The sequence below is a fragment of the Drosophila novamexicana genome, unplaced genomic scaffold, assembly GCF_003285875.2.
Source record: "Drosophila novamexicana strain 15010-1031.04,08,12 unplaced genomic scaffold, DnovRS2.1 tig00001058-arrow-arrow-pilon, whole genome shotgun sequence".
NCBI lineage: Eukaryota > Metazoa > Arthropoda > Insecta > Diptera > Drosophilidae > Drosophila > Drosophila novamexicana.
In genome coordinates this window covers 150159-399286 of record NW_020824836.1, presented here as the reverse complement: position 1 = coordinate 399286, position 249128 = coordinate 150159, and the positions used below count along the sequence as shown (strand labels likewise).

General features: G+C 42.0%; 26 protein-coding genes and 1 non-coding gene across 46 annotated transcripts; 20 read left to right on the top strand and 7 right to left on the bottom strand.

Annotated features, from left to right (window-relative positions):
* Positions 1-10784: 10784 nt before the first annotated feature.
* LOC115765840 lies at positions 10785-10972 on the bottom strand. The gene has a single exon (XR_004018154.1). It is a non-coding gene; the product is annotated as a U12 minor spliceosomal RNA (small nuclear RNA).
* Positions 10973-15241: 4269 nt separating this feature from the next.
* Positions 15242-16393, top strand: LOC115765813 (elongation of very long chain fatty acids protein 6). Its single transcript, XM_030709535.1, has 2 exons — positions 15242-15375; positions 15504-16393. Exons 1-2 carry the CDS (start codon positions 15284-15286, stop codon positions 16141-16143), a joined length of 732 nt encoding a protein of 243 aa, XP_030565395.1. The 5' UTR covers positions 15242-15283; the 3' UTR covers positions 16144-16393.
* Positions 16394-19004: 2611 nt separating this feature from the next.
* LOC115765819 (endothelial differentiation-related factor 1 homolog) lies at positions 19005-21666 on the bottom strand. The gene is made up of 4 exons (XM_030709543.1): positions 21554-21666; positions 21342-21465; positions 19769-19929; positions 19005-19707 (listed from the first exon to the last, which is right to left on the bottom strand). The coding sequence occupies exons 2-4, from the start codon at positions 21463-21465 to the stop codon at positions 19555-19557; spliced, it is 438 nt and encodes a 145-aa protein (XP_030565403.1). The 5' UTR covers positions 21554-21666; the 3' UTR covers positions 19005-19554.
* Positions 21667-22565: 899 nt separating this feature from the next.
* Positions 22566-68821, top strand: LOC115765809 (tyrosine-protein kinase Abl). Of its 5 annotated transcripts, XM_030709527.1 has the most exons (10): positions 22566-22990; positions 58020-58073; positions 61175-61706; positions 61768-62183; positions 62457-63043; positions 63302-63539; positions 63600-63720; positions 63784-63860; positions 64999-66657; positions 67006-68821. In XM_030709527.1, exons 1-10 carry the CDS (start codon positions 22642-22644, stop codon positions 67674-67676), a joined length of 4704 nt encoding a protein of 1567 aa, XP_030565387.1. In that variant the 5' UTR covers positions 22566-22641; the 3' UTR covers positions 67677-68821. The 5 variants fall into 5 exon arrangements, with proteins under 5 accessions (XP_030565387.1, XP_030565385.1, XP_030565388.1 ...); XM_030709525.1 differs by having other exon boundaries at positions 64999-68821; XM_030709528.1 differs by having other exon boundaries at positions 63784-64088; positions 64999-68821.
* A 1069-nt stretch (positions 68822-69890) lies between these two features.
* On the top strand, positions 69891-71785 carry LOC115765829 (protein Mo25). Its single transcript, XM_030709553.1, has 2 exons — positions 69891-69949; positions 70093-71785. The coding sequence occupies exon 2, from the start codon at positions 70269-70271 to the stop codon at positions 71286-71288; it is 1020 nt and encodes a 339-aa protein (XP_030565413.1). The 5' UTR covers positions 69891-69949; positions 70093-70268; the 3' UTR covers positions 71289-71785.
* Positions 71786-72868: 1083 nt separating this feature from the next.
* On the top strand, positions 72869-74138 carry LOC115765828. Its single transcript, XM_030709552.1, has 2 exons — positions 72869-73880; positions 73956-74138. Exons 1-2 carry the CDS (start codon positions 72949-72951, stop codon positions 74047-74049), a joined length of 1026 nt encoding a protein of 341 aa, XP_030565412.1. The 5' UTR covers positions 72869-72948; the 3' UTR covers positions 74050-74138.
* A 503-nt stretch (positions 74139-74641) lies between these two features.
* LOC115765827 (prostaglandin E synthase 2) lies at positions 74642-76113 on the top strand. The gene is made up of 3 exons (XM_030709551.1): positions 74642-75469; positions 75526-75932; positions 75993-76113. The coding sequence occupies exons 1-3, from the start codon at positions 74721-74723 to the stop codon at positions 76082-76084; spliced, it is 1248 nt and encodes a 415-aa protein (XP_030565411.1). The 5' UTR covers positions 74642-74720; the 3' UTR covers positions 76085-76113.
* Positions 76114-76267: 154 nt separating this feature from the next.
* On the top strand, positions 76268-77213 carry LOC115765830 (proteasome subunit beta type-1). The gene is made up of 2 exons (XM_030709554.1): positions 76268-76437; positions 76496-77213. Exons 1-2 carry the CDS (start codon positions 76349-76351, stop codon positions 77112-77114), a joined length of 708 nt encoding a protein of 235 aa, XP_030565414.1. The 5' UTR covers positions 76268-76348; the 3' UTR covers positions 77115-77213.
* A 630-nt stretch (positions 77214-77843) lies between these two features.
* On the top strand, positions 77844-79366 carry LOC115765803 (ADP-ribose pyrophosphatase, mitochondrial). Its single transcript, XM_030709507.1, has 2 exons — positions 77844-78380; positions 78445-79366. The coding sequence occupies exons 1-2, from the start codon at positions 77875-77877 to the stop codon at positions 78857-78859; spliced, it is 921 nt and encodes a 306-aa protein (XP_030565367.1). The 5' UTR covers positions 77844-77874; the 3' UTR covers positions 78860-79366.
* LOC115765802 (importin-4) lies at positions 79144-84953 on the bottom strand. The gene is made up of 8 exons (XM_030709506.1): positions 84641-84953; positions 83608-83780; positions 82827-83545; positions 82357-82760; positions 81426-81535; positions 80229-81366; positions 79939-80156; positions 79144-79875 (listed from the first exon to the last, which is right to left on the bottom strand). Exons 1-8 carry the CDS (start codon positions 84704-84706, stop codon positions 79449-79451), a joined length of 3255 nt encoding a protein of 1084 aa, XP_030565366.1. The 5' UTR covers positions 84707-84953; the 3' UTR covers positions 79144-79448.
* A 137-nt stretch (positions 84954-85090) lies between these two features.
* Positions 85091-89102, top strand: LOC115765818. Of its 2 annotated transcripts, XM_030709542.1 has the most exons (7): positions 85091-85315; positions 85373-85455; positions 85521-85626; positions 85684-86293; positions 86347-86488; positions 86543-86681; positions 86772-89102. In XM_030709542.1, the coding sequence occupies exons 1-7, from the start codon at positions 85231-85233 to the stop codon at positions 89054-89056; spliced, it is 3450 nt and encodes a 1149-aa protein (XP_030565402.1). In that variant the 5' UTR covers positions 85091-85230; the 3' UTR covers positions 89057-89102. The 2 variants fall into 2 exon arrangements, with proteins under 2 accessions (XP_030565402.1, XP_030565401.1); XM_030709541.1 differs by having other exon boundaries at positions 86347-86681.
* Positions 89103-89257: 155 nt separating this feature from the next.
* On the top strand, positions 89258-89922 carry LOC115765821 (probable 28S ribosomal protein S6, mitochondrial). Its single transcript, XM_030709545.1, has 2 exons — positions 89258-89414; positions 89484-89922. Exons 1-2 carry the CDS (start codon positions 89370-89372, stop codon positions 89880-89882), a joined length of 444 nt encoding a protein of 147 aa, XP_030565405.1. The 5' UTR covers positions 89258-89369; the 3' UTR covers positions 89883-89922.
* Positions 89923-90063: 141 nt separating this feature from the next.
* On the top strand, positions 90064-91237 carry LOC115765820 (alpha-tocopherol transfer protein-like). Its single transcript, XM_030709544.1, has 2 exons — positions 90064-90483; positions 90547-91237. Exons 1-2 carry the CDS (start codon positions 90179-90181, stop codon positions 91166-91168), a joined length of 927 nt encoding a protein of 308 aa, XP_030565404.1. The 5' UTR covers positions 90064-90178; the 3' UTR covers positions 91169-91237.
* Positions 91238-91673: 436 nt separating this feature from the next.
* LOC115765814 (protein phosphatase PTC7 homolog) lies at positions 91674-93458 on the top strand. The gene has a single exon (XM_030709536.1). The coding sequence runs from the start codon at positions 91920-91922 to the stop codon at positions 92853-92855; it is 936 nt and encodes a 311-aa protein (XP_030565396.1). The 5' UTR covers positions 91674-91919; the 3' UTR covers positions 92856-93458.
* Positions 93459-93808: 350 nt separating this feature from the next.
* Positions 93809-104583, top strand: LOC115765804 (GATOR complex protein Iml1). Of its 10 annotated transcripts, none has more exons than XM_030709508.1 (20): positions 93824-93981; positions 94048-94361; positions 94420-95492; positions 95595-96166; positions 96218-96352; positions 98690-98809; positions 100112-100550; positions 100611-100785; positions 100842-101039; positions 101263-101334; positions 101971-102038; positions 102532-102651; positions 102707-102913; positions 102981-103078; positions 103137-103304; positions 103364-103524; positions 103581-103746; positions 103805-103917; positions 103982-104037; positions 104094-104583. In XM_030709508.1, exons 1-20 carry the CDS (start codon positions 93930-93932, stop codon positions 104437-104439), a joined length of 4653 nt encoding a protein of 1550 aa, XP_030565368.1. In that variant the 5' UTR covers positions 93824-93929; the 3' UTR covers positions 104440-104583. The 10 variants fall into 10 exon arrangements, with proteins under 10 accessions (XP_030565376.1, XP_030565375.1, XP_030565377.1 ...); XM_030709510.1 differs by lacking the exon at positions 101971-102038 and adding an exon at positions 101586-101650 and having other exon boundaries at positions 93825-93981; XM_030709512.1 differs by lacking the exon at positions 101263-101334 and having other exon boundaries at positions 101974-102038.
* LOC115765805 lies at positions 96391-98534 on the top strand. Its single transcript, XM_030709519.1, has one exon. It carries the CDS (start codon positions 96491-96493, stop codon positions 98246-98248), a length of 1758 nt encoding a protein of 585 aa, XP_030565379.1. The 5' UTR covers positions 96391-96490; the 3' UTR covers positions 98249-98534.
* An 815-nt stretch (positions 104584-105398) lies between the features above and the next one.
* Positions 105399-119202, top strand: LOC115765832 (protein cueball). Of its 2 annotated transcripts, none has more exons than XM_030709557.1 (4): positions 105399-105551; positions 116384-117740; positions 117812-118148; positions 118209-119202. In XM_030709557.1, the coding sequence occupies exons 1-4, from the start codon at positions 105503-105505 to the stop codon at positions 118326-118328; spliced, it is 1863 nt and encodes a 620-aa protein (XP_030565417.1). In that variant the 5' UTR covers positions 105399-105502; the 3' UTR covers positions 118329-119202. The 2 variants fall into 2 exon arrangements, with proteins under 2 accessions (XP_030565417.1, XP_030565416.1); XM_030709556.1 differs by lacking the exon at positions 105399-105551 and adding an exon at positions 111879-112408.
* LOC115765831 (puromycin-sensitive aminopeptidase) lies at positions 105612-111347 on the bottom strand. Its single transcript, XM_030709555.1, has 6 exons — positions 111269-111347; positions 110132-110772; positions 107765-108581; positions 106384-107708; positions 106201-106323; positions 105612-106142 (listed from the first exon to the last, which is right to left on the bottom strand). The coding sequence occupies exons 1-6, from the start codon at positions 111330-111332 to the stop codon at positions 105933-105935; spliced, it is 3180 nt and encodes a 1059-aa protein (XP_030565415.1). The 5' UTR covers positions 111333-111347; the 3' UTR covers positions 105612-105932.
* Positions 119203-119693: 491 nt separating the features above from the next.
* LOC115765834 (poly(U)-binding-splicing factor half pint) lies at positions 119694-125828 on the top strand. Of its 3 annotated transcripts, XM_030709558.1 has the most exons (5): positions 119694-119801; positions 120193-120286; positions 123462-123756; positions 124002-124505; positions 124565-125828. In XM_030709558.1, exons 1-5 carry the CDS (start codon positions 119799-119801, stop codon positions 125565-125567), a joined length of 1899 nt encoding a protein of 632 aa, XP_030565418.1. In that variant the 5' UTR covers positions 119694-119798; the 3' UTR covers positions 125568-125828. The 3 variants fall into 3 exon arrangements, 1 of the variants encoding a protein (XP_030565418.1); XR_004018152.1 differs by lacking the exons at positions 119694-119801; positions 124002-124505; positions 124565-125828 and adding an exon at positions 120675-120714 and having other exon boundaries at positions 119816-120286; positions 121293-123544; XR_004018153.1 differs by lacking the exons at positions 119694-119801; positions 124002-124505; positions 124565-125828 and adding an exon at positions 120675-120719 and having other exon boundaries at positions 119816-120286; positions 121293-123544.
* Positions 125829-127465: 1637 nt separating this feature from the next.
* On the top strand, positions 127466-130853 carry LOC115765808 (protein zer-1 homolog). 2 transcript variants are annotated; one of them, XM_030709524.1, is made up of 9 exons: positions 127468-127977; positions 128045-128844; positions 128905-129029; positions 129324-129495; positions 129566-129727; positions 129801-129962; positions 130029-130178; positions 130236-130481; positions 130548-130853. In XM_030709524.1, the coding sequence occupies exons 1-9, from the start codon at positions 127677-127679 to the stop codon at positions 130707-130709; spliced, it is 2280 nt and encodes a 759-aa protein (XP_030565384.1). In that variant the 5' UTR covers positions 127468-127676; the 3' UTR covers positions 130710-130853. The 2 variants fall into 2 exon arrangements, with proteins under 2 accessions (XP_030565383.1, XP_030565384.1); XM_030709523.1 differs by having other exon boundaries at positions 127466-127977; positions 130029-130481.
* Positions 130854-131923: 1070 nt separating this feature from the next.
* Positions 131924-149154, top strand: LOC115765817 (protein rhomboid). Of its 2 annotated transcripts, XM_030709539.1 has the most exons (8): positions 131924-132387; positions 133253-133520; positions 133589-133678; positions 134073-134096; positions 134161-134337; positions 147281-147511; positions 147586-147997; positions 148063-149154. In XM_030709539.1, exons 2-8 carry the CDS (start codon positions 133350-133352, stop codon positions 148386-148388), a joined length of 1431 nt encoding a protein of 476 aa, XP_030565399.1. In that variant the 5' UTR covers positions 131924-132387; positions 133253-133349; the 3' UTR covers positions 148389-149154. The 2 variants fall into 2 exon arrangements, with proteins under 2 accessions (XP_030565399.1, XP_030565400.1); XM_030709540.1 differs by lacking the exons at positions 131924-132387; positions 133253-133520; positions 133589-133678; positions 134073-134096; positions 134161-134337 and adding an exon at positions 145685-145779.
* A 9020-nt stretch (positions 149155-158174) lies between these two features.
* LOC115765810 (N-alpha-acetyltransferase 30A) lies at positions 158175-158831 on the top strand. Its single transcript, XM_030709532.1, has one exon. The coding sequence runs from the start codon at positions 158237-158239 to the stop codon at positions 158753-158755; it is 519 nt and encodes a 172-aa protein (XP_030565392.1). The 5' UTR covers positions 158175-158236; the 3' UTR covers positions 158756-158831.
* Positions 158832-165094: 6263 nt separating this feature from the next.
* Positions 165095-167681, bottom strand: LOC115765806 (protein rhomboid). The gene is made up of 3 exons (XM_030709521.1): positions 167165-167681; positions 165561-165978; positions 165095-165469 (listed from the first exon to the last, which is right to left on the bottom strand). Exons 1-3 carry the CDS (start codon positions 167627-167629, stop codon positions 165147-165149), a joined length of 1206 nt encoding a protein of 401 aa, XP_030565381.1. The 5' UTR covers positions 167630-167681; the 3' UTR covers positions 165095-165146.
* Positions 167682-212302: 44621 nt separating this feature from the next.
* LOC115765826 (cohesin subunit SA-2) lies at positions 212303-216155 on the top strand. The gene is made up of 8 exons (XM_030709550.1): positions 212303-212435; positions 212497-212614; positions 212768-212941; positions 212996-213197; positions 213254-214749; positions 214817-215107; positions 215450-215948; positions 216007-216155. Exons 1-8 carry the CDS (start codon positions 212356-212358, stop codon positions 216045-216047), a joined length of 2901 nt encoding a protein of 966 aa, XP_030565410.1. The 5' UTR covers positions 212303-212355; the 3' UTR covers positions 216048-216155.
* An 8068-nt stretch (positions 216156-224223) lies between these two features.
* LOC115765824 lies at positions 224224-225609 on the top strand. Its single transcript, XM_030709547.1, has one exon. It carries the CDS (start codon positions 224324-224326, stop codon positions 225590-225592), a length of 1269 nt encoding a protein of 422 aa, XP_030565407.1. The 5' UTR covers positions 224224-224323; the 3' UTR covers positions 225593-225609.
* A 4055-nt stretch (positions 225610-229664) lies between these two features.
* Positions 229665-231224, bottom strand: LOC115765816 (alpha-(1,3)-fucosyltransferase C-like). Its single transcript, XM_030709538.1, has 2 exons — positions 230334-231224; positions 229665-230269 (listed from the first exon to the last, which is right to left on the bottom strand). Exons 1-2 carry the CDS (start codon positions 231158-231160, stop codon positions 229864-229866), a joined length of 1233 nt encoding a protein of 410 aa, XP_030565398.1. The 5' UTR covers positions 231161-231224; the 3' UTR covers positions 229665-229863.
* A 492-nt stretch (positions 231225-231716) lies between these two features.
* LOC115765807 (alpha-(1,3)-fucosyltransferase C-like) lies at positions 231717-233285 on the bottom strand. The gene is made up of 2 exons (XM_030709522.1): positions 232362-233285; positions 231717-232305 (listed from the first exon to the last, which is right to left on the bottom strand). The coding sequence occupies exons 1-2, from the start codon at positions 233219-233221 to the stop codon at positions 231897-231899; spliced, it is 1269 nt and encodes a 422-aa protein (XP_030565382.1). The 5' UTR covers positions 233222-233285; the 3' UTR covers positions 231717-231896.
* Between the last annotated feature and the right edge of the window lie 15843 nt (positions 233286-249128).

Below are 249128 nucleotides of genomic sequence, written 5' to 3'. Positions count from 1 at the left end.
TGTTTAACGGAAATTCAACAACATACAATTCAATTCAACTCAATTTAAAATACACATACAAAAGTACATAAGTTTTACATAATATGTATATGTAGAATAGCACATACATATACATAACGATCATCACACGATTTCTCTAAAAAATATAATATGCACTTGTACATGCATTAAACATTTGACTTACCATTTAGGCTTTTGAATTTCTTTTCCAGGCGAGATGCACTTGAAGCTTTATCTATAATAAAGGCCTCGTATTTCGCGCCTTTAAATTTCGCGAAACATTTTTCTTTTTTTATTACAACTTTGTTTTGCGGTAGTATATAATACTCCCCACATTTTACTAAATAAAACATTTTTTATAACTTTTTTAATTCGTCGCTCAAAAACTTCGAAATTAAAATAACCGCACGGGCGATTGCGATTAACCGGAAAAATGGTTTTCCTAGAAATCAATCGATAATTCCCAAAATAATCGTAAAATCGTATTGACTCATTCTATTCAATTTATACAATAAGATTATGTGCGTCAAGTTAGCGGCGGTGACATAGCGTCGATTTGTGGAACTTGTTATCGGAAAAGGAATCGCTCAATTTTAAATGCATTTATTTATGTTTTTAAGCACACAACCTAAACAATGTAAATGCAGAATTGAAAAAAATTAAATTATATACTGTCTAGATCTATTTCTTTTTGAATTTTAAATTATAATATGGTTAAACCAAGGGGTTGAAAATTAAGCTTTCCACCATTCTTTAAATATCTTAACTTAGATAATGGCCCCGAAAACCGCATATACGTGTATATTAATCGTGATTAAGGTCTATAGTTTCACCTAACCCATTTTGGACAAATTATAAAAATCGATCAGCACGTTTTAAAAATATTTGTAAAACAGTGCTAATACCATACAAAATGACCGTAAAAAAATAATCCTTGCACTTGAACCCTAATATCTTTTCTCAGGGATAATGCACGGTATACCAACTTAAAGATATATATTTAAGAAAGCTTTACGTAATAATTCTAAACAAATCGATTAGCCAGTTTTTTAGAAAAGTAAATAAAATGTTAACACACCTCATGCTGTTCATTTAAAAGGCCTAACGAGCTATGAGTTTTAACGGAAACCGAACCACTGCTTGGAATCAGCGTTGAACAATGTTATACAGTATTGAGAGGGAAAAAATTAATTTAAAATATTAGTATATGGGAAAGAAATACAATAATAAATGACATAATTGGCATTTTACAATAAAACATTATCTTTATTAAAATATATTACTACGTAATAAGGCAACTGTGTATTTATACACAGCATTATAAAAAGGTGTCAATATTTCAACAAATTTTCATTTATATTTTTTGGTTGTTTAATATAGATCGCGAATTATCAATCATTTTGTTTTTTATATAAAAAAAATCGTACAGCGAGTTTTTAAAAAAATTTGTATGTTTCTACTTTTCCTATTATACCCTATGTTAATGAAAAAAACTAGCTGGCAATAATTACCTAACATTTTTATTCATCAATATAGCGGTAATTTGCAATTCTGCATTTAAATTTATTAGGTTTTGTGCTTAAAAACATAAATAAATGCATTTAAAAGTGAACGATTCCATTTTCGATAACAAGTACAAAAAATCGACGCTAAGTCACCGCCGCTAATTTGACACAGAGGAGGGCGATTTGAAGAAAAAGCCAGCCCGCAAAATGCAGCAAGTGTCCGAAGCTGAGCCCAACCAAAATGCATAAGTAAAATTCTTAAATATGAGTGCCCCAATACCAACTCCCAAATCAATCCAGCTCTGTGCCAAGAGCAACAAAGCAAAATGCATGAACAACACCTCCAGAAAAGTAACTGAAAACACCCCCGAATCAAAGCTTAAGAAAACTAAGCATCAATTGAAGCAAATGATCGCGATATAGATTTCAAGCGTGCACAAGCGCTTTCGAAGCAAATATATTTGGAGGCGTGCAAAAACTGAGGCAACAAGCGGAACTAAAGGAAGAAGGTGAAGCCTCAGCATCGCCACAGCTGTCGAGCTTTAACAATCACAGCGTGGATGGAACTCGACGGCCTTGTCTAATGATCCGGCTTGGCACGTGCCTTGGAAAAATCAGCGAAAAAGCCAATTAAACGTGCAGCCAGCACATCACAAACGATGTTTGATCTTTGTTCCTCCGATTCCGCTACGGCATTTGGCACTTGCTGCAACCAGTCGGATGGCAATGGCGACTATACTGTGGTAACATCTACAACTAGCTGCAAGCCACCTGTAACCGTCACCAAAAGCCTAATGTCCAAATATTAATCTAACAAAAAAAGAATGCGCATAAAGTAACGCCATCCGATCGGGCGCAGCTCGAGAAACTTTATGCTCACCGAGGCCGCCCCTCATTTGACAACTGAAAGCGCGCAAGTTTCTTAAGTGTCACTTAGGCAGTAGCAGCTTTGATGGTTGCTACTCGATTTATTAATTATTATTATCTGTAATGTATTTGTCATTTTGAGAACACCCGAAAATAGTACAATAAGCGCTACTGATGACTGTAGAATTCTTGTGTGCATGTACATACATATGTATGTGTATTATCTATGTATGTAAATATATATCTTATCTACGTTAATCTATGTAAGTATATATATGTACATATATACACAAGAATAATTAAACCAATACATACGTATGTATGTGCATATGTACTTACCGTCTAAATAGGAAAGCAGGTGCTTCAATCCAAATTGCTTAAGGAGCTCTCGAAGCCTTTGCTCCGGCAATATAGCTTTTTTATCCGCGTACATTTCTACGTCACCGAACTCTTTACTTGAAATGGCACGCGTTGGCTTCAGCAAAAGAATTAGAAACAAAATTGAGAGAGCGAGCGCGTGCCAATTCTTTCTCACTTTTTTGGGCTGTCCAACTTTTCAAGATTTTTAAACCTTGAGTTAACTTTTATTCTTCTTGATTTTTTAAAGCTTACATTAAGTACAAATGCTGCATCAAATACATTTTTTGTACTTGATTCAAGAATATTAGTACTTATTCTAAGACCTTTCAGAGCTTCTATGAAATGAAGTACGAATTATACTTAACTCAAGAATTTTTAGCTCGATTCGAGCCCAAAAAGTGTGGTTTTTTTAAAAAAAAAATTTTCATTACTGCTGAAGCAAACAAGCTCTGCTAGCGCGAGCTGAATTTGGTGTTGGTAGAAGAGGGTTCTGGGTGAATACCCGCTAGGGAATAGCGGGAGCTCCCTACCATTAATAAAAAAACTATCTCATTTCATATAAACTCTTGCACACCGAACTTATTTTCATATAATAAATACTTTTAGACTTTTGACTCTGAAAATATGGAACAGCTATTCAAAAAAGAGGTACATATAAATATTCACTTCCAAATAAAAATATATAAATATATCCTTATAAGCCATGTATGTACATATGTTCGTATTATTTTTCAAAGTTTTCGTGTGCGTTTGTTAAATTTTCGTTTCATTCCATTAAAACATGTTTGTACATTTGGTTATATATGATATATGTAGTTATTTTAAGGACATTGTCCCCAAAAGGAATGTCACATATAGTGTGCCCGAAATAATCGTTACATTAGAAATAATTCCACCGTTCCTCTGTCCTCATAAAAGCTGTTGTTTATATATATGTGCGGTGTTGCCACATCGATGGAATTTAATTTTATATTTTTCATAAAATAATCAATAATTGGTTAAATATGTTGTTGTTCATATATTTTAAACATATATTTAACCAGTAAAAATGAGATTAACTTAACTGGGGTCATAAATACTAAACGGACAACTAAAGAAAAATCATAGAAGTATGGGTCTCCAAAATTGACTATATGCATAATCTATAAAAATTAAAAAAGGACTGTAACTTTTTTTATAAAATCTAGATTGGCTTAATGCTAAGTCAATCTTTATCGAAAAAAAGTATATTTTCAAACCATATATAATTCATATCCAAAAGTTATGTACTTTGCTTTGAAAACGAAAATGTCCTCAAAATTAACAGTGCACCGTCGATTTTTTCGGGGACAGTCCCCGATAGTGGCAAATGTCGCTGAAATAACCTCCTTACCCAAAAAGTGCCCCCAAAATAGGCGCATCACATATATATATATATATATATATATATATGGCATAAGTACCAGATGGAATGTTTATGCACACTTTCATGTGTGCAATTTCAATGGAAGCCCGTACAGCTGTTTGCCTCTACACGATATTACGTATACGTAACAAATAATTAGTTGTAAGTTAGTTAATCTTCAGCTGCCGTTAGTCCCTCGCTCATTAGAAATTCCCCTTGCCACGCCCTAATTGAAGAAAATTATAGTTAAAGCACATGGTCTATTACGCCCAGTTAGGGTCCGATCACGTTCACAATCAGAGTCCCAGCAATCCACACAAATAAAACGCGTTGCATGTCCAAAAAAAAAACGGAATACGGAAAATTGTTTCAATTTTGTCAAATTTTCAAAGCTTTCCCCTCGCATTTTTTGCACAGTTAGTTTGCCTACGTGAATTGTTTGATGACATGACATCCATATATGGGCTTATCATGAGATTTGCATTGAAACGAACTCGTTTTCTATAACAAATGGCATGCAATCAACTTTTTTGCGCAATTTTATTCGAAATATATAGTATTTCACTTTAATTTCCACACATTTTTCACCCAGAGTTGTGGAATGGAAGTGAAGCAAAATTGAAAGCATTTTCTTTGAGTGACATTTTGCTGTTGTCGGGTTCTATAAAAAAAATCCAAATCCAAATCTATATATGCATATATTTTTTTTAGGCTTTTTCATTTCTCTTCAATTTTCACTCGTTTTTCACACGGACAAGTGGATTTTGGAGTACTTTTGTAAAGTTTTTTTCAAATATTAATTTCGCAGAGCTGCACAACTTGTCTTCCACTCATTTTTCACCCAAAGAAGTGGAATATCAAAAACGTCTTTCACCTGTTTCTCACGCTTCTTGGTGAAATTGCACAAAAGCGCCAGGAAACTGTGACTTTACAGCTCTCGAGCTCTATAAATTAGACACCCAGATGTTCATATATACATAGGTTTTTTTCCACATAATTCCCTATATATATAGATTAATTCTACTATTAGAACAAAACTAGAAGACTTTAATTGCTTTTAAAACGTTTCGTTTGTTGTCAGAAACTACTGCAATTCCGATTTGCCCTCCGTTTAATACACTTTCTTATCGCAATCGTTTCGTCTGTCATAACACATTTTTCAACTTATTACACACGGCCCATCAATTCTTCCGAACGAAAAAAAATAAATAAATAAATATGTTGACGCACTTTAATCAAATGTCTTATATAATAATCAGCTGAAGCGTGGCGCTCGAGACAACTTGAGACCGAACTACACGCTTCTATTTGATTGTCGAATCCAATGATTCCGCCCAAAAGGGGCTTGGCTCTACGCCCAGATCTGACAACGGTGACAACATTGCGGCTTTTCCAAAAATAAAAGTAAATATATATATTAAGTCTTTGTTGTTGCTTTACACTTAAAATACCGTTTCAATATTGACACACATGGACACACGCGGACTTGGTACTGAGAAAGGTGTCAACTCCCGGGTTGGAGTGGGACTGTGAAAACGATCTGCGTCAGCAAAGGGCTAACAGACAGAAGATAAAAAAGAAAGGGGGGAATTTAACACGCTCTGAGATCATCTGCACTGGCTTTTTATTATTGGTTTTTAGCACGTTGCAGCTTTAACCTTTGGCCCAACCCAACGACTTTTCACCTGAAAAACCTGAATTTTCAAAGAAACTTTCCTCTGGATCTTAAACGAGTTCTAAATACGAAGTTTTGCGAAAGTTCCTCCAAATTTACTTCGCAAACGCGTTGTACTAATCCTGCGTAGCGTAGATATTCGAGCGTTGAACTAGCAAACAGCAAGTCGCTGGTTCAAACTCCCCCGCAAATTGCTCAAGATCAAACGTGCAACAACAAAAACACGTGCATTTTTAACATTAACTCTTGTAAGCCGCTCGACGCCGGGTATTCTGCCCAAGTACATATATATATATATATATTAGGGAGACGCGCCTGTTATCAGCCCGGGCAGCCCATGTGCTGGGCCGCGCTCTCTTATCAGGGGAATTCAACACAACTTTCGGGTCCGGCAAACTAAAGAATTGCGACAAAAACAAAAAGCAACATTCAACTGGCTGTCGTAATTGTTTATGATATCATTAACCATGATTCACGATGGGGGTAAATTATATATAGTAATTCGATCACAGGTTTTAAAAAAAAAATGTACCCCTACAGTGAACGCTCGCTAATGATAACCGACAGAAACGAGATATGGAAGCTAAGAATTCTTGTTTTGAAGAATTTTTGTTTTGTTTTTTAACATAAACTTCGACTTTTCACTTTTAAATGGGAATTTGTCGCAATTTGCAATGTACTCTACGACCGAGTGTTTACTGTACTAAAGTAGTATATGTTATGCTTGAAAGTCTCGTATAAACAATTTTTAACTTCTTGAATTACAATTATAAACAAATCCTTAAGTTAGATTCTTTAGAGAATATCTAAAACTTATTTTTTTAATCGTGCATATTTTACACATTCTTCTCCCTTCAACTTATCTATACTCAACTTTAAATATGATTTGAATAAAATTTTAAGTTATTTCATTGAATTACAATTAGAATCGAGAACTGAACTCAGAATCTCTCAATTATTTTTGGAATTTTTCCCAGCTTTAACAGTTTTTGTTCTCTTTTGAACTTATCTTATTTTTGGATTTATTCAATTAAATATAATTGAAAATAATTAACTGGAATGAGTGCACGCAAAAAGCCTTTTAATATCCATTATATCCATATTCGAATTTCTCATATTTACCTCATTTTATTCAAATTATATTTAAACTTTATGTAATTGGTGACTTTTAATGAATTAAATCGGTAACCTTGGTATTCCCCCTATTCGAGTAAACATGGTTTAGCTGCATTTACATATTTTTACACTCGTTTTCCACTTGGAGAGTCAATTCAAAGTCATTTAAATACGGCATCAGGTTAACCCCACATTTCGGTGCAGCAAGCACGACCATTCAATTTTCATATATAGTAGATGTAAATCCCTTCCCACCGGGCGTGTGTGTGTGTGTGGCACAACAAGAACATGCCAGAAGTGGGTGTGTCTCTTGCTGCTTGGCAACAGCTGGCAGTGGGGCGCTGTTGGGGCTTTACAAAGCGCAGGACATTCAATTACAACATGGCAACATTGCTGCACGCTTACACTGGCCAACATGAAATGCTAATTGGCATTGCCAGCCGCAGACACAGCCCCAAGCCCCGAAACGCAACAATAATAAATAAAATAAATAAGAGTGCTGTCGTCAAGAGTGAACGACTTTGAGATACCCAGCCCCAAACATTCAAGGTTCTTTTATACAGAGAGTGTGCCCCAAAATCGGTCTTCATAGTCCGATCTATATGCAATTCTCCATGCCTAATTATGGTATGCAAAAAGTTAAGTCTACTTAATCTATTTACTATACAAAAAACTATATACCAGTTTTGGTGTAAACAGCTTTTGTAATTTCCAAGTTCCGCCTAAAAAAAAACAAGTTTCAAATTAGATATTGTGAAAATAGGAGATATCGAAAAAAAAAACGCGCATAAATACATATTTCAAATGTCAAGTCATCCGAAAGGAACCATTATACCCTTCCTGAACCATTTGAAGGGTATACAAAATAGTTATGCAAACATTGTAATTACCATAAAAGGAAACACACAAAATCTGAAACGCACACGAGAGCTGTGCAAATATTTTGTTGCCCTGTGTACTGCGGCCTCGGCGCGTGTTGCGTGAGCTTCTCCGTATATGAATGATGGGGGCACAGAATCTAGAAGCATACAGAACATACAGCCTGTCTGTCTGTGTGCGTCTGTGTGTCTGTGTGTGTGGGTGGAAAGCATCATCACACACATACAGATATAGCTTCTTCTCTATATAGAGAGAGCTGCTTGTGTGTGTGTGTGTGTAGCAAAAGTTTATGACCATATACGGGGCCAGGCATACTTAAAATACAGCAACTTTAGTATTTGTTAAATTTAACTATGTTAATTCCATTTGAATTACAATGAGTTGATTTATAATTAACTGCCGCCTAACATATTACGTGATATTTGTAAGTTGACAAACAAAAGATCTCACTTAAGTCTCTGCATGAAAGCTCATTTTTCCAGACTGTTAATAGACATTCCAATTAGAATCGAACAAGTTAAAGTCAACGGAACTCTACAGTTCCGCCGTCAAGGGTGGAAAATGGATGTTTTCGTTTAGTTCAAATCAATCGACTGTGAATTCCATTTAAATGAGTAAAATTATAATTCTAGTGAAAATTGTGAAAAACACACAAAATGTACGATAAACCGAAATTGGAACACCTGACCTTGACAGGTAAAAAACAGCATTTTAAGAACGTTGAGTAATTCTGACTAAGCCACTGTAGAAAATTGGTTTATTTTTGTGCCAGCCCACATAATAACAGTTGTTTGTGTGCGTGCGTGTGCATGTGTGTGTAAAATTACAAAGTACATGCGTGCCTCCACTATAAATACCCTCTCTTAAGCTCTAACCCCACTTAACCAAAACACTGAAAAAAAAAAGAGAGAGTCCTTTTATGTGTGCTCAGCACGCAAGTAACTGAAAATTCGCTCACGCACAGTGTCCTGAGCTTGCAAATAATTGCATATAATGAAAGCTCTCGCCCATCGTGACATGACATAACGTGTCGAGTGGGCGTGTCTGCAAAATAATTACCGCAAAGCACTTGCAATTACAAGCGACAACAACAATAACTGTTACATACACACACACGCACACACACACACACATAAACATATGCATATGTATGTTTCGATTTTATTATGCGCGCGCGGCAATAAATTCAGATGCTATGAGAAAAAGTGAAACTTTAAAGGTTGGCACAAGAAAACAACCGTTAGCTGTGACAACTTTGTGCCAGCGAGAGGGGGCGAGAGGGAGAGAGCATCTTACTAAAGTGTGTCATTCAAATATTTACGACAACAACAACAACAACAGTAGCCCGAAATGTAATCAAAGCAGAAATTCGATTCTGTCTACCTGCGTCTGCATCGCGAGCTGAGCCTACGAACTCTCGCGCTCTCTCTCTCTCTCTTCCTCTCCCCCCCTCGTCCCGCACGCGCTCTTTATTTGCAGCTGCGTCGCGATCGTGAACGCCATCACGCCACAATTTTACACTTTTACTTTCGGCATAAATTCACGTTGTTTACCTTTTTGGTTACTGCTGCTACACCTGCTCGCATTTCGGTCATTCTACGAATTTTGCGCATTGCTGACCTTTAAATATTTCACAGAATGCGCTCGCTCTCTCTCGAGCAGAAAGAATTTACAAGTGCACACAATTACGATGCTGGGCAAAAACTGAAGGATTGCATAAGCAGTGTTGTCAAGTGTCGCTTTAAAGAAAGAACTAAATCCAAAGTACTAAAATACCAAAATACCAAAACTAGCTTAATTAGATTTATGAGCGCTAATTACACTGGATTTTTTGACATTAAGGTGCCAAAAAATAGCTTAAACTCTAAAAATAGCCAAATTAAGCCTACAAAAAAATAGCCAAACGGGCAACACTGAAGATAAGGCGGCTTAATCACAATCTTAGGCTAGACAGAATTTAAATGGAAATTTCGTGAATTGTAATCTAAAAAAAAAAAGGGAAACACCTGTTTGCGACACACCTGTTGCCAAAGTGCTTATAAAATCAGTACCTAAAATAGCTCAAGTGTAATTAAATGGCCATAAATAAATAAAGGCTTGGAAATGTTAACAAAAATCCCAGCAAGTTAGAGATTAATGCTATCATTTAGCTCTGGCCGTGAAATAATTACATAACACTAAGCGAAAAATTATGTTGGTCAATGGGTCATCTCATATGCAATTTTATTCAGACGGGCATAATAATTATGTATAAACAAATTAAAAATGAATGCAAAAAAAAACAACAACAACAACAACAACTAAATTGACAGTAACTATAAAACAGGGAAACCGCAAAAGTGTTGCAATACAACAACAAAATGTTGGCCAAATTAAAATGAGAGAAACACAACAAAGCCAAAAATAATGGAAATGGAAATGCCGTCAACAGCGAGACAATGTTGCGAATTTGTGGCCCAAAGGCGAAACGAAACAAAAGTGCAAAGCAGCCATAAACAGCAGACATGCTTATTTATTATACACATATTTACATGTATTTGTGTATATGTGTTTTTGGAACTGCATAAATCAACTTCCAAAAACAAAACAGAAAAAAAAAACTCAACTGGCCCAAGCATTTGATATTGTTTTGGTTCATCAAACGTTTGCGCTCTCCTTCGCGCTCTCTTTTGCTCTCTCACTTTTTGTTTGTTTACAGCTTGCATAATCTCCGTTAAAAAGTCCAGTATTGCAAAATCTGGTTTAGTGCCAACTTGCCTGTTGCTCTCTCCATTTCGCTCACTGTGCAGGAGAGCAAGGCAGGAAAAGAGAGAGTGAGAGAGAGCTTTGGCCACGCTCTCATTCGTTACTCTTGCTGCTTATGCAATTTTCGCATTTTTGCTGCGCACCCCTCCCCTCTCCCCCCAAACGCATCAAAGTGAAACTTTAATTGGAATTTAGGCTCTTCTCCCCCCTCCCTGTGCAAGCATCACTTAACGGGCAGATCGCTTCACCCAAAATGCGGCAGCAGCAAACCGGACACAAAGTAGGCGCCGGTCCACCGCCACGCATTCGCACCGGGGACGACCTGTGCCCTAGCAAAAATTGAGCTTCAAGGAACGGTTGGTCCGTCCCTCTGCCTAGAAGCCAAACTGCCAAGCGATTAGCAAGGCCTATTGGTTTTCCTTACTCATAATGTTTTGGCACGATTTGTGTAGTGTTGCCAACGCGCGAGTCTTGTGCGCCGCGTCAGAACCGTTTGTGAATTTTAAGGGTTGCAAAACGTTAAAATTCCCAACGGCAGCGCATCGCCGTGTCGACTCGCGCCTTTGCTTGATTCGTTTAAATAAATACAAATTGTTTTTCTCGTTTCTGCTTCTTGCCACTAAATTGCTGCAGCATCTAGATATAGTTGGATTTAACATAGTTGCGAATTAAACGTTTCCACTTGAAATAAAAGCGGCGCACAGCGAGCAGCATACGCAGCCTAATTGTCCATTAAGCGCCTCGTGTCTGCGTCTCCGTGCTCTCTTAACGCTGACAATTTTAGCACTACGATATGTATATAATATATATACTATATAGACAATGTCTGGAAATCATGCATATCAAGCAACATTTTTTGCACGCCTCAATTAATCCGAAACGCAGCAGCTATGATTGTTTCTGATGCCCCACGACAGTTATAATCTTTATTAGTGTTGAGTGATGCTTGAGCAAAATCTCTAATTAACGTTATCGATAACACAAGTACTGTTATAAACTTAAGACCAAGTCGTAAACTGTACGCAAAATTGACATTTTGTGCAGACTTTGATCGAAAAGAAAAAAACAATTTGTCAGCTTGTGGGGAAATTGATGATAGTTGATCTTTTTTGCTAAGCTTTATGCACTTGCTGTTTGGCTATTTATTTATTGTTGTATATATTTTTATACAAATAGAGGGGCCTTTCAATTCGCATTCACTTTTTTCTTCTATGAGCCAACAGCTTGTGCCACCTTTCGACCCAACAAGTCAAGCTGTCTAATTTTATTATACATATATGAATAAACATTTAACACGCCACATTCCGCGTACACCGTCATCGGTTATCGTCTTTTTTTTTTTTTTTTTTTTTAGCCAGACATTATATAGTGATTTTTATGACTAATTCTGGCGTGATAAGGTTTCCACTTTGTTTTTTTTGTTTTTTTTTCTGTTAAGAAATATTTATTGAACTTGTATTTGTATTGCATTTGACGAAATGCGAGCTGAGTCGTTGACTGATATGCATTATTCTTCAGTTGATTCCCAAATCCATAGAAAATGGTTTGAAAAGTGGAAGTTGAGGCTTGTCCGAACCCATAAAGTTGCTTCTGATAACTTACAAGAACTCAAGAGTTCGCATTTGATGCTCGTATGTTACACACATATTAAGAATATCTTACTTTTTGTATAGCTTTAAACCTTTCGCTTGAAAATGAACAAATACTAATTTTAGTAGCTAAGCTCTTGGTCTTTGGTATTTACGCACATTTGGCTACCATATAAATTCCCTGAAAGTTTCATGAAGATCGGACAATAAAATCCGAAGTTAACCTAGTTACGAAAGCATTTTCTATAGGGTTGATTCCATGAGGGAAAAAAGAGCACAACTGCAGCTGCTTAAGCTGTTATATTACAGGGTAACTGCTAGTTGCACACTCCCCATTATTAGTATCTCTTGTCGATTAATTGATTAATTGACTTAGTCATGTCGCTGTCAGACCCGGCACGCCCTTGAGTCATACTCCTTGCATGTCGACGCGGTGCTCGACGAATAAACAGATCACACATTAATTCGAAGCTCATTTGGAATGCAAAACATGTTCTCAGCCCGTGGAGCTTTAACGTAAAAGAAATTTAATTGTTTGTTATAAAAACATAAATTATTATGCCTAGCTATTTACAGCACGTGCCTCAGTTACATATATGATTCTATAGATCGTAATCCCTACAGTAATAAATGGTTCGTCTGATTGGAATCGATTAGTGCATTGTTCAAGTACTGTGATAAGATGTGGGCTCTAATTAGAAATTTGCACGATCATGTAATCGAAAGAGACACTGATCAAGGGAATCAATACCAAATTCTTCTCGGGCGATCGTGATATAATCCCTAAGATCTGCATGGACATTTGGATGATCAAGCTATAGAACTATACAATGATCCAGGGGGATTAGAATAATAATCTTCTGATCGGAAAGGTTTAGTTCTCGCAAGTTAAGATCTCTATAGAGACGATCAAGAACCAGAGGATCAGACTAATGCCAGCTAATACTTTTCTGTCGATCAGTTCTTTTACAATTGTTTCTTACAATTTAAGATCTGATCAAGGGGATCAATTTAATCCCAGCTGATTCTTTATCGTTAGATTCTTACAAGTTAAGATCTGTATGGAAATTTGCTAGATCAAGTAATCGGAAGACACAATGATCAAGAGAATCAAGTCATGCTAGCTGATTCCTATCTATCGATCAGTTTCCTAACGTTGAATTCTTACAAGATAAGATCTGACTAGGCATATAATACTTGATCTAGCTTATACAGATCTGAATTAGTAAGAGTCTAACGTTGGTCGATAGAGAAGAAATCTACCAGATCAAGTATCGATTACCAGATCTATACATAATGATCGAGAGGATCAATACCAGCTGCCTCTTTTCTATCGATCAGTTCCCCAATGTTTTAGTCTTGCAACTAAAATCCTATCAAGAGGATCAGTTTAATGCCAGCTGGAACTTCTCAATCGATCAGAGTCCTAACTTTAGATTATGAGGATCAGTTCTTCAAGGATGTACAGTTCCAGCGTTGATTCATGATCTGTCTGAAGGGATCTTCAAATGATCTTGCAGATCAGAATATATTTGAATATATAACTGCCTCCATATCAAAGCATCTCCATTGATCAGTTCTCCGCATGATCATGATCAGTTAATATTGATCAAGAACTTTACTTAGCCAGCCTCTAATCTGAACAGCTTGTCCTTCGTGAAGGGTATTATGTATGATCCGATCGAAACCCCTAAATTGCGTAATATTCTAGACATTTGTCGATTCTCGAATAATATTGGCAATGCAGCGTGTGATCTGATAACTGAATTGAGAATCTTGTGTCATCAGCCGGCTGCGTGTCAATCCCAAACGATTAGTCTGACATAGGTAAATAATATATACGCATATACATATATATGTCTAGACGTATATGTGGAGGGGCCTCGAGGCCTAACACTAAATTGGAGACTCGAGTCGAGCAAATTAAACTTGATCTCTGGCTAATGATAAACACTCGATAAATGCGATTGCCTTTGACTGACTGACAAATCATTTTGGCATTGTTTTTGTTGTTTCTCAGTTTTCACAAAACACTTCAACTTTGACGTCAGCCCCGCCCCTGCTGAACGCCCCGCCCTTAGCTAACTTTAAAGTTTGTTGATCTTTGCTTTTTGCAATGCAAATTTGCATACTCATAAACAGTCTGGAAAAAAAGCCAATCTATGACGAAGCGCCCAGACAAAACGACTCAGCAGCGCGACTTACGATTCGAGAATATTTCAGAAGTCGTCTTCCATTTCGAAAAAAGTCAATTTCCGAGGGATATTTCCAATGTCAGCAAATATTTAGTATACAACGTTTGCTTAAAAAAACATTCCATAAAGCTTCTACGACCAGGTGTATTATGATACAGCAAGCGGATGTTGTTGAGATTGTGCTAGGATCATAAAAAGTCAATTTTTGTCATGAAGCTAGATTGAAAATTGGATATATCGATAATTGGATATATCGATCATAGGATGTATCGATATTTTGATAATTTAATATAACGATAATTGGATGTTAATATACTACTATATTGATAATTCGGTATATCGATAATTTGGAATAGCGATAATTGTCTATATCGATAATTGGATAGCTGCATCGATAATTTGATTAAAACAATAATTGGGTATATCGATAATTCGACAGATCGATTAATGGATATATCGATAATTGGTTATATCAGTAATTGGCTGTGTTGATAAATTGATGTATCGATAGTTTGATTAAAACAATAATTGGGTATATCGATAATTGGATATATCGATCATTTAGATAAAATCGATAATTGCTATATTGATAAATAGATATATGAATAATTGGATGTGTCGATAATTTGATATATCGATCATTGGTATAAATCGATAATTGGCTATATCGATAATTGAGTATATCGATAGTTGGCTATATAGATAAATGGATATGTTGATAAATGAATATATCGATAATTGGATAGCTGCATCGATAATTTGATTAAAACAATAATTGGGTATATCGATAATTGGACAGATCGATAATTGGATATATCGATAATTGGATAATACAGAACATAAGTCGTAGATCTTAAAGCTTTCGTGCCCATGCTGTAAATTGCCTTAACTAATGCCCAAACGTCTTGTGTTATCTTTACAGATTTCAGTTACGTGGACCGCTGATCATATGGAACACGCTGCTGGCGATGTTCAGCATAATGGGCGCCGCTCGTACCGCGCCGGAACTGTTGCACGTGCTGCGTCATTACGGGCTATTCCATTCGGTCTGTGTGCCCAGGTGAGATTGGAATATTTTCGCAAGGTCAAAGCGTCAGTGCCAATAATAATAAAACCTGATTTTGCACAATCTCGTTCTGTTCCTTCCTCCCCCCGTCACCACACTCTCTCTCTCTCTCTCTCCTGTAGCTACATTGAACAAGATCGCGTGTGCGGTTTCTGGACCTGGCTCTTTGTGCTGAGCAAACTGCCCGAACTGGGCGATACGATATTCATAGTGTTGCGCAAACAGCCGCTGATCTTCCTGCACTGGTATCATCACATCACGGTGCTGATCTACTCGTGGTTCAGCTATACGGAATACACTAGTTCCGCACGCTGGTTCATAGTTATGAACTACTGTGTGCATTCGGTTATGTACAGCTATTATGCACTGAAGGCGGCCCGATTCAATCCGCCGCGATTCATCTCGATGATCATCACGTCGCTGCAGCTAACGCAAATGATAATTGGCTGTGCAATTAATGTGTGGGCAAACGGATTCCTGAAGACGCACGGCACACAATCGTGCAATATATCGCAGCGCAACATCAATCTATCGATCGCCATGTACTTCAGCTATTTTGTGCTGTTCGCGCGCTTCTTCTACAAGGCGTACCTGTCGCCCGGCGGACACAAGAGCCGGCGCATGGCCGCCTCCCTGGTTGCCCAGAATACAGCCAAGCTGGCCGATGGACCGACGGCATCCGTCTCCGAATCCAGTCTCTCTGGCAAATATGTGGGCGAGGATGCACAGGCTGCCTATATGCGCAAGGCCAAGGCGCAGTAGAGCTTTACCACAACCCCCCCTCCACACTACCCCCTCAGCAACCAACTAAAGGCTAAGGACATTTATTTATGCAGTACCGAGGTGTAAAAGTTGTTTTTTAATTTTAAAAAAAGGCCCGACACAAACAGCTCGAGCCAGACAGCAGACGCGCACACGAGGGGCGTTCGATAAATTTAATTTTAAGCATAGAGTTTTACCAGGCGGCTGGCTTACTAAAACAAACACAAATATATACATATACATAAAGCTATATATTATCGGATATATATGTTTATATAACGTCATGTACATAATGAAATCGAAATTCGAAGCGCAGCCCAATTCGATGAATGTTTTTGTAAAAAGTTAGCTATGGCATGTAAAAACCTTCTCGTCTGCCTATATATATATATATATATATATATATATATATATATATATAGTACTGTTTTTTTTTTTGATAGTGCAGTTTAAGCCCAAAGTTCTCTAGTTTTCATTTGTGCTCTAACTGTAAAAGGAAAAATAATATATATATATAGAAACATTCTCAAATTGAGTTCAGACCGCCGCTCAGTTATCCCTACGAATACTTACCCATATATATATATATATATGTATCTACCAATATGTATACACATATATATAACCTGTGTTGGCAAACGCGCATTTCTTTTTGGTATTTTCTTTGGTATTTTTTATGTAGCTGAAACTGATTTGTACTCGAAAAAAGGAAGTGGGAAAATGGATTAGTTTCCCCCAATCTAAAGCGCAAATTGTTAATGTAAAGTAAAAACCAAAACGAAACAAAACAAAACAAAAACTGTATTCAATAACTAATTTTGATAAAACGTGCAGGGGCGTGCATTTAGTTTGGATTTTTTATTTTTTGACATTTTTATGATCCAGAACAAAGTAATAAGAGACAAAAAAATAGAGAGAGAGAGGGAGAAGAAGAAGCAGCAGCAAACAGTCCTCGATGAACGTAACAAAGAAAACAAAGCAAATGTTTAAATTATATATTTATATTTGTAAGCAGAAGCGTTCAACAACAAGCTAAAAGTCCTACTTGAAAAGTTAATTTAGTCTAAACGATGCATGATAATGATAAATCAATAAAGAGAGAGAGAATGAGAGAAATGAGAAAGCTGCAGCAAAGCGGAATGCGCATGCGTAATCCTGCGAGCCAGTCAAAATGTGAACGAAATTCAACAAAAAACAAAAAAACAACAACAAAAGAAAATTAAGCGAACAAATTGAATTTTTTGTCGGGTAAAATGGTAATGAAAGAAAACAATTGATGAAAAGCTAAGAAAAACAACGGATAAATAAAATGTAACAAAGGAAAAAGGATACGGAAATGTCTTTTGTTTTATTCAGCTCCATTTTCAAATCCAATCAACTAGAATCACCCTGTGATGTGTAAGGGCGCTGTAAGTGAATTTTAACAGCGCTTAAGGTAAGTTACAGAATCCATTATTATTCCAATTGGCATTTAACATGCACCAAATTCAACCAGTTAACATAAATCCGTCTGAAGGCTCGCTAACATTTTATGGTAGAGGCAGGGAAATCTTAACAGCGCTTAAGCTAATGTATAACAGTTATGTTACAGAAACCACGATTAATCCAATTGGAATGTAAACATTACATTATTGAGCCAGTTAACATAAATAAGCGTGTGATGAGTCAGCTTTGATGCATGCTAACATTTTTTGGTAAAGCGCTGTTAGGGAAATTTTAACAGCGCTTAGGGTAATGTATAACAGCTGAATAACATAGCCCACTAGTAATCCAATTAGAATTTAAAATTAAGCTTTTGATTAAGTACCAAAATGTAAACTACACTGGCGCTTCTTAAAAGCTTATGCAACACTGTTCGCTCAAATATACAATAAATATTATTAGTGTAAGTACGGAATGTAAAAATGACAAAAAGCTTAAGGAAATTTAAAACGTCGACAGTACACGATTCTAGGGTTCGAACCTTGAACCTTGAAAAACTTTACTACCAAGAATTAATTTACTTCAGCGCTTATTCCTAGGCCTACAAATAGGTTCCATCTAGTTCCGATCTTTAAATTTTAATTCAGCTAAAAGCTATTGAAACTAATCAAAACTGAGCTCTAAGCTATATAATGCTCCAGTTCAAAGTTGACCCAGGTTCATAGATAATTTCTCTTTTATTTCCATTTAAAGTTTTCGATAATTTGGAAACGCGATTTGAATTTCACGTAAATGGGGAAAAAACATTTATTTTTTCTTTCGGAAAATGTTTTACTACACATACATGTATACATATACTATTAATTTTTTAAGTGTTTTTTTTTGTTTTTAGTTTTTTTAATTGCATAAATTTTACGCAAGGAAGTTAGTTCTCCAAAATGTGGCGATAGCAAAAGATCGCAATAATTTGTAATACTAGACTAGAAAATCTTGCTAAAATACTTATATCTTGTTTATAGATGTATTTGCTGTCTGTGTGTCCGTGTGTGTGTTAGTGTGTCTGTGTGTGTGTGAAACTAGGCATTATTATATAATATATGATAGATTACAAAAAGGATCGGCTAAGCTCTAAATTAGTACACATACATGGGCCTATGTATTTATGATGCATGCATATTTCTTATGAATGTTAAATGTAATTAATGTATTTTTTATTTTTTTTTGTCTTTTTTTTTAATGAGAACAACCACAAGATGAGCCTAAGTTTGATTGGGTTCAGAGTACGAGCAATATTTTTCGCTTATCTAAAGTTAGGATTCGGTTTCGATTGAAAGAACTTTTGTGTGTTTGTGTGTATATTCAATGGTTTTTCATTTAAATGCATAAACATTATGTATTCAATAAACAAAACAATAATTTATATATATATATATATATATGCATGTATATTTTGTAAAATATGCCAAAATGAGCAAAACTAATAAACAAAACAATTTGTTCCAGCCATGAGCACAACATTTCAAGCTGTTTGCGACTCAATTTAATAATTATTATTTTAGCTGAGTTCAGTTTGTTGTTTGTGTACTTTTGTGCATTGTCCCTTGAGGTATGCGTGTGTGTTTGTTGTTGTTGTTTTTTTTTTGTTTATGCCAATATTGAATTACAATGTTTGAATTTTTGTCAGCAAAATAAAAGAAAAAGCAAATGTGGCAAAGAATTTAATGCGTTTTGTTGTTGTTTGGCGCTCATGTGTGTTTGCTTGGATTGATTGTGGTTGTTGTAGATATTAACTCGTTCATTCTCCTCGTGATTTTGTTTGTGTTTAGCTGCTAACCCGATTTTGTTTGGTGCGACAGCCTCCCGGATAGTGCTTCATTTGCGCCTGCTGCTGCTGACGGTGCTCCAGCCAGACTCCGGTTGTTGCTGGTGTCTGGCATTTTTGTGATTTAGAGGCGGAGCGACCACAACAGTGGACGCAGCAGCATCATCTCACTTTTTACCGGGAGGCGCTATTGGTTGGCCGCGCTCCTTGCCACGTAATTTTATGCCAAGCACACGCTCCATTTTGCCAAGTATCAAATTATTGGGTATGCCGCGTCCGGCTTCATAGTCGGTAACCACCTGCTGTTTCTCGCAGATTTTCTGAAAAACAATAACGAAAATATGCAATTATCATTGATATTGTTGGCTATTTCAGTTTTACCGTGGCCAAATCCTTTTGGCTCATATTCTTGCCCTGGCGACCCTGCTGAATCAGTTTGCCCACATCGAGCGGAATCTTGTCGTGCCGCAATTCCTCAGTCTCGCGATCCAGCTTGGCAGTGTTCTTCGTGGTCACATGCTGCTTGTTGGTGCCAGCACCATCTGCAATTAAATCAACAAATAAGCCAAATCACAAAACGCAACCAATCAATGCCAAATGCCATACAGTGAAGGCTCGCTTGAGCGCACCCTGAACCCATTTCAAATTGGGTGACAAGGTTTTAATTGTTCTATGCAAATGTCTGTAACAGGTGGAAGGAAACTTAACTATCTACAGGTAAGTTAACTACCTCATCTCTCTGTCTGTTCGTCTGTAAGAACACGTCGATCTCACTCTCCCTCTCTCTCTCTCTCTCTCTCTTGTTGCGCGCGCAGATCAAGTCTGTTTCAAAGCTTCGATAAATCGCTAATAATCGTTATCGAATTCCTGTTTTTTGAGCTTATAAGAGCTTATAGAACTAGACAAGTCCAGAAGAGTACATCTGTTAGATACTTTCCGCCCGTACAATTATGAAAACTCATTTTTGGCGGCGTTTTTGGTATTTGCACACATTTGTTTGCCATAAACATGCCCTGAAAAATGCATAAAGATCGGACAATAAATACCGAAGTAAATCAACAAGACATTTCTCATAGTGAGGGGCCAAGGGACGATGCAGCTAGAGGAGTGTGTGTGTGTGTGACAGGGTTCAGGGTATCTCCCAGTCGGCTACTCCCGACCAGAGCACTCTTACTTATGTCTTTTTCGTCCTGCTAGAGCAGCACAAATTCCATTTATTTATATACGATAAAGCGGCTGAACCTAAACCTGAACCTGAATATAAAAAATTAACTTATTCGGATAAATAAAATTGTTAAAATAAAAAATAATAACATATTATTATATTTTGTGAGCAACACGTGAACAAAAAATAGGAACAGGCTCACGAAATGAACCTTAACGTGAGGCATTGGTTCAAACTGTGAACCGAACCAGCAGGCTTTACAGTTTGCAGTCTTAATATGAAAATTGAGTCAATCAAATTGTTGCATAGTAAAATTTAGGTTTAAAAATAGCACGAATTATTGTATCAAATATTTGTGATGATATACAATTTCTTGATCAAAATAAATGTAGGAATATATTGTTATTGAATAATTGGGCTGCTGCAGATGGCCGCAAGAGCCAGCTGTTCGTTAATTGGAGCTTTCACTGTATTCAGTTAGTAGGTCAGCTCTAGACGTGAGCTAAAATGGCCGGCATTAGTGTTGAGAGTAGTCGGAAAGCTTTCGAAAGGTTGTGAAAATGCAAAAAGTGTTGCGAAATTATATCAAACACACACATGTACCACACACATATGTATGCACTCACACAGGCATACACTCCCGACACAACTAAGCCGCCGAAAACAACAACAAAACGCCACGCCATACACATGGGATTGATTGCAGCTGCGCCGCCCCTTCCCCCTCCCCACATAGCACACAGACCGCAGGCAAATTTTAGAAGAGCCGCCGTCATTTATTTTACTCACATTTTTGCTGGGTATCGACGGCAACACCTTGGCGGCGTGCATTGTTCACAGCTGATTCGGTCTTCAGTTGGCTAGACTTTGGGGCCTTTTTTCTTAAAACGGTTACCGTATCCCAGTCCGACATCTTATATTTTTATGGGGTAAATATGAAAGAAACATTGAACGTGTAGCATAATGCGTGCGGCACATTTATGTGAATTCAAACAACTTACATTGACTGCTTTGTTAATGCTTTACTTAATCTGAATATATATGACTATTTTGTAATTAAAACTAACAAATTCCAGAACTATCTATATATGAATATCTGAACGGTGTGACTTGAAGAGTTGTATAGTGTTGTATACGGCTGAACTAGTTCGATTACTTGAAATTGAACATATTTGAGAGTCACGTGAACTAGGCTGCGCGCACTTGTTCAACGCACTTGATGTTGGCTGCGCGCAATTCGGAGCGCACGCAATGTTGGCTGCGCGCACACAAATGCAGTTCGGTTATTTATGCTCTAGTCGTGTATGGTCACACTAGCAGCTAGTCGTCTTGAAAATTTTATTGAAGTCGGTCGACAACGCAGTGTCGTGCGGGTGGTTCATTTCTGTGTGTGTGTGTGCTTGTGTGTAATTGGAAAAATGCAAAGATATTGATAACTTGAAAGCTGCAGTTAACCAGCTACAAAACGAACTACAATTTCTGCAGGGCGCTGCAAATGCGAAATATGTGAGAAGCGCAGCGCAGCGCACGAGACGCAGACGCAGCAGTGCAAAAGACGTAAGACGGGTAGACAAAGTGCATTTTAGGGCGTGTTTGTAAGCCCTAGCCAGACCCCCTCCACTTCAACTACCCCACAACAGGCTGGCGCACTCAACAAATGAAACAAAACGAATATATATATATATATATATAAAATGAGCCAAGCGCAAACCAAATATTAATTGTCGCCACAAATTGTTGCGTACGAAAGAAAGAAAGAAAGAAAAATCTGATTGGCAATTTCGCAACATCCTTGAATTTTGTCTACTCTCAATTCGCAAAGTGGAGTAGCAATTCGTGTGTGTGTGTGTGCGTGCGTACGTGTGTGTGTGTGTGAGTGGAGCGAAAGAGCGCATCTCGTAAAAGAAAGAAAAGAGACGACGACGCACGAAAGAAAATGTGTAGAGCAGCGAATTAAAATAAAGCAAGTGCGAACGCGATAAAATATATTAAAAAAAAAAAAATAATAAAAAATACAAATAAAATTGCAGCTGCAGCTAAAACGAAATTGTGCAACAAATAAATAAATAATAGTGCATGTGATTGAAGGATGGGCGCACAGCAGGGCAAGGAGCGCGGCTCCCATTCGAGCGGCGGGGGTGGCGGCGGCGGCGGCGGACATGGCGGCACCGTTAGCTGCATCGGTGTCTCCAGCAGCAGTCCCGTTGCATCCGGCTCGCCGCACTGCATCAGCGGCGGCGCCTCCGTTGGCGCCCTCAGCGCTGGCTCCACATTGCGCAGCTCGCGCATCAAATCCCACCAATCGGCGGGACATGGCGGCAGCATCGGCTCGAGCGGCTCCAGCGGCTTGTCGGCGCATCGCAGCGGCTCGAATGCGAATCACAAGGATAACCGTTGCAATCCCAGCGTCGGCTTAAACATATTTACCGAACACAATGGTGAGTATAGCAAACGTCTGTGTATGTGTGTGCATGTGTGTGTGCACCAATACAGACACGCAAATGCACTTACTGTGTGTATACACTGTCACATACACACATACACATGTATATAATTTTATCATTTGACAGCGCTCTCTCATGCTCTCTCTCTTTATATCTCTCTCTCACTTGCTCCTTGTGCACTCTGTGGGCGGCCGTGTTCTCCGCCGATTGAGCCAATTTCTAGTTTTCATTGCTTCCGTTTATCAGAAGAGCGGAATGCGCTTGCTTGCTGTTGTTGTTGTTGTTGTTGTTGTTGTTGTTAGAGTTGTTGTTGTTGCCGGCATTGTTCATACTTGTTGTTGTTGTTGTTGTAGTTGTTGCTGTCGCCCGCTTTTGTTTACAAGAGCAAACAGAACACACGCAAGCCACGCGCCAGTCGAAGAAATGAAACGAATTTCGAAAATATATTTTTCTGGAGGGCGGTTTCGACTGCTGCTGCCACCGCACCCGCCCCCGCACCCGCACCCGCACCCTTCTGCTGCTGCTGCTGAACAGTGGTTGAAAGAGGTACAAGAACAACAAGGGCCACCACCACCCCCCATCCTCCCACTGGCAGAAACTAGTCGACAGACATTTCCTGCGTTGTTTTCCTCGCTCACGCATTTTATTTGACATCCTTCCTCCTACTTTCTTTATTTTGCCTTTACACACAATTTTCCCTTATTCGGTTATTTGTTTGCCTTGGCAAGTTGCAACATTGCCCTTTTCCCTTATTTTGTGCTCCCTTATAATGGCTTTTTTATGTTCCTGTTGCTATGTCCTACCGCAACGAGTGGGCGCCGCGGGGGGGGGGGGGGGCTGTACATTAAGATTTATAGTGGGCTAATCAGCTTACAATTGGCATTATCTAATTGGAAATTACCCGTTAGCTGGCACCTGCTAGCTCACAACTGCTCAAAAGCTCTTCAAAAGTAATCAATTAAATTGCAATCCAATTGGCAAACATTCCAATTGGATTACACTCCGCTTCATTTCTGCTGCGCGTAGTTCATATGAACAGGAATAATCCAGTTCATGAGCTTTTCCTATACAGCTGTTGTTGTTGTTGTTCTTGTTGTTGTAGTTAATGCACTGCAATTTGTTTGCAATTATAATTATTTATTTATAGCTGTAAATCATTTTCATGAGTATTACGGGCCCTCTAACAGAGGCGACTGATAAGAGTCCCGCACAATTATGTGACCGCATTGAGTCACAGATTGCAGTACGCGTCGTGCGGGACATGCAGCTGGCGCGCAGCTTTGTTCGCTTCCAATCAGAATTCTAGTATTTATTAGGCAAAAAAAAAAAGAGTAAACATTTGATCTGGTATTTTATTTCTACAGCAACCTTGATAACAGCCGCAAGAAAGTGCTTGAGAATAGTGTGTTAATTATTTAGAAAAACGAAAATAGATTATAATGAGGAATATATCTAGAGGCTGGGCATTGCGTATCAAGCTATCAAATATCGAAACAAAACAAATAAAATAAAAATTATCACGTTTGCGGCATTTATCAGCTGTTTGTCAGTTGTCAGCTGCTCGCAAGTTAACAAAAAGAAAACAAAAATTGAGAAAAATAAAATAAAACTTTGGCCGAATTATACGTGAGCAGCATACTGGCCGTTGGGCTTAAAGTTCAGAGCAAATAACTGAAAAAAAAAAAAAAACGGCAACAACAAAAAATGGCAAACTTTTTTCGTGCAAATTTCCCACACGAAATTATTCAACCAAATTGCAATCGAATACAGAAATCCGCAGCGCAGGCCCAGAAGATGCAATTGTCGTCGCCGTTGTTGTTGTTGTTGTTGCAATTACAAAATTACATTGTAAAATTGTGTGTCTGGGATACAGATTACAAGCCAGCAACCGCAGTCACCAGTCGCGACCAGGTCGATCTCAGGGCCTGTGCCAGACCGAATGGCAGCCGCGAACTCAAAATGAAATCACAAGCAAACGCACACACAGACACACACACAAGCCAAATGCGACTAACATCGTTGCCAATTGACGACACGGCACAGTGGAAAAAACCACAAATTGAAACACATCTTTGTCATGATTGACTGATTGACTGACTGATGAGCAACGCCTAGCGCAAGCTGTAAGAGCTAGATGGCTCAAATCTTTGCAGAAACTTCATTTTTAATTGTAAATGAGGGTTTAATCGGAAATTAGGGAATAAGGCTTACAAAGTTGGAGCGTCGGACCAGCAAGCGTTGGCTCGCTGGTTCAAATTTATAAAAATTGTTATTCACCACAAAGAAAAAGGAAAGAATGCAAATGAATGTGTTTTAACGATAGTTTTTGGCACTTTAATTATCTTTTAGTTTGACTTTGAGCGTCGGACCAGCAAGCGTTAAGTTGCTGGTTCAAATTTATAAATTTTGTTATAGGGCATACAGCAAAAGGCATAGAATGCACTTTAAATCGAAAATGAATGTGTTTTTAGATTATAATTCACATTTTAATTATCTTCTTGTTTGTTTTTGTCAGCAACAAAAGTGCCATATAGATTGGCCAACTGTTGCCATGCTTGGCTATAGATATAGATATTAGGGTTTCACTCTATATTTAATATACTTCAGCACACTGTGCATCCTTCAGCTTGCACAGTTGTGGGAGGCGTTGCCTTTGGCGCACACTGGAATTCGACTAGAGTAAGAGTCCAAGTTATATGACACGCCGTAATTAGATACCTTTCGGGGAGCAGCAGTAGAAGAAATATGATTGGATATGGTTTTTGGATACCGCTGGGAAAGTGACTGCCGCTTCAGTGGAGCTGTCAATTGCAAATAGAAGCAGCCGAGCTGGGAATGGGAATGCGAATGCGAATAGACCAGGCAAATGGAATTAGATGAAGGAAGGAGAAGGTGGGGCCTTCTGTTCGCACACTTTGGCGACGCGTCGCCATGTCTCAAAATAGCCTCGAAGTGAGTAACAACAACTCCTTGAGTTTGCCGAGTGTTTGCTTCGCACTCGACCCGGTCCCCCTTTTGCCCACGCTCGCTCGTAATCTGAGCAGCCGGGACTAGAAGCAGCGGCAGGCGGGTGGCGTCAATGGCCGTTGACTGGCCCCTAGCCTGGACGCTGACGCTTTGCTGGCAACATGCAAGCGGCAAATTATGAGACGAGGCAAATGAACTTTTCACATGGCTAATGGACGCTACACGCACAGCCACTAGGAGATCTCTCTGTGTGTGTGTGTGTGTGTGTGTGTGTGTGTTTGTGCTTTGTGCTTTGTGGACACACGGCAAACAGGTGACGCGTGTGTGGAAGTTGAATGTGTTTGCCTAACAGCTTTCCCACTCGTTCACAATTATGCTAATATATACATTTTATTCCGCTTGTTATTGTTATTTTAATGAAAAAACAAATTAATATTAAATACGCTACTCACATAATTATTTAAAGATGTGAACTGCGAGCTTCTAACGGGAAAATAATTTCTTAGTAAAGCGTTTAGAACTTTTAGCATATACAAATTATAGTACAGAGGTCTCGCCAGTTCTAATTTGTTAAAAAACCGTTAAAAACTCTGATGAAGAACACTTTCAAAAAGGCAAAAAAGTATTTTAAATGGGCATTAAAAAGTAACCTAGTCTTAACAGCTTCTAGACTGTTAATGTAAATCTGTAACAAGGCTGTTAATGCTCACAAGTAAAAGTAATTTGACGTTTACATAAGTATGTTAACTTTTAGTAAACATACACATAACCGACACAAATAACAGTAACAGAGAATGTATTTGACACTCTTTCGTTTACCGTTAACATTAAGTTAACATCATCCTTCTCATATGTACATGTCAAAGTTACAGAGAGTATATTTGACAATTTTTAGTTTACCTAAGTATCTGAACATCAAGTTAACATTAGGCTTATCATATAAATAACAGTAACAGAGGGTGTACATATTTGACACTCTTTCGTTTACTGTTAACATTTAGTTAACATTAGCCTTAACATACATATAACTGTTGTAGTGAGTATATTTGACAATCTTTTTTCTACATACGTATGTTAACATAAAGTTAACATGAACCTTAACATTCAAATAACAGACGTCGCACAGTTGAAGGCGTTGTCTCCATTTTTGTTACTTTGTATTAGTTTCTTCTCAAATGCCTTAACACTCACTCTCATGCATTTTCTATTATTAGCCGCCGCGTATCTTTGTCTTCTTCTTGTCGCTGCTTTTTATAATTTTCTTTACTTTTACTTTGACGTCGCGTTGCCAGTTTCCTGGCATTTGCCAGCTCCAAAGTGCCACTCATCGTCATCATTATTATTGTTGTTTTTGGTTTTTGTTGCTGTTTCTGTTGTTGTTCTTACTTTGCATGTTTCTTGCTTTTGGGGCCAAAGGGCTGTTTTCGATCAAGCTCGTAAATCCTTTCGTGCCTCGCATTTCGTGCATTGCAATGCACTTTGATGTTATTTATAGAGTCCAATGCCAGTTCCAGTCATTTCCTATGTTCTTTTTTTTATGTATACTTCGCTGCGCCCTACAGTCCAATAAGAACCTCAAGTAAAGCCAACAGCTGTGAGTGCAAAGTCTAATTAGTTTTCGAACATATGTGGGAATATTAATAAGTAGTAATTGTCATGTTTACACTTTAACCAGTTGCAACAGATCCAATTGGATCAACAACTGAGAGACAAGACCAAATTGAATAGTTAATATGTGTTTGTGTGTGAGAAGTCGAGCTTAAAGCATATGCTGCCTACGTGACACACACACACACACACACACACACACACACACACATTCACACGCATATATATGTTTATGTATGCATAGCCTTTGCTCTCTCATTCGTAAACGTTTTGCTGGACTCTACAATTAGAACTAAGCTTTTCTTTTTTGTATATCTATAAATATAGGTATGAGAAAATAAAACTAGGCGAAATGAGTATTTCTTTGGGCAATTCTTAGCAACGCATTCTTAAATGTTCAAGTTCTTAGCATACCTTTTTTATATATATAATTTTCTAAATATTTTTGAGTATAAGTTTCTTTAAACTTAAATCTGTCTTCTCTATGCTCTGCATCTATGCCATATTTCATCTTTGCCCAACGATTTCATAACTTTGTCGTCGACATTTCCATGCACTCCAATTTATGTAATTTCTTGCGCATTTTCCAATCTTTCTTTATTTTCTTTGCCTCTTTTCTTTTCTTATATTTTATTTTGCATTCCCAGTGGAGCGTTGCATGCGCCCACGCAGAGCAATCCGCCTCAGCTCCTCAGCTTTTCATGAGGCGGTTCCCTTTCGAGCGCTGCGCCTCATTGAAAACTGTTTGCATAAATTAGCTGACGAAAAGAAAAAGAAAATAGAAAGCACAAAGACAGAGACAGCCAATAGAAAAGCCAAACATCATTTGTAAACAGCCCGAAAAAGAACTCTCTGAATATTTGTTTACCGAGGGCATGGAATGCGTCAACTAATTATAAGCGCTTGAAATGCTTCTCTCTCTCTCACTATATATATTTAACATTTTCTGTTGTTGTGATTATGTTTGAGGTCATAAATTTTGACGCCAGTTGATTGATTGACACGCAGAGCTCTAAGTAAATAAAGTACACTCGAAGAAATAATCACGAAGTGTTCTTTAATCGAGTAGAAATTTGATTAGAGAAAGTTTGAAAAGTCTCGATTAAAGTCGAAACTTCTTGAAGTGATAACAAAGTTCTTTTTTTAATAGCCTCCGAGTTAACTAAAGACAAAAACTAAATGCCGTACTCAGTCTGGGAATTACTTTAATTTTTGTTAGAAGTTAAGTTCTTGTTTGAACAGCTTTTTTTTGTTTCTCAAGCTATCTTGACTAAACTTGGCATTTATGAACTCTACCGTGTTCTTCAAATGTGAGCCAAATTTTATCAATATTTATCATAAAGTTCTCGAGAAAGAATCGTTTAAGAAATTTGGCGAAAAATTCGTTTTTTTCAAGATAACTTTTCTAGACTCAGTATTTGCGAGATTCAGTTTATCCTCTGCACAATCCTAAAACAGACATCTAAAAGCATTAAAGGGTATTTAATCGTCGGCTTGCTGTTCTTTCTTCTTCGTTTCTTTCAACTTTGAAACAATAAACTTCAAAGCAAGTATGAATCATAACAAATGTATAAACGAAATGTGTTTGAATTTCCATTTTTAAACTAACATTTTCTCCAAGTGTAGAATACATGTGTGCATGTGTGTGTGTGTAGGTAAACATGTATATTGTCCGATGTGTGTGTGTGTGTGTGTGTTTGTGTGTAGCAAGGGGAAACTTTATCGAATTAAACACAATATTTTCATGCCGCCCCCCAAAACAAATAAATAAATGTATATATATAGGCATTTGTGGGGCAGATCCCCGCCCTCCCCCCTGCCCCGCCACTGTATGCTTCCTGCACTCTGCTGCAATTGATGTGTTTATTAAGTTTAAGCACTTTTGGAACCCCTCCCCCGCTCAGGCGAGCCATGGGACGTTAACAAGTCCACAAGGTCGCGCACACATCGAGCATGTGCAAAAATCAGCAGCAAACCGTTTTTTATCATATATGCACACACATATATATGCTATATGTATTATATGTATATAGCTATATGGTGTTTTTTTTTTGTGTACTTCGAGTGCAAATGAAACATAAACAATCTGCAAAACGTTTCAAATGCAACAGAATCGCTTTCACGACAATCCAACCAGAACCTGGCAAACCTGTTCTGCCACGAGCTGCACTTGTGCTGTGGCGGCTGTGCCCCGCACCCCTTCCCCCTCTCCTTCCCCTTCCCCTTCTTCCGCCCCTGTCGGCCTAGAGAGCTGCATTTTGTGGCAGCGACAAAATCCATCAATGAGGCAACCTGCCGCAGCCGCCGCTCGATATGCGACTGCGGCACAAATCACGTTCGTAATTGTAACTGTAATTGAGAAGCGAGAATCGAGAATTGAGAATGGAGAATTGAGTTTTCTCGCTCGCTGCTCGCTGCCCGCTGCTCGCTTCTTGCCACGGCACGTACAGCTGTCTCTGCAACTGGCCACAATTTAACTGCTGCTGCTGCTATAGATACTCGGCTATAGATACTTTACGCGACACAATCCGGTTGACCTGACTAGAAGATACCCTGCACCAAGTGCCGAGCTGCTGTGACAAACATTCAAACTTCCTTCTATAAAAACACACACACACACACGCATATACACACGAACGCACGGCGCAAGCTACTCTCTCTCTCTCTCCCTCTTATTGCATCTCTTATATCTTATATCATACGTATGAAAACTATAGACTTGACTAACTTCTTCGGTACTTGTGGTCCGATCTTTATGAAATTTTCATTGATTTAATATGCCACTTAAGACTTTGTGTAGCGCAAGACTTTAGCTTCAGGAAGTAAGTTACTTTTTCAATTTTAGAGGGAATTGAAGGTGGTATCTATGTATATAACACCTAGTTGGCTGTAACTAGCTCTTATATTTCTCGAGTTATTCTTCGAAAACCAACTTTCAGACTGTTAAAACGTATAATATCTGCATTAGTATCAAGTTTTAATCGAGATAAAGGGCAGATCAGCTATATCAACGCAGCTCGTATACCCGATCAGGCATATATATACTTGTGATGGGTACTAAATGTCTGTTACAAACATTTGCTCCAAAACAATATACACCTTTTGCACATTTCCAACGGGTTTAGGGTATAAAAAAACACCTCTCACATATGCCACAATCTCTCGACTGCGAATGGCAATTCGTGCACTGATTGAATTTCAGCTTGGACTTTAATTTGTAGCTGAATCTCAGCTAGACTTAAGGCCACAAGCAAGGTGCCGCTCAATTTGCCAAATTGTGCCTAAGAGCCAAATAATTTGTGCACAAATTTCTAGAATTAGAAAACAAATCCCAATTCAAATGCCTTCAAGTTTATCTTGATGGGCGCTAAAAAAAGAAAATTGTAAATAATATTATTATAATACCATATTTAAACTTAAGTTATTTCTTTAAAAGAATTGAGGCATTTCTTTCATTATGAGAAAGTTTTTGATTCCATAAGAAGCCGCCATTAAAAATGTGTCGAAGAAAACGAAAAATATCGAAAGTAACTTTTGAAAAGCAAAAAAAAACCTCATCTATTTACTCAATAATTGAATAGATCTTTGTGTTAATTGTCCAAAAGCAAGAAAATTACTCAAATTTCACTTAATTTCTCTCCCCCGCCAAAAAAAACAAAGATTCTGTCAAAAAAGTAGCTGCAAATTGTTTGCCAATGAAAATTGGCAAAGTATATTTGGCTGCAAAGAAAAAGCATAACAAATGCGCCTTGAAACGAAGCAAACCTGTTTCCCAACACACAACAATACAGTGCCAGCCGAATGTCTGCGCACACACACGCATTGAGTGTGGCCAGAGCAGCGCCTCCTCTCTCTCTCTCTCTCTCTCTCTCTCTCTCTCTCGCTCTCTCTCGCTCTCAGCTGCCAGCTGACCGGCGTCCGGTGTGCCCTGACGTGGTCAGTGAACCGTCAGCCAGTGTGAAAACATGAAATGAAAATTATCCCCAAAAAAAGAAGCTGAAAAAAAGCTAAACCAAACAGCACCAAAAAAAAAACAGCAAAAAAAAGCCAGCCACACTTAATTTTAACTTTATGAACAGCTCTTTGTTGTTGTTGCTTCTTTCTTTCTTTTTGTTTGTTGTTGTTAATATTTGTATTTTATTTGCTTCTTTTTTTAATAATTAATGTGAAATTTAATTCATTTAATTGCCGCCTAATGGCCGAACTGTTGGCTCTGGCCATGGAATTGGATTTGGAGTTGTTGCCGTTGTCGCCACTTTCAGTTTTTTTTTTTTTTTTGCCTTTTGTTTCTGCGTTTTATTATATTTTCGCCCGGCCTTTCAGAACTTTGTCTTTTGTGTTTTTGTTTTTTTTTGGTTTCAGTTTTGGTTGTGCGACGTCTGTCAATTTTTACGCCGTCTGGCCATATTTAAACGACATCCACATCCGCCGTGCCTCGCGGTCTGAGTCTCTGTCTCTGTCTCTGTGCGCAACTTATCCGTCCTGTGGCTATTGCACTTGTTTCCCAGAATTGACGCGCGGCCAAAGTCAAACGTTGAATCACCAAAGAGTTGATATGAAGTATCTGCTAGCTATATATATATATATGTATCTCATGGATGTATGTATCTCATGGATACATGTATCTATATATATACAATAAAATGTTTCATTCGTTTTGCGTTCGCCTCAGTTTTCTGTTTGCTTTTCAATTTTCCACTTTTTGCATTTACTTGGCAAACAAATAATGGAAAATGTTTCCTATTTTATATTCCATGCGCCTTTTTCTGTGTGTGTGTGTGTGTTTTTTTTTTTAATATTCCAGTTAACCGCAATCGAGATACGCTTTTGAAGTCAGCCCGACCACACCTTGTCTGGCGCTGAAAGTTTTGATAAGATTTCTTTGTTGCAAAAATTGCAAAAAATTAAACTAAAAAAGAAAAGTGCAAGCAGAGATATCTTAAGAGCTATTATTTAAATACCATAAAAATAATCTATAAATGAAGTTCAAAGTTAATAAAACTCGTTTAAGAGCTTTGGGCTTATAGTCAAGTTTAATTAGTCGTGTGGGATTCTGTTTAAATGTGGTTTCTTGGCAAATATATGTCCCGAAAATGGGGTTTGTTTAGGAAAGGAATTCGCCTGGGATATATGATATATGAATCCTACGCTTATGCAGTTCAAGTTTACTATTTTCTTGAATAAATGCTTAATAGCTTGATTTCACTATGTTCAACATTTCTAACATTCACAAACTTCATATTCGGCGATTCCATTAGCAAATGTTAGTTGATGTTAACAACGAATACCATCATTTTTTGCAAATGTAAAAAATGTGGTTTCTTATGGGAAAACTTACAGGCAACATACCTAACATTCGCACAAAAGAAAATGTTGTTAGTGGAATTAGGCTATATTATGGAATTTCAACCTCCCTCTTTAGAGCATATCTCGAGGATTTTAAGAGCTGACAACATAAAAATTGGTAAATACACACAATTGAGTGTTATTTTTAAGGCATTTACATTTCATAATAATCTAAACATAAACACACGAGTTATTTAAGAATATGATTTTTATTAAGTGACGAAAGAAAACAAAGAAACGTTTAGGTTTTTTGTGTATAAAATATACAAATAATTTTAAATACATACTCTCACAAATTATGGCTAGGCCCTGCAGCTAGTTTGTTATTTTGATTATTATTTATTATTCTCCCAAGTTCCAAATTTGTTTATTTTTCATATTTCACAATTTTTCAGTCATTAAATAAATTATTTCCAGCCCAGACTCTATAATAGCTCAATAAGCAGCCATTTAAGCAACTCCCCCTTTCAGTTGTTTGTCACAAATTTAGTTTTTTTTTGCTTTTCGTAATATTCAATAAACGTAATTGCTGCCAGAGTTGCCAGTGTTGATGATGTTTGAGTTTAGAGATCAAAGTTTCACTTTGCGTGCCGTTTTTTTTTTTTGATGCATTCAATTTTGACTCGAGCGTGTAATTACAGACCAACAATAAAGTGTGTGCGACACACACACACACACACACACACACTCAGGCACATACCTACCAATCAATTTAATCTATGCACTCGCATCATATTTGGAAAAATTACATACATATTCGGCATTATTGCAAAGTGTACAATACAAATTTGATTATCTCTTTTGGAGTTTGTCTGGAAGAAAGCTTTTTGTTTTTTTTAGCACTCCAGTCCTGCCCCTAATTATATACGCTTTTCCACTTTGCGACGTCGTGTCACTGTCAATGGCGGCGCCAGCGCACATTTCATTATCTATACCCTGAAGCTGCTGAAAGTGGATAAAAAGGGTATAATGCTTTTGGGCAAATGTGTGGAGCAAAGGAAGAGGCAAAGGAAAGCAAGCCAGATCAAAATGCTGAGTCAAGCTGAATCTGTGATTCTAGAAAAGTTTTGTTGAGGCTTGAAATTTAAAATCTATATATGTTATGAAGTTCAAGTATATCAATTTTTTTTCGATATCTCCTTCTCAATAAACAAAGCTTGATATGCAAGTACACGAATAGTATACACAGAAAAGGAATCTTTCACTTTTAGGATAACTTCCGACCAAACTGAAGAAACCTTTATTAAGAGACATCTTCTTGAGCTTAGGTATGCATATATATTCGGATGTCATATTTAAATCCTGAAAATTTCATAATGATCGGACTAGAAACACCAGGGTTATTCTAGAATGCCTTACCTGTACATAAGGTGGGAACAATTGAAGCAGCACAAAAAGCCAGCTTGACACTAAGTTTAGGGTATCTCCTAGTCGAGCACTCGCGGCTCAAGCACACTTGATTTATTTAATGCATTTTTTACATAATGATCAAAGTAAAAACCCGTTTTTACGGGCTGCCTGGAAAATTCGTAACCAAAAAACAAAAAAATTCAACAAAAACCGGAACCAGACAATTTCCGCTTCGTCGCATCTAACGTCCATTTAAACAGCTAATTGCGCCTCATGACGAACCGCTAAAAAAAAAACAACAACAAAAAAAACTGTGAATCAACAAAATTGTGATTAGAACCACGATTCGCTTTTCCAAGTTCAACTCAGCTAAGCACAACTGGCCATAATTCGAGCATTGTCTAAAAGTCTAGAACTTCCACACAGGAAGTCTTTATATATAATCGGAGCTGGCCTGCTCTTATATAATATGGAATTTAATATGCAATCATTTTGTACAATTACGCACTTTGCAATCCCCCGTCAATTTTGGCCGTATTCTCTCTCTTCGTTTTCATGGCAAAGTGATTTTCTGGCTATTTGCTTTGCGCATTTCGATTATTCGCTTTTTTTTTGCTTGGTTCGTTTTTGGGCTCTTTCGCTTTTCGGCTTTCAGCTTCAGTCGAGCGTGCCGAAAAGAAAAGCTCAACCCGATCTTTATTCAACAAAAAAAAAAAAAACGAAAGAAACAAACCAACTTTTGATTTCTATGAGTATTTGCCTGTGCGAATTGATTGATTGGGCATTGAAATTGTTTAAAATGTTGCAAGAGTAAAAAAGTATATAAATCAGCTCAGGGAGAAAGTTTAGCACATTTTTTCTTTAACTTCATTTCTTCACATATTTGCACCTGTTTAAAATTATGAAGAAACTTCAAAAGTTGAACGAACTTTTTTTTTAGACAGGTGACTATGGAAAACAAAAGTGAGCTTGTTTATTAAGTGAATGTTTCAGTTTAAAGGTTAATAATCTGTTTAGTTCACGAAAACTAGCCAATTCGAGCTGATAGTTAAACAACGCGAAGAGATAGAGATATTTGGCGGCATTATAGTATTATTAAGAGGCTTTTTCATATCAACCTGGTGGCAGCATCAGGTTCATAAGAACTAGGTAAATATGTAAATACTTTCACATAAGCTCTAAGAATTAATTGCTTGGAAACTAACTTGAACCGGAGTCCTCTCGCTTGTTAGTCCAACTAAACTTGGTACCCTCAAATATCCCATTTAGACATTGGTCAACATATTCCCATAACTCGGTCAAATCTCATCAAATTTTCACGAACTTTGGATTTTTATGCATAATTTTCCCTCTAGAATAAACTGGCATTAAAATCTGACTAGGTAAATTTTAGTCGAAATTCATGTCAAAATCTTACCCCTCAGATTCGGATATAGACATAGGTCAAAATTTCTCACCCCCATAACTCGGTCAAATCTCATCCGATTTTCACGAGCTTTGGCATTTTATGCATAATTTTCCCTCTAGAATAAACTGGCATTAAAATCTGACTAGGTAAATTTTAGTCGAAATTCATGTCAAAATCTTACCCCTTAGATTCCTATATAGACATAGGTCACAATTTCTCACCCCCATAACTCGGTCAAATCTCATCCGATTTTCACGAGCTTTGGCTTTTTGCTTATAGTTTTCCCTCTAGAATAAACTGGCATTAAAATCTGACTAGGTAAATTTTAGTCGAAATTCATGTCAAAATCTTACCCCTTAGATTCGGATATAGACATAGGTCAAAATTTCTCATCCCCATAACTCGGTCAAATCTCATCCGATTTTCACGAGCTTTGGCATTTTATGCATAATTTTCTCTCTAGAGTAAAATTGCATTAAAATCTGACTAGGTAAATTTTTGTCGAAATTCATGTCAAAATCTTACCCCTTAGATTCGGATATAGACATAGATCAAAGTTTCTCAACCCCATAACTCGGTCAAATCTCATCCGATTTTCACGAGCTTTGGCATTTTATGCATAATTTTCCCTCTAGAATAAACTGGCATTAAAATCTGACTAGGTAAATTTTAGTCGAAATTCATGTCAAAATCTTACCCCTTAGATTCGGATATAGACATAGGTCAAAGTTTCTCAACCCCATAACTCGGTCAAATCTCATCCGATTTTCACGAGCTTTGGCATTTTATGCATAATTTTCCCTCTAGAGTAAAATTGCATTAAAAGATGGCTACGTAAATTTTAGTCGAAATTCATGTCAAAATCTTACCCCTTAGATTCGGATATAGACATAGGTCAAAATTTCTCACCCCCATAACTCGGTCAAATCTCATCCGATTTTCACGAGCTTTGGCATTTTATGCATAATTTTCCCTCTAGAGTAAAATTGCATTAAAAGATGGCTACGTAAATTTTAGTCGAAATTCATGTCAAAATCTTACCCCTTAGATTCGGATATAGACATAGGTCAAAATTTCTCACCCCCATAACTCGGTCAAATCTCATCCGATTTTCACGAGCTTTGGCATTTTATGCATAATTTTCCCTCTAGAATAAACTGGCATTAAAATCTGACTAGGTAAATTTTAGTCGAAATTCATGTCAAAATCTTACCCCTTAGATTCGGATATAGACATAGGTCAAAGTTTCTCAACCCCATAACTCGGTCAAATCTCATCCGATTTTCACGAGCTTTGGCTCTTTGCTCATAGTTTTCCCTCTAGAATAAACTGGCATTAAAATCTGACTAGGTAAATTTTAGTCGAAATTCATGTCAAAATCTTACCCCTTAGATTCGGATATAGACATAGGTCAAAATTTCTCACCCCCATAACTCGGTCCAATCTCATCCGATTTTCACGAGCTTTGGCATTTTATGCATAATTTTCCCTCTAGAATAAACTGGCATTAAAAGATGGCTACGTACATTTTAGTCGAAATTCATGTCAAAATCTTACCCCTTAGATTCGGATATAGACATAGGTCAAAATTTCTCACCCCCATAACTCGGTCAAATCTCATCCGATTTTCACGAGCTTTGGCTTTTTGCTCATAGTTTTCCCTCTAGAATAAACTGGCATTAAAATCGGACTAGGTAAATTTTAGTCGAAATTCATGTCAAAATCTTACCCCTTAGATTCGGATATAGACATAGGTCAAAATTTCTCACCCCCATAACTCGGTCAAATCTCATCCGATTTTCACGAGCTTTGGCATTTTATGCATAATTTTCTCTCTAGAATAAACTGGCATTAAAATCTGACTAGGTAAATTTTAGTCGAAATTCATGTCAAAATCTTACCCCTTAGATTCGGATATAGACATAGATCAAAGTTTCTCAACCCCATAACTCGGTCAAATCTCATCCGATTTTCACGAGCTTTGGCATTTTATGCATAATTTTCTCTCTAGAATAAACTGGCATTAAAATCTGACTAGGTAAATTTTAGTCGAAATTCATGTCAAAATCTTACCCCTTAGATTCGGATATAGACATAGGTCAAAGTTTCTCAACCCCATAACTCGGTCAAATCTCATCCGATTTTCACGAGCTTTGGCTCTTTGCTCATAGTTTTCCCTCTAGAATAAACTGGCATTAAAATCTGACTAGGTAAATTTTAGTCGAAATTCATGTCAAAATCTTACCCCTTAGATTCGGATATAGACATAGGTCAAAATTTCTCACCCCCATAACTCGGTCCAATCTCATCCGATTTTCACGAGCTTTGGCATTTTATGCATAATTTTCCCTCTAGAATAAACTGGCATTAAAAGATGGCTACGTAAATTTTAGTCGAAATTCATGTCAAAATCTTACCCCTTAGATTCGGATATAGACATAGGTCAAAATTTCTCACCCCCATAACTCGGTCAAATCTCATCCGATTTTCACGAGCTTTTGCTTTTTGCTCATAGTTTTCCCTCTAGAATAAACTGGCATTAAAATCGGACTAGGTAAATTTTAGTCGAAATTCATGTCAAAATCTTACCCCTTAGATTCGGATATAGACATAGGTCAAAATTTCTCACCCCCATAACTCGGTCAAATCTCATCCGATTTTCACGAGCTTTGGCATTTTATGCATAATTTTCTCTCTAGAATAAACTGGCATTAAAATCTGACTAGGTAAATTTTAGTCGAAATTCATGTCAAAATCTTACCCCTTAGATTCGGATATAGACATAGGTCAAAGTTTCTCAACCCCATAACTCGGTCAAATCTCATCCGATTTTCACGAGCTTTGGCATTTTATGCATAATTTTCCCTCTAGAGTAAAATTGCATTAAAAGATGGCTACGTAAATTTTAGTCGAAATTCATGTCAAAATCTTACCCCTTAGATTCGGATATAGACATAGGTCAAAATTTCTCACCCCCATAACTCGGTCAAATCTCATCCGATTTTCACGAGCTTTGGCATTTTATGCATAATTTTCCCTCTAGAATAAACTGGCATTAAAATCTGACTATGTACATTTTAGTCGAAATTCATGTCAAAATCTTACCCCTTAGATTCGGATATAGACATAGGTCAAAGTTTCTCAACCCCATAACTCGGTCAAATCTCATCCGATTTTCACGAGCTTTGGCTCTTTGCTCATAGTTTTCCCTCTAGAATAAACTGGCATTAAAATCTGACTAGGTAAATTTTAGTCGAAATTCATGTCAAAATCTTACCCCTTAGATTCGGATATAGACATAGGTCAAAATTTCTCACCCCCATAACTCGGTCCAATCTCATCCGATTTTCACGAGCTTTGGCATTTTATGCATAATTTTCCCTCTAGAATAAACTGGCATTAAAAGATGGCTACGTAAATTTTAGTCGAAATTCATGTCAAAATCTTACCCCTTAGATTCGGATATAGACATAGGTCAAAATTTCTCACCCCCATAACTCGGTCAAATCTCATCCGATTTTCACGAGCTTTGGCTTTTTGCCCATAGTTTTCCCTCTAGAATAAACTGGCATTAAAATCGGACTAGGTAAATTTTAGTCGAAATTCATGTCAAAATCTTACCCCTTAGATTCGGATATAGACATAGGTCAAAATTTCTCACCCCCATAACTCGGTCAAATCTCATCCGATTTTCACGAGCTTTGGCATTTTATGCATAATTTTCTCTCTAGAATAAACTGGCATTAAAATCTGACTAGGTAAATTTTAGTCGAAATTCATGTCAAAATCTTACCCCTTAGATTCGGATATAGACATAGATCAAAGTTTCTCAACCCCATAACTCGGTCAAATCTCATCCGATTTTCACGAGCTTTGGCATTTTATGCATAATTTTCTCTCTAGAATAAACTGGCATTAAAATCTGACTAGGTAAATTTTAGTCGAAATTCATGTCAAAATCTTACCCCTTAGATTCGGATATAGACATAGGTCAAAGTTTCTCAACCCCATAACTCGGTCAAATCTCATCCGATTTTCACGAGCTTTGGCATTTTATGCATAATTTTCCCTCTAGAATAAACTGGCATTAAAATCTGACTAGGTAAATTTTAGTCGAAATTCATGTCAAAATCTTACCCCTTAGATTCGGATATAGACATAGGTCAAAGTTTCTCAACCCCATAACTCGGTCAAATCTCATCCGATTTTCACGAGCTTTGGCTTTTTGCTCATAGTTTTCCCTCTAGAATAAACTGGCATTAAAATCTGACTAGGTAAATTTTTGTCGAAATTCATGTCAAAATCTTACCCTTAGATTCGGATATAGACATAGGTCAAAATTTCTCACCCCCATAACTCGGTCAAATCTCATCCGATTTTCACGAGCTTTGGCTTTTTGCTCATAATTTTCCCTCTAGAATAAACTGGCATTAAAATCTGACTAGGTAAATTTTAGTCGAAATTCATGTCAAAATCTTACCCCTTAGATTCGGATATAGACATAGGTCAAAATTTCTCACCCCCATAACTCGGTCAAATCTCGTCAGATTTTCACGAGCTTTGGCTTTTTGCTTATAGTTTTCCCTCTAGAATAAACTGGCATTAAAATCTGACTAGGTAAATTTTAGTCGAAATTCATGTCAAAATCTTACCCCTTAGATTCGGATATAGACATAGGTCAAAATTTCTCACCCCCATAACTCGGTCAAATCTCATCCGATTTTCACGAGCTTTGGCATTTTATGCATAATTTTCCCTCTAGAATAAACTAGCATTAAAATCTGACTAGGTAAATTTTAGTCGAAATTCATGTCAAAATCTTACCCTTAGATTCGGATATAGACATAGGTCAAAATTTCTCAACCCCATAACTCGGTCAAATCTCATCCGATTTTCACGAGCTTTGGCTTTTTGCTCATAGTTTTCCCTCTAGAATAAACTGGCATTAAAATCTGACTAGGTAAATTTTAGTCGAAATTCATGTCAAAATCTTACCCCTTAGATTCGGATATAGACATAGGTCAAAATTTCTCACTCCCATAACTCGGTCAAATCTCATCCGATTTTCACGAGCTTTGGCTTTTTACTCATAGTTTTCCCTCTAGAATAAACTGGCATTAAAATCTGACTAGGTAAATTTTAGTCGAAATTCATGTCAAAATCTTACCCCTTAGATTCGGATATAGACATAGGTCAAAATTTCTCACTCCCATAACTCGGTCAAATCTCATCAGATTTTCACGAGCTTTGGCTTTTTGCTCATAGTTTTCCCTCTAGAATAAAATTGAATTAAAAGATGGCTACGTAAATTTTAGTCGAAATTCATGTCAAAATCTTACCCCTTAGATTCGGATATAGACATAGGTCAAAATGTCTCACCCCCATAACTCGGTCAAATCTCGTCAGATTTTCACGAGCTTTGGCTTTTTGCTTATAGTTTTCCCTCTAGAATAAACTGGCATTAAAATCTGACTAGGTAAATTTTAGTCGAAATTCATGTCAAAATCTTACCCTTAGATTCGGATATAGACATAGGTCAAAATTTCTCACCCCCATAACTCGGTCAAATCTCATCCGATTTTCACGAGCTTTGGCATTTTATGCATAATTTTCTCTCTAGAATAAACTGGCATTAAAATCTGACTAGGTAAATTTTAGTCGAAATTCATGTCAAAATCTTACCCCTTAGATTCGGATATAGACATAGATCAAAGTTTCTCAACCCCATAACTCGGTCAAATCTCATCCGATTTTCACGAGCTTTGGCATTTTATGCATAATTTTCCCTCTAGAATAAACTGGCATTAAAATCTGACTAGGTAAATTTTAGTCGAAATTCATGTCAAAATCTTACCCCTTAGATTCGGATATAGACATAGGTCAAAGTTTCTCAACCCCATAACTCGGTCAAATCTCATCCGATTTTCACGAGCTTTGGCTTTTTACTCATAGTTTTCCCTCTAGAATAAACTGGCATTAAAATCTGACTAGGTAAATTTTAGTCGAAATTCATGTCAAAATCTTACCCCTTAGATTCGGATATAGACATAGGTCAAAATTTCTCACTCCCATAACTCGGTCAAATCTCATCCGATTTTCACGAGCTTTGGCTTTTTACTCATAGTTTTCCCTCTAGAATAAACTGGCATTAAAATCTGACTAGGTAAATTTTAGTCGAAATTCATGTCAAAATCTTACCCCTTAGATTCGGATATAGACATAGGTCAAAATTTCTCACTCCCATAACTCGGTCAAATCTCATCCGATTTTCACGAGCTTTGGCATTTTATGCATAATTTTCCCTCTAGAGTAAAATTGCATTAAAAGATGGCTACGTAAATTTTAGTCGAAATTCATGTCAAAATCTTACCCCTTAGATTCGGATATAGACATAGGTCAAAATTTCTCACCCCCATAACTCGGTCAAATCTCATCCGATTTTCACGAGCTTTGGCATTTTATGCATAATTTTCCCTCTAGAATAAACTGGCATTAAAATCTGACTAGGTAAATTTTAGTCGAAATTCATGTCAAAATCTTACCCCTTAGATTCGGATATAGACATAGGTCAAAGTTTCTCAACCCCATAACTCGGTCAAATCTCATCCGATTTTCACGAGCTTTGGCTTTTTGCTCATAGTTTTCCCTCTAGAATAAACTGGCATTAAAATCTGACTAGGTAAATTTTAGTCGAAATTCATGTCAAAATCTTACCCTTAGATTCGGATATAGACATAGGTCAAAATGTCTCACCCCCATAACTCGGTCAAATCTCGTCAGATTTTCACGAGCTTTGGCTTTTTGCTCATAGTTTTCCCTCTAGAATAAACTGGCATTAAAATCTGACTAGGTAAATTTTAGTCGAAATTCATGTCAAAATCTTACCCTTAGATTCGGATATAGACATAGGTCAAAATTTCTCACCCCCATAACTCGGTCAAATCTCATCCGATTTTCACGAGCTTTGGCATTTTATGCATAATTTTCTCTCTAGAATAAACTGGCATTAAAATCTGACTAGGTAAATTTTAGTCGAAATTCATGTCAAAATCTTACCCCTTAGATTCGGATATAGACATAGGTCAAAATGTCTCACCCCCATAACTCGGTCAAATCTCGTCAGATTTTCACGAGCTTTGGCTTTTTGCTTATAGTTTTCCCTCTAGAATAAACTGGCATTAAAATCTGACTAGGTAAATTTTAGTCGAAATTCATGTCAAAATCTTACCCCTTAGATTCGGATATAGACATAGGTCAAAATTTCTCACCCCCATAACTCGGTCCAATCTCATCCGATTTTCACGAGCTTTGGCATTTTATGCATAATTTTCCCTCTAGAATAAACTGGCATTAAAAGATGGCTACGTAAATTTTAGTCGAAATTCATGTCAAAATCTTACCCCTTAGATTCGGATATAGACATAGGTCAAAATTTCTCACCCCCATAACTCGGTCAAATCTCATCCGATTTTCACGAGCTTTTGCTTTTTGCTCATAGTTTTCCCTCTAGAATAAACTGGCATTAAAATCGGACTAGGTAAATTTTAGTCGAAATTCATGTCAAAATCTTACCCCTTAGATTCGGATATAGACATAGGTCAAAATTTCTCACCCCCATAACTCGGTCAAATCTCATCCGATTTTCACGAGCTTTGGCATTTTATGCATAATTTTCTCTCTAGAATAAACTGGCATTAAAATCTGACTAGGTAAATTTTAGTCGAAATTCATGTCAAAATCTTACCCCTTAGATTCGGATATAGACATAGGTCAAAGTTTCTCAACCCCATAACTCGGTCAAATCTCATCCGATTTTCACGAGCTTTGGCATTTTATGCATAATTTTCCCTCTAGAGTAAAATTGCATTAAAAGATGGCTACGTAAATTTTAGTCGAAATTCATGTCAAAATCTTACCCCTTAGATTCGGATATAGACATAGGTCAAAATTTCTCACCCCCATAACTCGGTCAAATCTCATCCGATTTTCACGAGCTTTGGCATTTTATGCATAATTTTCCCTCTAGAATAAACTGGCATTAAAATCTGACTATGTACATTTTAGTCGAAATTCATGTCAAAATCTTACCCCTTAGATTCGGATATAGACATAGGTCAAAGTTTCTCAACCCCATAACTCGGTCAAATCTCATCCGATTTTCACGAGCTTTGGCTCTTTGCTCATAGTTTTCCCTCTAGAATAAACTGGCATTAAAATCTGACTAGGTAAATTTTAGTCGAAATTCATGTCAAAATCTTACCCCTTAGATTCGGATATAGACATAGGTCAAAATTTCTCACCCCCATAACTCGGTCCAATCTCATCCGATTTTCACGAGCTTTGGCATTTTATGCATAATTTTCCCTCTAGAATAAACTGGCATTAAAAGATGGCTACGTAAATTTTAGTCGAAATTCATGTCAAAATCTTACCCCTTAGATTCGGATATAGACATAGGTCAAAATTTCTCACCCCCATAACTCGGTCAAATCTCATCCGATTTTCACGAGCTTTGGCTTTTTGCTCATAGTTTTCCCTCTAGAATAAACTGGCATTAAAATCGGACTAGGTAAATTTTAGTCGAAATTCATGTCAAAATCTTACCCCTTAGATTCGGATATAGACATAGGTCAAAATTTCTCACCCCCATAACTCGGTCAAATCTCATCCGATTTTCACGAGCTTTGGCATTTTATGCATAATTTTCTCTCTAGAATAAACTGGCATTAAAATCTGACTAGGTAAATTTTAGTCGAAATTCATGTCAAAATCTTACCCCTTAGATTCGGATATAGACATAGATCAAAGTTTCTCAACCCCATAACTCGGTCAAATCTCATCCGATTTTCACGAGCTTTGGCATTTTATGCATAATTTTCTCTCTAGAATAAACTGGCATTAAAATCTGACTAGGTAAATTTTAGTCGAAATTCATGTCAAAATCTTACCCTTTAGATTCGGATATAGACATAGGTCAAAGTTTCTCAACCCCATAACTCGGTCAAATCTCATCCGATTTTCACGAGCTTTGGCATTTTATGCATAATTTTCCCTCTAGAATAAACTGGCATTAAAATCTGACTAGGTAAATTTTAGTCGAAATTCATGTCAAAATCTTACCCCTTAGATTCGGATATAGACATAGGTCAAAGTTTCTCAACCCCATAACTCGGTCAAATCTCATCCGATTTTCACGAGCTTTGGCTTTTTGCTCATAGTTTTCCCTCTAGAATAAACTGGCATTAAAATCTGACTAGGTAAATTTTTGTCGAAATTCATGTCAAAATCTTACCCTTAGATTCGGATATAGACATAGGTCAAAATTTCTCACCCCCATAACTCGGTCAAATCTCATCCGATTTTCACGAGCTTTGGCTTTTTGCTCATAATTTTCCCTCTAGAATAAACTGGCATTAAAATCTGACTAGGTAAATTTTAGTCGAAATTCATGTCAAAATCTTACCCCTTAGATTCGGATATAGACATAGGTCAAAATTTCTCACCCCCATAACTCGGTCAAATCTCGTCAGATTTTCACGAGCTTTGGCTTTTTGCTTATAGTTTTCCCTCTAGAATAAACTGGCATTAAAATCTGACTAGGTAAATTTTAGTCGAAATTCATGTCAAAATCTTACCCCTTAGATTCGGATATAGACATAGGTCAAAATTTCTCACCCCCATAACTCGGTCAAATCTCATCCGATTTTCACGAGCTTTGGCATTTTATGCATAATTTTCCCTCTAGAATAAACTAGCATTAAAATCTGACTAGGTAAATTTTAGTCGAAATTCATGTCAAAATCTTACCCTTAGATTCGGATATAGACATAGGTCAAAATTTCTCAACCCCATAACTCGGTCAAATCTCATCCGATTTTCACGAGCTTTGGCTTTTTGCTCATAGTTTTCCCTCTAGAATAAACTGGCATTAAAATCTGACTAGGTAAATTTTAGTCGAAATTCATGTCAAAATCTTACCCCTTAGATTCGGATATAGACATAGGTCAAAATTTCTCACTCCCATAACTCGGTCAAATCTCATCCGATTTTCACGAGCTTTGGCATTTTATGCATAATTTTCCCTCTAGAGTAAAATTGCATTAAAAGATGGCTACGTAAATTTTAGTCGAAATTCATGTCAAAATCTTACCCCTTAGATTCGGATATGGACATAGGTCAAAATTTCTCACCCCCATAACTCGGTCAAATCTCATCAGATTTTCACGAGCTTTGGCTTTTTGCTCATAGTTTTCCCTCTAGAATAAAATTGAATTAAAAGATGGCTACGTAAATTTTAGTCGAAATTCATGTCAAAATCTTACCCCTTAGATTCGGATATAGACATAGGTCAAAATGTCTCACCCCCATAACTCGGTCAAATCTCGTCAGATTTTCACGAGCTTTGGCTTTTTGCTTATAGTTTTCCCTCTAGAATAAACTGGCATTAAAATCTGACTAGGTAAATTTTAGTCGAAATTCATGTCAAAATCTTACCCTTAGATTCGGATATAGACATAGGTCAAAATTTCTCACCCCCATAACTCGGTCAAATCTCATCCGATTTTCACGAGCTTTGGCATTTTATGCATAATTTTCTCTCTAGAATAAACTGGCATTAAAATCTGACTAGGTAAATTTTAGTCGAAATTCATGTCAAAATCTTACCCCTTAGATTCGGATATAGACATAGATCAAAGTTTCTCAACCCCATAACTCGGTCAAATCTCATCCGATTTTCACGAGCTTTGGCATTTTATGCATAATTTTCCCTCTAGAATAAACTGGCATTAAAATCTGACTAGGTAAATTTTAGTCGAAATTCATGTCAAAATCTTACCCCTTAGATTCGGATATAGACATAGGTCAAAGTTTCTCAACCCCATAACTCGGTCAAATCTCATCCGATTTTCACGAGCTTTGGCTTTTCACTCATAGTTTTCCCTCTAGAATAAACTGGCATTAAAATCTGACTAGGTAAATTTTAGTCGAAATTCATGTCAAAATCTTACCCCTTAGATTCGGATATAGACATAGGTCAAAATTTCTCACTCCCATAACTCGGTCAAATCTCATCCGATTTTCACGAGCTTTGGCTTTTTACTCATAGTTTTCCCTCTAGAATAAACTGGCATTAAAATCTGACTAGGTAAATTTTAGTCGAAATTCATGTCAAAATCTTACCCCTTAGATTCGGATATAGACATAGGTCAAAATTTCTCACTCCCATAACTCGGTCAAATCTCATCCGATTTTCACGAGCTTTGGCTTTTTACTCATAGTTTTCCCTCTAGAATAAACTGGCATTAAAAGATGGCTACGTAAATTTTAGTCGAAATTCATGTCAAAATCTTACCCCTTAGATTCGGATATAGACATAGGTCAAAATTTCTCACCCCCATAACTCGGTCAAATCTCATCCGATTTTCACGAGCTTTGGCATTTTATGCATAATTTTCCCTCTAGAGTAAAATTGCATTAAAAGATGGCTACGTAAATTTTAGTCGAAATTCATGTCAAAATCTTACCCCTTAGATTCGGATATAGACATAGGTCAAAATTTCTCACCCCCATAACTCGGTCAAATCTCATCCGATTTTCACGAGCTTTGGCATTTTATGCATAATTTTCCCTCTAGAATAAACTGGCATTAAAATCTGACTAGGTAAATTTTAGTCGAAATTCATGTCAAAATCTTACCCCTTAGATTCGGATATAGACATAGGTCAAAATGTCTCACCCCCATAACTCGGTCAAATCTCGTCAGATTTTCACGAGCTTTGGCTTTTTGCTTATAGTTTTCCCTCTAGAATAAACTGGCATTAAAATCTGACTAGGTAAATTTTAGTCGAAATTCATGTCAAAATCTTACCCTTAGATTCGGATATAGACATAGGTCAAAATTTCTCACCCCCATAACTCGGTCAAATCTCATCCGATTTTCACGAGCTTTGGCATTTTATGCATAATTTTCCCTCTAGAATAAACTGGCATTAAAATCTGACTATGTACATTTTAGTCGAAATTCATGTCAAAATCTTACCCCTTAAATTCGGATATAGACATAGGTCAAAGTTTCTCAACCCCATAACTCGGTCAAATCTCATCCGATTTTCACGAGCTTTGGCTTTTTGCTCATAGTTTTCCCTCTAGAATAAACTGGCATTAAAATCTGACTAGGTAAATTTTTGTCGAAATTCATGTCAAAATCTTACCCCTTAGATTCGGATATAGACATAGGTCAAAATTTCTCACTCCCATAACTCGGTCAAATCTCATCCGATTTTCACGAGCTTTGGCATTTTATGCATAATTTTCCCTCTAGAGTAAAATTGCATTAAAAGATGGCTACGTAAATTTTAGTCGAAATTCATGTCAAAATCTTACCCCTTAGATTCGGATATGGACATAGGTCAAAATTTCTCACCCCCATAACTCGGTCCAATCTCATCAGATTTTCACGAGCTTTGGCTTTTTGCTCATAGTTTTCCCTCTAGAATAAACTGGCATTAAAATCTGACTAGGTAAATTTTAGTCGAAATTCATGTCAAAATCTTACCCCTTAGATTCGGATATAGACATAGGTCAAAATTTCTCACCCCCATAACTCGGTCAAATCTCATCCGATTTTCACGAGCTTTGGCATTTTATGCATAATTTTCCCTCTAGAATAAACTGGCATTAAAAGATGGCTACGTAAATTTTAGTCGAAATTCATGTCAAAATCTTACCCCTTAGATTCGGATATAGACATAGGTCAAAATTTCTCACTCCCATAACTCGGTCAAATCTCATCCGATTTTCACGAGCTTTGGTATTTTATGCACAATTATCCCTCTAGAATAAACTGGCATTAATATCTGACTAGGTAAATTTTTGTCGAAATTCATGTCAAAATCTTACCCTTAGATTCGGATATAGACATAGGTCAAAATTTCTCACCCCCATAACTCGGTCAAATCTCATCCGATTTTCACGAGCTTTGGCATTTTATGCATAATTTTCCCTCTAGAATAAAATTGCATTAAAAGATGGCTACGTAAATTTTAGTCGAAATTCATGTCAAAATCTTACCCCTTAGATTCGGATATAGACATAGGTCAAAATGTCTCACCCCCATAACTCGGTCAAATCTCGTCAGATTTTCACGAGCTTTGGCTTTTTGCTTATAGTTTTCCCTCTAGAATAAACTGGCATTAAAATCTGACTAGGTAAATTTTAGTCGAAATTCATGTCAAAATCTTACCCTTAGATTCGGATATAGACATAGGTCAAAATTTCTCACCCCCATAACTCGGTCAAATCTCATCCGATTTTCACGAGCTTTGGCATTTTATGCATAATTTTCCCTCTAGAATAAACTGGCATTAAAATCTGACTAGGTAAATTTTAGTCGAAATTCATGTCAAAATCTTACCCCTTAAATTCGGATATAGACATAGGTCAAAGTTTCTCAACCCCATAACTCGGTCAAATCTCATCCGATTTTCACGAGCTTTGGCTTTTTGCTCATAGTTTTCCCTCTAGAATAAACTGGCATTAAAATCTGACTAGGTAAATTTTAGTCGAAATTCATGTCAAAATCTTACCCCTTAGATTCGGATATAGACATAGGTCAAAATTTCTCACCCCCATAACTCGGTCAAATCTCATCCGATTTTCACGAGCTTTGGCATTTTATGCATAATTTTCCCTCTAGAATAAACTGGCATTAAAATCTGACTAGGTAAATTTTAGTCGAAATTCATGTCAAAATCTTACTCCTTAGATTCGGATATAGACATAGGTCAAAATGTCTCACCCCCATAACTCGGTCAAATCTCGTCAGATTTTCACGAGCTTTGGCTTTTTGCTTATAGTTTTCCCTCTAGAATAAACTGGCATTAAAATCTGACTAGGTAAATTTTAGTCGAAATTCATGTCAAAATCTTACCCTTAGATTCGGATATAGACATAGGTCAAAATTTCTCACCCCCATAACTCGGTCAAATCTCATCCGATTTTCACGAGCTTTGGCATTTTATGCATAATTTTCCCTCTAGAATAAACTGGCATTAAAATCTGACTAGGTAAATTTTAGTCGAAATTCATGTCAAAATCTTACCCCTTAAATTCGGATATAGACATAGGTCAAAGTTTCTCAACCCCATAACTCGGTCAAATCTCATCCGATTTTCACGAGCTTTGGCTTTTTGCTCATAGTTTTCCCTCTAGAATAAACTGGCATTAAAATCTGACTAGGTAAATTTTAGTCGAAATTCATGTCAAAATCTTACCCCTTAGATTCGGATATAGACATAGGTCAAAATTTCTCACTCCCATAACTCGGTCAAATCTCATCCGATTTTCACGAGCTTTGGCATTTTATGCATAATTTTCCCTCTAGAGTAAAATTGCATTAAAAGATGGCTACGTAAATTTTAGTCGAAATTCTTGTCAAAATCTTACCCCTTAGATTCGGATATGGACATAGGTCAAAATTTCTCACCCCCATAACTCGGTCAAATCTCATCAGATTTTCACGAGCTTTGGCTTTTTGCTCATAGTTTTCCCTCTAGAATAAACTGGCATTAAAATCTGACTAGGTAAATTTTTGTCGAAATTCATGTCAATATCTTACCCCTTAGATTCGGATATAGACATAGGTCAAAATTTCTCACCCCCATAACTCGGTCAAATCTCATCAGATTTTCACGAGCTTTGGATCTTTGTTCATGGTTTGCCCTCTAAATCAATTTGGTATCTATAGCAAAATTATGCTTGTTTTTAGGTTTTGTCCGATTTGCTTCAAACTTATTTTCAAAGAACTTTACGAATACATGCGATAAATTGGCTTACCGTCCGAGACTAATTTTCAAAGATATTTGTGAGAATATTATGCGGGTTATACCCGCCAGTATATTATATTCAGCTCTCCTGCAAGATGCACCACAAAAGACCCACAACTTATCTTTATCTCCCCCACATAAGCGACACTCGTAATTTACCATGAAAATGTGTATGAAATAATAATCTTGTTACAAAAAACTGACCTCAAAAAACCAACGCAACAATTCACAATAGCTACAAACGGTCACAACAATTGAGTTTAATGCCAACTTTTTTCTATAAAAACTAACCAAAAAAGCAGAGAAAAACGAAGAACCCACGGATTTGTTTTGTTATCTTTTCCCAGACTTTGAATAGGGAACCAAAGAAATACTCTGCCATTGTTATAGACCCTATATATAGCTACTTCTGTTGTCTCCACTCACACGTCTGTTAGTTGGAGACGGGAGAGCTGGAGAGTTTGGGGGGCTCGTATGTGAGCTTTTCATTTGATATTTGCTTATCTACAAATTTTATGGTCAAACGCTTTTTATCGCTTCTTAAATTTATTATCTGTAAAATACGCCCACGCGAATTGCTGTCCATGTGATTGTGAATGGCTGGGAGTTGGGAGGTTGGGGTATCTGAATGTTTTATTCATGTCGCTGACAGACAGAACAACAACAAATGCAAATGAATAAGCCAAAAACAACAGAAAATGCTGAAAATACTGAAAAATACTTGACAAATACCACGCACTCGTTGCCTGCATAAACAATAAGCCATAAAAACATAAACAAAACAAGCGACAGGCCAGACAAAGAAAATCGAGTGAGAGAACGAGAAAAAAATAGCAACAAAACAACAAACGTGAATATCATGAGAGACTAGAACATAGAAAAGAATGTACCGTGGTGCGGGTGGGCGTGAAAAATGCGCCAAATATATATTCTTTATTATAAATCATTTTAATCGATTTTCATATGATTTTCCTGAAACATAAAACAGTTTGAACATATTAAGCATATATAAAAATATGTATTATTAGATATGCAATAACTTCTTAATAGTTCATGACATATTATTTTTATAGTTTCATTTTGAAGGGTCAGAGATTATGTTGACATATTTTATATAACATCTAAAGATTAGGGAACAGAGTGTAACTTGTCATATTAAGCCTTAAAAAGAATCAAATAATCTCGACTTCTCCTTATTCCACAAAACTCCTAAATGTTCTCATTTAACACACAAAAGTTCTCAAATAAATATCAGTTATATGCACATAATAACTCATATATACTCAAATAGAGTTATTATTTAACGTATCGAATATATATTTGTGGCATGTCGGTTAATGTTATTTATATTCTAATATTACTCATGATACAATATTTGCAGCATTCTTTATTTTGGTTATTCATTCTATGTCCGTCTACTCTCGGTTCACTGTGCAGACTGACTCATTCAATTGCTGTGCTCTGCGTTTGACCAACGCGACGTATACTTGTTCTGCTTACTCGCTTCCTCGTCTGGCCCCGTCTCTTTCTAGATTCTGATTCATATTTTGCATAGCAGCGCCTGCAAAGCAGACAATAACAAATAATATGAAATACCAAAAACAAATATGTGCATGCCAATGGTTTTTTTTTTAAAATATTTTTTATTCTCTTGGCGGCCGTCTGCCAAGTCAACAATTAAATGCCAATTTCATTCACAAATAAATGTGGACACCGACCATCGGACACGTGATGAGTGCAGAGTATGTCTGCCGCAGTGGGGATAAGCACAGTTGCTCTTCGGTGGTTACCTTGACCGAGCACCTGGACAAGAGCCAAGGCATTCTTTGGGGTACACAAAGATGGGGCCAATTAGGCTCTTGTAAAGGGGGATCGCAATTGAAGGCGAATTGTATTATAATCATAAAATGAAAGGTTTATATTAAAGAAAAGTATTTTGTACGATATGTATATTTGTGTGTGTTGATGTGTGTGTCGAGTGTGTGTGTGTTAGTGTATGAATGTATTTGTGTATACATGTATGCATGCATTTTTGTTTTCTAATTCCAAACGCAGACCAAGCTTATTTGTTGCTATGCTGCAAATTTAAATAAAACGAATTTCTGCCAAGTGCTCTCCTCCTCGATTCTCAAGAATTCAAGTAGGCTTTGTAGTTTTTCAGCTTAGCTAATAGTGTAGTGTTTTTTTTTTTGGTTTTTTTTCTTGTTGTTTTGTATGGTTGTATGTACATTGGTATGTATGTACATCCATGTGTATATATATGTATGTACATACATGTGTACATATATACATTTACACACATGTGTACATATGTGCATTTGCATACATGTGTACATGTATGCATGTATGTATGTATGTAAGTTAGTGTGCATGTAGGTATCCGGACATGTATTCATACATGTACGCATGCATGCATGTTTGCATGCATACAAAACAAGCATGCATGCATATATGTTTGTACAAGCGGGCATACATATATGCATGCAAAATATCGGAAAGTGTGAAACACCGCTCAAATGAATTTGATCAATGATCTTTAAAAATAAGTTTATTCAAACCCCGTCTTAACTTGCACCTTCATTACATAAGGTAACTACAGTGAAAATTTCACCCTTAACCCTTTTACTTTTCAATGTAAATTGCAGCTCCTGCTGACTGACCTTTTAGCACTTTATGATAGATGATTACACCCGCATGTACATGGTACTTTTTATATTTATGAAGAGTTGAAAGCAGATGAAGGGACCTTTTCAGATCTGCATATATCGATTCAATAGCTTCTAGGTCAGGGCACAGCAGATGGGCGCTTACTTGGGTGACCTTTAAAGTTAGCTCGGATAGTTGATTATGAATGGGGCTTATGTGATGCATATTTGCTAAGCACTTGACGTCAATCTCTCTCGCTTTCTCACTCACTCTATTTCGGTCTGTACCTCTCTTTCTCTTTCTTTTTATGTGTATTCAATGGCTTTTCACAAAAGCCGAGTGCATAAAAGTGTAATTAGGAGCATTTGTTGATGCTCTATTCAGCTGCCATTTCAATGCCAACAATTGTTTGGCTCTCAGGCAAGGACACGCCGGCATAGTGGTTGTTGTTGTTGTTGTTGCACAATTTTAGGTGGCAGCCACAATCTCGACCAGCATGTGCCGTGCCACGTCAATCGATATAAACCTTCTCTAGAAAATGTCTAGTGCCCGCCACAAATCTCATCTCCGGCCGCTCTGCTGCGACTGGCATTCAATTAATTTGCACTCGCCATGATGGGATGTAAAATAATGAGGGCTTTTTGCCAAACGAATGCCGGAGTCTGTCTCCGTCTCTGTCTTGGGGTAAAGTTTTTCCATTATTGATTTATTTTGTGACTGGCTCTTAAATGTATATGTGTGTGTGTGTTTAATGCACATGCTTAATTTTCATCAGCCAACATATGGCCAGCCTCTGTGTGTATATGTGCAACGGTTTTGGGGGCGTGGCCAAGCTTGACGCACGCCTGCAGCGCTGCGTCACACAGAAGCACGTCACGACACGGAGCCGGGCCAGAAGCAGTGGCAGGAGCAGGACCAGGACTAGCCTTCGAATGGAATCCTTACAAAAGTGGTAAAAAAAATTGCCAGCGGCTTCACCAAGTCGAGTCGCCGAGTCACGACGAGTCTCTCCCTCTCTGCCAAGGGTGGATTTGCCAGACGACTGTGCCTCCTGCCTCACACACCAACCCATTCCCATGCCTCGATTCTCTAGTTCCCCCGTCCACCCCCCGCACCCTTCGGGCCATTGAAATGCCTTTTCCTTTGTTTCTGGCATCTTCTCTCTTTTTCATTTCATTTTTACTTTACCAGCATTATTTTTTTCAATGTTCACATTTCTTGTTCGCTTTAGTTTTTCGTCGCACATTTTTCGCACTTTGTTGGTTTTTGTGGCCTCCACGGGAGGTACCCTTTTTTTGCACCTAGATATATATATGTATATGTATGTACACACACTTATGTATGCATGGGTACATATGTAAATGCCAGTTAAATTAAGTTCCTTCACATTCTCAACATTATGTCCAAGTGTCGGTTACTAAACATGCGATGTCAAATTGAAAAATTAACTTTAGAGGGGGGAAGTAATAAAAAGTTGTCTTGATTCGTTTACTAGATAAACATATGGCATGGTCCTTACATAAGGACACACATATTGCGTAGTAGAAAATGCTTAAATATTTGGTAAATTGCGCCTGAGAAGAACATTTGTGTCCAAAAAAAAAGAAAACAGAAAGTAAGGATATCTTCGGCATGCCGAACATTAAATACCCTTGTAGACAAAGATATGTTTGATGAAAGTATTTAGGAAAACGGAATAGTTTGCTATGCCAAAACTAATTTTTCAACCGATTCTTCCTATATAGCCATATAATATAGTAGTGCGATATTGATAATTATAATATCTTAATAAACAAAAAAGTTGTTCATACAAGAACTTCATTTTCGATCAATCGTTTCTATGAAAGCTATATTATATTGTGGCCCGATGTTGATAAGATTTTGCTTACATACGAGGTCAATATATCTTTTTTGACCTATTGTTCCTATTGTAACTATATCAACTCGGCTAAACCATGAAATGGTATTCAAGATGAACATTAATGATGTTTTAACTAACCTTTGAGAATCGGAAGTAAAGTTCATTAACCAAATTAAAGTGTAGCTAATTGCATAATTAAAAGTGCAACCAATTTGGTTTATCAAAGCTGGCACGGCTTTTGGCATTGGTCAAGGGTGAAGAAATCGGAGCAACGATTTTTGCAATACTTCAGTTTGGTATTCATATTTGCAGCAACGGAAGCCAGACAAATGACTAATTAAATTTAACCCGTAAAAGTTTATTACTGCTGACTGCAGGCCCTGAATGGCCAACGGTCTGGCGGGCTGCTTACCTGGCCCCAAAGGCGATGTCAATGAAATCGGACAAGCGAAGCCCCGAAGCCTGCCAAAGGCAACTGCCAAAGGCAACTGCCAACTGCCTAGACCCGGAGCCAAAACCAAAGCCAATGCAGGGCATGACACAAAAGCCCTTGAGCCAGACGTGGGCGATGGGAGAGGTCTCTCGAAGCTGCAACGACAAAAAGAACAAAACTGAGAACTGTAGCAAAACTAAAAAAAAATAGAAAAACGAAACGTGCTCAAACGCAAAAGCTACAAACTACAAACTAAGGGCCAACAACAACAACAACAACAACAAATCGACAACAAATCCGCTAACAAAACGAATGAATGAATGAATGAACTGTGAAGCAGCTAATGAATGAATGACAATGGTAACTAATGGCCCAAGCTGACGGTCTCTTGAGTGAATTATTGAATGGAGCCCAGCGACTGAATGAGCGACGGCTGCTTTAAGACATTTTCTTTTGCGCTTGCATTCAAATAAATCACACATCGATGTGAGCGAGTGAGCAACTCGAAAGAATGGAGATGGGAAATGGGTAGCGGAATGGGCTATTATAAATAGCAAATGCATCAATTTTAATGCCAGCTAACAAAGGACAAGTCGCATTGGCAGAGACACGGGGCGTGGCACAAGTTAAACTTAACGAGTCATTTAATGTTGACTCGTAAAAGTACATATTTATATATACATATGCTTCAGCGCGTTTTTTCCGGCCTTTCCCGCGCAAAGCTGTTTGCTTTCAATTATAAATATTACTTTTTTTACACATTTTCCGCTAGCGAAACGTTAAAATCTCGAAATTGTAAGCAATAAATAATAATTTAAAAAAAAAGACGAGGTATAGCCTTGGGCTTTGGTATGTAGACATATTAGCATGGAATATTTGTGTACTGAAAATTTCATAAAGATCGGACTATAAACGCCGAAGTTAAGCAGGAATGCATTCTTCATAGGTAGTATGGCATATAGAAAAGAAGAAGCAAAGTATGGTATTAGGAAAAGAAGAAGCACTGGCTGTAAGTGAAGTTAGCAGCTAACGGCGTGCGTTAGTGTGTGTAACTGTGTGTTGTTTTTGTGTATGTGTGAAGGGAGATAAAGTGTGTGTAAAAAGCTCGGGCACAGGGTATCTCCTAGTCGGACACTCTTGCTTGACATTAAAAATAGTTTTACTTAGGAACTACTTGAGTAAATTAATACAAAACCTTTTCTTTTTTGTTATACCCTGTTCTTTATACTGAAGACAGACTCTCGTGTTCATGGCCCTGAAATCGCACGTATAATGTAGTTAGTTTAAGCAGCAGCTTTTCTATCGATTGAATCAAAGACATTATAAAAACAAAGACTAGCTGATTTCTAGCCTGGCCTTTCAACTGGCTTTTCATCTGGCTTTTCGCTCTTCAAACAACTGTTTATATTGTCTTTGATTGAAGTGTATCCGTTTATTAATTTGCGCCGGCTGCCAACTAAATCGAAGGACGCGGCTTAAGACGAAACTTAAGAGCCATTCAATCTAGACTCTTGATAATAATAAATATCTATATATGCATAAAATATTTAGCTAAGCCCCCTTAAGCGGATTTTCCTTGACCCGCCCTCCTCTTAGCGCTATCTTTAGCCAATGGCACTGCAAATTTTCCGCTGCAGTTGGCATATTTACTTGCGCCGCAAAGCTGATGGCAGATAAGCTGCAACCAGCACGTCCCCCCTACTTTCCCACCCAGCCGCCTCTCCCCTACATCTATGATTAGCTGTGCGTCATTTCACAAAATCTGAGCATAACTCTCTGTGCTCCAATTCCTCGCTAATAACTCGCATTCGCCACAAGTAGCTGGCGCATGTATCCGACTTTGGCTCGAGGAGAGATGTGCGCGACTTTTCAGTTCGTTGGCCCCAATTCGTTTGCCAAACACTTTGCAACGCATTTGGGATGAGGGCGAACAACAACTATTTTTTTTTTGTCACATTTCTAGATGCGGGAGAGGGGGCGTGGTCGCGGTCGCGTAATAACTTCAACGGTTGAGCTGTAAAAATTGCTTGCGCATCCGTCAGATACATTTTCTTATTTTCTAGCCCCTTTGCTCAAGATTACAGCATTTAACATGACTTTCTTGTTGTTGTTGTTGTTGTTGTTAGTGTTGTTGTCAGCTTGTTGTTATTGTTGTTGTTGTCAGCTTGTTTGTGGCCGAAGCTCTAATTGGCCTCCAGCTTTGGCTTTGGCTTTTAGCTTTCTTCCAGAGTTCTTCCAGAGCGTATAAATAAGTATTTCTTTCTTTCTTTTTTTTTTCTCCCGCTTTGATGTCATTCTAACTGTAAATAGATTTATGTCTATAAGCGTGTATATATTTAGATGCTTGCACATATATATATATATATAAATATATATATATGAATCTATATAAGGTTCAACTGGGCGCCCTTCACTATCATCCAAGTCATTGTATAAAAGTCCATTACAAAAATATGAATTTAAAATAATTCCCAAAAAACCAAAAAAAAAAAAGTTTCATAATTTGATTCTTTCATTTCATCGTTTTGTCACACTGTACTACGTGCTTTTTTTCTGATTCTCTCTCTTATTCTCTGCAGGTACCAAGCACAGCTCTTTTCGCGGCCATCCCGGCAAATATCACATGAATTTAGGTAACAAAATTTAAACGTAGTGTCATTGTTAATAATTATAGAATCAATCTATTGATATAATGCATGATAAATCTGTAGTGGTTGCAAATATTTGGGTCGCTAAAAAAATGAAAAAAAAAAAGTACAACTGATCGAAATCTCTCTTGAAAAAAGCCACTGATTTCGAAGGTACGCTAAAGTACTTACAAAAATGTGCTTAAAATATGTAAAGCTAGATTCAAGATCCAAGTTAATATGTATATAAAGTATAGAGTACCCCTGAAGATGAAAATCTCTGGTCGAAATGGGCTTGATTTAGGACAGCTTCTAAAGTACTCTAAAGTACTTATTAGCGTGAGCTTTAAAAATGTGTTTTACAATAGATCTAAACATATTTCTCATATAAATAAAGCTATTATATGAGAAATATGTTTAGATCTAATAATATAATAAAAGCATATAATCCTCAGGGAGGATCAAAATCTCTGGTCGAAGGTAGGCAGTAGAATGATATCAGAATGTGGTTTAAAAATATGTCTTACAATAGATCTAGACAAAGTTCTTTATATAAGATATCTATCTAGGTAGAGTTTTTATAAAGATAAAGCATAGAATTCCGTGAAGTACAATATAAAAAAACTCACTTTTGAAGAAAATAAAACTAAGTCTTAAAAGTTCTATCCCAAAAATTTAATATGCAAGAATTCCTCATTAAAACTTATCAAATTTCTTGAAGTTCAATAATAAATCCATTTTTATACAAAGTGAAAGACGGCCAAGAAGCTCCAGATCTCAGAAAGAGAAGAAGCTTTAGTTGTTCCGAGCTTAATTTTCAACAATAACAAACAATAATCTTATATATCTTATATATTACTATTAGTTTCCGTAGACAATGCACTTTATATGAAAATTTTACAGATTAGGTAAAAAAATTCAGCAATAGATCTTTTAACTAAACTTATACTATATCATAAACGTCTTAGCTATAGATTTTCGCTAGAAACACACTTCAAGCGAAAACAATTCTAGCAAAAATTTTAATCTTACATCAACTAGAAATTCCTAGAAATTCTTCCTCTTAACTTTTCCCAATTTAGAGTCTTTTCAAATAATGTACACGATTTCTGAGTCAACATATTCTATTTGTGCGTTAATTATACATAAATATAAATCAGACCCGATTCCAGTATACTTCACGTGACTCACCGGAGGTCCATGCGTGAATCGTATATAAAGTATAATTGAATATATGCCCAGTCGGACGGGCGGGAGGGCTGGGCTGTCGTCACAGGTTAATCTCTAATGGATTGGCCAGACGCGACGCCCAAGCCGCGCTTGGAAACGCGCCCCGGTTTTGCGGACCAACATGATAATTTTAGAGGGTCTAAGCTTCCGCTCTCTCTGCCTCTGGAACTACCCACTAGCTATTGCTATTAATATTTCCTGTCTCGCGCGCATAAATTAACAATATGCGATGGGCAATTGATGACAAGGGGGGAGGGGGGGGGGGGGGGGAACAGGGGACCGGGAACCCTTCTCAAGTATATTTTATTATATTTTATTATTTGGGTTTAATGGCTTACGGAATCGCAGCGCACCCACATTCAACACTAATTTCAAGCGAGAGAGAGAGGGGGAGAGAGTGCACCCAAATCATATATGTCTAGCGGAAAATGGGGAAAAGCGTCGTCGTGTGCAGCCTGAGGAGCGGGGCATACGCTCGCCCAGAATCTGAGTGCCAACGGAAGTGGCTGCTTAATGAAAAAGAACCGTTGTAAATGTGAATTTCTCAATTATTTTTGTGTGATGCCCGTCAAATAGAGAAGATCATTGCGGGTTCGGAGATCGGATAAGCTGAAGATGAAATACTCTAGACGCAAGCCCGGCTATAAATAGATGGAAAATACTCAAGCTGACAAACTGTCAGCTTTAATGGCTTCCCTTTGAGACTTGATTTCAAAGCTGTCTTTCAATTTGAGTACTGTAATATAAGATACCTAAAATAATGAGTATCACATGAATATCAAAGTTGAGAAGGAAATTGTTAATCAAAGAAAAGCCTAAAATACTTGAAGACCTTGCCTTGCCGGATACAAGAAAATATTCCTATCCTTATCATCTAAAAGATTTTCTTATAATAACTATATATCTTAGGCTTAGATATCTGATATTATTTGAATAATATTATACAGATAATCATTATTTAAAAAACAAAAGTATGCCGAGAATCTCTTTATTTTGTATGGAAGTAATTGAATAATGTGCTCCGATCTCCGGATCAGCTCTGATAAGATTTCATCTAGTTTTCTATCTATCTATCTATCCATATATCTGTCTCTTAAAACTAAGCAAGAGTATGAAAATATAGAACTATGATAACTTTAGGGATCTAAACACCAAGAAAATAAAGTAAATGGATTATTTTATGAAGTTATATTGAGATAATATAACTTTTTATTATAATATATCTTGTCAAGGGTTCGATTCGCAAACTTTATGGCATAGTACAAGCGAATAGACGCAATTTCCTGTAACTTCAAATTACCTTATTTTAGCCATAATAATAGAAATAACAAAGCAAATTGAATTGCGCAAACCACAGCTCAAAGCTGAAATGCCTTTAACAAGGGTAAATATCAGCCTCGCAGTCCGCTTTGCTCTGGTGTCGTGCATCCGTCAGATACATATACAGATAGAGATGCAGATACAGATACAAGTACATACGAATAAAAAGATACATAGTTGGTGAAATCTGTTAGAACTTCCCACAATAAATGTGACGCCAACTGGGACGATGAATCGTGCTCGTGCTCTGTTCTGTTCCTGTGCAGCGTTTGGTGTAATTTTTATGCGCCGTTCTATGCATAATTTATTTATTTTTTTGTTTTCAATGAAAGAGAGTTTAGGGAGCTGTGCCCCCCTAACCCTCTCCCCACACTCTCTACCGACTCTCGTAATGCCCGCATTCCTGTGTGTTGTGATGTGAGAGGAAAAACGAGTTTACCTTTGCCAGCGAACGTCGGTCGCATTGTGCGCATTGTTTCGTGACCAGGCAGATTGATTTAAACGTTCACTCACCTTGCTCTCTCGCTCACCCATTGTCATTCTTTGTGCATTTGCAGAGGCGCTGCTCCAGTCGCGTCCGCTGCCACACATTCCGGCCGGGAGCACAGCGGCCGCGCTTCTGGCGGATGCCGCAGAGCTACAGAGCCAGGAATCGCCGGTGCTCGGTGCTCCATTGGGCGGCGGCGTGCACAGCTCGGCGACATCTGTGTTCGAGTCGGCGCATCGCTGGACCTCCAAGGAGAATCTGCTGGCACCCGGACCCGAGGAGGATGATCCTCAGCTATTTGTGGCGCTGTACGATTTTCAGGCGGGCGGCGAGAATCAGCTGAGCCTCAAAAAGGGCGAACAGGTGCGCATACTCAGCTACAACAAATCCGGAGAATGGTGTGAGGCTCACTCCGACTCCGGCAACGTGGGCTGGGTGCCCTCCAACTATGTGACGCCGCTGAACTCCCTGGAGAAGCACTCCTGGTATCATGGACCCATCTCCCGTAATGCCGCCGAGTATCTGCTCAGCTCCGGCATCAATGGCAGCTTCCTGGTGCGCGAGAGCGAGAGCTCACCCGGGCAGCGCAGCATCAGTCTCAGGTATGCTACACGCTCTGCTATAAATCCACACGCATCAACTAATCCAAACAATCCCTTCCAGATATGAGGGTCGCGTCTATCACTACCGCATCTCCGAAGATCCAGATGGCAAAGTCTTTGTCACGCAGGAGGCCAAATTTAATACGCTCGCCGAGCTAGTGCATCATCATAGTGTGCCGCACGAGGGTCACGGTCTGATCACGCCGCTGCTCTATCCGGCACCCAAGCAAAACAAACCCACAGTCTTTCCATTGAGTCCCGAGCCCGATGAGTGGGAGATTTGCCGCACGGACATCATGATGAAGCACAAACTGGGCGGCGGCCAATACGGCGAGGTGTACGAGGCGGTCTGGAAGCGCTATGGCAACACGGTGGCCGTCAAAACGCTCAAGGAGGATACCATGGCGCTCAAAGACTTCCTCGAGGAGGCGGCCATCATGAAGGAGATGAAGCATCCAAATCTCGTACAGCTAATCGGTGGGAAATTGTGAAGCACCAAGTATCCCTTTTCTCATCTACTACCTGAGTTGAATTGATGAAGAGCACCCGATTTTGACGGGGTCTTCATGAGAACTTCCTATTCCCCAATTAAGACTATTTGTTGATCTTCAATCAATCAGTCAGCCATTCAGTCACACAGTTCGTCAATCAATCAATCAGTCAGTCAAGCAGGCAGATGAGAAAACGGATTCTTAACTTAACTGTATATTTAATATTGAATAAATACTCACGTATACGTATTTTTTTCAGGTGTCTGCACCCGTGAGCCGCCCTTCTACATCATCACAGAGTTCATGTCGCATGGCAATCTGCTGGACTTCTTGCGCTCGGCGGGCAGGGAGACACTGGACGCGGTGGCCCTGCTGTATATGGCCACGCAGATAGCGTCGGGCATGAGCTATCTGGAGTCGCGCAATTATATCCATCGTGATCTGGCGGCACGCAACTGCCTGGTGGGTGACAACAAGCTGGTCAAGGTGGCCGATTTTGGGCTGGCGCGTCTGATGCGGGATGATACGTATACGGCGCATGCAGGCGCCAAGTTTCCCATCAAGTGGACCGCCCCCGAGGGATTGGCATACAATAAGTTTAGCACCAAGTCGGATGTGTGGGCCTTTGGTGTGCTGCTCTGGGAGATTGCGACATACGGGATGTCGCCGTATCCCGGCATTGATCTAACCGATGTTTACCATAAGCTTGAGAAGGGCTATCGCATGGAGCGCCCGCCGGGCTGTCCGCCGGAGGTGTACGATCTAATGCGGCAGTGCTGGCAATGGGATGCAGCGGATCGGCCCACGTTCAAGAGCATACACCATGCGCTGGAGCACATGTTTCAGGTGGGTGACGGTGATGTCGAATTCGAGGTGTGGGATGATGATGATGATGATGATGACGTCGATGATATCGATGATGATTACGATGGCGACAATGACGACAATGATGACGACAATGGCATTGAGCTTTGATTTCAATTGGCGTCTGCATCGCCGTCGCTCATGGAATGCCAGCGCAACCAATGTGATAGTCTCGCAATCATCAGTAGTGATAGCAATAATGATCCACGTGCTGCACGTCTCTCCTTCTTCGCTCCGCAGGAATCGTCCATCACCGAAGCGGTCGAGAAACAGCTAAATGCCACAGCCACCGGCTCCGGCATCGGCTCAGGCTCCCAAGCAGCGGCTGGTGTTGCCACAGCGACGGCCAGCGCCTCCTCCTCAGCGTCCGCTTCGCTCAGCCTGACGCCACAAATGGTCAAGAAAGGCCTGCCCAGCGTTGACCACCAGCAACAGCAACAGCAGCAGCAACAGCAGCTGGCGAGCACGCCCATGTCAGGTGAATCATTGTTGTCCATTGAAACGAATCATTACTCACATATCTGGCACAATCTCACAGAAACCGGCTCCACGTCTACCAAGCTGAGCACCTTCTCCAGCCAGGGCAAGGGCAATGTGCAAATGCGTCGCACCACCAACAAACAAGGCAAACAGGCCCCAGCTCCGCCCAAGCGCACCAGGTAAGGCTCTCTTCTATAAATCCCATACAATCTATTAATGCTGCTCTCTCTCTTTATTGACAGCCTGCTCTCTAGCAGTCGGGACTCGACATATCGCGAGGAGGATGCACGCAACTTTATCGATGAGCTCAACACGAATGGTAGTAGTAGAAACTTCCACTTCAACTCCAACAACATTTTAAGCCAGACCCTATGTAGAAATTTTAAAACCCAAATTCCAACCCAGACACAAATACGTACACAACAACAACAACAACAAAAACAACTGTTATTACAACCAGTACAACAACAACAACAACAACAACAAACGTATTCGATTAAAAAATCATCCTCCTGCAGTAGTTTCCTTTACGACATCCTATTTCGAGGTATTTGTCAATGGCGTAAGAATTCCTATTTACAATTTATGTTTCGTTTTAATTGGTTTGTGTTGCACAAAGGAAAATCATTTCAAAATATTGTATATGGTATTCTTGTTTATTCTTGTTTATGTGATTTCATGAATCCTTTTCTAAATTTTATGTTTTTCTGTATTTCTTATCATTTTTTAAAAGCTTTTATATTTTATTTTTGGAGCATCTACTAGTGGAATCTATGTACTCACAAAAATAGCGCTAAATAAAAGCAACTAGGAGATATTTTCCAAACAAGATTTCAATAGACATTGATATAGATGCATTTCCGTCTGTCTAAAAGAGCTAGAGCTACTCTTAAAATATTCCAAAATCTAACTTTCAAGCTAACTTTATTTGTCTGCGAATAACATCCGTTGCGTCTCGCCCTTCTATGCGAATTTCATAACTGTAAATGACATCAGTTGTGCTGCAATTGCCTTCTATCTTACCGTTATCTCGCCCTTCTATGCGATTTTCATAAATTCAAGTAATAGTTTGTAGAGAACAATCTCTGTCGTGCCTTTTTGTGATGATACCATAGTAAATACCCAAAATATATTTTTTTTTTTCTTTTGTTACCTTTCTCATAACTATATTCATTTAGCTTTTGGTGTTTTATTTTTAAGTATACGATTAAGTTTCTTAGTTTGTAAATTGAATTTAATTTTTGCTTTATGTTTTTGCTGGTTTCTTTGATTATTTTTATTTGGTTTGTAGAGTGCCTTTAACTTTTGTTTGGTGTTGACAAATATTGAGCAAAAATGGGTTTGTCGCCACGACCACGACTCCAGCTCCCAAGCTAATCCAATACCTAGATCCCCAGCACGCGCATGATTTTGACATGTTAAGCTCTGGTGTTTAATGGAGATATTTGTGCTTTTAGGTCTCACGCGCGACATCAACAATTTGACGCAGCGCTATGACTCGGAAACGGATCCGGCTGCGGATCCCGATACAGATGCCACCGGCGACAGCCTGGAGCAGAGCCTGACAGCAGCCGCCACGCCGCCCAACAAGATGCAGCATTCGCTGCATGGCGGCGTCTCGGCTGGCATTGGACCGCGCTCCTCGCAGCAGCACAGCTCCTTCAAGCGGCCCGTGATGGGCAATCGTGGCCTGGAGACGCGCCAGAGCAAACGCTCCCAGCAACATCCGGCTGCCGCCCGGGAACCACTGACGCCAGGCAATGGCAGTATCACGACCAATGGCAATGGCGGAACACCCGTGCTGCCCGCTCATCCCATCACCGTGGGCGCTCTGGAGGTGATGAATGTGAAGCGTGTCGTCAATCGGTATGGCACTTTGCCGAAGGTGGCGCGCATTGGCGCCTTCCTGGACAGCCTGGAGGACAGCAGCAGCAGCAATAGCAGCAGCAGCAACACGGAGACATCGGCTAATGGCCATGCCACGCCGCCAACACGCGCACCGCCCACTGTGCCCGTGGCCAGCAAGCAGCAGCAGGCGCAGCCAGCGCAGCCACAGCAGATGATCAGAAGCAACTCGTCGGGCGGCGTGACCATGCAGAACAATGCAGCCGCCAGTCTCAATAAGCTGCAGCGACATCGCACCACCACGGAGGGCACCATGATGACCTTCTCATCGTTTCGCGCCGCCGGCAGCAGCAGTAATTCGCCAAAACGTGGCGGCGGCGGCATTGCTCAGCCGGCGCTGGCCAATCTGGAGTTTCCGCCGCCGCCGCTGGAGGAATTCGAGGCACTGCCGCCACCACCGCCGCCGCCAGCGCCCGAGAGCGCCGTCCAGGCCATACAACAGCATCTGCATGCGCAGCACAGCAGCAGCAACGATGTCAGCAATACGGCACCCAGTGTCGAGGAGGCCAGTTCCCGTTTCGGTGTCTCGCTGCGTAAACGTGAGCCATCGACGGACTCGTGCAGTTCGCTGGGCACGCCGCCCGAGGCGCCACCACCAGCAGCAGCAGCCCAGCCAGCTGAGAAGAGTCTGAATCTCAAAGAGAAGCTCATCACGGAGATTAAGTCGGCGGGCAAGCCGGCCGAAACAACCGTTGGCTATGCCAATGGCAGTGCACCGCCGGCCGCGGTTGTTGATCCCGTCGCACAGCTTGTCACCGAGCTAGCCGAGAGCATGAATCTGCCCAAGCAGACGAAGCTGACCAATGGGAACTGCAATAATAGCAGCAACAGCAACGGCAGCAACAACAACAACTTCAAGGCGCAGCTGAAGAAAGTGGAGCCGAAGAAACTGAATGCGCCCATGCCAAAGGCCGAGCAGCCCTCAAATATAATTGACTTTAAGGCGCATCTGCGCAAAGTGGACAAGGAGCAGCCACAGCAGCCGCCGCAACAGGTGCAACAGCCTTCGCAACAGCCACAACAACAACATTCGCCCAATGCCAATTGCAGCATGCGCAAGGATGAAACCGGAAATGGCAAAAAGTTAGCTGCAAATCAAAAGACTGAAATCAAAATCGATGTGAACAACTCGAATGCGGATGCGGATGCCGCCAGCGCCGGCTACGGCGAAACTGGCACCGTGACAGACGCTGGCAAGCGGCGCAGCACAGGTAGTATTAATAGCTTAAAGAAACTTTGGGAGCAGCCGCCGCCGGTAGCCAGCGGCGACTATGCGAGCACCTCAATCCCACAAGCGGCACAGACCGCCCAATTGTCACCCAAATATGGCCTAAAGGCAGCCCAGACCGTTGTCAATGCCAAACTGTTTGGCATTAAACCGCCGCCGGCGGGACCGCCACCACCGCCCCCAATTAGCAGCACTCCATGCACAACCACAACAGCACAGTCCCAGCCAGCCGCAGCAGCAGCAGCAGCCGCAGCAGTTGCCACAAAATTAGCTGCAACAAGTCCCACAACAACAGCAATAAAAACATCTCTTTCAACGCAAATCTTCACAGATGCCGAGGGCAGCAGCAGCGAGGAGCAGACAGCAGCCGACCAGCAGGCGGAGCACATGACGCAATCGCTCTATGGCAGCGAGCAGCTACAGTACCAATCCAACTCCAACTCCAATTCACCCTCATCCGCCGCCAATCCGCAGCAGCAGCAGCAGCCAACAAGCCAAAGCAATGCCAACAACAAGCTGAACAGCGGGGGAGCGGGCCAGACTAAGCCCGCGGTGCCGCACAAGCCCACCAAGTTGACTATATATGCCACGCCCATTGCCAAAATAGCCGGCATTGGCGTGGGCGTGGGCAGCGGTGGCGGCGTCGGCGGCGGGGCTGATAACAGCCTCATCAATTCAACGCAAATCTCAAGGGAGAGCATACTGGAGCTGGTCACGCTGCTGGAGGGTTCACTCAAGCATCCAGTGAATGCCATTTCGGCCTCGCAGTGGCTGCAGCTCAGCGACAAGCTGAACATATTGCAGAACTCGTGCGTGGTGTTTGCGGAAAATGAATCGATGCCGCCGCACTCGAAATTCCATTTTCGTGAGCTGGTGACGCGCGTCGAGACGCAATCGCAGCATCTGCGCACCGCGGGCAGCAAAAATGTGCAGGACAACGAGCGACTGGTGGGCGAGGTGGGCCAGTCCCTCAAGCAGATATCGAATGCCCTGCACAGGTAAATGATAAGAACGGGGATGGACGCACAGCGGAGCGGTGCGGCCGACAACAACGGCGCCGCCATTTGGCTGGACGCCGAGGGCAATTTTATCAAGCGCAAGCAACCACAGTGATACGATATATATGTACACACGTATATATATATAGCCACATTGCTCCCACCATCCCCCATCTTCCGGAGAGGCCCACGGAAACACACACAACGAACTGGAACTGACAAATGGATTGAACTAAAGGAAGACCTAACTGCAAGGCCCAGCGAAGAGGCGCAGGCGGCAACAGACAAAAGAACAACAACAACAAAAAGAAACTACAACTATTATTAATTATTAATAACTAAATATATATATATATATACATATACTATATATAGTAGTTGGTAGCATGTAGTACCGACTACCGTAGTATTTAGTAGCCGTAGCGATTATACATACATCTAGTCATATATCCGATGCATCCGCTTATATCGTGACAGGGAGACAGGGAAAGAGAGAGAGAAAGTGAAGGAGAATAATAGAGAGAGGGAGAGAGAGAGAGAGAGCGCGAGTGAGTGGGCTTCAAAACTGAGTTGCAAAGCAAATTTCTTCTATATAGGCATTTTCCGACTAAACGCCGTCTTCTATTTTTTTAATTCTAAATTATATATATATATATATACACAAAAAAAATGCCACTTCACACACAACTTTTTCCACTATCATCCTTTTTTTCAATCAAGCTAAAGCTTCGTTTTTATAAACATTGAAAGACATAGAAGTGCATATGGATTGCAGTTTGAGTGCATGAATTAATGAATGAAATATATATTCATAGAATATCTCAATAAATTAGTAATTATACTGCACACACACACACACACGCATATATATATACATACATTTTACATATATATATATATTTACTAGTCGGTAAAAGTGTTTTTAGTATACCTATACAAGATACATATATATATATAAATATATAATTGAATACGTGCGTACATTATATGTAATACGATTGCCCGTTCTAAATCGAAAACTCAATTTACAACGTTTAGACTTTTCTTCGTGTTTTAGTACTCGTAATACCTACATAAATACATCAAAATGCAAAATGATCTATGTGTACTACTTGGCATAAATTATAAACAGTAGCAAAGCCCAAAGATATTATTATTAACGACTACTCGAAAGATTTATATTTATATATATATGTATATGTATTTGTTAGTTGCAAAGACTAAATGAACTTATTTTTTAGTTTATGTTGAACAATGCAAGGTAAAAAAAAAACAAAAAACAAATTAAATTGGTGGCAAATGCTTTTTAGATACATACTTATACACAACAACAAATTGTAATTATCTGATATTTTATGGATTTTAAAACTACTTTTATACGTAAAAACAAACACACACACAACTCACACGACAAAAAAAAACCAAATAAATATTCATTTCATATACATAGCTGCGGATCAACATTAGGGCGGGTCATATATAAAGTTGACATACATATTAATATGGATGTGCATAACAAAAATATATATATATTTCACATTTATCCAAAATATCTATCCCCCAATAACAGACAAAAGACAATGTGCATTCAAAACATATATTTATATATAAATATATATATATATATATAAATACTATATTTCTGTAACTTCTATAACATCTGTGCGTTTGAATGCGCTTAGAGCATATATATTATTTAAAAATGAAAGGATGCAAAATACTTCATGGAGAAATAAAATGATATTTAAAACTAAATGCGTTGAGTTGTATAAGTTTTAAGAGCGCAAAACAAATATCTCTTTTTTGTCTCCATATGGAAATAGTTGATAAATTCATATTCCAATTCAAGTTGTCAATTTGTTAGCAATTTAATTTACTTAAGATTTCACAGTGGAAGCTTTGATTTAAATGTAAAAATCCCGCCCTATCGATAGTTTCGTAATACTCAACTTGTATGCATCGATAAATTCTTATCGATATGACTATTTCACAGCACTAGCCCGAAGCTGAACTTGCTTATTTGCGCCGTTTGCGATAGTGTTGTAGTGCAGCCCTCTAATTAGTGACATTGACGCAGCCCTTTCGCTGCTGTTGAATTTAAATTTCAACCTTACTGGACCTCTCGACAGAACGTGAATATATAGATATAAACAACTTACATTATATTAGACTAAAAATGTTATCACTTTTGATTTTGTGCTTGTGTCATAAAACAAACAATGGTATATCTTGGCTTGTATAAAATAATGCTCGCTGTGAATAACATAACCGCAAATGGTAATGTTATTGTCGCTGTTATGTTAAATAACATTTCTGTTTGGCATTCGTTCTTTTTTTTCATAAAGAAAAGAAGAAGAGATAGAGGAAAAAAGACGAACTAATATATAATAATAGAATATTATTTATACTGTGATATATAGCCAAGCATTGTTTTGTGTATGCAAACCAGTAATTGGACAAACGAATCAGCAGTAAACCAAGCACCAGCAGCAAACCAATTGCGACAACAACAGCAGCACCAGCAGCAGCAGCAACAGCAGCAACAACAAGAGGAAAGTCAGCCAGCAACAGCAGCAGAAGCAAAAGCAGCATTAAAATGCCACTGTTTGGTAAATCACAGAAGACGCCTGCCGAATTGGTCAAGTCGCTGAAGGAGGCGATAAACGCACTGGAGTCGGGTGATCGGAAGGTGGAGAAGGCGCAGGAGGATGTTAGCAAAAATCTGGTATCTATCAAGAATATGCTGTACGGCAGCAGCGATGCGGAACCGCCAGCGGACTATGTGGTTGCCCAGCTGTCGCAGGAGCTGTATAACAGTAATTTACTGTTACTGCTAATACAGAATCTGCATCGCATCGATTTTGAGGGTAAGAAGCATGTGGCGCTCATATTTAATAATGTGCTGCGCCGGCAGATTGGCACCCGTTCGCCCACAGTGGAATATATATGCACGAAACCGGAAATATTATTTACACTGATGGCCGGCTATGAGGATGCGCATCCGGAGATAGCCCTCAATTCGGGCACAATGCTGCGCGAATGCGCACGCTACGAGGCGCTGGCCAAGATCATGCTGCATTCGGATGAGTTCTTTAAGTTCTTTCGGTATGTGGAAGTGTCAACATTTGACATCGCCTCCGATGCCTTCTCCACGTTCAAGGAGCTGCTGACACGCCACAAGCTCTTGTGCGCCGAATTTCTGGACGCCAACTATGACAAGTTCTTTGCCCAGCATTATCAGCGATTGTTGAACTCGGAGAACTATGTGACACGACGCCAGAGTCTGAAGCTGCTCGGTGAACTGCTGCTGGACAGGCACAATTTCACCGTTATGACGCGATATATATCGGAGCCAGAGAACCTGAAGCTGATGATGAACATGCTCAAGGAGCGATCGCGCAACATACAGTTCGAGGCGTTTCATGTCTTCAAAGTGTTTGTCGCGAATCCGAACAAACCGAAACCGATACTGGACATCCTGCTGCGCAATCAAACGAAACTGGTCGACTTTCTGACCAGCTTCCATACGGATCGATCCGAGGACGAGCAGTTCAACGATGAGAAGGCCTATCTGATCAAGCAGATAAGGGAGCTGAAGCCGCTGCCCGAGGCTTAGTTGGCAGCGGCAGCGAGAACGAGAACAAGAACGAGAACATTTTGGCCTTGGCTGTATGGCAGGATGACGATAGCGAAGACGAAAGCAGGACAACAGACAAACGACAACAACAGCACATACATTCGCAATATGTGTGCGTGTGTGTGTGTGTGCAGGGCGTGGGTTAACCTTAACCGCAACCAAATGCAAATGCAATTCCAATACACACACACACACACACGCACGCACGCACATTTGTGGACAAAAGACGATGACGATAACCGATGACGGATGACCGATAACCGATGACTGATGACGGATGACGACAGCACTTGTGAGTAACTAAACAATAATTTAGACAAAGCAAACAACAAAATGATAACGATAAATAACGATAAAGCAAAATACATAAGTAGTAACAAACAAGTACACACATTATATTATGTATGTAATAGCGTAAAGGAGTAAATGCAGCCGCAGCATGTTGCGAATTTAACTAAACAAGAAAACAACAAAAAGAAGAAACTCACTCACACACACACACACACTACTTGAATATACTTTCTTCTTTCATATTGCATATTCGCTCCGGCTTCCGTCTAGTTCGCTTTTGAAATTGTTCCGAGTTCGGTTTGTTGTTGTGGTTCCAGTTCGCGATCCTCGTGCGCCTGTAGACGTATATAGACCTATGTATGTACACCTCTACCTACCTATAACTACTGTTACTATTACTTTGCGTAAACGGTATATTATTATTATTTCCACTACTTTTTTTTTCGTGTATTTCTTTTGCCTATTTAAATAGTTGTTGTATTGAAATTGAAGCGTTTGTGAAACGTTATATCCAGGACAATGAAGATAATATGAGTTTTGACTTACAATTTAGACATTAAACATTTCAAATGTGCGCCGAAATTAACAATTGCGGTAAATTATTATTATTAAATACGTATGAAGGAAAAACCAATTGTAATTTCACCTAAAAACTTCATTCAGAATACTGCATAATAATTATAGTTATAATTGAAAAAAACATTCAAAACACACACACACACGCACACATACACACTCCACACCAAAACACACACCCACACACACCTACACACTAAACATCCATACGTACATAGTAAAAAGAAAAGGGAAGTAAAACAACAACATTACGAGCAGCATAATAAATATATTATTATAATTTATATTATTCCCAAAATTAAAGATAACAGCCAAACAAAAAAAAAAATTCCATCATATGTGTCATGCTGATTGGAAAACGGGCGCAGGAGGGCGGGGCCGCAACTGTTAAGGCATGCTGCCGCAGACGTTCAAAGCTCCTGAGTCATGTGCAAGTGCGAGGGCTGCACAAATTCTTGCAAGTTTGTGCATGTTTCTTAACACGTGTTTTCTTATGTGAAGCATACGCGTATGCAATAGTATTACAGTTAGTAATGCAAAACGATAGTACATCACTAAAAGGCATTCCTTACATAAATGTAGATAATATTTGTATATTGTTGGAGCTTGCTTATGATAAATAGTTAGGGAACTAATATGCCCAGAAGTAAAGGGTATTAAGGCATTAAAGTAGGCATGACATATTTGTGCAGCCCTGGTTACCGATCAGCTGTCTTAAAATTTCGGCGCCTAAAAATCAATCACAGCGAAAGCAACAATTGTATTTAACAAAATGCACAAAAGATTTCGGAAATCAGCCGATCAAACAATTATTGGAGATGGCAGCAGCAGCAGCGACAATGCTAGTGGAAATCATCAAAGGATCAGATCACTCGTGCGTAGGAAATATGTGCGGCAGAAGCGTACAAAAACGGACGAGTTCGATATTTCCGATACAAGCAGCGAGGAGGACCCTAATAGTCAAGATCGTTTGGACCAGGAGAACCGAAAGTGGGCTGCCAATCTTAAGAGATACAGCAGCGACCACAAGCCGCAGCCATTGACACCACAAAATAAGTTCCAGCCCTTGTCGCTGTCCGTAAGTGTCAAATCCCCGTCTCCAACATTACCAACTAATTCATTTGATATGGCCAACTGTTCCACGAGCATTCCTGGCGATGCTCCAGCCAGCTGCCGAGCAGCTTGGCACAGCTTCAGGCAGACACTTACGGCATTAAAACGGGATCGTCAGGGCGTGCTTCGGGCATCGACAAGCAATCAGGAAGCTATGAATGAATCGCTGCTGGAGTGCACGCTAAACACATCCATAGAGGCTAATCTGGAGACCATGATTGACACGCAGCAAATGCCGAACAGCTGCAGAAAAGTGGCCAAAAAGAAGCAGCGCTGCATCAAAGGTGGCCATTTATATGAATTCAAGCGAATGATGTTGAGGGAGCGCATGGATCGCCGGAGTCTAGCGCACAACCAGCGGCTGGGCATTAGCTCGGGACAACGCGTGCGTGTGCTGAGCATAAGCGAATCCTTTGGCTGTCACATGGCACGCGTACAGAACGAAGCGGAGGATAAAGGCATATTTAACATAATACTCTCGCCCAGCATGGCGCCGAGCGTGGGCGCCACGCTAGAGCTTTACTTCGACCTGAAGCCGGAGACAGCGCTGCAGCTGCCAAATAAGGAGCTCGTTTACGTACAGCCAAATAAGTTAGTTTTATTATAAGTACACTCAAACTTAGGACTAATTAGGGATTACTTTGTAAATGCATTGGTATAAAGTAGCAATGCAGCTAGCGCCGCTTTTTCTTCTCCAGCTTACGTATTTTGTGCAGACGTCGCGCCACATTGCCGCTGCCCGGCGCAGGCTCATCGCTAAGCCGTGCCTCATCCTCGATCGTGTCCTGGGAATCGCTGCCACTCATCAGAACTGCAGCGGTTATGCAAACGAACTGAAATATGGCGCCAACGAAGAGTCCGTAGCGTACTAGTAGGCCAAAGAAATCCTCCTCGCCGTATTTATCCAGATTAGCAGCAGCTACACCTATATTATCAGTAGACATATTTCTTGTGTAAAAACTCAATATTGACTTTGTTTATGGTTTTGTGTATGCGGCGCACACAGGGTGATGCATGCCCAGACAGCTGAGGCGATTGTCACAAATAGAAGAAGCAGGGAGTTGCAATTATGTTGTGACATTTGCAAAAACATGTATGCAGTGCACACAGGGTGATGCGTGTACAAACAGCTGAGGCGATTGTTACAAAGAGAAGAAGCTAGAAATAGCTTGTTGCGGCTATTGATTTCAATAGGTTCTAAACAAATCGTTTTTTATTAACGTACTTAAAAACCAACACAAATATGCAATTTTGCATTATGCCATTTGTAAAACCTTTTTAATGCGCACCACACAGGGTGAAGCGTGCACAAACAGCTGAGGCGATTGTCACAAATAGAAGAGGAAGCAGAAATTTTCTTGTTGCGACGGATGACTTTAGTCGGTTTTGCATAATTCGTTTTAATTTAAGTAACTTAAAGCTGACACAAGTATGTCGTGCTTCCGTTTGGCCACTGCACTTACTGCCGCGCGTCCGCTGCCCCTGACCAGCCAAAACCTGCGACTTTTTGCGAGAAAATCACAGGAATTTACATATGCTCGGCGCCAGTTCTCGAAGGCCTTAAATGAGAGCAACATTGTCAAAAACACCAAACCCGCCGGCACACTGAAGCTGACATTGTTGGGCGCGTGTATTGGCGCCGTCGCTGGATCCACCTACACAATTTACTCGAGGATTAGCGACAAGGATTCGCACAAGGAGCACGAGCGCACGCCGCCAAAAGTCATCGGATCGCTGCCAGCCGGCGTTCGCATAACAAAGCGCTATATTAATCCTAAGGATACCTCAGGGCTGGACATAGTGCTCTTTCAGTTCCAGACATGTCCATTTTGTTGCAAAGTTCGTGCCTATCTGGACTACATGGGCGTATCCTACTCGGTGGTGGAAGTTGACGCTGTGCTGCGCCAGGATATCCGCTGGTCATCGGTTAAGAAGGTGCCCATGGTGCTGATACGTCAGCAGGATGGCCAATATGTACAGATGACGGACTCCAGTGCCATCATTTCACTGGTGGCCAGCAGTCTGCACGATAAGCGTACCGATGTGGGTGACTTGGCGCAGTTCTACCCGCATGTTTCCTTCTTTGATGACGATGGCAAGAAGCGGCAGGATATATTGAACAAATACTTCCTCATGTACCAGGATCGCACACCAAAGAACATGACCAAAGAAATTGAAGAGTAAGTGCAGGCTCTGTTCTAGTTCTTGAATCAATTGATAATAAGTGCGTTTGTAGAAACGAGCGCAAATGGAGGACCTGGGCCGACAATCATCTAGTGCATCTCATATCTCCAAATTGCTACCAGACGCTTGGCGAGGCGCTGGAGACATTTGAGTGGTTCTCACAGGCAGGCGAATGGGATGTCTATTTCCCCAAGTGGGAGCGCAACCTGATGGTCTACGGCGGTGCGACAGCCATGTGGGTCATAGCCAAGATATTGAAGCGACGACACGAGCTCACCGACGATGTTCGATCTCATATGTATGATGCTCTGGGCAAGTGGACGGCGGAGCTTAAGAAACGAAACACGAAGTTCATGGGCGGCAAGCAGCCGGGACTATCGGATCTGTCAGTGTTTGGCGTGCTGAGCAGCATGGAAGGTTGTCAGACATTCAAGGACAGCCTACAGAATACAAACATTGGTAACAACAATTTCTAAAGGCAAACATAAACCCCTTAAACTAATAATATGTAAATTATAGGCAAATGGTTTTACGATGTCAAGGAACTAGTGCAACAGAACCGCGGTGAGCTGCGTAGGGAGCGCATAGCGAGCGTGGAGGCCCTAGCTTAAATAAAATATGCACAACATTTACGCCCAAAGATTGTTCAAATTGTTTAAATAAATGCCCTACATTCATATGAATTCCGATCCAATAAGAACTATCGTTGTAATCGATTCAAACGATATTTGCTCGATTTGCATCGAGCTGCTTTGGAAAATATCGATATATCGTCCATATGTGAACATCTCTAATTGTGTGAAACGCCGCTAGACGAAACTTGCAAATCATTTCGGGCAGCCTTCTCATCTTGGAAATTTAACAAAAGCAAAAATATGAATTGTCTTGGTGTCGAACAATTCCCGGATTATAAAGTGCCCGGAGTGCAGCATGTGGACTTTTCCCCCTACGAGTCCAATGGCGGGTGAGTGTCCAAATGCGTGTTTTGTGAAAACTCAACCAACATACGAAATGCCTTGTAGCTCCATTGTTGCCATTGCTGGAGAAGACTTTGTGGTTATTGCCGCCGATACACGCTTGAGCAGTGGATACAGCATCCATTCGCGCGATCAGAGCAAACTCTTCAAGATGTCGCCGAAAACGGTATTGGGCTCTACTGGCTGCTGGTGCGACACCCTCTCGCTAACAGGGCTGGTCAAGGTGCGCATGCAGATGTACGAGCACACCCACATGAAAACCATGTCGACTGATGCGGTGGCACAAATGCTCTCGATTGTCATGTATAACCGCCGTTTCTTCCCATACTATGTGTCGAACATTTTGGCCGGTTTGGACAAGGATGGCAAGGGCGCCGTCTACTCATACGATCCCATTGGCCATTGCGAGCGCGCAACTTACCGTGCCGGCGGCACTGCGGGAGCCCTGCTGCAGCCAGTGTTGGACAACCAGATCGGCTACAAGAACCAAAACTTGCCCGCCGATCAATTGCCGCCACTCACCAAGGAGCGCGCGGTGGCTGTTGCCTCCGATACCTTCATATCGGCCGCTGAACGTGATATATACACCGGTGACTCGGTGCTAATAAATATCATCACCAAGGATGGTGTTGAGGAGCGAAAGCTGCAACTGCGCAAGGATTAAAAACACTAAGGTCAAGGGTTAAAAAAAAACTGCATTCACACATTATGTTCAACTTAAATTTGTTGTAACTCTATAAATAAAACAAATCTAAAAGATAAATTCAAAATAATGTCCTAAACGCTGCCTTGTCTAAGAAATATGTAAAGCGAGCTTGTATTATGTATCGTGTAATTGTTAACAAAAATAAGTTAAATGGATGCAAATAATGTTTAAAGGGACATTAACGTTTGCTGATGTATGTTTCATTTTGTACATTATATTACATATATACAAATTATTATATTAAGAAATTCTATAAACAATCTTATAAAGTACATTTTTCGGATAAAATGGAAGTATATATGTGTGTGAGCATACATACGTATACGATATTGTACACATCTTCATATACATGTATGTGTGTTTGCAGTAATGTTTTATACCAAATTCACACCAAATTTACTTCGTGTTGCGCTTAAAAGTTTAAAAGAAACGTTAATACGTTAAATACGCGATTCTCATGGAAGAGCCAGAGCCTGGAAGAGCCGTTTTAACATAGGTGGAGAAGGAGGAGGCGGCTTCAACAATGCCTTGCTTGCATGTGTGTACACACGCATACATGCATGCAAAACATAGGTGTGTGAGTATATGAATATGTTTTTATGTATGTATTTGTGTCTCTCTTTTTCTTGCCATACTGTGCAGCCCTGGCAAAACGGGCCATCAGCTGTTTAGCATTTAGTTTCTTCAGAGTGTGCGTATTGTTGCACATATTCGCCCAATGAAAAGTATATTGTTTATACCGGTACTTCTGTTGATTTGTCTACAAGTTTCCCTTATTTTCGCCAATAAGAAAATGCTGGCGGCAATTGTGAAGCCTGGTTTATTTCGGCATATAATGTGCCGCAACAATGTGTATCCACGCAGCAGTGTTCAGCGCTTTCCGGTGCCGGACGCTGTTGTGTTTTGGACAGTTAACTATGAGGAGTACTGCCCGCCCTGCTACACCGCCCCGCACATCGGAGGCCAGAGCTGGGCGGATGCGCCGTTGCCAAATGAGGCGAATGTGCCGCACTGGAACCACAATGACGGTCTGGTTAATCGCGTTTCCTTCCATGGTGAATATCAGATTAAAGATGGCCTGCCGCAAAATCCAATTGGACGCACTGGACTCTGTGGCCGCGGCTTGTTGGGACGCTGGGGTCCCAATCATGCGGCGGATCCAATAGTCACGCGCTGGAAACGGAATGAAAAGGGTGAAATTGTGCGCCACAAAGATAGCGGCAAGTACGTGCAGGTTAAGTGACGATATCAAAGGCACCTCTCTAACTTTTGGCTTGGCATCTTAAAGAAACATTCTTCAGATGGTGGCCATACAGCGCTCGGACAACAAACTGTGGGCAATTCCTGGCGGCATGGTTGATCCCGGCGAGAACGTAAGCGTCACATTGAAACGCGAATTTACCGAGGAGGCGCTCAATTTCGACGACAAGGGCCACATGGTGGAGGAGTTCTTCAAGCAGGGCGGCGTGCATGTGTACAGCGGCTACGTGGACGATTTTCGTAACACGGACAATGCCTGGATGGAGACAACAGCTCTCAACTTCCATGATGAAGACGGCACCAAGGTTGGTCAGCTGCAGCTGGAGGCCGGCGATGACGCCACAAATGTGCGCTGGACCGATGTCAATGCGAATCTCAAATTGCACGCCAATCACGCCGATATTGTCGGCGAGGTGGTTGCCAAGCGGAATGCGCATTGGTAGCAACGGTTAACATAACTAATACCAGGTACTTATATATAATAATAGATATTAATAAGTTTTTACAACTGAAGAAGTAGCATTTTTCTGCCTTTGGGTCTCGTCACGAAAGAGAAGCTAATTCCATTAGGTGTGCACATTCTAGCCGAGTTGATATCTCGGCCAACTATGTCAGATAACTCCCCTTTAAAGATTTGGTCAGATTTAAAGATAATCCACCATCCACCTAGATATATGTAGCGAGTCTTAACTATCTAGCACCACCAGGAATAATTATTATTAAATGCTTTCACTGTTGTGTTAGTGTTTATTTTTCGTATATTTATTTCAGACTATTCGCTATTCATACATTCACGTTTTTGCGCAATAACAAGTTAAGACAATTGTCCTTTTCGCTAGGAAACCATTTAAAATATATATATTAATTTCTTTTTCTGAGTGCATTGGAATTCATCAAGCTTTGCTTGCGCTTTGTCGCCCGCAAGCATCTCCATTCTTTTAAAAAACAAATGTGACGGCATATATGTATGTGGATAACTGGGATAACTAATTGGTTACGTCCAAATGATTATCAATTTGAGGGTCTGTAGTTTTACAGAGTCTGGAGATAGTTGAAGACCTCTTGACTCGAGTTGGCCACGTTGTTGAACTGATCTGGATACTGTTCACGTATTTCCGCAAGGAAGGCAAGCGCGCTGATCTTGCTATCTCCGTCGGGCATTTGCTCCTTGTATAATACGTCTATGGTGATTTTCAGAATCTGTTCAAGGTAGTCAATAATAGTCGGACGTGCATGCATGTAAAGCACACGGAATGCTTTGTGCACCATGTCGTTCTCGTCCGTATCCTCGCGCAGTGGCAAATGCGAGAGTAAAACAGGCAACACCTGCGCCAAAGGCACAATATTATGATTGGTCACGATCAGACGGGAAACGGCACCGCAAATATTGTCCAGAGCTGGGGCATTTGTCTCCGAAGCAATGGCACCCGAAAGGGCTTGCAGAATGACCTGGAAGGAACTGATAAAAATGCAGATTCGTTAATATCTAAATGCGTGGCATCTCTTTTGTGGGGCCACTCACTCAAAAGATTTTTCCTCGGCGCACAAAACTAGCTCGCCCAGTCCGAAATAGCAATTCTGGCGCGCCTTTGGTTCGGGATCATTTACGCCCTCGACGAAAATGGGGCACAGAGTATCAAAATAGGTGACAACACAGTTGCCCAGCGATTGGAAAGAGTCGGCCAGAGCGCCATATACAAAAGTGCGCTGCTCGCTCAAATCATTTCGCTTGGCCTTGTTCTGCAAAGCAATCGAAAGGATATGTTAATTTGATTTCGATATGGATATATATTTGGATGATCCGCGACATACCAGCTTGTTTAAGTAGTACTGATAGACGCGTCCAAAGTACATGGAGAATACATCTGGTGCTAGGGCTTTGCCAAAGGCTGGCAACAGATTGCCAGCATTCTCCAAAAGCAATTCGTCAAATTCACTGTCCTCGGCATCATCCTCGTCACCGCCGCCGGTTGGCTCATTAAACTGGCAAGCCATTTTATTGTTAAGGACATCCTTGATGCAAGCAAAGATTAAGTCGGCAATTTCCTGCGTGGGCACCGCAGTGGTCTTCACTTCAATGAACAGTTCGCTCAGCATATCAAGCAAATGTATGACCACGCTCTGTTCCTCATCGTTGCGGATCATATGGGCGAATTTAGGCATGATAATCAAGCAGGCGCGCTTAACACCCTCACCATCGCCCATTTTGTGAAGTGCGATCACAAACGAGCAGATCGCCTCAACGGCCGACTTGCGTACATTTTCCTGGGGATGCTCAATCACCTTGTACACGTTCTCGAAAGATATCTGCAGATATGGAGCAAAGGCGCTGCCGGTGTTGACGGCAAATTCTTTGAGTGCGAGTATGGCCTCCTCCTTTTCATAGACAAAGTCATTCTCCACCTGATAACCATCATCATCATCGTCATCCTCGTCGTCTGTGTTATCCAGATCAATGTCATTTTCAGTGGCCGGCTCTTCGGGGAACAAATTGTTACCAGCAGCGTCATCCTCATTGGGAAGCATATCATCCGTAGATATAACCGATTCGATAAGGCGATCAATGATTTTGGGAAAGACCGTGGACATGCTCTCGTTAACCACAATGGACAGGGCACCCATTAGATTGTAGATCGCGCGTCTAAAGTCCGGATCATTGGGCCCCTCATCCAACATCATAAGGCAGTAGGCCATCGTATCATTGGCCAGCGGTATAAAGTTATCTTTGCCCACAACACGTGTTATGGAAGCCAGCGTATCGATAGCCTCGTTGCGCAGCTCCTTCATGTCTTCGGCGCATTCCTTAACCAAATAATTCTGCAGTATTTCAACAATTTTGGGAAAATATGGCATCAAATGCTCCTTAGCAGCCAAAGCTGTCGCCGAGATAGCCGACAGGGCCAGCACACGCAGATGCACCGAATTCTGGGGATCCAGCGTATCGAAAAGACTGCAAGAATATGAAATTAACAAGGAAACTTAAATGGCATCCAGTCATCTATATCTTACCGATTCATCAATAGAGGCAAATGTGGCACAATATCCTCTTCCAGATTCTGGCAGTACGTTTCCAAAGCGTAAAACATGCGATCAGTGTGCTTCGGTTCCGGATTGCCACTCTGCAAAATCGTGCAAATAAAAGATATAGCCGAATAAGCTTGATTACAGTCTACTTGTGTGCTGGGGTGTGAGAGCATGCTTCAAAATTAGTGCTGTCCATAAATACTTGCGTCCTTAATCTCTGATACCTGATGCTCAATTGATATTTTGAGTTTTACAACGCATGTAATTGGAATTAATATCAACTAACCCAAGCATCTTTCATATAAGGGAATAAGCACGCTGGCAAAGTGTTTGGAAATGAACTTTTCTATATCCTCAACTACAATATTAAGTTGCGGCAATACGAGAAACAATATGAACAAGTTACAACAGTTACTTATCTTCGGGTTGCCGAAGAGAAAATACCCTTGCAGACATAGGCTTAAAGACTTCAACATGAGACCGGATTTACATATGCGTATGAAAAGCAAACTTAAGAACCAAAAACCTATTTTGCATAAAAATATACAAAAAGAGCATACAATATCACTGATCAAAAATATATATACTACTCTATGGGAGCAGAGATTACATTACCCTCTGCAAGAGTACAAAAAACAATTCCACAACAGGCAAAACACATTTACAGTGAGATGAAGTGTTAAAAAAAATGGATTAATTGATTAAGAGCTAGGAATTTGAATTGAGAGAAAAGCACCCTGTATTTGGTGAGAACTGATTTTCGTTTAATTTGGAGCTGATTTATGTACTGAATGGTATCTTTGCCGGGTACGGGATTCGGCTCGTTGCCGTTTTGCTCAGCCTTTTGGACGCAGCACAAACAAAATAAGATAATTATCATGTAGATTATAATAGACATATGCCGCGGGTAGCTTACCTTCAGCTCAATCACCAGCTGCTGCAGAAAATCAAATAGCACGGGCAGAATCTGTGGTGCGAACTTCGATATTTCCGGCTGCAGATGCTCGGAAAACTGGCCCAGCGCAAAGAAGCTGGCAATGCGCACAATTGGCGAATTGTCGGCAATGCCGCTCTTGACGATATTCAACATGACTTCCAAATACTTGGAGCAAATGGCCTCCGAGCAGCCCTCGGCGATGACAGCAATGCAAAGGAAGGCAGCACGACGTCGCAAAGGATCCGGATTCTGCAATGCCGGCTCGAGCAGCTGCAGCAATGGCGGTATCAGTCGCTCCGCGGACATATTGATGGCCAGCAAATCGAGGGTTTGTGTGGCCGCCGTAACCGGGCTGTTGCTGCTCTCGCCCGTAAATAATTCATCTGCATACGGAAGAAAAGATACATATCATAAAAATTTCAATTAGAGCGTGCAGGACTTTTTCTTACCATCGTCCAGTTCCGTTTCGCAGCACATCATCTCAAATATGACGGATATTATGGGCTCGAGCAGCTTCTGTTTGACGATCGCCTTCTTCTTGATGCGCACCACACGCCCAATAAACGTGACCACCTGGACGCGTATGGAGTCATCGATTTGCTTATTGTTGGCCGTTTCGAGGCAGAATTCAATAAGAGGCTTCACATTGTTATTAAGCAGCTTTGGCACATACTCGGCAATGCTGTCAATGACATCGAAAACTATAGAGAACTCCTGCTCATCACCTTTCTGGGCAAAGGCAAAGACCGTCTTAATGATGAGCGGCAAAACCTTAAGCACAGTCTGCTCGGCGCTCGTGTGACCGCTCACGAACGGCATCAGATAGCTCATGCCCATGGTTATGTTGGCGACAGTGGGCGTGGCCAGATTACCCTTGGCCTCTGCGGACATAAGAACAGCGGCAAACATCTGGCAAATGGAGTCCATGTGACTGACAAATTGATCGGGAGCCGCATCGGTAAGAGTGGCAAATATCGAGGAGCCCAGCTCACTCTCCGTGGGATCATCCACACTGCAGCGGCTAAAGATGAAGTTCAACAGTTCCGTCAGCCACGAGTCTTTCTTCTCCTCCTCGTGACGCACCAAGGAGCCAATAAACTGGGCAATTGCATTCTTCACCGACTTCTCCTTTTCGGCAATCAATGCCTGCAGCATGCCGGTCTTAATGCTGCAAAGATTGCAATTTGAATCAACCCTATTTAGACGCTATAACGCGCTGCTGTTGCTTACCTTTCCTTCTGCTCGGCTGGGACCATTTGCCAGTTGCGCAGCTTCTGCAGCCGCTTGTTCAGCAGCACGGCGGCAAATTGGCGCACTTGCGGCTCCCGCTGTGACACCACAATCTGACATAGTGCCGGCAGCGTGTCCGGATTTTCGTAAGCCTTGCCCAGCTCATTGGTCGCCTAGCAACAAGAATATAAAAGATCAGACACATGTGATTTTACACATAAATTAATTAATAGCCGGCAAATATGTATATGTGTGTGTGTTTGTGTATGTATATGGATGTGCAAACAACGTGCTTTGAATCATAGACATTGCATATATAAACGCTAGAAAATGACGTCTGCAACCGACTGCGAACTACTCTGGAATTCTTTGTTTAGGGCGTTGTGGTCTGAAAACCAAGATTCAAAGGCTGTGAAATATCGATTTTGCTATTTTTAGGCAGTTTTGCCGCTACTTTTCGCTAATTTCAGAGATCCTTAGCAGGAAACTCATTTTTCCCGCCAAAGTGCGCCTGAGAAAGCCAATTCAACTATTTTAGCGATTTTTAACATTGAATTCAGCTACTTTCCGACAGTTAGCAACACTTATCCCTTGTAACCTGATTGGCAAATTTTCGTACATACATATTTGCGGGATTTGTCAGACACCTTTTTAGCGTGGAAATTCATATATATTCTAAGCGTGGTATATATTGTTTTCAAACATGCCAACGGCAATATACTATTTTTTACTCTGCGAACAGAGTATCAATATACAATATATATATATATATATGTGTGTAGGAATGTGTCTAGTATGAAAATGTGCACATGGTATAACGATTTCATATATGTACATATTTAAGCGAATAATAACTAAGGGAATTTTATCGCCAATTCCATTGTATACACACGTGCCAAGGTGCATAAAGTACTTTAAAAGCAAAATGGAGACAGTTGACATTTGGCAAATGGGCGCCTTTATAGGCGTCGGCATATTTTTTTCTGGTTAAAAGGAGTCGTTTGTGTGTGCAATTAATATGCCGGTAGCTTACCTGACGTATGCGTTCAGTGTCCGTACACAATAAGCCGGCGATGATTTGGTCCAACACAGCGTCCATTTTTTAATGCTGTTCAAAATCAATTGGCCTCGCACAGCAAAAATCCAAGGAGCACTTATTTAATATGCCGCCGAAGCACGAGCCCGAAACGACTGTTGGCGAATATTTGCGAAAAAGTGTGGTGTGGTGGGCTAGGGCTGAAAAGCACAACAGCACCACGTTTTCAAACTGACAGGGCTACAACAAATATATAATATATGCAGTTTTGATTTGTTTAAAGTCTGACAATATTCACACTCAATAGATATATTGTTAATTTTGGCATGTGATACATATATTGACCTGCCTACTTTGTTAAATAGCTTTAAATTAAAAACAAAAGTTCTTAACATAGCTTCGATATTATTATACTGAAAAAAACGATACAAAAAAAAAAAAAAAACATCGAAAAGTGTGACCAGTTCTGTGTTCGTTCAGTTCGTGAGTCACGAGCACCATTTTGAACGCTAACGACGCGCGTTTTCTTATTACTTACCAAAATTGATTGTTTTGTGTTTTAATTGTTTGTTATTGTTGTGCGTTAAATGGATAAAAGTGCTAGGAACCATAGCGGTAACAGTCAGAGAGATCAAAACTCCTTGGGCATACTTAGCATGGAGAACCTCAGAGGTAAATATTGTGCAAATGGAACAGCTGCTCCAACTATATCTTATTTTAAATGTTTAGTTTTTGGGGACATGTCCGGCATGAGTAAGAGCGGCAGTGCAAATACGAGCAGGGAATCACTGAACATCCAGGAGCGACTCAGGGTAAGCAAGTCAATTATATTTGAGGAAAGCAAACAAAAAAAAAAAACGCGCGCTTTAAAATTTAGGCGGGACGACTTAAGGCAATGGAGACGCTGGAAAAACCACGTCCACGCTCCAGCTATGCATTTGAGGAGAGGAATTATGCTGCTCCAGGAGGCGACAAGGTTAAGCGTAAGTGCTCGCTCACCATTAATTGAGGCACAATATATTCCATACATCGTTTTGCAGCCAGAAATCGTGGTAGTATTGCGTCTAGTCGTGGCGAAAACAGCACAAACATATCCGATCTGATCACTGAGGAAACCATTGACCTCAACTCGAGTGGCTCCGTTTTGATGGCGACACCTGCACCCGCGGGCACAAACATATTCTTTGAGCCGGCCGAGATTACGGGCCGCTCAACGTTGTGCAAAGGCGGTAAGAATGAATCGGCCAGAAAGAGCAGCGTTATCTCCGTCGCGGACATACTGAAGTCCTCCTTTGTGGAGAGGGCCCGTGTGCAATTTGCCAAACGGCTGGAGCACATGCCTGCCACTGAATTCACAAGCAGCAGCAGTCTCAGCGATTCTTTTAGTTGCTCGCGTAGCTTGCCGCGCACTGCGGACCTGAGTAATGCGAGTCTTAATGGTGGCTCAGGAATTTCGTTCGGCTCCGCCACGGGTCAGGGCTTTGACGAGAGTTTTGCTCCAGCCGAAATGATGCAGTCACAGCTTGTGATGGGCGAGATATCGTGGGCGCAAGAATTTGCAGCCGTGCCAGCGGCAACGCTCAGTAAACAGGCATTGCAAAAGATTTCGGCGCCGCCGCAAACGCCCGAAATTGAGACGTCAAGGTCCAAGTAAGTTGAATGTGCTCCGTTTAAGAAACGATTATGACAGTACAACTTTGCAGCTCTGTTATTGCCGGAGACCCCAACTTTTCGCTGGGCAACTACTTTCAGATGCGTTCGGAGAACTTATCATTCATTGTGGGCAGAGCGAGTCGCGACAAGATGCAGCCAGGCGAGGCTCTGATCGACCAGCACAACACAACGGTAAGCAGTGCAGGCGAGAAAACGCCACAAGTCGATAACAAAACCTATACAAAGATCGAAAGCGCCAAGATGGAGCGCAATCTGATGAAGAAGATGCAACAGGATAAGTTTAATAAGGCACTGCAGGCAGAAACAAAGAAACAGCCAACCAGCTCGGAACTGCTCAGCTTGTCGGCCATAGATGAAGCCTTGCGTAAGTAGATACAGTAAAAGCTCCTTTGAGTGGATAAGTACCTAAAGGGTGATTCTAGATAAATATCATAAATTGGTTTTGATTTAATAGGCAATCTGGACATGAATTCGGACACCTCCGTTGGCGATGTTGTCAATAGACTGCGGGCCCGTGGGTATGGCTATGATCCGGACGACGAAGATAAGGAGAATGAGCATAGCGACGACACGCTGTGCAAATCCAAGTCCGGTACCAAGTTCACGGACACAATGAGCTTTACGGATTCGCTTTTGAATTCGACTGACTTTCAGCAGCTGCAGAATAGCATGGCATCAACAAAGAAGCGCCAGCCGCTGAGCCCACTGGCTGACTTCATGCCAAGCCAGCCCAATATACTGGTGACGGCTAGCGATGATTATGATCAGGATCACGATGCCGACATAGATGAATGGCCCTCGACACCGGTGAAGTCCCCTGGACGTCATATGCGCCGCACCAAATCACCACATTCCCAACGAAATGTCAGTCCAACGAGCAGCGATGGCGTACAGCCACTGCCCACTACCGATGAGGATGCGGATGCAGACGAGGATAAGACGCCGGTTAACAAGAAACGCAATCTAACTCTGCCCGCTATAAGCAATCAAAACTCGTTCTGTTCCACGCGTCTGGATGGCTGCGATGCGGTGCCATCGTCCAGTGAATGTGATTTTGGCATATCACCAAATTTGGGCCAAAGCGTGTCTGCCGCCAATTTGCGTCATGTGTCGCCGTTATCGTCGCCGCGCAGCTGTCTGTCCTCGCCGCTGCTGGACAGCACAACAAACTCGGAGCGTCGCCTTCTGCTAACCGGCTCTGGTGCGGCACGCAGAGCCAACACCTCGCCAGCTCCCAGCGAGGCCAGCTCCACGAGTGGCTTTAATGCATTACGCAGAGTTGGCAATGGCACCCAAATTAACGCAGCGCCACGCAGCACTTCGCGCTGCTCCAACTCCAGCGAGTTCAGTCATCGCGATGGAAAACTGCTGCCCCTGAAGGTGACCCATACGAGCCTGTGCTGGGGTAGCACAAAACTGCGTACGGATGTGCGCAAGTGCATGCAGATCAAGAACACTTCCGACAAGCGTCTGGTGGTTCGCCTGTGCATACAGGGACCTGGCTTTCAGCTGGTCAGCGGCGATGGAAACTCCATTACCCTACAGTCCATGGAATGCCGTAGCATAGGCATCACCTTCTGCCCGACGGTCAGCGGCGCAGCCATTGGTGCGCTCTCGTTCTATGCGCCCTTTGGCACCAACAATTGCCAGCAGCCGGGAATGGAAATACCGTTGTATGGCTACGGTGGTAACGCCTCTATAACTATACAGGGACTACTTAAGGGGCCGGTCGGTGCCAGCTTCCTTACCGTCGGCAATGTGTGCGAGCTGGCCTCGGGCCCGCTGACTGCCAGCTTCAAGTTCTACAACAAGGGACCGCTGACAGCCTTTGCGGGCATCACAATTGATTCGACAGTGTTTTTGAAGCCGCGCCTTAATGCCGCCTTCGAGGTGCGTCCCAGCAAGATTATTCTGCCGCCGCACAGTGAAGCTGTGGTGGAAATTGTCTTCCGACCAAATCGCGAGGACATCAAAAACATACTGAAGAAGACGTCGCAGGTACAGACACTGGCAAATATGCGAATCTTCTGCGGCGACGAGCCCAACCGGCAGCGCATGCGCGCCCTAGTGCAGCGCATGACTCGCGAACAGCGGGAGCAACTGACCTCATCCATGCTGGACAACATCTTGTGCCGCTTCCCAGGTGAGCAATCCATTCGCAGTTTGGCCATGCTGAACGAGCCGCCTGAGTTCATACTCGATCTGGTGACGGTGGTGCGCATTATTGATGTGGCTCTGACCCTGAACCGCGACTTTGACGAATCCGCCGAAACTTCGCATCTGTGTTTGCCAGACGCCGAGGAGACGGTGCTATTTCGTACCGTGTGCGCCGCTAATTCGCCGACGCCCAGCAATATGCTGGAGCCCGTTGATGAACTGCATGAGGCAGATACGACTTCCGCCATTGAACAGCAGCCGCTGGATCGCAACTGGTCAGTGGAGCCGGAGGCCATAGAGCTTGATTTGTCCACCGGTGGCCATGCCATAGACGGAGTCAAGCTCTTCATAAGGAATAGCTTCAGCTCACGGCAGTATATTGAGTTGAACTGTAATGTGCCAGGTTTGCTACACATTACACCCAGCGAATGCTATGTGGCACCCGATGGTGGCCAAGTAGAGGTCCTGGTGCGGCCGCTACGCACTCCAAGCCGAGAAATACTTAAAAAGCAGATGCAGCTCCTCGTCGAGGTGTCTATGGAAAATGAACGTATTAATGTGCCCGTTACTTTTAAAGTTTGAATTTATAATTACCGTTTTGTGAGATTAATTTTATTTTTTAGTTATTTTCATTTGCTTGTCATGCTATATAAAGAGCTATTTTTAATTTTAAAAGAAATTTAACTGCGCAACGGAAAAGTATGCCACAAAGCAAGTGTAGAACAACTGCTGTTGGTATATTCGGGTATTTTTGTCGTACTTTGAGCTGGCCACACTGCTCGCATTCACCAAAACAAATTTTTACATGCGGTGATTTGGTTTTTAATTTGTTAATAACAAAAATAACTTAGCAGTGCTATAAAGGCGTTACTTTTAGTTGACACAGACCGATAAAATGCCTTCCTATGAATTGGCGCTGGTGCTGCGCCAGCTTCCGCGGGTTTGTACGAAACACAACAATGCACTTGTTATGTAAAGTAAATATAAAAAAATGTGCGTTTCCTTGTAGCCGGAATTAATTTCAGTCATAAAACGCACAGCTGAAGCAATATTCGATAAAGGCGGCATTATTCGCAAGTTTGAAAATCTCGGAACACGTGCCTTGCCATTCAAGGTAAGCGAACATGGCGTTGTACACCGGGAAGCGACCCACTTTACGATTACGTTCGACACGGCGCCCACAAAACTGTCGGATCTCAAGGAGGAGTTCGGTCGAGACATCGATATAATACGCAGATACATCTTCAAGGTGGAGGAACCAGAGGAATACAAGTGCACATTGCATGAGGAAATGCTGCCGCCAGCCTATCGCAAGGATGTGCAGGAGTTAATTGATATCGCCAAAAGGAAACAGAAGCCTAAATATAACTACAACTCAGGACTGGACTATTATCCCTTCCAGAAGTAGACTCAAAGAAGGTTTGAACAATAAAAACTGAACTGTTAAACATTTGTAGATTGTCTTACTATATCTAGTACCTATGAATACTTCGGCATTATGAACTGCTTGAGTTCGTTGATGAAATATTTAGTTTATCAGGCAAGTTCACAACGATAGGTCTTTATTGAGTTTATGGTACACAATTAATGTTATCACCAATTGATAAACAGGCGTAATCAAATCAGCCATAACTTACAGCGCCTGCGAACGTACTTATAAATAGTCGTAGTCCAATAGTCAATCGTTGAGGCAGAACATTTCAAATGGCACCCCAAATACGTGAAATCTCTGCGGAACTGCAAGCAACTGCTAAGGAGCGCCTTAACGAGGATCCTGATCGCATTGAAGCCGACCTGGAGGCACTGAAGACTTGGATCGCGCAGCAGCCGCATCTTAATCCACGCACAGATGATCAGTTCTTGGTCGGTTTTCTGCGCGGCTGCAAGTACAGCCTGGAGAAAACCAAATCGAAACTGGATAAGTATTACACGTTGCGTACCAAATATCCAGAACTTTTTAGCGTAACTGATGTGGACGATCCCAAGCTGCGAGAGATTCATCGAATGGGGTAAGCTATTGATAGCGGTCACCCATAAAGATCACTCGATAATCTTTAGCCTGCCATATTTAGACCAATAGTCTATCTACCCAACACACTTGACGGAGCCCGGATAGGCATGTTTAGAATAGGTATTACTCCTACTGATAAATACAACATAGTAGACGTAATGCGTGTTGGACAAGTTATGCAGGAGATTGGACTTTTGGAAGATGATAATGCCATAATTAATGGAGTTGTTTTAATAATGGATATGAAGTCCGCAACGGCAGCACATATGTTCCAAATGACCCCCGGACTGGCAAAAAAGATGACAGTATTCAATGAGGAGGCGTTTCCTATGAGGCCGAAGGCTCAGCATTTTGTGAACACGATTCCAGGCTTCGAGACCGTGTTCAACATGATTAAACCCATGATGTCCAAAAAGCAACAGGAAAGACTCTTTGTTCACGGAAAAATGGAATCATTAACGGAACATGTACCTTTGAAATATCTACCCAAGGAGTATGGTGGTGAGAATGGCTCCATTGAGGAAATTGTGGCGGAGATGGACAAAAAGTTTGATCAATATAGGGATTACTTTAAAGCTAATGCCCAATTTGGCACCGACGAAAAGCTGCGTCCAGGTAATCCAATTGATTTTGATAGCCTTTATGGTACGGAGGGCTCATTTAGAAAGTTAAATGTAGATTAGGAAATGTTTCTTATTAAAACGTAAGGGTTGAGAATTTTATAAAACAAATGGTCGTCTATTTCCTACAACAAATTTATATTGTGATTTAAAATTATTAAAAAGGCCGATATCTACTGTGACGATTAATTATCGATAATATCGATAGTGAAGTGGACAAATTGACAGCTCTACCCCATGTGACTTTGACGTATGGAAAAAAACAGCGTTTAACAGCAAATATGATGTTAACGGAATTTAGTTTGTTGCATAGTTCTTGGCATTGATATAATGTTAAATTCAAGACGATTATCTCTAAACTAGCGTGTTATAGAATCGTTGTGTGTTTTTAAATATCGGGTGTTGCAATTTCGCATCAGACTTGATTAAATTTGTGATATAATGTGTTCTAATTTTCCAGCTAAGCGAAAAAATTTAAGTAGCGACCACTGCCTACTGTTAATAACAGTTCAATGTTAATGTTAAGTCGGTTATGTGTTAATTAACATCCCTGTGTGTCATGACGTATGTGTGCCTGACTTATGGAAAAAAGTGTATCACATAACTCTGTCGTAGTTGTATTTTTTATTTAATTGGGACGTAAATTTAGGTAAATTTGTGGCTTGCAACTGGCCAAAAGCGGTTGTGGATGCCAACAAATTAGTCAGAGTTTACGAATCAACCAACACTGTGTTAAATCGATATCTATATGTGTACCTAAACGAGTATCCTATAATTTTGAGCACGCGTTTGTAGAGTATTTTGCGTTGCAAAGATGCATTCGCTTAATTGGACATCGCGTTTAATATCACGGGCGTTACGTAGCAGCTTCTCAACGCTGCTCGATTCGGCATCGGGTGCCACAACCAAAGGTGCTGCAAAGCCAACACCAAATCGATCTCGGCCACGATTCGTTTCGGTGGTTTGTGGCTTTGCCAAGGACAATCTGCGACACAAATACAAGCCTGGCAAATACGGCGAGGACTCGTGGTTCAAGGCATCCACAGAGTCCGCTGATGTGATGGGCGTGGCCGACGGCGTCGGCGGCTGGCGCAGCTACGGCATCGATCCGGGCGAGTTCTCATCGTTCCTTATGCGCACTTGCGAGCGTCTGGTGCGCTGCACCCACTTCAATCCGCAACGACCCGTCAACCTGCTTGCGTACAGCTACTGCGAGCTAATGGAGCAAAAGAAGCCCATACTTGGCAGCAGCACGGCGTGTGTGCTTATACTGAATCGAGAGACGAGCACGGTGCACACGGCGAACATTGGGGACAGCGGTTTCATGGTGGTGCGCGAGGGCGAGATTGTGCATAAGTCGGAGGAGCAACAGCACTACTTCAATACGCCGTTTCAATTATCACTGCCGCCGCCCGGCCATGGCTCCAATGTGCTCAGCGATAGTCCCGAATCGGCGGACACAATGAGCTTTCCCGTCAAGGAGGGCGATGTCATACTGATCGCCACCGACGGTGTCTTCGACAATGTGCCCGAGGATCTGATGCTGCAGGTGCTGCGCGACGTGGAGGGCGAACGGGATCCGGTCAAGCTGCAAATGACCGCCAACACGCTGGCCCTGATGGCCCGCACCCTCTCCCTAAACAGCGAATTCCTCTCGCCATTCGCCATCAGCGCTCGACGCAACAATATACAGGCGCGCGGCGGCAAGCCCGACGACATAACTGTGGTGCTCGCCACCGTGGCGATGTGAACTAAGTCGTCCTAATCCCTAGTTATTAAATGTAATTAATTTTGTAGTTTGTACTCGTTTAGTGTTTAGGAGTGAGTTTTGTCTATGTTTAAGCTGCATGTTGAGATTGTGAGGACAGACAGAGAGACACACAGACAGACAGACAGACACTTCAATTGTTAGTTACATATACCCACGACCACGCCCACTCACACACATACACAAACACATACTAAACGAACTATCGACGCATCCTGGTGAGGCGACCCCAGCAATTAATCCAAGTCTAAAGCGTATGCAAAATGCCTTGAATCATATATATATAAATATATTATGTATAAGTAGAAGCGCTTTCAAAACGAAACAATTATCAGCCGAAATGATCGTTGTCGTCAATAGCAACGGTTACGAGTTCTAATCAATTATTAAATGCGACATACATTACTTACATACATACATGCATACATAATATATATACCCACAACCCAAAAACATTTAAAAATCGTGGGGAGTTAAAATGCAAATGCTTTGCAATTATTGAACTGAGGATTATATCCAGGCGACTGTCCGACGAACTGTTAGTCAAATGTACTCACTGATATTGCGATTTAATAAAAAAAAATATTCATTGAAATTAAACAATATAAAAGAATTTGTAATTTTTCCATGACTGCTGAAAATATGCATGAAATGCATGCATTAATGTAAGTAAAGCACAGCTATGCGAGAGACGGGTGCAAAGGTCGTTCAATCTATTTTTGTTTGTATCGAGACCAAAGGTTAATTATTCGTACTTCTATAGCATTCGGTCAGTGTATATGTATATTTGAGTGCAATTTATAGACATCATACTAGCATTAGTTCGTTCACGAGTTATATTGCGCAGTCCTTGTCCGGATCAATAGCGTGAGTGACGCGCACATCTCTAACGTCATGGCGCCAGCTGTTGCGCCAAAACGCGTCGTTAGCCAACACTGAGGCGAAGCGCACCAAAACAAAAGCTAAAAAAACAACAAAGAAGCAGTGCGAAAAACTTTTTCAGCGCAAATGGAGCCCTAATGAAAATGAAAATTCAATTTAACAATAAATATTAAAATGAAGCTCTTCAAATTAAACACGCACACGAGGGGCTGCAATAAGTCATACGGTAAGAGAAGCAAACAATAAATATGATGCCATTAAAAGCAGTTAATATGGTTTTGTGCGTGTGCAGATGCCGACTTGGTGCTGAATCCACAGGATCATCCAACGGCCAAGGTTGGCGACGTAGTAGAGATCTATGCACCCGACGATGAGAACGGCACCCATTTATTGCTACAAATAACCGAATTGAACGAGCAGAGCAAAACGGGCCGCAATGTGATAAGCATAGAGTCGTGCATAGCCATAGCTTTCAAGATGCGCTCCTATTCCAATGTCGTAATGCGCATTGTGAATCCCGCGGACGTTGCCCTCGATTCCATAGAGATTACTTTCAAGGATCAGTACATGGGCCGCTCGGAAATGTGGCGACTGAAGACTTATCTGGTAAGTGCCCGAAACGACAAATAGTCCCAAATAAACGTTGCCTCTTTCTGCTCCATAGACAAATACCTGTGTGTACGTGAACAAAAAGATTGACTATAATGACATGCAGATACGCTGCCAGGTCTATGAGATGTGGTCGCAGGGCGAACGCGTCGCTAGTGGCGTCATCACGGACGACACCAAGATCGTGTTCCGCAGCAGCACCTCGATGGTGTATCTATTTCTGCAAATGTCTTCGGAAATGTGGGACTTTGATATACACGGCGATCTGTACTTTGAGAAGGCTGTCAACGGCTTTCTCACCGAGCTCTTTCAGAAGTGGAAGAAGCTGGGCTGCAATCACGAGGTGACCATCGTACTATTCTCGCGCACCTTCTATGCGGCCAAGAGTCTGGATGAGTTTCCCGCGCACATGCGTGACTGCCTGCAGCAGGACTACAAGGGTCGCTACTACGAGGACTTTTACCGCGTCGCCATACAGAACGAGCGCAACGATGATTGGTGCACGGTGCTGGCGCAGCTGCGTAAGCTCTTCACCTCCTATCAGGAGACGGTGCTGCGCTATCATGAGCGCCAGAATATGCGCATTCCGCTGGCTACGAACTCGACGGCCACGCAAGGCAACTTTCTGGAAGTGCTCAATATATCGTTGAATACCTTTGAGAAGCATTATCTGGATCGCACCTTCGATCGCACCGGCCAACTGTCTGTCGTGATTACGCCCGGCGTGGGCGTCTTCTCCGTGGACCGAGAGCTGACCAACATAACCAAGCAGCGCATCATCGACAATGGCGTCGGCAGCGATCTGGTGTGCGTGGGTGAGCAGCCGCTGCATGCTGTGCCGCTGCTTAAATTCCACAACAAGGACACCACGCTGACCTCGGCGGATGACTACTCGCTGCCGCATTGGATCAACCTGAGCTTCTACTCCACCAACAAGAAGATTGCCTATTCCAGTTTTATTCCACGCATTAAGCTGCCGCTCCTCTCCCATGTCGATGAGACCGATGTGGAGGAGAATGAGCGCAACTTTCTCAGCTGCAATCAGTCGGAGTACATACACAATTCCCTATTCGACTATGATGCGTACGATGAGCAAATCTTTCAGCCGCTGCCCGCGCAGAGCACCTGGTAAGAAAACATTCTTAATGGAGCAGGAGACATCTCTGACTCTATAAAGTATATACATTCTAGATAATTATATACAACTTATCCTTCTTTCAATAATTGCAGCTCGCTGCAGCGCGTGGTGCGCGCCAAGAAGACATCGGTGCCCAGCTTTGAGACATACGCATATCGCAACAATGACTGGGAGAACCTGACGCCCACCAAGATACCCAGCTTGCGTCGGAAAATGTCCGATCCGGACATACATCACGGCACCTCGGGCATGCTGGCCACGCTGACAGACACCACCAACTTGTCTGAGTCGCTGGCCTCGGAGAAGAATGCGCGTCGAGCCATTGTCAGCATTGCGCCAATTGTGCGTCCGGGTCGGGCGCTCATCAATCCCTTTGATCCCTCACATGTGACCATCAAGTTGACCTCCAATCGACGTCGTTGGACGCACATTTTTCCCAAGGGACCGACAGGCGTGCTGATACAGCAGCATCATTATCAAGCGGTGCCCGCCAAGGCTGTGCCCGCGGCTAGCTACAATCGCCAGCTGCAGCACTCCAACAGCAACAACAACAATAACAATGATCAGGAGGAGCAATATGATCAGTTGTCCAATCACTCACTGATTAGCCAGAGCAAGTCCTTCAGTTCGCAAAACTTTGCCATGGGCGAGGACAAATCCGATTGTGAGTAGCCTTTAAGTTAGCCCAACCAGATTGATAACTTCTGCTTTACAGTTTTCAAGAGACGCAACACTTCGCTCGTGAATGCCGCGACGGCTGCGAATGTGCCCAATCTGACGGCCACGCAGGCCAAGTCCTATCTGTGGGGTGCCACAGGGGAGCAGGAGTGGACGCCAGCAATTACGACGGGTATGTTTGCCAAGCTCTTTTTTATTTAGCTACTAATTCACAACTGTGTGTGGGATTTGTTGAAGATCTTATCGAGGGGCGGGTAGGCAACTGTGACTGCAGCCAGTTGCAGTTGTCTTTGGGCTTTTCCGGGCAATCATGTTGCCACTGCTGCTGCCCCTGCTGCTCCAGCTGCAGTTGGCTGTGAACGGCACGAATGTGGCGCAGTTCTTGGCGCGCATTGGACGCGTGCATCAGCTGCAGGCCATAAGCATAGTGCACAGCACCGGCGCCACTGATGCGGGATTTCTGGATGCACTGCATCTTCAGCTGCACCAAGAGCACAACTATTTCCGGCTGCTGCCCAAGCTCATAGCAACGGAACATTCGGCCGGGCAGTTTAACAGCGTGATGCATGACCAAACGCTATTTGTGATCTTTGCGCGGGACTCCAGGGATGCCGTAATCGAGCTGCAGGCGGAGCGCGCACGTAGACGTCGCTACTGCAAGACCTTCTTCCTGCTACGACGGGATGAGGCGCAAGCAGATCTAAGCAGCTTCTTTGAGTACCTGTGGCAGCAGGGATTTCGCTCGGCCTTGGTTATGGTGGCTCAGCGGCGTCTCTACCACATGGATCCGTATCCCACGCTGCGTGTGCTGGAACTGAGTGCCACGCAAAACGCAGTCACGCTCTTTCCGCCACCCAATCGACGTGATTTTATGGGCTACAAGCTGCGTGTGCCCGTGCAGCTGGACGTGCCGGCTACCTTCTGGTATCCAACTGAGCCGCATCAGCTGCAGCTGGACGGCGCCGGTGGCACCTTGATACGCGAACTGATGCATCATCTGAACGTTTGCCTGGAACTGTATCCACTATATATCAATGGCTCCAACAACATTAATATGCCCGCCCTGGTGCAGCTCGTGGCGGAGCAGCACGCCGAGCTAAGCCCGCATCAGTTTACGACATTGCAGCGCTCCAACTCTGTGGACTACTCCTATCCGTATGTGGTGCTGCCGCGCTGTTTTATGCTGCCGCTCGCCGCGCCCTTTCCGCGCAGTCTTTACGTGATTCTGCCGCTGCAGCCGACCGTCTGGCTTGGCCTGCTGATGATGTTGCTTCTGGTGCTGCTGATGCGTTACCTAAAGCGACGCCTGATGCCACAGCTGCCCCACTTGCATCTCTGGTCGCTGCTGGGCGTGCCCGGCAGCCAGGTTGGCCATTATACGCATATGTGCTGGTCGAGATTTGCGCGCTGCCTGCTGTTCTGTGGCGTCTTGGTCTTTGCCACCTTCATCATTGTCCAGCTGTACGCCACCAAGTTGACCTCGTCGCTGACGGTGTCGCTCAGCCCCAAGCCAAGTGTTACGCTGCCGGAGCTACTGCGTCTGCCATATCGCATACTGGTGCTGCCCGGCGATGTCAATGGCATTGTGTCCGCCTTCGGACATGCGGCTCAATTTCGACGCCAGTTTTATTTTACGAACGAGAACGATTTCTATGCCCAGCGTTTGGAGATGAGCGCCGGCTATATCTATCCCATAAGCACGCCGCGCTGGAGATTCCTGAGCCTGCAACAGCGCTATCTGAAGCACAAACGTTTCTGGCTATCGTCGCTCTGCTATGGCACGTTTCCCGCACAGTTTCAGCTGCGCATTGGATCACATTTTCTGGAGCCACTGCATCAGTTCGAGCTGCATGCCCACGAGGCTGGCTTGCCGGAGAAATGGCGCCAGCTCTATTATTACCGGGCCAAGCAGCTGGGCTATGTCCGTGATTTCGCCAGTGTTGAGCATTTCGAGCGGATGCACGAGGTCCGTCCATTGGCCCTCAATCTGCTGTCGTCCATTGTGTATCTATATCTGATCGGGCTGCTCGTTGGCCTCGGCGCGTTTCTCTTGGAGTTTGTCCTGTAAAAGTAGCTGCTACTAACCGCATTTGATATAGTTTTTAAGGCATTTCGAGTAATTTTAATCTCAACTAATTAACTTATGTATTTTTGGATATATCTCTCATTTCTTAACACAATTTATACCACACCGTAATGTTATCGACGAAAATTGACAACAAATTTGATATATCCATTAACTAAATATATACATATATATATACGTGTGTACCTATATATATGTATATGTATGTGTATATGTATTTGATGGCCAATTCACAAATCCCGCTACTCCACCACAACACATCAAATATCTGTGGCAATCAACGACAACAACTACGAAACCCCCCCCCCCCCCAATTGGATCAAAAACGAACGTAACCTCAAAAATCGAAAAATTCATCGTAATAACAATCGACTGGTATTGACATCGATATCATCGACAAATCGTGTAACGGTAATGTCTTAGATAACGGGACTGCGACAGGCAAACATATGAAACCAATTGTCGAAAGTGAACATTATAATTTTGGAAGATCACGGCTTGAGGCTACAACAGAAGCGGTCGGCAAAGGAAAAATCATCATAGGTTTGGCAAAAATAATCACAATTTTGTACAAAGCAATGCATCCCAACACACACACACACACACACACACACACACACATACACACTCATCCTCACATACACGTTATACACTGTAGTTTTTGCTAGAAAAACGTAGTTAGTTTTGTGTTTGTGTGTAGAATTTGCACATCATTTTGACTGAAGCACTTCGTAGTTGCTGTTTATATTGTATGTTATCGCTTTAAGCCACTTATCGATTCTTACTTAATACTAATTAACCGTAAAAGGCCATGATTTGGAGTAATAGATGGGCAGAAGTCGAGAACTAAGGATACCAACAGTTATTTATCGATAACTTCTTGGTATATCGATAAATATTGTTAGGTTAGAAAAGAGTTACCTATATCATTTGTTGTATAATTATTAGATAGATTGATAATTGGTTGGGAAAGTCTAACCTAATCCATTTTTCCATATTCATTAGATCTTTATCGATAAATATTTTTAGGTTAGGAAAGAGTTACCTATTCAATTTTTTTTATCATTAGATCTTTAGACTTAGACATAAATTTAGAGCTGAAGTTCATTTCTTTGAGGAATATTTTACTGTTGAAAATTAGTTTTTATACAAAAATTTCTTGTCTGTCCGATTTGTAGCATACAACCATGAAATTGACTAAACAATTAGATTAGATTTATTGCTAGATACATAGCTTTATCTTTGCCGCCTGTACATATAGCACATCCGTAAACGCAACGTTTCCACCGACAACATTTCATGGTCGAAGCATATAATTAGTGCTTATCATTCACCCCCCACCCCCGCGACATGCTCAACGCTCCACAATACCATGTAGCTAGTTATCCTGGTAAATCCACATAATATCTGTGCACACATCCATCCACAATTGAGATCAGGTGGTTTGGGGGCGTTGTATCCTCACGTTGCATGTGGCAGCATTTATTTATTGTTATCTTTGTAATGTTCGCATGCTTTTCAGCCACGCCCACTGCCCACTGCACGCACGCACCTGCCTTACAAAATGAACAAAAATTAATACAAAAACATTTCAAGCTGGTCTTAATTTTCGTACACTTGGAGCAACTGGTCCTAAATATAGCTTAAGCGATTTGAAATTGTGTAACTATATAATATCTTTAAACAAGATTTATATGTATATCTATATATATATATATATATAACTATCGTATCTCGTATCGGCGTTGGCTTTCTATTTGCGTATCTTCTTAAACACCCTCTGCCCTCTGCACGCTGCGGCGTCCGCTGCTTTGTTTGCTTCTTATCTATTTTGGCCACTTTCAGGCGTCGACTGGAAATCGCTGTCCATACCCGCCTGTCTGCCCATCACCACGGACTATTTTCCGGACAAGCGTTCGCTGCACAATGACTATGTCATCTCGGATTATACGCTGCTGCCGGATGATGTGAATCTGGACTATGCCAAGAGTCGTGCCGTCTATCGCAAACCGCTGTCCACGGAAGAGGTGTGCAAGGAGATTGTCTCACAGCGTTTGGCCCAGGGCTTTCAGCTGATTGTCGTCGAGGAGAAACAGCCCAGCTCCAGCAGCTGCTGCTCAGCCAGCGGCAGCTGTGCTCCTGCCAGCAATCCAACCACATCTGCTGTGCTGCCGGTGAAGCCGTCCTGCGAGTTGAACAGAGAGTATCTATTGTCCATTGGACGCATCTTTCACAAGATCACGCTGAGCGGCTCGGTTATCACTGTAACTGGCTATAGGCCCAGGTGAGTTGATTAGTTAAAAGGATTGTGTACTTTTTGTAAATACCTTTTCGCTTCCTTTAGGCATCCCTATCCGCCCATCAATGTGGATTATCGCTATCGTTTCCATGCGCCACAGCATGAGACCTATGAGATCTCTGGCGTAAATTTCACCACGGAAAAGCTGGAGAACTTTAGCTGGAATCACATGGATCTCTACATATGCACGCGTGGCGATGTCGACTATCCCCTTATGGAGGTAAGCATTGTGATCCGCGCTGCAGCCGCATTCAACCTTCTCCCGGCATCTTGCAGAGCCTCAAGTACTGGCGTTTCCGCATGTATCTGCTGCCACGCGAGAGCATGGTCAATAAGATCGTCAGCTTTGGCTGTCAGCGTTGCGATATCTTCACGGAAGCCGTGGTGGACAATACGCGCGAGCAGATTGAGGATTTCATACGGCTCATCGAGAATGTCAGCAAATTGAAGCGGCAGATTTGCCGCAAAGCGCGCGTAAGCTGTCCACGAAAATGCATACATATATATTTTCCAAATTTCGTTTAGTTTGTTATTGTTTCTCTTGATTCAAATGTTGTTATCGATCGTTAATCGATTTCTAGTTCCAGTTCCAGTTTTAGTTACACCATTCACAGTATTAACAGAGCTGTTGTCACTTACATTCGTTTATGGCAATGTTATTGTAGTGCTTACCGCTTAACATAATGTACATTTACAGGATAGCCCGACCACCCACAGCCTAACCAAGCGACGACACAGTACGAGCATTATATCCAGGCCTCTTAACCAGGTTATCTATACAACTACATATATATTAATCTTCGAATCTTCAATTTGATTTTTGGCGTTGCGCACATTTTGTTTCAATTTTGTCCTTTTTGTGTTCGATTTGCGCACGTTTTTATTTTCATAATATTATTATTTAAATGCGTTGTTGCTCATCATATTTTTAATCTTCTTCAATGTCTTCTGTCTCGCCTGCCCCCTCTCAACGCCAACCTCTCTGTCTGTGTACTGCGCAACTGCAACTCGTCCCTGCAGGGACCCACAAATTCACCGTTCCGTGAGCGTGTCGGCAGCAATCGCCTGCCGGAGAAGAGACCCAGGTTTTTATATCGTATCCAAATACAAAACACACACACACATGTATACACTCGTCATACACACACACAGCGATTTGCATCTGTATAAGTATTAATGCGCCTGCGAGCTCAGCTTTTTTTTTGTTGTAACGCCCCCTACCCTTCCCCGCTGTACAACAACGTGGTGACTGATTTTGTAGCTCTTCTATGTTGTTTGTGCACTTAGCTTGTAGTGTATTTTACTTATATACATATATATACTTATATTTTTTATTGCGATTTAATGCCTCGGCTCTTTATTTTTTTTTTCTTTATTACTATTTAATTTGGTATTTGGCTTTCAGCAGCATGACACACCCACACCTAGAATCACTGAAAAGAATCATAATCTATTAAACCCACCACAGCAAAGGTTTGTTCAAGTCCAGCGTATTTATCCTAGTTTTACCCATCCAGTTCCCAACAAACAAAAATCCCCACCCTTTACAATTGCCTAAATTGTCTAAATTTTAAGCAAGTGGGAGAGAGAGAGAGAGAGAGCTATACTACACTTGCTATTTTGCACAAATTTTGACATTTCTACACACTCACACATACATTATTCACGAAAACTCACCACCCTATTAAAAAGAGAGTGAACGGTAAAATCTGCACTTGCACAAATATTGACATTTCTACACACCCACACATTATTCAAGACAACTCACCACACGTTCATCACTAACGTATACTCACCACACCGTTACAATTGGCTTGCGTAATTGTAATTGAGAAAGAAACCTGGACTTGTAATTCGTACACAAACATTGAGATTCACTTCCTATCCTCCCACAACCAGTCCACAGCCACGGTTACTAAGCGTTTGCAATTTGTAAGCTTTATTAATCGTAAATCTCCCTTCACAGCATCAATGTGCGCCCCAAGCCGGATCCGAGTCGCATTTCGCGCATTCTTCCCGGCACGGATGCGGCGACAGCTGCAGCTGCAGCCTCGGCAGCTGTGTCACGTGACGATCAGGATGATGGGTAAGTGACCAATCTTGTAGTGCCTTAGCTTTGTTAATTGGTATCGCTTCCTTAGCTTCCCCGTGGACATCAAGTTCAGCGCAAATGCAACGCTCGCGGAAATGTTTGAGGCCATGAAGCATCCAGTTAATGGCGTTGGTTTCTTCACGCAAACCCAATCGCTGCCCTCCTGCACCTTTATCTCCTACGATGCGCTGATGTGGTTGAAGGCGCGTCTGACCAACGGTCGTCATCCGTTGGACCTGCTGGAGGCCATGCGGAAGTGAGTTGTTGATGGCTTTAACCAGCTGCCCAGTTTTATACTTCTTGGCGTTTGTTTTGTTTCACAGGGAGCGCATGATTTGCCACGCCTCCGGCGACTGGAATCAGCCCATTGTGCCAGGCTTTGTCTTCTATTATGTGGTGCAGCAGGACAGGAATGCCAAGGGTGAGTTCAACTGATGCCCAGCAGCTTTCAACTAATCCCACATGTTGCATCTAAACAGATTACGCGCCGCCGCTCAACGATTACAGCGCCTTTGTCAACGAGTGGCTGGAGATTGAGCTGCAGGGCTGCAGCTTTCTGTGGCACGACGAGCCGGCGCCATCGAATGTGCCCAACTTTTTGCGTGAGACGCCCGCACCGCAATCCTGGCGGGAATACTGCAAGAGCAGTAAGTATTCGGTTGCCCACTAACATTATTTTGACTAAATTAAATTGATTTGCTTGCAGAGCGCGTTTGTCGCAAGTCGCATTTGGAGATTGATGTCAATCAGAAGAGCGATCGCATGGAGTGGGGTCATGTGAAGCATCACACGGTCATGCAGCCAGGATTTGCCTTTGAGCTGGTCGTTGAGTGGGTCACCTCGTCGGGACCCATTGTATCAGACTTGGTAACTGCCAAAGCATAAGCTCTTGCTGTCCATTATTAATATTGTTATCTTTGCAGATCTCGGGCTGGATGCGCAAGGCGAATCATTGTGGCTATCAGCTGGTCTCCGTGCCGGCTGATCCCATGGCCGAGCCGTTTACAGAGAAGTCGGATCCGTTGCGGGGTCCCATATTCATTCCACTGTGCGTCACCTTTTTGCCAAATGGCGCCACTCTCTTTGATGGTCTGTATAGCCCGCTCTGATAATTCTACTTAACCGCTGACCGCTTCCTTCATTATAGAATTCCCTGAGGACAGCCGTGCAGATCGCATGCTCTTCCTGCAGGAGGCCATCCTGGCCAGATTTGGTTTTATGCCCTGCGTGCTCGAGGAGAAGTTCACCCAAAAGAAAGACGTAAGTTGTGCCCAAATCTGAACATATGTTGCAGCTGTTGCTGATCCAATTTACTTTATTGCAGCTGCCCAAAGAATACCAGTACGTGCATTGCACGGGCAATATGTTCGCGCTCATACGGTAAATACTATATTTAACACATCCTGGACAACACCTCATTCCCATCTGTCTTTCAGCTGCGCCAGCAACAAATTTCAGGTGGAGTCACCAAGTCGCCAGGAGGCGAACGTCACGCGTTGCGTTTATGGGCATACGAATAATACGAATGTGCCCAAGAAAGTGGGCTTTCTCTGGTCCTGGAATCACATGATACCAAACAAAAAGTGGAAAGCATTGACCATCAACAACTCCGCCGACGGTGAGCTTTTTCAGCTGAAAATGTTGAAGGATTTCCGTGAGTTCTGCTCGAACAGTGATCAGCGTTTGGCCAACTTCTGGGCACATTCCCAGGAGCTCAAACGCAAATCTCTGAAATTTGAGTACAACAATAACAACAACAACGATGAACCAAAAATTATATAGGCACTTGTTCCAGACGTAGTTTAAAGATTATTAAAGTTTTAAATGTTCTTATTGTAAAATTAATCACGAGTCACATTTTTGGATTCTGAAGAATCCATCTAATTGAGCCCGAGATACGAATCGCAGATTTTATAATATCCTCAGACTTTATTAACCCAAATTATTAACATTTAAAGTTTTTAAGAAAATTAAGTATTTGTATATCTTAGACAAGTATTTTGTAGTTTACCATTATATATTTGTGTGTGTCTTTATTTATGTCTGTATGTTGTGTGTGTGTGTGTTTATGTGTGTGTGCATTTATGTATATATGTATGCATGCATGTTTGTTTTCTAACGCCAACGCAGACCAAGCCTATTTGTCGCCGTGCTGCAAATTTAAATCAAACGAATTTCTGCCAGGTGCTCTCCTCCTCGATTCTCAAGAATTCAAGTAGGCTCAGCGGGCTTGCACGCTGAGCTAGTAGTGCAGTGTTTTTTTTTTGGTGTTTTTTTTGGTGTTTTTTTTTTTTTGTGTTTTTTTTTGGCCTTTTTGTATGTATGTACATTTATTTGTTTGTGTGTACATATGTATGTATGTATTTATGTATGCATGTAAGCATGCATGTATGCATGCATGTATGTACGTGTGTATGCAGGCATGTATGTATGTACGTATGCATTTATGCATGCATGCATGTATGTACGTATGTATGCATGTGTATGTATGCATGTGTGCATGTATGCATACATGCATTTATGTAAGCATGCATGCATGTATGTATTATGTATGCAAGGATGCATGCTTGTATGTGCGCATGTATGTAGGTATCCGAACATGTATTCATACATGCATGCTTACATGTTTGCATATATGCAACACAAAATTGCATACATGTACAAATATGCAAACTTAACACTTCGCCCAAAAAATAGTTTAATCGCATTTTCCACCGACGAAGCTTGGATTCTGCGAAAAGTGTGAAAGTGTGTCTTAAATGATATTTCGTATGGATGGATCTTCGGATATAAATTTGAACACGACGCGGCAACCACATTTCCACCAAGAAGGGTTGATGGGATCATGCGTGCGGAATTTCCCCCATCAAATCGTGCACCTTTAGCACCATCAGGTAAATAGCGATATTAGATCACAATCTATAATATCAGAAACAGCATTCTTTCTTATTTTTTTATTTGAATTGCATTTATTTATTTATCGTCGTAAACTCAACATAACTTTTGTATAATAGAAGTGCACATTTTTGTTTTTTTTTTTCTTTGAACTCGGTTTTAAATGCCGCTAGGCTCTCCGGTTGCGGGGCCGTGAGAGGATGCCGAGGAGTCAGTTGTTGTTGCTGCTTAATAATGCTAACCTATTTGGCTCACTTAGGGGCGGGGAAAGGGGAAGGGGCGGGCGGGGGTTGGGTTTTTGTGACAGCTTTGGTCGTGTTCTTGTTATAGTTGTAGTTGTTGCTAAATGCTTTGGTATGCGTCGTCATGCCGGGCCACGCCTACACGTCAGTGAGAAACTCGGTCAGCTTCTCGCGATCGCGCTGCAGCCAAGCGGCATTCAGGCGTATTGTCTCGACGGCCTGGGAGACGGTGCGATCACAGCCGGGTATCAGGTTGGCCTTGAAGAACTCCTCGACTTCGCGCGCCTTCTCCTCGGAGGCGAAATTCTCAATCAAATATTTAATGAGACGCGTCAGCAGAAAGCCGCCCTGGAAAAGATTTTAGGATCAGTTGTGAGATTCAAGGAATTGAGGCTTGAAATGTTACCTGATACTGTTCCAGCAGCTGCTTGTTGTTCTCCTTGAAGAACTCCCAGGCCATGTCGCGACCCTTGGGATTAACCGCCACGGCCACAATGACGAACACCGAGTCCTGGGCGCGCACCTCACCCTAAGATCACAAACAAGATTAAAGTCCCGGCAGATATATGAATCGTCTCCGGCTACTCACCGACATGGCAAAGTCAATGACGCGACGGAGGAGCTTCACGTCGCCAATGCAGCCGAGTGCTCGGCTGATGCGATCCTGTTCCTCGTGCAGATCGGTCGAACGGTACAGCATGAGCATTTCCTCAAAGATCTCCTCATCGCCATCCTGCAGCACGGCCTTGTAGCAGGTGCTGCGCAAATCGGCGGGCAGCGCCTTGGTGCCATTGACATGGCTGCGGAATCGCTTGCGTGCCTCCTCCGTGATTTCGGGACTGCGGAAGGAGACGAGACGTGTCAGCACCAGGCTGCGCAGCAGCGTATCCAAATGATTCTCATTGTCGCGTGGCTCCCAGCCGAGACGCTTGGCCACCGGCTCGTACAGGCTGCGTCCAAAGTTGTTGAAGTCCTCCATGAGATCTGTGTGGGAGATCAGGATATGGAGGTTGGCAAGCGAATTCGTGATGGCCGTCCACACAGTGTAGTTGGTCTCGTTGCGATAGGAGCCGACCAGTTGGAGCACATCAACGGTGCTGGCTTGCCCAGCCTGCACCATGGCAAACATGTCATCGATCAAGCCCAGCCTGTCCAGCGGCGGCAGCTCCATGTTCTGCACGGCCGGCAGCAGCTGGTCCAGCATCTCCTCGGAGTAGCGTGTGCGATAGTAGCCAACGGTGCCGGGATTGATTTTGATCCAATCGTCCTCGGAGACATTGTCCAGCACCACCTCCATGGAGGCCTTTTCCAGCAGGAAAGTCTTGGCTATCTGATTGGGATTGCGTGATGTGGACACCGATATGGGCACCACCCACAGGCAATCCTCGTCCGCCTTCGAGCCGTCGGCGGTGAATTTCCTTTGGGTTAGCCGCAGCAGACGCTGCGTCTCGCTCTTCTGCTCGGACTCGACGCTGACGACGGGAAAGCCTTTGTACTTGGTCCAGCTGGACATGACAGCGCCAACATTCTTGGAGCTGGCCTCCTGCAGTGCCTCCCACAAATCCTCGGTGCAGGTATTGCTATACTGATGCCGCGTCAAATAGAGATTCATGCCCTTGCGGAAATCATCCTCGCCAATATAATCGTGGAGCATGCGTATGACCGAGGCGCCCTTGTTGTAGCTAATCTCATCGAAGATCTCGTCAATTTCCGATGGATGGCCGACGGGCACCTCGATGGGATGCGAGTTCTTCAACGAATCCAGCTCCAGGGCACGGGTATACATGTCCGTCACAAACTGTGTCCAGATATCGTACTCGGGGAACAGATGATGCACGCACAGGAACTCCACAAACGAGGCGTAGCCCTCGTTGAGCCACAGATGCGTCCACCATTCCATGGTCACCAGATTGCCTAAAAGTACACAATTATCAGAGAGAATCTTTGCACTCCGGACTCGGCCTGCTTACCGAACCATTGGTGGGCAATCTCGTGGCCCACGGTGAGGGCGATCGACTGCTTGCGCATGAGCGAGGTGTTCTTGGGATCGACCAGGACGAAGGTTTCGCGATAGGTGACCAGACCCCAGTTCTCCATGGCGCCCGCTGAGAAATCGGATATGGCAATCAGATCCATCTTGGGCAGCGGATAGGCAATATTGAAATAGCTCTTATAGTAGGGCAGCACCTTGGTGGCCACCTCCAGGGCGAACTGGCCCTGATCCTTCTTGCCGACGGGCGTAAAGACGCGCACAATGACGCCATCGTCCGACTTGGCCTCCACAAAATCGTATTCACCAACAACGACGGCCACCAGATAGGTGGACATGATGGGCGTGCGATCGAAGCGCACACGACGCAATCCGCTGGGCAGGATGTCCTCCTTTTTCACGGGCATATTGGACAGCGCCACCCGATCCTTGGGCACCACCAGCGTTATGTCAAAGGTGGCCTTAATTGCCGGCTCATCCCAGCAGGGAAAGCAGCGTCGCGCATCTGTCGCCTCGAACTGGGTGACGCCCGCATAGCGCTCCTCGCCGTTGGCCGTGAAATATTTGCTCCGATAGAAGCCCTTCATTTTGTCATTCAGCTCGCCCGTGAAGGACATGTAGAGCACACCAGCCGTGCCCGCCGGCAACAGCTCCCCGAATTCCAGTACGGCCGTTTCATTCTCCTTGGAGTAGGTGATGCGATCCGCTTTCAGTTTCTCGCATTCATACTGAAACTCCGCCCCCTCGATGGTTATGTCCAGCGCATTGAGGGTGATGCGTCGCGTTGGCTCTATGACCTGGATCGAGCATAATAATAACAAGCAATTAGCATGGTTCGCGGAAAAAAAGGGGCAATAAGTCAATGATCGTGCAGCATTCATCAACCAGCACAAAAATGCAATGAGAATGCGGGACTAATAGATACCCTTTAGCATGATGCTTCGAATAACATGCACACTTACAATATACAGACAATAGACCAAGACTAAATGTGGGTGAGTGTTAATTTAACCGCCTTTCTATGCGATTTTCATGAATTCAAGTGAGGGTTAAGATGGAGGAGAGATTGGTATTGAGAGTAAGCGAGAGGGAGAAAGAATAAAAGAGAGAAAGAAAAAGAAGGGGAAAAGCACAGAGATTATGCTTCTACAAAGTACACATGCAGATAAAAAAAAAAATATTTCAAGATAGACGTGACAATCGATTAGATAGAGGAATTATAGCGTAGCGGCTGTTATCAAAAAATTGAAAGAAAGTTAATATGCGTATCGTATTATAAACGAGTATATAGAAACAAGGGACTAAATCAGAGCACATGCATGATTTTTCAGCTTGTTACAAACTTTCGCACAAGTCTAATATACAACTCCTAATCATTTTTAAAGAGAATACAAAAGGTAAAACGAGTAGAAGCGATTCAAACGAAAGCAGATTCGCAATATACCGTTATTTCAAGGTCATAATTCATCTACAGTGAGCATTGCCTACAGTAAACCAATTTTAAACTGAATAATATTTGTATCTGTGCTAAAGCAATTTATGTATATTAACTTATTAGATTGTTTTCTCTTCATGTTATCTTACAGGATAAGAATTTGGCAAATCGCGTGTTCTTCATAGCGAATATATACTGTATGCGAATATTTTTGCTAGCCCGGTTTCCGGCTTAAACCCGTTTTGGTCAACTTTTTGGTTGTATATCAGTTAAAGTAGCAGCAGCCGCCGTTAAGATTTGCACAAGTATGTATTTTATCATCTTCTCTTTTTTTTTTTTTTTGGAATTTTTTCTATAAACGGTATTTTTGATGGGCGATCAAATAGTCAAAGCCCAAAACCCGTTGCTGCTGCGCCTTCGGAAAGGTAAACAGAATGTGTATACCGTTATGAGATCAGCAGAGGCGTCGGCGTTGATCAGTGAACGGGGGGCGGGGGGTTGGCAAATTGTATGGCGCAGTGCGCCACAAAAACAAATAAATTCACAATAATTGCCAGTCATTGCTTGATGTCAACCCATAACAAAGAAACATTTCCTTGTCGACGACATGTCTGAACGTCGCCTGCATGCAAATTGCAGCATAAAGAGAAAATGGCACGCACACACACACACACACGTACAGACTAGGCGTATGTGTAAGGGAGAAGGTATGAGTTTTTGCACACGTCAGAAATGAACCAAACATGCACACACACACACACAGACAGACGCGCGCGCAGAGCCAAAGAGAGAGAGAGAGAGAAAAAATGACCTGCATGCAAGATACACATACATACATATTTATGATTTGTAGTCAAAGTGAAAGCGAAAGTGAACGAAAAACTTAGCGAAACGTAACGTAACGGTACTTACACTGATTTGCACAATTGTCTTGCCCGTAAAACTGAACGCCTCCAGATCAGGCTGCAGGATTAGCTCATAGTGCTTGGGCACCACATTTGTGGGCAGCCGCTCAAATTCTGTGACCACCGATTGTGCCATATTGTTGTGGCCGTTCGACTGCTCCGCCTGACAAAGATGACTGCAGCAGCTGTGTATGCGACGATTATGGCTTAATTGTGGTCCTTTGCCTAGAACAGGCTCAGCTCCAACCAAGTCCGCCGATGTATGGGCAAGTATGTCGCGATAACGACTGCACAGATCGCCCAGCAGTGGGGCGTCGCTGGTCTTGAGTGGCGCGCCCAGCGATATGTCCGAATAGTCGCGATAAAACTGTTTTTGCACCTTCACAAACTGCTTCGACGATACCAGAGTATTGAGGTGGCAAGTCTCTGCACGTAGATGGGCAGAATGCTTATCAACGCAGCTAAGGCAAAGGCACGGGCGTAGGCGGTAACGGAGGCGCAACGTTGGGGCGTTAGTAAAAGCACAAGCGCAGCACCGAAAGCTCTGGCGAGCCAGTTTCCACAGTGCTGTCGGTTTGTTTAGTAACTGTTGCTTGGAGGCGGGGGAGGCGTGCAGCGGGAACAGATTTGCTTGGTTGCAGGCTGAAACTAGATGTGGAAGATAGCTGGCACAGAGGATTATTATTATTGTTATCACTGATTTTACGAGCGTTTCTTAATTGTGTTTATATTATTACGACAAGGGGGTAGTGCGGGTAGACTGCGGGGTACTGCGGGTGGCTGTACTGTTCTCTCACCTTCGCACAAATGCTGCTCAAAATCGGAATTGGCTTTAGCTAAATCCAAATTGAGTTTGCCAAGTTCTGCAAGTATGACGTTTGAATGCACTTACGTTAAATTTAACTGTATTATGTTAGTTAATTTTTGCAGAAAATTTATTAGAGAGTGAATGAATACTGCGGGCAGCTGCTGGCGGCTTCTGCTGACGAAAAAAAAAAACAACACGCTTTCAGTGTGACCCACTTGCGCTTGGTACGTTTCGGTATTGGACCGCACAGCTGATTGCGCACTCTACAGACGTGTTGTTATGCAGCCGTATTGTTTGCTGTTATAAAAAGTGTTCACTGAGTACGTGTGTTATTACCGTTTCTGAATTTCCAGGCCTGCTTTGCTGTACGTATACCTCCTTTTAACGCATTTTTGTACATGGCACTGCAACGTTGAATTTATTTTTAAAAATAAAACGTTTTATCGGTAGCGCATTAAGTGAGTTCCACCTTCCAGCTGTTTACCAACACTGCTATGCGTCTCCCACACGCTGCAACTTGCAGTACGATATTTGTAATGTTTGGATATCGATAAATTTGTATCGATAGGTTACTTGAACTATTTACTGTTATAGGGTCATAACGGATATTGGCATTTGAATTTTGAGTGATCGTTTTTAGCAGAAAATTTTGCAAGTAGTTTGCTGATGATCTATCTTAAAGGTTGTGTCAAATATGCTTACCAAGCTAGCACCAAAAATAATATTCCAATGAATCGCAAGATTCATTATCTTACGCAGTTTTTTAGCCTGTCTTCAAAGTATCTTACGCCAATAGAGATAATCTCTTTTAAAGATTGACCAATGCCCACTCTAACAGCTGTTTTACTGCCTAACATAAATACAAAATGTATTTTATATGCATAATTTATTTTATTCAATTTAAATTTTATTACATTGCATATATTCACTTTACTTCACTTCACTTCACTTCACTTTTCACGCGTATATCACTGTTAGCACGGAAATTCAGTTTCTACGTAGGCTTAAATCAGAAATTAAATACAATTAAAATCGGTTTTTTCTAAAATCCTCCTGTCGACAATGTGGCAACGCCGGCACAACACAAAAGTACTAAAAAATACCACAGCTAGCACTGCACACCGATACCCACGGGGTATTCGTTGTGGCGGCAGTAAAAACCGATTTAGTAATTGAGAAGTTATTCGGTTGTGCGCAACGTTGGGTCGGTTGCTTTTAAAACCCCTCAGTGAATATCCATTCACGTAAGAATAGGCAGCACATGCTTCCCGCTCGACATTTACTCTGACTTCCAGCTCAAATTGCACTTGCCAGGAGAAGGAATAACCGTACAATAGAAAACGCGCGTCCATTTGCAATTGTCCAGAGTATTAGAAAAAATGAAATTGTGTTCATCGCAACAGTTTGGTGTAGCTGTCTTGTTTATTGTTTTGAATATATGCTCGCCATTAGCAGATGCATCGCCAATTGCCTGGGGTAAGTGTGTTTTTGTTCTTTAACAGCAGCTATTATACAATTTTCCATTGGCATTGGTTAGAAAGTGTTGCATGGCGGTGGCAACGCTGCCAGTGCACCTGAACGTAACAGTGTGCCCCACTCTTGAACAGAAATCAATTTGCCATCGGTTTGGCAGCAGACAATGCGTTTGCTTTATGCTTGATTGCATAATCGGTTGACATTTAAGTGCTTCAGCTACGTAAATAAAAAGAGATTCTAGTCTTTTTATGAATGTGACCGTGTCTACTATATGTTTTTGGCCATGTTTGCGTTTATACGTGTCGCGCATACGTGTGGTGTCGTGTGCGTTTACTCTATGCTAACCATCAGCTGATTATGCCATTTTGTTTTCTTCATATCAATCTGTTTTGGCTACGCATTTGTCTTATCGCAGTTGAGTTTATCAATTCAAGTTCAATCTTTTGGTTAATTTCATAAACCAATTCTAGTTGCAGCATATCCTAGCGCCGCCTATATTCCGACAATGTTGCACGCGCACTTTCACCCCCGCTGAGCGGAGAGAGCGCTGCGGCAGTTCGCTGCAGCAGAGACATACATAGAAAAAAAAAAAACAATCCCATAGCCGCCATTGAGAGTTGCTTAATTGTCACGTATGCCGCAAAAATTTGCCGGTTTTGTTAATTTGTTTTCTTTCACTTTTTGCTGATTTGATTGTTTTTTTTTTGTTTTTTCTACAACATTTTTGTCTCGTCTGACACCCAGCTTCGCTGCGTTTCAACAAAAAAAGCTTGCGACTTTTGTTTACGCTGAGCTCTCGGCTTACTCCGGCGTCGAACTCAAGTCTTGTTGTTGTTGCGTCTGTTGGAAATTCAGCAACGGCAATTTGAGGCGAATTCTTAAAATGTGTGCGTGTGCACATAAATACATGTGTGTATGTGTGTGTGATTTACTGTCATACATATGTATGCATGTGTATTCCAGTTACAGTTACGATAACTAATCAAGCTATCAAGAAATCCACGTGTTGCCTCGCATTCAAGTGGATATTATTTGCAGTCATATAACAACTTGTTGCCGCCTGAAATACAGAAAAGTTACATTAGATGTTTATTATTTGTTACTAAATATTGATTTTATATTGAACAGGTTTTAAAGCTAAACCCATTTTGTCAGATCAATGCACCTGCCAGCATGTGCTCTGAAGATTGGGGCAGAACGACGGCCAGATACCCTTTAGCTCCATCTTGCGTCGTATTCATTCTAACTAAGGTTAAAATGTTCTTAAAACCCGATATTTATCGATTTCGTCTAGTTATCGATAGAGAGAAACACTGTATAACAAATTTGAACTCTCAAAATCTTATAAACTGTAAGTTTGCATGTGAATTTGAACTAGTTCAATATACCCTTTTGTGGTCCGCTGGCTACAGGGCATTCCAAGGGTTCTCCATAAATTTTCAAATGGTTTTATATTTACATAGTACGTAGTATGCTAAATGGATCTCACTTAAATATGTATTAGCTATGAAATGGATCTCGAAAAGTGACTCTGAATACAGATTTCTTTATATATATATATATGATATGTGTTTGGCTCTTCTTCATTACAAAAACTGTAAACTAGGGACGGTATTCATTTCCATAGACATTTGTAAACATGAAAGATTCAGACTCTCGAAGTGCATCGAGAGCCCATCAAATCTCTGCTTAGAGATATTTTTATGATCCGCCGAGTTCATTTGGATTATCTATGAAACGTTGGGTCAATGTCAACGACCATTCGATGATATTTTACAAATTTTGCGACGCAAAAAACATATTTAAAAAAAAAAACAATTAAAAAAATGTTTACATTTGTATTTGTTCGTTTTTTTTTTTTTTTTGATAATTACAGTCAATAATTTAATAAATTATTATCTATCACGAACTTAATGTTAGGTTTTGTGACTCATCGAACTATAAACGAATCGAATAAACTATTTGATTGAACTTTATTTAGCCAACGTTTGCAAACATGTAAACTTATTTTGAATTCAACATTTTCTGCATCGATAAGCCGTTGACCTCAAAGCCCCTTAGTGCGAAGGTTAAACTATGCTCAAGACCCTCAACAGACCAGACAGACTGAAAGCCAAATCATTGGAAAGGTTCGCCAATACCTTTTACAGTAGACAATTAGACAGACTGAATGTATATATATCTATATCTATATATATATGGGCATAAACTAATGAATATACCCTATGCCCTGGCTAAAGTGTATTCTCATTTTGTCAAGCGAAATGTAACGCCAGGTTTTCGACTACTTTTACGATTTGAAACTTACTTTATAACTGTATAGCTATATATATATTATTTCAGCTGCGCTAAGATCTAGCTGTTTTGCCAAGATATCTAAGGTTCAAACCCATAGCGTGCCCCTATATCATTTGTTATCTGCCTTTGGCTCAAAGGGCAAGAGTCGAAATGTTGTACCACGCAGCTGTATAATGTCTGCTAAAGGGTATATCGACTTTGCTATTTCTTTTGTTATTTGTTTTGTTTTTTGTTGTGAAGACAACCTGCCCCGCGCTGATGCTTCACACGCGACAGTGACCCACAAAAAACTACGAACTGCGGCCAAATGGTCAAATGTCCAAATCGAGTCAAGTATTGTTTGGTTTTCTGTGTTCGTTAAGCTATTTGCCAGATCGTGTGTGTGTGAAAGTGAAAGCCAGCCGGACACCTGTTGCATTAGCCTTCGGATCGGCACGCATTTGTATATCCATTACGGAAATGCTGCCGGGTCAGCTGTTTTTTCCAGGTAGTTTAGCTGCCATTTCCGTGCTTTATTTGTTTTTATTGTCAGGCGTACTTTATCAAAATCAATTGCATTAAATGCCTAATTAACAGCTGGCATGTTGGCCAAAATAAAGAACCGGTTCGACAATGTTTAAAATCGGCTTTTTAACGCCTTCTTTTTTGTTTGGGGGGGGGTTTTCAACAGTTCTGGAATCTGACTAACCGCGCATAATATATAGCGCAGATGGGCGGGTTTCTTGTTTCCCTGTGTTTCACCTGTTTTACGTCTCTCGCTGAGCTGCAGGTGGCAGCTGTATACCTGGCCCGACATCATTTTAATTACGTCTTGACCTGTGCATATTTTTGTTTTTCTTTATGCATTGGGGTTTTTCACATCGGGGTTTTTCAATCTGGGTTCAGGCACGTTATCTTATCAGTCCAGACTCGATTTTGAACATTTATAATTCGATTTGGTTCGGCAAAGTTGTGCAACAGCTGCAGTGCATCAGCCAATGCATTCATGAATAACCTCCTGTCTTCATGAGATTCTCAGATCTTAAATATAGATAATTCTTAGGATTAATACTTTGAGCTATGCTTAAGAAACCATCTATCACTTTTCATTGATATTTTCAAAATATGAGGAAATATAAAGAATTATAAACTCTTTAGGAGAAAATATATCAATTTGCAAGTCTCTAACTTGTTTAGTCTTCGAGTTCAACGCGTTTGACTCTTAGCCTAAATCGACTTAGTTCTTCGTCCAATCAAGAAATAAGAAATTTAAATAATCTAAACGCTTTCTTCTACCTTTTACATATATATTATACTTCAATGGGTATAAAAATGGCGCGTAATTAATTGAAACTCAAATCTAAATTCCTAATTTATAATAATAAAGCGAACCTTGATTGAAATACGATACGACTTTTATGATCAACACAGACAGAGAGAGAGAGAGAGAGAGAGAGATATGGATTCTTGAAGAGGGCGCGTGGCAGAACAACGGGACATGTGGCGCTAACTTAATTGAATGCGATTTATTGAACTTAATTTGCAATGCTCCTGCACATCCCCAACCCACCACCCCCGCCCCCATCGCCAGCGAGCATTTATTAGTAATTTATGGCCTGCCTTATCTAATCGATAGTCATCGATAACAACAATCGCCTGAGCGTGAATGCCGACTAATGCAACACTTGCATTTTTCAGACTTTGCCGTTACGCTGCGCGACAAGATTCTGTTTTTGGACAACAGATGGCGCACAATTGGTTCAGCCGCGCACGAATTCGAGGAGCTGTCCGCCTTGGCCTTCGATGAGGCCGAGGAGCTGATCTATTTTAACGATCAGCAGCATCAGAACGGCAGCATTTTCTCGTTGCGTCGCGATGCAACGGTTGCCTCGCACATCGTGGAGCAGGCGGTGCAGCGGACGGGCAATGATTCGGTATCCGGACTGGCATACGATCCGCTCAATCGCAATCTCTTCTGGGCGGACATGCGCCAGAGCAAGATCTACTTTGCCAGCATCGATACGCTGTACACGGAGCCGCCCAAGGTGCTAGTGGATCTGAGCGCCGAGGGCGGCCGCCCGGACGGCGTGGCCGTGGATATCTGCCGCCGTCAGCTGTACTGGACAAACTGCAAGATCAATCATGCGACCGTGGAGCGCATCGGCTTGAACGGCACGGGCCGAGAGACAATCATCAAGCAGGATATCGATATGCCGCGCGGTATTGTGATCGATCAGCTATCGGATCGCATGTTCTGGATTGACGACAAGGTGGGCATCTTCTATGCCTTGGAGAGCGCACGTCTCGACGGCAGTGATCGCCAGCTGGTGCTCAAAGACAAACACCAGAGCCCCATACAGCTGGCTATTACGGAGGACACAATCTACTGGACAGACAAGGCGGACAAAGCCGTCTGGAGCTATCCCAAGCCGGCGTACAACAAGCCGGCGACGAATTCCAGCGAAATGCAGCCGCAACCCACAAAGCTGGCCAGCTGGAAGGAGGATGTATACGGCATAGTGGCGCGCACGGGTTTCTATCAACACCTGCAGAAGGATGCGCACTGCGCCAGCGTCGTAAGGAAGGTCAAACAGCGCCTGGACAACAAGCTCAACAATAGGACACACGAACGCAGCGCCGTGGAGGAGCGCATGGATGCACTGGAGCGGGAGCATTGCCTGAACGGCGCCAGCTACATGAGCCGGGGTAACTTCTGTATATGCCCGGTGGGCTACAAGGGTGCACGCTGCGAGATATCCGAATGTCATAATTTTTGTGTGCACGGCACCTGCGAAATCTCCGACATGGGCTATCCCAAATGCTACTGCCAGGAGGACTTCTATGGCGAACGCTGCGAATACTATAAATGCAACGGGCACTGCCTCAACGATGGCCACTGCCTCGTGGACAAGGAAAGCGGCGAGCTGAGCTGCGACTGCCATGAGAACTTTACGGGCACACGCTGCGAGCACAACGAGACGGCGCATTGCGCCAGCTACTGTCAGCACCTGAAGCAGCATCCGGATGCATTTGTGCCCGCCAGCTGTGTGGACATGTGAGTACCCTTCGTCTAGCTGTCCAGCTTCCAACACTAAACTCCCTTTTTCCCCCTTTTGGCTCCAATAGCTGCGAGGAGCTGCGTCTAAGCAACGGCACAATTGTGACGGAATACCAGGCGGCAGCTCCACTGTGCGCCGACGGGCCCAGCAGCCTCCGGTCGGGCTCTGTGATCATTGTGCTCGTGGTAGGCATTGTGTCCAGCCTGGCGCTGGTGGCGGTCATTGTGCACGGCCTGCGACTCATCTACAAGCCGAAGCGGCCGCGCATCAAGAAGACCTTCGTGGTGCGCAAGCAGGCCCGTCTGAACTCCTCCAGCGACACGCCGCTCACGAACCGCCCGCTGGCCACCGAGCAGTGCGAGATCACGATAGAGAACTGCTGCAACATGAACATTTGCGAAACGGTGCGCATAAAATGCAATTCCAATTAAAATCTTTAACTAATTAGTGTATACAATTTACAGCCCTGTTTTGATCCCAAGCTGGTGGAGCAACAATTTGCGGCGCGCGATAGAAAGTCGCCCTGCGTCAAGGAGGACAAGAAGATACTGATACACAATATGGAAGATGATCTATTAACCTAGGCGCCTGTCCAATTGCATAAACGTTCACGTCGTGCACGGATCGATCAGGCGGCATTCGAGCTTGAAAAGCTGGTGCCGCCCGCCACAGCCGGCTCGTCGTGGTCCACGTCGTCGTCGTTATCGTCGTCGTCGCCAGGTGCTCTACCAAAGCTCGCACATATACAAAGACCTAGCTGAATTCATATAATACTTAATTGATGGAAACGTGTACTTAGCAATCATTTACGTTTAGTTTTGGTCTCATTAATTTATTATTTTTGAGGAATTTCACCGTGTGTAACGTTCATGTAGTTTTTAAGTTTTTAGCTTGAGATCGGTTGAAGGAAATTTTGTTTTGAGAAATTTGAAAAGGTTTTAATTGAAATGCAGTAAAGTCTTCTGACTGACATTAGCTTTAAATCACACGTACTTATATATACATATATAGTATATAGTTAGATGCGGCTGAGTTCATGAATAATTGCCATTTGCACAATGAGGCAAAAATGTGATTCACAACGGTTAAACTGTTGTCAATAATAATAAAGAACGCAAATAATATAAATGAATTGCAAGAACTTTTCAAACGTGGCAGCAAACGCATCTGTTTACAGAGTTCCTTTAACATAATCCCATTAACATAAACGCACACACACACACACACACACGCGCATACAGACACTGTTCTGCTGTCATGACAAATCTAACTGCCATGTCTACAACATCAAATCTGTTCACACCGAAATTGCCTTTGTGTATTTACATAATTACATACTTACATACAATTGATCGTAGCCACTGCGAATGCGAGTTGTAAATATGCGTAAATTAGATTTTAATTGTAATTAATAAGACACTGGTTGAACAATAAACAAGAGTATGTTTGTTTTAATAATCAAGTGTACTTGTTAAGTGTGCTATTTGTACTGCACTTTTGCTCTTGTTTAACCAACACATACATAGACAGCTTTCTGCACATCGCCTGACCGAATGCAATTGTATTTGACAACAGGAGTTAGTCACAAAGAGTAAGCATCATGACACTATACTATGTATATATATTATATATTAAATTTTTTTTTTCATATTTTAAGTAAGCTATTAGTCGCGTACACTCACAATGACATTGTTTTAATTGTTTTTTTCTTTTTGTATTTTGCCAAGTCGAATGGCAATTTAACCGACGAACCAAACACTTTAACGAATTTTAAAATGAATTAAATTTCTAATATCGATGTCTAAGATCTACGTGACCAATATCGATAAGTATAGCCAACGCAATATCGATGCACCACCATTGCTCAACACTAAAAAAACAAGCATCGATACTTGGCTGCGACAGCACTATCGATACAACGCAAGTACTTTTCGTCGTATCCATTTTTCTTGACGTCACATCAAATTTTCGCAAAATATAAAACTTGTATTTAAATCACATATATACCCAGCCAAATACACATAAATAAAGTTAAATTTGTGCAACTAGATAGGATGGTATGTTCAAAACAGTAACAACCACATTGCTGTCGTTTATTTAGCTTGTTTTTCGACTTTGCGCTTGGCGTGGCTGCCGCAGCCGCTGCCGAAGCGCGTGCCCTGCAATTATTTTTTTTTTTTTGCATTAACTTGTGCGTTTGAACTCATCTGTGAATGTGCGTTTTATATAAAGTCAAATCGTAGTTGGCTACGCTTGTTGAAAGTTGAAAATATACTGCCAGGCACAGGCACAAGCATTCTTCTAAAAGTCGACAGCTCGCGCCCGTGTGTATCTACATACATACATATATATCGTGCCTCGCTTGTGCCGTCGCGTTCCGCGTACCTTGCCATACGTTTACTAATCCAGTGACCTTCGCTTTGGGGTTTTTTTCTTTTGCATTTGCAGGGCAGCAACGACAGAGCCTCCAGATCGCCGCGTTCGGATGACCAGCGCGATATCGGCGAGATGCCAGTCACAAAGCGTTCACGCTCGGACTCGGGTAAGTGTTTTGTCTTGTTGCGGGCGGGGTGGGAGAAGGGGTCAACTTGTTTATATGCATAAGTATGTATCTATAGAGTATATACAGAGTATATATATCTATGTATATATATATATTTATATGCGTAAGTTCACATAAAACAGAAAGAGAAATAAATATATATATGTAGGTTAATGAAATGCCAGGCCACAAATCAAACAAAAGGAAAATATATATATCATATTTTTTTTTGGTTGAAATTTTATATTTTCTCTGAAAACATAAACATTTGCATACACATCTCTCTCTCTCTCTCTCTCTCTCTCTCTATTTTCTACTACTTCGTTGCATTTTAAGGGCCAGCACAGACGCTATTAAATAATCGGTTTTTCTTTTTGTTCTGCTTAAGTAATTGCAGACTTCATAAACGCACGATGATCTCAAGTGAGGTGAGGTGAGAGTCAAACAAATAACGAAAACCAAATCGAAATGAATACGAAACGAAACAATAACAGACAAGTCAAGTCTCAGTCCAAACCACACGCGATCCCCAAAACTAATTGCGAATCGATTCCTACTCGAATCCGACTCAACTGTCCATACAAAGTATCGATATGTGTCGTCATTGTGAGAGAGTGCGTTGCACAAAAATCAAAACGAAAAACAAAAACAAAAAAAATACACCAAAGTCACATAATATATATTAATATAATTAATGCGTTAACATAAGATCGAAGCGTTGGCTCGACAACAGGTTGCAAAAATGAAGTTTTTCATTTAACTAGGGTCCAGCCCGCAGCGTGTATATGAGTACAGTGAATCCTCGCCGCATCAACACTGCGAAACGCAACGAAACAAAACTAATCAAAAAAGCATATAACTATTCTCTATATTCTCTCTCTCTCTCTCTCTCTATTCTCTCTCTATTTCTTCTATATATCTCTTCTTTTTTTTCATTTATTTTGTAAGCGTTTTTTTCTTATGTTTGTTCCGCCCAAACGACTTGGTTCTTTTGTCGCCTATCAAGAATTGACATCGATCAAGAGATGCCGCCCCCCAAAATAGAGTATTGCCAATAACAACTGCTACTACCAAGATACATCAGCACCCGATACGGGAACGAATTGCATTTAATTGCTTTTAACAACATTTTTTGCCGATTTCAACGTCCACGTCGCGGTTCCCGCACTCGAGCTGCTTCGTCGTCGTCGTCGTCGTCGCCTCCGTCTCCGTCTCCCGCCTTCATATGTGCTGCGACAACGCGTTGGACTGATCCGCCCCACAGCCAGAATTAGTCGTTTTTTTTATTGTTTTTTTTTACTATATTTAATTATCAACATTGAAGTTGGGCGCGTGTCTTTTCGTGTCACGACCATTGAAAATTTCGTGAGTGTCAGTGTTGAGCAGTAGTTAAAAGTGACGTTAATTTTTGAAATTGCAAATGTACCAAATGAAGACAATATTTTCCAAATTGAAAAACATCACTTTTTAAAAGGGAATGAATTAATTATTAAAAACACATAATTATTGCTTGTTATTCATAACAAATCAACAAATTGTCCGATAGGCCAAAGAGAGCTACTGTTAAATCTAAATATGTATATAAATTTATGCATATTTATATGTGATCTCCAAATGATTTAAAATATATAGAAGCTTTATTAGTTAGCCGCGCAATCAAAAACCCAACGTGAAATATTTAAAGTAAAATATACACATAGTACATACACATATATATGACAAAATCACACACAACACATACATACACACACCAACACACACACACACACACAACATGATTAAGGTACGGCGGAAAAACTTAACCAACTTAAAAACATATTGTTGCTCTTATTATCGTTTCAGCGTCTTGTTTTCTTTTTATTTTTCTCTTTTTTATCACTGAGCAATGTAATGTGTGACCCTTCAAGTCAATATACCACGCCCCCAACTCATGGAAACCGTATCGAAACGCACATATATAAGGTCGCTTATAATTTCTATTTTTATAATACATTTACAGGAATTGTGCACACCGTTATGCCAGCTTTCCAACACTGTACACAACGTTGATAACTATTGAATTTTGACTTCAGTTCGTTTTGTAAGCCCTGGGGTGTTGAACCTATTTTTTGTTACAGTGTGCACAGTTCTTGGGTATTTTCTTCTTTGGTTTCGATTTGTGCGGCGACGATTTGCCGGCTGGATGTCCGTTGGAAGAGCTTTAAATGATATTTCGATTGATATACTCGCTATAACTGCATTTATCTCTAATCTACGCACACACACACACACCACTCACACACACACACACAGTCGTACTTTTATTAGCACAGCCTACGTATACTTAGAAATATTAGGCTAATTTATGTCTTATTTTTACGGGTGCTTTCTTTTTAATCTTGCATTTTCCAGCTTTTACGAATGACAAATCAAATGCCTTGCAGTCCGTCAGGCAATATCCTATATCCATTTACGTAAATTCAAATCATTTATTTAATTCAAAAACATAAACTAACGAGGCAAAAGACGAAATACTAAGTGTTGTTAGTACGCAAAAAATACCGATAAACGATAACAGTTTGAAAAAAATACTGCATTTAAACGTAACGAGTAATGTGCATCGACAGCTTTTAATTGTCATATTGTGTTGTAGCCTCTCGAATCTCTGTGACTGAATCATCTGCCGGTTGGCAATTGGCCCGCGCACAAGCAGTTCCAGATCTTCTCCAGAACGCACACAAACACACACGCACACATACACACACAGTTACATATATGTATAAACTACTACAATATATGTATGTAGTTTCTTCGCCGGCCAGCAAAACTGTTGATTATGATTAATGATTTTTTTTCTATTTTTTCCTTTTTGTCTTTTATCTTTCTTGCAGGCATCGGTTTTTTGTTTGTGTCGCTTCAAATGCCAACTCGCGCACCATTGCCTTGGCCCGATTGCTGTGCCCCTCCTCGCTTGGTGATGGTCACAGCAATTGGGCCAACTCTGGTCTCGAGCTGCTGCTGGAGTCGACACAGACCTCATAAAAAGAAAACAAAAATCAAATCAAAACGAATCAAAGAAAAAAGTCGTATAAAAAACCAAATTGCTTAAACGATCCGCTTAGCGCTGATCGGTTCGATGATGAGCCCATTGTCATCATATCATATGAGATACACTAATCTGTCCTCCCAATTCTAGGCAAGTCAGCGGACACGAAAATTCCCTACCTTTCGCAGCCACTGTATGATCTGAAACAGACGGGCGATGTGAAATTCGGACCTGGCACCCGGTCCGCACTGCTGGGACTGCTCGGCGGTGCTCTGCCCAAGCTGACCTCGGAACAGCATGATCTTGTTAGCAAGGCCAAAAAGTATGCCATGGAGCAGAGCATCAAGATGGTCCTAATGAAGCAAACGCTTGCCCATCAGCAACAACAGCTGGCCACCCAACGCACCCAGGTGCAGCGGCAACAGGCCCTGGCGCTCATGTGCAGGTAATAAAAGAAGAGATTTGATTTGCATAAGATACGCAGACTTTGCCAATATATGATGCAAAACATGGAATATATTAAGTGAATAACCTCGTGGCCCGACCGCTGCTTCGCGTTATTGAAGTCGGTCTTTGGGTGCATCTGGTTTCCTGTGCAGCTTAGCTGATAAGATCTGAGCATTTGTGTATCTGAAATATTACTTTTCATAATATGTGTTGCCTAACTTATCCTTTTCTTGCTTTCGCCAGGGTTTATGTGGGCAGCATCTCGTTTGAGCTCAAGGAGGACACCATACGCGCCGCTTTCACACCATTCGGACCCATCAAATCGATCAATATGTCCTGGGATCCCATCACACAGAAGCACAAGGGTTTCGCATTTGTTGAGTACGAAATACCGGAGGGTGCCCAGTTGGCGCTGGAGCAAATGAATGGGGCATTGATGGGCGGACGCAACATCAAGGTGGGCAGGCCAAGCAATATGCCGCAGGCACAACAGGTCATCGACGAGGTGCAGGAGGAGGCCAAGAGCTTCAATCGCATATATGTGGCCTCCATACATCCAGATCTGTCGGAGGATGACATCAAGAGCGTCTTCGAGGCCTTCGGTCCCATTCTCTACTGCAAGCTCGCGCAGGGCACATCTGTGCACACGCACAAGGGCTACGGTTTCATTGAGTATGCCAACAAGCAGGCCATGGACGAGGCCATTGCCAGCATGAATCTCTTTGATTTGGGCGGCCAATTGCTGCGGTGCGTAAAAATCATTCTTTTCTAACACAATTTGCTTATCTTCTCACCTAATTCTGCAGTGTTGGACGTTCGATTACGCCGCCGAATGTGCTGTCGTGTCCTGCTACAAATTCGACAATGCCAACGGCTGCAGCTGTTGCTGCTGCCGCTGCCACAGCTAAGATACAAGCCCTGGATGCGGTGGCCAGCAATGCGGTGCTCGGTTTGTCTCAAAATACGCCCGGTCTGGGCATTGCCGCCAAAGTGAACGCCATGCCTGTGGTGAGTGCGGCCACCTCGGCGGCTGCCTTGCATCCTGCTCTGGCGGTGCCTACAGCGCCCGCTGCTGCACTGCTGCCGCCGGGCATATACCAGGCGCCCGGTCTTGGCGGACCCAGTTTGTTGGGCGTGCCGGTCGGTCTACCAACGCTGCAAAGTGTGGCACCCACACTACCGCCACCCGCGCTCCTAGCAACGCCGCCCGCCGTGGCTTTGGCAGCCGCGGTACCCGCCGCAGCAGCAGTGACACTTGGCGTGGTGGAGGCCAGCAATGGAGCACCGGTCGTCTTGTCCGCGGCAGCCAATAATGCTGCGGCAACGGCGGCAAATCTGTCGGAGAACATTAAGAAGGCGCAGGAGAAGCAGCAGGAGGAGCTGCAAAAGAAGCTGATGGATGAGGGCGATGTGCAGACGCTGCAGCAACAGGAGAACATGTCCATCAAGGGCCAGAGTGCACGTCAGCTGGTTATGCAAAGGCTGATGCGACCACAGGACTCGCGCGTCATCATCTTGCGAAATATGGTTGGACCCGATGATGTGGACGAGACGCTGCAGGAGGAGATTCAAGAGGAATGCAGCAAATTTGGCACAGTCAGTCGTGTCATCATATTCAACGAAAAACAAACCGAAAACGAGGATGACGACGAGGCCGAGATTATTGTCAAGATCTTTGTTGAATTCTCAGCGGGCGTCGAGGCGGTGCGCGGCAAGGATGCGCTACACGGACGTTTCTTTGGCGGACGACGAGTCGTCGCCGAGCTCTACGATCAGGCGCTCTTCGATCAAGGCGATCTGTCTGGTTAGAGAGCCGGAGTGTGGAGGGCAGAGAAGGATGCGATTGTATGTTTAGGCTTACGGATTCGGATACGGATACGGACCTTTATCTGGCAGCAAACAGCCTTTTTTTACTTAGAAATTAAACGAACAATTATTTATTACTTGGCGCGCAAGTCACAAGCCACAAATTGTGGCCGAAGGAGATTGTAAATTTTTGGACAAAGTCAATGATTGATGAGCACAGTATCTATTATAATTAAATAATACCTATAATATGGGCAGTTGAAATGTTGATAATGATTAATGTATTAACGATCCGATCCCGATCCCAAGCAATTGTCGCCAGTTTCTGTATAAATTAAGCAAAGTGCAAGTGTTTTCCCAGCCAGCACGTCCAACAGTTAATTTTTCTGTCGCATACACACAAAACTAACAGAGTGTACATTTTAATAATTTTGAGCGCTTAAAACTTACAATAAAAGTCTAGTTTCCCATAAAGCTAAGATTGTGCACTTATATATATTTTAAATCGATTTTTTTTCGGTATAAACAAATCGAAATCAATAAGACGATACGCTGTTAGCCTTAGCAGCCAGTTGGCAGTGCCAAATTGCTGTTACTGTTATTTAACAGAGATCTGTAGTTTGCGTTAACAGCAATCAATTTGCGTTAACCCAGTGAAAGAAGAAGAAGCATTGCATGAAAGAAAAATAGAAAATATGATGCCAAAAAGTGAATAATCAAGTGATATTCGGCCGAATAAAAAAGAACAACAACGATTTTTGTGTGTTTGTGTCGCGCAACTGGAATGTTAACGCGTTCCAAACCGTGCGGCGCCTCCAATCAAACGCATTCGCAGCCAGTTAAAGCTTTTTTTGACAAAGACATCGCAGCAGTAGCAGCAGCAGCAGCAACAATCAGCGACGACTGGTCGCGACTCGCGTAGCTGTTGAAAGCAAAAAAAAAAAAAGGTACACATAAAACGAAAATCTCGTTGGTCCTTTGTTTCTATGTTAATTTGTGCTAAACAATTTGTGTGTGTGTGTGTGTGTGCGTGGTGCACCTGCTGCTAGCTATGTCTACGGCAGGCACAGCTGATGGGCTCTAAATGGGTCTGTTGATGATGTTGGCCACGAATTTCTCGCTGGCCTTGCCTTGATAAGCACAGACTGGCTGTCGCACACGACGCACACGCACACCCAGCTTCCCCGCAATAACTACGCACCAATACAGGCCCAATTTTAATGCTATTGTTTGTCTATTTACATAAATACGCACATATCTGCCTACTGATTGGTATGTTTGTATGCATTTTCCAACATTTGCTTCCGTTCGTTCGTTCGCTTCAGTTTGGCGTTGCCAACTCGATCGTTGTTGTTGACTTTCGATGCGCGTCCTGTGGCCCTCACACTCAGTCGCTTTCCAACACACGCACACACACACACACACACACATACTGTTGCATTGTTTCAACTTATTACGTAATATGTCTTTGGCAGCACCCCGTTAAAAAACAATAGAACACCTTACAATCACATGTGGCATGACTTCAGCAGTTTTCAGTTTATTCTGAGCTCTTTATTTATAACCTGATAAGCTCTGCAAAGATTGATTTTGCTTTCTGGCCAGGCAGTCCTTGGCTGCTCGCTGTTAGATCCTGGGCAAATGAGTGCTTGTCAACAAAGTTGGGTTGTTATTCCTAGACATTTCTGAACACTGGCAATAAGAATCTTATTGAGAAAGAAGTAAAGTAATAACATTAATATTCTTTAATTTCTTAAACAAGATCAATTTTAAGTGTATTAATAGCTGCATACTCTAAGTTTAATCAGATTTGTATCAATTACCTTTTGTGTCGTATTCGTAAACGTTACACTGGCTGCCTTTTTTGTTTTGCCTGTGCCTACAGCTATGCCATCATGTTGGCGGTGTAGTTAATGTTTGATTTGATCAATTCGAAAATTCTAGTTTTTGTCCCCCAAGTATATCTGAAGCTGACTCATCATCATCATCTAATACCATTCCAGTTTCCCCCCTCGCCGCAGCAAACGCAACACAATTGAGTCAGGGAACGTTGGTAGCATCATTGAGTCACAGAGCAGAAGAAGACATCAGTACAAGACACATTGCCACAAGATGAGCTGCAAGGTGCGGCTTATGGAGGATGGCTCACTGGACGAGGAGCCGCTAACATTAAAGGAGATCGCTTATCAGAAGCTATGCAACAATCTGGACATATTCAGTGGATGTACGGACAGGGGTCAGCGTTCCCTGAACGCGGGCATTGTGCTCACGAATGAGATATGCGACGCGTTCCTCGAGAACTATCAGCGCTTCCACAGACCACTTGACGATAGGGTCATAAATCTGTTCAGCGATACGCGTCGCACCTCGCTGAAGATTGTCAATCTGCGCTACAGCACACTGAGCAGCATAGGTGGGTCTTATGACACAGGCTCGATTTGGATTGAATTAGTATTTACCTCTGTTTTATTGTCCTGCAGGTCTGCAGACGCTAATGCGTCACAAATTGTTTGCTTTGTCCATGTGGTATTGCGATAATATTACGGTGCAATCACATCACCTGCTGGCCCATTATGGCGATAGCCTGCGCTCATTGGAACTGGGCATCAGTTCGCATCTGTTGCAGAATGAGGAGCCCCATGAAAAGGAGCCGGTGGACTTTCAATTGACCAGCCCGCATCTGCGCCGTCTGGTGCTCAATGGCGTTGTTATGCATCATCGTCTGCAGTTTGCCCATTTGCAGGATTTGAGCCATTTGGATCTCACATCGTGCGTGCTGGCAAACTTCAGTCTGGAGGCGCTTGGCATGCTGCCCAACCTGCACACGCTCATACTGTTCAATGTGTGGCCAATTGCGAACCAGCTGCATGCGATCTGCTGTCTGCGGCGACTCTGCACTCTGGACATTTCAATATCGAGCTCGGGCAACGGGCATGGCACCTATGATCTGCCCGATCAGACGCTGGTCATGCTCATGGACAACCTGCGCCATCTGACACATCTGGATATCTCCGGCACGAATTTGGCCGGCAACGGCGTCGCCACCAAGGAGTCCACCAATGCCAATACCAAGACAGAGCAACATTTTGGACCCACCGATATACCAGGGCTAGCGTCGCGCACACAGCGACCGCTGCAGTTTCTCGGCTTGTATCACACGGCGCACTGGGCTTGCAAACGTCATGACATACCCGCCCTGGAGGTGGCCGGCGATGCCAACGAGCAGCAGATACTGACAGCGGCGCGCTATTACCACGACAGGCCCGTCCTTCTGACAAGGGTGAGCACATACAAATAGTTGACAGAGTCAGCCTCTTAATTGATATACATTCGCTTGCAGGTTCTCAATGATTTGTATCATCTGTTTCGCTTTGAGAACTGCAAGGACATACACACAGCGCTGGATGTTGTGCTCTGCGCCATGGACAGGCATTTGAAGTTCAAGCATATGCAAATATCGGGCAGGTGTGTGACCTCTTTATGGCTTACTCTAGTCGAGGGTATAATTATGATTTTGCTGTGAATTTTGAAATTCTGATCAGCCGAGTTCATACTCCTCGTCCGGCTATACGTCTGTCTGTACTATATCATAAAGCTTTAATCGGAATCAGTCAAGGATTGAGTTCTTGAATGAAAAGCTTTACTACTCTTTCCACATATATATAAAATCATAATTATACAAGGGTATTTAATATTCGATCAAGTCGAATATAATGGTTCTTGTTTTGCGAATGATTTCGAAATTCGTTTTGCCGGCAGCGCTACACTGTTCTACATTGTAAAGGGTCGTGATCGTTCCAAGTTTGGCACTTTGCTGCGCAACCACATCATTCGGACGCTACTCAATGGCATGGAGATGCATCTAACGGACGACACAATGCTGAGGAATGGCTATCTGACGCTGACGCAATTCCACATGCCAGTCGATGTGGTAGGACTGCGCCTAAATCTTCAAGATTGAACAGCCCGAAACTAATTGTTAACTTATTTAATTGCCACAGCTGTTCGAGTACGAACGCCTCATTAAAATACTCCTGCATGGTGTGTCCAAAACGGAGCAGGAGGGCTTCGTTCAGCGCATTGCCATCTATCTGCTCAACACGCTCGCCTGCCAGGTGGATGGCAGACAGAAGCTTTTTCTCGGCGAGTTGGGCGTGGTCAGCGTAAGCGTATACCAACCAGATGATGTTCCATATGCAAACCATATTTAATCGAGTGTTCATTTTATATATGCAGACAATGCTGACACTGATCAAGGATCGGCTGACGCGTTCGGTGTTCGATGATGTCATGGAGGTGGCGTGGTCAACCATGTGGAATGTAACCGATGAGACTGCTATTAATTGTAAGAAATTTCTGGATGGACGCGGAATGGAGTATTTCCTTAAGTGTTTAAATGTGAGCCAGCCACAACATCATCTCAATCTAAACGATATTTTAAATGCATAATATTACCCAACGCAGACATTTCCCGATCGTGACGAGCTATTGAGAAACATGATGGGACTGCTGGGCAATGTGGCCGAGGTTAAATGGCTGCGTCCCAAACTGATGACACAGGAGTTTATAGAGGTGTTTGCGCGCCTGCTTGATTCATTGAGCGATGGCATCGAGGTGGGTCATCATGGTGGAAGACTAGCCAATGACAATGCTAACCAACTGCGCTTCCAGGTCAGCTACAATGCGGCTGGAGTGCTGGCGCACATTGCATCCGATGGCGCCGATGCGTGGACCATCAAAACGCCAACACGACAACACGTCCTCGAACGCATGGTGGCCGCCATACAGCGCTGGAACATCAAGAGCGAACGCAACATCAATTATCGCAGCTTTGAGCCCATACTGAGTCTGGTGCGCTGCTATGAGACGCCCGAATGCCAGCACTGGGCCGTCTGGGCGCTGGCCAATCTCACCCAGGTGAGTCTAAACGAATGTTGAGTGTTCTTCATTAGTGACTCATATCGCGTCTCTTATACTCCTTAGGTCTATCCGGATAAATATTGCCAGCTGGTGGAGCAGGAGAACGGCATACAGATACTGACCGAGCTGATCGAGCACGAGAGTCCCTACTGCGAAATAAAGCGCATCGCACGTCTGGTTATCGAACAGTGCGATTTGGGCATGGAGCGGATGGTGGAGGGTTAGGCCAGATGCTAGCCCTCAATGTATGCCAGAGTCTAGGATTTACTATACGAGTTTGTTGTAAAGTTTGTGTTTAAGGCAGCAGCAAGTGTTATCGTTCAGATTCTTCCTCGATTTTTATGTTTACTTCAACAAAAAAAAAAAAAACAAAAAAAAAGGCAAACAAAAACAAATTTTAAATGCGACAAAATAGGAAAAAGCTAAATGGGAGAAACATAAAAACGCGCGTGTTTGGCAAAAAGAAAAGAACGCTAAATATCTATTACATTAATTACTAGATTATATATATATACACATCTATTACGGTATATAACTATATATCATGTTGTAAGCAAACGAGCGATTTTTTTTAAGACGAGATTAAGGCCCTGTCGGAAACTGTAAATATTGTTAACAAAAAAGAAGAAGAAGAAGAGAAATGAAAAGGCAAACGAAGTAGCTGCATATTAAATAGAACCCTAATTAAATAATCCTATGCAATTGAAGTCTTTCCTGTATGTATGCCTCCTTAAAGATATATCTATATATATATATATAGGGGTATTTAGCTGTTGATATGTCTGCTCGATTTGTTTTTTATTTTTTATTCTTATTTATTAGCGTTTAAATACTTAGTTTAAGCTGTACCTTAATGTGAAACCCATTAACTTGTCCGCTTTGTGTTCAATGCAAATGTTTCGATTAGTTCCTTTCAACAATAATACTTTTTTTTCCTGTTTATTGCGTGTTCAAGCAATTTCTTCATAATATGCTTAAAGTCTAGGCTAATTAAATGTATATATGTATGCATAGATAAGTGTGTTTCGTTTTGGTTTATAGCCAGACCTTAGACTAAATACCATATATTTTATTTATGTCATTTATTTTAATGGTCTAAAATTATGAGCTAACAATTGTGCTTAAAATTTCCCTCATAGACTTGTGAACAGCTGCTCTGGGCTTCTACTCACACACACACACACACACAGACCTACGTATGCGTATGCATGTATATATACAATTTGTTAAAGCTGTGTATGTATGCAAACAAATTGCAGCAGTTGGCGAGTGTCAATTGCGTCATGGAACCAGTGTTGCCAACTGTCGCGGCAAAGAAGTAGCTAAATCCTGTGTTAAAAAGTTATTGAGATGCCAATAAGTGAATATATAAGTTAAAAATTGCACTGTTTTCAGCTGGGGTTGCTCTGCTGGCTGCTGTCGAGTGAGAAGGGGGGGGACAATTTGTGTACTTGAAATGCCAACGAGTTGAAAAGCGCACGAACATGTGGCGCATGTGCAGTTGGCAAAGCGCACAGACGCTCCCCCACACACACCCACACAACAGCTTGGAGAGCAAAGCAACCCTTCTGATATGCGCGCTCTCTCTCTCTCTGCTCTCACAAGCGACGCAGTTGTCAGTTGCCATTTTGCCGCCCGGTCGAGCGTGCGTTTTGTTTTGTTGTTGCGTGGCAAGGCAAGCACTGCGAATATAATCAAAGAAATAAACGCAATATCAAGATGTGATTACAAAAGAAGTGGACAGCGACTTCCCTATATTGTGACTTGCTTTATTTTACTGCCAAACTAAACAATCCATAAGTTTATTGAACAAAGTCAACAACAATAGTGAAAACAAAAGCCACAACAGAAACGCCTCAAACGGATTCTGCGCAGTTCGCATGGAAACGGAAGTGTGTGAAGTGTGAGTTAAGAGTGGGCAAAATAACATCAACATGAAAATGCATTCGAGTGTTGTTTGCCCGCTTTTTGCCGGCCCCTCCAAGCAACAGCACACGCAGAGCCACAGCCAAGTTGCTTCCGTTCAATAACCCTGCACAAAACTTAATAACAAAGCGCAACTCCCTTTGCCATGGGAACAGGCGCTTGTATTAAAGAAAAAAACAAAAATAAAAGTGTATTCCGGGCATGAAATAGGCTAAGGTATTGAGTACCGATTTTAGTCTATGATTAAACGGAATATCATATTTTCTCTGGCCCACGCAACGCGCTTGCTGCAATTCCAAACACGACAAATTGCAGCAAATGATGTTTGTGGGGCGAAATAAACGTAAATAAAATTTGTAAAAACTCGCGGCCTGACGGAGGCTCGAACCGCGGTTCCAATGAGAACAAAATGTTCTTTGGTGCTGCAGCTGAATGTGCTTAACCAAAACGACATCAATAAATTCAGCAGCATTTGAGCATTTCAAGCACACGAGCTGCTAGAAGAGTGAAAAGCTGGCTGCTGAAAAGCTTGCACAGTGCTTTGTGATATTAAGAATATTTGGGAATTGTTATTCATGATAGCATTTATTTCGTATTAAAATATAGTCCGATATTAAATACTCATTTCTATGTAGCACTAGTAAATGCTACATAAATTATAATAAGCAAGCAGAATAATTAATTGTCAAATTTTTAATATTGCGCGAAACTTATTTCTAAAGATCTTGTAAAATCTTTTTTTCGGAAACAGTATAAATAAGAATGGAGTTAAAAGTTTCTGATATCAGAATTTAATTTTATAAATTTATTCAACTAATTATTTTTCTGTGTTTCTTGTACAGCAGCAGCTACTCATTGCAATCACTGTCAGCTTAAATTGAAGAATAACTGAAGGCTCTTCATTGACAATCCTGGAGCGAACGACGAACACGGAACGTTATGTGGCCCAGCTCGGAGCGAGGCAGCTCGCGGGCCCTGGAGATACCCACCAGCCAGCAGAATGCAGGCGGTAGTAGTCAGCAGGAGACGCTGGCGGACATTGAGCACATATCGACAATAGCCGGATCATTGGCCTCCATTGGCACGCTCTCGCACACACAGGCGCGCTACGTGAGTGTCCTTTTTCTGTGGAACCCTTTTACCTTTATCTAGACTAATTAATTTCCTTTCATATGCAGTGCACAAATGATGCCGGTTATGATACGGAGCACACCTCATTGAACTCGGACTTTGATGAGGCTGAGCTGCGCAGGGAACTGCTCAGAGATGTAAGTTTTAATAATCTACACTCAGAGAAAAAGTCTAGTCTTACTTGCTGGAAATTCGAAAGTTTTTCTCTCTTAATTTCAAGTAGAATTCACTTTAAAATATTTTTTTAATCGAATTTATAATATTTTTGAGCGTAAAGGCTTTAAAACCTCTTGAATTGTCTACAAAGTATTTTTTACAAGCATTTCCTTACTTGAAATAAGTGAGAAGCGACTTAATTGAGTCTTGCATTTAGAAATTTCGGGTTGAAAAAAGTTCTTGAAACATTAGTTTACAAAATTTCAAATTTGTTTTGCTTCATTTAAGCTCAAAGTACTTGATTGTTTCTCTGAGTGTACCTTTTTAAATGAATTAAAAACTAACTTAAATCTTTTGATACTTTCTTCCAAACAGAAATGGAAGCTTTTATTCGATATGGTAAGTAAAAGTTAAGCAAAACTTATAAGCACACGTTTATTTATATCTATTTATTCCTTGACAGTTCGATCCGGAGGGTTTTGGCGAAATATCCGTAACCGAATTTTTGGTCGCATTGAGATCCCCCGAATTTCTATCCCAAGTGCCTATGAATAAGCGTGAACTGCTGCTGGAACGGTCCAAGAAGGCTCAGCTGCCCCATGGGCCCGGCTATGTGACGTTCCAGGACTTTGTCAACGTGGTAAGTGCATCTAAATCATATTCTCGTGTGCCCCCTGCGTGGCATCTCGTGCCGCACGAAACAAACAACAGGATTTGAGTGCAAACACAGGTGCATGCACCCATTTACCCATGTTCCATGTGCCATGTGCTGCCCCGGTTACTAAAAGTGTAGGCTCGTGCTCAAATACAAATCACAGCACGGGCGGACGGACTACTGCACTCTTGTTATGCCCTGTTTATGGAGTTAAAAAGGGGCATATTGGTTTTGTGCTGCGCTCGTGTTTAGAAGTCGTTTTCAGAGCTAGAGAGTAGAGCTTCTTGAAGGTTCCTTTGGTTTGATTGGAGTTGAGTCATCAAAATTCTTTTCTAAAGGTTTAAGACGCACTAACAGGGCTGCAAACGCAAATAGTTCCTGGTTCAAACCAACTCCCTGCCTATTGGTTCGGCTCCTGAGCCAAGACCTTCTTGAAGGTTCGTTCAGGTTGAGTCATTAAAATTCTTTTCTAACTGTTCAAGGACGCTTTACCAGGGCTGCAAACGCAAATAAAAGTTGTCGCTGGTTCAGTTCCTGGTTCAAACCAACTCCTTGCCTATTGGTTCGGCTTATGAGCCAAGAACTAGAGGCACGGTTGACCTTTTTTAAGGTAAGGTGAGCATGGTTGGAGTTAAATCATTTATCTAAATTCTTTTCCAAGTCGCATTACCAGGGCTTCAAACGCTAAGAAAAGTATTCGCTGTTTCGGTTTCTAGTTCAAACCAACACCCTGTCTATTCGTTCTGCTTGCGAACCTATCTTAGGATTTGGTTCATATTGAAACATATAAATTATAATTCCTGGTTCTCAACGTTTCCTTTCAAACTCGGCTTGTAGCGCTGGTACACTACAAACAGAGTATCTCGCCGTCGTTGCCATGTGCTTAACTTCTTTTAATTTTTGTTTGCACTGTGGCAAATGCAAAAAGTCCATTCGCACTCGCCAAATAAATGCACCTTCGTCCTGTTAGGACACGCCCTGCTGCCCGTTTGAACATTATTTACCTGGACAACAACATGGACTCTGGCGCTGTGTTGGATTAGGGCAATGTGGCTTAGTCTGAAGTTCTCGTTCTGGTCTTGGGCGAATTGCAGGATTCTCTGAGTGGTTGAGAACATTTCTTTTCAAGTCCTTTTTACTGTTTGCCATTGCCATTGACAATTCTATTGCAATTTGATTGATTCTACGCTTGATTGACACACACACACACGCACGCACAAGCACACACATTTACACACACACACATGTGCATAATGAATGTCAAGTGTGTTTTGCCCTCGCCTTGCTGCTCAATTGTTTGCTAAAGACTCCTCAAAGTCATGAATTAGCCAGGTACCCTTGTGTGTGTGCGTGTGTGTTTGTTTGTGTGTGTGCGTGTGTGTGTGTACGTAACGGTAATTGTCAATGGCACAGTTAATTCGTCTGTCCTTTGATCCAGCTCATAATGTGCCGTTGATGAGATCTGTTATGGGCATTAGCTCCTGTTTCTGGGCTCTAAACGCATTTGTCTTCAGCTATTTGTATACCCTTTAAAAATGTGCAGATGAATAGGCAATATCTGTCGATAGGATTTCTTTATGCCCTTTAAAAAATGTTTAAATAAAAAGGTCTATCGAATTTCTTACGTTTATTGCGAACTGCCTTTTGTTGAGGTTAAGTACAAAGTTATCATAATAATAACAATTTAAGATATACTTTCACTTTCGACTCTCACATTCCTAGATATATGAAGTTGAATTCAAAAATTCAACAGCTCATTCCACATAATTAAACCAGTGTACGAAACAATTGCTTTTTGAGGTTAGATACAATTTTTGAGGTTAGGTACGAACACATCTAAGAAGAATTTAAAATAGAAAACTTGAGACAACTGGAAAACTTGACTTCCGCATTTATGTCTGTTGCAACGCATATTTAACTTATTTTCCATTTTTAATAGCTCAGCCCATTCCATTATCACGTTCAGCAAATATTATAAACTTTTTTTGAGGTTAAGCACGCTAGAGTTCTAAAATTTTCAACATATGTAGCTTCTTTTCAATATAATATGCATTTGAAGTTTATATCAAATGTTCGCTGACGTTCAAAACCAGAAAATCGATAATATAACATTTTTATTGATTTTCCTGCTTTGAGGTTAGGCACGTCGATCTTGGTGCATATAAAAGCTACAGGCTATATATTTGAAATGTTGTAGTTTTATATATATACACAGTCAGATTATGTTAAACTTTTTTCTAAGACTCGCCCACCTTTTCCCCTAGATTGCATTCCAGTCCCACTTTTATTGAATACAACCCGGTTTTGTAGGAACTCGAACTCGAACTCGAGCTCGCATACATAAATCGAAAGAAGCGGGTTTTTGGTTATATTAATAGTTTTCAATGTCATCTACTAAGGAACAACAATCGAGAGCTGGGGTCTAGGTTCCTCTGGAGCACCCTTGCACCGTTGCCAGAGTGCTATCTTTGGAATCGGGCAGATCCTGTCGCTGCGTCCTTTGGTCGAGGTGTGACAGCAAGAAACACGCTTATCAGAGCCGAGAGATCTCGCCAGCAGCCTCCTAGGCCACAATATTACTACACAACATTTTTCCACTTAATTATAAATTTCAATGATTGGTTTGGCCCGAGAGCTGCCCGTCGAGGTCGTAAGGCGTAGGGCGTTCGGCCCGGTGGCTAATGTGGCTGCGGCAAGTCCTTGTTTGGGGCGCTGCTTGAATTAAAGCAGGAATGCCGACGAGACCGACAAGACCGACGACCAGGAGACGCATGTGACATGCATAATGCAATCCCGATGCCGATCCCGATGGCGACATCGATACAATGGAGATTGCCCGATGATTGCTGAATTTTTAACAAAAGCTCGCACGTGACAAATCCTTTTATGGCAGCGCAGAAGCGCTGGCCAGGGACGCAGCCGGCTGGGCACGGCTGGAGACGGAGACGGCGCCGGTGCGAGGCGAGCGACGAGGGGCAAACGTGTTGAACGTTATGACAACTCCAGGCACGAGGCTGTCGGCTGTCCTCCGTCCGTCGTCCGTCCGCCGTCGGTCGATCGTCAGCGGAGCATCTGGCCAGGGCACACATCGCACAGCAGGCGACGCCAGAACCAGTCACAGACGCAGCTGAGTCCAAGAATTTAACGGGCAAGACAATTTCAACCCGACCGCAGCACTGATGCCCTCTCTCAACAGTGAACGTTGGAGTTTTTCTCTGTTTTTTTCTGCTAGTTGAAGTGGGGCTGAAAAGACTAGGTGGTTCGGTTCATGGTTCGGAAGAATTCCTCGGCTTCGGTTCATGGTTCAAACTTATGCCGAGGATGAAGTTTCACGACTCAAATTGCATACCTGGCTGATGATTCGGTTCACGATTGGAACTTATGTCTGGCGGAAGGTTCGGCTTGTGGTTCGAAGTAGTTCCATGACTAAAGGTTCGGTTCATCGCTCAAATTTATGCCTCGGCTGAAGTTTCGGTTCAATGTTCGAAGTAAGTCGCTGGCTAAAGATTTGGTTTACAATTGGAACTGACGTCAGGCAGAAGATTTGGTTCACAATTGGAACCAACTGTTAAGTTTATGGTTCGAACTAGTTAAACGGCTTAGAGTTCGGTTCATGGCTTGAATTAAAACCTCAGCTGAAGTTTTAGTTGACGGCTCGAACTGCGAACCTGGCTGAGGATTAGGTTCACGGAACCTGCAGAAGGTTCGGTCTACGGTTCGAACTAGTTCCACAATTAAAGGTTCGGTTTGCGGTTCGAATAAAAGACTCGGCTAAAGTTTTGGTTCGCGGTGCGAACTGAGTCCCTGACTAAGGATTCGGTTCAGGGTTGGAACTGATGCCCCTGCAGAAGGTTCGGTTTATGGTTCGAATTAATGCCCCGGCTGAAATTTCTGTCAGAAGAATTGGAGAAGGTTCGCTGAAGGATTTGACTGCTTTAAAGGAAACCACTTCCAGGTTTGTTAAGCCTTTGGTTAGAAAGAGAGTTTCAGGCTTTACCCTTTAAATTAAATTGAGGATTTGATTTAACCGGCGCAACTGCAGTGGAACTCCTTGAGCTGCAGCTCAAGCTCATCAGGCATTTGCGGCATGATCGTGTGTATATAATGATTTGCACACTTGCCATTTAGCTGACCATCGAAGGGTACATGGGTTTTAATTGCAGGCTGAGCAGAAAAGAAAGAAAAAAAATGAAGAGAAGAGAAGCAGCAGGAACGCTGCGTAGAATTCTTGCATTAATCAGAAAGTCAACGGAGCTGCCAAGCATTCGATCATAAACGAAAGCAATTGGCGGCCACTCGCAAGCCGCAAGTCGCGAGTCGCCTCCATTATCATAATCAGCGGACGCAGCGCGGCTCGCAGCTGGCAGACGCCAAAAGCCTGGCCAGGCCTGGCCAGGCCAGCTGAACCTGTGCCGAGCACGCACCAAGAAATTCCAGCGGCTTGTATTGAATGGGGAATGTCTGGAGGCTGGGCGAACGGAGAGGAATGCCAAGCTGGCCAGCTGGCGATGTTTGCGATCGGGTTTATTGAATAAACATTGACCAAGCCGAGCCAGGCTGGAAGGCGGCCAGTCTGGTGGCGTCTGCTCTGCTGATTTGCAGCGCTGATAGGCGGCGGAATCAGATCAGCTGCGGACTTTGGAGCCGCAGCATCGTTTGCTAGGTGCAAAATGCCTTGCGCCTCGGACTCTGGGGATGCTAGTCATCTGGCGGCTTCGGTTCAGTTGTCCATTTGCTGCCTAGACGCGGTATTAAATCAATGCCAATCCATAAATGGTGCATACGACGCGTCGATTGTATTATTGGAATCTCTTAGCGATTTCATTATACCACAATAATATCGCAAATCGCATGAAAAACGGCCACTTTACAATGTCCAACGGCTGTCTCTCAACCAATTTCCAGCTAAACAACAACTTTAGCGGTTCGGCGACAAGGTGTGAATGTGCTCCACGCTAGTTTTCCTTTCAGGATCGAAGTTGGATCATAATTCCAGAAGCTGCCAAGACTTCTCTGCTTATTGTGACTAGTTGGTAAATCACTTGGTTAGAGCTTAGATCGAAACAGATCTTAGAAATTATTAACTCCACAAAGATGGAAAGTCCGTACTTCGGTTCCTTAACTGGTTTGTTCAAGTTTTTGAATCTAAACTTTATGCCAATTTGATTCCGTAGATCTTCCAGCAAATGCTTATCAAAGCTGCGTCCAAGATCAGACTAGCCTTAGGGTCTAGATTTCGGGTTCCACGTAGTATGTAGTATGTAATATATTATGAATTATGTAAGTGTTTGGAAATTAATCCTTAAAATACCAAGGAGTTTTCTTATACCAAATCAATTTTTGGCTAATATATATATATATATACTTTATGGGATCGCAGATGTTTGCTTCTGTCTGTTACAAAACATCATACCCTTTTTAACAATTTTTAATGGGTATAATAATAGCCCATGCTTCATCTGCTCTCTGGAAGCTTCTTTCCAGGAATCTTTTTATCTGCCGTAAATTAATTTTGCCAAAGATTGTTAATTATTATATAAAAGTCTGGAATTCTCAACGAAATTTATAAGCTCTGTCTTCTCTCTGTCTCGAATCCCTGTCTTTTCTCTGTTTCCCCAAGAAACTTTTTGTCTGTCTTAAATTAATTATGAAAAATATCTTTAACTTTATGACAATCTCCAGTCCTCGACGGTGTGTATATGTTCTGTCTTTCTCTGTTAACCAAGGATCTATCTGTTGGTCTTAAAATTGAAAAAGTTTTAATTATAAAAAAAATCCTGAGTTTTCGAAAATGATCTGTCTTACGATTCTGTTTGGTTACCATTTTCCCAGTCTCAACTTGAGCTCTGGTTTTCTTTCTTTTTTTGTCTACATAATTGATCTAGTCCCAATTGGTTTTCAGATCTTCCATGTTCGTAACAGGCACTGATACTTGCTTTTACTTAATGATATAATATTTATTTCAAGTCCATTTCGACTTAAAGAGCGTAAAGTACATAGTACTTTCTCTCCACTCCTACTGATTTCTTTCCAATTTAAGATATTGTATAGATATTTATTTCAAGTCCATTTCGACTTAAAGAGCGCAAAGTACATAGTACTTTCTCTCCTCTCCTGCTGATTTCTTTTCAATTTAAGATATTGTCATTTTTTGCTCTATTCCCATTAGGGATCATCTGTACTATCTAGAGCTTATCAGCTCTGGGTTTAACCACAAGCTGCGCTGCTTTAAGGCCAATCGATTGTGGTTTTCGTTTAGGCATAGCTCCCAGCCCACGATTATATATCCATCTATCCATTGTTGCCTGGCTTCCACACACATACACAAAAAATTGTAGAATTTTTATTTTTGCGGCTGCTCGTTTTGACTTGTGGTCCCTGCCAAGGACGTGACAATGTCAAGCAAAGCACGGGGGGCGTGGCCGGGGGGCACTCGGAGGCAGCTACAGTTGCTGCTGCCGCTGCGATGTTTGGTCAATGGTCAATTTGGCAGCAGTTTATTTTGATTGTTGTGCATCCGGAGCAAGGATAACGATGTGAGCACGAATTGGCACAGCACCAACTGCAACTGTCCACGTTCCCACAGAGACAGCCTCACACTTCTGCCGCTTTTCCAATATTTTTGCCATAGTCACGAAATGTGCTGATAACGTTTCCTAAACCCTTTTTCATCCGGCTCGTGGGTGGGTGGCTTGCGGGCGGCATTGATATCCTGCGGCCAGCACGCGCTCTGCTCTCATATCTTGGCCAAAATATAGACGCTTATGCAGTTTTTTTTTATTTGTGTGCTTTATTTTTGAGCGGCGGGGCAGCTGCAGGTGTAAATGCATTGGAATTTATTGATAACCATTTGCTGGTCACATAACCAGCGGCAGAAGCAATGGGCATACCCGGTTCATGGCTTGGTGGACTTATGCGAAGTCCTTTCGTTCTTCTGTCCGAATCCTAAGCCTGGCTTTCCATATCCATGAATGTAGGTTTTTGGCTTAGGCGCTTTTCATATCTTTTCCAATTTATATATCGTACAGTTTAATTTTTAAATAACAATTGCCCGCTTGTACTGAAGATATTGCAAAACATTTTTACATATTTTCATATACAAAATGCGGGCTACATTTGATCTCTGCCCGAAATTGGAAGCTACCAAATATGGTTAGATAAGTCCAATCTTCGGGGCCACAGCTTATTATGCTTTGGTGCTGGATCTTAAGTTTCTTTTATTTGGAAACATTGGCCTTGATTCATCAAAGTTTCACTTCGTAGTAAGAAGTAATCCGGTTCGAATTAGTTCGTTTCAAATCCAAAAGGATTTAAAGCCTTGTTAGCCACAGCCAGATAGATTAATTATAAAATCTTTTAGAGATGCAGCCAAAAATATTTCCACCAAGCTCAACAGATACTTTCTAGTCAAAGTTTAAAAGCCACAGACTTCCGCTTAAAGTTAGCCAGCCAGGCTTACATTTCTATAGTTAACCAGCAATTGCTCAAGCAAAATCTAGTCGACAGATTAAGGCTGTTATCAAACAATTCACAGAGTATTGCCACGTTCAGGGATTTGTGAGTTAGGCGTCCTGCTCCGTGTTTGTATTAGGTGCAAGCGTAGACCTCGTGCTCTGCTCATTAGTCAAGTTGAAATCAAATTAGTTGCCGCACATTGTGTAGCGACTGCTGTAATGGCCACAACTAATTATGTTGAATAAATTTTGGTATGGCCAACGCACCTGACATTTATGACGGCACTTAAAACATAGCTGGAAATGTTTGCTTTTGGGCCAAGCGGCGCGACCCAGCTCTATGGCATTTGAATTCAGTTTTTTCTTTTTTGGCAGTCGTCAAAGGTCAATGAAACAACGACATCGTGGAGCTGGCTGACCCTGTGCACTCGCTTCAAGCTCAAGTGCCTCGCATAATTGTGACGTCCGGGCGCGGGCACAGAGTGCGCATCATTAACCTGTGTGCGCCGTCGTCCGGTAATGAGACATCAAGTGCGCGCCACTCTCCTAGGACACGCGCTGGCCATGTTTACACCTTGTTGCAACAACGGCAGCTGAGCGCGCGCGCGCCCTGATTGTGCGCCATGGACGACTGCAGGGGAATGGGGCGGATGCATTGCCGTGTTTGCCGAGTGCAGTCGCTCGGAAAACTCTAAAAAGAATATTTTTGATTGTTAGTCAGTGGCAATGATATCCGATTACTAGACATACAAACCACGGGTATACATATATATATACAAGCCTGGCAGTCGCCGTTTCTGGCATTAGCGAGGGGGGGCTGCCCGCGTGCTCCTAGTTTGCCAACAATGCGTGCGCTAAGTGAAATAAAGTCTTCTTGTACTCTAGATGAGAGTATTATAAACTTCTAACTTATTGTGTTACGCATTAACAGACAAATGAAGTATTTATAATGAATTGCTTAAAATAGAATTTGTTTTCTTCTTTGAAAACCTCTTATAACTCATGGCCAATAAGACAAAGACAATGTTTATATTGTCTTTGCCACGGCCTAGTTCCCTATTTATAAGCCTAGCATAGCGCAACATACAGATGCTTTGCAGACAAGGATTGGACTAGTATATTATATAGATCACATTTGTTAGCGTCAACATCTGACTTCCAATTGACTAAATCGATCGAAAATTGAATTTCTATATGAGCCCAGTGGCGCTTTCTTATATTAAGAGTATTTCAACTTCGGCAATCCGAAAAGGAAACTATTTTTCCATGTTTTTTTTTGCTTCCACTTCCATTTCCATTTTGCCAATCTTTAGCGACGAGCTGCCAAACAATGACGTGGAGTGGCTGACTGACTGGCTGGGCTGGGCTGCCGGGCTGCCTTTGTGCCTTGCGTGTCATTCCATTTCCGCCAGCCGCCGAATCGCAAATCAAACAACGACGACAGCTGCTCCTTGGCAGCGCTTTGCATATGCACAGATCCTTGCGCATATACAAAAGGGCACACTCACAATCTTAATCTATATAGCCAGGCGTATATAGCTTTTGATTTGCAAATGTAGCGCTCCGCGCCGCGTCCCTCGCCAAGACAAAAGATGCGGCGTCAAAGGCCAAACGTCAAAGCAGCGCGCGTCTACAAGCAAATCACAAATGAAGTCTTGACATGCGTGTGCTATATACGATTCATACATACGATATACATACATATATACAGTTGTTTGTTTGTGTAGTGCAGTGTGTTTAGCTGCTGCTGCTGCTGCTGTTGCTCTGCACACAGGAAACTGCAGAAAGGTGCAAACGAACTTCCGCTCCAAATCAGTTTTCGATTTGTTGTTTAGCTTCAGCTACAGCTCCAGCTGCTCTGTAAGGTTTTTCTTTGCCGGCACGCGCTAAATTTGCACAGTTGTCGCAGCTAGCAGATGCAAAAGAAACCCGCTTGGCTTGGCTTGGCTGGCTGCTTGGCCCACATAAGAAGCTCATCAGTGGATTGGGCTAATCAATCATCATCATCCAGTACAGTAGCCAAAACGACTGAAAGGCTGATTACCTAGCAGAAGACGCCGTTGCCTTTTGGCCTATAATTAGCCAAAGTGTGCAGGAGATGGATCTGACAGCAGCAGGAGCCAGCAGCGACGGCAGGTCCTGCAAGGCAAATGTGACTTTAATGAGTAAAAATGTGATAATTAGTAGACGCCAAGAGGCCGACAAAGACAAACCGTTTGCCGCTACCTTTTCGGTAATTACACCAAAAATCATTTGTCCGGTAAATTGCGAACTGGGCGGGCGAAGCCCACAACGGCAAGAACAACAAGTGCTGCCAAATAATACAAAAGCTGTTGATTGCATTTCGGATTTACACCTGGACAAGCGATGCAAATTGAAAAAATATTGTGATTCAATTAGATGAGGCGCTTCCGTGGTCATGGCTGCTGGTCCAAGGTGTCTCTAAGCAGCTGGCCAAAAACAATAAATAGGCGCCGTCTTAAGCTGGCAAAATATTTGTGTGTTAATTAGGAGGCATTGGAATACATATATATATATACATACATTAAAGCTCTCTGGAGCGGACTTCAGTTTTTATGGTGTCTTCGAGAGATTGCTCAAGAATCTTCAATGAATTATCAGAATTTGTATATATTTATATGGCCGATTTTGGGAAGTCTTCTTGCTGCCAATAACCTGTCAGGCTCAAGCTTCAGCGTGCCTGTCCATTATTTATACTAGTATTCAGATATCCTGCCCAGCTTTTTTATGGTCTATTGGCCTATAACCTGGCCCATAATCGTGCGGGCGGCAGTTTATAAATATTGCTTAACTGCATGGAATAAAAATGTCAACACGCTCAATGAGGGCACATAAAATGCATAATGGAGTGCACAACGTTTCGTCGCCAGCGAAGATGTCCTTTTTTGCGCATAGCCCAAGGGCTAACAAAAACACACACACACACACACACACACACACACACACACACACACACACACACAGATAGACAGAGGGTGCAACAACGTAATTCAAGGGAATTTTTTCCTAGGTGTTCCTCTATAAAGAGACGCCGCCGCCCATCTGTACCCATGTTGACCATGTCCTGGTTGTTGGCAGTCATCCGTGGTCGTGGTCGTGCCCGGGACGGAGGAGTGCGTTATATGTTTTGCGTCAATTTGTCGCTTTATGTTTGTGACCTAAAAACAACGTTGCCACACATTCAACTCGCCACTGTGAATGAAGCATAAATAGAAATGGGTAGTAATACAGTTAAGGTATCCAGCATATGTACATACACATATACCTGTGCTGGCCGCATCGTGACGTCATGCGGTGCTGGGCCGCTTGGTAATGTCATTATCAGGCCCAGGCCGCAAAAGGACGACGACGTCGGCAGTGACCAGGGCTCAATGTAATTCGCACACCCGTCGTGCATGTCACAAAACAAATGATAAACATTTTATTTGTTAGAAATTTTACGGCGGCGGCGGCAATTGGACCTATTTTGTTGTCGCCTCATCGTTTGATCTCTTGTTATGTTGGGCAAACCAGATTTATCGCAATTTCACAATGCATTTGGGTGTTCCATTGTTCTTGGCTCAAATCCTTTGTCAACAGCTAACAATTTAATACGTAGAAACGACAAATCGGAAGTAAAACATGCCCTATTTGAATTATTTCGGAAGTGTGCATAAAGAGGGGAGAGATAATGCCAATGCAACTCTGGGTGGGCAGCAAGTGGGCAACGCCGGCAAAAAAGAAAACGCAAAGCAAAGATCGCAAAGTTAAGCACATCGCGGCGGTGACGACTTCGTCAATGGGCTATATAAAAGTTGTAAATTAAATGTTTTATGTACTTGCGTTAATTGTGGCTTAAATGCAATATTGAGTATTATGTTATCGCGCTATACAAGTCGTTGAAATAATAAGTGCCGCTGGGAATTGTGTCAGTTTTATAAACTAAAAGCGCGCCAAGTTACACGTTCATTGCGTAAGTAGGCTGCAAAAATATACAAAACATGTAGATAAGATATATTTGCTTTTGTAAAATAGTTTTATTTTTCATTAAGCACGCGTTTTCAATGAAAACACAATGCCGTTATAATTGTGATTCTACGCATGCATTATGCATTTATTAGCTTATTCGTGTGTGCATGTGTGTGTGTCTGAAGCGTTGCCACCTTGCGTTTGGGTAGGAGTGTGGGAGAAGGAGAGGTTATAATATGGGCACCGCAGGCGATTCATCAATTAAAACAAATTTGATAATTACTAATATTAGACTGTCGCGCGGCTAACTAGCAGCGACACTTGTTACCTCCCACGGCACCGCCGCGCTGACCGCAACAACCATGTTGCGGTTGCGAGCGGAAGTAACTATTTTATTCGCCTTCCCTTTTGCCCATTTACTGTGCGAGCTTAATTTGTGGATTGTTTTTGCTTTGTTTGTATACCCTGTAGTTAGGCAAATGCCTAAGTGGGGTATCATACATTTTTTTTCTTTCGTAAATGTGTGTAAACAGCAAATATGGCTACTTATGAAATAAAACATGTTCATTTAGCTAGTCGGGCAATTTTGAAGTGTTTTTAATTTTTTCTTGCTTCGCATTTCGTAATCGTGAATTTTAATTGCGCGTAGGCTTCATTTGGATTTTCTTGTCTGGCTGTCGCAGTCTCAGTTTTAATTAAACACAATACACATTTTCCGCCTTTTGCAGATTTTTGTGCTGTTTTGTTGTTGTTGTTGTTGTTGTTGTTTTTGCTGTTAGTTTTTATGAGCGCGCCTTAATTGGCCCGCCCCGCGTGCATCTGATGTGAACATCTTAATTACATAATAAAAATTATTTCGTTTTGTAAGTTCCTCGGCGGTCCTAACTCTAGTTTAGTCAGTCCCTGAGTTTTTTTTTGCGTACAATCGTTTTCATAATTTTATGGCTCGTTTAGTTTTGGGGTTAAAATAAATGTTTCTGCTGATTTTGGCCGGCAGATATGTCCAATTGGAACGCGAAGAAACCTAGCGCCTGGTCCAATTGGAACACGCAGAGAGATTTATTGTGGCCGCGATTTACCTTATCTTTCGCTTTGCTTGGCTTTTGCTGCAAATAAGTGTTGAAAAATAACCTCCAAATTGTTCCAAGTCCGGAATCAGTTCCAAGCTCGACAAAAACTGGTTCATCTTATGGTTCAAAATTGATTTATTGTGGCTGCGATTTATTTTATCTTTCGTTCCGTTTGGCTTTTGCTGCAAATGTTCTAAGTCCGGAATCAGTTCCAAGCTCGACAAAAACTAGTTCATCTTATGATTCAATTGGTTCAAAGTTCGGTTCCGTCGCTTCTTATTGCATGTAATATTATGTTTTTATGGATTTCATGGATTTTCGTGATCTTCAAATTCTGCTTATTTTGGATGCGACCTCAACTATGCCAAACAGGACACACCTGTGGATAACTATATAATAACTGAATATGTGCTTGATTTTTCCGGCGTGTTGCAGATGAGCGGCAAGCGAACGCGCAGCTTTAAATGCGCGGTGCATCATCGGGATCGTGAGGTTTGCTCTGAGAACGACTTTCAGCTGGTGCTGAGCGAGCCGCCGCTCTTTAGGAAGATGGTCCATGCGGTCGCCCTGGAGGTGCTGCCGGAGGAGCGCGATCGTAAATATTATGCGGATCGCTATACATGTTGCCCGCCGCCAATTTTCATCATACTGATCACAATCGTCGAGGTGGGTTTAACAACACAACATTAACTGCCAGTCGATGGAAAACTGAATCTGGAAATCTGTATTGCAATCGACAGCTGGGCTTCTTTGTGTATCATACGCTGGCCACGGGAGAGGCGGCGCCAACGGGTCCCATACCCAGCGATTCCATGTTCATCTATCGGCCAGATAAACGGCACGAGATCTGGCGTTTTGTGCTCTATATGGTGCTGCATGCCGGCTGGTTCCATCTGGGCTTTAACGTGGTCGTTCAGCTGCTCTTCGGTCTGCCGCTGGAAATGGTGCACGGCTCGACGCGCATCGCCTGCATCTATTTCTCGGGCGTGCTGGCCGGTTCGCTGGGCACCAGCATCTTTGATCCCGAGGTGTTTCTGGTGGGTGCCAGCGGCGGTGTTTATGCCCTATTGGCGGCGCATCTGGCCAATGTGCTAATCAACTATCATCAGATGCGTTACGGCGTGGTACGCCTGGCATTTATATTAATCTTTGGTAGGGCTTGAAGTTTGTTTTGATTGTGCTGTGATTTGTGGTTCCTTAAACTTTTGCGCTTGCAGCCTCCTTTGACTTCGGTTTCGCCATCTATGCGCGCTACGCTGGAGAGGATTTGCCGCCCGGACAGTTAGCCGCCAGCCCAGCGGCCGTTTCGTATGTGGCCCATTTGGCGGGCGCCGTGGCGGGTCTAACCATCGGACTTCTGGTGCTCAAGAACTTTGAGCAGAAACTGCACGAGCAGCTGCTCTGGTGGATAGCGCTGGGCACCTACATGGCCCTGGTCGTCTTTGCCGTCGCCTTCAATGTGCTCAACGGTGTGACGCTGTTCAATATGCGCGTGGAGAAGATACGCTTCACCCAGACGTACTTTAATGACTTTCGAGTCTAGCAGAAAGAGCTCTGATGATAAGAATTATTGATTTTTGTTTTGCGATTCGTTGAAGTTTTTTTGTTATTTAGTTTATTTGTTTGCCAACTGGACAGTGAATAAGTTTATAGTTTCTATTCAATTGTTTTTGTAAGTTCATTTACTGCGTGCAATATACGTACAGACATACGACATATATATATATATATATATATATATATGCATTTGTATATAGACAATCGTCTTTTCTATACGTAATCAACGCAATTTCTCGTTCTACTCTAGGCTAGAATTTCGATATTTACATGTCTCGTTTCAAAGTACAAAATTTGGTAAAGAAAACAAAATTAAATTGAAATCGTTGAGAAAAATATGTATTTACAAGAGATCATCGGAACTGACTAGATTTATATGCTCAAGGGATTCGAAATACTCATATAAAGACTCTTTTTTCTTAGAAGTTTAAGCATAAAGCATAATCAACTTTAATTGAAAAGTTTTAGCTTTAAGAAGCCGTCAAATAAACTAGTTTAAATGCTGCTAATATATTGAAACCGAGAAAGAGTTATTCCAAATTTTCCACAATTGTCCCACTGCAGGCCTTAAATATATACAAACGATATATTTAACCCAAGACTACCTCAATTCGGTAAAGAGTAGATAAGTTAAGATGCGAATTATATTTCGGTTTCAATTAAATAGAGCATACGAAACTGCCCTTATGAAAGAATCATCACTGCCAGCTTTAGTGAATGCAACACAGCACCAACTGAATATTTATATTTGTATTTTGTACATTTTGTACATAATTGAGACTTAATAAAATAATCAGCATTAACTCGAAAGTCGTTTCTTTTCAAGAGTTAAGTTAAAGTTTTTGCGGCGTTGCCACCTGTGCCTAAAATGTAAATTGTTGACTTTTACAGCCTCTGTGGGGTCACACTGGTTATTATGACGTCACAAAAGCAGCTTTAAGCAATGTTGCCAAGTTGTTTTTTATTTTCAAAGGATTTTATGCAGACTAACATCTAAGCAAGGTAATATTGGACAAAAAACCAAAAGGACAATCACGAGCATGTTGCAGGTAAGTCGTTAAAGTTGTGCGTGCTTGATTTGATCTATATAAATATTTATGTTCATATGTCATTTCAAGACACGCAAAGTTTTTGAAAACTTCTAGTTGCGATAAAAGATCCGAACATGTATCCATCTGTATCAGAACTGTTGCCTATTCTTTGCGTGTGACAAGTGGGCGGGGGGCGTCGTGCTTTGTGTGTGAAATGCGAAAAACTGTAGAATTTTCATGACAGTTTCGTGCACGCACCTGGCACAAGGCACAACCTGCCAGCTGCTTCAACTCATCCCATTCGCTGTCAACAAAACGTTGCACCTTGGCTTTTTGCTGGCAATGTTTTCTTTTGGTTTTTTTTTTTTTGTGTTTCTGACGGCAACGTCTCACTCACAGCAGATGGCCCCCAGCTCCGTGCGCCGAAACAAACCCAAATGCGAACCAGTTCCCATTGACATGCTCGCTCCACCAGTTCACAAATCCCAACGGACACGAATTTATGTTTGTCGAGCATATTTCACCGTTAGTCATTCGTCAGACCTTGTCACCAACACACACAAAAACATAAAGGGGAGAAGTAAAAGGGCAACAAATCCAATGGAGAATGGCCAAAATGATATAAGCAAATAGAGTTTACGAATGGAGCGGAAGGACAAAAAATAGCTGACGCGCTTGCTTAGACAAAGGATTCAATTGACGCTGATTAATGCTGGGCGCAGTCATTTGTTGAAGTACACGCCCAGCTCGCGTCGGCTATAAATGGAACGAAATGGAAATGGAACAAGGAATGGGGCAATGGGCAATGAGAACTTAATGGCAATTAAAAGAATAGGGATATGAGAACACAAATTACTTTGGGCTTGAGTGTAAAACACTTGACTTTAACACTCTTGGCTAATTATTGATCAAAATGTATGTTAACATGGATCCCTCAAATACCCTTTATAGACATAGGTCAAAATTTCCCATCCCCATAACTCGGTCAAATCTCATCCGATTTCCCCGAGGTTTGGCTTTTTATGCTCAGTTTTCCCTCTTAAATAATCTGGCATTCAAATCTGACTACGTAAATTTTAGTCGAAATTCATGTCAAAATCTTACCCCTTAGTTTCGTATATAGACATGGGTCAAAACTTCCCAACCCCATAACTCAGTCAATTCTCATCCGATTTACACGTGGTTTGGTTTTTTATGCATAGTTTTCCCTCTCAAATAATCTGGCATTTAAAACTGACAATGTAAATTTTAGTCGAAATTCATGTCAAAATCTTACCCCTTAGTTTCGTATATAGACATGGGTCAAAACTTCCCAACCCCATAACTCAGTCAAATCTCATCCGATTTCCCTGAGGTTTGGTTTTTTATGCTCAGTTTTCCCTCTCAAATAATCTGGCATTTAAAACTGACAATGTAAATTTTAGTCGAAATTCATGTCAAAATCTTACCCCTTAGTTTCGTATACAGACATGGGTCAAAACTTCCCAACCCCATAACTCAGTCAAATCTCATCCGATTTCCCCGAGGTTTGGCTTTTTGTGCTCAGTTTTCCCTCTCAAATAATCTGGCATTCAAATCTGACAATGTAAATTTTAGTCGAAATTCATGTCAAAATCTTACCCCTTATCTTAGTTTCGTATATAGACATGGGTCAAAACTTCCCAACTCCATAACTCAGTCAAATCTCATCCGATTTCCCTGAGGTTTGGTTTTTTATGCTCAGTTTTCCCTCTCAAATAATCTGGCATTTAAAACTGACAATGTAAATTTTAGTCGAAATTCATGTCAAAATCTTACCCCTTAGTTTCGTATAAAGACATGGGTCAAAACTTCCCAACCCCATAACTCAGTCAAATCTCATCCGATTTCCCCGAGGTTTGGCTTTTTATGCTCAGTTTTCCCTCTCAAATAATCTGGCATTCAAATCTGACAATGTAAATTTTAGTCGAAATTCATGTCAAAATCTTACCCCTTAGTTTCGTATATAGACATGGGTCAAAACTTCCCAACCCCATAACTCAGTCAAATCTCATCCGATTTCCCTGAGGTTTGGTTTTTTATGCTCAGTTTTCCCTCTTAAATAATCTGGCATTCAAATCTGACAACATAAATTTTAGTCGAAATTCAAGTCAAAATCTTACCCATTAGATTCGTATATAAACGTGGGTCTAAATTTCCCAACCCCACAACTCAGTCAAATCTTATCCGATTTCCCCGAGGTTTGGCTTTTTATGCATAGTTTTCCCTCTCAAATAATCTGGCATTCAAAACTGACAATGTAAATTTTAGTCGAAAATCATGTCAAAATCTTACCCCTTAGTTTCGTATATAGACATGGGTCAAAACTTCCCAACCCCATAACTCAGTCAAATCTCATCCGATTTCCCTGAGGTTTAGTTTTTTATGCTCAGTTTTCCCTCTTAAATAATCTGGCATTTAAAACTGACAATGTAAATTTTAGTCGAAATTCATGTCAAAATCTTACCCCTTAGTTTCGTATAAAGACATGGGTCAAAACTTCCCAACCCCATAACTCAGTCAAATCTCATCCGATTTCCCTGAGGTTTGGCTTTTTATCCATGATTTTCCCTCTTAAATAATCTGGCATTCAAATCTGACTACGTAAATTTTAGTCGAAATTCATGTCAAAATCTTACCCCTTAGTTTCGTATATAGACATGGGTCAAAACTTCCCAACCCCATAACTCAGTCAAATCTCATCCGATTTCCCTGAGGTTTGGCTTTTTATCCATGATTTTCCCTCTTAAATAATCTGGCATTCAAATCTGACTACGTAAATTTTAGTCGAAATTCATGTCAAAATCTTACCCCTTAGTTTCGTATATAGACATGGGTCAAAACTTCCCAACCCCATAACTCAGTCAAATCTCATCCGATTTCCCCGAGGTTTGGCTTTTTATGCATAGTTTTCCCTCTAAAATAATCTGGCATTCAAAACTGACAATGTAAATTTTTAGTCGAAATTCATGTCAAAATCTTACCCATTAGTTTCGTATATAGACATGGGTCAAAACTTCCCAACCCCATAACTCAGTCAAATCTCATCCGATTTCCCTGAGGTTTGGCTTTTTATCCATGATTTTCCCTCTTAAATAATCTGGCATTCAAATCTGACTACGTAAATTTTAGTCGAAATTCATGTCAAAATCTTACCCCTTAGTTTCGTATATAGACATGGGTCAAAACTTCCCAACCCCATAACTCAGTCAAATCTCATCCGATTTCCCCGAGGTTTAGTTTTTTATGCTCAGTTTTCCCTCTTAAATAATCTGGCATTTAAAACTGACAATGTAAATTTTAGTCGAAATTCATGTCAAAATCTTACCCCTTAGTTTCGTATAAAGACATGGGTCAAAACTTCCCAACCCCATAACTCAGTCAAATCTCATCCGATTTCCCCGAGGTTTGGCTTTTTATGCATAGTTTTCCCTCTAAAATAATCTGGCATTCAAAACTGACAATGTAAATTTTTAGTCGAAATTCATGTCAAAATCTTACCCATTAGTTTCGTATATAGACATGGGTCAAAACTTCCCAACCCCATAACTCAGTCAAATCTCATCCGATTTCCCTGAGGTTTGGCTTTTTATCCATGATTTTCCCTCTTAAATAATCTGGCATTCAAATCTGACTACGTAAATTTTAGTCGAAATTCATGTCAAAATCTTACCCCTTAGTTTCGTATATAGACATGGGTCAAAACTTCCCAACCCCATAACTCAGTCAAATCTCATCCGATTTCCCCGAGGTTTGGTTTTTTATGCTCAGTTTTCCCTCTTAAATAATCTGGCATTCAAAACTGACAATGTAAATTTTAGTCGAAATTCATGTCAAAATCTTACCCCTTAGTTTCGTATATAGACATGGGTCAAAACTTCCCAACCCCATAACTCATTCAAATCTCATCCGATTTACACGAGGTTTCGTTTTTTATGCTCAGTTTTCCCTCTTAAATAATCTGGCATTCAAATCTGACTACGTAAATTTTAGTCGAAATTCATGTCAAAATCTTACCCCTTAGTTTCGTATATAGACATGGGTCTAAATTTCCCAACCCCATAACTCAGTCAAATCTCATCCGATTTCCCTGAGGTTTGGTTTTTTATGCTCAGTTTTCCCTCTTAAATAATCTGGCATTTAAAACTGACAATGTAAATTTTAGTCGAAATTCATGTCAAAATCTTACCCCTTAGTTTCGTATATAGACATGGGTCAAAACTTCCCAACCCCATAACTCAGTCAAATCTCATCCGATTTCCCTGAGGTTTGTTTTTTTATGCTCAGTTTTCCCTCTTAAATAATCTGGCATTCAAATCTGACTACGTAAATTTTAGTCGAAATTTATGTCAAAATCTTACCCCTTAGTTTCGTATATAGACATGGGTCAAAACTTCCCAACCCCATAACTCAGTCAAATCTCATCCGATTTCCCCGAGGTTGGCTTTTTATGCATAGTTTTCCCTCTCAAATAATCTGGCATTCAAAACTGACAATGTAAATTTTAGTCGAAATTCATGTCAAAATCTTACCCATTAGTTTCGTATATAGACATGGGTCAAAACTTCTCAACCCCATAACTCAGTCAAATCTCATCCGATTTCCCTGAGGTTTGGCTTTTTATCCATGATTTTCCCTCTTAAATAATCTGGCATTCAAATCTGACTACGTAAATTTTAGTCGAAATTCATGTCAAAATCTTACCCCTTAGTTTCGTATATAGACATGGGTCAAAACTTCCCAACCCCATAACTCAGTCAAATCTCATCCGATTTCCCCGAGGTTTGGTTTTTTATGCTCAGTTTTCCCTCTTAAATAATCTGGCATTCAAAACTGACAATGTAAATTTTAGTCGAAATTCATGTCAAAATCTTACCCCTTAGTTTCGTATATAGACATGGGTCAAAACTTCCCAACCCCATAACTCATTCAAATCTCATCCGATTTACACGAGGTTTCGTTTTTTATGCTCAGTTTTCCCTCTTAAATAATCTGGCATTCAAATCTGACTACGTAAATTTTAGTCGAAATTCATGTCAAAATCTTACCCCTTAGTTTCGTATATAGACATGGGTCTAAATTTCCCAACCCCATAACTCAGTCAAATCTCATCCGATTTCCCTGAGGTTTGGTTTTTTATGCTCAGTTTTCCCTCTTAAATAATCTGGCATTTAAAACTGACAATGTAAATTGTAGTCGAAATTCATGTCAAAATCTTACCCCTTAGTTTCGTATATAGACATGGGTCTAAATTTCCCAACCCCATAACTCAGTCAAATCTCATCCGATTTCCCTGAGGTTTGGTTTTTTATGCTCAGTTTTCCCTCTTAAATAATCTGGCATTCAAAACTGACAATGTAAATTTTAGTCGAAATTCATGTCAAAATGTTACCCCTTAGTTGCGTATATAGACATTGCTCAATATTTCCCAACCCCATAACTCGGTCAAATCTCATCCGATTTTCACGAGCTTTGGCACTTTCTTCATGGTTTGGCCTGGATCTAGACAAAGGCTATTAAAAAAATCTTAATCAAATATTATTCAAATCAAACAAGAAAAATCTGTGAACATTCTCTAACTGAACTAGCTCAAATGAACTGGGAATCAGTTTTTGAATTGACTTTTAAGCGAATTTGCTGCTCCAAGTCGGGCACATGCGAGCGAGGAGCCCAGTAAATAAATCATATCAATAAGAAAGCGACCGAAAGGGAGCACGGTGCAGAGCAGAGCGGAGAGCTTGTCCTTGGCTTCGACTGGGTCGCCAACATGTTTATAAAAAGTACAAGTTAATATTTATGTAATTCAGCTGAGATACGAAGCACACAACAAGCAGCAGAGGAGAGATCATTACATTGACATATTCATGCACACGCTCCATGCAGCTGTCCAGGAATTCCAGCGAAGCGGAGTCGCAACAATGCAGCAGTGGAAAGCGGGCAACGGGGAAAGGGATTGAAGCCATGTTGGTCATGTAAAGTGCGGACTTGTGCGTCCCACGCGACGCAGAAATCAACCTGCGATGGGCTTTTGTTTCTGCGATGACAGCGACCGACAGACCAAGTGGAAAAGTATCTCACAATCGAGCTCTTGCTAGTGGAGCTGCGGACGACTCTGTCCATGTTCGATGCATGCTTATCAAAGGTCCGCGTGTACCTGTCATAAGGCCCACTGAATTATATTGTGGGACACAGGAATGTAGATACCCAAACGAAATGGACTGCGACCAGTTAACTTTTTAATAAACTGCCAGCAGCAGCAGCTCAGGTGGAGCTCAGGTGGAGCCCTGCAGTCGCCAGGATACGGCCATTTATCTCACTTGAGGCAAATATGGAAATTTGTCTGGGTCGTTCGCTTGTGTCGCTAGTTTTCTTTCTATTTTCTATTTTATTTATTTTGTTTTGTGTGCCGCTTACCGCTTCATTAAGTGCTGCAGGGTCCTGGCTGGCGAGTGTCCTTATGTCCTCATGTCCTTATGGTATAATTAATTTCTGCGACCTGAATATGGCTGTGCAAAAAGACAAAACTGCTCGACTGGAAGTTACCCAGCGACAATATTCCTTCTATACATATTCACCAGAACGCAATCTTCTTCCTTTTGCCTGAAATTGTCTATAGGGAAATTAAACCTATGTTAACTTCGGTATTCATGGTCCGATCTTTGTGAAATTTTAGGCATTTAAATATGACATGCTTAAGTATGTTAATACCAAAGCGCAAGTCTCTGCTCTTAAAAATATGTTTTATTTTACAGTTTTTTAGGGAATGGTGGGAAGTATTCCAAAACTGAAATATTTCTTATCTGTATATACTTTCTGAGAATCTTTATGGCAAGTTTGGTGTGTCTAGCTCTTATAATCTTCAAAATATGCCAAAGTACCGTTCCTCGAAATCGATATTTATCGATAAATCGAAAATTTCATAGGTTCGTATATCCCAAATTTCAAGTCAGGTAATTCGTCGCCTCCTGCCTCTGCACCGAAGCAATATACCCTCTCTATCCATTCTCTCTGGTTTCGGGGCATAGAAAAAAAGGCTTGGGACACAAGTGGAGGCTCAGAAATGAAAGAGCCTGCCCAGAAGCTGGAGCCGCTTGACCTCGCTGCTGCTGCTGCTGTCAAAGGACAAAGGACAAAGGACTAGAAGTTAAACGTTTTTTGCGCGACTCAAGTAATTATATAAAAAATATATATGCGACAGAAATGTGCATATAATTGAGGCCTGGCCGCCACAAACAGGGCCAAAAACTGCAAGGATTTCATTTAGACTGTGGAGAAACTGGCGCTGACAAACAAATTAGCGCAAATGCTGAGCTAGGCCTGAGGCGGGGCACGGGGTAAACAACCTATTTGCCAGGGGGCAGAAATCAAAATGTTGCCGCCTCTAATCTATGCGTCCCCCTCCCACCAAAAAACTGTCCGGACAGCGGTCATATTGAATTTCGAGTTGGAGCTGCGTGGGCTTTTAGCTTAATTGCCTTTGGCCGTGTCGCCGGGTTCACCTTTTCGACTGGCCAGCCATATGAGCTCATTGTGGCTATTAGCCAAAAACTTAAAACGCGACTTTGACTTCCTTTCAAACCCAACAAGCAGCCAGAGGAAAATTTCGAGGCGCCAATTGCGACCATCACCTGTGCGTGCTGCCTGGCAATTTGGGTCCTGGCGCAGACAACAAAGGCTTTGCCTGAAGGGCTGACAGGACGCAGGACAGGACGCAGGCAACTGTCAAAGTCGTTGCAGTCATTTTCATAAGCATACCCTGCACAGGAAAAGGGCTGCAAGTAGGGTAGTACGAACTTGTCGAAATTTCTAACAAGCTGAAGGAAGCTTGCTGCGTTAACGTCAGTCATATGCTTACTTGAGCAAAACTGTCCCTTCTAAAGCTTTGGAGAAAGTTTTCTTTATTAAAAATCGATAATGTATATTACCAATTACCCTATACGTATACCTATACTACCTATACCCTAGCTCTCTAGTAAAAAACTAATGTAATCAAATATCATCAGAGAAAACACAGTTCAAAGAAATTAATTCCTAATACTTAAAGCTCTCATTTATATATAACCGATAAATATCGATTTTCAATATCCTTATATTGGGCATTTTCTTATGATTGTAAGACGCAAAGACACAAAATTTGAATATTTTCCTCTCCATTCACTTTGATTTCTAGGCTTGATTAACCAAAAAATGATAAATATCGATAAATAACTTCCATTTTAATTTTGTAGTAGAAAACTATCTTCGATAAATCGATAAATATCGCTTTTTTGAGCACATATTGAATGCTTGAGGAGCTAGATCTCTGGCTAGCTGTAGAAAATTTACACATATTAGGAATTACACAATTGTTGTAAAACTTTCCACGCTCCCCTCACAAACATTGTATAGTTTTGGAGTATGCTCTTGAGTGTCATCTTAAGACAAAGGATATTTGGGAATATTTAATACCTATGACAAAGCAGACGCTCAGTCTCTTAGTTCATATGCATACGTTTTACAGGGTAGCTGGCAGTCGATCAGGCTTACGCTAGGCTTATTATCACATGCTTAAATCCCAGGCGTGTGCGTGTTGAGTTGTCAATGTTTAAGCAAAGGTGAATATGTGAGGCGGATGCCACCCACCAGCCAGGATAATTGCCAGGATATCAACTCGGCTGTTAGCTGGAAACTAGCTCCGATTAGAAGGTCGCCTTAGCTTGAGTTTCGAGTCGCTTTTGATAAATTTTGAAAACATTTCTCTTACGTATTTTAAAAAATAATCTCAAAAATATGTGTTGAATCAACGATGAGCGAAACAAAGGATGTTGTTAGCCAGGCCGAGGGGCAGCAAGTGCCACCAGAGATAACATATACGATTTTCAGCGACGAATCCGAACTGAAGGCCATACAGCATCTGATTGACAAGGAGCTCTCCGAGCCGTATTCGATCTATACGTATCGCTACTTCGTCTACAATTGGCCGGAGCTGTGCATCTTTGCCCGTCACGGTGAACGCTACGTGGGCGTCATTGTTTGCAAGCTGGAATCCCTGGGCTGTGCTCTGCAGGGCTATATTGCCATGCTTTCGGTGGATCCCGCATATCGTCTGCAAAAGATTGGCACATCTCTCGTCGAGCAGGCCGTCGAGGCGATGCTGCTGGCCAATGCCGATGAGATCGTGCTCGAAACGGAGCTGACCAACAAGGCGGCGCTGCGTCTCTACGAGAGCCTGGGCTTCATACGCGAGAAGCGTCTGCTGCGCTACTATATGAACGGGGTGGATGCACTGCGTCTCAAACTGTTCCTGCCCTGGCGTCAGACCTGACCAGCTGCCTGCCAAATTATTGTGTGTTCTTTCATTCCCATTTCTTATTTACAATTTCATTTTTGTTGCATTATATATTTGTCTTTGCATCTCTCTCTCTCTCGCTCTGATTCCCACTTACTGACACTATACCCCTTGAAATTGGGCAAAGAGGGTATATTGTTTTGTCTTGTCCGTCTGTATTCAAATCGGAAATATATATTTTCCCGTGCCATATGAAGCTTAGGCTTATTATTTTTGGCTCGATAACTCCTCTTAACCTCTTAACCTCATTATATCGATAAATATCGATTTTGGGACATGGTCTGTAGGGCATAGCTCGAGAATTATAAAAGCTAGACATACCAAATTTGGTATGAAGGCTCATACACATAAAAATATATCTTTTTGGGATACCTCTCCCTTATTCCCTAGAAAATTGGAAAATTCAAATTCGTAGAGATAAAACCTTGCTCTTCGGCATATACACGCTTTTGTATGCCATAGTTAATTTCTGAAAATTTAAAAAACATCGGACTGTAAATACCGAAGTTAATCAAGATTATTTAGAATATTTAGAATAGCAACTTTTTGCTGAAATTAGGGCATCTTCTAGTCGACCATTCTCCACTAGAGCACACTTGTTTTACTCGTCCTGTCAATTAGCGCCCACCTGGAGCGGCTACTTGGCCTGCTACGCTTGACTCAATGACTCCTAATGCTCAGGTAAAGTCCAACTAATTGAGTGCAATTGCGATGCAGGAGCAGTGCCATCCACATAACCTTTCATTACCCTTTGCCCAGCAGCCGAGTCGAGCCGAGCTGCTGCTGGCTGCTACTCATGATGGGATAATTATTGCCCTCGTCAGGGTCTCATCAAATGACTTTCGGCTATGGAGTTGTTATGCGAGCGCCGAGCACTTATGATAAGGAGACGCCTGCCTAAGAGGTGGGCCTTTGTGAATGGGAATCGTGTTTAATCTAAAAAAAAAAAATAAACAACAAAACAGGCTACTTAGACGTTAACGATTTGCCGTTGAGAATCCCCTAATAGCAATAGCTAAATTAGGGGGAGATATCCTGATAGATACTACATAAATCGCAGTTTTAGCGAGTGTGGGATTTTATGTCCTTGCCTGGGCTTTTTCTTGGTGGTCTCTTAAAACTTTTCATGTGTACTTATGTGTGTATGTATGTATGTATGTATGTATATATTTATGTATGTATGTATTTGTGTATGTATGTACCAAATGCAGACTTAATTTACTTTCTTTTGCCCTGCAAATTCAAAGGAAAACGTATTTTGAGGTAGCGCCTTACTATGTGATTCTCATAAGTTCAAGTGAGCTCAGCAAGTATTCATAGTTCAATTGTGTGTTTTTTAAGTTGTTTTGTGCGTTTATTGTACAGCTATGTTTGTTTACGTCTTACGTATGCATGTATGTATTTATATACGTTAATATGTATTGATGTATGTATGTAGCATGTATGAGGTATGCATGTATGTAGCATGCAAGAAGCATGCATGTATGTATGTATGTATGTATATATGTATGTCTGAATGCATGTATTCTCATGAATTCAAGTAGGGCATGCAGGATTTTGTGTTTTTTTAGTGAGTGAAATGTTATATTACTAAGTTTATTTGGGTTTGTGTACATTTTGTGCGTACATTTCAAATGTCTGTATGCATGCATGTATATATGTATGTATATATGTGTGTGCATATATCTATGCATATGTATGTGTATACGAAACACAGGCCAAGTTTAACTCCTGCTGTGCAGCAAATTAAAGGATTTGTACGTATCTCCTATGAATGCCAGCAAACTTTATTCAATCCAATCTCCATACTCTAATATTCCAATATTCCAATATTCACTTCATATCTCTTTCCTTCCGCAGCTCTTGCTGTAACCCGCCCTCTACTCCCTATGTTCTTTTGTGGATAACAAATAGCAATAAAATAATTGTGCGCATATTAATTATATAACTGCATATTAACTAAATATCCAAGCATAATCAAAGTCTGCATAATCAAAGATGCAGAAAATGATGCTCATAACGTTTGCCAGCTGGTCAGGATCCATAATCGGAAGCAGTTGATTGCATCTGCCAATTATAACTGCATTTGCATCGTATCATTGCCAATTATATAATCCAAACACAGACACACCCTGGTTAATGTTCAAAGTGGAGCTGTGCCAGAGGTTTGGGTCTTGTGGTCATTGTCATTCTCGAGAACAAACTTCCAAAGCAGCTTTGGGGGCGGTTCAGCGTCCAGGATTACGTAGCTCCCTTGCCATCTATCTCCGTACACTCAGAGAAAAACTAAGAGTTTTGTATTTAAATCCAGTTGAAGTGTAGACAACATCTGCGGAATCTTTAAGTAAATATTGTTATTCTCTTTTGTATCCCAAAAATGTGTAATTATAGAACTGGGGACTTTGGGATTGTTCTTATTTTAAGGCATTAGGTTCTTGAATCAAGATTTTTAAAAACTGACGCTCATTTTTTATTTCTTATTCTCAGCTCTTAAATTATGGATATGAGAAATGTCTCCACTAGATCGCATTCAACTGAATACTTAAGGTAAGTCCTTGAAGCAAGCTTGTCTTAAGCAAAGAAGCTTGCTTAAATTAATCTTGAATTTATTTTTGAAGCGTTAAATTATACTCTTGGGAACAAATTATGTAGGATATCTAAGTCATTTAGTCAAATTGTCTTGAGTCATAATGGAATATTCTTGATGTAAGATTTTTACTTGTTTTCAGTCATAAGATTCTTAAATTAATCAATTATTAAGTCAAAATAAAGTTCAATAAATTCATAAATTAAGCCTTAGCTAAAACGTTGACAAATAGTTGAGATTAATTATTCTTGACTTAAGAACAGCTAGAAAATTAGTTGCTTTTTACTTCTTGATGCAATCGGGCTTAATTTAAGAATTTTCAAAAGATGTACTTGAAGCGAGACGCAATTTAGTAGAGAAATAATAATTAATAGACTTAAACCAAGATTCATGCTTAAAAAGTTAATAATTAAAACTTGATCACATCAGCAGCAGATCTTAAATCAAGAACTAAAATTAAGAGTAAATGTACTTGAATTAAGAGTAAAAAAGCTTGCTTTAAGTACAAAAGTGCTTGAATCGCATTTAAAATCAGCCTTAAATTTATCAAAAGAGTTCTAGCTCGTTTTTGTTGTAGTATAAGTAATTCTGTTAGAATAGCTTTGGTTTTTCGCTGAGTGTACAAACAGCTGAGATTTATGTGCAGCAGGCGGCAGACAGAAGCTGCCGCCTCGTCGTTCACGTTGACGTCGACGTCGCATCAAATTGAAATTCAGGCAAATGTCAACGACAGCCACGTCGACAGACGCCGCCAGGCGACTTGACTTGAGAGTTGAGCCAAAAATCCACATAAATAACGCGAAGAAACGGGCGTCGGTCATAAGACCCATCCCCCCTATACTCCCCCTCTCTCTCTCTCTCTGTGGGCCCTGCCACACAATTGTGTGAGTGTGTGTGTGTGTGTGTGTTTGTGTCCCTGGCAGAAGCCGTTCGGCTTGTTTCTGCGAATGGCAGGTGCAACTCAATCAACACCGCCGCCGTTTGCCTGCGTTTGCCTTGGCGCGATTGTGTTGTCGAGTCAGCGGGCAGCCCCAGATCCCACCTGCCCCAAAATGTTGCCAGTTGAAGCTGTAGGTTCGCCCGTTCGCATCGAGTGGCTCAACTGAGGAAGCTGCCCGGTGGCTGCCCGCCTCAAGTGGGTATCAAAGATCAACGATCGTAAGAGGGCAAACCAAGTGCCGCTCAAGGGGGCGGCATATTATTTTTACAGACCCAATGTCAACAAATACGTGCCATAAAAAAAAATTGCATCTTCATTGCAAGAAAAACCCATTTAGAAGGAAATACACACAGCTCAAAAGCTACTCACAGCCGCCAACTGCGTAGATCAGCTTTGCTTTCTGCTTTCTGCGTTGGGCCAATTTTTCTGCACGCCGGATATTGATTCAAGCTAAGCTAAACTCAGCTTGTGACTTGGTGAGATAGAAAAAATAGTCGATAGTTGGTTTTTAAAAGCTTAACTTATCTAACTTATCTGCCAGATTGCGACGTTTTCCTTCAGTTCTTCCGGCTAAAGTTTTGTTTCCTTGTTTAGGACGTTCAGCTTCTGAATACTTTTTTAAGTTTTTCAGTTAAGCTTTTCTTCCAAATATTATTAAAATCTTATCAAGCTATTCTTCAGGGCTGCATAATCAAAACTGGTTCAGTTCACGGCTTGAGCGAACTGCCTGGTACTAGTTCATTTCGCGAACCTGTTTTCTAAATCCATGAACCCAGTTTTTGGTTCATTAAGTAAACAATTCATTTGTTAATTAACAAATGCCCGTTCTACGGAAAATATTGTCAAACATATTTACATATTTTCCTATACGAAATGCGGGCTATATTCGAGCTTTATCCAAAATTGACATCTAATCTCTATGATTAGATGTATCCAGTTGTTGGGGCCAAGGCTATTTATGCTTTGGTGCTGCATCTTTCACAAAAGTTGTTCTTGTTTTGACTTTTCTGCTTTTTGGACAACTTCTTTGATTTAAGTTTCGGTTCATAATAAAAACTAAATCCGATTGGGTTTAAATCTTTTAATTTAAAAGAAATTTACGACTTTGATCCTTGAAATTTCTGAACTGTTGTTTTTGTCTTTGGTCTAATTTTTGGTTCATAGCAAAAAGTTAATCCGTTTCGCAACGATTCGTTTCCACTCCGTGCTGTTCCTTAAGCAACTGGTTCAAAATGGTTTTGGTTCATATTTAAACTGGTTCACATTGGTTTCAATTGTGAACTATTTTGTTCAAATCCACCAAAAACTTCTTTGTGTATCTAATTGAGATACATTTCCGCCTCATGCAGTATATCCACAGGGATTCGGCCAGGCCATAGTTGTTTTTTCCTGTAAAATGAGTTTTCCTTTTGCGAAAACTCAACCCAACCAATTTTCACTTGCATCAAAAACACTCGTTTTATTCCATTTATAATTTAGACATTTATTTTGTTCAAATTTTAATTTATTGTTTTTTTTGTTTTTTTTTTTTTTTGTTTTTTCTTCTTTTTTCATTGCTATTTTTGTTGTCTTGTTCTTGACACATGCATGTGCACATTTATAGGGGACGGGGACGGGGAGGACCTTGGGGGCGTACTGGTTATAATGGGCGTGGTCACAACTATTTACTTTAGCTTAGCTTTTACTTTAACATATGTTTTGAGTGGGGGGGCGGGGCTTAAATTTTTGGCTTACGCTTTGCTGATTTTTACGCTAGATTAACTCTTGATTTTTGCTGTGATTATTCGATATATATATATATATATATATATATGTTTATGTATATAGTAATCGTATTTGTCGGTGAATATGTCAAGTTGTAATTAACTAGTTGAAAATGCTTTTTCGACAAATTTGTGTGGGAAAAAATGCTCGCATTTTATTCTATTACAATTATTTTGATATATTTTGTTGTTGTTGTTGTTATCTTTGGCTTTACGATTTGTTTTAATAAATATTTGTGTGAATTTTGAACGCATTTAGTGGCATTATTTGAATTTTTAATTACTGTTTGATGCGGTTTTTTTTTTGTTTTTGTTTTTGTTTTTGACTAGTGTGCGACTTAATAATATTTACAATTTGAAACAATTTTTTTTAGTCTAGTTATGCATAGATTTATATATACTTATATATATATCTATAGTTTTTTGGGGGCGGGGCTATTTGATTTATTTAAATAAATTAAAATCGTCTAGAATATAAACAAAAATTTGTTCGCATCAAATTCATTTAATCGCAAAATCCTATCAATAAGTTAGCACAAATAAATACATAATTTAAACAGAAACAAACAAGAGAAGTGGAAAAAAAATTAATAAATTATAAACATTTGTATAGGAAATCATAGCGAGAGGCGATTTGTTATAGTTTATGCCCCTTTTTTTTTGTTTAGGGTTTGCTTTTAAGGGTGGGGTTAATTATTTTTGTTTTTGTTTTTTTACACGCAAAATAAATTCAGTCTTTGGTTCTATCACAACATTTGTTTACACGTTTCGGCCCGTTCTTTGAGTGATTCTTTTTTCTGTTGTTGTTGTTGTTGTTGTTCGGTTCTTTCTGCGTGAAATGTTGGAAATGAAACGCGCCTACGATTAACGGGAACGCAACGGAACGCAATGGAACGGAACGGAACGTAACGTAACGAAAAGTTAAGCCGAACGAATTTTCGAATTTAGTTTGTAACTAAAATCAGTTTTTCGATTGAACTTTCTCTCTTAGTTTCTTTTTTCTATTTTTTTTTGTCTATGTTTCTCTCCTGCTTTGAATATTTTTTTTTTTTGTTTTTTGTATATTTGCCTTGTTGCTTAGGACACGCCCAAGTCGTGCAGCAAATGTTGTGTGATCACCTCGCCCTGCTCCTCCATCAGCTGTGCGGTCACCGTGTTGATCAGATTGAACGCAATCGCGAACACGGTGAAGGCACAATAGACGCCCAGCGCCAGCCACCAGATCAGCTGTTCGTATTCGCGATGTCCAAAATTCTTGAGCACCAGAAAGCCAATGGTCAGGCCGGCCAGAGCGCCGGTCAGATGCGCTATATACGAGACCTGCGGGCCCTTGGCAAAGGCGGGCGTGGCAGCGCCATCGAAGTACTGCGTGTAGACGGCATAGCCCAGATCGCAGGAGACTGCGGGCGGGAAGAGCAAACGCAAAGCAAAGCAAACAATGTCAGTTAGTTGGGCTGTCTTAAGGAGCAGGATGCGTTTTGTGGTACTCACCAAAAATGACCACAGAGCCGAGTTGCGTGGATGCGGACTTCATGTGCGCATAGTTCAGCGTTATGTTGGCCAAATGTGCGGCCAGGAGGGCGTAGACGCCGCCGCTGGCGCCCACCAGGAACACCTCGGAGTCGACAACGCTGGTGCCCAGCGAACCGGCAAAGACGCCGGCCAAATAGATGACACCGATGCGTGCGGTGCCGTGCATCACCTCCAGCGGCACGCCAAAGAACAATTGTATGATAATGTTGAAGCCCAAATGGAACCAGTTCGCGTGCAGGAACATATAGCTGAAGAAACGCCAGACTTGCAGGCGGCGATCGGGTCGATAGACCAGCACCGAATCGCTGGGTATGGGCACCGGCTGGCCAAAGTTCTGGGCGGGCATTGTGTAACGGTCGTAGGCGAAGATTGCAATCTGGAAAAAAACAAATAGCAGAGGCATTAGCTAAAGTTTGGAGTTGGAGTTGCAATTCCAATTGGGGTTGCTTCTGATTTATGTATGTGTTGTTGTTGTTGTTGTCGGAACACGCGACGTCGAACTTCTCGTGTCCCAAATAGATGACACACACACTCACACACACAGGCACATATATAACGGCCCGCTGCTTAATCCTGCCAACTTTATTTTGGCTTACGTTGAAACAGACGCGCGCTCGCTCTGACACACACAGTCTCTCTCTCGCTCTCTCTCGCTCGCACTTATTGTGTCTGTTTCTTCGTTTAGTTTTTATTATGCTCGCCATGTTGTTGTAGCTTGTTTACAATCGATTTTGGGGGCGCCAGGCAGGCAGCCAGAGACGTGTGTCGGTGTCTCTATGTGCGTGTGTGTGTGTAAGAATGCGCAAAAGAAAGCAGCAAATTTTATCGCTTTTAGTTGGAAGTTGAGAATTTGTAAAGTTCCTCAACGAATTTTTATTGCATTTTGCGGTTCTTTGATTCAATAATAATAATAAATTATCAACTACGGCAACAACAACAACAACAACAACTATAAAAGGCTATTATCTATGAGAGGCTGCTGTTTTGTTCACTTCAGTGCAGACACAGGGTAATGGAACAGTAACAATTGTGAACTAGTAGTTCCAGGTGACGTTGGAACTTTTTCAAATGCATGAGAGGCGAAGCAACAAGCAGAGGATAAACGGAAATGAAACAGTTATTAAAGTTTGAAGGTGCATTGAAATGGGATGGAAAACGGAATGTGTGTGTGGGAACAAGCGGAAATGAAACAGTTATTAAAATCGAAGAAGTGGATTGAAATGGAATGGAAATGGAAAATGAAAAATGTGTATGGAACAGTAATGTGGGAACAAGCGGAAATGAAACACTTATGAGCTGTTCACTCTTTTTCTGAGCAAAAGTTGGCAACATTTGGAAATGAATGAAATGGAGTGGCAACTCTTTTCCCTCTCCGTCTCTCTCTCTCTCTCTCTCTCTCTCGCTCATCTTATAGCGAATAGAGTGACAACTCTCTCTCTCTCCCTCTCTCTATCTCTCGCTCATCTTATAGCGAATAGAGTGACAACTCTCTCTCTCTCTCTCTCTCTCTCTCTCTCTCTCTCTCTCTCTCTCTCTCGCTCATCTTATAGCTTATAACTCACCTCAATGACGGAGATCATCAGAATGAACCATGGCCAATGCTTGCGGTGCTCGAACTTGAGCAGCATCAGCTCATCCGTTTCCAACGGCGGCAGGTTGCAGGCTGTGGCTGTGTATGCTGTGTGTTGATTTGTTGCTGTTGCTGTTGTTGTTGTTGTTGTTGTTGTTGCTGCGGCGGCTGCTGTGGCCGCTATTGTTGCAGGTTGCAGCTTGTCGCGCTGCATGTAAATGTGCTCGCCCTGGCGGGTGCAGCAGGTGCTGCTCGCCGTGCTGCAGTCCGTGTCATAGGAGGAGCAGGCGAAGGAACTGGAGGCGAAGGTGATTGCAGCACTCGCTGGAATGTCAATGATGGTCGCCGTTGTTGCCGTCGCCGTCGCCGTCGCCGCCGCTTGTGGCGCCTCCAGCTGCTGCTCCTCCTCCAGCTGCAGCTTTGTGTGGCTTTCTGTGCTGTTTGTTGTGGCTTCCATTTTTATTTATGCGCTTCACAAAAGTCTTTTCTTTGCTTGTGTTTTTTTCCCTTCTGCTTCTTCTTCTTCTTGTCTGTAGGCAGCGCTGAAAGAAGCGAGAGCGAAAAAAGTTTATAATTAATTAAGTGTAGCGCACAATAAACAAAAAATCAATTAGGTACATAAATTATTCATAAAACAAGCGTCTTGTAACAGCAATAACAACAAATGAGTAGCGACTGTGCCATACCCTGTAAAAGCGACTTCAAACTGTTTGCAAGGCGACATTTGGCTTGGTGAAGCCAAAACTGTAAGCACAGCGCGTGTGACTTTCAAACTGTGCTTGCAGCAAGTCGAGACTATTTTATTTTGTGCTGTGGCCCAATTTTATTTTCAAATTCTCTACAAACCAATATACCCATTCTGTCAGTTTGGTTTACAGGGTATGTCAACAATTACAAAACTTGAACATTTCTTTCTGCCAGCGAATTGTTTATCGTTCAGAACTTGCGACTTGCATTCCTAGCGGACGTACCAGGCTCCCCCCCTCCCCCTCCCCCTGCGCCCTTCCGTTGCTTCCGCTTGCAGCAACCTCCGCGCCCAGCACACCCCCTCTAATCCAAGTGCCTGTTTGTATGTTTTGTTTGTTTGTATGTAGGTCAGCAGTAACATCTCCGGCCTGAGGCCCATAAAATTTGATGGTCTGCTCTTGGTGCTCGTCTCCCCAGTTGAACCACGCCCCCCCCCCCCCCCTGGTTAAGGGCGAGTTGGCAACTAAAATTAGCCACGTCGGGAAAATAGTTGAAGGCGACGTCACTTCTTAGCGCGCTCCTCTCCTCCCACCCCCCCCCCCCCCCCCCCCCCCCCCTCACGCCTACGCTTCGTTGTGTTCTTTTGTGTTTTTGGAAGCAAACGGAACTTCACTTGGCTTGAGTGTGTGGCAGGCTGGCAGTGTTGGGAAACGTGGTCCTAAACTATTTTTATGTACAGTATAAACTCTGTTAACGACCAGACATCTGCAAATTCTTGTTAGTTCCAATCTTTTGACTAACTTTAAAGTGCAGAAAATCTTCCAAAAAAAAAAAAAGCTTATTTTTTATATAAATGAATTGTGCGTGCCTTCCAGCGAGTTTCCACTGTCATGGGCTTATGTAATTTTCATTTAATGCACAAAATTTGCTGCAGCATTTTAAGCTGGCCCAAAACATAACTAAATTGCTTTTAAAGATTGTTGCAACAACAATGCCAAGGCCGTCAAGCTAATGGGCCAACCAATCAGCTAATAAACGAAATTGTTGTCATTTTTGTGTTGTCCACAAATTATGTTAATCGCATTCGTTTCAATTACCAACAGCGAAAACCCGTAATGACATTTTTGTCGGCTGCACCGCAAGCAACATACATAGAAATAGAAATCAAATCGAATTGTATTTGTAATGAAATGAAATCTTTCTTTCTCTCAATTTGCACGCCCAAATTGACTTAAATTCTGTTTTTCTTTAAGTCGCTTAACAATAGGCAAAAAAAAAAAAAGAAAAAAAAAACGCAGCTGAAGTTTTGAATTTAACGGTTGCCATTGCACAACACACATACATTAAAAGCAACGTTCACTTCCTCCCACCCACACGGACGCGCACACACATTAACTTTGGCGCGTCTTAAAGTCGCGCTCAGCGCCGCAGCGCTCGCTCGCTCACTCTCATTATTTGGCTGTTATTGTAATTATGCTTGTGCGTGTGTGTGTGTGGGAGCGAACCGAAGCTCGCAGCGCACTTCTAACTGTGCATGTTTGTTGTTGTCTTGCTTGGTTGCCTAGCAGCAGGCGGGGGCCGTTAGTTGTTGTTGCTGTTCATTTGTTTTTTGTCTTTCTCTGTGTGTGTGTTTGTGTGTGGCATTTCAATATGGCACGAAATCGCAGCCGCTGCTTATTAATTAATTAATTTATTAATTTTTTTTTTATAACATTTACATTTTGCGCAAGCTGCACCAAATAAGCAAACAGCATGAAAATTTGAAATTTTTTTGTTGCTGCTGTCGCTCGCGTGTTGCACGTTTGCCAATTAACAGCAGCAGCAGCAGCAGCGCAGCGGCAGCGCAGCAGCAGCGGCAGACAGTAGACATGTTGCGTATGAAATGAAATTAACTCAAACTCGTCGCTGGTCAAACGCCAATTGCCGCCGCATTGTTTCACATGACCCTTTCGCTAATGCCCTCTTGCGCTCTCGCTTCCTCTCTCGCTTGCATGCTCAGGCTGCGTGTGTGTGTGTGTGTGCTTGCATTATTTTTTGCTACACTTGCACCTTGCCACCCCTAAACAACAATAAAAAAACAACACACACACGACTTGCAACAACTGTTGAGTTGAACAAACTCATTACGCGCCCCGCTGTCCCTTCCCCCCCGCTCCGCTCGCTGCACTTATTTCTCTCACACTTTTTTTTTTCTGCCTGTCTGTGACAATTTCTATTGCAATTTTTCTCATTAAGGTCAAACTTGCTGCGGCTGGCTGTCTTCCTCTTACCTTTATGTATTTTCTGTTTTGAATTTTTGTTTTTATAATATTATTTTTGGTATCGTCTGCGTCTTGTTTATCCACAAATAAAAAGGGGGGACGGCGCGCTTTTAATCCAATTGCCGCTTCAGTTCGAGTATTTTTGTTGTAGTTTTTCACTTTGTTTTTGCTGCTGCTTGAAAATTTTGAACTTTGTTTTAATGCTCATAAAATTCATTTTGAGCATAGAGCGAAATTTTAGTTGCTATTTTTGTTGGCTTTCTTTGATATATATATTTTTTTGTTTTGTTTTGTAGCAACGCGCACTGCACACGCACTTGATATTATTAATATTATTTCGATTTTGAATTTGTTGTTAATAACGTTCCGCAGCCGAGTCTCACGCAATTCAACTTGTTTTTAACTTGTTTCTTTTTCTCACGATGCTCTCGCATTCGCGTCTCGCACGCAACTAAAGCAGCTCCAAGCAAGCGCGCTCTTTAAATAGCTGGCCGCGCAACTTCTCGCATGCGTTGGGGGTGGGTTGCCATCGAACAGGCAGGTGAGGCGAGAGAGTGTCACAACATGTTGTGCCAGGCCGGTTGCAACCAAGTTGTCGCTGCATTTGCTTGCATTCGTGAGTGTTCTACTCAAGAATAACTTAAATTGGTTTGCTTAAATAAAATTAGTTTTCAATTTTGTTTAACCATCAAGCAATTTCTTTAAACAAGCTAACGGGGCTGAATTAAGTGACGCAGAGAGAGCGAGAGAGAGAGGGAGCACACGCTTGGCTGCATTGCTCCAACTAGCTTCGAACATGTTGCATGTTGTGTTTTCGTTTTGTGGTTCGAGAGCGTAAGCGTATAAGAGTAGCATTCTTGCAGTCTGCAACATGCTGCATGTCCAGCAAATCCGGTCTTTTAAACTTGAATCTCATTCGGTATTCAAACTTCTTGGGCGCATTCCATTGATACCATTCATGCACAGCTATATTTGTGCATTTGACTAGCCTCCAATTGAGCGTGTTTGCCGTTGTGTTGCCGGATCGATTGATTATGCGTAATGTGCGCTTAGTTAATCATCTGGCAATGTGTGTGTTGAGCAATGCCTTTGGCAACGCATAACGGTATGATTCATCGTTTTTTACCACTGTCACTGACTAAACCTGCCGCAAAGATCGCGCTGTGATGAAATCTTTCAGTTGTTCATTGTTCTACGGGCAACGTATCGATCGACCTTCACTTTTCTTTGTTTTTCAATCAGGTTATGCAGAAATATGTATCTTTGCTATATAAAGTGTGTAAGATTTCGAATTCTTAACGTTATATATTTAAATTAATAGGGTTGTTTCTTGCGGTTTTAATAGTCAAATAAATTGATAAATATATATGATAATCGCTCGATATAAGATAAGGCGTTTCTTTCTATAATTTTCTGGGATTAGAAGCTTATTCAGGATCGTAAAATATTGTGCTTTGATAACTATTTAAGAAGGGACTTTAAGCCCCAGAAAAGATGAAATAGGAGGGTTCGAACCAATGCGTTGGCTTTGGGGTCGATTAACTTAACTTAATATTAAGATGAAGGTTTGGACGCCTTAGGGGTAAGGGTATATATGGTGTTCATATAAAGCTAGTTGCGGCAGGAAGAAGAGCTTCAAACTTTGTCTTCTTCTTTGAAGCGTGCCACAATCGAGTTGACAGCTGTTGCTGTTAGGCAGACCCGCTGCCTTATAAAGCAGGTGTATTCTATTGGAATGCCTCGATGAAATCAATGAGAAATGCAAATGAGTTGAGAAACGTGTCGCCTTTTGCTCAGCAATGCAAAACATGTCCTAAGGAACGCCCTGAACATTGCCTCCTTCGGTTGAAGTGATCGATGCCAAGTGGCATTAAATTTCACACCTTCCAGGGAGAGAGAGAAGGAAAGAAAGAGAGAGAGAGGGAGGAGGGGCAGCACACCTTGCTGGTAGATAAAAATCGGTAGCAAAAATAAATATTTATACAAATTATTAAGACTTGGTGCTTGCGTGATCCGGAGGCAGCCTAAGCCCAACAAGCAGAAGGTAAATGCAGTTCGCGGGAAATGGCCACAAAATGTTGCACAAAAGGAGTAGCAAGCAGCTCAAGAGTTGGCCCAGGATCAGAGGGTACGTGGCTACGTGTTTTGCATGATAAGCCGGGAATTTACACAGATTCCATAGATAGGACAAACACTGACACTGAAAACTCACTAGCATGAAAAGTGAAAACGCGTTTTCCCAACACACACACACACACACACACATACGCACAGCCGCCCGCACTAGAGAAACTCTTCTGGCACAACGCTGAGATTTATGATGACTTTTTAACATGTGCAACAGGTAAGCCCGCACACACACATATGCGCGCACGCACACACACACACACACACACACATGCTGTGACCATGACCATGACCATGACCAGGCACGTCATCGGCAACAGAATCGTAAATCCTTTTTTCCCACGTTCCGCTCAAATCTGGGAGGCACGTCCCAGGCACGTAGCCAGCCTCCACTCAAGTCACAGTGACCGTTCGCCGGGTCACCGTTTGCCGGTTTACCGGTCACCGGGTCACCGGTCACAGGTAATCATAATTGCCGCCTTTTGGGCGGACTTCCCTTTGGCTCGGGGAATTCCTTGGACCGAGCATCGAGCGGTTTTTTCCCGCTCGACATGTGCGTGCCACATGTGCGATTCAGGAATTTCCGCACTTGTTGCACACACACGCACACACACTCGCACACACGCACACTCGCACACACGCACACTCATAGACAGGTGGGTTGTCCTTGCTCCTTCCGCTGCATTGCGGATTTTCATTTGAATTGTCCGCGACTTCGACTTTTGTTGCACTTGCCACAAAGTTCCGCCAAACTACGTGTTAATTTCTATTGCCGTGTGCGTGCGTGTGTTTTTCCTATCTCCGGAGTCATGCGCCCTCCCAGCACAAGGATATCCAGTCAATTGCTCTGCTATGCAGAGGCGCGTCTCTCGTGCAACTTCCCAGAATTTGCCGCACTTCCAGCATTAATTATTGATTCGGTATTTGAATGCGAAAGCTTGTACCTTAATTTTTGATAGAAATTTTGCCCACTCGGCGTATGCATGACAAAAGGAAGAAACCAGAATTTGAGTGTAGAAAGTAGAAAAAGTGAAGCAGGACTTGCTGCAAAAAGTTAGTTAGGTTAATCAAATATTTTGGGAGGCATACAGCACATGAAATGCATTATACCCTGGCATAGAGTATTTGAATTCTAATACACAATGTGTTATGCAAAGCGGAAGACATCTACGATATATAAAACAGTTTGTTCCGACTGACTGATTAAGATAATCAAAGCACAGCTCAAACTTAAAGACCTGGTAAGATTTATTATGCCAATCCACGCTAGGACGGGAGTTTAGCAAATTTCACGCGTAAGCGTGGAAAATGCACGGAAAAAGTTGCACGAAGCTTCAAACTCATTCCAAGGAGCTGTGCTTAATTTCATTTAGTATGATTTTCAATTCAAGCTGTCTCCAGCCTCTATATAAGTATATCCTTCCTCTCATGTCATAGCCAAAATTGTTGGTCGATTCCTGGCAAAAGAAATTAAAAAAAAAGTAGACATATGTTCCATATTCTTTGCTCTATATTCACTTTAACAAATACGATTCGGTTGTAAGATTTGGTTAGACCTTTTCTTTTAATCAGAAATAATTGATCTGTATTCCGTTATTGATTCGTCTCCGTTCACCTTTTCCTGCTCTGCCTTGAATATATATCCATATCATCTTGTTGATCTGGGCTTGTTTATTCTGCTTAGCAATTGTCGAGTTGTCGCCAATTGATTTCCTTGCATTTAAAGTCTGTTTACTTACGCATTACGCTGGCATTTACCAAGTCGAAGCCAATTCAAATTCCGAGTTCCATGCTCCCAATTATCCTTTTTCCATCGGCCAAAGTCCTTGAATCAACAGAACTGAAACTGAAACAAAAGACGTTGTCTTTGCACTGGCAAATGGAACTCGGCTTAAGACTGGGCTGTGCCTGGGAAAAAGAAAAATGAAGAAACTATGCCACAAAATGCTTCGCATACAAATGTTCTGCTTAACGTGCCGGGCTGGGCACGACCTTTTGACCTTCTCTGTTGCCGGGTTGTGCTGGTGTCCACGTTTGGGATTAGGCTGCATGAAATAAAATTTAACAATTACTACTTGAATGCAATGTTTATGTTCAATTATAGCCGAAACCGTACCGAACTCGCCGGACTCTCGTTGCAGTCCATTGATTCACATTTTTATTATGCATATTCAGTGGAACAAACTGGACGCCAAGCCGCAGACTTCCTTCCTTCCTTCCTTCCTCTCTCTCACTCTCTCTCCGCTTTGGCAATAACAATAAATTTCCAATTTGTCTTTGGCATAGAACAAAATGACGTCCACAAAGCATCTAAATCCGATAGATAAATTCGTGCACTCGACGTCAGCTGCATTCGAGTTCCGAACAACCAGTTATGCTGCGGACAGTCTCATTACTTGCCCATTATTCTCTAGATATATATTATATATATATATTTTTTTTTATATAAAGCCTTCAGTTCAATCAATTTTTTCAATTTGGTATCGATTTACATTTGGCTGTCGCGGAAATTTGCATTTTTTTTGCTGGCAAACCAACTTCAATTCCACCCATTTTCCACCCAGTCTATTTGATTGTAAATTGTTGCATTTTCAGAATCCATTTAGTTCGGTTTTCGTTTATGCGTCTGCCGTGTGTTTCTTTGCTCAGCAGCCGGAAATCAAGTGGCCAACAAAAGTTGAGCAACATTTTAGTTGTAATTAACAAATTATTTCAGCTTGAATGCGAAATGCAGCAGCAACTCGTTCATGTGCAACGGATGCGAGTTGTTGCCGAGAGCAACTCAAATATAGATTTAAGATTTTCACTTGGCCAAAAACTGAATTCACGTCCAGTGCATTGCTTATGCTTACATGCGCCTTAAACCGAGCTAGTAGAGTTGTTCGATTGGGGCATATGTTTCGAGCATTAGACATATATATAAATGTATAGATATAAGTTGTACTAAAGTCTATCAGCTGTCTGTGCACAGTTTCACGCATTTTCCGCTTTTGCGCGTGAAATTTGCCAGTGAATTGTTCCCGTTTCCGCTTTTCGTTGGGCAATTGGCCTGTCTTAAAGTTCGGTTTGTTGTAAAGGAATACAAAAAAAAATAAACAAATTGGAACTCCTTGGTTTGATTCGCCGAAGCTGCAAATAATCCTCTGTGTAGGGTATCTGCTACATACTTCTACGAAAGTCTGTCTGTCCGTGCGCAGTTTCACGCATTTTCCGCTTTTGTGTGTGAAATTTGCCCGTGAATTGTTTCTGTTTCTGCATTTCTTGGGGCATTTGGCCTTGTTTGCTGCAGATATACAAATATAGGGTATCTGCTGGTCGTACACTAGATTCTCTTTTCTTCAAATCCGCTTTTGCGCGTGAAAATCGCAAGTGAAATTGGCTTGGCCTAAGTTTGGATTTCCTTGTTTGCTGCACATAGTCCTCCATATAGGGTATCTGCTGGTCGTACACCTCTGTTTCGCTGTGCCTTCAAATCCTGTTGTAGCTTTTTAGTTTTCTAGCTCGTAAATAAAATTCCCTTTAAGCTAACAGAGAATAATTTGTTAAATATGAGTTGAGCGAACTACAGCATAACGCACATCTTCATTAAGCTGAGCCGGGCAGCTACCCCTCCCCCCGTCGGCGCTGATTGATTAAACCGAAGCTGGCTTTAAGCTAGCCCCTTGCCACACAGCAGCAGCAGCAGCATCGACAATGTTGTTGCCACAAAAACATATTAAAAGCGCGGTCGCTGGGCAACCAGAGTTATGATGATGTTGGCTCCAGCTTCGCACAGCAGCTGCCGCATGAGCGAGGAGCTGAGAGCAGGGAGTAGAGGGCGAGACTGGAGCACTCGTTGCGCTAATCAGTTAAGGGGCACTTGTCCACTTTGGGATGCTTTGGTTTTAATTACGCGGCGAAAAGTTGGAACGCAGCCGCGCTCCATGCTGGTCAGCCAAGTTGTCCTCCTCCAATTCGCGCTGTGGCTTAAAGTGCTGCCAACACATTAAAACTGCAATTCATTCGCCGGCCACACATGAAGGAGCAGGAGGGGGCGAGGTTGTGGGACGGCACAACATGCACAGCTCAGCAGGAGGTTTGGCGCACTAATGAACATTTTATTACAAAAGTTCACAGTCGCAATTGTGAGCGGACTTTTTTGGGCAGCTTGCAAAAAGTTTTCGCATTTTATTGCATTTCATTTTTGCTGCAGTTGCTCGAGAATTGCCAACGGAAGCTGTCTGCCCCAAATTGAAATATTGTTATTCCAAGTGCGGACGGTCGACTGGCAAGTGTTTCGCCCGCTGCTTAAGCCAAATCCCTGTGGCCGGGCGGCACTTGTGTGGCCTCGCCAAGTGGCCCAACCCCTAGCGGGTATATCACCTTCTAACCCTTTCGTTTGCCGTCTGGCGAGCGTCTACTGTCAAGCCAGACGTTGACATTTCCACTTGAAATCCAATACGTTGCCTGGCTATTTACTCACTGGGCAACCGCTTGGTAGTCCCCTTTGTATACCCTGTAACCGATGGTTGACAGAGGGCAGTTTGGTTTGGTGAGCTTGTATGTTACAGGCAGGAGAAGGACATAGCTTCGAGCTTGATATATATTCTTCAACAGGCTGACGAGTTGAGGGGATCTTATCTGTCTGTCTGAACTCTTAGAAATATATCTATATATATCTATATCTATCTACATGTCTATATCTATCTATAGCAGCTGGAGACTTCTAATTTATAGTACATATCCTCGTATGTCAAACTCAAATCAGGCTAACAATGGATTTTCGATAGCTCCTATCAACACATTATCGATAAATATCGATTTTGAGGCATGGTTTTTGAATAATGACTCGAAACTTATAAGAGCTTGTTTATAAAAAAGTTGGTTTGTGCGTTCTTGTATAGTCTACACAGATCAATAATGCTTCATTTTCATATTTCCTCTCATATTTTCGCAATATCGATAAATATCGATTTTTAGTCAACGTTTTTTAATCATAACTCGAAAACTATAAGAGCTAGATATCCCAAAATTGGTATATGGGTTCTCGTAAAGTTTTCAGTTTTTCTCTCCCTATTTCCCCAGAATTGATAAAATACTCACTTTCAAAGGTAGAACCTTGAGTAACCTTGAGCCTTTATCATATCATAAGGTTCAGACTGTATATGCTTAGTTATTAAAGGAAGTAGAAATGCTTTAGAGGGCAGCTCAGCGATGGGTTCAGGGTATCTTCAAGTTGTGCACACCCGACTACATCTCTCCTCCCGGCTTGTCAGCGCTTCAGTTCCGGAGGGTATCCTTCTGCCCGCTACTCAACGAGCAGATCCATGCAGTCAGCTTTGTAATTTAATTTTAATTTGCGCTTACGGCGTGAACCTCGCGACACTCTGACCAGGGAAATGGATATCCTGTCTGTGCTCCTTGTTACGCTCGATTCCTCAATTCCCCTACCGCAGCACCGTGCCCCCCGCCTGGCTTGCCTTTCTGCCCATGCTGACCTTGTTTGTTAATGAACTGCAGCTTGAGTTTCGGTTAGCTATCAAAAATTTTAATTACGGATTTGCGCAAACATTTGCTGGAAAATTTTCAACCGAAATTCAAATAGTTTTTCATACGAACTATGCAGAAAAACTACGTAATCGTATCCTTTTTCCATTCGCCGGGCAACTCTGTTGAAGTGGGAAACTGTTGTTAATGCTCATAAAGGGTTTTTATGCATTTCACGTTTCTAATTACGAATATTTTAATTGGTTCCTATAACAATTATTTGCTGTGTTCGAGTTTAATCAACTTAAAACGCTTAGCTTTGAATATTTTTAGAATGTGTCTTCAATTAAAAATAACTGCGGTTTTTTATACTAATAGAAGCCTTTGAGTTAAAAGAATTTAAGGGGAACTTGGGATTATATTAAGCACAATTGAAGACGGGAAAAACTCTTTGGAACATTAAAAAAACAACATTTCGCGAAAAACTTCTCGTTTATTGCTACAGAAATATCCTTTATAGTTTCCTTATTTGTTTACCTCTTTTCTCCCAAAAAATCCTTGCCCCAATAGAGTTCCTTCATTCATAACGCAATATTCCCCTCCTCTCTCTCTCTCTTTCTCTCTCTCTCTCTCTCTCTCTCTCTCTCTCTCTCTCTCTCTCTCTCTCTCTATCTTTAAACTCGTTTTTTTTACTTAAGAATATCCTACATTAGTTTTTGGAGTAAAATCTTTGCTAAAATTGAGTTCTTTCATTCAAAACTCAAGGATTTCTCCTCACATTGACTTCTTTTCTTCTTCTTGAAGCTGTCTATATCTTTTTCCGGTATATCTTTTTATGATATAATATCCTATAGTTTCCATACACCAAGTTTTTCAACTTTCCCTCAATAAAATCCTTGCTACAGTCAAGCTCCTTCTCTCATTAAGCAAGGAATTCTCCTCTGTCCGACCTGGACTCCTTTATAAGCAACTTTCCTAACTTCCTCCTTGGCTTTCACTATACATTTAAAGCAACTGCTCGTTATATTTGTACTATTTAAGTAATATAACTGAAAGTTTTCTCAACTTAAGCCCTTTCACTTCATCTCCAATCAAATCCTTGTCACAATTCAGTTGCCCCATCAAGGATTTCTCCAGCGTTGGGCTGCTTCTCTCTCCCTCTCTCTGTCTCTGAGCCTCGCATCAATTAAAAAACATTCCTTATGGGCCACCTCGTTGCGTCTACCTGCCATAAATATCATGTGCACCTGTTGGGCTGTTCGAGAGAAAAATCCGGCTACCAGTTACAAGATTATCGGGCACAGGACCGGGTCAGGGGCAGAGGCAGGGTCTCCCCATTCGGCCGTCGGCTGCCAATGATGGATTATGCTGTCAATCTTTGGTAAATTGCTCGGCTTAAAGCCGCCTGGCGCATGCTACCCCGTGTGGCACGTGCTTGTCCCCCCCCACTCACCCCTTTCCAACCTCGAGTGAAGGCTCGACAAGTCGTCACTCGAAGCTCCAATGTTGTCGGCATTCATTACAAGAAGCAGGCGGCTAATTGAAAGCTGCATTCAAAAAATTGACGGCGGTAAAATGTGAAAAACGTGCGCTGCCTCCAACTGGGGCAGGAGCGGGAGTTGGAGCCGGAGCAGGCGGCATGCGGCAGGCAGGTGTAGAGGCTGTCCCCTCCGGGCAGAGTTATGTAAAAGGGGGAGTCGCAACAGAATGGACCCCCAAAAAAATAAATGCCGCGGCAGCTGTCGATTATTGACACTGCGGTCGAGCTGGCGCAGCAGCAGCAGGAGGAGGAGGAGCTGCAGGAGGAGGAGGAGCTGGAGGAGGAGGTTGAGGCGCAGCTGGAGCAGACGGAACGATAAACTGCGCCGCCAGATGCTGCAGACATCGATGGGCAATTACAGCACGCGAGACAAGCCTGCCCTCCCCTCAGCCCACCCCCTCTGCACTCAGGTGCAACAGGTTGCAAAGGGGAAAGGGGAAGAGGCGAAAACCAAAACCCGAAACTGAAACCAACAAATTGAAGCCTCGATTCGTTTTCGTTGCGCACATTTGGTTTTTGCGCTTTGTTTCTCGACGATTTTCGTTTGTGTTCTTTATTTTTTGTTTTAACCAATTTTTTTTGTTGTTGTTGTGGCTTATAATGAACCCGAATTGAGCTGCTTTTGATAGCGCATCGGACAGTTCCTGTTAAAGTAGCGCCGCCCCTCCCCTCCCCCCTTTCCACGCGCTTCGCTCCGCAGCGTGAGTCTTCCTGGCCAGCAGCGCGATAATTGCCGGTAAAACGCCTCGCTTGACTTTTTAAATGCTGCCTCTCGTTTTTCTTCGTGCTTTTGTTTTTATGAAATTGTATCAACATTATGAAAAGTCTGCAGAAGCGGCTAACTTGACTATTCAGTGGCTTTGGTAACACGCCGAACAAGCAGTATCAGACTTTTCCTAGTCTGGATTCTTTAAGTTCTATTCTAACTCGAGTCTTATAGAGCTTATTGTCTTAAGTTTTCGTTTACAAAGTCTCTGATATATATATTGTCTGTTCCATTGGATGTCTAATAGTATATGAGGTATTTCTTTTAGATTTGCCATACAGAATTCTGATTACTGCTGCAATATGTGTGCATGTGTTTTACATATGTATATCCTAGTCATATATAACTAGTATATCTTAATATCCTTGCAGAAACTATTACAATTTTGTTTCCGATCCCATTAAGTATATATATATTCTTGATCAATATCAACAGCCGAGTGGATTTAGCCATGTGCGTCCGGCTGTCCGCCTGTTTCTATGCGAACTAATCTACCAGTTTTAATCGTAATGATACTTTGCATACGTCCCTATCTGGCTAGATCGGACCACTATATCTGTCCGAAATAAGGCTCTTGTATGCAAATCTATTTTGTTAACAATGATATTTTACCCAAACTAAGTTTTACTATGCTCCGTTCGTATATGCAAAACCTTATCAACATCGGTCCACTATATCATATAGCTGCCATAAGGGTTGATCGGACAAAAAGTGCGTTCTGATATGGACACCTTATTTTTATATTAAGATAATTTATTCATACTCGGAAGTTGTTAGTGCCATACAAGACACTATATCATATAACTGCTATAGGAAGGATCGGCCGATTAGAAGCTTTTTGAGTGGCAAAATATATTTGTTTTTAGAGATATTTTCATCAAACTCAGCATATTCGAGTTTCACTATCCGGACATATCTGCCAAAGAGAAATGTCTACAAGGGTATTAAGATATCCTTTCTTACTTTCTTGTTTCTTTGTTGGGCTTTAAAATGTGCTCCATTTGCCTGGCAAAGGGCATTACAAATTCGTTGTGCGTCAGCTCAGCTGTGGTTATTCTCAAATTGTATTCACGTTTTTTTTTTTAATTTTTTGTTATTGTTTTTGTCGACCCATCGACGTTCCGGCTGCCCTTTTTGCTGCAATGATGAGCCACAAATTGCAGCTGGCGCACGGAAGCGACACACACGAATCCACAGTTTAGGCCGGGTAAAGCACGCGCCGCTCGCGACGATCCCGGCCAAGCCATTGACCGTGCCGTTCTCCTGGACAGGAGAGGGGTGGTGGAGGGGGGCGGGCGGGCAGGAGCAAAAGAAAGAGTGAAATGGAGGGAGAGGCGGGAGACGGGAGAGCGAGCGAGTGCAACTCAATCAGACAGTTCTTGCACCTGCCTGCAATTGCAGCGTACAAAGGGCGTGAGAAGGGAGAGGAGGGTGACGGGGGAGGGGGGGGGGGGGCAAGCAGCGGGGGTAATTAGTAACAGGCCGTTGCCTCAATCGCGTGCTGATAATTTCCAGTGCATCGCGTCGCTTCGCTAATATGAATTTATTTGGTTTTAAAGCCGCGGCACAAACATATTGAAGGGTTGATCTACCTCTCTCTTTGCCTCGCTCTCCCCTCTCTCTCCCGTTGGCAGCTCAATTTTGCGTAATAATTCGACAATCGGTTTAAATGCATTTTCCATTTAGCCAGCTAGACACACCCGACACAGGCATACAACCACACGCTGTGCCATTGTCTGTCTGTGCGGAAAATCTGCTCCGACCTAGGCGATTCTTCGGCTCACGCGCTGCGATTTGTCATGGCCTGACCGTGACACACATTCCGTACCCGGGATTGTGACTGCAAAACGGTCACGTTTGTGAAAAAGAAAGGCAACAACGAGAAGGAAAAAAAAAATGGAAATTAATTCGCATTAAATTTGGGTCTCTCTGCCGTCTCTTTGCTGGCATTTGTGGCATTAGCAGGACACGTTCATGCATAATGCCCCGGCCACGACCCCGACCCCGACCCCTGCCTCTGCCCCTGTCCATTTGAGTGTGTGCAAACGTGTCATCAACAAATGGAAATTGGCCCGGTTATTTAAAAATTCCCATTTAACGCATATCCTGCGGTGCAGCAGTTCGAAATGGATGTGAACATTATCAGCGCAAACAAACGAAAATTCAGATTGGCTTATTTGAAATGAAGAGTTGCCAAATAATCAAAATTGTAGAATTTTTGCAATTTGAAAGTATATGCTGGAATATTGGGTAAAGCTAAACCAAGAAAAACAAAAATTATTAGAGTTTCAATACTCAAATAATTATTTATTCTTAAATTGAAAAGAAACTAATTCTGATAATCAGAGTAATCAGATTAAAAACATGCTCTTTATTAAGGTCGAAAAGAAAATCTGCTTAATGGAATTTAAAGAAATCGAAAAAGATTGTACATAAGTTTACTTTCGCTCAACTTTTTACCTTTCTTCCGATGTGCTTTAAGCTATATTTTATAAAGATAAGAACATTATCATGTAAATGAGTTAGGTTCTATATAAAATGGTTGGCCTTACCTGAATCCATGAGAATCGCATAGGAGTATCGTGTTTACAAATATCAGGGCCTGGACAAGGCCGGGTAATACTGCCATGTTTTCCTTACTTTATTATTTGTATGTGTCTTTGTATGTGCGCGTGTTATTCTCGGATAAATCCAACGCAATACATGAATAAAACGTATTCTTCCAATATGATCCTCCTATGCGATTCTCACGAATTCGGGTAAGGCCCGCAAGCTTTCATGTTCTAATCTCTTCTCTAATATAATCTCTTCTCTCTGCTCTTACAGTCTATCTATTGCGTTTTACTCTTCTTCCATTCCTTTTTATCTTTTCATATCATTCTTTCTCTCTCTCTCTATCTGTACTGCAATCTCTATCTCTCTCTGCCTCTTACTCTTTACCTGCTCTTACTGTAACTAAGTTTTTATTACTTTCTTTCAGTGATGTGGATCTAAGTGTCATTTACCTAATTCCTCGAATTATTTTTTCGGGTAAGTGCATGTTTACATAATATTTATATTTATAAATATACTTAGGTCCTCATTTGTGTTCGATTCGTCTAATCGACATGTTATCTCCTAGTAAAGTAAGAATATTCTATAGAAAAGAAATTCAGGATCTCATCAATGAAATGTAGAGGGACATTTTTGAACAAGACATGATACAACAGTTAACTTATAATATAACTATAGAAACAATAGACAGGAAGTGTAGTATCAAAGACTTATCAAACATTAAAGTTGGAGGAATACAAATAATCAAATGGAAAGCTTCTAACAATAAGTGAGCGTCAATATCAACCGAACACATGCTCAAATTTATAATGGGCTCTAATGATTCAGCCTCAATTTAGGAATATCATATATTATGATTAGTTTTGCGCTGCGTTTCCAGGAATAAGTGTGTTGGGCACGCTCCACGATCCACGATCCATGGGCCATATGGTCAGGCGGCCGGTCAAGCGAGCTACTGGCCAGGACCACGAGCAGGACCTCAATCAAGGCAGAATGCACCTTTCTCTCTCTCTCTCTCTCTCTCTCTCTATCTATCTCTCTGCTCTCCCATGGAGAAACGACAGCCGTCAAAACAGCGTCAAAACTAATTTTGTTAAACAAAATAGGATGCCGGATAAGGAGCCTCGTTGTGGGTTTGGCATCTGTTGCGGCAACCAAATTAAATTTACAAAAATGGATAAAGAAAAAACAACAACAAAAGGAAAAACACTTTTCATTTCGGGAAAGTGAAAATGCGGCACGGTCGCCGCGCTCAACCAACTGTTGTGACAAGCGATGCAAATCTGACAGCATCATCATTAGAAGAAGAAGACGAAGAAGTGGCTCGTCTTCTCGTCCTGCCACTGACTGACAACTGACACGCAGAACCATTCCTGAGCGCATGTTTCATAACAAATTCGTGATAGGCACGCACCTTGGGGCGTCTCCTGGCCGCACTTTCGCTCCTTCACTTTCCCAAATGCCACGCGACGCCACGCTGCATGCAACAGCTGTCTCGTGCCCGATTCCTGTTCCTGTTGCTGCCGCTCTGATCCTGGCCATATGCCGGCTTTCCCGCTGGCGCAACATGTGATGGGTGACAAGTCAGAATATTGCTCTTTGTGTCCAACAATTTGCAATAAATATGAATGTTTATTAGAGGAAGAAGCGACTAGCAGGGACATTAACTGGAGGATAAGGAAAGAAGATAGATAGGCAGGATCTGTTGATGGTTGTAAAAGAAACTGAGTGGGGGAAATTTCTGAGAGACAAAGGAAAAAGAAAGTTTTGCGGAACAAAAAAAAAAACAGTTTATTTAAAGAAAGATTTTCTCGAACGCAGTTTTGTATTTAATTAAGTGAAAAACTAAGTCAAAATTTATTTTGGGCATAAATATTATGGTCTAAAATTGTATTGAACTTGAACTCATATAATTTATTAGTATATTCTAATAAGTAATTGGTTTTCTTAAAGCAAGAACAAATCTACTTTTAAATTGCGACTAAATTTTGAAAAGTTAAAGATCTAAACTTTTGTTTTAAGTGCATTTTTGCTTCAAATTCTCGAATACAAAAAAGTGCTGGAAACAGTTTGTTTTAAAAGTTCTTGATAATATCTTTGCGAAATTATAAATAATGATATTGGCATGCTTCAAGAAGAAGAATTTTAATGCTTGAACTAAGATGTAAAGTATTTTTCTATAGCGAGATCTGTTTAAGATCTGGACTACTTTGAAATCAAGAACTGAAATGCTTGAAAAAAAGATTTATTATTTAATATATATGCTTTCTGGCCGAGTTAGAGCACGCCAATTGGCTGCTGACTATTTGAGGCTTTGGCTTTAAATTTTTGTAATTGTCCTGACATGGTCCTGTCATTATTGTCATTATTGGGCCAAATTAGTGAGCGCAGTTAGCGATTTGCCGTATTCGCTGGCCGATTTAATTGGCATTTAATTTCTGGAAATGCAAATTGTTTGCAACCATATTTAATTTTCGACATCATCGAGCTATTCATACAAAACTAATTGAATTAGGCGCAAACAAATGAGACCGCGGCAGCCTTAAAGCTGCATTTCAATTTGCCGGGCAAAATAAAGTTTTAAACAGATTATTTAAGTGTGAGCCAGAGCTCAGCCCCTACGCTGTGCACTCGTTATCCTTTTTCTGTAGTGTAACTCGTAAAACATGACAGGACTTCATGAAGGCTGCGGGCCGTGAGCTTCACTGAGCGCAATTTAATGAGTTGCTGCCGGCCAAATGGACACCCGGCCAGCACTTGACTCACATATGCATATATATATATATGAAAATATATTTATGTGCACATCGTATATATCCTTTGATATATTGTCAGGTTTTTCATGCCGCGCTTATCTCTGTTGCCCCTTTAGGTAAACTGTCCGAAGAGCAAACACTTCAGTGCATTGCATAAATCTGTAATTACATCGTTTTCCATTTAATCTTCATTTCCACTCTGATTGCAACTGCCCTTCTTTGTACACGCTGAACGCCGTGAAGATGTCGAACAAGGGTATAATGTTTTTGGGCAAATGTGTGTGACAGGCAGAAGGCCATGAAGATCAACGGCGAGTCTATCTAGCCATGTTTCTCAGTCTCGAAATTGTCAGGGAATTGGCATTTAAAATACATATTCTGATATTCCATACGTGAAATATGTTTATATCTCTTCGATCTTGTCTTTCATTTTAATAATATTAATAGATATCGTTTTTAAAACATGAATCGTCAAGCAAAACTCGAGTATTACAAGAGCTGGATACACCAAATTTGGCATATAGGCTCTCTTTTTGTAGAAGAAGATAAGGAATGCTTCTTTTCCTAGATAAACCTCTATAACCCTCTATATCCCTGAAAAATTGGAAAATAAACTTATTTTGTAAGCTAGAGCCTTGTACCTTGGTATGCACATAACTTTACAAGCCAAATACAATTCCTGTAAATTTCATAAGGATCGCACTATAAACACCTGAGTTACACAAGAAAGCCCTTCCCATATTTGCATACATATTATGAGACTAGGGGAAGAAGCAGCACAGTCGCATGCTTGCATATGTGTATGTGTGTGTGTGTGTGTGTGTGTGTATCTATGTATTGAATCAGTATTAGCTACTTGTTATGGCAATTCATCTCTCGATCCAGGGTATCTTCTAGTCGCATACTTCCAACTTTATCAGTCTTTTTAATGGTCCATAAGTGCAACATGCAATTTCTGCTCTTGCCTTGCCCATGTTCTGTGCATTAAATACGCTTAATGAGTATCTTTGATAAATAAAGTTGTTCGCGTTATTTCCAATAATGAATCCTGAATGGGCTCTTTAACAATTCATAGAGTTTACACTTCACGCACACACGCACACACACTCTCGCACACACACTTGTTATTGCCGCCCTGCCGTCATCTTCTGGCCGGAGATGCGATCCTGTGTGGTTTCAGGCACCGCCTTCCCAACTGGCTAATAAACTTATTTAGTTGGTTAACTTGTGCAAACATGGGGACGGCCCCATCAAGTACACCTACCAGCTGTGCACGGGGCGGGGCCGCCCGCACCTCCGCCCCAACTCATTAGGGAACACCTACCGAGGTGCAGGCCGGCTCCTAAATGGCCACGCGAAAGCGACTAATTAATGCCGAATAACCGAAATGAAAAAAAACCGCGAGACAAACAAATGAATGAAATGAAACAAAGATTGAGTTTGTGCAACTAAAACAAGCCGAATTTTAGATGCTCTATATGGGGAATTGAAAGTCAACCCTTCCTCTTGATTTGAAAGTGAGGGAAGAAGTCCAGAGGTCAAAGATTATATGAATAGCATCGAGAATAATCAACATTATATCTTAGTTCTCTAAGCGTCGGACTAGCACGCGTGAAGTCGCTGGTTCAAATCCAGCAGCAAGTTTAAATTTATGAAAGTGTATTTACAGATTTGTTTATCCTCACTTAGCTGAGCGCACAATGAAGTAGATTAATTAATTAAGTTTAAGAAACAGCGTCAGACTAGCACGCGTAAAGTCGCTGGTTCAAATCCAGCAGCAAGTAGAAATCTAAGCAAGCTGATTGACAAATTAGCTATACCCTCACTTAGCTGAGCGCATAATGACGAGAGTTTGAGTCTGGGCAAAGGAAAGCAAATGGACTTGCACTGGGTGGAAGCCTAAGCTGTGGCTATAGGTGTTGAGCCGAGTCTCGAGCAGACGGACGGACATGTCGAGCTGAGGCACTTTTAATTAATAAACAACAAATGCAAACCCCAAAAGACAAAGAAGCAACTAGGCAGATGCAGAGAGAGGGAGAGGGAGAGAGAGAGAGGAAAATATCTGGACTTGGGCTAATCGCCGGGATTATTAATTAGGCAACGCGACTTTGGAATGATAATTGCGGCTGTCGTTGAATGTGCGGCGAGTTGTACGTTTGCCTTCAAATGATTTGATTAGCCAATCAATAATGGGCGCTGTTGCCCCTTGTCTGAGACTCCCCTACCTCCCTGCTCCACCTCCTGCTGCTGCAGCTCCAAGTGGTGCACTGTCCAAACAGGCGGCGGTGAAATGATTTTGTTGTCTCGCCGCGGGCCACAAAGGTGCCAACAACAACAACAACTGTGCGCATTATGGATTTGCTGATTTTGTTGTTATATACTCTTTTTTTTCTTTGCTGGAGCTCGACCTGGTCTGCGGCTGCTCCTGCGGTGGCTGGCAAAAAAAGAATCACAGAAAAAAACACATAACATTTATTTATGGTTTGGTTCGGTTTGGCTTGGCTTGGCTTGGCTTGGCTCGGATCCTCGAAACCAGATCCAGATCACTTATTATTAATTTTAGTGGTTAAGAAAATGGGAGCGGGTCGTCCAAGTCCTCCCGTTCGTTGGCGGCGATCGGCACCGCCGCAGGCAAATGCCGCAGATGAGGCATGCAGATGGGCAAAAGGTTGTTGGGCAATCGCCCAGGTACAACACACGCACACACTCGCACACACACACACTTGGACACCCGCTCTTCTGTTTTGGGCCAATTTTAATTAGTTTTGCTTTGCTGCGTCTTCTGCCCTGAGCCGGCTCCTGCTCTGAGCCAATTTGTGCAGCATATGCGCTACTTGGAATGCGCCTTATGTGCCATGAATCCCCCGACCAACCGAGGGCGAGAGGAAGGGGAAGAGTGTGTGTGTGTGTATGTGTGTGCTGGCTTGCAATTCGCATTCGCGCACAACTCACTCATTTTCCATTCAGTTTCGGGCAACGCCCACTTTTGGGTACGCTCCGTCGTCGTCGTCGGCCAGTTTCATTTTCGGCTTGGGGGCCTTTTAATAGTCCGCCATTCGCCATATACGCAAATCGATTAAAATTTGCGGAGCCCGCGCTGCAGCACCCGATGCCCGGGCACGGGACACATATTTAAACACATATTTAAATGCCAAGTGAAAAACTATAGCCAATTACTTTAAATTAGTGTAATTCCCATGGATCTCCCTCTCACTATCTCTCTCTCTCTCTCTCTCTCGGATTGTCCGACTGTCTGGTTTGCGCAGCGTTTATCATTTTAGAACAGAATCGAAGCCAGGCCGAGTCCTGGCCAGAACTGAACCGAACTGGAACTGGACGCGACTTGTGGCCCGCGGGTGTAATTTTAATTTGTGCCCAGTTCTGGACGACGCGTTCCCAGCCGCAGCTCAGCTGTTTAGAGACGCGTAATTGGTGCTGCGGCATGCGCCTAAGCTGGGCCAGAAAAAAAAACAGAAAAAATATATATGTGTATGCCCCACGCCATGCTGGATGCCATGTCACAGTGTTTGCCACACGTTTCCACGTTCCCCTCAAAATTGCCAGTATTTAATAACTTTTTTGTGCGCTATACCCTGTAAAGTGAGCGACGGACGGCTAGTGCCTGCTTGCATATTACAAAAAATACCCTTAAAATACCCGAAATGCCTTTAAGCCTTAAGCCAGGCTTGACTTGAAGTTGGCTGTTAATCCAATACCAAGCACTAAAAATGACCTCAAATGCGACCTTTTGCTTGACAAGGCTGACTTAACTTGAAGTTGGCTGCGCTTGCATAAAGCTTAACGAGAAGAAGAAGCAGACGATAGTTATTTAGTGAAAATCGAATGGCAACAATTTGCTTTTGTGCAGGGTATTTAGCTGCTGCTCTGTGCTGCACCTGAACATTACTAACTGGTTCAATTCCTTGGAGGTTCTTTCACTTTTCGGGCCCCGCCGCAGCACTGTGGGAAAATATGTAGAAGCTGGCAATCAATGTCCAAAACAACGCCGCCGGCCCTGACAATCCGGCTCAATTTATGAGCATGGCCAACGTTTGCCAGTTGCATTTGCAGTTGTTTCTCATGGCATAGATCTCTGTGGCAATAATTGATTTCAATTTATAGAGCTCAGGTGGGCCTGGGTACGCCCAGGTGAACGTCAAATAAAATTAGGATTTTATGTGCTCCAACAAGCTGGCTTAACAAATTGTTGCAGCTAATCCTGCACAGCTCAACCTTTCAATGTATACACTTATTATGAAAACTTACAACACGAAACTAACCGTTAAATTGACCGGATGAGCAGCTGCTCTCGCTTTGACAGTTAAAGCTCACGGACGGATAGGGCCAACCAGCTCGGTCGAGTGTAACCCGCCCGATGACCCTTTTTTATACCCTGAACCCATTAAAAATGGGTATAAGGGTATATTGTATTTGTGCGAAAGCCAAATGTATGTAACAGGCAGAGGGAAGCATCTCCGAACCCATAAAGTATATATATTCCTGATCAGCATCAATAGCCGAGTCGATCTAGCCATGTCCGTCTGTCCGTCCGTCCGTCCGTCCGTCCGTATGTATGAACGCAAGGATCTCAGAACCTATGAGCTAGAGACTTGTTTCCGATAATCGATAACTTACTCCGTTGCCAAACAATCGATAAAAATCGATATCGATATCCTGTTTTTTGGGCAATTTTGGTAAATTATAAGAGCTAGAGTCAACAAACTTGACATATAGCTTCTAGAATAAAATATATATATGCATTTGATGTTGGAAGAAGAGGGTTCAGGGTATCCCCCAGTCGGGAGCTCCCGACTGGAACCTCTTACTTGTTTGGCTAACCAAATTATGCGGCACTTTTTGACTACAATTTTGTAGTTTGCGTAGTTATCGTAGCAAAAAAGGTGTCCCACACGCCGTGGCCGGCCAACTGAGCTGGGAAAGCTCACAGGGCAAAAAGTGCCAACATGTGTATTCTGGTTGGGAACCTCGAGCCGCCCAAAAGCAATTAAAACGCGTTTTCGCAATTAAATGACTTTGCTATTTTTCATTTTCTTTTCCACTTTTTCAACATTCATTTCTCAATACCCTAACCGAGGGTGTCAACAAATATGCGGCATAGAGGATGTCCTCAACTTCAACAGACGATTTTTTTCTATGCAACCTACTCCCTCTCTCTCACTCTTTTAGTCTCTCTCTGTCTCTCTCTCTCTCTCTTCACTCTCTCTCACTCTTTTAGTCTCTTTCTGTCTCTCTCTTCACTCTCTCTCCTTCTTTTAGTCTCGCTCTCTCTCTTCACTCTCTCTTAATCTTTCAGTCTCTCTCTTAATCTTTCAGTCTCTCTCTCTCTCTCTCTCTGTCTCTCTCTTTCTCTCTCTCTCTCTCTCTCTCTCTCTCTCTCTCTCTCGTAGCAAACGTTCTTATCTTTATTGGAAAAATCGTCAAAAGTTTGAGTCTTTGTGGAGGCATCTTCTTAGTATTTTATATATACATATATATTAGATGATTTCCATACGGAGAATTAGTCCGACATAAAGTTTTTATTCAAAAATAATTGAAAATCCAATCGGCAAGGGTATTCAGACTGCGTCATGCCGCATTTAATTAATCGCTGTCTTGCTTCATGTTAGTTTTGTAGTTCAACAAAAGTTGATGTCAAAAAATTTGAATCCCAAAAAACACAAAAAAAAAAAACAAAAAAAAAAACGGTGGCAAGTGGCAAGTGGCAGGCAGAGAATGACTTCTGGTAATTAGACTTCTTGGCGTTGCTCGAGTTGCGGCCATAAACGTAGGAGTTGGAGGTCGCAACAGACTTGGCTTTTGGGAAAATGTTTCCAATTAAGAAGAGCTCTGCCAGACAGACTAAAATAAATACGAAATTGTAATAACTTTATGCATACAAAGCTATATGTCTGTGTGCGGGTGGCAAGATGTGCGCCTGCTTTCTGGAGCAGAGCCGGGCAGAGCAAGGCAGAAGGGGGAGAGGTGGGGCCTTTGTCACATGGCTCTGACATCGTTCCAGCCAAGCGATGACGCTGCACTTTGCCGGAGCTCATCTTTCGTCATTATCATTTCTAGAACGCGCATTGCAGACATTAACATTAACTTGAAGTTAAGTTCAGTTGTTGTTGTTGTTGATGCAACTGCGAAGCGTAACGAACACGCTTATAAAAACAACAACAACAACAACAACAACAATTGCTAAAAACAACACACAAAGCATAATCATCATTAGCGATCCCAAGCCCCAAACTCATATATTGATAAAAAAAAAAATACAGAACATGCCTCGGCTCCGGCTGCGGAACGCGCTGCCGTATAATCATTTGGCGCACTCGCTTGTTACCGGGCGCACGAGGAGCTCTGACGCCTCGGGAGCAGAAGCTGCCACCGCGGTCACAGCTCGACGCATGCCCAGCTGCCCACCTGCCCAGCTGCCACACCTGCCACATCGCCTGTTGCCACCTGAAGAAGACGTGCAACCGAGTTGCAGCTAATTAGCTCTGCCTTAAACAATTCTATCAATGCTCTAAGCCAGCACACACACAGAGAGAGAGAGAGAGAGAGAGGGAGAGAGAGGGAGAGAGAGGGAGAGAGAGGGAGAGGTAGAGGGAGAGAGAGAGATTTTCATAAGACACCTATTAGGGGCACGCTTGAATGCCCCTGAATGCAATTGCTTTGATGCCGCCTGCAGTTCCTAGGAACTCGACAAGCTTTTCATTAACTCCGCTGCTCAGCTTTTTTTAATTAATTATACTTATATTTAATTTGCAACGTTTCTGACTAACACAAAGTTATTTAACAGCTCGAAATGCTTTTAAGTATCAAATTAATCAAATGTTTTGCTTTACATAACTGGCAGAGTTCTAGATTCCCATGAATAAAATATAAATTTCTCTAATAATAATATTTTATGAATGCAACAAATATTAACTATTTTGCATAGTTTTCAAAGGAGCTAACTTCAAATTGGCACTAAAAACTAGAGAAATTTTGAATTCCATAATATCAAAACATTTGCATACCAAGTTTGATAGCTGTAACTCAATTAGTTCCCGAGATCACAGAGTTAGTACAGATACGTGGATAGTTTGGATATGCTAAGATATAACAACAACATTATTTATGCCTCTTTTAACACTCTGATAAGCCCAAACAAACTCTGCATACAATTGGGTTTATTTCATGCAATCATAATATTCCTTGTAATTCCTCAAAATAACGGTACAGACGCAACCTAACCTCAACTCTTCGAATGCGACGTGCTACTGTTATAAAGAAGTGCCAGTTCGATTGTCATTCGTGGAAGTAAATGGAGATGTCAACTGCGATGCTAACAACGGGATTAGGCGGATGAGCAAACACCGATAAGGCGTATTTAATATGCCCAATGGCAACCGGAAGATAGAGCGGGAGAGGGAGAGAGCGGGAGAGAGGGAGAGAGCGGGAGATGATGCAAAACGGCGCTTAAGCAAAGATTTACGATGGAAAGTGTGAGAATTTGAGAAGCAAGAACAGTTATAGCTTGCGCCCAAAAGAAGAAGAAGAGGAAGAAGAAAGAGTGCTATCTAGATGCCCTCTCCCCCTCTCTCGCTCTCTGTCTCGCTCACGCAGCGCCACTGAGCCGTGAAATATGATCAAAATATTTGTGCTGGGCCGCAATTATGAAAGAAAGAAAGGCTGAAAAAAAAACAAAAACAATATACAACAAAAAAAGTAACAAAAACCGAAACAGAAATCAGGCAACTAACGTGGACAATGAAACCCTCAACTGGGTTTTTTGTTACCTGTCTATGTCTCGACCTCTCTTCTACTTCTACATTTTATTTATGACTCTATTTGGAAATTGATTTTATGGGCCGCAGCATTTCGGAAGTGCAAAGGTAAATTGCAATAAACAATTTGATTGATGCAGCCAGCAGAGAGTCAAACGAGAATGTGAGCTAAGTAGTTTTTCCGAGTTTTATAACCCTGGAAAGGGTATACGAATCGATGCATGAAATCTATGTAAGAAGATGTCGCTGACTTGAGAAGGTATTTATATATATATTCCTAATCAGTCAGTCTGTCTGTCTGTGAATGGTCGTTCTGTTTTAAGGCTTCGCATGTCTTTCATAAGTACTTGGATTCCCTAGTTTTTATAGTTCTGGAGAGGGTATACGAATCGATGCATGAAATCTATGTAAGAAGATGTCGCTGACTTGAGAAGGTATTTATTTATATATATTCCTAATCAGTCAGTCAGTCTGTCAGCTTCTTTAGTGAATGGTCGTTCTGTTTTAAGGCTTCGCATGTCTTTCATAAGTACTTGGATTCCCGAGTTCTTATAGTCCTGGAAAGGGTATATGAATTGGTTCATGAAATCTATGAAAGAAGATATTGCTGACTTTATAAAGTGTTTAAATATATTCTTAATCAGTCTGTCGCTGACTTCATAGGGTAATCATATATATATATTCCTATTCAGTCTGTCTGTGAGTTCTTTGCATGTCTTTCATATATTGGCATCAGCCGGATCGAACCTCTAGACCATAGGAAATATAGACTTAGGAAATATCGTTTGAATATAATGTATTTGTATGAAAGCATTTTTTTTGTTCTTCAAGATATTTTGATCAACCACGATATTTACTGCTCCGCAACCACCCTAACGTCTTGGCAAGAAACCTGCTAAGGAGGCGAAGAAGGAGGCTTAAAAAGTGTTATCCTATAGACCTGGCCAAACGCCGACTATAATGAAGCAAAATTAACATGTACATATATATACACATTGTAAATATTTAACTTAAGCTTTCATTACCCAAAACTCACGCTGATAAAAGTTGCTAAAAGTGAAAAGTAACAGAAAATTAGCAAAAATAAAAGTAACTTAAACCATAAAAAAAAAAAAAAAAAAAAAAAAAAAAAAAAAAAAAAACGATATTTACTAACCTTACCATTCGCTTCATATATGAGCAAATATCTGAGCAATATCGGAATACTATGCTATACTATATAGATCTATAAGAAAAATCATTCAGCGAATATTTTTCTGAATGGAAAAGTTTTCTGTCTTTGACCAATCTCATCTGTCTCAACTCGAATTACTTTATTAAACGACTTCTATAATCTGTCGAATATAAAACCTTCGTTTAATGACATTACTTATTCAGCTGTCTGCAGGGTATTTACAATTCGGCGTAACGATTTGAATTATTTTGAGAGTTTTAACGTCCGTTCTTAAAGTGCAATTAAAATGCGCGCAGCGAAGCGACAGAAGCAGGCACAAAGCGGGGCACAATTGAGAATCAAAGACAAATTGCAATGGGGAAAACTCTAAAAAGTGACGTTGCAATTAATTATTTTGTCATACCTCAGCCCCCGCGCCCGACCCCCCCCTTTTGCACCTGGGTCAGCGTCAGCGGCAGCAACTTGGCAAGTGCCAAGAGACAAGTGAGAAATTAAAACTTTTTTGTGCAACGGCGCCGGGTAACCCTAGGGTGCCGGCACGGCCGGGGGGGTAGAAGGTAGGGGAGGCGGGTCAAAAATGAAGCGCACAATTAAACAGTTCTCACGCCACGCCCACGTCGCACCAAACTTGCAGCGGGCAGGTGTGAAAACTTAATTAAGTATGAATGTGGCACGAAAAAAAAACGAGAAGAAAACAAACAAATAAACAGAAATCTAATGAAAATCAGCTGGGAATTTAGTAAAGAAAACAGCCAGAAATAAAATGGGAAAATTTTTACAATTTTACAAACTTGCAACATTTAAGCTCAAAGGCGGCGCCACGCCCCGTTTTGTGGCACGCATTGCTGCACAGTTTGTGATGGTCAGCGTTTGGCAAATAGAATTCTGCGGTTGCCGCTTGCGGTCGCCCTTTGTTGCATGCCACAACCCCATCCCCTCTGCCTCCTCCACAAAGCAGTCACCCCAGCCCCAGCCCAAGGCCGACTGGCCGATTGGAACTGGCCTCAATGTAGCTCTATGAAGTTGTTACCTGTAGTAAATGCTGCTACCTGTTGGGACCAACAGGCATTCATAGATAAGAGCAGAGGACTCGGCACATTCCAGACACATGCGTCACAGTTTCTGATACCCTGTACATATTTGAAAATTGACTGCAGAGGGGTATTCTAGTTATGGGCAAATGTGTGCAACAGCCAGAAGAGAATGTTTTACCTTTTCTTGTTGATTTAGAATATATTTGCCTTAAGGATTCTTCTTGATCTGGAGTATGTTTGCTTCATGGAGGGCGTGTTCCACAAAAACAAGTTTATCTGTTATCTTTTCGAAACTTTCCTCAATTTTTACAAAATCGATAAATATCGATCTGCGTTTACAAAGTATTGCGCATATCTCGCGGAGTATAAGAGGCAATAGGACCAGAAAAAGATTTTTGAATGTCTTATAGCTAGGATATACCAAAAATGCTGCCCATTTTGAATAATCCACGACGAACTTGCTCTAAATTTAGTATAGGCACTTTAGTGAGTTTTTTCTTTAAGCTTTCAAAATTTCACGAGAATCCAAGCATAAACAAAAAAGTTATTGCAAAATGAAAATTTCATTTACTTGCCAGAAATATGGCTTACGATGTACCTTAGGCTACAGGGTATCTGCTAGTCGCTCTTTTGGGCACAGCACACTTCTTTCTCTCGTAGCTCTTATCAATTGGTTAAACATTAGGAAGCATTTCATTGCCCCGCGATAAGTTGCGCCCGGCTCCAGCCGATCCTTTAGACGTGGGCGTCCGGGGACCACCGCGGGCAGCTTCTGCGCTGATTTATGCAGCTTTGCGGCACATTTGGCTGCAATGACTGCTTAATTAGTTATTTAACCAAACCCAAAAAATAAGAAAGGAACAAGAAACACGCCCTGCAATGGGTGCGACGGCGAGAGACCCTACCACAGCGCTGCGAGGAGTTGCACGCTGCTCGAATGCGAATGGAATTAAAAACAATTAATGTGTAATTATCACAGTTTTGGCCAGAAAAAAAAACAGGCGCCGCAAGGCAGCAAGGAACGAGCATTTTCAGATGTGGGCGTGGCCAATGGAGTCGTCAAAAACGCCCACTGTGGCGCGGGCGTTGGCGTTGGCGTCGAGGCACACAGTCCTCGCCGCGTCCAAGTTGCAATACATCAGCGGCAATCATCGACTGACTAGTTCCGACTGCAATTAGAGGTCCAAAACAATTAGCTCAGGTTAGAGCCGGGCTTAGAGATGCGTTCGGTGCAGGCGCCGCCGACGCTGCATCATTTTGTCAGGCAATTTGTGCGGGCAGAGGCTGCTCAATTATGTTGTTAGGCTCGGCCAATGCAGCTGATCAAAGTCCATGCCGCTGATGGGCAATTAGCAGGAGAGCGAGAGAGAGAGGAGGAGGAGGAGCAGCAGCAGCAGGCGGATCAGGAGCGGCCACGTGTTGCCCGCTCGGGCGTCGCTAATCGAACTAATTATGCAAATCAGTTTTGGGCTCAGTTTAAGAGCCGTCAACAATTGAATTAATGGCGCTGCAAAATGTCCTTTAAGTAGCTTAGCTGCGGCTCGCTCGGCACACACAAGTTGCTTTCAGTGTTGCGAAATGATGCGCTCAAACAAAAACAAGCTAAATGCAGTGTTATAAATGGCTAAAAGTTGCGAAATTAGCTGTCTAGGCTAAAGTTGGCTATAAACAGTGTTGTTAAACATACAAAAATTGTTACTGATTCGGTTCACGGCGCGAACTAGCTAAAGCAGGCTTACAGGTTCGGTTCGTGAACCAAAGTTTTCCATCAGTGCACAAAAGTTTTGTGTTGAATCTTGGGTTTTCATATATTTATTTTGAGTTCAATTTAAAAAACTATTCAAAAATGAAAGTTTTGAAAATATTTCATGTCGCACATTAACTTAACTTGATCTCTACTCTGCTCTAGCTTCGGTTTTAAGCTGTTTTGCAACACTGCTTGTATGTATTTCTTAAAAAGATGCTAAAAAGAGTTAAATCAGCTTTAAAATGTCAGCTGTTTTCGGCTAACAGCCTCTGACAGCAACCACTTCCAGCTAGATTCAGCTAGAAAGCAGCTGAATGGACAACACAGCTGGGCTTATCGGCTTGTCCGGATTTGCAAACGCAGTTGAAAGTTCTTTTTCTGTGCTGCAAGCGCTTTTGGTTCTTGACCCGGGCGTGATTCCTTTGTCGCTGCAGCAGGATTATCCTGGCAGCGCACACAAAGGACAATTAACCGTTTCGTGCTCTAATTGTTTTTTTTTTGCTTCTCTCTGGTTGCTTCTTTCTGCCAGTGGCGAGTCCTTTGCGTGCGCCTGCCCAATACTGGGCCAATTTTGATGGCAATTACTTTGAGCCGCTTTAACCGCAACATATTTGGCCTGATCCCAGCATTTGCTGTCCTTTGATCTGCACCGAAATGCTGATCTTACGAAAACAATAAATATTTTGTTGCTGCTGAAGCTTAACTCGCAAACTGTAGCGAAGGATCAACTGCTCTCGAAAGTATTTCCAGCCGATCTACATCTACTAAATAGAGCTAGAGACTGTGGGAATCGTTTGATCTACTTAAGGTGCTGGCAGTTGGCCCTAATTATTTAAAGAGATCAACGCAAGCTGAATGCCATTATCGTTGATCTTGTCCCATAAGCTGCTCATCTGCATATGAGATTTTTTGAAAAATCTATTCAAAAGTGTCCATTGTATTGGATCTTAAGCTAAGACGCAAACAACTACAAATTGTTGTCTAAATAGAAGCCCGACTAGAGAAATGAGTTAACTTGACTTTTCTCTCACTAACTGATCCTCAATAAATTGCTACCAAATTCGAATAAATGTCCAAATATTTACACAAACCTAACTGTTCCATGCAGCTTCTGTTGTTGTTATGGAAAGTCCGACGAGCTATTCCCACAGAGCTTTGGACGCTGCATCGGCTAGTTTGCTTTCAAGAATTTCGTTTTTGATCAAAAGAAATAACAAACAGATTTTCATTGTGTTTTTTGTATGCCCTATAGTCATTGGAGTTGGCTAAAAAGAGGGGTAATATGGTTTTGTGGATATGTTTGTAACTGGCAGAAGAGTGTACTTCAACTCCATGAAGTATATATTTGATCTTGATCTTGATCAGAGCGAAGAGCTGTAGCCTTTCAGTCCTACTGTTGTTCCCAGAGATTGTAATGGAAGAATACTTGCTATATAGTATAATTATGTATGTAAACGATGAAAATCTATTGCCAACTCTGTTTTATTGTTGATTTCTTAAACATTTTGAATGCTAAAACTGCAAATGTGAGTCAATTAATGGCATACACCAATCGAGCATTTTTAACTTTATGATGATCTCGCTCAAATCTTCAGAAATTTGACATACTTACTCAATTACTTGCCATATGTTGATCCACAAAATGTCATTACGATCGGAATATAAATATAGAAGTTATTTGGGATTTATTCATATATATTTTAGGCATATATTGTATACTAGGATTAAGGGGAAAAGAAAAAGGAAGAAGCAACAGAATTTACTTATACTTATATATTATATGCATATTTTGAAGGCCAGTGCTGAAAGAAAGAGGAAGCATGCAGAAGTTTATTTAGGAGATGTTTATAGATATAATAAATATATTTTATAAGCTAGGAAAGACTAAGGGAAAAGGGAAGCACACGCATATTCCCTGATACTCTAAGTCATAGGGCATCTCCCAGTCGGTCATTCCTCGGGTTTTTTCATTGTTCGGGAAAAGCCCCTGAAAAGCGTTGTCGGTCAGCTTAAAGCGTGAGCCATGACACCTGAAAGCGATCGCCAGCGCCCACACGAAATTGAGACATGTGAGCTGCAGCCCAGCTCAAGAATGTACGTGTGTGTGTGCGAGTGTGCGAGTGTGTGTTGTGGGATGTGCGTTGTGCTGCACTTGCCGGATTAGTGGCAGTTGCAGCAAGTGCTCGTAATGACGTTTGATACGGAGCCGACGTGGGAACCGCATCTCGAAATTGAGCCAAGCTTTGTTTGCTTGGTGACATGGGAATCGCTGTCTACAATAGCTGGGAGCAGCTTGGGATCAATTGGAACGTTTCGTGCGTTTTTCTGTTTTTGAAGAACCGCAGCCTATTTGCATATAAATTCCAGGGCTACCAATTGGTACTTGCTCTGTGATACGTTTTGGTGCATTCGTGCATTAAATTGTCGCCCTCGACCGCAGAGGCTCCGCTGGAGGCCCATCTACCAGGTCCATCTATATAGGGAGTATATGGATCAGGTAACCGCAAAAGTTTTGCGGCTCCTTTAAAGTCTCTTCAGCAACTTTGTTGTCACTCTGCCAAAGACTGTCTCCCTCGCTCTCCCTCTCCCTCTCTCTATTTGGGAAACATTATGCAGGTTAATCCTTTAATCGCAAATGCAGTTTTCAGGCTTTACCTTCTGCTTCTTCTTCTTCTTCCTTTTTTTCTGCTAATTTCTTTTGGTTTCGCAGTCTTTGTTCTTCACAAAAGATACAATTTATGTGCGTGGGCCTCATAATAATCCCAAAGTGGACATAATCCTTTTGTTTGCCACTGTCCAGCATAATTCCAAATTTCGCCAGCCTCTTTCAAACAAAACGAAGAATGAAAAAAAACCGATTTTCCAAAATTTTGCTCAAAAACATTTTTAATAACTCTTTGGCTTCTTCTTCCCCGTTTTGTCTTTTTGTGTACGTTTGCTTGGAAATGGTAAAAGGAGTGCGGAAAACTGTGGAAAAGCCGGAACAGTAGCGTTTGTTCAATGGGCGGATATGGATATTTAAGACGTTTTCACGTTTTCACATTTCCCTTTGCCAAAATGTGAGTTAAATATTGTCCAAGGCGGCGGGTTTCAAGCGACTTATAGCCGAAAAACTCTAGATGTTTATCGAGAAATGCTCGAGAAAGACGGCAATAGACGACGGCGCACCGGCTCTGGCTGGGGCACTGCCTTATCGAGCCCATATATATGACACCATATGCTCATGTTAATCAGAGAAATCCTGTTAAGAATTCCAGCGGAGCGCGCTTCACACATCTGTTGTGGCCACAAGCCCGGGCCAGCTCCAGACTCTGCCCGCGCCGGTGGTCTGCAGCACAGCACACACGCTTAATAACCGAATAAAAAATGATAACCCGAAAATAAGAAGACATCAAAGCGCAACGCGGACTGCAGCCAAATTGAGAGAACAACAAAAAGTCGCTGCGATAGCTAACAAGCCACGAAGAATCAGCCAAAGAGGGAAATCAGAAACAACAATAAAAAAAACCAAACTCGGATCGGCTGTTAACGACTGCGACATGCTCTGTTCGCAGTGTTGAACAACTTTTAAATCTGTTAAAATGCCTCTACTTGCTGCTGACTCTCAAACTGTAACAAACTGACTGTCAAGCTGTGTCTATATGTGCAATTGGTGGAGAGATATTGGACGTGGTATATATATAAATGATATAGTATAGATATATATGAAAGAGAAAGAGAAAGAGAGCAAGGTAATACTCGTAAAAAACAGGTGAAGCCTAGATATTTTATTTTTATGTTTTTCATAAAAGAACTTTACTTTCCAGAGCTCGTTCCTCGGGCTACTATATCATATAGTCTGCTGATTAATCCGATTCCGAGACTTGTACTTTCCGCTATAGAAAGCCGAACTTAAACTAAGTTTCATGGCGAACTGAAAAGCCAATATGCTCTCTTTCAGCTTGTGATTAGGGCATAGAAAACAAGCGAACAAAGGCTCATAATGATCGCTAAGTTGGGGCCTGTGCAAAGCTGTGGGGACCACCGCCGCCGCCTAATTTATTCACAGCGATCACTGACCGACTGCTACGCTGTCCAAGTCCAGCTCCAGGTCGGGCTCTGTGGCTCGCAGCTAAGCTAAGCCCTTATTAATGAGACGCCCAAATGAGCAGCAGGCCGCAAGTGTCGCACGCAACGCGCCGATTAAGCCCAGTTAGCGTCTCCTGCTGGAGGTGCCGAGACCATGTCCGAGCCCGGGATTTCAAAGTGCGCGCTGCATTTTATCGCCTTAATGGCACCCAGAACTTGCCGTGACAACCATCGCCCATGTCCCCGGTCCAGCTCTGGGCCAGTTTAGTGGCCCGGCCCAGATGCTGTTTCAATTAAGGTTTAGGTTTCGGTTTCGTTGCGTTGCGTTGCGTTGCGGCTCGTAAAGTTCGCCTCTTATCGGGGCGCTGGTCGCTCGCTTGTCACTCGCCCCGATTTTGTTTTTATAAATAAAGACATTAAAAGTGCCGTCATGTTCGCCAGCCAGGTTAGACTCGGATTTATTGTGGACCACCGTGGACCACAGTGGACCACAGTGGACATCGTGGCGGCTTAACACTTGCGTTTCGCTGCAATCAATCTTTGTGCTCCCCTCTCCGGGGCCTACAACACGAAAAAAATGTATGCTATCTAGTCGTTAGTGCTCGACTATAAGATACCCTGAACCTAGCGTTGAGCTGCTGCTGAAAGCAGACTGTGCTTCTTATTCATCTGTCCCCAGCCAACAGGCCACGGCAAATGCATTCTTGAATAACTCAGGTGTTTATAGCCCGATATCTAAACAATTTTAAGGGCTTAAATAAGGAATGTGAAAGTATGTGTATACTAAAGCTCAGGGCTCTACCTTTGAAAATGGTGTTTCTCCAATTTTAAGGGAAATGGGGGAAAGTTCTCCAAAAAGTTAAATATTCTTAATCTTTATGCGCTATAAAAGGGCCTACATACCAAATTTTGTGAATCTAGCTCTCATAATTCTCGAGCTATGCCTAAAAAACCATTTCACAAAATCGATATTTATCGATATTATGCAACTGGAAGAATATATCGATAAGCTACATGCGTTAAGTCACATGCTTTTCTAGTTTCTAGATAGATAGGCAAACCTTTCTATATCTCAGCGCATCGTCCTGATCTGGAATACCATATATACTTAATGAAGCCAGAGATGCTTTTGTTTGCCTGTTACATACTTTCGCACATAACCATTATACCCTTCATAACGATTTCTCACGGGCTCAGGGCATAAAAAAATATTGTCAACCCGCCGCGTGTCGAGTTATGAGCCTGAGAAATGATTCTCGACTGTGCCCGCTGCTCACTTGGCCCAGAGTCAAGTCATAAACAATCATTAGCCCAGAGAGCCACAGAGACGAAGTCTCTGGCCAGAGCCAGAGCCAGAGCCAGAGCTAGTCTGTCCGGCGCTAACCGTGTGAGTTGTCAGCTTTCGGAGCTGCAGTCTTCTTGTGGGCGCAACGGCGTCAGCGTCCATAACAAGTTCCACAGAATCAGCTGCTGTCAAGTGTTGACAACTTCTTGTGGGGTCAATCCACGGAGAGCAGCTGCCGCTACTCGTTTTTTTTTTTTTTTGGTGGAGGGGAAAATTTTCGGGAATTATGTTTTGTTTATTGCGAGTTTTGTGCGATTAAAAGCGAGATTGCAGTCCGCAACGGGCAGCAAAAGGAGACCACAAACTTTGCCTCAATCTAAACAGCTTAACGCTCCAGATTTCTACATTTCTTATTATTTATTATTATTTCTGCTGTAAACCGATTAAGCGAAGTTGGTTGCCCACCCAACTGCACCGCATGCACCACATGCCCGACATTTAACTCGAAAACAAAAATTCTTAAATGCTTAAATTTGGAGCTTCTTATGAACCTGCTGCATATCAAAGTATCAAAGGGTATCACATGAACTTGACTTACGGGCATTAACATAAGATCATGTAAAATTTATAGAAGAATTTTTTATAATAAGGGGTCTCTTTTTGAGCATATCTAAATTGAGGCTCAGGACTGCAAGACCAAAGATTCGATCTAACTTTACATCCTTGCATTCAGATTTATAGTTCAAACCTTACTTATATATTTGTCATATATTTACACGTTTGGAATGAAACATTTGCCTTTTTTCATCAACAATTGCCCGCCGTACTGAAAATATTGCAAATAGTAAATATTTTCAAAAGCCAAATTCGGGCTAAATTTGATTTCCACCCAAAATTGGCTTCTAACAAAGATGATTAGATGCAATGATTGGGGCCAAAGCTAACTATGCTTTGGAGCTGGCTATTTCTAAGTAGATTTTTTGATGATAAAATTGAAAAACAAATAAAATAAAAAAATAATAATAATATATAATAATAACAATAATAATAGATTCAATATATCTACATATTCTGAGATCTCGCATATACTTCTCTATATGAATTATCAAATCGGTTTAAAAGATATATATTTACGATATTCACGATCTTAGGTGCATAATCTTCTGTTTTACTGTTAGCTAAATTCGAATGCTAGGACTTATTCCTACTTGAATTTTTATATATGGTATAGTCTTAAGACTCCTTTCTGTGTCTTGAAAGCTTCTTTTCTTGACAAATATTCCATTTATAAAAGTTAATATATTATATTCTGCATAGCTTCAACTCATATTTCTGTGTATGTCTATTAAAAAACATTTTCTCTAATATCCCAATTAACGTTTCGGAAAAAAACTCTGCATTCGAGCATTTAAGCAGAAATTCTCGAACGTGTCGTAATGCAGCGACTTCTAAGTACGAGTAAATCGAAAAATGAACAAAAAAAAACAAAAAGAAAAACCCAACTCTGTTCAAGTTCCAATGTCCAAAGAGCAATGCTTCAAAACTCGCCAAACGACTAGCTGGCTTTGTATTTCTTTTTTTTTATGAATGAATTTCAAATCCAATGCGCCCCCCACAAGCCCAATCCTCCGGCGGCCGAGGGAGGCGTGTGGTTGGGGGCAGGCGTTGGCAACCTACTCGCGCATGCAAAACACGATTTACTATAAAGGCAAAAGTTGTAGACGACCGACGACAACAGCAACAACTTGGACGACTAGATACGTTGAGGGGATGCGGGGGGGACGGAGCAACTGCGTCTGGAGCTCTTGCAGACATTCGTGTAGATCGTTTCATTCATAAAAGGCGCTGGCGATAGCTGCGGCTGCGGCTGTTGCTTTGGCTTTGGCTGTTTGGCGTTTGGCACATGTTGAGGCCGGTCTGGCAACTGGGCGGATGACTCATCCTCTCTGCGCCTGCAGCACGTGATGGCAACGTCAGCAACAGTCAGTGTTGCCAGCTATCAGTGCAAAACAGTGGCAAGCTTAAAAGTAGCTAGAAAATAGCCGAAATTAGCAAACACTAACAGCAAACAGTGTTGGTAAATGCAAAAAAGTAGCTTAATTGTGTACGAAAAGTAGCTTAAGAAAACGAATTTATTCATTTAATTAATTTATATTAAAAATAGCTAAATTTAAATTGCATAACGATCGCTTAAAAGCAGCTATAAAATTGCTGAATTGAATTAGCCAGCACTAACAGCAAACAGTGTTGGTGAATGCAAAAAAGAAGCTGAATGCTATGTAAATAACGGAATTCAAGTGCTGTTTTAATAAGCTTTTTATAACGTTCATTTAAAGGTAGCTAGAAAACAGCTGCGTACTTGCATTAGCCAACACTAACAGCAAACAGTGTTGGTGAATGCAAAAAAGAAGCTGTATGCTAGGCTGATAAATGATTCCCTTTGGCTGTTTTTCGTTAGAAAATAGATTCCTTTAAATTGTCGATATCCTAGCTTTTAAATAGCTAAATGGCCAACACTGGCACACCAACGTGTCTGTGTCTCTGCGTCGAGGTGTGTCAATTAGCAGCCAGTTGTGGCTGGCAGACGACGTTAACTTGGCTAACTTGGAGCCACATCCAACGTCCTACTAATTGTAAACTCTGCGAACGGAGCAGAGCATTTGCCGCCGCTGTGACTCATCGCAGATCCATTGACGACGCCTTTGCCAATGCATGAATGAGCCAGAGCCCGAGTCAGGGCGGTGAGCAGGGGGGAGGGGCAACTGGTTTGACTGACTAGCTTCCTGCTTGGTTGGCTGTGCACCCACATGAGCTGGCCTGGTTGGAGTTGAGCGTGCGCGGGTGTCCACATCCATGTCCACATCCGCTGCGGCTCAGACGTTTGTCATTAAATGCGGAAGAAGGCGTTTTGGCTTGGCATTATTTTGTATGCACCCCGACTCCGCCGCTGGCCGGGATTGGGCTTGTCGTACCCCATCCCGAACCCGTCGGCGGCTCGCTTTGTGGCGCCCAACGTTGCCGCGTGCCGCTTTGATTAATTATGCAACGCCCCCGCAGCTACAACCCACCCGAAAACAAAAAACATGCCACACATGTGCTCGGCCAGCAATTGGGAAACAGGTAATGGCCAAGTGCAAAGCAATTGCTTGGCTGTCGGTCTGGTCATAATCGCTGCCCAGTTGACCCAAATAGGACACGGCTGGACATGGCAAGTTGATTTTCATGTTTGTTGCCAACGGGCCATTGCCTAGGTTACACTTATTTCGATAATTGCCCGGCTAAATCGAAATATTTGGTGACAGCTGGGCGGAATGGAACATCTGGAGTAGGTTTCTTTCGTTGACATTGTATAGATGTAATTACAGCAGATATATTGAGTATTTGTAATTATAAGTTGACAATATTCAGACATATTTTGTTATAGGTGGATCGGGTATAGCCTTTGCCTAGGAAAGATATAGCTTATAAGGCAGCAATCTATGCCCTTTAGCCGACTTTTAGAGGGTCGATAGACTTATCTTCTTTTGAAACTATGCAAACTATCGTTCCGATCTGTGGGCTCTCTTAATGTAATTCTATTCTGAATTCATTGAAGACACAAAGCTGACAGGCAGAGGCAGACATTTCGTGCTATTTATAATTTCATATATGCCTGGTACAGGACGACGAGCTGGGCCCATCTAGACATGTACTTCTGTGCGTCCGTTCGCATCGAATGCTAAAAAGCTATATATCCTCGCATAACATACGCAGAACAGGAATATATATTGCCTAGCTCCTCTCATTACCACCAAATGTGGTATCTAAACTTTATTTAAGTATACACAAAGAAAGGAATGTTACACTTTTTGAATACCAGCTCCCATTCTCCCTGAAATTGATAGATGCTTAAAGTGAACACATTACAGCCCTGAAATTGTCATAAAGCTCGATATATAAAGACCCAAGTTAATCAAGACGCCATTACCCAAAGCTAATGCGAGGAAAGGCTAAGAAGAAGGCGCTGGCTTGCTCTCATTGGAGCACTCCTAACTAGAGCACAGCTATTTGTTTTATATATTTTTTTTTGGGGTTTTCCAAAAGACTGAACTAAACACAACTCACATTGAAACTAAACCAATCGACTTGTGGCAAAGTCTTTTGTGCCATTCACAAAAGCAATTTTATAGAACAAATTATCCCATTTTGTAGTTTGTTTCTAGCCAGTCGAGCATGTGGAAGCCAATTGAGACAAAAGGCTGGTAAACAGTGAAAGTTAGCCGAGGCCACATTGCGACTAAGCCAACGAAACTTTATCCTTTTCAATCTTAACTTTTGCCATGATTTCTTGCGGTATGTACCCCTGCATCCTCCGCTGCGGCTGTTGTTGCAAGTAAATTGAATCGCAAGTTGCAACAAAGTTGGGACACAAATGGCCCAAGGAAGGCGCCAAATGCCTGCCTGCCAAAATTTCAGTTATTGTTCATTAACAAGGACAGCGTGAATTAGCGAGCTGGGTGGAAGGACACGTCAATCAGAAGGGCAGGTGTGCAGTTCTCATCTGCATGCGAGGCCACGTGCTGGCCGCACAACGCCGGACAGCGGCTAATTCCCGACTTGCAATGGCCAAACAAAGGCCCAGCCAAAAGGTCAAATTGCAGAAATCTATCAAATATGGAATTGAATTCGGTCAAACAATGGAATATGCAGAACCTGAGCTCCGGCCTGACCAGCTCGAGTCCAATTACGGCTCCAGCGGGCAGCTGAGCTCTGTTCAGCCCGATTGATCTTTCAATCACAGAAGCAGCTGCTGCTGCTGCTGCTGCTGCCGTGCGCCAATTTCAGACGAGATCTGGGCGTCAATATTTGTGTATGCTGTGTCTGGCTTCCAGGAATGCCCGAAAAACAAAAAAAAAAACTATGTTATCGCCAGCTTTTTATCAGTGTGCGCGCGGAATGAGCCGCGTCATCAGCGCAGATTGAAATAATTCGACGTTGTGGGTTCTGCCAAAAATGTTGCCAAGTCATCGCAAGTGGTCAGCGGTGGCTCTGATCTGCGTGGTTTGTGGTTCCGGCGATCGCGTGCGATAAGCAACGTCAATATTTGTGTTTGGCTTTGGGAGCAGAGGCCGATTATTTGGTCCTTGTTAGCCGCGACCTCAACGGCGGCGGCAACGGCGACGGCGGCATTTGCCTCAGATCTCAGATCTGACCGACAAGTGGCTGCCCAATTTGCGCTCTCTGTTTGTGTATCATTGCGGAGGAACTGGCGGGCTAATTGTTTGTTGTTTCGCTACCTACCTGACCCATACACACACAACGGATTCCGACCTGGCCACGTAATTGGCCCGTTTGGATTGAATTATCACAGGAATACCGCGTCCATGGCAGCTTGTTTGCCACACGGTTTGACATGGCGGTGGGAAAAACGCGATCAGGCTAGAAATCGTAACTATTGATTTAACAGTTCGAACTATTAAAACAAGATTTATGGGAACGAGTGCCCAATAATTGAGCAATAATAAATGGAATGTCATAGGGTTCCCAGTGATCTGATGTTTGGCGGAAGATATTCATAAAACAAAATATTTTCAATCTGTGTATGATATACGAGAACCAGCATACCATGCTTGGTCCATATGGCTCTTATAATTCCCGAGTTAAGAAACAATGTCGATATTTATTGTTATTATAGAAGTAGCGATGTTATAGACAAAATCGAATGAAGTTATTGTTATATGGGACAAAAAGCGGAACCTCGTGAAAATCGGATGAGATTTGACTGAGTTATGGGGTTGGGAAATATTGAGAAATGTCTATATACGAAACTAGGGGTAAGATTTTGACATGAATTTCGACTAAAATTTACGTAGTCAGATTTTAATGCCAGATAATTTAAGAGAGAAAACTGAGCCTAAAAAGCCAAACCTCGGGGAAATCGGATGAGATTTGACGGAGTTATGGGGTTGGGAAGTTTTGACCCATGTCTATATACGAAACTAAGGGGTAAGATTTTGACATGAATTTCGACTAAAATTTACGTAGTCAGATTTGAATGCCAGATTATTTAAGAGGGAAAACTGAGCATGAAAAACCAAACCTCGGGGAAATCGGATGAGATTTGACTGAGCTATGGGGTTGGGAAATTTTGACCCATGTCTATATACGAAACTAAGGGGTAAGATTTTGACATGAATTTCGACTAAAATTTACGTAGTCAGATTTGAATGCCAGATTATTTAAGAGGGAAAACTGAGCATAAAAAACCAAACCTCGGGGAAATCGGATGAGATTTGACTGAGTTATGGGGTTGGGAAATTTTGACCCATGTCTATATACGAAACTAAGGGGTAAGATTTTGACATGAATTTCGACTAAAATTTACGTAGTCAGATTTGAATGCCAGATTATTTAAGAGGGAAAACTGAGCATAAAAAACCAAACCTCGGGGAAATCGAATGAGATTTGACCGAGTTATGGGGTTGCGAAGTTTTGACCCATGTCTATATACGAAACTAAGGGGTAAGATTTTGACATGAATTTCGACTAAAATTTACGTAGTCAGATTTAAATGCACGATTATTTAAGAGGGAAAACTGAGCATAAAAAACCAAACCTCGGGGAAATCGAATGAGATTTGACCGAGTTATGGGGTTGGGAAATTTTGACCCATGTCTATATACGAAACTAAGGGGTAAGATTTTGACATGAATTTCGACTAAAATTTACGTAGTCAGATTTAAATGCACGATTATTTAAGAGGGAAAACTGAGCATAACAAACCAAACCTCGGGGAAATCGAATGAGATTTGACCGAGTTATGGGGTTGGGAAGTTTTGACCCATGTCTATATACGAAACTAAGGGGTTAGATTTTGACATGAATTTCGACTAAAATTTACGTAGTCGGATTTGAATGCCAGATTATTTAAGAGGGAAAACTGAGCATAAAAAACCAATCCTCGGGGAAATCGGATGAGATTTGACTGAGTTATGGGGTTGGGAAATTTTGACCCATGTCTATATACGAAACTAAGGGGTAAGATTTTGACATGAATTTCGACTAAAATTTACGTAGTCAGATTTGAATGCCAGATTATTTAAGAGGGAAAACTGAGCATAAAAAACCAAACCTCGGGGAAATCGAATGAGATTTGACCGAGTTATGGGGTTGGGAAGTTTTGACCCATGTCTATATACGAAACTAAGGGGTAAGATTTTGACATGAATTTCGACTAAAATTTACGTAGTCAGATTTAAATGCACGATTATTTAAGAGGGAAAACTGAGCATAACAAACCAAACCTCGGGGAAATCGAATGAGATTTGACCGAGTTATAGGGTTGGGAAGTTTTGACCCATGTCTATATACGAAACTAAGGGGTAAGATTTTGACATGAATTTCGACTAAAATTTACGTAGTCGGATTTGAATGCCAGATTATTTAAGAGGGAAAACTGAGCATAAAAAACCAATCCTCGGGGAAATCGGATGAGATTTGACTGAGTTATGGGGTTGGGAAATTTTGACCCATGTCTATATACGAAACTAAGGGGTAAGATTTTGACTTGAATTTCGACTAAAATTTACGTAGTCAGATTTGAATGCCAGATTATTTAAGAGGGAAAACTGAGCATAAAAAAACAAACCTCGGGGAAATCGGATGAGATTTGACTGAGTTATGGGGTTGGGAAATTTTGACCCATGTCTATATACGAAACTAAGGGGTAAGATTTTGACATGAATTTCGACTAAAATTTACGTAGTCAGATTTAAATGCACGATTATTTAAGAGGGAAAACTGAGCATAACAAACCAAACCTCGGGGAAATCGGATGAGATTTGACTGAGTTATGGGGTTGGGAAATTTTGACCCATGTCTATATACGAAACTAAGGGGTAAGATTTTGACATGAATTTCGACTAAAATTTACGTAGTCAGATTTGAATGCCAGATTATTTAAGAGGGAAAACTGAGCATAAAAAACGAAACATCGGGGAAATCGAATGAGATTTGACCGAGTTATGGGGTTGGGAAGTTTTGACCCATGTCTATATACGAAACTAAGGGGTAAGATTTTGACATGAATTTCGACTAAAATTTACGTAGTCGGATTTGAATGCCAGATTATTTAAGAGGGAAAACTGAGCATAAAAAACCAATCCTCGGGGAAATCGGATGAGATTTGACTGAGTTATGGGGTTGGGAAATTTTGACCCATGTCTATATACGAAACTAAGAGGTAAGATTTTGACTTGAATTTCGACTAAAATTTACGTAGTCAGATTTGAATGCCAGATTATTTAAGAGGGAAAACTGAGCATAAAAAACCAAACCTCGAGGAAATCGAATGAGATTTGACCGAGTTATGGGGTTGGGAAGTTTTGACCCATGTCTATATACGAAACTAAGGGGTAAGATTTTGACATGAATTTCGACTAAAATTTACGTAGTCAGATTTGAATGCCAGATTATTTAAGAGGGAAAACTGAGCATAAAAAACCAAACCTCGGGGAAATCGGATGAGATTTGACTGAGTTATGGGGTTGGGAAGTTTTGACCCATGTCTATATACGAAACTAAGGGGTAAGATTTTGACTTGAATTTCGACTAAAATTTACGTAGTCAGATTTGAATGCCAGATTATATGAGAGGGAAAACTGAGCATAAAAAACCAAACCTCGGGGAAATCGGATGAGATTTGACTGAGTTATGGGGTTGGGAAATTTTGACCCATGTCTATATACGAAACTAAGGGGTAAGATTTTGACATGAATTTCGACTAAAATTTACGTAGTCAGATTTGAATGCCAGATTATTTAAGAGGGAAAACTGAGCACAAAAAACCAAACCTCGGGGAGATCGAATGAGATTTGACCGAGTTATGGGGTTGGGAAGTTTTGACCCATGTCTATATACGAAACTAAGGGGTAAGATTTTGACATGAATTTCGACTAAAATTTACGTAGTCAGATTTAAATGCACGATTATTTAAGAGGGAAAACTGAGCATAACAAACCAAACCTCGGGGAAATCGAATGAGATTTGACCGAGTTATGGGGTTGGGAAGTTTTGACCCATGTCTATATACGAAACTAAGGGGTAAGATTTTGACATGAATTTCGACTAAAATTTACGTAGTCAGATTTGAATGCCAGATTATTTAAGAGGGAAAACTGAGCATAACAAACCAAACCTCGGGGAAATCGGATGAGATTTGACTGAGTTATGGGGTTGGGAAATTTTGACCCATGTCTATATACGAAACTAAGGGGTAAGATTTTGACATGAATTTCGACTAAAATTTACGTAGTCGGATTTGAATGCCAGATTATTTAAGAGGGAAAACTGAGCATAAAAAACCAAACCTCGGGGAAATCGAATGAGATTTGACCGAGTTATGGGGTTGGGAAGTTTTGACCCATGTCTATATACGAAACTAAGGGGTAAGATTTTGACATGAATTTCGACTAAAATTTACGTAGTCAGATTTGAATGCCAGATTATTTAAGAGGGAAAACTGAGCATAAAAAACCAAACCTCGGGGAAATCGAATGAGATTTGGCCGGTTTATGGGGTGAGGAAGTTGGACCTATGTCTATATAGGGTATTAGAGGATGGCACGTATTCTCCTCAAGAACTTTGAAATTTTTTTTTATATTTCGAAAAGTGGCAATTACCCCTAAATGAATCTGGGAGTTTTTCTTATTATTTTTCGTAATTACAGCAATACCTTATTGAAATTTTAAGCACATGAACTAGCTGACGGTACTGATGTACAAAAAGCTGCTTACTGCATCCCTACTGGTTCACATTTTGAACTTTGCCGTTACGCTGTTAAAGCGTAATCACTTTTTGAAGCGGGGTGGCAACGCCGTCTATTCTTTCAACAGCTTTTGCACGTGCTGTACATGCGCACAAATTTTCGCTGCGAAACGTAACTTTTTTGATTGAAAAAATATTTCAAAATGAGCAGCATTTCGACCGAGGTCGAAGTTCAGTCCTCGCTGCCAGACGCCGAGGCTGAGAGCATAGAATTTCAATCGAGGTAAACGTTTTTCTTATTGCAAGTTGGCCAAAGTTGAGAATGTGATGTATTTCCACGACAGCAACGATGAAGGCAGCAATAAGGAAAATGAAGAAACGCTGGAAATAATGCAGGAATATGCCCAGGAAACGTGCAGCAGCCTGTTGGAGCTCGTGTGCGATAGAAAGCAGAAGACCAAGGTGAGCGTGGAGAGCAAATTCCAACAATCTAACCTCACTTTATCATCTGGATCAGACAGTCGTCTGACATCCCTACTCGAGTCTGGCATTCGAACCGGCAACCTTCTATTTGATAAATTCATTTTATGCCATATTTACTTTGAACTATTCCAGGACATCTGCCAGGCCTGGATCAGGTTATATACGTATTCGCCGGAAGCTGCGCTGTTGAAGTTCATGCAGTTCGTGCTGGAGGCCAGCGGCAGTCAGTATCAAATACCTGATAGACTGGAGATACCCTTTGACTTCAGCGACATTCTGATTGCGGCCACGGCACACTTTGGCAATGTGAGTCCTTTTTTTATTGCTCAGACATAACCTCACTTTAGATAAGATTTGCAGAAGAGCTTGTCGTATCCGTTGATTATGAAATCGGGCAACTCCTTCGCCCGGAACGTGTGCTACTTTGTGCAGTATCTAATGCGTCTGCTGCACACAACTTCGCTCATCCTGGACGATGTCCTGCTGAAGAATCTGGCCGGCTTTGTCATGGTCTGCGCCGACTCGAAGGTGCGCGCCTTCAGGCACACCTGCACCCTAATTGGTAAGCGCTAGCCACAAGCCACAAGCCCACCTGAAAAGCATTTGGTCCACTTGCAGGACTCAAGATGATGACCACGCTGTGTGCCACGGTGTTGCTGGAGAGCGAGCAGGTCAAGGAGATCTGGCTGCAATTGTTTGCCAGCGTCTTCTTGGAGCGCTCCGACGATGTCGTCGATGAGATACGCTATCTGTGCCTGGTCGAGTGCGGCATTTGGCTGGAGAAGTATCCGCAGTGCTATCTGAATCCGGATCATGTGAAGCATCTGTTCCAGCCGCTGCAGGACAATTCGCGCAAGGTGATCGAGTGCTGCTTCCAGGCGCTGTCCAAGCTGTGGCATAATCCGAAGCTGCGACCCGTTTGCCTGGAGCAGGGCGCCAAGTACCGCATGACCCTGCTGGGCCTGACCATGAGCGCCGAGAGCGAACTGGGCCAGATGGCCATACAGCTGCTGGGGCTGTTCTACAGAGCGAATCCGTTGCTCCTCGACGAGTCCACGCTGCAGGTCATCGAGCAGCTCGTCTTTGCCGCGCATCGTGGCGTGGCCCAGGCCGCCGCCGACCTGGTGCCCTACCGTTATCAGGAGACGGCGAGCACGGAGCAGGAGCGCATTCTGATCCTGGTGCAGTTCTTCGTACGCTTCGGTGAGCACGAGCATGCCGCCTACCTGGTGGACGCCTTCTACGGGCGCAACGACATCGTGTTGGCCTGGTCCAGCATGGTCTCCATGCTGCTGCAGCCCGAATCGCTGAGCGAGCCGGAAACCTCGGCGCTTATTGAGATCTTGACGCGGGCCGTCAAGCAGGCTGTCACGGGCGAGATACCGCCGGGCCGTTACACCGAGGATCTGGTGCGTCAAGCCCAGCCGAACGCCAAGAAGCTGGCCACGCGTGCTCTGTTTTCCAAGCTGCCCGCCCTGTTGCGGCAGTATCGCAGCTCTGAGCGGGATCTGAGCAATCTGCTGGAGCTGGCGCAGTTCATGATCATGCAGAAGACGCAGTTCCAGGAGCTGCTCGAACAGATCAAGGACATTATGTTCGAGCCGGAGGCGCTCTCCGTGCTCCAAATGGGCGCCATGACGCTGGAGCATCTGTACGGCCTGAATGCCAGCTGCCAGAATCATCGCAAGGAGCTGCTCAACAATGCAGTGACCAACTACATGATTGCCACTGCCGCCTGGGAGCAATCGCTGGCGGGCACCTCGAGGCTGTCCGTGGAGGACAATGCCAAACGTCTAATGGATACGCTGCGTCTGCTCGCCACGCTCTATGCACGCTTCGATCTCAACGATTGGCAGCTGAGCGACAAGGTCTTGGCCACGCTGGAGAATGCTCTGGAGGAGCGGGACTCCCGACTGCCGGATGAGTCGGTTTCGCTGTATTTAACGATTGTCTACGTCTCGCTCTCCTGGGATCTCAAGCGCAACAAGGATGCAGCCAAAGCTGGCCGGGATGTGGCTGAGGAGTGCCGCGCTTTGCGTCGTCGCATGGAGTGCTTTCTCTCCGTGAACTTCAACCTGATCGAGCACACGTCCATGATCCAAGTGGGCTGCGATGTAAGTTTACGGCAGTTACTCTTCCCAGCTGTAAAACCTTTAGATTAGCTCCTTCTGCGCCTTTCAGGCCTTCAGCTTTACCTGTGACATCTTTGTGCTCTTCGCCGATCCGCTGCGCCAGAACAGCTGCGACTCGATTCGCGCCTTGGAATACAAATCCAAAATAAGCGAGTACGAGTTGATCGAGAGCTTTGTACTGCGCTTTGCATTCGATGAAGATGCCGCCGCGCTGCTTGCACCAGAGATGTTTTCACTGCTCCAGAGCAAACGGCGCATCCTGGCCAGCTACTGTAAGCTGGTGTTCCACAACGTGATGCCCGTGATGCGCTCTTGCATTGTGCTGCAGTATTACGAGCGTGTAAGTGGAGCGAGAAATAGAGCTCTGCATCCAGTCAACCCAAAGGCTTTTCGAATACTCGAACAATTCTTTCAATCGAACGAATCAAGACTCAAAGCCGAAAAAGCTTGTGCTGCTCGAATTAGCTCCTCACTCGACAATTTCAATTGTGTTCGAGCTTGAACATGTTGCATGCTCGAGCTGATCAAACCTCGTTTAAATGAATATCTGCGCGGTTGATGAATCATTTATTCGACAAATTATCCCGCTTTTCGAGTATTCGATTACAATTAACCGATGCAGAGCTCTACTGCGAACCTAGTTCGACTGCGATCCTTCATCAACTCGTCTCCCTTGTTCCAGTGCAATCCGGTCTTTGGTGACATTCTGCGTGCCACTCTGGAGCGCTGTTTGTCTGTGAATCCCGTCAACTGCGGCATGACCGTGATGCACACCTGCTTGCTGGTCTACAAACGCGTACGAGTCGCTTATCCAAATGCAGTTGAGGCGGCCGCCTCCACGGATTTCGCGGATCTACTCAAGCTGGCCAATTTGCTGGCAGAGCTGTTCAATGCCAAGCAGCTGGAAGTACGCTCCGGCGTGGTCATACTGCATCGCGCCGGCATTCGATATGCCGCGGAGATTATGCCCGATGATCCGACCAGTCCGCCCGAAAATCTACTCTATCTGAGTGTGCTGCAGCAGTTTGTGCCGCAACTGCTCGCCCAGGATATGCTGGATGTGCTCAAGTTTGTGCAGTTCATCGATCAGGTGGCCTTGCCCACCAGCCGAGCCGACGAGTGGCAGCCTCTCGTGGCCTATCGCAACGCCCTGGAAATAGCTCTCGTCCAGAGCTGTCGCCGTGAGTTCAAACGGAAAATGTTATTTGGTGATGTTTTTTAATAACGAATCTTTAACAGGTGATGATCTCTCCAATCTGCCCAGCTATGCGGTGGAGTAAGTATCAGAAATCTAACTATGTGGGCTAATAACAACTAACACAATCCGTTTATTCCGGCTAATGAAAAACAAATCAAATTTACTTGAAATAACAATTGAAAACTCTGCTTCTTATACAATGCATATTTTTTAATAATATTTAACAATTTCCTGTTCTTTCGATTCAGTTTTCTTTGCTGAAAATTGAAAATTTAGTTTAACAAAAACATGAAAATGTCTCGCATTTCATCTGTTTCTTAACAAATATCTTTGATATTCCTTCCTTATCATATTTTTCTTATATCTAGAACAATTCTAGACTCTACTGCAATATCAAAGTTTAATCTTCAACTTTTTTCTTCTAATTTCATTAATAATTTGCCTTAATTTCTCTGTTTATATTATTACTAACTAATTTCTATTTTATTATATATTCTTATATGTATACATATTATATTTTTTACATCATATTTTATTTGACAATTTTTTCAAAATTAATTTCATATTTATTTACATTTCCCTAAATTCCCTATTTTACATAGTTATTTATTGAAATTTTTCCTAGAAATCACAATTTGAATTATTTGCAATTTCTTTGAACCTGTCCTATATATAAGAGATATGTATATCTCTGATATTTCTTTATAACCTTCTAGATACATGCAATTTTTTACCCATTTTCAATTGTATCCATTGCGTATTGCACAATTTCTTTGGTAAACATTGTATTCAATTTCGAGAATGCCTGCAGTCAGCGAATATTTGTCTGAATATTTTTGATGGCATAATGCAATCTGGGGCATATGATGCCAATTCTGACGACGGGGATTCGACCTGAATGCGCTCTGGGGCCGCACTCGTTGCAGGATTCAATTTCCTTGCTTTGTATGTGGCCATTGCCATTTGCAGTTTTGAAGCTTTTTACTGTCCATATTCCAATGATCCTTTTTCTATTCAATAGTTGCATAATGCACGCGCGTGTGTGTGTGTGTGTGTCGGTGTGTGTGTCGTTAGCTGCTGGCTGCATTTACAGGGTGGCCCGGGTGCATTCAATCAAAGAGGCAGAGAACAGGGCGCAGAGCCGCGACTGGCAGCTGCCAATGTATCGAATTTCCATGCATTGAGCTCAACAATTTTCAATTTCGACAAATTGACTCGCTGCTCGGCGGGCAGGGACCTGGCTCAGGGCCTGTCAAAGGCTGCACACGAGCTAACACGGCCTTTGACACCCGCTCGAGCGTTGGGTCAGCCTCAAGGTGTTTGTGTGTGTGTGTGTGTGCGTGCGCCAAATACATATTTTGGGCATGTAATTCAAGTGGACTCGCAGGCACTTCTGTTTTTGGTTTTAGGTAACCGTGTTCCATGTCCATTTCCTTGGCACATGCCAAGTGTCCGGCTGTGGTGTCGCATTACGAAGACATTCAAGTGTCCAGCGGCGCGCGAGGCTGACGTCATTAAAACCAGATCATAAAACGAACGGCCGCGCGCGTCTCCACAATGTGGATGCAGCGTTTACAGTTCAGATTTCGTGAACAGCTGTGAGCCAGTGTTGCCAACTGCTGCCAGAAAAAAAAACTAGCTAATCCAATGTTAACAAAGGCTTCGAGTTGCCAAAAGATAGCCACATATATTTAATACTAACCGTTTGCCTGGTCACACTGTTTACGCTGCCAGCTTGTGTTGTTAGCCTGCGCCATCAAGCACACGGCAGAGGCGCAGGCGCAGTCGCACAACATCTGGAATCTTGAAATTGGCCCATCTAGAGATCTGACGATCTCTGGCAGGTAGAGGTGCTGCCCCCCCGCCATCAATTTCGCGTAACGGGCCAAAACACCGCTAAGCAAGAGGAGTCCTCGCCACACAATTCACGCATTTCACGCTCTCGCGTCCGGCGGCTACAACGGGAAACAACGGGAACAGGCAGCCGGGGAGCCAGCGGCACAGATGTGCTGATGCGATCCGAATCAGCAGCGACGGTTGCGGTTTAACGAGATGCGTTGCCGCCTCCGACGCACGCCTCCAACCGCGCCCCGACCGATGTCTGCGTGCGATAAACGCGCCTCGCTTCGTCGATTAGTTTCTAGATGGGTTTTTCTTGTGTCTTTTTTGGCCGAGTTTAAACGAAAGTGTAACAGAACAGTTTTTTGGGCACATGTCCGACACACACACACACACACACACACACGCGTGCGCATCTGTCGTCCTGGCGAGGGGCAGCCAGCGCACCCGTTCCCCGTGTTAGGCCCGAAATTTCGCAAGGGCGACACGTGGCACTTGATTCATATCAAATTTCTGGCCACAACTATTTCGTTTTCACTTTCCATGTGTGTGTTTGTGTGTGTGTGTGTGGCCAGAGGAAGAAACCCTTCCTGCTCCCTGCTCCTGTTTTATTTTATTTGTATTTTTTTTGGTCTCTGCCAACTGTCAACCCATTTGGCCATATTTATGGGCCCTAGCCGGCGGGCATCCAGTTAGGGGAGCCGGTTGGCAACTGTTATTAACAGAAATTTATAGCTCTTCTCTTGTTTTTTTTTGGCAAAAATGTGCAATTGTAGTCGGTAACTAGTGTGCGTTTAAAAACGCGTGCAAGTCGCGTGCGATCATACATACAGCTGCGAGCTGGCGTTGCCAACTGTTTTTTTTTGTGCATGTCCAATTGGAACATATGTGCAAAGCACAGCTTTGCAGTATTCAAAATGGCGATGCGTATTTATAATATACAGCAGGCAGTGCTCTACAATTGTCCGACCTAGCACACGCTTTAACAAAAATCAACTTCGCAATAACACCAGTTTCCACGCAATTTGCTACCTTGGCTGTGATTAATCACATACAATATTAATACTCATCAAATATTTGCTCGTGTTCAACAATTGTCGGCTTGTCGCGGCGTAATTCGCACAAATACGTATGTTTGTGTGCGTGCGTGCGTGTGTTTGTGTGTGTGTGTGTGCATTGAATCCGTTTAATCTGTTGGCGCTGTGCTTCAATTGTGTAATTTCGCTGTTGTTGTTGTATTTGTCAGTCAGCACATGTATCTCTGCCTCTTCTTCTTCTTCTTCTTCGTGATGTTTGCGCGGCGGGCGGTCTGTGTGGTGCACGTTTCGCAAGTTAAATTGTTTATAGTACGACATTAATTAATTTCATGTACATAAGTGAAGTGTTAAAACATTCGTTATTGCAATGTAAACATGATGTACGGTTAAACATGGCAGTGCAACGCAATAAGAAGCATAATTAGAAAGAATTAAAAATTGCATCAGCTTTTTCGCGCATAGTGTGACCGCAGTCTGCATATCAAATAATACCAATTGGTTACGCTTCAATTCGGCAAGTGTCTCATTTCATTTGTTAAGCGCTAAGAAAAACTGATAAGAAAAACTTGTAAATTGCATCAGCTTTTTCGGGCACAGTGTGACCACATTCTTCATCTCGAAAAATACCAATTGGCCGCGCTGTAAGTCTCATTTGTTTACGTTTAAACTCATTTAGAATTTAATTGCAGTAATTACAATTTACTCATGCTAGTTATTAATCATTTTGAATACCAATACACACACACACACACACACACACACGCACACATGCATGCACATGTTTTGGCATGTTTGAGGCGCGTTGTCTGAGTGTAAAAACATCAATCGCACATCCATCAAACGGGCAACATTTCCCTTTTTGCTGTCGCTGCTGACGTCGCGGTGTGTTGTCCTTTGACAAGCGGCGACTTTTGTTTTTTTCATTGACAAATGCACAAATTTGTAGATTGTCAATCTGGCCCGTGATCTGCGCCCGTGTCCCGTCCTGAGTGACAGCAAACACACAGTGTGTGGCAAGGATCTGGCCAAGGACAAGCCGGCACAAGTTGTTATTGTTATTGTTATTGTTATTCTTCTGTGTGCGTGTGTGTGTGTGCCTAATGCCCGTGCAAATAAGGCGCGCCGTGTGCTCGGCTCCTGCGCCGGTAGTCCTGCAACTAAATCACTCGCCTGTTTACAAATGTGTCGCCAGCGCGTAATTCAATCCTTGCGCGCAGGATGCATGCGGCAGCCGTCGCCGCTTGCCAAACCAATAAATACCACTTAGATGCAGACCTGGCAACCTTTCTCTCTCTGTGTGTCTCTGTGTGTGTGTGTGTGTGTCAACAAAGTCATGTGTTGGCATGTCGCCGTGTGCATATGTCGTGTCCTTTGACTCGGTGCAAGGGTGGGAGAGCGGGGAGAGAGTGTCGCTGCAGCTGAGCCTGCGCAGGACACGCATGCGACGCATAAATTAACACGCAGCTCCTTGCGTCGCGTTGCGCTGATTCCCATTGATCCTTGAGCTGCACCTTTGCTCCCCATTAGCACGCGTCCACTTGGGAAGCGCACAGCGCACGCGCAGCATCCACTTGAAAGGATACGCTGCACTCGCAAGCTGCACAAAAGGGCTCAGCTCGGCTCGGCTCGGCTCGGTTCGTCTCAAGTGCAGCCGGAATTGTGGCCGGGTTAAAATTAGTCAGGCCCTGTCAGCAAATCTGATTTAGTGTGCAGCCCGGCAGCAGATGCGCACAAAAGGATGGCTCAAGTCCTCGCATTAGGCCTGTTGCTGCCCGAAATTATAACTTTAGTGGCAATTTAATTAAGCAATTACAAGGGGTTTCTCTTCCCTCCCGCCGCCAGACTTTCGAGTGTTGATTTATTAACAGATGCTCAGATTTGACTTGGCGTGGGTAAAGAGAGAAGAACATATGTCTTCATGGAATGCTTTTAACAAGGCGCAAGATCTTTGCTTTGTTTGTTTTTTTATATGTTTGGAATATAACTGAAATATTTCACATTTCTTAAGTTTTGTACTCATCTATATTTTAATTTATCTTGATCTAAACTTCAAAATATTTATGCTTAAGATACCCTTTGCAATGTTTTACTGGATCTAAGGATCTTTAGAGATTACTGCTTCCAAGTTTCTTCAAATATTCAAAGGAAAATACAACATTGTAATATTGAACAAGTTGCCTTAGATAAAGATTATTGAATATATATTTCTAAAGAGATCTGTCCAAATATAGAAGTTTTGAGAATTGGGATTTCGTATTGTTAAGTTATTGAGATGAATCTTGAGATATTTATTCCTTGACAAAAGCATGTCTCGGATTTAGGTTATTCCATTCAAAATGTTGCTGTTGCCGAGTTTCTTAAGGCATTGAAAAGAAATAGATCTCAGTTGTCGCAATTCTTCACATTGAACTGCCGAAAGGATTGTCTTTTAATTTCAAGTTATTGATTCCAATTTTGGAATATTATATTGATAGATTTTCTGTTCTTCTCAAAAGCCCTGTAACTGACATTTTGAACGAGTTCCATGCTTCACTTATTTGGTTTCAGACCATTTAGATTGGAATAAATGAAGGTCGCACAGGTTTGCAGTTAAGGTCAAGAGTTCGACAGTTTTATGGGCTAGGTCAAGCGTTCGACACATACGAGACAGCAGAGTTCAATTAAATGCGATATTTATATCAACTGACACGCACCACAAATTGGAAAATTAGTTGACCAACGCGAGCACAACAGCTGGACAGATGGCCGATGGCACAATGCGACTGCAAGTTGGGGCGAGGGTGTCAACGTTTCTCGACCAAGTGCAACAGATGCACAGAAATTAATTACAAGCCCAGCGCTGAGAAGCAAAGAGATGCATAAAATATTCAAGTTATGGTCGCGGGCAAGTGACAAGTGTTTTCGGCCGACAGCTGACTGAGCGGCTCCTCCGCCTCCGCCTGCTCCATCTCCACTTCTGCTTCAGCTTCAGAGTATTATCCAGTACGAGAGTCCCATTCGTGCCTGAACAATTAATCATCTGCGTTTGGGTCATTTTGTGATTTTTTAACGACTGCGCCCGCTGTCAACGCATCCTTTGGCCCATATCCCAGCGGCGCTTGCTGGCCTGGCGGCACATAAAATTTTGGGATGCGCCCTGATAAATGCGAGTGTGCCTCAAGCAGCAGCCCATCAAATAGATTTATTATTGAAAATATTTGTGCCCCTTTTGATTGTTCGCCAGCTACGCATTGAATGTTGTGACAGGGGCCGCAGCACAAATGTTGTGTTCAATTTATTTCATTACATTGGCATTTTATGATGACTTGGCGCGTTCCTTTTCATTTTCTATATTTTGTTTATACACATTCGAGGCGTTCGATTTCAGGGCCATAAAAGTGCTAATGGTGGGTCCTGCCCACAGGAGCAGCAGCATCAGCATCAGCTGTCGCTTGTCTTGTGAATGGGTCTTTGAACTTTGGCCAGCGACAACAGCTGACAGCGACAGCTACCAAATGAAAGCGAAGACAAATTTGCTAACAAGTGAATTTTAAAAATGAAAATACCTTTACTTTAGATTTTACTCAAAGATTCCTTTATTTTAAATCCAGAGGTAAAGCCGGGACCAAAATTGCATTAAAAATGTTAGTCGGATCAGTATTTCAAAAGTTTTCAAGTCTAGGGAGGAGACTTCATGGAGATTGGGAGGCATATGTAGCGTAAAGTGGAACCTCTCAGAATCTTCAAGATAGAATGTTTTAATAACTTGCAACCAGAATCAACTAACAATTTAGTAGCTGGTTTAAACGGGAGCTTTGGAACATAGGTTTTTCTTTCTTAACTAATATAGAAACCATTTTAAAGCAAAGTTTGTCTTCGGAAGCTGCCTCTCGACTTGGCAATGCACAGAATCTTTCAACAATTGATTAACTTTATATATGCCGACAGCAGAGCCAAATCCTGCACACAAAACTAATTACCCCTCAGTTTGATGGAGAGATCGAGGAGTAGGGGGATCTCACACACCTTTACACATAATTAGAGGCCTGTTGACTGCGGCGACAATGAATGGATATATGAATGGTAAACAGCCAGCAACACGTTACCGAGCCTGTCCAGCGTGTCAGCCATTCATTAATCCACAACCACATCCACATCCACATTCAATGGCAAGGCGGCGGCGGCGACTATGACACCACCTGAGCGGCGGTTACGTGGAGCGCGCCTTGGAGTGCAAACGGCGGCAGAACAACAAAGCCACAAGGGCCTATTAGCCACAATAAAGAGGCATCTTCGACGAGTCTGCATCGTCTCGAGTCCCAATTCTATTATGCTGCTATGCAGATGAATGGGAATGGGTTCGACTGGGTGTGCGTGTTGTGTGTGTGTGTGTGTGTGTTTGCTCGCCAGATGCCATTACAATGTAAATACAAGAAAAGTTCAATCGGCAACTTGATGCGGGTCCCCCCAGACCAATGCAGAGAGGAGGAGCAGGGGAGAGGGGGGAAGGGTGGGGAGCAGCCAGCACACGTAGAAAGCCATTTCATTAGGCAGACAGAGCCGACATCTCCAGCTTCAGCTCCAGCTCCAGCTCCAACTGCAGCTCCAACTCTAACTGAGTGGCCCGACTGTTGAACAATTGATCAAATATCATAATTTATCAAATGACAATGCGACGGCGGCCTCTGTGAGGCGACGGCCCCGATCTTTGTGTCCCGGTCGAACTTGTTTGCTTGCCCCAATCCCCACACCAAACCCAGGCAATGCCACTATCCGATGTCTGTGTCTCTACTTTTTGTTCTTGATTGTTGTTGTTGTTGTTGTTGTTTTTCGAAAGCTACAACTTAATTTATTTGAACAATTTAGTCTGACACAACAGCAGTACCCAGAATCTAAACAGACCCATTTGGCTTGTCTTGTTCTTATTTATACCTGAATGGCCCTGCCCAATGAAGCTATCAAAGCATCTATTTAGCATAATTGCTGGGCCCAGCCACGGGCGATTGTATTGCCAGCGGCTCGTGGTGGTCTATGGGTCCATGGACAAAAAACCCATACAAGGCACAGTGGAACAAATTAATGTGCTTGACGGCGATTTTTCTTCCATTAAGAATAGCGTTTGGCTTATTGGCCTAATAGTTCCAAGTTTTAAATACATTCCATCAGTTTTGGGAAGTAGTTCCCTTTTATATACATATTATTATTTAATATATATTTATAACATATTTTTATGGACAAGATGCGGGATCTCAACCCAAAATTTGGCTTGAATTGAATTGAATTGAAAAATATGGCTTACGAAAATGTTGAATCATACAAATTCAGGGGTTCTGTTTCTGTTTACAACTTTAGTTAAATTGTTCAAATGAAATTGTTTTCGAATCGATTTACCCACTATTTTGGCATACCCGATTGAATAACTTTGATGGAGCGGTTGTTTTAGAGTATCATTACAAGTTAATCTCAAAATTGTTCGTTAAAAATCCGCTAAAGAACGGCAAATATGGCAAATCAGAAGACGTTGGCGACCACAAATCAGGATGCGGAGCAGATGTGCTGCTGCAACTGCAAAAGGAAACTGGATCCGTATCAGATATTCGACGACAATGTGGAGGACATTGCGAAGAGCCTCTCGCAGATAATGCTCATCTGTGGCATTAATACGACCAAGGCCTGCAATGCCAAATCGATTATAAAGCGCGCCTTCATCTATCACGAGAAGCTGCGAACCCGCTGCCCGAGGAGCCCGCCACCGGGCACGCATCTGCATCGGGATGACATGCTGCAGGCGCTGCGCATCAAGTGCGAAATGGAGAGCGTGGAGGCGATGCTCACGTATTCGATCATCAAGCGTGCCTTCAAGGCCTTCTTTCACGGCAAGCCAGACAGATCGATCAGCAATCCCATCCTGGACGCCATGGTCATACTCAACCAGAAGGCAGCCTGGGTGCATGCCGCGTACAAGACGGCGCGAATCTTTGACAACTACAAGGCGGCCTTCTTTTGGGCGCACAAGTCCTACGAGAAGCAGATCAACGTTGTCTACCGATCCCTGTACGATCGCATGAGTGCCCGTGCCAATCCCTTGACAGTGCCGAACTGTACCTGCCCCAAGTGCAGGAAGCTGGAAGTGCCGGGTCATCCAAAGCCGGGCGAGAAGCCGCGCGAGAAGTTCAAGCTGGCCGACTGTGCAGATCTGCCCGCATCCTGCATACTGTGCGGCCTGCAGGTGCCCAAGATTGATTCGAGCATAAAGCTGAAACGACCACGCCCCATTCTCAATCACGAGCTCAAACTGCCGCGTTGCTCCAAGTGCAACTCGCCCATGCTCATCTGCGAGTGCAACATTGACCAGCTGACCGGCGAGCAGTACGGCGAGTGCGGCCAGGACTCGTACAAGGTGAAGTGGTATCGCCTGGAGCAGGAGCTGGAAGCCACCAAGAAGCCGGCTAGCAATACGGAGAGCACGAGCTATGACGACGCCCTGGAACCGGAGCACGATTGGCACAATCATCATTGTCCCATTGATTGTGCGCACGATGTTTCCAGCGAAACCTCAAATGTGTGCCATGCGGATGACTCCAACAGCAGCTCTTCCTCCTCATTTAACACCTGCTCCGATGTTGGCAGCGACGATGTTATCGAAAAGCTCGAAAAGTATCTCAACAAGCTCTGGGCCGAGGAGCTGGCCGCCAAAAAGAATCCCCATACGTATGTGCCGGGCACCGTGTTTCCGCCACGTCCGCCATGCGAACCATGCAAACGGGATTGAATAACTTATTATGACTTTGGCTGTATATGATGACCATTTCGTTAATTTTTCGTGCCCTCTAATCAACAATAATTGCTTTTGATACCCTGTACGAAGTGTTTGTTGGATTTGTTCTCTAGACTTGTTCCTTCTTTTGCCTGGTAACATGCCCTTAGGGTATTTTTAGCGCCATCTCGAAATGAATCAGTTTAGTTGGCGACACTTCAGCGATCGCCCACATGCGAACATGAGGAGCTTGCAGCTCCTCCATGTTTATCGGACGGCCGCAGATCGCGCCCTGACAATGGCCACTTAAATGCCATTGCCAGTTGTAATCGCTGCTAGATTGCTGCCTCGGCTACTGTTGTCGACATTTGCGCCCCCGTCGCCGTTCTGGAGGTTCCACATAAATCGCTCGCACATTATCTGCGCACTTGCATCGCATTCACGGGAATGGGAACAGGCCGAGTATGGCACGGGTTTCGTTCGCTTTGGTGCCATCGTCGTCGCCTGCTTATCAATCTCGGCTCATCTGCACGCAGCCATTGGGAACATCTTCTGCGAAAAATAATTCCGCAACTTGTCACATTTTGTTAAAGCGCGCGAGACGCCTCTGCGCCCAGTTGTCGGGGCCGGCTTGTAATGGCCAGGCTATTGCCAGAAGTCCTTGACTCTGGCAGCTAGACTATTTTTGGCTGCAACTGCAGCTTCCACACGTCGTTTGGCTGGCCCGTATCTCTTCGCTAAATGCTGACTTATTCTCGAATACTTGACTTCTCTTGTTTGCCTTGTTCACTTAGAGCTGCATTTGCATATAGATTTATTTTTATGGCCCTCACAATGGTTTGGAGACGTTTAAGTCTTTTGGTATTTATGTGTGAGCTGCGGTGCATTTTGAACAACTGGCCAAAGGGTTAAGCTATACTAGAAAAGTAATGTGATATTCCAAGTCAGTTTTTCGATATGTTAACCCAGTTCTGCTTGATAGCTTGGTATTATATACCAATAATTATGCAAATGCTTGCCAGCTAGGCTAGCTAGGCAAGACCTCTTTTGTCCATCTATCTCTGGGACCTTTCTATGCGATTTTCATAAATTTGAAGTAAGCTCAATACTTCGAAGCTGAGAACATGGCGCCTTCAAGTCCAGCTCTTTCGTCTAAAACTCTTTTATATTTATTTGGACTTTCTCTATCTCTATAGCCCTTCTATGCGATTTTCAAAAATTCGAAAAAAGCCAATAGTCAAAGTGTTTTATTAAGATGTTACAGCCAAGTGTAGCTAGCCTCAAAAACCCTCACTTTCAAATAAGAAACACTCTTGTTTTTTATTAAATATTATTTCTTAGCTTCTGTTAATTGCAACACCTAATATATGCCCACAATTATGATGTACAAAATTGAGAAATAATTTCTTATTTCACTTGCCAAATCTTGAATTCGTGTTGCGTTCTCATGAAGCCACTTGGCCATCGAGCACTTGAGAAATAAGAATCGAGAGTAAACAGTGGCCATCGATGGAAAAGCTCTCGAACCTAATTGTGGACCACATCGAACCATTGAACTTTTAAAAAGCAATCAAATTTGCGCCCAATGCGATCCCTTTGAGGCGGTTTCCAAGTGCAGCGCATGGAACTTAATAGTCTTTTTATAGCTGCACTTTTTCAACTTCAATTAATGAAGTGTCGAGTTGTTAACACCAAAAACACAAGCGCTACGAGCTGAGCCCATCAGGACTGCCCCAGCCCCAGCCCCAGTCGCAGCCTCGAGGCCTGCCTCGGGCGTTACGCTTCTATTTCCAAACATTTTGCCCACCAGCTACAAATGAGCCCCGAGACATGCTGGGAAAAGCCGAGCAGCGCTTGCTTGGAAAATGTAAACAAACAAATTAAAACGAGTCGAACGGCAGCCGCCGCCGCCGCCGCTGCCGCCTCTTTGGTCAGGTTCCGCGGCGTGGCCACCAGGTGAGAAATCGTCTGCAAGTATCTGGGAAGCCAGCAAAGCAAACACAAACAGCCCAAGACAAAAGCAGAAGCAGCAGCAGCAGCAGCCAAAGCCACAGCCACAACAGAAGCTCTTTAATCTTCAGTTGTTGAGTTTCTGAAATGCCTGAAGTTATCTTATTGAATTGAGACATTAAATGGGCGGATTTTCGGAGACAACTTGTCGTGATCGGGCAGTAAAGTGAGCTTTAATTACACATCGGGTCGATTCGAAACGAGACTGTGACGAAAACCGAGATCTGGAACATGACAATCAATCCTGAGCTACTTCAATAAACTGTGCACTGTGGCTTGGGGTTAAGGTAAAGCAATCAAAAGAAAGGAGGTTTTTGTTAGCTTCGAATTTGATGGAAACTAGCTGACAGGAATATGGGATACTTACAGATCTGGATATATTTAATCTAAAATCTTTTGATGGAGCATTATGCTGAATGAATTAAAAGGCTATGCATAATCGAGGGACTTATCGCTTTAGCTAAGTGGAAGTTGGGAATTTACAGAATAGGGTTTGAGATAGATATGATATAGAGTTAATATTTACTACATCCAAGTGGTACTTTATTTCACAAAGGGCATATTGCAAATTTGCCAAAGTGCATATCTTCAAATCGTATTTTGTATAACATAAGCCCGTTGGAGAGTAGTTCACTTTTTGTGCTTTTACACTCTTGGTGTCAGGTTAATAGTTAACCTGACCGAAAATGACTGTGGGAAAAACAGTTGGAGCGTCAAATGATAAACCTGTTTGTCAATTAAACAAAAATATTGTAATAGTTGATAACAGAATGGGCAAACAGAGCCCAATGGAGAGTCGAGTGTGGAGTGCGGAGGCAGTGAACAGCAGATGCCGCTGGTGATGAGAACTTCCCAGAACCAGTACCAGAACCAGAACGCGAATGAGTATGAGAATGAGAATGAGAATGAGTGAATACAAGAAAACAACCTGTCAACCCAACTGGCTGGGCCCCCAAAAGGCAAGCTGGTGGGACCCTGGTTCGATGTGCTTGACGCCCGTCGGTTTCATTATCGCCTTGCCTTCAACTTTGGCTTGGCTTGGACTCGAACATCGCCTCCGTCCACCTTCGCCTGCCCAACCTGGCCTGGTCGCCAGTCTTGGCTTATTGTTTAGTGAAGCATTTAACTTATAAATATTGTGTGTGGCAAGAAGAAAAGTGTTTTGTGTATGTGATACCGTTTTGAAATGTGCCAGCCACAGATACAGTCAGCCCAAGCCAGACCCGGCCAGACCATGGACAGCCGAGGAGCAGCGGGTCTCAGACGCAACGCCGTGAAATATTTCCCATGACAATTCTGTTTGTTTTTCGTGTATTGTCTGCGCCGCCTGCCTTGGTCTTGGCACCTTACCGTCGCCACTTCTTTCACATCGTGTCGCCCACACGTTGTCCAGAGCGCTTGGTTCACAGGGTTTTCCACCGTTCGACCAGATCCACAATACCTGAGCACTCTCTATTTGCTTTATCTGTGCTTGTGACGTTCCTGTGCATGTGGATGCCCAGCCAGAAACTTGTTGAAACCCTTGAGGCTGCCCCAATGGGCATCCAAAGAGCTGCCTCGCTAAATGGTCACCCAAATGGCCACATGCCAGTGAATTTGGCAGCCGTTTAGCACGAGTTGGTATCCCAAATATTCCAAGAACCAGTTTCAATTAAATGTACAAAAACCTTTGCTCATTTTCGGAATACTCTCTCCTTAGTTTAATTTTGTTGGCTATTTTATAGCTCTAAAACTTTTAGCTTAACATGGCTGTAAGCATTAACAGTGGCACTTCAACAGAAACAACTTAACATAACTGCTATCAGTGCTGTCAAACGTCACAAACATCTTCCATTCTTTAAGTTTATAACCTTTAACTCTAACAGCTGTAAGTTTAACAGTTCCTTGTTTGTAATCTACAATGGCCTGTTGTGCTGAAAATATTTAAAGGCTAGGTTAATAGAGAAAATCAAATAGGGAGCCGTGTTTGGGCCGGTTCGATTTAAGCCCGGCTTGCAGGCTTGATTTGTATGCATTAAACATAAAAATATGAACAAATGCTGCCAAGGTTTGAAAGCCAAATATGAATTTAACTATTCATGAAAATTTAAAATATAGGTGACATGCTCTGTGACAAAGTTAATATACAAGGCGTCGAAAGGGTATCATTATTAGCTGCAAAACCACTCGGCGTGGTCAATGGAGTGCCGGCAAAATTCCATGGAATAAAAATATTCAGCGCTTCCAATTTGGCGTGCGATAATTATAATTGTATTGGAATCGGGCCGAACATCGTTCTAAAGGAACCGTCCTAAGCTGTCCGTACGATTCGTACACTGATATCCAGTCCACCAGTTAAGGAAGTCTTTGGGCTGACGCGGATGTCGCGGCTGACGCAGCCGGTGACAGAGGGCACAGTAGGGCTGTCGGTTCTTATGAAGCCAATAGTTGGCATGCCACTTGAAGAATTGCTCGTATTGCCGGGGCTCGTTCGACAACTGCTCCAAATACGCGGCCAGTTTCTTGGGTGAGCTGAAGTCGGCGCTGCTTATGTAGGAGCCTGCCGGAAGGAGGCTACTGAGATTGCCGCCGCCGATCATGACGGGCACCACAAAGTGTGACAGCGCTATGTAGAGCTGCGGATGCACATAATCTGGACAGGCGCTGGGATCAAAGATCAGCATGAACTTGTAGATTCCGCAACTGACAGAATGGGAAACAGAAGCTGATTAAATCTAATTGAAATCGATAAGTATATCACACCTACTCTTGAGCGCCATGACACTCTATGAAGGCATCCAGCTCGATGTGTTTGCGCAACTCCTGCAGATAGAGGCTTTCCGGCAAAGTGTAGTCGTTCACTTCGTACATCATGTAGAAGACCAGCGGGGATTTCGATCGGAGCTTCAGGTGCAGATCGGTGGCTTCAAGCTCTGACCGCTGTTTCCTGAAGCTGATCTCCAGAACTGTGGAGCCTGGTTGCTCTCTCGGCGCCGTTAAAAAGTAATCCCACCAGACAACGTCCGAATCGCGACGATAAGTCATTGTCAAATTAAAGACAGATTCTCCATGTTCTAGCAGCGGATTGTGGACCAGATTCATCGGATTTTTGGCTGCAAATACTGCCAGGAAATTGGGCGTATGCTTAATCCGATCTAGGCCCTCGAACGTAAATGGTCGATCTGCATTGAAGACGATGGCATCAATGGTTCCGGCCGAATAATCACGATTTGTGGTCAACACACAGCCACATGGCAGATAGTTCCACGTGCCCAGCTCCATCTCGGCGTTCCAAAGGAGTATGGCTCTCCCGACCGGGCGACCTACCTGTTCGCCCATTCGAGGGCTATCGTTACCCACGCAATACATCAGCAACAAAACAACTGACAGACAGACGACGCTCTTCAAAATATTCAAATACAAATTGATTTTCGTCAGCCGTTTGTTCCGGGGCAAAGTCGCTGAGCGGCTCGGCCCGTCCGAACCTTTTGGTTCCTTATTGGCGGATGCAGTCAACTGCATTGTTGGCACATTAAGCGACTGGGCCTGATTTTCCGATTCGAGTGGATTGCTAATAATTTTGTCAGCTGGCATTTTTACGAATTTTTTCGGTACACTTCTTAAATATAGATCATATTTCAAATATATCTATAAGTGCACAGCAATGCCAACTCGGATTGGGATAATCGAACTGAAATTTATACCAGATGTAAACTGTCTTGACTGATAGACTGAAGGACTGACCTACTAAGCTACTGATTGATTGATTGATTGACTGTCTAATTTTTGGTCAAAGGGGACAGCTCAGAGCTAGGAATATGAAATTTTCACGCTTTCAAATTTTTCACACACAAGTGTGAAAAATTGGTGGAACGCAGTTGCAGTTTTCTTTCCTTCACCTCTCGTTCGGCTTTAAATTTACTTCCAAAGCTCCAAAAATACAAAGTTCAGCTAATTTGAAAACTCCAAACCTACGAAAATTTCATCGGTTGCGGCAAATCCACTTCGCTACGTGAAAATTTCAGTTAGTGTGGGTGAATTTCGAATTCCCTCGGGCGTAAAATGGGTGGATTAATGTCAAAACTTGGGATAAAGCAGGATTAATATGGAAACCTAACCGGAGGAAGCTTGATTATGAAGAAAAGTATTCTTGCACTCGCAAAACTAAAGACTATATTTTTGATTTAAATCAAGTCTTGCAAAGTAAAATCATCGATACAATTGGCATATACTTAGGTTAAACAGTTAGCTCTATTCTACATAGATACATTTGGAGCCGTAAAATCGACTAAAATACTCGACGAGCATCCTTTTCTTGGCAAGACCCGCTTTAGTTGGTCGCCCCGATCTGAAAGTCTCTGGGGTCCGGGCACTGGTAAATTGTCCACCATTGAAGGAACTCGTAAGGTGGGCGCTGTCGCTGCTCCTGTCGCAGCTGGTGACAAAGAGCGCAATAGGGAAGCTTTATTTGATAGAGTTGATATATGGAGTGCCACCAAAAGAACTGCTCGTACAATTCCGGCCGTGAGGACAGCAACATCAAGTGTTCGGTCAGTTCAAAAGGTGACGAGAAGTTGTCGGCGCTTATATAAGAACCGGGAGGCACCAGTTCGCTGAGATTGCCGCCACCAATCAGCACGGGCACCACAAAGTTGGCCAGCGCCATGTAGAACTGCGGATGCACATATTCCGGACAGCGACTCGGCTCAAAGATCAGCATGAATCTGTAGGGTAGGCATCTAGCCAAAGAGTGTACTGATTATATGAGAGATGAAGTTAAATATGGGTTAGCTACTCATTGGCTTCGTGGCAGGTCTCGATAACGCTCAGATCGATGTGCTGTCGCAGCTGCTGCAGATAGAGGCTCTGCTGCATCGTGGAATTGTTCACCGGATACATCATGTAGACCACCAGAAGCTGTTTGAGCTGCAATTTGAAGCGTAGATGTGCAGACATTTCTTTCGCGGAATTCTTGTCGGGCGCCGTGAACTTGTGCACCCGCACATCTATATGCTGCAACGTGGAGAAATAGTAGTCTGTCCAGAACAGATTCGAGTCCGGGCGATAGGTCATCGAGTAGTTGAATATGGATTCACCGTGTAAACTCAGCGGATTTTTGGCCAGACTTAGCGGCTTCTTAGCCGCAAATACCACCAAGAAATTCGGGCTGCGCACGATCTTCTCCAGGCCGTCCACGTCGTAGGCTCGATCTGCATTGACAACGACAGCATCTATGGGCCTATCCGTGTAATTGCGATTGGTGGTCACCGTGCAGTGGCATTGTTGATACCGCCACCAGCGCTCGTTGGAGCTCTCCTCGTTCCACAGGAGTATGGAAACGGCGCGCTTGAGTTTCACTTCCCTGACCACGTGATGGCGCGGCACAAAGAGCAGCAGCATAAATATGATCGATAGGCAAACGATCCATTTCATTATCAAATTTCGATTCTTGGACAATTGACGAGAATTCAGCCGGCTCGCAGCTGAACGACGCGGCGGCGGCAGAATCGCCAAATCCGAGTCCATGGAATAGTCAGAGTCATCATTCGGGCTCGCAAAGTTGGAATTGCGCTCCTCGCCGTTCTCCACGCGCTTTCGCGGCGCATTGTAGCGCTGTGGCTGATGGCGACTGCTAAGAATTTTGTCAATTGGCATTGCCGTAAACTCTATCGTTTGGCTTTTCAAATTAATGTATATTGCTATATTTGAATGTTATTTGCTTTTGATTTAAAAACAGAAGTGAATTACTTGGCACGCTTTACATCAATGGCAACAGGAATGAGCACGACGAGATGTTTAGAAGTATGTAACAGGCACCAGGAAGCATTACCCAACCCATAATGTATTTATATTCTTAGTGTCTGTCCGTCTGCCCATCAGTCCGTCTGTCTGTCTGCATGAACGCGTCGATCTGAGAACCTCTAAGAGCTAGAGACTTGAAATATTGTTTCAGATAGTCGATTACTTTCCACGTTTCCACGTGGTTTTAAGCAAGTCTCTTAGGTTTTAAGAGCCAGTTATCAAATTATTCTAGAATAGTGTATGCAGATCAAGTATCTATCTTTTTATGACTATCCCTAGTATATCCCTTTTCTTATTCTTCGATACCTGAAACCAACCACTTGCATCTTACATGTAAACATTTAATATATAAATCAGACAGAGAGATCTGCAATCAATCATAAATGTAATTTAATTCCTCGGTTTGCAATTGTAAAAGAATCGATAAATGTGCAATTTATTGTCTCCTTTGGAAAAGTGTTAAAGTTCTTGAAACCATAGAATTCGCTTTTCCTCCTGCTCCTTCCGTTTTGGCGCATTTCCGATTTGGCACTTAGCGCGAACAACACCAAGTTTCTCCCGCCTGGCATTCAGGCAAACAGGAACCAAGTAATCAATCATTTTGGTTAAGCCGTCAGCAACATGACAATTTGGCCAAAAACTTTGCGTAGTTCGCACCGTTGCCAGAAACAGAGGAAACACGCGCTCTATCCCTGTCCCTGTCTACGTCTCTTGCCCTGTGTCTCTCTTTCTCTATTTCTCTGTCTGGCAATCCATTGATGATATATCACTGCAATTTGGAATATTCATTTGGCAACTTTTGTCGCTGCTCATTTCAAATGCGGCACACAAACTCGCCGAGGATGCGGCACAATGGTTGCCAGGCCACAGGCCGGAGCTGGTCATGGACGTGCCGATGGCACGATGACGGACTCTGTAAGCGACTTATATATATGAAATGCTTGTTGTTCTGCTCATTGTAACAGAGCCGGCTGCCACGCCCAGAACGGAAGAGAAAGGGCAGACGCAAGCCTGCAATTTTCCAATTGACAAGCGATTAAATGTTACCTCTGCAACATGGCGAGAGGGCGAAAGGGGGAGAGAGAGATTGTGTGTGTCGGAGCTGTGGTAAGGATTGTGGCCTGCGATATTCGCATTGGCACGTAGCAACAGTTGCCATGCAAATTGCCAGCGCCAGCTTTATAAATTATGCGCCGCTTATGTGCGAAAGTGAAATGGAATTGCCGCAGAACCCAGAAGGGAACAGTCAAGGTTTTCGACTGTAGGATCAGGGACAGACAGGCAGCCGGTCGGACAGACAGGTGGATGGATGAGGTGAGCTTGTGTAACTGCAGCTGGCAGAATCATATTAGAAGTGTGGGGGTGAAGCGGCGGCTAAGCCCAAACGAAACACATATAAATTTTAATTATTCCAACGAATTCCAAGCCAAAGACAAACTGTGGGCCAAGCAAGACAGGGACGGAGAGAGAGAGGGACGTGTCGAAAACAAAGCGTGGCTAAACAAAAGATGCGATACGATTGCATTTGGAGGCTGTGTTGGAGCCTGGACCGGGACCTCAAACTGAACCTGAAACTGGGCTGTAGCTGCTTCTTTAAAGTCGCGAGTCGAAAACTCGGAGAATGGAATTGAAATTCCATTGTGAATTTTGGGGGCGTTGCCGCGTCGAAAAATGCAATAAATATGCATATGAGAGAGCGCTGAGAATTATGGCTCTGGCAAAACTGAACTGAAGATTTGAATAATTTGGTTCCCACACTCGGGCTCCAGTTCCAAACATCTCCAGCCAAATGGGGCCAATGATGCGATATGCGATGACGATGACGATGGCTAACACACAGACACTCATAATTTTAATTAAAGTTATTAATAGGCCTGCCAACTTGAGATTGAGTGTGATTTACCTTGCTTTTATATTTGACCACAGACTCGGCTGGCCATAGTTGGTTGTCCTTAAGCTGCCGGTCAATTAAATGCCGCACACATTGTTGGCAACTGCTTAATTATCGAACGAATCAAACAACATGCAACACAACAAAAGGACGAGCCGCCGCCGGCGGCGGCAAAGTCGCCACCTCAGAGACGCCGCACAAAATTGGACTTGATTGCGCTGTCTTCGGCTTAAGAAGAAGCGCAAACGATATTCGAATCGTATCGCAGCGAACGAATTAACATGTAATTATCGCAGCTTGCTCGGTCCTCAAATGGAACGCAACGAATGCCCGGGCGACACCCAAACCAAAAACAAACTCCGTCTTGTTACCGCTGCCCAGACCAGACCAGGATCAGGACGTGGCCTAGGCAGCTGGCAATTCGTGCGGCACCGGGGCGTGTCTCAGTTCGATTCTCGATTCCCGATTCTCCTGTCTCGACTCTCCGACCACCCGCGCTTGTGGCGCTAAAGTTGTCAGTTCGTGGACCCTAATTAGGTGTTATCTAACTGACCTGACCTGTTGGTTAACAGCGAGGTTATTGATGTGCGCCGACACGACAGAGGCTGATCCCATTTGTGGTACTTAACTCATTTTCACTTCGTGTCTCTTTCTCTCTCTCTCTCTATGTCTCTCACTTTCACTCGCTGATCATTTCCTGGCTCTTGCTCTGTTTTCTCATGATTCACCATCATGTCATCTCACGCTTTATTTGGCGCCACTCTCGGCACAAAATCCACTGCTGACCCACAAAGCAACAATCAAATCTGAGCAGCTCAGTGATTATCACTGCCCGGCACCGGGCATTGTCCACGCAGCTATTGTCATTATCAATGTAAGCCTCCCTCCTCTGCTACCCTACCAATTCCTCCGAGATGTTGTTGTTGTTGAGGTTGTCTGTCATCCGCGTAAATAGTTTGATGATGGCAATCAAGTAAAGTTGGCCCCGTTGGGCCAATTGCTGCTCGGCTTTATTGTCACGATCAACGCAAATTCAACGCGGCGGCCTCCCAGCGGCCTCCCAGTGGCCTCCCAGCGGGCGGCAGCGATGACACATGCGCCTCCAGTGCCCGGATGCAGGCACTTGCCGGCCGCTGATTGATGCGCAGGCGGCAGACGTCGTTGCTCATTGCTCATTGCCCATTGTTTGCCCGTCTCATCTCTGTCGTGTAATGAGTTGTGTTTGTTGAAATACGCAAAGGTTATGTAAACCAGGAATTCCGTTCCAGAATTTACAGAATAAATAACAGATTCCGTTTCTTGAATGTTTCTCAATTTGTACATTGCTTAAAATGATGCCATGATAATTTGCACTTTTCTGCTTCTTCCATCGAGATGGAATTTAGCTACTTTTTCATACTTTTAACAACTTTTTCTATATAATTCTGCTTAAAGAACTTCAGCTGCATTTCTCATATCCTCCTTTAGTTTGTCCCTTCTACTTCTTCTTAGTTTAGGCGGACTTTCTTTCTGTTTTTACATCGCTCGATTAACTCTTTGCTACTTTGCATAGAGAGCGTAATCCTTCTAGGTTTTAAAATGTTTCTTTTGCTGCTTTAATTTACTTCTGCTCTTATAACTTATCCTTCTCGCTCTGTCTTTGCCTTCTCTTAATATGCTTTCACAAAGTTCAGCATAAAGAACATATTCTTGTCACTTTTTTCAAGTGTTTCTTAAATTAGTTTCTACCTAATTAAACGCAGCTTCTTTCTTTGCTTAAGTACTTCTGCTACTGCTTCTCGCTTCTCTCTGCTTAGTTTAGCATATTTATTTAGCAAACTTATCTTCCGAGTTCCTGTTTTGTTTAATGTTTCAGTTATATTTACCATTCTCCTGCTTATATTTATATTACTATTCCGGTTTGCTACGTAATTTCTTGCCAGTCTTTTTCCGTTTCCCTGTCATTCATCTTCACGTTCCTTTTTTTTAGTAGTCATGCATATTTCATTGTCCCTTGGCCCCATTCTTGAACTTCCACCCACTTTGCGCTGCACTCCCTAGGGGCGCTACCGTGACGACGAGACATGGACAATTATGTAAATATACAGAGGCGCCTGTTCCGGCACAGACGCCGGGGAATACAATGGAACAACCGCAATTATTGTCGTCCATTTGGCAAATGGATGCGTGACAAAGCGCAGAGAAAACCGAAAACATTCAGAAAAAAAAAAAACAAGGCGCAAGGACAGTGCCGAGGTCAGGACAATAGGCGGCGCAGCGGGAGTGGCAGCGAGGTCAAAGGTCAGGCGCGCTAATGTTGTGCTAATTGCGATTGGAATGCGGCCCAAAACTGTGACAACAGGAGTCGACACGAGACAGCGGCGCTTAGCCTAATTGCCAATGTCCTTGGTCGGCAAGATTTACGATAATTACCGAACGAGGTAGCACTCGATATTGTCGCGCCTTATTGCCAGCGAAAGCGGCGAAAGGACCACCCAGGAGGCAAGCGACCTGGCAAGCGACCTGATGCTGTCTGGTGCTGCTGCATCCTGGCCAGCGGTCCATGGCGAAGCTCCAGCTCCAACTCAGCGCTTGAGTTACCTGCCTCGAGTTGGGGGGCCGGCCAAGTCGCATGCGCCTTGTTATTTGATCCTGCGCACGCGTGGCCCAAGTATCCAGTCTCTTTCCAGTCCTTCAGCTTGTCGGGCCAACGGCTGTGATCTTTGGCTTTTTTCGCTCAATTGGCAGCAGTTATGTCTGATCGGCGGGGACTGAGGACCAGGTCAGGCCAGGCCAAGACAGGTGTGATGTGTGTCGATCAAAAACTGTAACTGGATCCCGAACTCATTCGGTCAGTGTCCTTACACAGGTCCAGAGCGTATGCAAAGTAGACCACCAATTGGCTAAACGGCTGCTGTTGCTTTAGGTCCAACATTGTCTGCCTTTTTTGCATCATACTCTATCTGTTTGAGGCTTCTTCAATTTATAAACCAGCGGTGGTTTTTAATTTCATAAAGCTAAAGAAAAAAAAACCTTCTGCTTTATCCTAATCAAATAATATGATTATTCAATATGCTGAGGTAAATTCCTGCTGGGGCAATGTTTACGGATAACACACTAAAAAGAATCAAAAATACTCTAAACGATGTTTTTGTGACTTATTAAAGTTTACTTTAAACTCGCTGCCAGTACCATGTTTACGAAGGCAGCACAAAGAAAAAATGTCAAACACATATAAAGTAGCTCGAAAGATAGATATAACAGTGCATAAAAGTTCCCTTGCAAACGTTTACGAAAACGACACAAAGCAAGGTTCAAGAAAACAAAGTGAAAAGAACAATTTTTATTATACCGAAGCTAGTGTATTTAAGATGCGTGGTGTCGAGTGCGTTTTTTTTTTTCGTTTTATCTGTTCTGCTTGCTGACCACCAAAGTTGATTGAAATTTTGGCAATGACCCCAGAATTTGTTGGGCAGCTGCCGCCGCTGTCTTTTGACTGAATGTGGCAGCTGCTGCTGCTTGGTATCAGCTTCGCCCACTGGCCAAATCGAGGAGACGCCGAAAGCCGGCGGAGCGTTAAAACGCACACGTTGACAGCTTTTTATACCCTGAAGCCATTAAAAGTGGGTAAAATAGGGTATATGGTGATTGCAAATGCATGTAACAGGCAGACGTAGTCTTTTTCGACTCTCTAAAGTATATATATTCTTGATCAGTATATGCTTCTTGTTGTTTTTTGCTAGGAAGTTGAGATTTAGATGAACAAATGCCCAAAAGCATTCGGAGCAATACGTCCAAGTCATTGATGCCAGCACAGATCATTGCTTTTGCTGACATTCACATTGATTATTCCTTTGATCGCATAATATCGAAGTTTGAATGCATCTATTAGCCACCGAAAACAACTTTCCGCCATAATTCCAGTATGTGGAGAGAGAAAAACCAATATACCCATTTGACTGTATCGAAACCTGCCAGGGTGCAGTGGACATAGATTTGGACCTTTTCGTTATTATACAGTGGATATTCCTCTTAAATCGGTCTGCGAGAGAAAATGTAAACCTGATCAGCATTGCCTGCTTAAAGTTATAATGGGCCATTCGAATCGTTACGTTAAGATAGATATACATAGAACCTAATATTCCCCGTGTCCCCCCAGGACCAAAGAACCAAAGCCAACAATGATACCCCTTCAGCCCAGCATACTAGCTTGGGCTCCATTTTCGGAAGCGTTCTTCGTAACAACGACAAGTTCTTCCGGCGCGAATGCTTGTAATAGCAGCTGTGTACAGGGTATCAACTAGTCCGGCACGGCCGGCAAGATCACTCTTAGTTGTTTCTTTTTTGTAAGCGACGGCAGCTGCTGGCGGCCTTTCGCAGTCGCATTTGCAGTCGCTTAATGTGCGATTTTTATCTGCAAGATATAAATTGTAATTATTGCATTGTTTTGCGGCTCTGCGAAGGGGCGCGTTATCACTGACGGCCACAGTGAAGCCATCGGCGTTGACGAACATTAGCAAAAAATTGCAAATGAGTGTCGAAATAAGAGTGCAACACACACACACACACAAACACAACTACACACACACTCCTACACTCTACTGCTGCCAGAGAGCTGACTGGGCAGGGGCGGGTGGGGTGGGTTTTCACCTGGCGCGACTGCGCATTCTGTTGTTTGTCTGGGAAAAACAGTGAAAAGACAAAGCGTAACAAATTGCTCAATGTTGATGTTGTTGCTTTTCGCGCTTTAACACTCTTTTTTAATACGCGCTACCCATTGAAAATGGCTTAAAAAAGGGTATATTGATTTTGTGTGCAAAAGTGAGTAACTGGCAGATATGTCTGATACACATATTATAATTAATTTCGGAGACTAAAGAGCTAGAGCCTATGCAAATATCGATTTTCAGATATATTGTTTTTGAATATATCAAATATTATATGAACTAGACACGCAACGTTTTGAATTTATTTCTGTTAGAAATATAGAGTAGAATTGAAATAATATCTTCTTTAGAGGTATAGCTGTGCACTTTGGTATATACTCACCATTGGTGCCATAGTTAAGCTCTGAAAGTTTCTTAACGATCGGACTATAAGCAGCGACGTTTTTTGAGAATGCATTTTCTATAGTGTGGGGCTGAGAGAAGAACAAGCACAGCCCTTGCTTGAAGTACAACGTGTGTGTAGTTACCTATGCATAGAACAGGTTCGTACGAGTTTAAAGGCGGCTCGCCGATGTGTACAGGGTATCTTCTAGTCTGTTACAGCCAGTTGTTCATTATTTTTTTGATCGCTCAGAAAATTGATGATGGTGGCAATGACGCTGATGTCGACTAGGACGTTGAGTTATGGCCAGGGCTGAGCTGTGACAGCTGCCACTAGAGCAGAAAGAGAGAGAGAGGGAGACTGAGAGAGAGAGAGAGAGACAGGCAGTTGGAGGGGAGATAAACCGCATCAGCTGACTGACCACCCATCAGCAGCAGCAGCAGCATCGACGGCAGCGGCAACAACATTGGAACGCATTAGGCACTATCAAAAGAAAATACATTTTAATTACCGAGCAAGTGATGAAAATCGCTGCTGGCCACTGCGGGCGCCCGGGTTGCCCTGGGTTGCCCGTGGTGGGGTCCGGCTTGTGAGCCTTTGAGCCTGGGTGGTTGTTGGTTCGCTCGGGCTGATGCGTTAATCAATAAAATGCCAGCACATTTTTTGGGGCGGCATCCAACGGTGCGTATGAAATTGAAAATCAAGCAGCCAAGCCATCACGACCACACAAGGTTGCGGCGCCTCCCAGCAACCCTGCCCTGCCCTGCCCCCCACTCTGGGCACACGCGTGTTGACGTTGATGGAGCTGTCGATGATGCGTTGCAACGTCCACATTTTGGTAGTTGTTATTAACTGTTTTGTTGTTTGTTGCAGCCGCAGCGGCTGCTTTGATTGATGCCCCCACGCCCAGACGCCAGTCGGAGTCGGCGTCGGTGTCGGGGTCGGGGTCGGAGTCAGGGCCAGGGCCAGGGCCAGCGCTAACAGCAGCAGCGCCTTCTGAATCGCCTTCGACTCGGTCATGGCCCGATAATTGATATATGTTTTCTTTTTGTTGCACTCTCTCGGATCGCGCAGATCAAAGAGCGAGCAGCGAGTTCAAGTGCTGGGCCCAGAGTTTGTCCAATCGTCATGATGATTTGATTAATTCGAATTTCGGTTCTCTTTCACAGCGTTTATTTTGGGCTGGGTTTTGGCCTTTTCTGGCTGTTGATGCTGTTCCCAAGCCAGAGTAGTGCCTAATTAAAACATATAAATACAGACCCTTATCATGAATGCCAACTAATTTCAAGCTCTTTTCGTTTATGGAGCTGACCAATAAATGTTGAGAGAGTGAGAAAAGTGCGCAAGTTTGTGACAACTGGTTCAACGGCGCTGACAGCAAAATACGTGGAAAATAATACATTAAACAATCATAAATATCATTTTCCCACAGCGCCACATACACAGATAAGGCCATCTAAATGGTTGATAGACTAGCAAATGCCCTGTTTTGCATTTAACAACTTCTTTAAGTTAAGTTCGGGTTCGACTATTCAACCGGTTTAAGCAGCGGGTAATGGTACCAGTTCAGTTGCTCTCAAATTTGTATAACGTGCGTTCCTAAACAATATACCCCGTTGACAGTTGCATTTCTAGCAGGGTATACTGAAAACGAGCAGCGCTCGAGAAACTTTTGTAGTACATGAAAATGTCATTCGCATAACACAACCAAAAAGACAACCAGAACGACAACAACAACAACAATGACAACAACAACAACAACGACGACAACAACGCATAAAAGTTTTAGCCTTTCTCTGGCTATCCCCAGCACCTCACCCCACCCCGCCCCAACCCACCGCAGCCTGCGGGCAAAGTTGTAGACCAAGTTGGTGGCACCTTTGCGGTTGAGTTTTGTTATTGTTGTTTGTTATTTCGAGATAAGAGCCAACAAAATGTTTGATGTACTTGAAACTTGATGTTTCTTTTCTTTTTGTTAGTGTGCCCAAATTTTGGGCACAGAGCTGCGGCCAACCGTTTGGCATTGGTGCCGCTTTTAATGGAGCATTTTCTCTTGACCTTTTTGAGGCCAAAGTAAACGCAGCACTTGTCATTAGCCAAGCTAGTCGGATTTGTGTTGCGCAGTTGCGAACCTTTGACCTTTTCGCACGCTCAGCTTTGGCTTAAGTCGCGCTGCCAGTTGCCCGTGTCTGACAATTACAATTAAGGGCTACACACTTTTGCTTTCAGTGTATGCCAGACTCGAGTGAAACAAGCCCTCGGTTTTTATCAGAACTTTTAGCCGCCTCATTGCAGACATGGGCCACAAAAAATGTATATATATGAAATTGTTTTCCCACGCAAATTAACACTTGACTTTGTTTTCATATTTGCACAAGATGACTTCATTTTCTTCATATTTTAAAGTTTTTTTTTGTTGTTTTTCTAAATATTTTATTGCTGTTGACTTGGCTTACAGCGGCCTGCAGCGCGCCTCCCCAGCGGGCTCCACACACGCACACACGCACACACGCACACACAGTTGCTGCTGCTGTCTCATTGTTGTGGGTGCCGCGTTGTCATTGTCTCAAAATTGTGTGTGTTGTTTTCTGTAGTTGCCGCTACAATTGACAGACACATGCATTGTCGATGACTCGACGCGTCGACTTCAAAGCGGAGGTTACAAAATTTTGCCAGGAATTTGCTTGCGACATATGTGAATAGATCTACATATTGTCATTAGTTCGTATGAGCTAATCATATTACCATGAAAATTACATAAAACATGTCTGTACATAATTTTAATTCAGCCTGAATGGGTACAGGTAAGAACGGCTGCCTTTGGCACACAGACGATCAAATACTCTTTCAGACAATTGGCTCACGGGCCTGCTAATATGTTGGGTGTATAGTTAAGCTCGTAGATGCTGGGTTTGATTAAGATTTCTTGAAGAACAGATAAGTTTTTTGTCTTTCGACCTATTCTTGGTTTGGAGATATATGATATAGTACTCCGATGCTGATAAGATTTCTCTGGGCTATGTAGAGCTCGTTGCTAGCAAGCTTGGTCTAATTATTAAGTCCGATATGAATACGATTTTCAAGAATAAGTATTAGGTAAAAACTTAAATAATCTTCATTAAAATTATTATACATTTTTACTTAATAGTAATTAAAACCATGAGAAAACGTAATAAATGTAAAAAGAGTGCAAAAAAGTTATTAATAAGAGTTAAAAATTTTGTAATAGTATATATAGAATATTATGTAAATAGGGTAAAGAGATAGTGGCGGCAAATTACTCACACCCTACGGGAAATTTGTGGGCTAAGCTCCTACTCATAGCTGGGCGTGGTCTATGAGTCCCCATAGGTATCCCGGAAGCGAAGACTTCAATTGGGAGAGAAAAGGTTCAGCTATAATAAAACTTTAAGTTGACCGCTTTGTTTCAGTTGCATCTAAATGATATAATGGCTATATCCGACCGATTCCGATATATATTATGCCTGCGAAATGAAAACGGATCTATGCAAAGTTTCATAAGACTAAGAAACATGTTTGCAAAAAAAAAGTCAGCCAACGACTCGACTGTTGACACTTAACAAGAATATATATGTATATGCCATATATGATGTACTTTACGCGTTTCACATTTTATGTTAAGCTTAAAATATCACCTGCAAGCGCTTAAAAACCAATCCCAGTTAAGCTATTCATATGCATTTTATTGATAGACATTTCCAATAGCTGAACAGCCGCTGTTCCGGATGCGAGCTCCCGGTCTTTAGCGCACATTCACGACATTTTGCCAAGCTGTTCGAAATGCAGTAAATATTGTATTGCATTACGTTTAATTCGTTTCTACGTTTATTGGACACAGGAGGAGAGTTGCGTTTAAAGCGTTGGCAAAACTAGAAATGGAAAAGTTTTTGTCGCGTATGTGTGTGTGTGTGAGTGCACCCAATCAGGGCAAAATAAAAAGGGCAGGGAACAACTTGCACTTGCAGTTGAGACACTCGAACCAAATAAATTCAAAGTTCTTGAGCCGGGACTCAACCCCCCAACACTTGATGCTGCTCAGCTTGGCTCGCATGTGTGTGTGTGGCTGTGCTTGGTCAGGCGCGGCAGGGGGGAAGTTGTAGGAGAAACAATCAAATTGCTTTCTCGGCAAGTTCTAGTTATTTGCCCAGCACAAGAAGGACTTGCCTGAGATTGCGATATGATAGCAGTGGATGACACTCGTGTCATTCGCCAGCCTTAAGCACAGATATCAACTTATCTTTCTCTCTCCTCCTCGCTAGCTGGTTTTTATTTTTCTCGCTGCTGCAATTGGATTCGCAGACAGCTTGAAGAACCTGCCTGCACTGAGATTTAGCTGCAAATTAGCTTCATTAATGGTTATAGTAAGGATTTTGCCTCTGACTTTTGCTCAGGTTTTTCCATTGTGCAGCGAAATATTTCGCATCTTCCTTACCGTTTTTTTGTGTGCATTTTCCTTTTGTGTTTTCCGTTTTGCATGCACATTTTTTATTTTTTTTTTGCTTTTCCGCTCAGCTGGTGGCACAGCTCGCATTTCGCTCAATCAGCACAGAAATTTATTATGCTCCATAATCATTTGTCATCTTTCCATTCCATTTTCCATTTCCATTTGGCGCCCGCAGCGAGCGCATTAAAATTTTTCGCAACATTTTTCACGCATTCAGCAAAATGGCGACTCGCTACGGAAAACGCTCCAATGCCCGCAACTAGACCCGGGAACCATGCAGCAGAACAGAGCATAGGTCATAAATATCCGGAATTTTGTTAAGAATATAACAATTACTCTACGTCTCTTTCTGCTCCCGTCAGGCTTTCTCTCTCTCTCTCTCTGTCCTCCTCTTTTTTATGAATGTCCAAAAGCTGTCGACGCAGTTAAAATAACGACGCGCCCTCTAGCGGCGATAATATGCACTGTCAGAGGATTTATGCAAGAAGTAGACATATAATTTGTTCCTCAGCATATTTTAAATATTTATTGGTGATTTATTAGCTCAATTTATTTGTTAATATTGTTTAATATGCGAATTTATATATATTTTTTAAGAAATATTAAACTATGCTTATTAAACTAAGCTCAGAGAGAAAGGAACAGCTATTGTGGGTTTCTTCTTTCCAAAGGGAAGAGATTCATATATTCCCATAAAACTATTGAAATTTTCAATTCCCATGCCGCGTCTTTCTAAAAATAAGTATAACCGATTCGACCCTGTTTTCTGTTCCATTTCTTTGCACACCATTTGTAATCCTTGCAAATCTAATTCTATTGCACATTTCAATTCGATTCGCTGATTTATGGCGCAGAAAAAGAAAAACATATATATGTACATATTTATGTTTTTGTTATTTGCCCCGTTACATTTTCCAATAAATTCGAAGGAAATTCAACAACAAAAATAGAAAAATGTTATCGCATAATTTTCTTTTGGTTCGATTTGGTTGCGCTTTGTCGGGGGTGGGGGGTTCTTTTGTATGCATGCCAGGCGCATTCCATAAGGAAATATCCATAATTCATGCATTCGCAAATAAAAATAAAAACCAATGAAAACATTATCAACAACAATAATAAAATATGAGTGGGAGAATGTAAATCGCTTTCCATAATTCATTGAGCTGCGTGCGAGTCGCTGCGGCCTTCCAGCGAAGGGTCGTAAAACGCGACGACGACCATGTCCAAGTCCAGGACCAAGTGCAAGTCCATGTCCATGACATTAAGGTGCGTGCCCATCCTCTTGATAATTCTTTATGGTCGCATATCGTAAAACTAATGAAATTTCGATTCGAGTGACGCGCCAGCCAATGCACCCAAGCACTGCCGCCAGAGTTCGGGTTTGACAACACAATTCCACGAAATATTCGCGCACTTGCCACACAGACGAACCCCGAGAAGAAATTTCCCTCAAACCAGGCTATTCCCATCACCAGGACACACAGGCACACGGGCAGCGGAAGCGCAGGTCCGGTCCAGGATGAACTCGCTGAACGACAGGTGAATTTATGATGAACTGAGACGTCAGCGTCTTTTGTTCGCGTCTACGCAGCTCGCGTGTAAATTATATTAAATAAAAAATACCAACAAAAAAACAAAAAAAAAAAAAGGGGCGATAAAAACGAAAGTAATTCAAAATCTGCGCGTGTGAGGGTTCTAAATTGTTACAGCTCACGCCCACGCCAAGGGACACACACACACACAGAGAGAGGTAGGGAGAGCTGCTGCTCGGACTCTCAGATTTATATCGTTAGATTTATGATCCTGTTAGCGCCACTGCACTTGGTTATCCTTATCTCGAGCGTAGCATCACAATCACAGCAATGCTGCAGGAACTTGTTTATGGTTTGGGCAAAATGGAATAAGTAAATGTAATCTCTTTATTGTTTTGTACCTGATTTTCACCTTTCTTGTTGATGTGTTTTGATTTACTAACTTTCGAAGGGGAATCCCTGGAAGTTGTCTTTGTGTGTGTGTGTGTGTGTGACAGACAGACTTAACCTCACTCTAGGCAATTGCTTATAAATCTCATTCTCTCAATCTTGCGGGCAAAAAGATATATTAACTTGACACAAAATAAATATATCTTCATTTTTGTTGTCTCTTGTGCTTTGGACGTTTATTTCAAAATTATCTTCTCAAGGCTTTTATTACAAATTATTAGATAATAAATTTGTGAATTCTTTTTTTTGACTGCTTTTTATAAGCGTCATAAAATATAGTTAATGCTAGTTTGCACTTCTTTATTTCTTAAATTCTTTAGTATTTAAGTAAAGGAAGGTTTAAAGATCATATTGTCAATTAATTATGAAACCTAAGCCAACTTTTTTCCAATTTAAATATTTAATTTAACTGCTTTTTAAAGATAACCCCTCGCCCCATATAATTATTGTGAATGGCATTTTGCCCAGCTGTCGATTTTCGTTGCGAATATCGAATGAAACTTCGGTGTGGAATCTTAAACACATGTTCCCGTATTGTCGCGACACGCACACTCACACGCCCACGCCTACGCTCACAGACACGTGTCAACGGTAATTGACGCCATTTTGTTGTGTGGCGCGCACGCGACGCCATATTGCAGCTTATGCATATCCGGCGAAGAAATGCCAAGCTTAATTTGTTTATGCATTTCGCTCAATCAAATTGCACTTTGCTCCTGCTCATTAGCGGGCGGTTTCGCAGGGGGAATTGAAAAATTAGCCAACGGAAATGGATTCGACACGCGATTCGGTGATCAGCAGCTGGACAAGAATATATATCTCTCTCTATATAAGCGATATATATACTTGAGTGCATGCGAGTATTTTGGTTGCAGGCGCGTGTTTTACTTTAACTGTTTAATCATCATCTGAGCCCACCCACAAAGACGCCTATTTGCAGAGTGGGCGTGGCCATGCATACACTTTCAATTAGGCCTTGTTGGTCCGCGCAGTGGACTGTGTGTGTGTGTGTGTGTGTGTGTGTTGGTCCGTGCTGCGAGATGCAAGCAGCGCGGTTTACACCTAGCCACATTTCAACGTTTGCTCGGCTGCGGTTTGTTTTACAAAGGTTCTCCAATTGGACAAAGCTTCTTAGTGCGCGGGGCTGAGAGGGACCGATGTGAAACGTGCCGCAGCATTGCGCAAAATGGAACAATGCTGGCCATAAAACAGACTCCAATTTACACTCGAGGAAAAGCAGCATTAAAAAGTTCAAGGATAGTCGTCGTCGTCTTGTCTATCTGCTTAAACAAAATGTGTTTCTTGTGTCTATTCGAAATTTAAACTTTAATGTTACACGAATTTAGAAAATGAAATTTTCTTTTAGCACAATATACTTATTGCAAGTAATTACATTATTAAATGATGTATAAGAAATACACCTTGGAAGTCAAAAATTACTAAAATGTGGAACTTTATTTATGTAACTTTTTTTATGTAAAGTTTGTCAGCTGGAAATTAGTTTCCATGTGGAATTTTCACTACCTTGCATTTGCTGCCTATAAGAAGTTCTCTCTCTCTCTCTCTCTCTCTCTCTCTCTCTCTCTCTTGCTCTCTTTCGCTCTCTCTCTCTCCTCTTTCCATCTCTGTGCAGCAATCCTTCACGCGCGCGCTCAACCTGCGGTTGGCAGCGTTTTGTTCTCACCTCGACGAGCACATTTCACGCGTATCGGCGCTTCGCATCTTTAACAAAATTGCGAAACCGCAGCCAACAGCAACAAAGGGAAACAGTTGGAAGGTAGGAAGGGAGGTGGGGAGGGGACAACATGAAAATGTAATATGATACTTGATCCGATGGGCGACGTCTGATTAAGCCGCAGCCAAACCGCAAATTCAAAATCCGAAAAGAATTGCCGCATTTTGTCCAATTCAAATGGAAATTTCGATTGTTAAAATATTTACTCAAGTCCCTTGCAAATTTCTCTATGGCATTTTCATTTGGCACATTCTCATTTGGCGAATTATTTTCATACAATTTTCCACACAATTAGACATGGAAATGCAAATCCCTGAGAGCTTTTCTCTCTTGACATGCAGCCACTTTTGGGACTCCACTCCGGCACTCACACACATGTACGTACTGGAGTTTTTTCAATCCTCTTTGTCATACCCTTGCCGAGGGAATTGGAATATTGTCAAGATATGTGTAACGCATAGAAGACATATCCGAGTTTATAATGTTTGTATATATTCTTATAGATGTTCTTGTATATGTTTTTGATATAAGAATTTGTCGACCCACGTTAAGTTGTGTTAGGAAACAAAGATTTTTTAAACAAACTCCATAACTAAAATCTAGAAGTATCTACTAATCGAAGTAGTTCATAATAGCTCTTTCAAGGATATCCCAGCCAC

What these genes read in the sequence shown, in the direction of transcription:
- LOC115765813 (XM_030709535.1), top strand. Translation starts at nt 15,284, where the DNA reads ATGTTCAGCATAATGGGCGCCGCTCGTACCGCGCCGGAACTGTTGCAC. An exon ending in CATTCGGTCTGTGTGCCCAG is followed by an intron (nt 15,376 to 15,503) that starts GTGAGATTGGAA and finishes TCTCTCCTGTAG; the next exon opens with CTACATTGAACAAGATCGCG.
- LOC115765819 (XM_030709543.1), bottom strand. Translation starts at nt 21,465, where the DNA reads ATGTCGGACTGGGATACGGTAACCGTTTTAAGAAAAAAGGCCCCAAAG. An exon ending in CGTCGATACCCAGCAAAAAT is followed by an intron (nt 19,930 to 21,341) that starts GTGAGTAAAATA and finishes ATTTAATTGCAG; the next exon opens with ATGGTGCTGGCACCAACAAG. An exon ending in GCCAAAAGGATTTGGCCACG is followed by an intron (nt 19,708 to 19,768) that starts GTAAAACTGAAA and finishes ATTGTTTTTCAG; the next exon opens with AAAATCTGCGAGAAACAGCA.
- LOC115765809 (XM_030709528.1), top strand. Translation starts at nt 22,642, where the DNA reads ATGGGCGCACAGCAGGGCAAGGAGCGCGGCTCCCATTCGAGCGGCGGG. An exon ending in GGCGAGCACGCCCATGTCAG is followed by an intron (nt 63,540 to 63,599) that starts GTGAATCATTGT and finishes ACAATCTCACAG; the next exon opens with AAACCGGCTCCACGTCTACC. An exon ending in GCTCCGCCCAAGCGCACCAG is followed by an intron (nt 63,721 to 63,783) that starts GTAAGGCTCTCT and finishes CTTTATTGACAG; the next exon opens with CCTGCTCTCTAGCAGTCGGG.
- LOC115765829 (XM_030709553.1), top strand. Translation starts at nt 70,269, where the DNA reads ATGCCACTGTTTGGTAAATCACAGAAGACGCCTGCCGAATTGGTCAAG.
- LOC115765828 (XM_030709552.1), top strand. Translation starts at nt 72,949, where the DNA reads ATGCACAAAAGATTTCGGAAATCAGCCGATCAAACAATTATTGGAGAT. An exon ending in GTTTACGTACAGCCAAATAA is followed by an intron (nt 73,881 to 73,955) that starts GTTAGTTTTATT and finishes GGTATAAAGTAG; the next exon opens with CAATGCAGCTAGCGCCGCTT.
- LOC115765827 (XM_030709551.1), top strand. Translation starts at nt 74,721, where the DNA reads ATGTCGTGCTTCCGTTTGGCCACTGCACTTACTGCCGCGCGTCCGCTG. An exon ending in ATGACCAAAGAAATTGAAGA is followed by an intron (nt 75,470 to 75,525) that starts GTAAGTGCAGGC and finishes GTGCGTTTGTAG; the next exon opens with AAACGAGCGCAAATGGAGGA. An exon ending in CCTACAGAATACAAACATTG is followed by an intron (nt 75,933 to 75,992) that starts GTAACAACAATT and finishes TGTAAATTATAG; the next exon opens with GCAAATGGTTTTACGATGTC.
- LOC115765830 (XM_030709554.1), top strand. Translation starts at nt 76,349, where the DNA reads ATGAATTGTCTTGGTGTCGAACAATTCCCGGATTATAAAGTGCCCGGA. An exon ending in CCCTACGAGTCCAATGGCGG is followed by an intron (nt 76,438 to 76,495) that starts GTGAGTGTCCAA and finishes AATGCCTTGTAG; the next exon opens with CTCCATTGTTGCCATTGCTG.
- LOC115765803 (XM_030709507.1), top strand. Translation starts at nt 77,875, where the DNA reads ATGAAAAGTATATTGTTTATACCGGTACTTCTGTTGATTTGTCTACAA. An exon ending in CGCCACAAAGATAGCGGCAA is followed by an intron (nt 78,381 to 78,444) that starts GTACGTGCAGGT and finishes GGCATCTTAAAG; the next exon opens with AAACATTCTTCAGATGGTGG.
- LOC115765802 (XM_030709506.1), bottom strand. Translation starts at nt 84,706, where the DNA reads ATGGACGCTGTGTTGGACCAAATCATCGCCGGCTTATTGTGTACGGAC. An exon ending in AGTACTACTTAAACAAGCTG is followed by an intron (nt 80,157 to 80,228) that starts GTATGTCGCGGA and finishes ATTGCTTTGCAG; the next exon opens with AACAAGGCCAAGCGAAATGA. An exon ending in GCCGAGGAAAAATCTTTTGA is followed by an intron (nt 79,876 to 79,938) that starts GTGAGTGGCCCC and finishes CATTTTTATCAG; the next exon opens with TTCCTTCCAGGTCATTCTGC.
- LOC115765818 (XM_030709541.1), top strand. Translation starts at nt 85,231, where the DNA reads ATGGATAAAAGTGCTAGGAACCATAGCGGTAACAGTCAGAGAGATCAA. An exon ending in AGGAGGCGACAAGGTTAAGC is followed by an intron (nt 85,627 to 85,683) that starts GTAAGTGCTCGC and finishes ATCGTTTTGCAG; the next exon opens with CCAGAAATCGTGGTAGTATT. An exon ending in GGCCATAGATGAAGCCTTGC is followed by an intron (nt 86,682 to 86,771) that starts GTAAGTAGATAC and finishes TTGATTTAATAG; the next exon opens with GCAATCTGGACATGAATTCG.
- LOC115765821 (XM_030709545.1), top strand. Translation starts at nt 89,370, where the DNA reads ATGCCTTCCTATGAATTGGCGCTGGTGCTGCGCCAGCTTCCGCGG. An exon ending in TGCTGCGCCAGCTTCCGCGG is followed by an intron (nt 89,415 to 89,483) that starts GTTTGTACGAAA and finishes GTTTCCTTGTAG; the next exon opens with CCGGAATTAATTTCAGTCAT.
- LOC115765820 (XM_030709544.1), top strand. Translation starts at nt 90,179, where the DNA reads ATGGCACCCCAAATACGTGAAATCTCTGCGGAACTGCAAGCAACTGCT. An exon ending in CGAGAGATTCATCGAATGGG is followed by an intron (nt 90,484 to 90,546) that starts GTAAGCTATTGA and finishes TGCCATATTTAG; the next exon opens with ACCAATAGTCTATCTACCCA.
- LOC115765814 (XM_030709536.1), top strand. Translation starts at nt 91,920, where the DNA reads ATGCATTCGCTTAATTGGACATCGCGTTTAATATCACGGGCGTTACGT.
- LOC115765804 (XM_030709508.1), top strand. Translation starts at nt 93,930, where the DNA reads ATGAAGCTCTTCAAATTAAACACGCACACGAGGGGCTGCAATAAGTCA. An exon ending in CAAAGGAAAAATCATCATAG is followed by an intron (nt 98,810 to 100,111) that starts GTTTGGCAAAAA and finishes GGCCACTTTCAG; the next exon opens with GCGTCGACTGGAAATCGCTG. An exon ending in GCAGGACAGGAATGCCAAGG is followed by an intron (nt 103,079 to 103,136) that starts GTGAGTTCAACT and finishes GCATCTAAACAG; the next exon opens with ATTACGCGCCGCCGCTCAAC.
- LOC115765805 (XM_030709519.1), top strand. Translation starts at nt 96,491, where the DNA reads ATGTTGCCACTGCTGCTGCCCCTGCTGCTCCAGCTGCAGTTGGCTGTG.
- LOC115765831 (XM_030709555.1), bottom strand. Translation starts at nt 111,332, where the DNA reads ATGTACAAAAATGCGTTAAAAGGAGGTATACGTACAGCAAAGCAGGCC. An exon ending in GATTGCCCACCAATGGTTCG is followed by an intron (nt 107,709 to 107,764) that starts GTAAGCAGGCCG and finishes GTGTACTTTTAG; the next exon opens with GCAATCTGGTGACCATGGAA. An exon ending in TCATTGACTTTGCCATGTCG is followed by an intron (nt 106,324 to 106,383) that starts GTGAGTAGCCGG and finishes TTGTGATCTTAG; the next exon opens with GGTGAGGTGCGCGCCCAGGA.
- LOC115765832 (XM_030709556.1), top strand. Translation starts at nt 112,312, where the DNA reads ATGAAATTGTGTTCATCGCAACAGTTTGGTGTAGCTGTCTTGTTTATT. An exon ending in CCCGCCAGCTGTGTGGACAT is followed by an intron (nt 117,741 to 117,811) that starts GTGAGTACCCTT and finishes TGGCTCCAATAG; the next exon opens with CTGCGAGGAGCTGCGTCTAA. An exon ending in ACATGAACATTTGCGAAACG is followed by an intron (nt 118,149 to 118,208) that starts GTGCGCATAAAA and finishes TACAATTTACAG; the next exon opens with CCCTGTTTTGATCCCAAGCT.
- LOC115765834 (XM_030709558.1), top strand. An exon ending in GCCCTGGCGCTCATGTGCAG is followed by an intron (nt 123,757 to 124,001) that starts GTAATAAAAGAA and finishes TGCTTTCGCCAG; the next exon opens with GGTTTATGTGGGCAGCATCT. An exon ending in TTGGGCGGCCAATTGCTGCG is followed by an intron (nt 124,506 to 124,564) that starts GTGCGTAAAAAT and finishes CTAATTCTGCAG; the next exon opens with TGTTGGACGTTCGATTACGC.
- LOC115765808 (XM_030709523.1), top strand. Translation starts at nt 127,677, where the DNA reads ATGAGCTGCAAGGTGCGGCTTATGGAGGATGGCTCACTGGACGAGGAG. An exon ending in CATATGCAAATATCGGGCAG is followed by an intron (nt 129,030 to 129,323) that starts GTGTGTGACCTC and finishes TTTTGCCGGCAG; the next exon opens with CGCTACACTGTTCTACATTG. An exon ending in CGCTGGCCAATCTCACCCAG is followed by an intron (nt 130,482 to 130,547) that starts GTGAGTCTAAAC and finishes TATACTCCTTAG; the next exon opens with GTCTATCCGGATAAATATTG.
- LOC115765817 (XM_030709539.1), top strand. Translation starts at nt 133,350, where the DNA reads ATGTGGCCCAGCTCGGAGCGAGGCAGCTCGCGGGCCCTGGAGATACCC. An exon ending in GCAGGGAACTGCTCAGAGAT is followed by an intron (nt 133,679 to 134,072) that starts GTAAGTTTTAAT and finishes TCTTCCAAACAG; the next exon opens with AAATGGAAGCTTTTATTCGA. An exon ending in GGCATTTATATTAATCTTTG is followed by an intron (nt 147,998 to 148,062) that starts GTAGGGCTTGAA and finishes TTGCGCTTGCAG; the next exon opens with CCTCCTTTGACTTCGGTTTC.
- LOC115765810 (XM_030709532.1), top strand. Translation starts at nt 158,237, where the DNA reads ATGAGCGAAACAAAGGATGTTGTTAGCCAGGCCGAGGGGCAGCAAGTG.
- LOC115765806 (XM_030709521.1), bottom strand. Translation starts at nt 167,629, where the DNA reads ATGGAAGCCACAACAAACAGCACAGAAAGCCACACAAAGCTGCAGCTG. An exon ending in TGATGATCTCCGTCATTGAG is followed by an intron (nt 165,979 to 167,164) that starts GTGAGTTATAAG and finishes GTTTTTTTCCAG; the next exon opens with ATTGCAATCTTCGCCTACGA. An exon ending in CGGCTCTGTGGTCATTTTTG is followed by an intron (nt 165,470 to 165,560) that starts GTGAGTACCACA and finishes TCCCGCCCGCAG; the next exon opens with TCTCCTGCGATCTGGGCTAT.
- LOC115765826 (XM_030709550.1), top strand. Translation starts at nt 212,356, where the DNA reads ATGAGCAGCATTTCGACCGAGGTCGAAGTTCAGTCCTCGCTGCCAGAC. An exon ending in CCACGGCACACTTTGGCAAT is followed by an intron (nt 212,942 to 212,995) that starts GTGAGTCCTTTT and finishes TAAGATTTGCAG; the next exon opens with AAGAGCTTGTCGTATCCGTT. An exon ending in TGATCCAAGTGGGCTGCGAT is followed by an intron (nt 214,750 to 214,816) that starts GTAAGTTTACGG and finishes TGCGCCTTTCAG; the next exon opens with GCCTTCAGCTTTACCTGTGA.
- LOC115765824 (XM_030709547.1), top strand. Translation starts at nt 224,324, where the DNA reads ATGGCAAATCAGAAGACGTTGGCGACCACAAATCAGGATGCGGAGCAG.
- LOC115765816 (XM_030709538.1), bottom strand. Translation starts at nt 231,160, where the DNA reads ATGCCAGCTGACAAAATTATTAGCAATCCACTCGAATCGGAAAATCAG. An exon ending in GAGTGTCATGGCGCTCAAGA is followed by an intron (nt 230,270 to 230,333) that starts GTAGGTGTGATA and finishes CCATTCTGTCAG; the next exon opens with TTGCGGAATCTACAAGTTCA.
- LOC115765807 (XM_030709522.1), bottom strand. Translation starts at nt 233,221, where the DNA reads ATGCCAATTGACAAAATTCTTAGCAGTCGCCATCAGCCACAGCGCTAC. An exon ending in ACCTGCCACGAAGCCAATGA is followed by an intron (nt 232,306 to 232,361) that starts GTAGCTAACCCA and finishes CTCTTTGGCTAG; the next exon opens with ATGCCTACCCTACAGATTCA.